The 258,266-nt window shown below is 43.2% G+C and overlaps 6 protein-coding genes, 1 long non-coding RNA gene and 3 pseudogenes across 19 annotated transcripts; 5 read left to right on the top strand and 5 right to left on the bottom strand.

Moving 5' to 3' along the window:
* Positions 1-12,319: 12,319 nt before the first annotated feature.
* On the bottom strand, positions 12,320-13,297 carry LOC137752519 (olfactory receptor 9G19-like; annotated as a pseudogene).
* Positions 13,298-13,939: 642 nt separating this feature from the next.
* LOC137752518 (olfactory receptor 6Z7-like) lies at positions 13,940-15,250 on the top strand (annotated as a pseudogene).
* Positions 15,251-32,205: 16,955 nt separating this feature from the next.
* ZNF835 (zinc finger protein 835) lies at positions 32,206-43,287 on the top strand. Its single transcript, XM_068529323.1, is given in 4 exon segments — positions 32,206-32,595; positions 33,312-33,403; positions 35,365-36,889; positions 36,892-43,287. Coding segments are annotated over 2 exon segments (1,566 nt in total). The 5' UTR covers positions 32,206-32,595; positions 33,312-33,403; positions 35,365-35,398; the 3' UTR covers positions 36,967-43,287.
* Positions 43,288-43,842: 555 nt separating this feature from the next.
* Positions 43,843-125,212, top strand: ZNF470 (zinc finger protein 470). 11 transcript variants are annotated; one of them, XM_068529270.1, is made up of 8 exons: positions 43,844-44,424; positions 44,878-44,969; positions 51,689-51,815; positions 51,926-52,009; positions 53,871-54,034; positions 54,763-54,874; positions 55,219-55,314; positions 59,438-64,328. In XM_068529270.1, the coding sequence occupies exons 1-8, from the start codon at positions 44,217-44,219 to the stop codon at positions 61,141-61,143; spliced, it is 2,589 nt and encodes an 862-aa protein (XP_068385371.1). In that variant the 5' UTR covers positions 43,844-44,216; the 3' UTR covers positions 61,144-64,328. The 11 variants fall into 11 exon arrangements, with proteins under 11 accessions (XP_068385372.1, XP_068385371.1, XP_068385376.1 ...); XM_068529271.1 differs by lacking the exon at positions 55,219-55,314 and having other exon boundaries at positions 43,843-44,424; positions 51,926-52,021; XM_068529273.1 differs by lacking the exons at positions 43,844-44,424; positions 44,878-44,969; positions 51,689-51,815; ... (3 more) ...; positions 55,219-55,314; positions 59,438-64,328 and adding exons at positions 67,858-68,243; positions 68,992-69,126; positions 70,188-70,279; ... (2 more) ...; positions 77,770-79,335; positions 82,222-82,504.
* LOC137752517 (zinc finger protein ZFP2-like) lies at positions 113,059-118,624 on the bottom strand. The gene is made up of 7 exons (XM_068527197.1): positions 118,484-118,624; positions 115,606-115,695; positions 115,053-115,176; positions 113,857-114,734; positions 113,691-113,812; positions 113,403-113,641; positions 113,059-113,348 (listed from the first exon to the last, which is right to left on the bottom strand). The coding sequence occupies exons 1-7, from the start codon at positions 118,622-118,624 to the stop codon at positions 113,059-113,061; spliced, it is 1,884 nt and encodes a 627-aa protein (XP_068383298.1).
* A 10,485-nt stretch (positions 125,213-135,697) lies between the features above and the next one.
* Positions 135,698-146,535, top strand: SMIM17 (small integral membrane protein 17). The gene is made up of 3 exons (XM_068529349.1): positions 135,698-135,833; positions 138,283-138,359; positions 146,425-146,535. The coding sequence occupies exons 1-3, from the start codon at positions 135,698-135,700 to the stop codon at positions 146,533-146,535; spliced, it is 324 nt and encodes a 107-aa protein (XP_068385450.1).
* A 16,879-nt stretch (positions 146,536-163,414) lies between these two features.
* On the bottom strand, positions 163,415-178,242 carry ZNF471 (zinc finger protein 471). Of its 2 annotated transcripts, none has more exons than XM_068529282.1 (5): positions 178,232-178,242; positions 176,192-176,283; positions 172,185-172,311; positions 169,978-170,073; positions 163,415-167,070 (listed from the first exon to the last, which is right to left on the bottom strand). In XM_068529282.1, exons 2-5 carry the CDS (start codon positions 176,222-176,224, stop codon positions 165,050-165,052), a joined length of 2,277 nt encoding a protein of 758 aa, XP_068385383.1. In that variant the 5' UTR covers positions 176,225-176,283; positions 178,232-178,242; the 3' UTR covers positions 163,415-165,049. The 2 variants fall into 2 exon arrangements, with proteins under 2 accessions (XP_068385383.1, XP_068385382.1); XM_068529281.1 differs by lacking the exon at positions 178,232-178,242 and adding an exon at positions 176,784-177,063.
* Positions 178,243-205,910: 27,668 nt separating this feature from the next.
* Positions 205,911-209,200, bottom strand: LOC137753908 (uncharacterized). Its single transcript, XR_011071627.1, has 3 exons — positions 209,012-209,200; positions 206,872-206,954; positions 205,911-206,104 (listed from the first exon to the last, which is right to left on the bottom strand). It is a non-coding gene; the product is annotated as an uncharacterized lncRNA (long non-coding RNA).
* A 13,010-nt stretch (positions 209,201-222,210) lies between these two features.
* ZNF582 (zinc finger protein 582) lies at positions 222,211-246,896 on the bottom strand. 2 transcript variants are annotated; one of them, XM_068529322.1, is made up of 5 exons: positions 246,610-246,896; positions 245,222-245,310; positions 243,436-243,562; positions 243,092-243,187; positions 222,211-224,090 (listed from the first exon to the last, which is right to left on the bottom strand). In XM_068529322.1, exons 1-5 carry the CDS (start codon positions 246,620-246,622, stop codon positions 223,039-223,041), a joined length of 1,377 nt encoding a protein of 458 aa, XP_068385423.1. In that variant the 5' UTR covers positions 246,623-246,896; the 3' UTR covers positions 222,211-223,038. The 2 variants fall into 2 exon arrangements, with proteins under 2 accessions (XP_068385423.1, XP_068385422.1); XM_068529321.1 differs by lacking the exon at positions 222,211-224,090 and adding an exon at positions 232,590-235,125.
* LOC137753550 (solute carrier family 25 member 36-like) lies at positions 235,298-236,606 on the top strand (annotated as a pseudogene).
* Positions 246,897-258,266: the final 11,370 nt, after the last annotated feature.

Genomic DNA, 258,266 nt, shown 5'->3' with positions numbered 1-258,266 from the left:
TTGAGCTGACTGCAATGGCAGGTGTCTCAGCCTGTTACTTTGACTTTCACCTTGCTGCTTTTCTTGATGCTGTCCTAGTGGGCCCCCAAGGATAATGCTTTTCTTCTTCCCTGCTTTTCCCAACCAATTTGCAATATATCAGACAATTTGGGCACTGCTCTTATATTCAGGTTAATTTTTTTTAATTAAAAACACTCATGTTTTAAGCTTTGATGATTATGCAAGTAGTACATATCTGTTAAAGAAAATTAGAAAATACATCTCTGGGGTTCTTTTTTTGTTGTTGTTGGAATATTTGTATTTCTGTGTCTCAGCTCAAATAGACTTGCTGCTAAAAGGGGTAGACATTGTCCAGATGTTTTTTCCTATGTATAGGTTTATATAGATTTTTAAATAAAATATATTTTTATGAAATAGAGTCATACCATTAACATTGTTTTTTTTCCACTTGCTTAAGTAATTTTATTCAAATGATTTTATTTTTAACATCTTTATTGGAGTATAATTGCTTTACAATGGTGTGTTAGTTTCTGCTGTATAAAAAAGTGAATCAGTTATACATATACATATATCCCCATATCTCTTCCCTCTTGCATCTCCCTCCCTAACATTGTTTTAAAGGCTGCAGTTTTCATACTAATATATCATGAACATCTGCCCATATTCATAAATATATCTCTCAGTTTCATCTTTTAGGACTGCCTGGTACTTGGTTGCATAGATGTGGCCTAATTGATTTCACTAGACTTCTAGGGTTGGAAACGGGGCTTACGGTAATTTATCTCTTTTTTTATTCCATTGAAAACCTTTTTAAAATTTATTTATTTTTATTTAGTTATAATTAACATACTATATTATATGAGGAGATGGGGGGACAGACCAAATAGGTGAAGGGAATTAAGAGGTACAAATTTCCAGCTATAAAATAAGTAAGTCAGCATCTTTATTCCTGTCCTGACTTACTTATTTTATAGCTGGAAGTTTGTACCTCTTAATCTCTTTCACCTATTCGGTCTGTGCCCCCATCGCCTCATATAATAAAGACGCAGACGTAGAGAATGGATTTGAGGACACGGAGAGGGGGAAGGGTAAGCTGGGACGAAGTGAGAGAGTGGCACTGACATATATACACTACCAAATGTAAAACAGATAGCTAGTGGGAAGCAGCCACATGGCACAGGGAGATCAGCTTTGTGACCACCTAGAGGGATGGGATAGGGAGGGTGGGAGAGAGACGCAAGAGGGAGGAGATATGGGGATATATGTATACATATACCTGATTCACTTTGTTATACAGCAGAAACTAACACAACATTGTAAAGCAATTATACTCCAATAAAGATGTTTTAAAAAAACAAAAAAAATAAGTCAGAGGATTGTAGTGTACGAATAGGGAATATAGTCAGTAATATAATGACAACTTTGTATGGTGGCAGATGGTAACTGGGTGTATTGTGATCACTTCATAATGTATAAGAATATTGAATCACTATGTTGTACACCCGTAATTTATCTCTTATGCGTGCATTGCTGCTGTAGTTACACTTTCCCTTTATCTCTTGGGTCTTGGAATTTCCCTTAGCAATTTGCTCTGATGTCTTTGCATATGGTTTTGTTTCCCAAGGGGAAATTCCCAGCAGTAGAATTTCTAGGCCAAACGGTATGTGTATCTTGAAGGCTTTGGAAACACTCCTGGCCTCCTCCCCTCAAGGTCTAAAAGTTGTGCTGATTTTTTTCTCTTGGGAACAATTAAACTATTCAACTCTCCCCTACACTCGCTTTCTCTGTGAAGAATTTGCACTCTGAACCCATCTTAGGGAAAAACAGGACTGACATCAGGCCTGGAAAGAGCCACAGATGAAATAGTTTGTTCAAACCCTCATTTTAACATTTCTATTAGGTTTATTTTCCTCATTAAATAAGCAGTATTTAGCATATTAAATAAAATTTCAGAAAGCAAAGAAGGCTAATAAACTTCCCAAGGATGCTCTCAATCACTACAAGCCCAGGATTGTAGTTGTGTTCACTGGTAGAAGAGCCCCTTGGCAGGGAAGGGAGAGGGTGGGCTTTGGAGCCAGGCTGACCTGAAGCCAAATCCAGACCCTTCCTTAGAAGCTGATTAAACCTCATTTTCTTAGGAACTGAGGTAACAGTGCCTCCCCCTGGAACTGTAGAAAGGCTGGGAGCTCACCCGTGTAACAGAGCCTAACACTGCCTGGTACATAGGAGGCACTCAGCAACCATTGGCTGTTCTAAGAGTTTTCTTAGTGACAATTAGTAAACTACAGGATTGTAAACCACAGCCGCACATCAGACACAACCACATTTTATCATGTTTCAGTAGTCTCTGTACTTACAAGCTTTTCTGTGAGTAAGGTTTTTCATATAATTGCAAATTTGTAGTTCTTTTTTTCTCACCTATTTTGTAATGACAATTTTAAAATGACAATTATATAAAGGTTTGATTAACAGAGCATAAAGCATTGTATTTATAGTTGCTTTCTTAAGATAGATTTCCAAAAAGTGATATCACTAGATGAGACGTAAAAAACATCTCTGTGATTCTCGAAAGATGGTGCTGAATTTGTTTGTGGAGGGGCATTCGCATCCCCCAGCTAGGGGGGGCCCAGGGGTGTGGCAAACGTCTCCCTCCTAAGTCAGTGACAGGTGTTGCTAATCAATCACGCTCTCTCTGGGTCCACTGAACCTGAAGACAGGCTTGTAATGGTTCTCGGCATACCACCCAGGTAAAACAAACTGAGCAGTTTGTACATGCAAAGAAATGTCTTTGCTATGCCTGGTATAAATAAGCATTTGAACAATTTTACCAGCATTGGATATTTATTACTTAAAACAAACCAACAAAAAAGTTTGCCTATTTGATAAGCCAAAAAAGTGCTTCTTGCTTACTAATGAATTCTTCCCCCATATGTTTTTTTTAATATAAATTTATTTATCTATTTATATTTTATTTTGGCCGTGTTGGGTCTTCGTTGCTGCACGCGGGCTTTCTCTTCATTGCGGTGCGTGGGCTTCTCATTGCAGTGGCTTCTCTTGTTGCAGAGCACGGGCTCTAGGCATGTCGGCTTCAGCAGTTGTGGCACATGGGCTCAGTAGATGTGGGTCGCGGGCTCTAGAGCGCAGCCTCACTAGTTGTGGCGCACAGGCTTAGTTGCACCGCAGCATGTGGGACCCTCCTGGACCAGGGCTCAAACCCGTGTCCCCTGCCTTGGCAGGCGGATTGTTAACCACTGCGCCACGAGGGAAGCCCCCCTGCCCATATGCTTTTAAAGTTCTTTGTGTGTAATCTAGGCCTTTTGCCCATTTTAGCTATTGTGTCTTTGTGCTTGTTCTTTCTGATTTGCCTGAACTCTCTCCTTTTCTTAAAGTATGCATTTCTGAAAGATTCATGTTTTTCATTTTAAAGCAATACTTAGCTCATTAAAAACAATTTCTATTTTACAGAAAGGTAGATCTCCTACTCCTTCTGCCTTGCTGCCACTCGTGCCCCCAATACACCATGAACACCATTAACGTTTTGGTTTGTTTTCTTATAATTTAAAAATAATTGCCAGATTTATGAAAGTGCTTGCCTCTAAGGAGTGGTGGGGAAGAGGTCTAGTTCTCACGGTACCTCTGTTCTTTTTCACCTATTTATGCATGTGGCTGTAAGGTGTTCATAGTTTTCAAATAGCTGTGATCATTCCATGTGTGCAGTAGCATATTTTTTCCACCCTGTTGTACACCTTACAGACTGCTCTATCACCCCCTTGTCAGTCGTTTTCACTTTGTTAATAGCTGCACAGTATACCCAGAGCTTTATCTGTGTGGCCCTCCCTCTTGCGAGGGTCCAGCCACTGCAGGGGTCTTCCAGGTCCCGATGGAGAGGGGTAAGGGACTGAATAGCACTGTGAGTATGGGGTCAGAAGGACCAAGACAACTGATGGTTGCAAGGCGCTTTATTTAGAATCTACTGAATCTTATATAGACAGAAGAGGAACTCATTATTAGACAGTGAACCCATAGAATTGCTTATCATCTCAGTTCAGTCACCACCATGGACGTCAACAAGTTTACAACAACTATCCTTGAACATTATCTTCCCTTAACCAGGCTCACACACAGCCCCCAGCCATAAGGAACAACCAGGACTCTCAGCTCCCTGAGGTCTCCTGGCCTGAGATAGCTTTGCTCATCTCTTTTACATTCCTCAGGCCTGGGACAAAGAATGCGTTCCAAGTCAAGGGTAAGGGCTTTGCTTTTTGTGAGAGACATACTGTCTCCTCCAGGAGTTACCTCTGGCTAAGACTGCATGCCTCCCAAACCCTCTGTTGTTTGAATGTTTAATTTAGTTCTGATTTTCCATAATTTTAAATGATACTGTAATGAACATTTTGGTACTTAAAATATTTTTTCTAAATTTAGGATTCTTTAAGATTTCGCCAATGGGGGATTACTGTGTCAGAAGGGGAATAATTGTTTTAAGGTTCCTGATACACATGTCTAAGTTTTCCTTTGAAAGAGCACCAGTTTGCACTGCTGCAATTAACACATGATGGATGGTGTGTGTTCCACACATTCTCGCTAACATTGTGTATTAAGATCACTTTTCACTTTTGCTAATTTAATAAGGGAAAGGGCATCTAATTTTAATTGCATTTATTTAGTTTTTAAGGACGTTGAACATTTTCCTCTAAGCTTGTTAAGCAATTAATTATATTTCTTCTCTTTGCATTGTCTATGTGGCTTTAATATCTTCCTATCAATTTGAAGTCTCTTTATGTAATAAAGATGTTATTTGTCTTCATTTTGGCCATAAATGTTTTCCCCAGTTTGGCCTTTTCTTTGAATTATTTTTTTGACAAGGTTTCAATTTTTATATAGCTCAATTCTGATATCTTTTTTAAACCTAAAAAATCTAACCTTCTCTAAACATTAGTATTTTTTTCTGCAGTTTTTATTATTTGTAAAATATACTTTAACTATTATTGAATTTACTTTGATGTATTATGTGACGATAAAAATTATCCCCCATTGTTAATTGCCCCAACATCAATTTTAGTAAATGATACATAGTCATAATATTTTATTTTATAATACAGTTCTGTATCTGGATCATCCACTTTGTTTCATTGTTTTGTCACCCTATTATATCATAGATCTGTATTCTTTTTAACTTTTATAGCCTCATATGAGTTTTCTATCACTGTGCCTTTAAGAAGTTTATTTATGTGTGTGATATTTATATGAGAAAAATGAATTTTGTTACTCTTCCAGATGAAAATTTGTTTAACAATTAAAAACAGCCTTTTGATGATTATTGAAGTGAATTTATAAATGAATTAGGAAGAATTAACATTGTTACATTTAAACTTAGCATCCGGGAATATGATACTGTTCTTTTATGTACTCAAGCGTTTTTATCAGCCAGCAAAGTAAGTTCCCCTTAGTTAGTCCTACATACTGTTGCAGTTGTAGGTTTCTTTGTGTAGGGTTTTTCTTTTTTGTTATAATTCTCAAAAAGCCAGCATCCCAGAAATGGGGTTACTTCAATGTTGCCCCACTACATGCATTCAAGCTAGCCAAACCCTACACTTCCAGCAGTTGGGGGCCGCAGATGCTCTTGAAGGAAAATGCAGAGAAGCATAGCAGTAAGTATGTGCATGCGCACGCGCGCGCACACGCACACACACACACACACACACGAATACCACCACCTCAGAAGGGTCAGCCAAATGCCCACCCGGGCCCCAGCTTTGAATCTCCTACCACTCTGGGTCTAGGGCTGGTGCCCAGACCATCTGATAGTCAGGTCTCCTCCAGGTGGGACCCTGAAGGAGGGATGAAGTACAGGTACATTGCCATGGTACCCAACCCACTTCAGCCTTTCAGGTGAAGAGACCCATTTGGATTCATTGACTATAGGTGTGTGGGTTTTGTTTTTTTGTGTTTTGTTTTGGTTTGCATATTTTTTGTTGGTTTTTTGTGGGGTTTTTTTTTGGTTGTTGTTTGTTTGTTTTTTGGCTGCACCACGCAGCTTGCAGGATCTTAGTTCCCCGACTAGGGATCGAATCCACTCCCCCTGAAGGACTGCCAGGAAAGTTCCCCCCCCAACCCCAACCCATAATTTTTTTTTTTTTTTAACATCTTTATTGGAGCATAATTGCTTTACAATGGTGTGTTAGTTTCTGCTTTATAACAAAGTGAATCAGTTATACATATACATTCTCTTTTTAATATGGTATAAGATGTGTGTTTAATAAACCCAAAATCTTTAGTGTTTCTCTAAAGACGACAAAGTAGGTAAATTTAGACACGTTTAGCAATGAATGTTTCAGTATTTTTATCTTAACTGGAAATGATCTGGATATTCAATGAATTCCCATCATTTAATTTAATTTAGGAAAACTCTAAAGTTTCAAGTTATCAAACATCTGGAGAAATTCATTTTAGGTAGACATACCATAAAACAATCATTTTTAAAGAATTCATGTAAAATTTTTAATCCCATTGATCTCTATTTCATTACCTATGAAAATATCATACCAAGTTAATTTTCTTGCTGACAAATTTTGTAACAAAGATAACATGAACTTACTGACTTTTAGTAAACCTAGGAACAATTAAAGTATTAATGCTGATGACCCTAAAGACATGTCTGTATTAAAGCAACAACTTAGGCTTGTTTTCATTTATTAAAGAGTAATTCTGTATCACATGATCCTTTAAACATTTGGATTACTTTTTTGTTACATTTAAAAATATCTAATTTGTAAGTGCTTACTTTTAAGTCAGTAGAGCTCTTCTATAAATTCATATTGATAATATCATCTGTAGGTAGAAACAGATCACATTTATAACATACACAAACATACATACATCCAGATAGACACAGAGATCTCATAGTTTTCCTGCTTGAGTTTTAAAAGTCCATTTTTTTTTAAGGTTTTAGTTTCTACTAATTGAGCCAAGGCTGTAGTCTCAGGCAGCGTGGGCTGCGTTTGCATTTCAAGGACATGATAAGAGTTACAACTTCAAGCCTTCTCCTAGGAGTACTTTTCTCTCTGAGGGTCAGAATTTTGAAAAGATGTTTTATCAAGCGAGCTGTGTTTACCTGTGCATGCAAAAATCAGTTTTGGAATGTCAAAAAAAATTTCATCTTGGCCAATTTAGGGTTAGGTAAGTAAGTATTGGCTCCATACCAATTGTAGAAGCCAGCCGGAGCTCCAGTGGGTGGCTGCCTGTTCAGGAGCTAGGAGGCTTTAGAAGCACAATCTCCTGCTTTCTTTTAGTTTCATTTTACTATAAGGTGCAAATCTAAATTTAAATTTCCAATTTTAAGCCACATTTTAAAAGTCAGCCAACCCATTTCACTCCAAAATTCCTTCCAGGCCTTCCTGCCTGGAACTTCCCCCAGGTCCTCTGCCTAGGAAACGTACCGGCACCCTCTTAAGACTCCCAAGTCTTAAGATAACAGCTCAAATAAAAGTCGTGGACCATCACTTAATAATAAGGAGATCCAGGTATCAGGAAAAACTCACCAAATCACCTGAAGGGTGCTGTGAAGCCAGAGGGGCTCAAGGGGCCCATACTTGTTACAAGCGTGGTCTAAAGTCGACTCCAGGTGACCTCAGGTGGGTTCTTCTGATATCCTGCTGACTACGCCAAAGCAATGTTAATGAAAATAAAAATCTATAAAAGAATAGAAAAGTTTTATTTATTATAGAAAAGAGTTGTTTTTATAAGCCAAACTGAGGGCTAACCTGGAAGCCATCTTCCCAGATTACTCTTTTGAGGAGCTGCTCCAGTTTTCAGCACAGTTTTATATATTGTCAGAACAAAGAACATTAAACAAGTCAGGGTTATACTTCTTCAATGTTTCAGGAAAAAAAAAACAGATCAGCACATACACCGAGTCAGTATGGCCTTGGCACCTGGGAAGGGAGTCTTTTATCATCAAAGGAGGGCAAGGAAGAGAGGCACTTAATTTTTAACATGGACATTCTTTACTTCTGGTCAGTGTGCCCTTAAATAATTAAAGCAGATGTACAACGTATATATGACAGGCCACAAACAGGCTATTAACGTATATATGACAGGCCACAAACAGGCTATTTTAAGTAGCGTAACATTCAAGTTAACTCAGGTATAAGCCTGAATGACTTCCCTGTATCTCAATGTGTGAACATTTCTTTTATCAACAGCCACCACAGGGCCCCGCATACTAGTGGACAGCCACCCCGGGATTTCCCCTGCAACATTCGGGATCACCCCTGGAACCTTTGGGCCCCACATGCGAGCGTACAGCCCCCACAACTTTCCATTTCGCATCCTGTATTTCCTGACATCTTGGTGCTCACAGGAGTTTCCTCGGTCTGCTGGCTGGCTCTGCCAGTTGTTGGGCTGCACCCCACAGGCCTACAAGGCCTGGACTTGCCCGGCCTCAAGACCGAAGAAAGCCCGAAGTCAGCAACAGAGACATCAATGGTTTAATGGGTTGGGGCGCTTACACGTCTGAAGCAACACCCCACCGTCTGTGGCAGACCGCAGGCAGGATATGGCATCTTCACTCCCTGGCGAGGAAGGGGAGATTGCCAGTTATGGGGGAATTAACATCAGGTGGGCTCATTGGTTACCAGGGAAACCAGCAGAGCCGCATGCCCCTCACGGCCCCTTTGATAAGAACAATCACCAGCTGGGGCTTGGGGCAAGTGTAGGAAAGTCAGTCATGTGTGTGAGTGTAGGTGATGCAGGCACTGGTCCAGCAGGGATGTAGAGAGAGCAAGAAAACAGCCACCTTGAGTGGCCTGACCATACAGTATGCCTTCTAGGATTCTGTCCTGATTCATGGATGACAATGCCACTAAGTGGGGTGAAAACTGGGGAAGATGCAGGTGTGGAGGATTAATGAAGAGCTCTGTGTAGATGTGTGAAGTCTGAAGTACTTGCTACACGTCCATTCAATGTGATTCAACGACAGTCTACCCATTCACTTACCAATTGTTTATTGAGCTTCTATTATGTACAGGGAGAATCTGGTCTGGGTCAACTGTGTGCTGGAGCATGCTAGTACCAGCTCACAAGAGCTAATTGTTAAACATTCAAGAATGTTGCAAATCAGTCATTAAGCTATCAGTAGCTTGGCATTAGCTGTGGTGAGGTTGTTTACACCATGGAAATTGGCAAATGCTATTTTTATTTTCCAGAGAGTTGATTTATCAGCACCACAGTAAACAAGCCAAAGTAATATCTACCTTCATGCAGCTTTCATTCTAGTGTCAGGGACAAATTTTAAACAAATGATTACACAATAATTAAAATTGCAATGCATATTTTGAAGAAATGAGAGTATAGAAGGAAAAATTGGTCTAAGTTGGCCAGCAGGGGGTGATAAGGAAGTGATGCTTGAACTGTGATCTGAAGGCTGAACACGTTTTAACATAGGAAATCAGGATGTGTTCTATTGATGAGGTGTCATGGTTTGATTGGCAGTATCTTTTTCTTCCTTAGTGGAGCATAAAATAATGGAGTATCTTTCAATGAATGGTGGTTTAGATTCACTAGCAGGTATTAATCTGATTCAGGAAGGGGTGTCTGAACTGGGTTTGTGGAGCCCAAAGATTCCAGGCTGGTGTTGCAGAAATAACCATGGAGATAGGAAACCACCAAGGCTCAGGGATCCCAGCCCCCGGACCCCAGCTCACACCAGAGAAGCTCTGATTTTTGTGTTTTGCTGTTCTGCTTCATATTCGTTCGGAAAAATACACGTTGAACACCTAGTGTGTGCCAGACACTATGACACACAGGGGATACAGTACTGAGGAGACCAGAGCGCTGCCCTCATGGGGATTATATCTGAAGGAAGGGGATGGGGATTCGGGGCAGAACAAACAAACTGAATAACTTAGGTAATTTCAGAAGGATGATAAATGCAATGGAGGTAACAAAACAGGATGCAGGCATGGTGAGTCACCCGGAGGGAATCTGCTTTGGATGGCAGGGCCACAGAAGGTCGTTCGGATGAGGTGACCTTGGAGCTGATAGGGAGTTGGCCACTCAAGGGTCTGGGGGTTACACCAAGCGCCTAGATGTTTTCTGCCTCAGACAGTATATCTCAGGTCATCGTGGGAGTGACACCCATCACCTTTGCTGTATTCTATTTGCTAACGTTAAATCACAGTTTCCTCCCACACAAGGGGAAGGGGTTATACCAGGATGGGACTCACTGGTGTGTGCCTGCCAACCCCAGGAATCACCAAAGGCTTGCCTGATGTGGCTGGCTGGTCACATGCCAATTTATGTCTCTCCCAGGGATTATGCATTTGATCAAGAGGTTGATGTTCTCAAGTAAAGGAGAGCTCTTCAACCCTCAAGGATATGTTGGTAGCACTGCAACCCTCTCCTAAAAACTCCCAAAGAAATGTCTCAACAAGGTAAGATTTTTTTAAAGTCCTAGAGAAATACAATCCAATCTCTATCATTAAAAAGCAGAACCCCCCCCCCCCAAAAAAAGTAGAACCCCAAATGGTTCTGGAGCAAAAATATTGGATCCTTTCTCAACCCTCTGAACTTTGGGTAGATTGCCTATCCTATCTGAATTTCATCTTCCACGTGTAAAATGAAGAGAATTTTATAAAGAGTGATAGAGATAATGTATAAAAGTGACTAGTACAGGTGGCCTGGGAAAAAGGGAAGAATTGGAAGCATGACAATAGGTGGAATAAAAAATAGCGGCTTGGGGACTTCCCTGGTGGCGCAGTGGTTAAGAATCCGCCTGCCAATGCAGGGGACAGGGTTCGAGCCCTGGTCCAGGAAGATCCCACATGCCGCGGAGCAACCAAGCCCGTGTGCCACAATGACTGAGCCTGCGCTCTAGAGCCTGCGAGCCACAGCTACTGAAGCCCGTGCACCTAGAGCCCATGATCCGCAACAAGAGAGGCCACCGCAATGAGAAGCCTGCGCACGGCAACGAAGAGCAGCCCCCTCTCGCCGCAACGAAGACCCAATGCAGCCAAAAATAAAATAAACAAATTTATTATTAAAAATGGTGGCTCATCAAGAGATCAGATGTGGAGGAGTGATTAAAAAATAGTAAATATTGTTCTCTCCATTTTTTTCTGGAGCTTTATCTGAGCTTTATCTGAGCTTTATCCATGGCAACACAGCTGGAGACAACATTTCCCAGCGTCCCTTGCAGGTCAGAGTGGCCATGTGACAAAGCACTGGCCAATGGGATGTCAGCAGAAGTGATGGGTGCAACTTCCAGGTCACATCTGAAAAGCACTCTCCTTGCCCTCTGCTTCCTCTGTCTTCCTTTCTGCAGCTGGACTGTGGATGAGTTGCTAGTGAGCCTTCTCCTACCACGTGGATAAGGAGACTGTATGGGATGGTACAGCAATGAGACGGGAGGAACCTGGTCTCAGGATGACTTTGTGGTGTAGAGACACCCATGTTTACAGGAAAGAGAAAAAAAAAACCTTCTGTATTATTTAAGCCACTGTTGTTTGGTCTGTTAAAGCAGCTGAACCCAAAACCCAACCAATACAGTGCTATCAGTTAAACATTACAGAAAGAAAAAAGTATCCCTGATGTTCTCTTAGGAAAGAGCCACATGAAGACCATGTCTCTGCAAGTACGATATGGACTATTTTTCTTCCAGAATAGTTGCTTCTTCTGATGAACTCACTGACTTGCATTTCAGACAAATATTAGATGGAAAATGTGTACCACTAAGCATTAGAATCATTTTGAGCAGGCCAAGGTGTGGTCACTTGTGGGAGGTCCATGGAAATGGATGAGCTGAGCAGAAAGTCCCCTAGTGGACTCATAACTCCAGGATACAGGGTCATTGGTGGGCTTTGGGATGAAATGACCCCTCACTACAGTTGTCGTTCAGTACCCACCAGGATACCAGAATGGATGCTCAAGTCCCATAGTCCGCCCTCCATACCCACAGGTTCTGCATTCATGGGTTCGACCAACCAGGGATTGTAAACAGAGTACATGATCCACGGTTGGTTGAATCCGCAAATGTGGAACCTGTGAATACCGAAAGTCAACTGTATTTTAAATTATTCTCTCCCTCTTTCTACCTTCCCCTGTGTATGTACAGTACCATTTGCCTAAATTAAATGCACCTTGGACACGTCTCCATTTTATCCAGCTGCCTACTGGGGCTTCCTGCATGAATCGTCATCAACGTTGTTGTCAACTTTTTGGGCCACCCAGTGTGCTCCTGGTGGTCTCTGGAGATATTAACACCTCCACTATGACCACAAGGAAAATCCTGTGAGGCTGGATTTCTGGGTCACTCCATGTCCTAAGGTGGTACCTGAAGATACAGCTTCTGCAGGGACCCCTTCATGTCCTTGTTCCTCAGGCTGTAGATAAGCAGATTTAGGGTGGGCATGAGGATGCAGCAGAAGACGGCAGCCAGGCGCCCTTGCCACGGGGAATAGCGCACGGTGGGCTGCATGTAGGCAGAGCTGCCAGTACCGTAAAACAGGAGGACGGTGGCCAGGTGGGAGGAACACGTGGAGAAGGCCTTCCAGGGGCTGGCTGCTGAGCGGATCTGAACCACCGTGGCCAAGATGCGCACATAGGACAGGACAGTGAGGCTGAAGCAGCTGATGATGACGCAACCGCTGGCTGCAAATCCCGCAATGTTGTGGACACCTGTGTTGGTTGGCACAGGCTAGGCTCATGAGTGGCGGAATGTCACAGAAGTGGTCAATCACGTTGGGGCCGCAGAAGAGCAGGGAGAAGGTGTTGGTTAGGGGAAGGCAGAGAAGAGGAGCCCGCTGCCCCAGGCCGCTGCCACGGAGGCGCAGGTCCGGGGCCTCATGGCTGCCCCATACACCAGGGGCCTGTAGGTGGCCAGACAATGGTCATAAGCCATGGAGGTGATGAGAAAACACTCTGTGGACTCCAGGCAGACAAAGGCAAAGAGTTGGGACGTGCACGCATGGAGGGAAATCTGCCCCGAGCCCAGCAGGGTGGCCACCAGGGCCTGGGGCAGGGTGGTGGACACGGATCAGATATCCACCAAGGAGAGGTGTTTGAGGAAGAAGTACATGGGCGTGTGCAGGCGGGCGTCCATCGTCACGGCTGCCACCATGGAGATGTTCCCCAGAAACGCGGCCAGGTAAACCAGAAGGAAGGCAGCAGCGCTGAGCAGCTGTATCTCAGGGACCGCTGAGAAACCCGGAGGAAGAAAACAGGCACTGCCTTGAGATTGGTCATGTTGTGTCTTCGGAAAAGCTCGTGAATGGCAGGGGATGCTCAAAAAGCAGTGCATGGGGCTTCCCTGGTGGCGCAGTGGTTAAGAATCAGCCTGCCAATGCAGGGGACACGGGTTTGAGCCCTGGTCCGGGAAGATCCCACATGCCGCAGAGCAGTGAAGCCCGTGCTCCACAACTACTGAGCCCATGCGCCACAACTACTGAAGCCCACGCACCTACAGCCGGTGCTCCACAACAAGAGAAGCCAGCGCAAAGAGAAACCACCGCAAAGAGAAGCCCGTGCACCGCAACGAAGACCCAACACAGCCTAAAATAAATAAATTTATTTTTAAAAAAAAGTAAAGGAATACTCATGACTCTCTTTATAAAGCACTTTCTCGTCTGTTGCCATGTTTAATATCCATAAGGACTAAGGACCTCCTGGGGATAGATTTCACCTCCATTTTACAGATAAGATAATGGAGGCTTATAAAGGTTGAGTATCTTGCCAATGATCAGAGATGTAGTAAGTAGTGTTAAATTTTCCGTTTCCAGTTTTGCAATTTCCCAATTGCTCCTTGCTGGCGCTCAGAACAAGAGTCAACCTACAGCAAAGTAGCATTGGCTCTAGGGGCCCTAACTGTATATTCTCTCCCCCTTTGATCAATTTATTTCTGCATGGATCATGGTCTCTACAAACCTGTTTCTTTCTTACGTAGATGGAGAGGTCTCTGGACTAGGGCAATATGTCCAGAGTGCAAAAGTTTATCCTACTGGGTTCACCTGCCAGGCAAGTCATAAGCATTGTGCTGTTTGCCATCTTCCTGACTCTCTACCTGTTGACCCTCCTGGAGAACACGCTCATCATTTCCCTTGTCTGCAGTCCTGGTGAGCTCTGAAAGCCCATGTACTTCTTCCTGGGCAACCTGAGCTGCCTGGAGACGTGCTACATGTCAGTGACCATGCCCAGCTTGCTCGTGGGGCTGAGGTCCAGTGCATGCCATGTGCCCTTCACAGCCTGCATAATTCAGCTTTTTTTTTTTTAATTGACCCTTTTATTTATTTATTTATTTTTAATTTATCTATTTATTTATTTAATTTTGGCTGTGTTGGGTCTTCGTTTCTATGCGAGGGCTTTCTCTAGTTGTGGCAAGTGGGGGCCACTCTTCATCGCGGTGCGCGGGCCTCTCACTATCGCGGCCTCTCTTGTTGCGGAGCACAGGCTCCAGACGCGCAGGCTCAGTAGTTGTGGCTCACGGGCCTAGTTGCTCCGCGGCAGGTGGGATCTTCCCAGACCAGGGCTCGAACCCGTGTCCCCTGCATTGGCAGGCAGATTCTCAACCACTGCGCCACCAGGGAAGCCCAGTTCAGCTTTTTTTATTCATCTCTCTCACCGGCACCAAGTGCACCCTCCTGGCCTCCATGACCTACGACCACTATGTGGCCGTCTGCCACCCACTACACTACCTGCTGCTCCTGAGGCCCCAGATCTGCCTGGGTTTAGCTTTGTCCTCATGGCTTGGTGGGCTGCTGGTCTCGGTGGTCAAGATATCATGCATCGCCAGCCTGTCCTACTGTGGCCCCAATGTCCTCAACCAATTTTTCTGTGATGTCTCCCCTCTGCTCAACCTGTCCTGCACCCACGTGACCCTGACGGAGCTGGTCGACTTCATCTCTGCCATGTCATCTGCGGGACCCTGCTAGTTGCTCTGGCCTCGTATGCGGCCATCAGGAGGGCTGTGCTCCAAATGCCTTCGGCTGCTGCCGGCAGCAAAACCCTCCACCTGCGCCTCCCACCTGATTGTGGTGGACATCTTCTGCTCAGTGGTTCTCTTCACGTATTACCGCCCCAGCCGTGTCGAACCCACTGACCTCAACAAGTTGCTGTCCGTCATCTACACGGTGGCCACGCCCATGTGCTGCCTGATCTAGTCTACTGCCTGCGGAACAAGGAGGTCAGCGCAGCGCTGCGGAAAACCCTCCCCCAGCGCCGAGTCTCTTCAGCGAGAACTGACATTTCCTGCTCCTGATTTTTAACACTTTCGTGGCCAAAACACGTGCACAGCTTTCAAAGGCAAATAGAAATCCGGAGGAAAATATTTGCAACATAACGTATAAAGACTTCTTTAAATAAAGGAGAAAAATATGAAGACCTCCACCGAGAGAAAAACCAAAAGGAAAATGGTCATGAACAGGAAGGCTATTGAAGGAAACATGTAAGTGGCTGATAACCTACAAAAAAGATGTGCACGCCCTCTAGTAATACAAGAAATGGAAATTTACTCCTTGCCCACTGTAAAAAAATGTATAATACAAAATTTAAGTGCAAGAATTTTTATTGCAACACTGTGAGATGTGGAATAAACATTATTTTATTGGAAATTTTTGCAAATAACTCAAATGTCCACCAACGTGAAATTATTTAAATATGTTATATTATATACATAGTGTGAAATAACAGGCATTCATTAAAGACATTAAACCGGACTTGCAGATACTGCCATGGGGAGACGGTAGGTTGTTTAGTTAAAAATGAAAGAAGCAGTATAAGAGTATGTCAAAGATTTGTAAAACAATAATAATAGACTAATTGCAGTAGTTATTTATGTTAATAACTAATAACCTAGAAAGGAATCTGAAAAGATATATATCAAAGAGTTATTAGCTATGTTTTTAGGCATGAGACCACAGGGGACTCATATTTTCTATTTTATACATTTGAATATTTTGCAATAAGCTTGTATTACCTTTATAATTGAATAAATATGCATTTTATAAGAGAAAACAAATTCAAAGAAAGACCTTCTATAGAATGACTTACTACCATACTAGCATATTTTTCATTTTTATTTTAAGTAATAAAAATTCATGTTGGGGGACTTCCCTGGCGGTTCAGTGGTTAAGACTCCGTGCTTCCGCTACCAATGGCCACATAGGAGCGACTCATAGAAATGACCTGCATAGGAATGCAGGTCAGAGCAGGCAAGCTTGAGCAGGGCCAGGAGCTCACACGAGAAGTGGTTGATTACCTGGCAAGCACAGAATTCCAAGGGCATGGTTATCACAGGGACTACAGTCAACAGGAAGCCTGAAGTCCATGAGGTCCCAGCCAACAGGCTACGAAGTCGGGGCCCCATGCATACTGAGTAGTGCAGGGGGTCACCAATGGCCACACAGCGATCATAGGCCATGGCAGCCAGCACGAGACACTCCACAACACCCAGGTACTGTCCTGCAGCCATCTGGGCCAAGCACTGTCCTAGCAAGATGATAGGGATGGTCGCCAAGCAGTTGACCAGCATCTGGGGCACACTAGATGTGGTGTAACACATGTCCAGGAAGGACAGTTTACTGAGGAAGAAGTACATGGGCGTGGAGAGCCGAGGATCGTAGTAGCAGGATAAGGCTGTTCCCAAGAAGGGTGACGACATAGGACATGAGGAACAGGCAGAAGAACATGGTCTGAACCCGTGGGTACTGGGACAGCCCAAGCAGAATGAAGTAAATCTTCTTTGTGCTATTCTAGATGTCCATGCTCCTTCTGAAACTTAGCTGGGTGGGAAAATATGGGTCATCTTGAGTGAGTTGTTCAGAAACTGACAGCTTCTTATAAGTACGGTTTGACTCTTTCAAGGCACAAACTCTAGTGGGTTCCTTGGCACTGCTGCTCAGATCACTACTCCTTTACCCTGCATTGCTATGTCCCTTGGTGGGAATGTTGCTTAATATAATCCACCATTCAGCATCCCTCATTGACTCATCCTATCATATAATCATTCATTGATTCATGGATTGCTGGATTGTTGGATGGATTGGGTCAATCATTCATTGACTCTTTTACATGTTGGCTAGTGGATTATTTCATTCACGCATTTCTACTTGAGTCATTTATTCGTAAATCCATTTATGGTTTGATTCATTCATCGTTTCTTTTTTTTAAAAAAAAATACAGGTAATTTTTTTTTTATGTGAACCATTTTTTTTAAAGTCGTTATTGAATTTGTTACAGTATTGCTTCTGTTTTACGTTTTGGTTTTTTGGCCGCAAGGCATATGGGATCTTAGCTTCCCGACCAGGGATGGAACCAGTGCCCCCTGCATTGGAAGGCGAAGTCTTAACCACTGGACTGCCAGGAAGTCCCCATTCATCGTTCCTTTAGTAGGTTCATTCACTCATTCAACAAATATTTTTGAGCAGCTACTAACTCAGTCCAGACTCTACCCCAGGCAATGGAACTACAATAGTGAGCAAGGAGAATAGGCTCTGCTCTCAAGGAATTGGCAGCCCAAAGACAAATTTGAAGAGTAGCACTAGTATGTTCAGTCTGGCTCTCATCTATGCTTTAATTGGATCACTTCTTAGCTGTGAAAACATTTAAAAGCATCTAGAGATTGGGATGTGGACCTGCCCTCTTCGGATGAGGATTCTCTCTAGCTCACCACAGTCTCCAGGACAGCTGCCATTTATCATCTTCCTAAAGCTGTAGAACTTTTCCTTCCAGACTGATTCACCTATGGATAGATCTCCCTGGAGTCCATATTGGAATTTATGAGTCATCATCTAACAGCAAGTGTGGGATATAGAGATGGCTTTCTTCCCTCCTACTTCACTCATTTAATTCCTTAAATGAACCAACTAAAATGTTTTAGGTTTCAAATTAATATACATAAAACGGATATTCTTGGTCTACACTTCTACGTGTTTTAACATATTTAGATTCCTGTAACCACAGCCAGAATGGAGATAGTGTTGTATAAGACCTCGGCTGTCACTATAGCCCAGGTTTAAATCCTAGCTCTGTCCTTTAGTAGCTGTGCAAACTTGGAAAAGCTCACTCAGAATACTGAGCTCATCTGTAAAATGGGAATCATTAAAGAATCTCCCTCACAGCAATGTTGGAACGATTACAAGCAATTATGGTTAAGAAGTAACAAGCACAGCCACCAGAAAACTACTAGAGCTAATCAATGAATTTGGTAAAGTTGCAGGATACAAAATTAATGCACAGAAATCTCTTGCATTCCTATACACTAACAACGAAAGATCAGAAAGAGAAATTAAGCAAAAAGTCCCATTCACCATTGCAACAAAAAGAGTAAAATACCTAGGAATAAACCTACCTAAGGAGGTAAAAGACCTGTACTCAGAAAACTATAAGACACTGATGCAAGAAATCAAAGATGACACAAACAGATGGAGAGATATACCATGTTCTTGGATTGGAAGAATCAATATTGTGGAAATGACTATATGACCCAAAGCAATCTACAGATTCAATGCAGTCCCTATCAAATTACCAGTGACATTTTTTACAGAACTAGAACAAAAAATCTTAAAATTTGTATGGAGACACAAAAGACCCTGAATAGCCAAAGCAGTCTTGAGGGAAAAAAACAGAGCCGGAGGAATCAGACTCCCTGACTTCATACGATACTACAGTAATCAAGCTACAGTAATCAAGACAATATGGTACTGGCAGAGAAACAGAAATATAGATCAATGGAACAGGACAGAAAGCCCAGAGATAAACCCACACACCTATGGTCAACTAATCTGTGACAAAGGAAGCAAGGATATACAATGGAGAAAAGACGGCCTCTTCAATAAGTGGTGCTGGGAAAACTGGACAGCTACATGTAAAAGAATGAAATTAGAACACTCCCTAACACCATATACAAAAATAAACTCAAAATGATTAGAGACCTAAATGTAAGACCAGATACTATAAAACTCTTAGAGGAAAACATAGGAAGAACACTCTTTGACATAAATCACAGCAAGATCTTTTTTGATCCACCTCCTAGAGTAATGGAAATAAAACCAAAAATAAACAAATGGGACCTAATGAAACTTAAAAGCTTTTGCAAAGCAAAGGAAACTACAAACAAGATGAAAAGACAACCCTCAGAATGGGAGAAAATATTTGCAAACGGATCAACAGACAAAGGATTAATCTCCAAAATATATAAACAGCTCATGCAGCTCAATATTATAAAAACAAACAGCCCAATCCAAAAATGGGCAGAAGACCTAAATAGACATTTGTCCAAAGAAGACATACAGATGGCCAAGAAGCACATGAAAAGCTGCTCAACACCACTAATTATTAGAGAAATGCAAATCAAAACTACAATGAGGCACATATATACAATGGAATATAACTCAGACATAAAAAGGAACAAAATTGGGTCATTTGTAGAGACGTGGTTGGATCTAGAGACTCACATACAGAGTGAAGTAAGTCAGAAAGAGAAAAATATTGTATATTAACACATATATGTGGAACCTAGAAAAATGGTACGGATGAACCGGTTTGCAGGGCAGAAATAGAGACACAGATGTAGAGAACAAACGTATGGACACCAAGGGGGGAAAGTGGGAGGGGGGTGGTGGTGGGATGAATTGGGAGATTGGGATTGACATATATACACTAATATGTATAAAATAGATAACTAATAAGAACCTGCTGTATAAAAAAATAAATAAAATTCAAAGATTCAAAAAAAAAAAAAAGAAACAAGCACAGAGGCTGAAACATTGTAGATGCAAAATGAAGGCAAATCGGGGCTTCCCTGGTGGCGCAGTGGTTGAGAGTCTGCCTGCCAATGCAAGGGACACCGGTTCAAGCCCTGGTCCGGGAAGATCCCACATGCCTCGGAGCAACTAAGCCCGTGTGCCACAACTACTGAAGCCCTCGTGCCTAGAGCCCGTGCTCCGCAACAAGAGAAGCCACGGCAATGAGAAGCCCGCGCACCGCAACGAAGTGTAGCCCCTGCTCTCCGCAACCAGAGAAAAGCCTGCGCGCAGCAACAAAGACCCAACGCAGCCAAAAATAAATAAATAAATAAATTTAAATTTAAAAAAAGAGAGAGAGAATCTGAAATTTTTTCAAGCTCAAACTCTTCTTAAAACTATGTGCCCTCTAAAATATACATATATCGAAACTAACACAACGTTGTAAATCAACTATACTCCAGTAAAATTTTTTTAAAAAGATAAAAGACCAAAAAAAAAAATATTATGTTCTAAAGGAAGAAGGAAAAGTAAATTCAAAATCAATAAAACTCTTAGAAGATGGTAGAAGACACATTGCTTTGGGGGCTGTTTAGACTTGGAAACAAGCGCAACTGGTTTAATTATATGAAAACTAAGCACTCTATCACACACACACAGTGAAAGGACTGAAAAGTCAAGCTATAGTGTGGGAAATTCTTTGTAACACATATATTTGAAAAAGAGCGCATATCTTGAACACAGAAATAACGTCTATAAAGCAAAAAGAGGGAATTCCCTGGTTGTCCAGTGGTTAGGAGTCTGTGCTTCCACTGTTGGGAGCCCAGGTTCGATCCCTGTTCGGGGAACTAAGATCCCACAAGCCGCGGGGCGAAGCAAAAAAAAAAAAAAAAAAAAGCAAAAAGAGGGGAAAATACTTCAGAAGAAAACAGTGGGGAAGAAACTTAAACTAGCCCATCAGAAAGAATATTGAACTGCCATTCAATAGATGAAAAAATACAGAAACTCATTAGCAATCAGGAAAATGCAAAAGAAAAACATAATGAGATACAACTACAAACCTCATATACAGCTAACACCAAACCGTGCTTACTGCCAAGTTTTGGAATGGGAAATAGACGGAAATACTCATTCACTACTGCTGGGGGTGTAAATCGGTCAACTGTGGCAATAAAATTGGCAGTATCTACTAAAGGTTAACACACACAAATTTATGACAAAGCAGTTCCACTCCTACATGTGTATTTAGGGGTAATGCATGGACTTGAGCACCCAGACACGTACGAGAATATTTATAGCAGCTTCAAACCAGAAACCACACAAATGTCCGTTAACACCAAAATATGAGAAAAATTTAACCAAAAACAAACACAATGAGAAAAAAAAGAAAAGAAAAAATAAAATAAATTAAAAATGTCACATTCTTGAGATAAAATTTCATTGTAAAAAGATGGACCTAAATGATGGGGGGAAAAAAAGCAATGAAAATGACCAAATGGCACCTAAATGCAACAACATAGTTAAATCTCACAAATGTGTTGAACGAGATATCCAGAAACATATAGTGTACGAAGCCACGTATATAAAGTTCAACAGCAGCTAAAACAAATTATACTGTTAGACACCAGTATTGTACTCATGTCTGGGGGGAAGAAAGAGGGTAGTGAGGAAAGGAATCAAGAAGAAGTCTTTGAACATGAGAAAATGTATGATTTTACTAGACAGGGGTACGGTTATATGTTAAATATTATTCGTTGCATTGTAAAATCTTGTCCTGTGTACTTTTTCTACATGCGTTATTTTTCACACACACAAACATTTTTTTAATTTAAAAAAAAAAAAAAAAAAAAAAAGCCTGTTTACTTTCCTACGATTCAATGGCGCCATCTAGCGACCTCACAGGCACTTCATGAACTCAAAAGCATTCCCTAAAATTGAAACAGAAAATAACCGAGATACTTTTGTTACTTCGTATTTTTAAGGGTTTTTTGTTTAATATGACTTTTCCCCCAAATTATGATAATCATGCACACGGCCTTGGAAGTCTGTAGAGCTTTGGATATACAGCACAATATTCTGTGGGATTCCTGCAGCCCTGGCGTGGACGTGGCTTGGGGATGGAGTTAGGCTGGGTTTCACATCCCCACATCTCCTCGGACGGTGCCTACCGGCAGCGTGAAATATGCACACCGTGCCCAGCAGTCCTGACTGTCAGCGAGGTCCTCGGAGCATCTGCCCCCGACAGATGAGAACGCTGGGCTCAGAGACGGGAGGGTTCCCGGCTGTCTGGTCCTGAGCCCCTGTTCCCCGCGTCAGCCCCCCATCCTGCCCCCGAACATCCAAGGAAAGGTAAACTGGGCCACCTCCAGTAATACCTGCTACACACCTGCTTTTTCTGTCCTCAGACATCGACCCTCTCATCTTCATTGTCACTGGATTCCTGTTTCCCTGATAAAAGTAGCAACAAGAAGAGAATATTTTAATAATTTCATAGGAAATCAGGAACAGTTGTTATCTTTTCTCTTTGGATCTTTTCAATTCCCAGTGAGAAATATGCACCAGCACAAACCCAGAAACTTAGCTCCATTCTTTGTGCCATCGTCCTAAGAGTTTACATTCCAATGGGGGAACATGCAGTAATTAAATAAGCAGACAAGAGAAGCATCAGGTTTGTGATGGAAACAAGGCAGAGGTGTGCACGGAGGGCCTCTGGAGATGGCAGTCAGGGTGGACTTCCCTGAGGAGGTGACCTCTGGCCAGAACCCTGAATGGAGACAGGGAAGAACCACATAAGGACTCAGGGGAGGAGGGGCGGGAGGAACAGCAGGTGCAGAGGTCCCGAGGTTGGTTTTTTGAAGAGGCAGAGAAGCCGGTGTGGCTGGAGCCCAGTGACCAAGGGGGAGATAAAGTCAGCAGGGCCTAGCTGGCCACAGAAGAATTTGAGTTTCATTTTGAGCAAAGAAAGAAGCCCCTGTGGGGTTTAATCTGACTTGTACCTTAACTTCATTTCCTCTGAACATTTCTTTTGTCTGCTGAGTGGAGACTTGAATGGGACTGAAGGGGAGTGGAGCGGACAGGAGACAAGGGAAGGGGGTCTTGGGGATTCAGGTGAGACACCTGAATGAGACACCTGGATGAGGTAATGGGGAAGGTGGAAAACACCAAGAACATTGGCCGCTTCTAATCCTGCCTCAGACGTCTGTGCAGGGAGATTACAGATAGTGTAAAGAGAGCTTGGTCTGTGGGACCTCGGGCAGTAGAAGCCACCCCCGGAATCATGGAGTTGGGGTCCCTGGGGAGATGTCTGCTGGGAAGTTCACCTCAAACCTCTCACCCCAGCTGTGGGGGAAGGGTTAGGAATTCCTAACATGAGCTGCAGGGGAGGGGATGGACCTAACTGCCCCCCCCCACCCCCGCAACAAATCACTGTGTATGTTCTTTCTCTCAATTCCTGAATTCCTTTCTCTAAGTCAAGCTTCCTCCTGCAGGTTACCACAGCAACCAGGACATTCCATCCTCTTAAAGATGTCTTTGATACACGTGTACGATATTCTGGAAAATGTGAAATTACAGAGATGACAACCATATTGGTTGTTGACAGGGGTTAGGGGAAGAGACAGGAAGTGACTATAAAAAGGGGAAATGAGGGGGGATTTGGAGGTGGTGGAGTCATTCTGCATCCTGATTGTGGTGGTGCTGGCGGTATTGAATCTATGCATGTGTTAATACTCATAGAACAATACAGCAAATAAAGTCAACATTTTTAGAAAGTGTTGTTTCAATACTGGCAGCCATTAAAAAAATATGTTGCAGAAAAAGTCTTAATGACAAAAAAAAAAATAGTTCTTGGTATGTGTAGTTAAGTGAAAAAAAAGCAAGATTACCAAATGCTATACACTGTATAATCTCTTTTTTTTTAACATCTTTATTGGAGTATAATTGCTTTATAATGGTGTGTTAGTTTCTGCTTTATAACAAAGTGAATCAGCTATACATATACATATACTCCCATATCTCCTCCCTCTTGCGTCTCCCTCCCACCCTCCCTATCCCACCCCTCTAGGTGGTCACAAAGCACCGAGCTGATCTCCCTGTGCTCTGCGGCTGCTTCCCACTAGCTATCTATTTTACATTTGGTAGTGTATATATGTCCATGACACTCTCTCACTTCGTCCCAGCTTACCCTTCCCCCTCCCCATGTCCTCAAGTCCATTCTCTATGCCTGTGTCTTTATTCCTGTCCTGCCCCTAGGTTCTTCATAACTATCTTTTTCTTTTTAGATTCCATATATATGTGTTAGCATACAGTATTTGTTTTTCTCTTTCTGACTTACCTCACTATGTGTGATAGACTCTAGGTCCATCCACCTCACTAGAAAAAAACTCAATTTCATTTCTTTTTATGGCTTAGTAATATTCCATTGTATATATGTGCCACATCTTCTTTATCCATTCATCTGTCGAGGGACACTTGGGTTGCTTCCATGTCCTGGCTATTGTAAATAGAGCTGCAATGAACATTATGGTACATGACTCTTTTTGAATTATGGTTTTCTCAGGGTATATGCCCAGTAGTGGGATTGCTGGGTCGTATGGTAGTTCTATTTTTAGTTTTTCAAGGAACCTCCATACTGTTCTCCATAGTGGCTGTATCAATTTACATTCCCACCAACAGTGCAAGAGGGTTCCCTTTTCTCCACACCCTCTCCAGCATTTATTGTTTGTAGATTTTTTGATGATGGCCATTCTGACTGGTGTGAGGTGACACCTCATTGTAGTTTTCATTTGCATTTCTCTAACGATTAGTGATGTTGAGCATCCTTTCATGTATTTGTTGGCAATCTGTATATCTTCTTTGGAGAAATGTCTATTTAGGTCTTCTGCCCATTTTTGTGTTGAGTTGTTTTTCTGATATTGAGCTGCATGAGCTGCTTGTATATTTTGGAGGTTAATCCTTTGTCAGTTGCTTCATTTACAAATATTTTCTCCCATTCTGAGGGTTGTCTTTTCGTCTTGTTAATGGTTTCCTTTGCTGTGCAAAAGCTTTTAAGTTTCATTAGGTCCCATTTGTTTACTTTTGTTTTTATTTCCATTTCTCTAGGAGGTGGGTCAAAAAGGATCTTGCTGTGATTTATGTCATAGAGTGTTCTGCCTATGTTTTCCTCTAAGAGCTTGATAGTGTCTGGCCTTACATTTAGGTATTTAATCCATTTTGAGTTTATTTTTATGTATGGTGTTAGGGAGTGTTCTAATTTCATTCTTTTACATATAGCTGTCCAGTTTTCTCAGCACCACTTATTGAAGAGGCTGTCTTTTCTCCACTGTATATTCTTGCCTCCTTTACAAAGATAAGGTGACCATATGTGCATGGGTTTATCTCTGGGCTTTCTATCCTGTTCCATTGATCTATATTTCTGTTTTTGTGCCAGTACCATACTTTCTTGATTACTGTAGCTTCATAGTATAGTCTGAAGTCCAGGAGTCTTATTCCTCCAGCTCCATTTTTCTTTCTCAAGATTGCTTTGGCTATTTGGGGTCTTTTGTGTTTCCATACAAATTGTGAAATTTTTTGTTCTAGTTCTGTGAAAAATGTCATTGGTACTTTGATAGGGATTGCATTGAATCTGTAGGTTGCTTTGGGTAGTAGAGTCATTTTCACAATGTTGATTCTTCCAATCCAAGGACATGGTATATCTCTCTATCTGTTTGTATCATCTTTAATTTCTTTCATCAGTGTCTTATAGTTTTCTGCATACAGGTCTTTTGTCTCCTTAGGTAGGTTTATTCCTAGGTATTTTATTCTTTTGGTTGCAGTGGTAAATGGGAGTGTTTCCTTTATTTCTCTTTCAGATTTTTCATCATTAGTGTATAGGAATGCAAGAGATTTCTGTGCATTAATTTTGTATCATGCTACTTTACCAAATTCGTTGATTAGCTCTAGTAGTTTTCTGGTAGCATCTTTAGGATTCTCTATGTATAGTATCATGTCATCTGCAAACAGTGACAGTTTTACTTCTTCTTTTCCAATTTGGATTCCTTTTATTTCTTTTTCTTCTCTGATTGCTGTGGCTAAAACTTCCAAAACTATGTTGGATAATAGTGGTGAGAGTGGACAACCTTGTCTTGTTCCTGATCTTAGTGGAAATGGTTTCAGTTTTTCACCATTGAGAACGATGTTGGCTGTGGGTTTGTCATATATGGCCTTTATTATGCTGAGGTAACTTCCCTCTATGCCTACTTTCTGGAGGGTTTTTATCATAAATGGGTGTTGAATTTTGTCAAAAGCTTTTTCTGCATCTATTGAGATGATCATATGGTTTTCATTCCTTAATTTGTTAATATGGTGTATCACATTGATTGATTTGCGTATATTGAAGAATCCTTGCATTCCTGGGATAAACTCCACTTGATCATGGTGTATGATCCTTTTAATGTGCTGTTGGATTCTGTTTGCTAGTATTTTGTTGAGGATTTTTGCATCTATGTTCATCAGTGATATTAGCCTGTAGTTTTCTTTCTTTGTGATATCTTTGTCTGGTTTTGGTATCAGGGTGATAGTGGCCTCATAGAATGAGTTTGGGAGTGTTCCTCCCTCTGCTATATTTTGGAAGAGTTTGAGAAGGATAGGTGTTAGCTCTTCTCTATATGTTTGATAGAATTTGCCTGTGAAGCCATCTGGTCCTGGGCTTTTTTTGCTGGAAGATTTTTAATGACAGTCTCAATTTCACTGCTTGTGATTGATCTGTTTATATTTTTTATTTCTTCCTGGTTGAGTCTCGGAAGGTTGTGCTTTTCTAAGAATTTGTCCATTTCTTCCAGGTTGTCCATTTTATTGGCATATAGTTGCTTGTAGTAATCTCTCATGATCCTTTGTATTTCTGCAGTGTCAGTTGTTACTGCTCCTTTTTCAGTTCTAATTCTGTTGATTTGAGTCTTCTCCCATTTTTTCTTGCTGAATCTGGCTAATGGTTTATCAATTTTGTTTATCTTCTCAAAGAACCAGCCTTTAGTTTTATTGATCTTTACTATTGTTTTCTTCATTTCTTATTCATTTATTTCTGATCTGATCTTTATGATTTCTTTCCTTCTGCTAACTTTGGGGGTTTTTTGTTCTTCTTTCTCTAATTGCTTTAGGTGTAAGGTTAGGTTGTTTATTTGAGATGTTTCTTGTTTCTTGAGGTAGGATTATATTGCTATAAACTTTCCTCTTAGAACTGCTTTTGCTGCATCCCATAGTATCACCTATTTTTAAAACTGAGAAAAACCAGATGTTGACAGCAACATCCTTCATCCCAGAGAGAATGTGGAAATCACATAAATGGTCTTCAGTTGAGGATTCGCTAAATAAATGTAAGGTGTAATTTAGGTACTTGCCAACTTTGGACTTCTTTAACCAATAAGGGATAGAGAGTTTCAAGCCATACCTGGGAATACATTTTAGCATGGTAATAATTATGCGTGAAAGGGGTTGACCCTGAAAGAAGAGGTCTGGAAACAACGTCACTTGAGGAGTAGTTGAAAGATCTTTGCATCTATTTTTTATAGAGGACGAGTGTGTGCAATTCCACTAGTGTGTGTGACCCCAGACTATATCCGATTCCTTATATTTATGTGTATGTGTAATAGATTACCCAAAAAGTGAAGCTAATTTTCCACCCTTTCTTGCATCCACCTGTCTTGCGACATTTCCATTTTCCCACTCCTTGAATCTGGACTGTACCTGTAGTTTGCTTTGGCCAATAGAATGCTGTGAACATGGAAATGCATCCACGTGGAGCCTGGGACTCAAGTGGTTTTGCAGATTCTGCTCACACTCTTGGAACCCCACCCAGCTGCCATGTGGACAGGCTTGGGCTAGCCTGTTGGAGCAGAAACGAGCCGTCGCAGGTGAGGCCATCTCAAATGAGCCAGTCCCCAGTCAGCCTGCAGCTGACCAGTGATGCATGAGTGGGCCCAGAAAGACCAGAAGAACTGCTCAGCTGAACCCAGCCCACGGCTAACGAACTAAACCACAGCTGTTGTTTATAGCCTCTGTATTAGTTGCTAGGGCTGCGGTAACAAAGTACCATGGACCAGGGGGGCTTAGGAAAGAGAAATGTATTTCCTCACAGTTCTGGAGGCTGGAATTCTGAAACCAAGATATCAGCAATGTTGGTTCTTTCTGAGGGTCTTGAGGGAAGATCAGTTCCAGGCTTCTCTCCTTCCCTTGTGGATGGCCTGTGTCGCTTTACATCATCTTCCTTCTATGCCTGCCTGGCTCTGTATCCAAATTTCCCCTTTTTATAAGGACACCAGTCCTATGGGATTAGGACCCACCCTAATGACCTAATTTTAACTTGATTTCCTCTGTAAAGCCCCTACCCCCAAATAACATTCTGAGATACTGAGGGTTAGGACTTCAAAATATCATTGGCGGGAAGGGATGGGAGGGAGACACAATTCAGCTCAGTTATATATATATAAAGTTATATATAACTTTATAAAGAAAACTATTTTAAAACTCACATTTATCACTTATATGTGGAATCTTTTTTAAAAAAAAATGACACAAATGGGAATTTCCCAGTGGTCCAGTGGTTAGGACTCAGCACTTTCACTGCTGGGGCCCAGGTTCAATCCCTGGTCGGGGGACTAAGATCCCACAAGCCGCATGGTGGCACGGCCAAAAAAAAAACAAAAAAACAAAAACCACAAATGAACTTATTTACAAAACAGAAACAGACTCACAGACATAGAAAACAAACTTATGGTTACCAAAGGGGAAAGGGGAGGAAGGGATAAATTAGGAATTTGGGATTAGCAGATACAAACTACTATGTATAAAATAGACATACAACAAGGTCCTACCGTATGGCACAGGGAACTATATTCAATACATTGTAATAAACTATAATGGAAAAGAATCTGAAAAAGAATATATATATTCAGTTTTATATATACATACGCAAATATATTTATATATAAATATATGTATATATAACTGAATCACACCAGAGACTAACACAAACTTGTAAATCAACTATACTTCAATAAAAAATAAAAACAAAAATATTTAAAGGAAAAGAACTTTGAGCTGTTTCCATTGTCCATTCTTTGAGGAAAATGTCCCCTCTCATGATTTCAGCAAGGGCGGACAAGTATCCATAAACCCTTAAGAGTGAAGATAATATTGGGTTGGCCAAAAAGTTGGTTCGGTTTTAAGTAAAAATAAAAGACACATTTTTCATTTTTCCCACGAACTTTACTGAAAAAAATATTCATTAACTGAACAAACTTTTTGGCCAGCCCAATTTATATCACTGTAGTAAAATCACCACTATTTTTCATTCAAGAAAAAATATTTTTTCTTGGTATAAATTGAACTATTTCTGCTTTTCTTTGGTAAAATCATACTTGGTGTTGTTGTCTCTCCAAAATGAGGCTAATTTTAGTTTAAAACCACCATGGACTTCTGCTTCTGGCCAAGTTGGAGTAACAGGGACCAGATTTTCCCTCCCTTATGAAACAATCATAAAAGGGGCAAAACATAAAACATAGTGCTTTTTAAGACAGTGCACATCAGGCTACGAAGGACAGTGGGACATGGGAAATGAATGAAGGGAGCCCTACAATTTCCCTGGCTTACTATCTTAAGAGCATTTCTAGGTCACAATGCAGGGGGAGGAATCCAGGCAGAGCCCTGGGGACCCCCTGAGTTGAAGAGATGGAGCTGAGAATCCAGGAAAACCAACATGGCCTGAGTTCCTAGGAAAGGGTACTGAAGCGAATAGGGCCGCCCGGAGAACCCAGAGATCTGCAGAGGGTCCCCCTTGAGCACTTAGCAGAACCATGGTCCAAGGCCAGGGAAAGAACTTCCCAAAAGGGTTAAGGAAACAGTGTTCAGTACTCACACCAGGCAGGCACACATAGTATCATAAATGCAGACTCTTCCAGCTTTCTTTCTTTTTTTTGTGCCGCGCTGCATGGCATGCGGGTCTTAGTCCCACCACCAAGGATCAAACCCCAGGGCCCCAGCAGTGAAAGCGCTGAGTCCTAACCACTGGACTGCCAGGAAATTCCCTCTTCCAGCTTTAAAAGATAAAAAGCACAGCAGCGATTGCCTCGCACATTCAGGAAGTGTTCTTAGCATGGCCCGCAAGAACCTGAATTACCCGGCCTACACTTCAGCCTCATCTCTGGGCCCTGTCTCTGTCTCAGTCAGTTTATTGCCAATAAACTGCTATGTAACAAATCGCCCCTCCACCCAGTGGCTTGCTCCTGGCTTACTCCTGTTGAAGCCTGGAACCACTGTACGAGAAGTTCTACTACTCTGGGTCCACTGTGCTGTGAGGAGGCCCAAGCGAGCCACATCGAGGTGTCTGGCCAGTCCCAACACCCACTGCATGGAGAAGAGCCAGGGCCCAGATGTGTGGACCAACTGAGCCATCCCAGCCATCCCCAGCTCGTCACGCCACCCCGATAAAGTCCCACTGTGGGGCAGAGATGGAGCCCTCCCTCTGTGCCCTGCTTGAATTGCTACTAATAGAACGTTTTTTCCTAATAACCACAGAATAATGAAATGAGCATAATAAAATGTTTTTCTTCATAATACGTCCACATCATATACTTGAATAGAAAGGTCCTTTCCTGTATTTGAGTAAGCCCTGCCTTTTTTTAACAGGGGGGAAAAAAAAGCTTTTTAATAAAAAAAAAACAAAAACCTTCAGCCTTCTGAGCTCCCTACATGGTTTATGAGGAAAGTGTAAGAGGTGTTTTTTATTTTTATTTATTTTAATTAATTAATTAACTAATTAATTAATTTTTGGCTGTGCTGGGTCTTCGTTGTTGTGCATGGGCTTTCTCTAGTTGTGGTGAGCGGGGACTGCTCTTCACTGCGGTGCGTGGGCTTCATTGCGGTGGCTTCTCTTGTTGCGCAGCCCGGGCTCTAGGCGCATGGGCTTCAGTAGTTATGGCACGTGGGCTCAGTAGTTGTGGCTCATGGGCTCTAGAGCACAGGCTCAGTAGTTGTGATGAATGGGCTTAGTTGCTCCATGGCATGTGGGATCTTCCCAGACTAGGGCTCGAACCTGTGTCCCCTGCATGGGCAGGCGGATTCTTAACAACTGAGCCACCAGGGAAGTTCCCTGATGTTTTTTAAATTTTCAAATGTAAAACTAAACCAGAAAAAAATTTAAAAACCTTGGTGGCTTAAAACAACAGTCCTTTCTTCTCATGCTTACAGGTCTGTGGATTGGCTGGGAGGCTCTGCTCCATGAGTCCCAGGCTTGGAGGGGCAATGCGCGTGTTCTTACCATGCAAGGCCAGAAGCTTCCAGAAGGATGAGGGGAAACCCACAATGCCTCTGGACATCTGCACATAGAACAAAAACTTGAAAGGTAAAGAAAGCATGTGTCCAGTGGAGTGATGGAAGGGGGGAGGGGTAAAATAGGGGTATAGGATTAAGAGATACAAATTACTATGTATAAAATAAATAAGCTACAAAGACATATTGTACAACATAGGGAATATAACCAGTATTTTATAATAACTATAAATGGAGTATAACCTTTAAAAATTTGAATCACTATGCTGTACACCTGAAACTCATATAATATTGTACATCAACTATACATCAATTAAAAACAATAAAAAGCAGGTGTCATGGTTTAACAGGCAGCCTTGGGAGTACATAAAATAATATGGTATCTCACAATCTGTAGCATGTTGATTCTGGTGACATACATACATCTTCCCATTGTATATTCACACGTTTCTCTGCTTTCCCAACTGTCTAAAAATGAGCTTGTGCCCATTTCTCTAATGGCCGAAGGAATGATTTATGAAGGCTAATCCTATGAAGGGAATAATTTAGGAAGCCTAACTCTATGGAGAAGCACTTCATAAAAACAGCAGGCCAATAGTGACTCTTATGTCGAGTTCTGTACTATAATCATTTGCCCACGTCAGTGGATTTGTCACCTTTTTTGCTCTGGTCTAGAATTACATCACATCTCTGAGACAAATGACTTCCATGGCTTAAGGGTGAACTGTGGGTTGCCAACTCCAGCTCAAGCCCTTTCTGTGCTGTGTGGCCTGGGGTGACTCACTTAGCCTCTCTGATCCTAAGGGTCTTTTTTACCCTCACCTGTGGACTCCGCCCCCTCCTTGAGGAAGAAGAGTCCCGCCCCCAAATTACTGACCCCGCCCACCAGGGCGCTGAGGTCGTGGTGAGCGGAGCTCGGGTAGACACGCCCAAGCCCCGCCCCCAGCCGCCCTGCCCTCCTCGGGCTCCCAGAGCCGCTGAGATTCGTTGTCCCACTGTGTGCAGACGCACGGCCTTCTGGGAGTTGTAGTTCCGTGACACCGGCGCTGCGGGCCGAGTCGCTGTGCAGGCGCAGCGCGGCGCCTTCTGGGAGTTGTAGTTCTTGAGGGACCCGAGCGAGCCGCAACTTTCCCAGTGCGCACGCGCAGTCCGGGCCGGCCTGGCGCTTGGGCCAGTTTGTGGCGGCTGCTGCCTTGACCTGTGTGGCCCGCACGTCCGCGCCACCGCGGGACGAGGGGTCACCGGGGCTCCGCGTGGGCCGGATAGGGCCAGAGACCGTGGAGAAACTGACCCAAACCCGCCAGGCTCGGCGGGAGCCGCCCAAGGCCTTCAGAGCTGGTCCCAGAGGCGAGGGCGCCGCGTTGCGCATGCGCGAGTGCGTGTACCCTTGTCCCCTGAGTGTCTGTGTATGCCGGTACGATCCCGACTCCAGCGGCGTGTTCCTGTGCGTGTGAGGCCTGCCCTGAGTGCCACTCCAGAACTTTGTGCCGGTGCGGGCGTGTAGCTGTGTGTGTCACTGTGCGTGTAGGCCTGCCTGTCCCATCTGTGCATGAGACTTCATGTGAGTCCGTCCCCAAGTGTCACCATATGTTTGCACGTGCTTGACCCTAGCGGCCTGTGCCCGTGAATTTGAGCATTTGGGGACCTCTGCCTATCTGTGACTTTGGGCATGTGTGGAACTTGTTCTCCTAGGTGGGTGTGAGGTGTATAATTCCACAATTCCTGGCTGTGCAACTGCGTAGGGTGGCTGGGTGGGTGTGCCTGCCAGCATGGAGCTGGGTGGTCAGGGTGTGCCTGAGTGGAGGGCTGTGCACAGGATGTTGATGAGAGACACTGCAAGGGTGGGGGTGCTGCGTGTCTGTGTGTGTGTGTGTGTGTGTGTGTGTATCTGCGCGTGGGGGAGACCCTGCAAACCTGCGGCTCTGGACATGTGCGGAGCTCTGCCCACCGCATGACTCTGCATGTGACTAGGGGTGCCACTGTGGGTGGTGTCCCAGGCCAGGCCTGCCCGTTGAGCAGGGCGGCATGTGTGACTTTGTTGTGTGTGTACCCAGGTGTGCATGGGTAGGCGTGACCGCAGACGCGGTCTCCCTTTTGTCTCTGTCTCCCTTTTGGTTGCTTGCTTGTGTACCTGACTGGCCCAGGTGTACCCCGCCCTGAATCCACTTACCTTCCCAACGCGCACACAGAGGAAACACCCTGCGTTCTTGCTCCACCCACCCACCTGCGCCTGCCCCAGCATCTTCCTTCAGGGGTCCCTGTTTCTTTCTCTCACAGATGCTGACTGGACCCACTGAGGCATGTGTGGCCACGGCAGGGGCCACAGCCTGAGTGACATGGACAGGACCCGATGCTCCCAAACCCACGAGGTGGGTACCACTGCCTGCTCTGGGGATCCAGTCAGGCCCCACTCAAGCCTGAGGGCTGCCTGTGGGGGTGGCACCAGAACTGGGACTGGCCCCATTTGGCTCCCACTGGCAAAGTTCTCACCTCTGCACAAAGACCCTGCATGATCTGGCCCTCACCCTGCCATATCTAATCTCCCCTGCTCTCCGCCTAGGTCACTCTTCTCCAGCGCCCCCCAACCCTGCCCAGCCCCTTAACTGTTCCTCCATCACCTCCATCATGGTCCTGCCTTAGGACCTTTGCACTTGCTGGGCTCATGGCCCGGAATGCTCGCTCCATAACTTCCTCCAAGTCTCGGCTCATTGAGCCCTGCACTGGGGGACAAGCCTTCCAGGCAGATGGAACGGCCAGTGCAAAGGCCCTGTGGCAGGAGCATGCCTGGAGTGTTCGTGGAACAGGGAGGACGCCTCTGGCTGGAGCAGGGCAAGCCCAGAGCAGGTAGAGGGTGTTGTAGAGGCTGAGGTCAGGGAGATGCTGTGCAGGCCATGGAGAGGAGTGTGGCATTTATGGAGCCATTAGTGATTTTTTTAAAAAGTATTTATTTATTTGGCTGCACAGGGTCTTAGTTGCGACGTGCGGGATCTTTAGTTGCGGCATGTGGGATCTTAGTTCCCCAACCAGGGATCGAACCCGGGCCCCCTGCATTGGGATCTCGGTGTCTTAACCACTGGACCACCAGGGAAGTCCTGCCATTAGTGATTTTAGTTGGGAGAGAGAGAAAGAGGAAAAGCTCTGGAGCTGGGCAGCCCAGGTGTGGGTCCTGCCTAGTATTGCCACTTCTGGGAGCCTCACTGAAGAATAAAAGAGCTTAAAGGGTGCTGGGCACATAGGTCTGTGTTCAACGGGTGCTGGTTATTTTGGCCACTATAATGATATACCCGAGTTGGCTTCAGAGTGGCCGGGACCAGCGCCTCTTAGATGCTCCTGTGCCCACAAACCACCTGGGGCTGTTATCAGAAGGCAGATTCCAAGTTACCAGGCCTGGGGAGGGGCCTGAGCTCTGCGCTTGTCCTCAATGCTGTTGCTGCTGCGTCTTGGGCCAGGGTGGAGCGGTGTTGATTTCAGAGTGGAAATCAGGATCTCTGTGTTGACATCTGTCGCACTCTGTGTGCTAGTTAAGATGAAATGTCTCCTCCTGGTCCGGACATGTGGCCCACCCGCCCGTGAAAACTTTCACTGGCTTCCTGTACCTGCTGTGCGTGTTCTGTGCGCCACACATACCTGCGCGTCGCCACCTCCAGCTCGTCTCTGCTGGGGTTGGGGTGGGGAGTACCAGGGGGATGAGGGGAGCTCAGAGCTGAGAGAGGCTCAGGCTCAGCCTGTGAGTGTGACTTTGCACACAGCAGGGAGCAAGCTGGAAGCTGGTTGCTGCCGGTGGGAGACAGACACAGGGCCTTCTGGACCCACGTGAGCAGGGTCTTTCAGGGAGGGGTGTGCTGCTGGTGATACCAGGAGAAACTCGTCACCCCTAGGATGGCCCCCACTTGGCCCACCCACCCCAGGGGGCTGAACCCAAAGCAGGTCACTGACTGCTCTCCACAAGTGCACGTGGTCACAGGCACCAGGGATTAGGACTTCAGTACATCTTTTGCATGGACGCAACTGAACCCATAACATCAGGGTTTAGAAACATTTTTGGTGGTCACACCTGGGGGCATCCGGTGAGCAGAGGCCAGGGATGCTGCTCAACATCCTGCAATGCACAGGATGGTCCCGCAACAAAGCATGATCTGACCCAGAATGTCGGTAGACAGACGCTGCTCTGATCCTTTTCCAGCCCGGGACAGGGGACAAACCTGTTTGGTTTTTTGTTGTCTTTCTTTCTTTTTTTCTTTCTTTCCTTCTTTCCTCCTCTTCCTTCCCTCCCTTCCCTCCCTCCCTCTTTCCCTCCCTCCCTCTCTTTCTTTCTCATCCGGTAACGAAGATGTGAAATCAAGGCAGCAGCTCGCAAAGCCGGGATGGAAGGACTCTTGACGGTTGCCGTCCAGCAAGACTCTGAGTTGGGAGAAACCCCGAAACACGAAGGTCATTTCAGGGATGGCCGGAAGAACCAGGAAAGTTGTTTGAAGCAGGAGGTCCACGAGGAAGACCCCACTGAGGACTGCGTCCCCGAGCATGATGAATGCACCAGAACCCTCAGGACCAGATCGAGCCCCCCAACTACCCAGGCTGACCACAGGCCCCAGAGGCACGGCGCACCAAGAAAGAGCCCGAACCAGAAGAACGCAGACGCCAGCGTGGAGGAGGAGGAGGAAAGAGGTGGTGGCACCAGAAAGCTGTGGAAGTGTCAGGACTGCGGAAAGGCCTTCAGCTACTGCTCGGCCTTCACCCTGCACCAAAGAACCCACACGGGGGAGAAGCCGTTCTCCTGCCCCGACTGCGGCAAGGCCTTTAGCCAGAGCGTGCACCTGATGCTGCACCGGCGGACGCACACGGGCGAGCGGCCCTACGCGTGTGGTGAGTGCGGCAAGGCCTTCAGCCAGGGCTCCTACTTGGCGGCGCACCGGCGCACGCACACGGGCCAGCGACCACACAGCTGTGCGGACTGCGGCAAGGCTTTCATGCGCCCCACGCACCTGGCGCAGCACCGGCGTGTGCACACGGGCGAGCGGCCCTTCGTGTGTGGCCAGTGCTCCAAGGCCTTTCGCAACCGCTCCTCCCTGCTGGAGCACCAGCGCATCCACACAGGCGAGAAGCCGTTCGTGTGTGCACAGTGCAACAAGGCCTTCCGCTTCTCCTCGGCACTCATCCGCCACCAGCGAACGCACACTGCCGAGCGACCCTACGCCTGTGGCCAGTGCGCCAAGGCCTTCACGCAGATCACGCACCTGGCGCAGCACCGTCGCGTGCACACGGGCGAGAAGCCCTACATGTGCCCCGAGTGCGGCGTGCCCTTCAGCCAGAGCGCCTCGCTGGCTGAGCACCGGCGCATCCACACGGGCGAGAAGCCGTACGCGTGCGCGCAGTGTGGCAAGGCCTTCACGCAGGTGTCGCACCTGAGCCAGCACCGGCGCGTGCACACTGGCGAGCGGCCCTACGCCTGCCGGGACTGTGGCCGCACCTTCAGCAACCACTCGCACCTGGTGCAGCACCACCTCGTGCACACGGGGGCGCGGCCCTACAAGTGCCTGGAGTGCGGCACCGCCTTCAGCCACGTGTCCTCCCTAATCGAGCACCAGAAGGTCCACACCGGAGAGAAGCCCTACCGGTGCGGGGACTGCGGCCGCGCCTTCAGCCAGGGCTCGTCGCTGACGCTGCACCGGCGCACGCACACCGGCGAGCGGCCCTACGCGTGCCCCGACTGCGGCAAGGCCTTCAGCAACCGCTCCTACCTGATCCAGCACCACATCGTGCACACCGGGGAGAAGCCGTACGAGTGCAGTGGCTGCAGCAAGGCCTTCGGCTTCTCCTCCGCCCTCATTCGACACCAGAGGATGCACGCCGACGAGAAGGTGGGGGACACCTTTGCCCAGCTGCCGCACCTGACTCAACACCTGAGCTCCGACCGGGAGAAGGAGCCTGTTGACGGCGGTCCTGCAGAACCCGTGGTGGACCAGCCCAAGAATGAGGGCTGAGGGCTGCCAGGGCCTCCTATAGGCAGACACCCCATTGAGCCTTTTATACCTCATGCTTGGGCTCTCAGCACTAGTGGGTAGATACCGTACCATCCCCATGTTGCCGATGAGGAAACCAAGGCTCTGGGAGGCTCCATGGGGTGCCCGAGATCACACAGGAAGGATGTCACAGGGTCAGGACTGGACCTCGCATCTACCAGACTCACCTCCACCACCTCCCTGGATCAAAATTATAATTGTGACCCATGGAAGTAGACCCGAAGATATATCTGTGGGTCTCTGGCTGGCCTTTTGATTGTTCATTTTATGACTGAGTAGACATTTGGTCCACATATTTAAATAAATAAAAGGTTCAGTTCCTTTGGTGCAGTTGGCATGGTAACAGGGAGCAGGGTCTTAAGAATAAATGTGGGGACTTCCCTGGTGGTGCAGTGGTTAAGAATCCGCCTGCCAATGTAGGGGACATGGGTTCGAGCCCTGGTCCAGGAAGACCCCGCATGCCGCAGAGCAACTAAGCCCATGCACCACAGCTACTAAGCCTGCATCTAGAGCCCGCGTGCCACATCTACTGAAGCCTGTGCACCTAGAGCCTGTGCTCCGCAACAAGAGAAGCCACCCAACGAGAAGCCCGTGCACCACAACGAAGAGTAGCCCCTGCTCGCCACAACTAGAGAAAGCCCGCATGCAGCAATGAAGACCCCACTCAGCCATAAGTAAATAAATAAATAAATTTATAAAAGAATAAATGTGGATCCCTAGGACTGAAACAGTGCTTCCAAAATTAGAGAAAAATGAGCAGAGAACTCCAGGGCAGGGAAAGTTGTTTTAGAAGGAAGCACCTCTCCCGTGACAGACCTGTGGAGGGTGAATTTTAGAGTGGACCCCAGTCTTTTTTTCAGTATGAGGAAACACCTCCGCTTTACAGATGTTTTCCCCCAACTCAAAGTCCTGACTTTCATGGTTGTGTCTGTTAGCTCTTGCCAAGTAACAAATCACCCAGAATGTCCGTTTAGTGTTTCCCATGCAGGGTGGTTCTGGAGGTCTGGACCAGGTTCATTCGATGTTGGGAAGGGGAGGGCCTGCCATACCAGCCTCTTTCTCGGACCTCTGGGAGTGTGGGAGCGCGTAAGCACCAGCGATTGGCCACAGAGTGGAGGCGGGACTGAAATCAGAGCTGATCCCCAGCGGCTGTCCACTCCTTGGATTTACGTTACTGCCACCGCCTTTGTAAACTCAGTGCCTGCAGGACAGCCAAGTGGACTGCAGGTGTTCCCACAGTTGGGATAGTCTGGCCTTAGCAGCTGTGTGGCTGGCCCGGAGTCTGGGCTGCTTCCGCTGCAGTCCTGATACCTGACTTTAGTGGATCAGTGGCTACAAATCTGTGCTTGTAGTTTTGTGAACACAGCACCTGAGGGACATCTGGGCTGATATCTTGCCTTCCCACAGTGGAGGTAGGGCCGAGGGCAGTGCCAACAACAGTGTACTTTGTGAGCCCACATGACAGGTGACAAGTGACACCACAGCGCGCTGCCTGATGGGCAGCTCCAATTGAGGAATACTCACTGACTCCTCTCCCATCCCACCCACCTCACACCACAGCTTAGAAATGGGTCTGGGGGCCTCTACTCCAACAACTAGGGAGCATGCCCTTACCCCAACAGGGCAGTGAAAACCACAGAGCAAAGAGGAGGCCCCACTCACTATCCAGGGCAGGCTCTGGTCACCGCAACATCAGTCACACCCCCTATCAAGCGGATAATGGCCAGCACACACTGAGGAAAGACGCAGTAGGCATCCATACTAAAAGCAGCCCTTGCACCAAAAGTGTTAAAACCACGCAGGCTACACAGGGACATTCCATATAAAAATAGCCCTCGGGAGTTCCCTGGTGGTCTAGTGGTTAGGATTCGGTGCTTTCATTGCCATGGCCCAGGTTCAGTCCCTGGTCAGAGAACTGAGATCCCACAAGACACACAGCATGTTTAGCCAACATAAAAAAAAAAAAGCCCTCTAAGACCACAGTAGATAACTGTTTCTCCTAAACCCATAGGGTAAGAGAAATATAAGTAAAATGAAGAAGCAGAGGCATCACTCCCGAATAAAAGATCAAGAGAATTCCCCTGAAAGAACAAACAATGAAACAGACCTCCTCAGTCTAATAGACACTGAATTTAAAAAAGGAGATAATGAAATACTGAAGGAATTAAGAAGAGCTATTGATAGAAATGCAGATTACTGTAAAAAGAAACTAGAAGCTATAAAAGGAACCAAGAAAAATTTTAAAACTCATTTGGTGAGATGAAAGCTGAGCTAAAGACAATAAATAGCAGATTGAATATGGGAAAGAATGAATAAGTGATCTGGAAGATAGAATAATGGAAATCTCCCAATCAGAACAGCAGACAGAAAGGCAAATGAAGAAAAAAAAAGAGGAAAGCAATATAAGAGACCTATGGGATAATATAAAGCATGCCTATATATGCAAAATAGGGATACTGGAAGGAGAAGAAAGAGAAAAGGGGATTGAAAATGTATTTGAAGAAATTATGGCTGAAAATTTCCCAAACCTAAAGAAGGAAACAGATATCCAGGTACAGGAAGCACAGAGGGTCCCAAACAAGATGAACCCAACCAGACCTACACCAAGACATATTATAATTAAAATGGCAAAAGTTAAAGAGGGGATTCTAAAGGCAGCAACAGAAAAAGTTAATTACAAGGGAACCCCCATAAGGCTATCAGGTAATTTCTCTACAGAAATGTTGCAGGTTAGAAGGGGTTGGCAAGATACATTCAAAGTCCTGAAAGGGAAAAATCTGCAACCTAGGATACTCTACCCAGCAAGATTATTTAGAAGAAGAATAGAATAGAAGAAGAGATAAAGAAATTCTCAGACAAGCAAAATGTAAAAGAATACAGCAATACTAAACTTAGCCCAAAGGAAATGTTGAAAGGCTTTCTCTAAATAGAAAAGCAGCAAGACTCTATAGGAAAGAGAAAATCACAACTGGAAAGTAAATCACTTAAATAAGCCAGTGCACAGATTTTTAAAAAATCAAAAAAATTCTGCAAAATTTTCTGTGACAGCACTGATGACCACAATGAATGGCAGAAGGATAAACATGAAGATGTAAAAGAGGACATCAAAATCATAAAATGTGGGGGAGGAGAGTAAGAAAATGTAGTGGGGTTTTTTTTCAGAATGTGTTTCAGCTTATACGACTACCAGTCCAAGCAAGTAGATAAAGGAAGGGGTTAACACACTTGACAAACAGGGTGACCATAAATCAAAAAACATACAATAGATTCACAAAAACCAAAAAGAAGAGAACACAAGCATAATACAAAAGAAAATCATCAAACCACAAAAGGAAAAACAAAAATAAAGGAACAAGAAGAAATACAAAATGAATGGGAAAACAAGGTTTAAAATGGCAATAAGTACATATGTATCAATAATTACCTTAAATGGCAATGGACTAAATGCTCCAATCAAAATACATGGAGTGGCAGGTTGGATTAAAAAAAAAAAAGCCTACGATATACTGCCTACAAGAGACCCACTTTGGGGCAAAGGACACACATAGATTGAAAGTGAGGGGATGGAAAAAGATATTTCATGCAAATGGAAATGACAAGAAAGCAGGGGTCACAATACTCATATCAAACAAAACAGAGGCTATAAACAGAGGAAAGATAAAGAAGGACACTATATAATGATAAAAGAAGAGGATATCACACTCGTCAACATATATGCACCAATAGAGGAGCACCCAAATGCATAAAATAAATACTAACAGACATAAAGGGGGAAATCAATGGGACTACAACACCCCACTCACATCAATGGACAGATCTTCCAGACAGAAAATCAGTAAGACAACAGAGATCCTAAATGATACAATAGAACAGTTAGACTTAATTGATATTTTCAGGACATTACATCCAAAAAAAAAAAAAAAACCAGAGTACACATTCTTTTCAAGTGCACATGGAAAATTCTCTAGGATTGATTACATACTAGGGCATAAAACAAGCCTCAACAAATTTAAGAGTATAGAAATTATTTCAAGCATCTTTTCTGACCACAAGAGCATGAAACTAGAAATCAACCACAGGAAAAAAAAATGAGAAAAAAAAACAATTACATGGAGAATAAACAACATGCTACTAAAAAACCAATGGGTGGGCTTCCCTGGTGGCGCAGTGGTTGAGAATCCGCCTGCCAATGCAGGGGACACGGGTTCGGGCCCTGGTCTGGGAGGATCCCGTGTGCCGCGGAGCAGCTGGGCCCGTGAGCCACAGTTACTGAGCCTGCGCGTTTGGAGCCTGTGCTCCGCAACAAGAGAGGCCGCGATGGTGAGAGGCCCGCGCACCGCGATGAAGAGTGGCCCCCGCTTGCCACAGCTGGAGAAAGCCCTCGCACAGAAACCAAGACCCAACACAGCCATAAATAAATAAATAAACAAATACTTAAAAAAAAAAAACCAATGGGTCAAGGAGGAGATCAAAGAGGAAATTAAAAAATACCTTGAGACAAATGACAATGAAAACACAATCATACAAAATCTATGGGAAGCAGCAAAAGCAGTTCTTAGAGGGAAGTTCATAGCAATACAGGCCTTCTTCAAGAAATGAGAAAAATCTCAAACAACCTAACCTACCACCTAACAGAATTAGAAAAAGAAGAATAAACAAAATCTAAAGTCAGCAGAAGGAATGAAATAATAAAGATCAGAGAGGAAATAAATAAAATAGAGATTTTTAAAAGCAATAGAAAAAAATCAATAAAACAAAGAGCTGGTTCTTTGAAAGGGTAAACAAAATTGACAAACCTTTGGCCAGGCTCACCAAGAAGAAAAGAGAGAGGACCCAAATAAAACAAGAAATGAAAGAGGAGAAATAGCAACTGATAACACAGAAATGCAATTTAAAAAATGAGAATACTATGAACAATTATATGCCAACAAATTGGACAACCTAGAAGAAATGGACAAGTTTTTAGAAACATACAGTGCACCAAAACTGAATCAAAAAGAAATAGATAATTTGAACAGACCAATCACTAGAAATAAAATAGAATCTGTAATTAAAAAAAAAAGACTTCCTACAAACAAAAGTTCAGGACCAGATGGCTTCACAGGTGAATTCTACCAAACATACAAAGAAGAACTTATATACCAATCCTTCTCAAACTCTTCCAAAAGATTGAAGAGGAGGGAACACTCCCAAAGACATTCTATGAAGCCACCATCACCCTGATACCAAAACCAGACAAAGACACCACCAAAAAAGAAAATTACAGTCCAATATCTTTGATGAATGTAGATGGGAAAATTCTCAACAAAATATTAGCAAACCAAATCCAACAACACATAAAAAAGATTGTACACCACAACCAAGTTGGATTCATCCCAGGTTCACAAGGATGGTTCAACATACACAAATCAATCAATGTGATACACCACATCAACAAAAGAAAAGAAAAAAACCACATGATCATCTCGATAGATGCAGAAAAGGTATTTGATAAAATTCAACATCCAGTCATGATAAAAACTCTTATGAAAGTGGGTATAGAGGGAACATATCTCAACGTAATAAAAGCTGTTTATGACAAACCCACAGGCAAGATAATCTCAATGATGAAAAGCTGAAAGCCTTCCTACTAAAATCTGGAATCTAACACAACATTGTAAATCAAGTATACTTCAATAAAATAAATTTAAAAAAAAATCTCTGAACGACTCTGATAAGACCAGCCCTAAACATGTAAATGAATAAAAGCATCAGCTAACTCAGATAATGATGAACGTTATGGAGGGGATTTTAAAAGGTGTGGGGAAGTCATTCTGCATTTTACATGAGTTAATTTGAATTTTATGCTAACTAAAATAGCTTGTTTGTGGCCTGGCAAACATGCATTGTACATCTGCTTTAATTATTAAAGAAAAGGGCACACTGACCAGAAGTAAAGAACGTCTGTGTTAAAAAGAAAGGTTAAATGCCTCCCTTCCTGGGATGCCAATGCTGGTCCTCCCTCAATAAGACTCCCTTCCCAGGTCCCAAGGCCATGCTGACTCTCTGTATACTCGCTGTATATGTGCTGGTCTGTTTTTGTTTGGTTTGGTTTTGGTTTTGAAACCTTGAAGAAATGTACCTCTGACTTATATAATGTTCTTTGTTCTGACAGTATATAACACTGTGCTGAAAACCATGCTTCTCTGGAGAAATTTCTCAGAATAATCTGGGAGGCTGTCTTCTGGACTGTAGTCCTCAGTTGGCTCAAATAAAACTCTTTCCTATTTTTATTATATATTTATTGATTATTTTCATTGACAAGGGGTTGGTGGCACTTGTGGGGCTGGGCAGCTCTCTCCCAGGAGATGAGAGGCTAATGACAAAACGGAGCCAGCCCAGGGGAAAGTTTGGGGGAAGACTGCTCATTCCTGCTGGTCCCTGAAGCCTGGCATTTAGAGGATGGGTGTGGGAGGTGGGGGAGGCCCCTGTATCAGCAGAGGGGACCCACCTGAGGTGAAAGGTGGGATGCAGACCGGACACACGAAGGCACGCTGTGCTCACACATACCCCATCACAATCACATTCTGGACCCTGCCCTTGCCCCACCGCACATCCCCCAGTTCTGTTGGCTGACACCCGGGAGAAACGAACTCGAAGGACCACACTACCTGCCCCGCCCAGAGACATCATCAACATCCCCCGCGGTCCCGCCCCTCGCCATAAGCCCCGCCCCGGCTTGCAACTGCTCCTGCGCGCTCCAAGCCGGGAGCGACTCCCAGAAGCCCTTGGGGCGCTGTTCTGTCTAGCGGCGCGGCCTGTACTTCCGGCCAGACTCGGTTCCTGTGTGGACAACCACCTGGGCAGCCGCGGTCCGGAAGGCCCAGGAGCCGCTGACTTGGGGCCGAGTCGACGGACGCTGTGTAGGCCCAAACGGGCCCTCTCCCCGCCCGCGCTCCTCTTGGCGCCGCCGGGACGCCGGCCGGGACTCCGTTTCCCAGAGGGCGCCGCGGCTGACGGACACGCCCACTTCCGGCGGCGGCCCGCCACCTGGGTTCCAGCTGGCCAGGCAGGGTGGCGGGCTCGGCGGCCGGCCGGGCGGGGCCCGCTGGGTGCCCGGCGTGCCCGGGCGGGCTGGGTGTGTTTGCGCGACCCCGGGGGCGTGTGCCCGCACGGTGGTGACATGCGGGGGGCGGCGAGCGCGCGGGCCCGCGGCCTGGGATCGCCGCCGCGGCAAGGCGTCCCCCGCACAAAGCCCGGAGCGGGCCGCGGCCGGAGCGCGGGGACCCCGGTCGCTTTCCCTTGCCCTGTCCGGGGAAGGCCGCGCGCAAGGAGTGGCCTCACATCCAGGGGCCAGCGGGGAGTGGCGACCACGGGGCCTGAGAACAGAGGTGAGTGTGACAGGTGGCCCGGCGGGTGGACGGGGACGAATTCATCCTCTCAGGGTGAGGGGAGGGTGGGGTCTGGGACAGGGGGCCTCTCGGGGCCCAAGTGCTGGTGAATGGCGTCCCTGGGCTCCGGGGCTGTTGGACAGGGGCATCCAAAGGCTTGGAAATTCAACGCGAGAGCATCAGTCCTCGGTACAGGATCACTGTAACCGGACACCTCCCTGTTTCAGGGCTCCCAGAGGGAAGAAACACCCCCTCCCTATCCGTGACAGCCCCTAGTAGAGTAGCGACCACATCCCAGGTGACCCTTCAAAACTAGTCCCATCCTACACATGCTCGAGCATTTGACGCTCCACTTGTTGAATCCGTTTCTGATTTACAGCTGTCGTTTAAGACTCAGCAGGAAGGGAGCGTGGTGTAGATCTTGCCTGTAGCTACTTCTCTCTCTTCCCCCAGCTCTGCCTTCCAGGGACACGGCCTTCGTGCAGGTGAGGAGACACAAGCAGGAGGCGGCAGGGACAGGAATTGAACGGCAAGCCACCTCCCAGGTGAGTTGGCATTTCCTCTCTCCTCTCTGAAATACAAGCTTGCTTTTCAGGACTTAATGTTTATTTTCTTTTAAAAGTTTTAAATCTAAGAGACCTGTCAGGGGAGCTGGTTCCCATTTCCTCACATTCTGGTGAGTGAGGGGCGACAGGGACAGCCCAGGGCCTCCCTCCCTGCTTCCTCTTCATCCCACTCAGAGTTCGTTCTTCACTGAAGAAACGATTCAGCCCCTCCTTGTGCAGCTTTTCTCAGAGGAACTCTGACGGAGCAGAAAGGTACTCCTTAGCGCAAACAGGACAGCCCCTTGTGTTGTACCTGGTGTGTTTGGTATTCTCTTTGTGCCAGCCCCTGGAGAGACAGATGGCTAAGCCCCAGGCCCTGCTCCCAAGGAGCTCACAGCCTGTGGGTGGAAAGTCATGGAAACATACAAGGTTCTGAGTGTGAGTTTTAGGACCAGGTACTGTGGGAGCAGGCGGGAGGAACTCTTGGCTCCTAGCTGCCTGTCGGGGAAGAGTAAGGAGGTGATTTCTGAGCCCCGTATTTTGAAGGGAGAGGAGAGGTTTGGCAGACAGCAGAGGAAAGGGCAGCCCTGGTGCAATATGGAAGGCTGTCTTTTCCTCACTTGATTGCGTTGCTTCTTAGAATGCTAATAAATTTTTTGTTTCTGTCAGCTGTGTCACCTAAATATGTGATTGCCAGCTCATAAACGTATGAGCTGGGTTCCAGTTGCCCAGACTGCATAGATTACCAGTGATCTCCATCCGCATTACCAAAGGCAGTGCTCAGTTCTTCGTCTTCCTTGATTATCTTTGACACTTGGCGACCGTTGGCGTTTGAAATAGTTCAGGGGTTGACAGGCTTTCACTGTAAAGGGCCAGGTAGTAAATATTTTAGGCTTTGCAGGCAGTGAGGTCTCTGCTGCAGCTACTTCCCTCTGCCTTCTAGAGCTAAAGCAGCCACAGACAATATGTGATTGGGTGGGGTTGTGTTCCAATGAAATTTTACTTACAAAAACAGGTAACTGCCACCCCCTGAAAGAGCTCGCCCTGGCCCGCCCACCATCCTGACTTCTCAGCTTTCACTGCTGGTTCCTCCTCATCCTCCTGACCTACAGCTGTCGTTATGCCTCTGGGCTCTGTACTTGGCTCTCTCCTCTTGTCTGTCTGCAGCACTTCCCTTGGGGAGGTCAGCCCGTTGTTGTCTGCACAGACCAGCCAAGCACTGGCTTCTCCCAATCCGCCTTTCCAGCCCAAAGCTCTCCTCTGAGCTCCAGGCCTCTGTGTCCAACTGGACTCCTCCGCGTGAATGACGAATAGGTAACGCAAACCTAACACGTTCAGACCCAGGTTCCTGGGGTTCCCCCCGACAGTTGTCTCTGTCTCTGTGGTCTGTGGTAGTTTCATGCTCTGAGTTACTCAGGCCAAAAGCTCTGCTGTCATTCTTGTCTCCTCTCTTGCCCTCACCTCCCACGTTTGGTCCATTTGCAAATCCTGTCAGCACTGTTTTCATGTTGTGCCCAGAATCTGACGGTTATCACCACTGCCGCCACCGCCTCGGTCCTCGTTATCTTACCGTTGGCCCCTTCTACTCATGCTGCCCGTGGTCGCTTCCCAGGGCAGCAGCCAGAGGAGTCTCTTCTGTCACTCTGCTCAGACACCCCGACGGCTTTCCCAAGTGAAGGCCAGATCCTTAATGTGACTGACAGGGCCCCGGGTGACCCAGCCCCCGGACCTCTGACACGTGCTACCACACTCCCCCATCACTCACTCTGCTTTCTCAGAAGTTGCCTTCTCGTTTTCCTGATCACTGTGTCTAAAATTTCAGAGCCTCCCACCCAAATTCCTCACACCCCTCTTCCTTGCTTTACTTTTTAAGACTCTTAGCACTTTTCAACATACTATATACTTAGTTTATCTGGTTTTCTCTTGTCTGATTCTCTTGTACCACAAAGTACATTTGACACAGGCAGGGATTTTGGATACTTTTGCCCCAACGCCTGATACGGAAAATATGGGGTGGATGAATGTGTGAATGTAGTCTTAAAGTTCTCTTGGAGCCAATGTTTCACTATTTCATATAGCATTACAATGATACTTTTTATACCTGAAAATGTGCATTATCTCTGATTACTTTCTATGAGTATATTCCCAGAAGTTTTTCTTTCCTTGTGGATTAAAGTTTACCAAACTTACATGAAAACAAAATACTTTAAAAATTATATGTGGATGGAACAGCAGTAGGGCCTCAAAAGCTAGAATTCTAGATTTTACTTTTTTACTTTAAAAAAAAGTAAACTTTATCCCCCTCAAAAAAAATTATTACAGATTTTTCATTTGTGTATTTTAAAAATTAACTGAATTGAATTGAACCAAAAAAAACCCCTTTGATGCATTTTTTTTTCCTGTAAAATACTTTTTTTTTTTTTTTTGAACTGTAGTTTGTTTGTTTTAATTTTTATTCATTTGTTTGACTGCACCGGGTCTTAGTTGCAGTGTGATCTTTAGTTGCGGCACGTGGGATCTAGTTCCCCAACCAGGGATCGAACCCAGGCCCCCTGCTTTGGGAGCATGGAGTCCTAACCGCTGGACCACCAGAGAAGTCCCTCCTGTAAAATACTTTTTACTCGTTTTTTCCTGTAAAATGTTAACACAAAGTATTTTTCTGTAAGGATAAGGTTGCTTTTTGGTTTTTATTTGTTTTTAAAGTTTATCTCGTCTTTATTATGATTGAGAGTCAAAGCACCAGATCAATTTCATATTATCAGTACAGATTCTGTACCTGTATGTTTCCTCTGTGGTGTAGTATGACCCTGTGAAACCCACTTGAAAGTCTACACGTCTGTATGATGGCAACAGGAATAAGACCAGGACCTGCACATTCTCGCTGTGTCCTCACATGGTGGAAGGGGCTGGGGAGGTCTCCGGGGCCTCATCTGTAAGGACACTAATCCCATTCATGAGGGTGGGCCTCCCAGAGGCCCCCACCTCCAAATACCATCGCACAGGGCATTAGGATGTCAACATAGGAAGTTTAGGGGGACACAAACATTCAGACAAAGAGCTAACAAAAGTCATTGATTCTGTATATAAGGAGCAATCTGTATAAACTGGGAAAATGTCTTAAAAGGATATGCACATACTGTTACTTTGGGGTCCCTCTGGAACATGGGATTGGAGAGATGGGGAAGGGGATGTTTCTTATTAAGAAGAAAAATCAAACCCAAAAAAACCCAGTTGCCAAGTATAAGAAAATATTTGAACTTGCATTCTTCTCTTTAAGGGCCCCCAAATTCCAGTTTTACCAATAACAAAGTAGTAACAAATGCTAGAAATATAGGCAACATTTTCTCTGACTCCAACAGACTTATAAAGTTACTGTAAAGATCCTGTGAAGATATTTTAAAAGATAGTGTAATTTGTATACAATTTACATACTACATGTACTGTATATATTTTGTTTCATTTAGTAAGGAATATTTGAAAGCTATTTAAATATCTGAAAAAAATAAGTGCAAGACTTCCCAGCCAAGGAGCAGGCAGTTAGAATTGTAAGATTGGAATCTGCAAAAACCCATCGTTCATTCATTCATTCATTCATTCATTCATGCTGTGCCAGGTCTCAGTTGTCGCACGTGGGATCTTTGTTGCGGCATGCGAACTCTTAGTTGTGGCATGCATGTGGAATTGAACCCGGGCCCCTGCGTTGGGAGCACGGAGTCTTACCCACTGGATCACCAGGGAAGTCCCCAAAACCCATCTTTTAGAATTGGGTCAGAAAAGTAGCCTCTGTCTCAGCACCTATGTCTTTGAATGCAATTGAGAATGTTTGCCAAAAAAAAAAAAATCTGCATTGAAATGTTTTGTTTGTTTTTAAACCACTTTGTTGAGGCAAGATTGACACATAGAAAGCTGCACATTTTTAATATGTACAACTCGCTGAGTTTGAGGATAAATACATACTCATGAAACCAGCACCCCCCATCAAGACCATAGACTTATCTATAAGTTCCCCAAAGTTTCCTCCCTTCCCTCTTTAGTATTCTTACTTTTTTGGCAGTGAAAGCACTTAGCATAAGACCTACCTTCTTGTCCGACTTTAAGAATGCAGTGCAGGGAATTCCCTGCCGGTCCAGTGGTTAGGACTCCGCGCTTTCACTGCTGAGGGCCTGGGTTCAATCCCTGGTTGGGGAAGTAAGATCCCACAAGCCGTGGGGTGTGGCCAAAAAAGAAAAGAATACAGTGCAGTTTTTTTAGCTATAGGCACCGTGCTGTACATTAGAACTCCAGAACTTACTCATCCTGCATTACTGAAACTTTGTACTCTTTGATCATCACCTCCCCATTTCCCCCTCCACTGGCCCCTGGAAGCCACCATTCTACTCTCTATTTCTAAGAGTTGGGACTACTTTAGATTCCACATATAGGTGAGATGGATCATGCAGTGTTTGTCCTTCTCTCCGGCTTATGTCACTTAGCATATGCTTCGAAATGTTTGGGTTTTCATATACCTGAAGATTTCCACTGCTGAGTCTTGCGCAATTTTCAAAACTTGAAGGCATTTAAGGAACCGCTGGTGCAAAATGCAGGTCAATAACAGATCAGGGTGAACAACCTGGGGAACAAGAGCCGAGCCTGCCTAGCGAGGTAAGCGCCCCTGCCAGTCACTCAGCCACTAAATCCGTTCCTCTGCCTTCGAGGCTGGGTGCGCTCACTTGAGAACTTGCTGCTGTGAGCCGGCCTGCATTTGAGTCTTTGCTCAAGGCTGACTAAGCAGTTCCCGGCTGTTTCCCGCAAGTATTACCAGGTGTTTTCCGTGTTTTATGGGGCCTTGGCGTCTCCCGCTTAGGAGAGCCCTGCGTCGGGACTTCACCATCTCCACACAAAGCAAAATACCACTCACAGAACCCTTTACACAGTTCAGTTAAAAATCTTCAAAGTTGGTGCAAGTTAAAGAACGTGTGATAGTATTATATATTATTCAACAGATACCAAATCTCCAAGGGGCTTTTGTTGCTGGTAGAATTTAAATGGAAAGGTTGAGCCGTGGGTCAGCGTCAGCACAGCGAACGTTCATTTGGCGTTTACAAGGCACCTCACATTCTGAGCGCCGTCCTTGTGCCATCCTTTTTAACCCACGTCACGGTCTGTGAGGTTGGTTTTGTTGATGTTTCCCTTTTAAACATGGGCAACTGAGACATAGAGGGGTTAAGTAACTAGCCGAGGTTTCAGAGCCGGTGAGTGGACGGAGTCCTGAATTCAGCCTTCGGGGTAGTTGGACTTTTTTGCTTCCTGATTTGAGTCTATGCTTTGAAAAATCCTAAGGCTGCCAGATATTTAAATATACCTTCTGTTAGCCTCAGATTCTGGGGGTCAGAGTTTGAATTGAATAAATGTTCAAAATACATTAGGTTGTATCAGCATTGTACACTGAAATCATAAAAATATGCTACATAAAATTCCACCAGCAGTGCATGAGCAGCAGACCCAGTCGTAAGCGGGCTTGCAATGCCTCCTCGATATTTGCCCGCTTCTCTGAGATGGCACCTTGATTCTCTTTTTGTAATTGTGGTGTAGTTGACAACATAGTGATTCACAATTTTTAAAGGTTATACTCCACTTATAACTATTGTAAAATGTTGGCTGTATTCCCTGTGGTGTACAATACACCTTGATTCTCAAAGGCATCTTATTAATGAAAAGCCTTATCATAGTTTTCATTCTAATTATACACTCATCTTCATTTCAGAAAAAAAGAATTCGGTTAGTTTGTTTGTTTTAAGTGAACATTCAACATGTAGTGAACACTAAAAGCAAATAGAAATCCTTAGAACACACTTTGGGGTTTAGTCATGTGATGTTCACCTCCAGGTTTATTTCCCCATTCTTTTTTTTTTTTTTTTTTTCCCTGGGAGAAAGAAGGATTTATCATTACTTGCAGGAAGTGATGCGAACACTGGGGATCCTTCCCAAAGCAGTGTCTCCTATTTCCCCATTCTTGTGCTGAGCCAGGGCACTTGACTATCCTCGTGGTAAAAAATGCTCTGGTACCTATTGTGCGTGGAACAGTTTAGCCTCCGTTCTTTATTGTTTCTAATTGATGTCACATATTTCTCTTGTGTGTACCTCCTGTCACCGGCACAAAATTGCCAGTTCTCCAAGGGTAGAGGCTCTCTATTTTTCTCTTTTCTCTGAAGTTTACGATGTAATGAGGCCCGCTGTCCAGTAATTAACTAGATTTCCACATCACTGGGTATTTTCCCTTACATATAATCTCCTACCTAAAATGAAGAGGGGGTAACCCTTAGGCCCCTATATTAACTTGCAAGGACTGCCATAAGGAGAACACCACAGGCTGGGCAGCTAAAACAACAAACAGTATACTGTTCTGGAGGACAGAAGTTTAAGACCAAGGGGTGAGTGGAGTTGGTTTCCCCTGAGGCCTCTCTCGTTGACTTGCAGACAGTCGCCCTCTCGCTCTGTTGTCACATGGTCCTCCCTCTGCGCTCACCCATCCCTGATTTCTTCCTCCTCTTACAGGAATACCAGTCAGATCGGATCAGGGCCCAACCGTGTGACTTCATTGAACTTTTAGTCACCTCTTTGAAGGCCCCGTCTCCAAAAACATTCACCTTCTGGGTACAGGGGGTTAGGGCTTCGACGTGTGCATTTGGGGGGCAGGGCCTGAGCACTGGTCCAGCAAGAATGTGGTTTTGTCGTTGCAGAGCTTGGTGACATTTGGGGATGTGGCTGTAGAGTTCTCCCCGGAAGAGTGGGCGTGGCTGGACTCTGCTCAGAGGAGTCTGTACCGGAGTGTGATGCTGGAAAACTACAGGAGCCTGGTCTCGCTGGGTAAAGGCCCCTCCCTCCCTCCTCATCACCACGCCCTGCGCCGTCCTCTTCCTTCAAGCCAAGGACAGACCCACAGCATGACCACGTCCCGTTTCTTCTTACATATTTAGGACTTTGTGTTTCTAAGCCCAAAGTGATCTCCTCATTGGAACAGAGGAAGGAGCCCTGGGCGGCGAAGAGAACGTTGACAAGAGGTGGGTGTCCAGGTGAGCGTGGGAGACCCAGGTGGGGTGAGGCCGTGGCGGTCGCAGCTCCGCGCCCTCAGACACCTGGGATCATCAGCAGACTTGAGCCTCTGGCCTGGAGGGAAAATCAAGGCCTGGGCTTTGCAAATTCTCCTTCTCCCCATCTCTTCTCTCCACCTCTGCTTCCCCCCCACCAAGTGTAACTTTTTTGTTTGTTTGTTTGTTTTTGTGGCCACGCCACGCAGCCTCTGGGATCTTAGTTCCCCAACCAGGGATCGAACCCGCGCCCCCCTGCAGTGGAAGGCAGGGTCCTAACCCCTGGACCACCAGGGAAGTCGTGTTACAACTCTTGTAACTCTTGTCCTCGCCTCTGGATCTCATGTTTTCCCAGCACCCGTCTTACCCTTTTGCCTTTCACACTTACACAGTCGTCATTTTCTTTAAAAATCTTCGGCTGATTCTGATGTAGTTTTTACTATCTTATTTCTCTTCGATGAAATGACTTTCATTTATAGACTTCTTTTAACTGATTGTTACTGCGCATCAGCTTTCAGTGAGCCCACCAGGTGGTGGCTGGGAAGATGAGCCTAAGCCATTAGAAAACTAACCATCCCGTAGGGACGATAAGACATTTCTGTACACATAAGTGCAGTAGAAAGTGCTGTCCTACATATGATTAGTGTAAATAGGTACCTAAGAGGAAGAAAAAAGTCATTCCCGGTTTCAAGCCAGGGAAACAAGGCACAAGAGTAGAGCCTTGAGCAGAAAGGTGAGAACAAGAAGAAAGAGATTGGTAGTTCAGGAGAGGATTTGTTTTGGGCCGTGATCCGCCTGGGGTCTAGGCGGACTTCCCCCGTGCAAACAGGCTGCACACAGGTGGACGATTGGCTCTCAGAAGGAAAGGACGCTGATTCTGATTTGATGGAATGTTCTTGCAGATGTTGTGATGCAGATATCATCATATTTATACCACTTGGGCGTACAGAGATTTCAACCACAACACTATTTCTGGAATAGCAAGTTAACCAAGTAAGACAAGGAATCAGAATTACAGATTTCTTTTGGAGGTTCCTGTAATAGGAAATGACTACCGTTTCTAAAGAATTGAGAATCTTGTAAGACCTCTTTGTTCAAACCATACTTCGGCAGAAAAGTTTGTGTCAACAGGACAGTTTACAAACTGTGACGACTCACATGGGTCATCGTATGGCCCAGGAGAACTGGAATGGCGTTTTGGGGGAAAGTTTGCCATTTATCATGGTACTAAATCACATTCTCTGAGCTAGTTTTCTGAGACAGAACTGTTTTTTCCCCTTCTGTTGACCCTTCCTCTCTTGCTGAGACTGAAGTTGATTTTGAAGACTTGTACTTTTAAGGCCAGGATCTGAACATTGGTTAGTTAGCATTGTAATCAAAAAAAAAAAAAAAAAGAGCTAGAGAAGAAATTTTTGCTAAATAAAATGGAGAAAGAGTCAAAGTGAGACTTCCATAATAGCACTGAGATAAGGATCATATAGCGTTTCCTTCAATAGGCTCTGCCCCCTCTTTGTCTATTTTGGCCACATTTTATCTTAGATTTAAATCTCTATGAGCTCTCTCACCTCCTGCACTTCGATCTCTTTCTCCAGTCTCCTGCTAAAACCATAACATGCACTACTTGGTCAACATTTAGGTGTGAAAACTCACATTGTGTCCTGTAGGATTAAAGCTACGCAAATTTGTGAATGGAATGCCAATTGGTCATATAAAACAGCTTTCGAAACGGTATACTTTTTTTGAGGATTTTTTCCTGTCTGATTACGTTTTGGAAGATTTCTTCATACTAGTATGTAATCGAAGAGATATTTACCTTCTTAAAAATATCTTTTAGACTCACGGGCTGTGCCAGAGACCAAGGAGTTATTTTCAAAGAAGAACTTCTGTGAAGAAAAGTCATCCCAGGCGGTGCTAATGGAGAGGCCCACAACCTGCAGTCTGGAGTGCTCCGTTCTAGGGGAAGACTGGGGTTACAGTGCTGTGTTGGAGAGGCATCTGGTGAGTCAGGGTGTAAATGGAGGGGGAGACATGCTTACAGATAAGTTGCATGAGGTAGACTTGGCGAGATTCCTAGTAAGGCACTTACACAGGCAACGCTGATGACTCCCAGGAGCTTCCTTGTGTCCTTCACAAAGAAACCCTTCCTTAGGAAAGCGATCTTGTCTGCAGGAAGTGTGGGAGAAGTTTCCATTGGAATCCAGGGCTGCTTACCGACAGTGTCCCCCCCAGAAGAGAGAGTACCTGCAGTCTTGATACACACAAGGGGGGACACTGGGTCACAGCAAGTCGTAAACAAGTCTGTTTAAATCAGAAATGTTCGACTTGTAATGGATGTGAGAAAACTTTGAATAGGATCTCAACCCTTCCTTTTCATCAGAGATTTCATACGAGAGAAAAACCCTCTGCAGACTTAATTGAACAACGTGTGTTGAATGTCAGGAAGCCTCCAGTGAACTTGAGAAAATCCATACCCTCTGTACCTTCATTCTCCTCCAAGAAATTATAGATTCTCCATGGCACAAACAGTTTCCCCTATTTTTCTTTTCTTTCCCCCTAAATATATACGACATAACTAACTCAGTCAGCATGTGACCGGGATCACTCAGAACCTAGTGAGAATTCTTGGTACAGAGTGCCTCTCACAGCATGTGGATGCAGCCCACCCCGCAGAGCCATCGTGGGTTCACAAGCACGGTTTGATGAAAAACGTGTTTGTACCATTTCAGGGCTTGGTGACCATCACGAACATGGCTGTAGACGTCTCCCAGCAGCCAGGCCCAACTCGGAAGAGTTTCCGTAAGAACATCGTGTGGGAGGACCACAGTATGGGGGCAGTAGGTAAGGACGTTCCTCTCCCAAATCTGAATCTTCAGGAGCCCCCATTTTCGTTCCTCAGTTTTGAATTGTGTGTGTGTTTGGGAGGGAGAGGTGTGGCGGGGTTGTCTTCCAAAGCATTGGGTTGAATTTTTACTCGCAATTCTTAAGAGTGTGACGTTTGTAGAGTTGAAAGTTCATATCTTTGTCATACTTGAAGCATCATCTTCAATATCCTTAAAATACTCTTCACTTTTCTTCCTGGTCCTTCCTGTAATAAAGCACTGTTCCTTCAAAGCCAAGGAATTGGTTGTCCACTTAAGAATGCCAAGGGTGTGACCGAAACCCCTGTCTTTTCCCATGTGCAGGACGTTGTGTGTCTGAGCCAGACTTGGTCTCTTTGCTGGACCTTGGGAAGGAACCCTGGGTGGTGAAAGGAGAGCTGGCAAGAGGCCCGTCCCCAGGTGAGCGCGGGAGGCCTGGGGTGGAAATGCCACTGCAGGCCAGAGTGTAGTTCTCACCAAAGAGGCCAGGTGCTCCCTAACGTACAGAGAAAACCCACCACGTCCTCGGGTCTGGAAAGAAGATCGAGATCCGAGCTTTCAAAATTACACTGTTCTCTCCTCCTCCTCCCCTTCCCCTCCTCCCCCTCTTCTCCCCCTCCTCCGCCTTCCTCCCCTCCTCCTTGCCCCCCACCCCACCTTCTCTTGGTGGATAACTCCTCCCTGTAGCTCTGCTCCTGTCCTTGGCCACTCAGACATGGATCAACCACTTGGTTCCTTAAATGATCTCTTCCAGACCCCGAGGGTTTCTGGAGCTGTCTTCCAAAGGTCTGATGTTCGTGGTCAGATGGCCACTCACTTCGTGATGCATCCATTCCTGTAAGAACCACAAATTGAAGGAGGGAGCCACTCGGCTTGACATTGGCAGGCGATTGGAGAACGAGGGAATTTACACCTCTGTCCTCAGCCATCAAATATTTACTCCCATGGAGGGGATGACATGTGCATGGATGACTTGCATAAACCAGAGCTTGTGAAGTTCCCATCATGGCCTTACAGAGGCAAAGGAGAGGGTTCCCCCCAGAGAATCCTTGTCTGGGTTGGAGAGAGTGGGCAGACGGATTGCAAGAAGACGTGGGCGGAGGGCCATTTCTTCGATACACAAGGAAGGAAAAGAAACTTCTTTTGAAAATAATGGTTTTCAGAAAGTGTAATCCTGTCACCTGTCTGGGAAAGGAATAGAAAATCATAACCCGTAATCACAATATGTTAACAAGACAACTTTAGGCCCTTCAAGCCCTGATGAACACATATGTTGTTTTACGTGGTAGAAATAGAGTTTGCATTCCGTCCTGTGTACTGATGTTTTCACATGAGTTCCGTGTTCTGTGTGCCACTGCTCAGTTAGGTTGCATCACATTTCTTGGTGTTAAAAATATACTTATAATAGGCACCTTTATGTTAGTGAAGGCTGTACATTTTGGGGATGCCTGTATCCCTGGAAGTGAAAATCTGCTGGGCTCTGAGAATTTTCTGTTCTAGTGACTAGCAATGAACAGATGACTAGATGTATGGGTTTAATTGCATCATCATAGCATTGGGTAGTTTGGTGAAAATGTTTAGCTTATTATTTGGTGAAAGATTATAGCCTAAAGTTATTTTTATATTATGAAAATGAGTTGAATACATTCCCCAAATTTTGTTATTGTCTTTATCCTTTTGTAAAATGTCCCTCATTTATATCCATTTCTCTATTTGTGTCTTAAATTTTTTTTGTTTTTGATTTTTTTTTTTTAATATTTGGCTGTGTCCGGTCTTAGTTGTGGCATGCAGGATCTTTCATTGCGGCGTGCAGGCTTCTCTCTAGTTGTGGCGTCTGGGTTTTCTCTCTCTAACTGTGGTGCACAGGCTCCAGAGCGTGTGGGCTCTGCAGTTTGCAGCACACAGGCTCTCTAGTTGAGGTGCACAGGCCCAGTAGTTATGACCACGCAGCATGTGGGATCTTAGTTCCCTGACCAGGGTTCAAACCCACATGCCCTGCATGGGAAGGCAGATTCTTTACTACTGGACCACCAGGGAAGTCCCTATTTTTTTGTTTTTTGGGGTTTTTTTTTTTTTTTTTTTTTTTTTGGCTGTGCTGCACAGCATGTGGCATCTTAGTTCCCAAACCAGGGATCAAACCTGTGCCCCCTGCAGTGGAAGTGCAGAGTCTTAACCACTGCACTGCCAGTCCAGTCCCAGTGGGTTTTTTCTTAATGTAAACATTAATTTTTTAATGTATTATCTCAAACTGTCTTTCACATATGGTAATTATTTTTCTTTTCACTAGAATTTTTAAAATTGTACATAAAATTTAAAAAAAAATTTTATAGTCTAATATATTACTATCTTTATGATTTCTGCTTCTATTTGTATCCTTAGAAAGTAGACAGAAACTTCATCTAAGTGGCTGTCTAGTATTACAATATATGGAAATACCATAATTTACTTAACTAATTTACTGTTGAGGATATTTGAACCTTTAGGTTTTTTCCGGTTTTCACCTGTAATAAACGGTGGTCCAATTTGTTCATATCTCTTTGCATGATCAAAGTATACATGTTTTTTAAGTTTCATGAACATAATAACAGGCTATAATACCATTGGTAAACAATATATGAGAATACCTGTTTCCATACATCTTCACTAATAGTATTTCAGGTTTTTTTTTTATATTTTCCAAGCTGTGGGGTGAAAATTGAGTTTTGTTTAATTTTTATTTTGCAGACTACTTGTGAGGTTGGGAATACATGTGTTTAAATCCATTCAGGGTTTATACTCTGTTAGTGATGTCTTCATGCCCATTGCCCACATTTCTGCTGGGTCATATTTCCTTGCCTGTATATAGCATGAATGTAAATCCTGTTTTATAAATGTGATATTTTTTCCCCCAATTTCCTGTGGCTTGAAAGGTTGCATGTGGTGTTTCTTGCTATCCAGTATTTTAGATTGTGTGGTAGCTTCATTTATAGAAGCTTTAGCTTTGATTTTTGTTTCATTCATGGTTTTTTGTTTTTGTTAATAGATATATTACTCCCATTTGTACTGTATGACAAATTTGTTTGGTCTTGTTTCTGTTGCTTATTTAATTCTTCCTTGTTTCTCTCCATGAATACATTATTAAGTCTTCCTGTCCATGAACACAGGATGTCTTTCCATTTATCTAGCTCTTAATTTTATTAAGCAATGCTTGTAGTTTTCAGTGTACAGTCTTGCACCCTTTAAGGTAACCTTATTCCTCAATAATTTATTCCTTCACTGCTATTTTTCATGGAATTATTTTCATAATTTCCTTTTCAGATTGTTCATTCCTAGTGTATGGAAATACAGCTGATTTTTGTGTGTTGATCTTGTATACTGCAGTTTTGATGACTTGATGTATTAGCTCTAATACCTTTCTTGTGGATTGTTTAGGGTTTTCTATATATGGGATGATATCATCAGCAAGTACAGTTTTTTTGTTCCTTTCTAATTTGGATGCCTTTTATTTCTATTTCTAATTGCTCTGGCTGGAACTTCCCAGGTATCTTTGTCTTGTTATTGACCTAAGAAGGAAAGCTTTCAGTGTTTAGATGCCATTTAAAAAAAAATACTTTATTTTCCTTTTTTAAAGATCATCTTTTCCCAAACATCTGACTCTCTGCATCATCTCTCTCCCCAACACCACTTTCATCTCTGTACGTTTATTGTGATATAGCTCTACTTGCACAAGTTTTTGGTACATGCTAAGTGATTTAGCAAAGGGATTTCAGACATAATCATTCCTCCCTGCAAGCTTGTAGTCTGAGGTAAGCTATATACCCGATCAGTGGTTGTATGATGTAATTAAATATAATATCAGCACTCACTATTTTTATAAAAACAGTCTCTCCAGAATGAGAAATTCCATTACTAAATGGCCAGAGAAGAAGTGAGGATTTTGTCAGGCTTGCAGAAGCAAGCAGGTCAGTGTAAAAATGATTTCTATGTGACCGCTGAACTTTAGCGATCAGTTGGCGCCATAGGTTCTGTTGAAATCAGTCAAATAAGATACGGTTGACAGAAACACCGTTTCTGGTTGTAGGGGAGTGATTGGGCTTTCAGGCCTCTTAATGAACGTTATAGAATACACTGTCCTTTTGTGTTTGGTGAGCTTCTTGGAACAACTTTGGTGACATGATGACTGCCCTGGCATCAAAGCTGCATAGCCAGGGGTGAGAAAGGGTGAAGAGAATGAGTGTCATAGACTGTATTTTTAGGTGATGTGATTGCAGAACATTTTTCCGACTCCTGACGCTTCTGATGAGTGACTGATTCCACATACATTTAACTTTTTTTCTATTCACCTCTCTTGGGTTCCCATATGAACCCAGTCTGGGGTCGTCTTACATACATTGTAGACTGCATTTTCGCATGTTTTAGAGGTGCACAATTTATGTGGTTTAATTAGGGTTTAATTCACCAATTAGTGAGTTTCTTCACAGTTTTCCTTTTAGTAGATTCCTTTTTTCCCAGCCTATAATAAAAGAAATGTTTGTTTCTTGTTTATTTTCTTGATATCTTTCAGGCCAGCAGTCTATACATGAAACCCAGGAGTTATTTCCAAAGCAGGATTCATTTGCTGAAGTGGTAATGGACAGAACTTCAAACAGTAACCTAGAGAGTTCCACTTTCAGAGGAAGCTGGGATTCTGAGGGTCTGTTTGAAAGGAAGCTGGCAGGTCAGAAAACACAATTCAGGCAGGAGGCAGTCACTCACAACAAAACCCTCTCTAAGGAAAGAGAGTGTCCATATAACAAATCTGGAAGATGGTTCCACTTGGACATTTCAGAAGAGAGAGTTCACCGCTGTGATTCAGTTAAGAACACTTTCCCCCCAAGTTCAGTGGTAATAAAACATGCAGGAATCTATGCAGGAAAAAAACTTTTCAAATGTAATGAATGTAAGAAAACCTTTACCCAGAGCTCATCCCTCACCGTGCATCAGAGAATTCATACTGGAGAGAAGCCCTATAAATGTAGGGAATGTGGAAAGGCCTTCAGTGACGGCTCATCCTTTGCCCGACATCAGAGATGTCACACCGGCAAGAAGCCCTACGAATGTATGGAATGTGGGAAAGCCTTCATACAGAACACATCCCTTATCCGTCACTGGAGGTATTATCACACTGGGGAGAAACCCTTTGACTGCATCGACTGTGGGAAAGCCTTCAGTGATCACATCGGACTCAATCAGCACAGGAGAATTCATACTGGAGAGAAGCCCTACAAATGTGATGTGTGTGACAAAGCCTTTAGGTACGGCTCATCCCTGACTGTCCATCAGAGAATTCACACAGGAGAGAAACCATACGAATGTGACGTGTGTAGAAAAGCCTTTAGCCATCATGCCTCGCTCACTCAGCACCAAAGGGTGCATTCTGGAGAGAAGCCTTTTAAATGTAAAGAATGTGGGAAAGCCTTTAGGCAGAATATACACCTTGCTAGCCATCTGAGGATTCATACTGGCGAGAAGCCCTTCGAATGTGGGGAATGTGGTAAGTCCTTCAGCATCAGTTCCCAGCTGGCCACCCATCAGAGAATTCATACTGGAGAGAAGCCATACGCTTGTAAGGTCTGCAGCAAAGCTTTCACCCAGAAGGCTCACCTGGCGCAGCATCAGAAAACTCACACAGGAGAGAAACCCTACGAGTGTAAGGAATGTGGGAAGGCCTTCAGCCAGACTACACACCTTATTCAACACCAGCGAGTTCACACGGGAGAGAAACCCTATAAGTGCATGGAATGTGGGAAGGCCTTTGGCGACAACTCCTCCTGCACTCAGCACCAGAGGCTTCACACTGGCCAAAGGCCCTATGAATGTATTGAATGTGGGAAGGCCTTCAAGACAAAGTCGTCCCTCATCTGTCATCGCAGAAGTCACACTGGGGAGAAACCTTACGAATGTAGCGCGTGTGGCAAAGCCTTCAGCCATCGGCAGTCCCTTAGCGTCCATCAGAGGATTCACTCTGGAAAGAAACCGTATGAATGCAAGGAATGCAGGAAAACCTTTATCCAAATCGGACACCTCAATCAGCACAAAAGAGTGCACACGGGAGAGAGACCCCACAACCATAAGAGAAGCAGAAAGGTCTTCAGGCAGAGCACACACTTTGCACATCAGAGAATCCACACTGGAGAGTCACCTGCACGCCCCTCTTTACCTGCTACATCAAATCCTGTGGATCTGTTACCCAAGTTTCTCTGGAATCCATCCTCACTCCCATCACTCTAGTCCGGAGACATTGTGACTCAGATAGACCTCTCCAGCAGTTTAAAACCTGTTCTCTCTCTTCTTTCTGTCTATTCTGTTCTTGTCCTGTACACGTTTGTTTTTCACGTTGTTGCAGTTAGAACGTGAAGATTTTTGTTTTAAGTGAAAATAGAATTCATTTACTCCTCATGTAAACACTTATGTTGAGATCCTTCATATTGGTTAATGCATAAGATGTGTGTAGCACAATGGCTGGTCCATACTAAGCATTCAGTAATGTTAGCTCTTTTAAAAACATTGTTTTCAGACATTGAAAAGTTACCATAGGCAACTCTGACTGAAAATGATGCATAGAGTGAAGCTAAGAGAAGCCGGATATTAGATCAGGAACAGGCGTTTCAAGATAATCAGTGAGGCTTTGCCTGTTCTGGTTTAAAACTTGATTCCATAATGTTGAGTTAGTATTATGGCTTCTTATTTATCTGCATAAAGTGTAAGGTGCTGTGACCTTGGTGAGAAAATTACATCTGACAACAGTCTTAGAAAGTGTGTAGAGAACATGGGTGAGGAGGCCACCTGGAAGAAAAGAACTGAAACAATCAGAGGAAAAGACAAGGTTCACCTGCGTACAGTTAAACCTTCTGACATGTTACTCAAGAATTAGAAATTTTGGCAAGATTTGATCATTTAAAGTCACCTGGGCTTATGCGTGAATTCCATTAAACTTTCAAAGAACCACTAACCTTGAGGCAGACTGAACTTGACTATGACTCATGGCCAGAGCCTCACTGACTGTTTTGTATGGCCCATGATCTGATTTTTAAAAATTATGTTAGGGCTTCCCTTGTGGCGCAGTGGTTGAGAGTCAGCCTACCGATGCAGGGGACACGGGTTCGAGCCCTGGTCTGGGAAGATCCCACATGCCGCGGAGCAACTAGGCCCGTGAGCCACAATTACTGAGCCTGCGCGTCTGGAGCCTGTGCTCCACAGCAAGAGAGGCTGCGATAGTGAGAGGCCCGCGCACGTGATGAAGAGTGGCCCGCACTTGCCGCAACTAGAGAAAGCCCTCGCACAGAAACGAAGACCCAACACAGCCATAAATAAATAAATTCATTAAAATAAAATTATTTTAATGGAGGAACAAGTGAAAAGAGTAATAGCTTAAGACAACATGAAAACTATATGAAATTTAAATTTCAGTGTCCGTAAATAAAGTCTTATTGGCTCACAGCCATGCTCATTTGTTTACATACTGCCTAGGGCTGCTTTCACTCTACAATAGCAGACCTGAGTAGCTGCAGCAGAGACAGTATTGCCCGCAAAACTTCAAATATTTACTATCTCTCCTTGTGCAGAGAAAGCTTGCCGACTCCTGCTCCAGTGCAGAGAAAAATACACAAAAGTTTCTAATTATTTCTATGAGGATAATACAACTCTTCCATCAAAAACAAGAAAAACTATAAAGCAACTTATGAATAGAAGTGAAAGAATGTTATTAAACTGTTGAACAATAGGAAATGTCAATAAAAAGAGAAATGCTATGTTTTTCTAGATGAAGTAATACTGTTAAAATGTTTGTAAATTGTCACTCCCAACAGAGTCCCCAGTAGGATGTGTTTGCTCTGACAGTTTTAGTTGAAAACCACGCAAGGAAGGATGATTTGTCAAACATAGCAGGACATTTAAAAAATGTTTTGGTGGGACTTTCCTGGCGGTCCAGTGGTTAGGATTCTGTGCTTCCACTGCAGGGGGTGTGGGTTCGATCCCTGGTGGGGGAGCTAACATCCCCCATGCTGCGTGGTGAGGCCAAAAAAAAAAAAAAAGAATCGTTGAAAAAATGTTTTGGTATGTAATAAGATTAGTGTTTCATTATTGGGGAAATGATGTTGTAACAATTGATTATCCACTCTCCAAAAAGCGAAGCATACCTAGACCTTACAGAGAGATATAATACAGTTGTATTTATTGGCTCTAATTATGAAATAATATGTTAGAAGCAAACACAGAAAGGAGGAAGGCTTTACTGAGTAGGACATGGAGCCCTGGAAGACATGAAGAGAGTAAGCTGGCCTGTACAAAGATTTAAATAAACTTCGATATGGTGAAAGTGTCAAAAAAGATGTAAGAGACAACTGGCAGAAAATACACAACACATACGAAAAAATATGTCGTTTAAGAACAGAGTGCAATGACACAAAGCAGTCGGGGAACTAGGCAGTGCTTACCAACAGGGGTGTCACAGTGGAAGAACTCAAAGAAAATTTGTTAGGTTCTTAACCTCATTGCTCAGAAAATTACAGATTTAAAACGACTCTTCTTGACTCGCAGATGGATTAAAATCTAAACTGCAGTTAATTTCCCATACTAGTTATCATTGTGGGAAAACAGGAGGTTGTTCATCATTACCAGTGTAGATTTGTCTCCTCCTGTTTGGGGTGGCAATATGGCATGACCTCGCCACACTATAAATATGCATTCCTTTTGAAACAGTAATTCTAGATCTAGGAGTTTCATCCCAATGGAATAAATATATAGATATAAATAATGTTTATTGCAAAATCTTTTTAATTACAACAAATAGGATTTCAGTATCCTGCCAAGCAGATTGATTAAATTGTGATTATTCAATACAGTATTGTTCAGTTAGCAGAGATTAAGCTCTACATATGCTCCTATGGAGTATTGTCTGTCCACAATATATTAAATGCAATATGTGATTTGCAGAACTTTATGTGTAAAATAATCTTGTAGTCATAGAGTCAAAATTAATATTGAATATATATGTGTGCGTGTATATGTGTGTGTGTGTATATATATTTTTTTCAGTATATATGTTGAAATCTGTTTTTGTCTTTAACACATGCGTTTCCTAGCTCTTTGTTGGCACTTTGCCTCCATTCTGTATTGTTCTGTTGGACTGCCAGTCACACATGGCACTAATTAAGCCAGTCAGGTTTTTCATTCTTTGTATTTTGACCAGAGACACGGGGCAAATATGAGGCTTTATGTATGGGCCATAAGGGATGTTTTCTTTTAGTCAGTATTCATTTTGATTGGTTGGGCCACTTGTTGTAACAGCTATTATAAAGATACGGAACATCACTCCTGGACCGCAAATAGGTGGAATTGAGTCAACCTTTGGCAGCAACCTAAAGATTTCTGCATCTCTACCTGTCTGATCCATTAAAATGATTCCTGCATCCTCACATCCTAGTTTTGTTTGGTTCTTTAAATCTTCAAGGTATCTGGTATCCTTTCAATATTTAACTTCTAAGTTGGAGTCATCTTTTATTCTCATATAGAAATTGGTACTAGAGGATGATTCTCAGACTACAGAGAAGCAGAATATTAAGGGCTGATTGAAAGAGATAGGTTAAAAGACAGAGAAACTTGTAATCCTGTGTTGTGTTAGGAAAGGATACACATGATGCAGCAGGGTCCAGCCCACTGCACACGAGGGGCTGGATAGCTCTTACCAAAAACTAAAGGCAGCAATGCTAGCTCCAAAAGTTAAGTGTGATGCTTGTTTACAATGAAATTAGATAATTAAAAGTGAAAGGCCACTTGAAATTCTGACCTTAAGAAAGGCATTGAAGTCAGATCTTTCTATGATTGTGTTGGGAGTCTTCTTAGCTGCTTCTAACCGCGGGGCTGGCAAATCCTGAAAGCCAAGTGCAACAGTAGATCCAGGTGTTTGCTGAGCTACGATACTTACTGAATTCCCAACCTCGCCACTTCTCTTAAATGAAAGTGAAGTGTTGGGAAAGATTTGAATCCATGTAACTGGAATGGGGCTATCAGGAAAGATTCAAGCATCTTAGAAAACTTTGACTTTCTCAAACCTTAAGAAACCTCCCTACTCATTCTCTTTGCCATAAATCTGTGACAAAACTCTTGAGTCTGCTTTTCTAGTCCCACCATTATTGCTTTCTTGGATTTAAAATGACCTATAGTTTGAAATGCAGACAGGGAGGAGATTCACGTCATCCAGAAATATTTAATATCCTTTATTATACTATCAAAAATCTAGGACACATTTTTGGAAATGTCATTTTGAGGGTTAGAATCTACATTGCGTAATATGTAAGGACTTGAAAGAATTCAAGAGTTTATAGTGCTGGAGTGGATCATTTATGTCCCTACCCCCGACTTATCTTTTGCAAGTTCCCCTGTCAGGGTCCAGTAGCTTTTCTATGTTCTTTTGACATGAAGTACCAGCATATTAAAAATCTGTCTCCTTTAGGTACTGGGATTTCTCATGACAGTGATTACATTTGGAAAGTGTACTGAACTAGGGCATGTGCAGTAGCTGGAGTATAGGGCAACGGTTAATCATGAGAATAAAATGAAATGGTCACAACACAGAAATCCTAAGAATGTTCTGATATCTGATACTTTTACCTTATTTCATCATTGATCCCCAGGGTTGAAACTGCACTAGGGTTTTATTTTAGTTAGAAGCACTCCATGGCATGGCATCAAAGTCCCACATCGACTTGAGTCAACAGAAAGGAGACTGAGTACTCTTGAAAGATTGTAATCTAAGTCTCTATGAATATTTCCACTGGAATTCCTGAATGACGTATTTGTGCAGAGTGAGGGCTCCTGGGGGGATTCTTATCTAGTGTAGCTTGTAGCAGGTACAATGACCACAAACCCATATGGTTATTTTCCAAGGTCCTGGGTATGTAGCATTTGTTAATGATACCTATGATATGATTAGACAACTGCCCAAAGTTTGTGCTTCCCTTTCTGTTGCCTGAAAATGGATTCCAGAATGTGACTGCCGAGGCACATCCTGCATTACTCAGCCACTATTGCTTCCAGTTCTGGCTGTGGTTTGAATAGGAAAAATGTGTGTCACTCAGGGCTCGGTTATTAAGAAGAGGATGTACCACCCAGCTGGAAGAAGAAGAATCTCAATTGTATGGAATGGCAAAACTGCAAGATGGAAGAACTCTGGGCCCCTAAACCGCTATTTGGAGGAAAGCCATCAGTCACTCAGGAGCAACAGCAGTGGATTATTATGTTGAGTGAAAAACAAACATATGTGCAGGTAATGACACTTGGGTTTTAATTGTGATAGCAGCTGCTGTAGTTCTATCAATGTGGTATCTTTGACTACTGATAGAATCCCTATTTTAACTCACTGAATCACAGAGTAAGGGCTGTGATAGTATGTTCATTAGCTGTTGTGTAACAAACTACGCTAAAGCTTAGTGGCTTAAAACAAACATACATTTGTCATCTTACAACTTCTTTGGGTAAGGAATCCAGGCATGGCTCAGCTGGGTGCCTCTGGCTCCTGGGGTCTTTCAACAAGACAGCAGTCATCTGAAGGCTTTATGGGAGGAGAATCATCTTCCAAACTCACTCATTAAAACTGTTGGCTGGCCTCGGGTCCTTGCTGGCCTTTGGCTGGACACATCAATTCCTTTCCACATGGGCAGCTCACAACATGGCAGCTGGCTTCCTTGTAAGTGAGCAGGCAAGAGAAGGGTACCCAAGGTGGAAGCCGAAGCCTTTATGTAACCTAATATTACAAGTGGCATCCTCTCATCTTTGTACTTGGTTAATTAAAAGTAGGTCACTAGGTCCAGCTCACTTCCAAGGGGAGAGGATTACATGAGGTTATGAATAGCAGGAGGCGGGGATCATTTGGGAGCCACCTTAATGGATGCGTACCACAGTCTGCCCTCCGGCCCCTGGTGATTCATTTCCCTTCGGCATACAAAACTATCACCGGCTTCCAACGCCCCCTCCCCAAATCGCATCTCATTATAGCATCAGCTCAAAGTCAAGAATCTTGTCATGTAAATTAAGTCCAGATGCTGATGAGGCTCATAAGACGTCGTTTCTTAAGTACAGTTCCTCTTGATCTGTAGACCTTTGGAAATAAATTATCTACCTCCCCTAGACCCCAGCGCGCGCGCGCGCACACACACACACACACACACACACACACACACACCCCGCAGCGCACACACCACACACACACCCGTAAGTGCACAAAGCACCAGGCAAAATCCAAATCTCCGCTCTTCTATCCCGAAGGCTCCGCCCCTAGACCCGCCTCTCCTAAGCTCCGCTCACTTCCCTGGCTTTTCCCCTTGCTCAAGGCGCCCGCGCGCTCCACGTTCTTGCGACCCCGCCCACCTCCGGCGGAGGCGCGGGTGAGCGGCTACTCGGGTCTCGGTTTTCAGTGCCTGACAGCTGCGCCTGCGTACTCCGAGCCCGGCGAAGGCTCCCAGAAGTCCCCGGGACTCGGCTCATTTCATGGAGGCCGCCAAAACTTCGGGGACCCAGAAGCTAAAAGGCTTCTAGGTAGCTCTATTCCGGACCAGGAGGCACCAGTAGGGGACAGAGGGCAGTGATCACCAGGCCGGGGAGAGGAACCCTGCCTAGCAGCCTAGTCCTCAGATTTCAGAAAGCCGCCGCCACCCCTGTCTGCACTACGTTTCCCAAAGGCCCTTGCGCTGGGAGGACACGCCCACTTCCGACGAGGACTTGAAACCCGGACGTGAGCGAGTCTGGCCGGTTCTGAGGAGAAAGTCTGAGTGGGGCGGCGGCGGCGGCAGCGGCTGAGCCGGGCGCGGGGAGGCGCCGAGAGGGCAGCGTCCCGGTCTGCATGCGGGGGCGGGGGGGTCGTGAGCGTGCGCCCGTGACTTGGCTACTGTGACCGTCAGCGCGTGGTGTGTGTGTGTGACCGGGAGGAGGAGGCAGGTACGTGTGTGAATGGGGGGGAGAGTGTGTGCGGGTGTGAGATGTGACTGGTGGGGCGCAGAGGAGGCAAGTGTGTGACTGGGGCCCGTGTTTCTGCGCGTGTCTTTTGTGCACCTGGCACGTCCCAGCAGCATGTGAGCGACGGCGTGTATTGGGACGAATGAAGGATTTTACGTGGCTGAGAGCTGGAAACGCCTACGGAGGAGACCACCCCCCGACACACACCCCAGCCCCCCACACACCCTGACTCCACCACCAAGAACCCAGTGTGGCCCAAAGCCCTGGAGTCCTGGGAAGGCGCCTGGTTGGGCCGGTGCGGCTGAAGCATTTCTTGCCTGCCCCGCCTGGAGGGTGTGGAAATCGGGACACTACACACGTCCACGGGACTAAGTATGGAGGTAAGAGTGGCAGACGGCCTCGGTACGGCTGCAAGAGTGAAAACTAAGGTTTGGGGGTGCTGTTCCTGGGCCCAAGTGCTGGAGGAGGATGTCCCTGGCCGCAGAGTCTGGTGGACCCAGAAGTCCAAAGATTTGGACGGTCACCTCGGGCCGGAGGGTGGAGCTGAATTCAGGGAGGGGTCTTGACTTGCCCAGAGTCTCCTAACCAGACACTCCCCTTCCAGGTCTGTCTGCGTATCTCCAAGGACCCAGGGGAGAGAGCATTCCCCATTAGAACATTACCTCTGAGTGCTGTGCTGCTCTTCAAGGAGGACCTCAGTATTTAATATTTTTATTTTTTAATCTGTTAAGAGTCCTGTCCCATATTATCACTGTGGGATGCGACTTGGGAGGAAGGCGAGATTCACAGCTTCATCTGGAAGTGCTGAGGGATCCCAGCCTTTCCATGGCTTAGTCACCTTTTAGTAGATGAACAGAAATACTCCCCCATTTCTATCTCACACTTCTCTGTCTCCCGCTACCGCCCCCCGCCCCGCCCCTAGCCAGAGTGAGTAGAGAGAGAGAGAGGGGAAAGAAGCACTGCTCATAGCCTTATTGTTCTTTGCTTGTTTTACTGCGTGCAGTAACAATAGGTAATGTTTACTGAGCGCTTACTGTGGCCCAGACATGGTTCTAAGATCTTTTGGTGATGGTAACACCAAACCTCACAACATTATGAGGTGGAAACTATCTTATCTCCTTTTTATAGATGAGGACACTGACGCGTAGAGAGGACAAGTAATCACTAGTAAGTGGAGGAGCCAGGATTCACATCCAGGACAGGCTGACTCCAGAGTCCCCTTCTGTACTGGCCCTGATGTAATCCCCTCAACAACTGCTTGAGGTGGGTATTCTTAACCACTTTTGACAGTTGAAGAAGCTGACCCTAAGAGTTCAGATCCCAAGACCTCCACTGAGCAAGTTCTTTTTTCTTAAACTTTCTGACCCAGTTTCTGTTATGTAAAATGAAGATGATATTCTGTACCTCATAGGACTGTTACGAGGATTAAGTGAGCTCATACATGTAAAGCACTTCGCGTAGTCTCTGTCACATAGTAACTAGTGCTCCGTAAGCGTTCATTCTTACACTCATCATTATAATAATGCTTTGAAAAAGCAGTGGAGTTTAGTGGAAAGAAACCAGAATTAAGTCAGATATTTTTATCCTCTTCCTGATTGAATAAGCTTGGCTGGAGGCCTGGGGGTGGGGTGAGGTGGCCAGGGACTTCTTCAGAACTATAGTTTGTCAGAAAGCAAAAGGAGAACTTGGGTCTCCTGACAGTTTTTTGGTCCAGCTATCTGTAAGCCACATGGACTCTATTGTAACAAAGGTAATACCTCTTTCTGGGGAAGATGGCTTTTTTCAAGTCTCGTAGACTCTTTATAAGTCCTGAGTAGTTAGTTGCACATGGGGTGTTTTTTTTGTTGTATTCTGGCGTCTGCTTGAGCATATAGCTTGGGTGGTAGAGTCACGCAGACCTAGGTTGATGAGTGGGCTCCATTATTTACAGGCTGTGTGACTTGTGCAAAAGACTTCATCTCCCAGAGCTTTCACATGTGAAACAGTGACAGTATTCCCTATTTTCATTGAAGGTCGTGAAGGTCACATCAGAGTGTGAATATATGCAGCACGCCTAATACATCTCTGTTGTTAATGAATGGGTGGCTTTGAGCAAGAGAGAGATTGTCCTCAGCCTGAAAATCCAGAGCAGAGCAGAACCCCAGCTGTGAATTATAGGTTTCCCAGGGAGTGCCTGGGCTGTGAGAGGAGGGTGGAGTAGGAATAAGGGAGTGAGAACAGAGGGAGCTGAAGGGAAAAGTTTCTAGGTTTTGATTATTCGAGCTACTCACCGTTCTTAGAGTCTCTCACTAGAGTCTCTCACCGTTCCTTTCTCTTCCTCCCAGCTGTGCCCTCTCAGGGTGAAGCCCTTCTCCATGTGAGGAGCCAGGAAAAGGAGAAGGTGATGGGAATTGAACTTCTTAAAGCCATGTCCCTGGTTAGTATTCCCTTGCTTTTCAGGATTTGGTAATGTTTGTTTCCTTCTGAAAATTGTCCCACTTTGAGGCCTGGCTCCTATTTCCTCTCTTTCTGATGAGTAATGGGGCTATAGGTAGCTTCAAACAGCCCAATACACTCTTACAGAGCTTCCACTTTTTCCTGTTCAGTGTTTATTCTTCACTCAAGAAATGACCCACTGTGAGCCCTTCCCTTGTACTCATTTTTTTCATAAGTATCTGACAATACAGAAATACAGTCCTTAGAGGAGATTTGAGAGCCACGATCTGCCTAGTCCCTAAATCCCCATCCTTGCTCTCAGAGAGCTTACTATCTGTTGGAGAAATGAAAAGGTAACAAACACTTATTTTTACAGTGTGATCAGTGCTGCAGGTGGAGAGTGGACTTCCTGTGGAGTGGAGGGGAAGGGCCATTAATAGCCCGAATGAGTGCCTTTGGGTGAATTACAAGAAGGTGCCCCTTCATCTGTACTGATGAAGCTCTGTGATAGGCCACAATCTGGCAGGAGGAAATCTGCTTATTTTAGCTCCTTTTTGCCACCTTGGTGAGAAATCCTGCACAGTCTTACTCACTGTTGGAAGGAGGAGGCATTGGGAGGGCTTGAGTCACAGAGGAAGGGATTTCTGAGTTGCATATTGAAGGAAGTGGAGGAGATCTGCAGGCGCAGGTGAGATGGGTGACGTTTTTGCCACAGTAAACAAAGATTTCCCCTCCCTACTTGACTGGAGCCATAAGTGTCTTAAAATGCCAGGGAATGTACTACATCCTTTTTTCTTTCTAGGATGAATACCATAATCTATTTAATCAGCCCTTTGTTGTTCCATAGTTAAATTGTTGCCAATATTTTACTATTTAATAGAGAGCGTTGCAGTTATCATCTTTGTATTTGAATTTTTGCCCTCATCTCTGATTTCTTTGGACTAAATTCCTAATTTTTCATTTCTTGCAGATGAGAGTTTCTCACACTTACTCTACTCCAGAATGTTTTTAATATTAATATCTTATTGACCAATAATAGAACCTTAAGAACTATAACTCATGTTCTGATTAAACTGCTGAACAAGTGTCACCAGCAAATTAATTATCATAAAACTATAAAAATTGGTACATAAGTTTTAAAATCTAATCAAATGAAAACAACTTAGAATATTGAAAGTGTTTTATCTTACATCAAAGACACAATAAGCAACTTAAAGCAAAATACCTTTTTTTTAAAAAAAAAAACAGATTTAATGCCACAGAACATGTACTACCAATGGAACTTGTTTCTTAGAGCATATATACATTTTAAACAAAAGCATTATTGTTATTTGTCAGAAGAAAATATTTTAAGAGTGCCAGAGTATGGTATAAAGGTTAGTAACAAGGACTCTGGAACCAAACTGCCTGGGTACAAATTCAAGCTCCACCATATACTAGATATATCACCTTAATTTCAGTTCCCTCAACCATAAAATGGGAATAATAATAGTACCTAATTTATAGGACTGTTGTGAGTATTAATGAGTCAATATATTTTAAGTGTTTAGAAAAGTACTTGGCACATAATAAACACTAACTATATGTGCTACTGAAGAACTACAATATGATGTTTAATGCACAAGAAGCCCTGAACATCTGGAGTGTTTATATTTCCAATGGAATATTAGTTTTAAAAATAATAACATTTTGCACTGAATTTGGGAGAGTCCTGGTTCTGGGTAATGGACTAAGCAAGCTCCACCTGTCTTTCCCACTGAAAGCTGGGATGCATGCATGCATGAAGCATGCATGCTCCAGAATGCATGAAGAAGCAATTTGAAGTCTCTAAAAAGTACATAACAGGCAGATTGGGAAAGAAGCCCAAAATGTGAAGTCCCACCAAACCTGCAGTGTGATTACCTTTTTTTTTCCTCCCAATATCTCTTAACATGGATTCAACAAGGACAGAACTCAGAAGTAGGCATTGGCATGGATAGAAAGAACTGCAGGAGAAACTTCTAGTTTAGACTCAAGAAGTGGGAAAGGGATCTAATGCTCAGAATGAGGGGGAGGGGAGCAGAAATCCCCCTTTTAAAGTGGTAAGTGCACAATGGAATGGAATAAATAAGGCCCAGTTATCTGGCCAGAGAACGAAAAAGGGGAGCCCCCTGGGAAACAAAGTACTGGAGAGATCCCAGAGAGGGAGAAAGTCACCCACATCAAGTTGTTTATGATCTCATAAGCAGCTCACTCAGAGCTGCTCATGTATGTATCTGACCCTGAAGAGCATACCATAGTCTATGAGCATGAACTAAGGTCTCAGGCTGGCCTTAGACCAGGCTGACCACTGACTGGTGCATAAGTAGGACAAAGGTGAATATCACTGCACAGAGTTGAAAATGGAACTGCTGTTGAAACCACCACCCACAGAAAGCTGGTTAGAACTTGCAGCCTGAACAAAATATCAGCCAACATTCTCCATAGAATTTAAACAAGACGTAGAGTCTCATAATATCCAGAATGTCAGGAATATAATCCAAAATTACTCAGCTAATGAAAAGCTAGGAAAATTTCAATTCGTAGGGAAAAAGGCCACCACTGGATACTAACGTTGATGTGACACCGATGTTGGAATTATCTGATAAAGACTTTAAAGCAGCTGTTATAAAAGTGCTCCAACAAGTAAAGTTGAACATTCTTGAAATGAGTGGAAAGATAGTCTCAGCAAAGAAATAGAAAATATGAACAAGAAATGAAAAATACAGTAACCAAAATAAGCTCACTGGATGGACTAGTGGCACAATGGAGATGACAGAGGAGAGAGTTAGTGAACTTGAGGATAAACAGAAACTAATCTGAATAACAGTGAGAAAAAAGATTGAACAAAGCCTCAGGGTCCTATAAGACAATACCAAAATGTTTAACATTTCTATCATTGAAGTCCCCCAAAAAGGAGGAGAAAGTGAAGTGTAGAAAAATTTGAAGAAATAATGGCTGAAAAATTACCAACTTTAGTGAAAGACATAAACATGTGCGTCTATAAAGCTCATCAAACTCCAATATGATGAACCCAGAGAAATCCCTACCCAGAAATGTCATAATCAGACTGCTGAAACTAAAGACAAGGGAAAAAAAACTTCAAAAGCAGCCAGAGAAAAACTGTGCTTAACATACAGGACAACAGTGATATGGATAACTGTGGGTTTCTCATCAGAAACCATGGAAGTCAGAAAAGTAGAACAACTTTTTTAAAGTGCTCGAAGAAAAGAACTGTCAACCCAGAATTCTATGTCCAGTAAAAATAGCCTTCAAGAAATAGTTTCTCATGTGCACGAACACTAAGAAAATTCATAGACAGATTTTTAAAAGAACTGTAAAAGGAAGTTCTTCCAGTAGAAATTATACCAGAAGGGAATTTGGAACATTAGGAATGAAGGAAGTGCAACAAAAATGGTGAATATTTATATGTAAATGCAATAGACTGTTCTTTTGAAGTATTTAAAGTATCTTCAACAGTTGAAACCAAAACTAATAGCTTAGGTTTGCTGAGCAGGACAGGATTTGAACATAGGTGATCTGGCTTTAGAGACCATGTTCTTAACTACTATAGCATACTGAAATTACTAAAATAAAATATAGGTAAAACGTTTATTGAAATACTAAACCAAATGTTTCACCTCTTCCTGGCCTCCTGCTCTTCTTTCTTTCCCATCTCTCCTTCATAATTATCATAGGTAAAAATTCTTGAGTACTTAGCCAGGTACTGTGCCTGTTACTTCATTTAATTCTCACAGTGCTGCCATGAGGTAGGTACTAAAATTATTACCATTTTTTTAGGAGGGAAATCTTGAAGCACACAGAAGTTAATTGGCTTGGCAAAGATCACCCAGCTAGAAAGTGACAGAGTCTGAATTCTTTGTAATAATAATCTAACCTTTTTCTCTGGTTTTATTTAAAACTCATTCTTAGATGTTGGTATAAGTGAAATCACAAAAAAAAAAAGAAAGAGAGAAATGAAAAATCTGCCATCAACCATAGAACTGGCCTCACTTCCTGGTTGGTTAGAAATTCAGCCCATGTAACAAAACACAGGTTACCTGTCATGTGCTTACCTCATATCATCTCTTGATACTTCTCTGCAGATTATCAAAAAATAACTTGCCAAATGAGTTCTTTCCTAATCTAAATATATTTGTTTTTCAAAACAAAATAATAGTGCTGGGCATTTTTTTCTTTCATTCTTTTTAGGCATACCCCTTAATATCTCGAGAACACTAAGATTTCTTAGAATATATTGTGGAGATTGAAGTCATACTGATCAGGTCAGCATCATTCCTTGAAACTTTCTGTTGCAGTCCCAGAGCTCTTTAGTTTTTCCATGTAGAAAGTGAGCTAACTCCTAACATAGATAAAATAATTTAGTGCTTGATGCTCTTCTGTTTTGAATGCAGTCAACACTTTTTTATTTGAGAATGTCTTCTCACACCATAAAATGCTTCAAGAACAGAGAGTTATCGCTCATATTTTTTCTTTTTCTTAATATATATAAATATAGGCAGAAAAGTTTTTCAGTAAATAACTACATGACCTTGATCATTTAGATCCCCCCAGGGCAGTTACTCACAGTTTTTTTTTCCCAAATGTGAACAACATAACTCTTTACCCTAAGGCCAGCTAAGTCAGGGCATGAACACTGATTGAGCAAGATTGTATTTGTGTTGTTTCAGGATTCAGTGTCTTTCACGGATATAGCCATAGACTTCTCCCAAGATGAGTGGGAATGGCTGAATCTTGCTCAAAGGACTTTGTATAAGAAGGTGATGTTAGAGAACTATAGGAACCTGGCTTCATTGGGTAAGAGTATATTCCTCCTTCCACCTCCCCCTAGGAGTCTTTCCACTTCAGTAGTCTTTCATGACTTTATCAGCATTTTCCTACAATGTTTCTCTTCTCTCAGTACCATTTAGACTGTGTCATAGCTCTGGAATATTCACAGCATAGCTAATTTTCTTATTTCCTCTTATATGCAGGTCTTTGCATTTCTAAACCAGATGTGATCTCCTTATTGGAGCAGGATAAAGAGCCCTGGATGATGAAAGGAGAGATAACAAGAGGCCTGCACCCAGGTAAATGCAGGATAACTAGAGCTGGGAAAACTATCCTAAAGGTGTTTCTTCCCTCTGATATTTGCTGGAAAATACCTCTCAAAGTCCCTCCCAAATTGAAACTTCTTGTTCTAACACTATTTTTTTTAAGATTTTATTTATCATTTATTTATTTATTTATTTTGGGCTGCATCAGGTCTTAGTTGCAGCACGCAGGATCTTTGTTGAGGCATGCAGGATATTTCCTTGTGGCTCACGGGTTTCTGTCTAGTTGTGGCGTGCGGGTTTTCTCTCTCTAGTTGCGGCGCGCAGGCTCCAGGGCACGTGGGCTCTGCAGTTTGTGGCACGCAGGCTCTTCTAGCACGTGGGATCTTCGTTGAGGCATGCAGGATCTTTTGTTTTGGCATGCGGGCTTCTCTCTAGTTGTGTGTGGGTTTTCTCTCTCTAGTTGTGGCGCGCAGGCTCCAGGGTGCGTGGCCTCTGTAGTTGTGGCGCACAGGCTCCAGAGCATATGGGCTCTGTAGTTTGTGGCACGCAGGCTCTCTAGTTGAGGTGCATGAGCTCAGTAGTTGTGGCGTGTGGGCTTCGTTGCCCTGTGGCATGTGGGATCTTAGTTCCCTGACCAGGGATCGAACCCACGTCCCCTGCGTCGTAAGGCGGATTCTTTAACACTGGACCACGACGGACGTCCCTCTAACACTATTTTTTAAGTGTATCTTTTCTTCCCCACTGGTGTGACATACACCTTTACCTTTAGTGATTTCCTGTAAATACCACAGTCTGTTTCTGAACTCTGTTATGTTCCATTGCTGTTTACCTAGTTCTGCTCAAGTACTGTATTGTTGTAATCATCCCTGACTTTCAACATTTCTGGGTTCTTCAGACAGATTTGTGTTTAGTTTTTCAAACTTGTTTAAGTATTTTCCTTTCTTTAAAATGTGACTTATCAAGTTAACAAGTATTATAGCTATGTTCTTCTCTCTGCTTTTAATTATTTTTCTCTTTGGTGTTTCTTTTTTATTGTTGTTGTTTCTTTTTGTTTTGTTGTTTATGTCTTTTTTCCCCCTTCAGTTGGAAAGGTTTTAGTTCTACAGTTTGTTAACTTTATGACTTCATCTATTTTTAAATTTGTACTTTAAAATTCATCCACTTGAGATTCAAAACATTGTCTTTTGATACCGATATGAAAGATGAAGAAATTAGCCCACTAATGTTACCTCCTCTCTCTTTGTCCATCATCTTCCCACTTTTACTGTACCTATTGGGATTTTTGACTCAGGTTATTTTCTTCAGTTTATTAATTTTTTTCCCTGTCATGCTTGAAAGCTGTTTTTCTGGTTTAGAAAGCCAGATAATAGCCTATAGACATATATTGCAGGGAAATGATCTTCAAGTGAGGAGGTTAGTTTATTCTGTGGCCTGTAGTGTGGCCTTTTACTGCTTTCAGTTCTCAAAGTTTTAAGAAGTGGATGTTGGTATGTCACTTATAGCCCTAATGATGTACATTAATAAATAATAAAAAAAATGAATTAAGCATCCAATTCAAGATATTAGAAAAAGAACAAAATGAATCTCAGGGAGACTGAAATAAGTTATATATAGTGATTTATATTGCTAGAGATAAAAATAGGTATAAATGAATCAGAAAACAGTAGATCTAATGAAAATAAATCCAACATAGGCTTCTTTAGAAAACCAATAAAATATATAAAGTATCCAGACAAATGAAAGAAAATACAAGAAAAGAAATAATGGTAAATGACCACTGATGCCTGAGTACGTAAGAGAATCATATGGATCTATTTTTGGAATGCAAGTCTCTGCAAATAATTTGAAAACCTGGATGAAATGGATGATACTTTACGAAAATATAATAACCACAACTGACACCAGAGATAGAAAATTTAAACTGACTGGTTACCATTGAAGAAATGTTGAAAGTCATCTAAGAACTGCCTCCCCCAAGAAAATAAGCCACAACCCCAAATAGTTTTACAAATAAATTCTATAAAGCCTGTAAGGAACACTATCAACATTGTTTAAAGTGTTCTATGACAGAGAATAAAAAGGAGAACTATAAAAAATGTGTTTATGAAGACAGCATAACATTTGATACCAAAATATTACCAAAACAGCACCCAAAAAAAGGAAATTACAGACAAAATCAATTATGAATATTGGTGCAATATCTTAAATAAAAAGTCATGTTGAAATAATATACCAGAGCCAAGGAGGGTTTATTTGAGAAACGCAAGGGTGGTCACAGTGCCTAACTTTAAGAACTGTCAAAAACGTTTACCTTTGTGGGCTTTAGCAACTGTTTTGATTCACATGGTTTCATTTGGAAGTTTCCGTTGTTTTGGCATTAAATAAAGGAGACGTTTGCTTTCTTAATATCTTTCAGACTTGGAGTTTGTGTGGATGAGAAAGGAATTATCTCCAAACCAGGACATCTATGAGGAAAAATTGTCCCAGGCAATGATAATGGAAAGACTTACAAGCTGTGACCTCGAATGTTCCACATTAAGGGAAAACTGGAAATGTGAAGACCTGTTTGAGAGGGAGCTGGTAAGTCAGAAGACACATTTTAGGCAAGGGACAATCAGTCATATAGGTACCCTTATTGAGAAAGGAGACCACTCTAACAAATCTGGGACAGTTTTTTATCTGAATACATTATCTTATATAAAACAGGTATTTCCTATCGAAGAGAGAATATATAATTTTGACACAGATAAGAAAAGCTTAAAAGCACATTCCTTTGTGAAAAAACGCAAGCAAGTCTATGGAGAAAAGAAACTTTTGCAATGTAATGACTGTGAGAAAACTTTCAGCAAAATCTCAACTCTTACTCTTCATCAAAGAATTCATACTGGAGAGAAACCCTATGAATGTATCGAATGTGGAAAGGCCTTTAGCCAGAGTGCCCACCTTGCTCAACATCAGAGAATCCACACAGGAGAAAAACCCTTTGAATGTACTGAATGTGGGAAAGCCTTCAGCCAGAATGCTCATCTCATTCAACATCAGAGAGTTCATACTGGAGAGAAACCTTATCAATGTAAGCAGTGTCATAAAGCCTTCAGCCAGCTTGCACATCTTGCTCAACACCAGAGGGTTCATACTGGAGAGAAACCCTATGAATGTATCGAATGTGGGAAAGCTTTTAGTGATTGTTCATCTCTAGCTCATCATCGAAGGATTCACACTGGGAAAAGACCCTATGAATGCATTGACTGTGGGAAAGCTTTCAGGCAGAACGCTTCTCTTATACGTCATCGGAGGTATTGTCACACTGGAGAGAAACCCTTTGATTGTATTGATTGTGGGAAGGCTTTCACTGATCATATAGGACTTATTCAGCATAAGAGAATTCATACTGGAGAGAGACCTTACAAATGTAACGTGTGTGGGAAGGCTTTTAGCCATGGCTCATCCCTGACTGTCCATCAGAGAATTCACACAGGAGAGAAACCCTATGAATGTAATATCTGTGAAAAAGCCTTTAGCCATCGTGGCTCACTCACTCTTCATCAAAGAGTTCATACTGGAGAGAAACCCTACGAATGTAAGGAATGTGGGAAAGCTTTTCGGCAGAGCACGCACCTCGCCCATCATCAGAGAATTCATACTGGGGAGAAACCTTATGAATGTAAGGAGTGCAGCAAAGCCTTCAGCCAGAATGCACACCTTGCACAACATCAGAAAGTACACACTGGAGAGAAACCATACGAATGTAAGGAATGCGGGAAGGCCTTCAGTCAAATTGCACACCTTATTCAACACCAGCGAGTTCATACTGGCGAGAAGCCTTATGAATGTATTGAATGTGGGAAGGCCTTTAGTGATGGCTCCTATCTTGTTCAACATCAGAGGCTCCATTCTGGCAAAAGACCGTATGCATGTCTTGAATGTGGGAAGGCATTCAGACAGAGGGCATCCCTGATCTGTCACCAAAGGTGTCATACAGGTGAGAAACCTTACAAATGTAACGTCTGTGGGAAAGCCTTTAGCCATCGTAAATCCCTTACTCTGCATCAGAGAATTCACACAGGAGAGAAACCGTATGAGTGTAAGGAATGCAGCAAAGCCTTCAGCCAGGTTGCCCATCTGACGCTGCATAGGAGAATTCATACTGGAGAAAGGCCCTATGAATGTAAAGAATGTGGAAAAGCCTTTAGGCAGAGTGTACACCTTGCTCACCATCAGCGAATTCATACCGGAGAGTCATCCTCAATTATTCCCTCGTCTTCACCTGCATACCACCAGGTCCTCTAGCTTCAGTATTCTATATCTATCCACTTCTTTCCAACTCATGCCATTATCATGGTCAAAGATGCAACCATCTCGTTTGGATTTCTGCATAGCGTTGCAACCATTTTCCCTCTTGCTTTCTAAGTGCATTTTTAGCACTGTAGCCAGCTTAATCTTTTAAAAATAAAGAACTATATTCATGTTACTTTTCCATTTGAAACACTTGTTTTGAAGAATATGTTAGATAATCCACTTAAAGGGTTTAGCGTGCCTTCCTGGGCTTATAATTAATGCCATTAAGGTAGAGTTTTCCTTACAGTTATGTTCAGCTGCAAGTGTAATGAACCAGTAGGTCAAGACTAAGAAGCCTACAAATTTTAGAGTAGGCGGAGAACTCTTTACTCTCCTAGTAGGTAGGAAAAATGAACACATTCAGAATTGAAAGATTGTATGATATACAGGGTAACATGGTGGCTTGCACCCCCCTCTATGAATAAATATAATGATGTCTAGCATTGTTGATGAGAGAGTCTCACCTCACCTGGCACTTACAAGTGATAATAGGCCAGTTAGAACAAAAGGTAGAATGTAGGACTAACTAGGGGGTAGTATTAAAAATGAACTAAAATGAACAAGCTAGAAAACTTGAATAGGTTAATAGCCATGAAATAAACTACAAAAGGTAGTTCAACACTTTCACCTGTGGAAAAGCATCACAGACAAGCCCTGTGATGTTTAATTGTTCTAGAGCATAAAATAAACACAGTAAAGCTTCCCATCTTGTTCTGTGAGACTGACAAGACTAATACCAAAACAGGAAAACATATATATTGCAGTTGGCTTATGAATGTGAATGTTAAAAGTTACATATTTTTTAAATATTAAAAAACAGAGTAAATGAAAAGCTAGACATGTCTCTGTATAGACAGACTCAGTCTGGCAAAGATATTTCTCCCCAAGTTAAATACGTAAATTCATTGATAGTCCAAAAAAAGTCCCTATGTGTTTTTAAGTTGACAAGCTCATTTTGACCATCTAGAGAGTACTGTGATATAGCAAAGAGTGTAGTACTGTAGTAATCATTAAATTAACGTTAATGGAGCATTTACTAATGTTCCATGCATTGTTTTAGGTGCTGGGGATACAGCGAGGTGCAAAATGTACAAAAACGTTTTTCTTCACAGATCTGGTGGGAGAAGACAAACTAAAAATTGAAATACTATATAGTAAGTATGTGACATGTACATACTTGTACATGATGAGAAATGATCTAAAAAGGGAGCCAGGGAGTGCTGGGAGGGGGTGCTTTATTCCCCCAGAACATATGGGCATTAGAACCAAGGGACTAGGGAAGAACTAGAAAAAACTCAGCCCCAAAGGGCATGATGAGAATAATCATGACAGTCTCAAAGCAGATAATTATGATGCTCTGAGTATTGCAGGAAGGGAGAATTGATGGCTTAACAAGGTTCATGAGAGTTCTGTTCACTCTTTGTCAATCGTGATTTAGAGGCTGGTGGAGGGTTTTGTTTTGGGTTTTGTTTTGTTTTGGTAGCGGTCTTATTGAGATATAATTCACGTACCATACAATTTGCCCACTTAAAGTATATGATTCAGGGAATTCCCTGGTGGTCCAGTGGTTAGGACTCGGCACTTTCATTGCCATGGCCTGGGTTCAGTCCCTGGTCAGGGAACTAAGATCCCGCAAGCCGTGCGGCACAGCCAAAAAAAAAAAAAGGTATATGATTCAATGACTTTAGTATGTTCAGAGTTGTGCAACCATCACCACAGTTAATTTTAGAACATTTTCATCACCCAAAACGAGATCCCCTGCCCTTTAGTAGATACTCTTACACCTAGAGGAGAATACTTACCTGGAGCACCTCCTACACCTGAAGGTACCTGGAGTACCCAGAGCTCTCGGGTTTCCTCTTGGTTGCTGCCTGTGGCCATGTGAGGGGAGCTCTTATCCAGAGGACACTGGAAAATGGAGCTTTGGGGCTTCCTCTTTACTTTGGCATCAAGGCTAGGAGATGGACGGTCTTATCCAGAGCATGTAGAGGGTTTTGAGTGCCCTTATATATGATAAAAAGGATTTTTCATTTCAGTGGGGCAAAGACGGATTGATCAGATGGCCTTGGGACAGTTAGCTCTCTGGAAAGACATAGATCTATACTTTGCACACTGACTGATGAAGTCCTGATGGATTAGAGATCTAAAGGTACAATATTAAAGTACAAGAAAAATTTAGAATATTTCTATAACCTTGGCTTGAGGCAGACCTTCTTAAGCATTACACATAACCCAGGAGCTGACATTAAACTGAGTAACACTTCTGTGTGGAAAACATCAAAGTTAACAGATAAATGAGAGACTGAAAGAAAATGTTTGCAACAAATATGATAAAGGGAAATAATCCCTGATATTTAAAGCACTCTTACAAATCAGTAATAGTAACATCTGCAACTCAGAAAAATGGACAGAGCTAACAGCCTCTTTAAAGAAGATGGAATAAAAACAGCTAAGGAAAATTACCCACTATCATTAGTAATCAAGGCAATGCAAAATAAAGTGATGATATATTGACTTTTTCCCCCAATAGATTGATTTTAAATCACAGAAGAGTGATAATATCCAGTTTTGGTGAATGAGTGAAAAACAAGACAGTTCCATTGTTTGTTATATAAATTGCTGTATGTATAGACCATTCGAATCAATATTCCTCAGAAACCAAAGTGTACACAGGTAGGTAAATGTATAATGGGAAACATTTTTAATGATAAACTCTTAGTAACTTAGGGTAAGGGGAAAATGGGTAAGTTAATTATGTTGTATTCTTTCAACAGAATTATATGCAGCTGTTGAAAAACTGTAAATGTGTATATAGCCATAAAAGATAGTTGTGCTATATTAAATGAAAAGAATTTTTTCAGACCTGTATTCTAGTATACATTCATAATCATAATATCAAAAATAAAACCAAAAATACATGTTTTTCTGTTTTCCTCTGCCCAGATTTCCTTGCCTTCTTCTTCTTCTTTTTTTTTTTTTTTCTTTTTTTTTAAATTTTATTTATTTCTGGCTGTTTTGGGTCTTAGTTGCTGCGCTCGGGCTTTCTCTAGTTGCGGCGAATGGGGGCAACTCATTGTGGTGCCCAGGCTTCTCATTGCGGTGGCTTCTCTTGTTGCGGAGCATGGGCTCTCGGTGCGTGAGCTTCAGTAGTTGTAGCATGCAAGCTCAGTAGTTGTGGCTCGTAGGCTTTAGAGCACAGGCTCGGTAGTTGTGGCGCACGGGCTTAGTTGCTCCGCGGCACGTGGGATCTTCCCGGACCAGGGCTCGAACGCGTGTCCCCTGCATTGGCAGGCGGATTCTTAACCACTGTGTCACCAGAGAAGCCCTTGCCTCCTTCTTTTGACTACACTCTCTCTTTTCCTTTGAGTAACTGGCCATACCCTGTCTTACAGTTCTGAGGGACCTAGTCAATCAGATTCTCTCTGGAGCTTGAAAGGGAGAAGGATCTGTTCCCTAAAGGGATGATGCTGGTGTCCTTGTGGTTGTGATCTTTGGAGCCGCCCTAGTTTTTGTGCTTTCCAAGGCTGCAATTCCTTAAACGACTCACCATCCTCTCAATACTTCATTTTCTGCTTGTTTGCTTGCAATTAAAGAAACTTAACCAAGTCAGAGTTTGGTATGAAGATTATGTAATAGACAATAGAATCTTTGGAATATTGGAGGTGTTAGGGATTGGTGTTTGGGTGAGATGGGGCAAGTGAGACTCCTGTTTCTTTCCTAGCCTAGGAAAGTAACAACTCGTGGTGTGCACTGGGCAAACACCCAAGTGAATTATTATTAGTTGTAGTCGCCTGAGGTGAATAGAGGTCTAGAGTCCTGAATAATGACAGTTTCAAGAGGAAGAGGAATGCCAAGTCCAAAGAGTGTCTATGATGCCGGTAGCTAACTGTTTTGGGTAATTTAAAACTCAAATCTTGAACTTTCTGAACTACTAGCAACTAAGGGTCTTTGTATGATATTGTTGAAAGATGTCTTATACTGTTTGAAGTCATAGGGTTAAGATTGCTTAAAACCAAATTGAGAGACTCCTTTTATGGGTTGCTAAGGTGGGATGCTGGTTAAATTCTGTATTTTGTTGTAGAGTGGTTGTAAGGTCTGAATTGTATCCCTCCCACCCCCAAATTCACATATTGAAGCCCTAAACCCCAGTGTGACTGTATGTGGAGAGAGACGGCTTTGGGGGAGGGAATTACGGTTAAATGAAGTGATACGGGTGGGGCCCTAATCTGATAGAACTGGTAACCTTATAAGAAGAGGGAGAGACATCAGAGGTACTAGAGAGAAGTTACGGTGACAATTGAGAAAAGTTTCTGGCAATTTACCCCCAGAAGAACTGACCTTGACCTTTATAGGAAGTTGGTCTGGAGATGACAAGGAGCCACGTGGTAAGTTGAGGGAATCAACATTTCTGGATTACAGCAGGAAAAATTCCCACCGCTCGCTCCAGATATGGCCTTCACGGGAAGTGTTTGTGCTCCTTGTATCCAAGGAGCCTAGAACTCCATGTACCTCATAGATCATTCTGGAACATTCCTCATAAGACCAGTGAGTGGTCATCTGTGGGCCGCAGTTGTTGTTACTAAACATTTTGAATACGGTTCCCAAAAGGAGACAGTCTGATTTACAGACGATCCAGAGTAACTCAAGTTGGGACTAGCACCGCTGAGGATTTCTTCTAGCCAGTATTCCTGAGATTCTAATACCATTGTTGTCATTTTAAGATACAGTGTTTTCAGAGGAAGTGAGAGACTTTAGTCAAATTCTGAATAATTTTAAAGGGAAGGTGATCAAAGGGAGAAGATGTGCCTCGACAAGTAGGCATAAGTGGCTTAAAACGAATGTGAACATCAAAGAGTCGGAATAATTTAGAAAGCACATCTTGTTTTGAAAACGCGTAATACAGATGTAGGGCTTTTGGGGGGAGTCCATAAAAATCAATCAATTATGTAAACTTACCCATTGAAACTTTTTTTTTTTTTTAAATCTGTTGAGTATTTCCTTCTTTGGGGAACTAAAATTTAGATATCCTGAAAATGTCGCCTCAATAAGTCTAACAAGAAGAACAAGGGTCTGGAGACCAAGACTCTTTGGGAGACAGTTTGGCAGCTTCTTACAAGGCTAAACACTGTCCAGCAACCATACTTCTAGGTATTAGCTCAAATGAATTGAAAACATGTCCACACAGAAAGCTGCATGTGGGTGCTTACAGCAGTTTTATGAAAGCGGCCGAGATGTCCTTCAGTAGGCGAATGGATAAACATACTGTAGCACAACTAATAGATTATTATTTAGTGATAAAAAGAAATGAGCCAGGGGCTTCCCTGGTGGTGCAGTGGTTAAGAATCCGCCTGCCAATGCAGCGGACACGGGTTCGAGCCCTGGTCCCGGAAGATTCCACATGCTGCAGAGCATCTAAACTAAGCCTGTGCGCCACAACTACCGAGCCTCTGCTCTAGAGCCCGTGAGCCACAACTACTGAAGCCCACATGCCACAACTACTGAAGCCTGCGCACCTAGAGCCCATGCTCCACAACAAGAGAAGCCACCACAATGAGAGGCCCGCGCACCGCAGAGAAGAGTAGCCCCTGCTCGCTGCAACTAGAGAAAGCCCGCATGTAGCAACGAAGACCCAATGCAGCCAAAAATAAAATAAAAATAAATTAATTTTTTAAAAAAAGAAATGAGCTAAAAAAAATGGAGAACTTTAAGTTCATATTAAATGCTAAGTGAAAGAAGCCATTCTGAAAAAGGCTATGTATTGTCTGATTCCAACTCTGTGACATTCTGGAAAAGACAAAACTATGCAGATAGAAAAAATACCGGGTTCATGAAGATGGAGGAGGACGAACAGGTGCAGCACAGGACATTTTTAGGGCACTGAAATATATGCTACTGTAATGGTGGATACATATTATTATGCACTTGCCAAAACCCACAGAAGTGTACAACACAAAGAGCAACCTTAATGTAAACTATGGGGTTTTGTTAGTAATAATGTATCAATATCGGTTCATTAATTGTAACAAATGTTCCACATTAATGCAAGCGTTTTCTAATAGGGGAAATTGGGTGCAGGGAGGTGGGTGTATGAGAACTCTGTACTATCTGCTCAATTTTTCTGTAAACCTAAAACTGTTCTAAAAAGTAAAGTCACTAGTAAAAACAAAAACAAAACAAAACAAGAAACCCGTAATGAGATATCACTACACGCTTATCAGAATGGCTAAAATAAAATATGTATATGTATAATGGCAACATCCAATATCGGCAAGGATTTGGAGAAACTGGATATCTCATAAATTGCTGGTTGGAATATAAATGGTACGGCCACTCTGAAAAACAGTTTGGCAGTTTGTTTAAAAAAAAAAAAAACTAAACTAAAAATGCAAATACTGTATGACCTAGAAATGCACTCCTGGGCATTTATCCCAGAGAAATGAAGATTTAGGTTCATATGAAACCCTGTAATAAGGGACAATTAATAGTAGAAGGGCAACCTATGAAATGGGAGAAAATATTTGCAAACCAAATATCTGATAAGGGGTTAATATCCAAAATATGTAAGGAACCCCTGCAACTCAATAGCAAAAGATAAAATAATTTAAAATGGGCAAAGGACTTGAATAGAATAGACATTTCTCCAAAAAGACATACAAATGGCCAGCAGTTACATGAAAAGGTAAAGAGCATCACTAATCATCAGAGAGATGCAAATCTAAACCACACTGAGATATCACCACACACCTATTAGAATGAATATTATTTTTTAAAAAATTGAAGAGGATGTGGAGAAATCAGAACTTCTGTACCCTACTGATGGGAATGTAAAATGGTGCAGCCACTATGGAAAACAGTATGGAGTTTCCTCCAAAAAAAAATTAGAAATACCTAATGATCTCACTTCTCACTTCTGGGTATTCGAAAGTCAGGATCTCAAATAGATGATTTGCACTCCATTGTTCACTGCAGCATTATTCACAATAGCTGAGATGTGGAAGCAACCTAAATGTCCATCAGTGAATCAACGGATAAAGAAAATGTGGTATACACATAAAATGTAATATCCTTTAACCTTAAAAAAGAAGGAAATCCTGCCATATGCCACAACATGGGTGAAGCTTGAGGACATTGTGCTGAGATAAGCCAGAAGCAGAAGGACAAATACTGCGTTTATATGAGGTATCTAAAATAGACACATGGAAGCAGAGAGTAGAATGGTGGTTGCCAGGGTCTTGAGGGAAGGGGAAATGGGGAGTTACTGGTCAACAGGTATAAAGTTTCATTTAGGCAAGGTGATTAAGTTCTAGTGTTCTGTACATCGTGCCTCTAGTTAACAACACTGTATTGTACACTTAAAATTTTGTTATGAGGGTAGATTTTATGTTAAGTGTTCCTACCGAAATGAAAAGAAAACTGTAACTGGAATAGCCCCAAACTGGAAACATCCCAGATGTGGTAGCCAAACTGTGGTAAATCCCTACCGTGGATTACCACTCAGTAGTAAAGTAATGAACTATTGATACAAATAACAACTTGCATAAATCGCCAGAGAATTATGCTGAATGAAAAAAAATGCCTATTGATATAACATTTTTGAAATGACAAAATTATGGAGAAAAAATTAGCGATAGTCAAAGGTTAAGGAAGGATGGGGTATGGAGGAAAGTGGGTGTGGCTATGAAAGGGCAACCTGAGGGATCCTAGTGGTGATGGAAACGTTCTGTATCTTGACAATATTCATGTCTGTATCCTATTTGTGACTTTGCAAGTGAAACCGTGCCCTATAGGGTTAACAGAAACTGGTGACTAACAAATTCTTTTTTTTTAAAATAAATTTATTTTATTTATTTATTTTTGGCTGCGTTGTGTCTTCGTTGCTGTGCATGGGCTTTCTCTAGTTGCGGCGCACGGGCTTCTCATTGCCGTGGCTTCTCTTGTTGCGGAGCATGGGCTCTAGGCGCGTGGGCTTCAGTAGTTATGGCACGTGGGCTCAGTAGTTGTGGCTCGCGGGCTCTAGAGTAGAAGCTCAGTAGCTGTAGCGCACAGGCTTGTTGCTCCGTGGCATGTGGGATCTTCCCAGGCCAGGGATCAAACCCATGTCCCCTGCATTGCCAGGCGGATTCTCAACAACTGCGCCACCAGGGAAGCCCCTAACAGAAATTCTTGACCTTGTCTTACAGCTCGTTAAAACCACCTCCACTTGTAACCAGCCTTCACTGATCAAGCTAACTTTAATTTTTGCTACAGAAGATTTGCATGTGCTCCAAGCCACACGTAGCCTATACAGTAAGATGTTTGCCCAAGTCGTTTTCCAGGAACTTGGACTGAGCTGTGTCCAGTTCAAGCTCAAGCCAGTTAAGAGTGGTTGGGACCACTGACCCTACACCTGGGCCTTTACAAAGTCCTGATGTGTCTGATGAACAAACTTTTGACATCAGAGGGCCAAAAACTCCTCCCTCAGATCATACTAAGCGCCTCCATTTTGGGACATGCATCCTATGAGGAAGCATGTAACTCAGATTTGCCTGCACAGAACACACATTACCTCACCTTTTCCCTACCGCCAATACCTTTCCCCATGCCTAAGATCACCTTGCTTCTTTAACCCATGAATACCTCACCCCCCTCGCCTCAGGGAGGTGGATCTGAGATGTTTTCCCATCTCCTCGCAGGGCTGCCTCTGAATAAACCTTTTCTTTGTTGCAAACCTTGGCTTTTTGCTGTGCCTTGGGCAAATGAACCTGGTTTGGTAACACAAGACTTCACCCTTGGGGGAACCAGATAAAGGGTACACTGGATCTCTCTCGGTGGTTTCTGTATTTTTTACAACTGCAGGTGAACCTACATTTGTCTCAAATAAAATATTTAAAGTCATTAATCACCCCTTAAGACCAGCCTCTGTTTCACTACTATATATAAAATATATAACTAGCAAGGACCTACTGTATAGCACACGGAACTCTACTCAATAGTCTGTAATAACCTGTATGGGAAAGGAATCTAAATGAAGAGTGGATATAGGTATATGTATAACTGATTCACTTTGCTGTACACCTGAAACTAACACAACATTGTAAATCAACTATACTGCAATTAAAAAAAAAAAAGACTAGCCGCTGTTTACATTTCTGTGGCCACTGAGACATTCAGCAAATGCTTTCAGACTTGGCTTTGTGGTTTATGGTGTAACAGGCCCAGCCAGGAGCCCTGGTTCCTACCCCAGCTCCCCCACTGTCCCCTTGTGCCACCTCTTTTGTTAGCACCACTGTCCTCACCTGGAAAGTAGCATGGTTGTGAGAATTAGATATGTTCGTAAGTCATAAAACGCCCAAAACAGGAGCTGGCACGTAGGAAACTCAAAATAAGTGAATACTTTTTTTTCTTATTATTTTCTGGTTTGTATCTCTGTATGCCTTACAAATTTTCTACAATTCAGCATGATTATCACGCTCAACAAAATTGCCCAGGAGCCTCCCTCAGTCCAGCCCAGAAGTCTGCAGAAGGGTGGGCCACAGCCTCCTTTCTCCACCTCCACCCACGCCCCCTCCCTTTCTGGAATTCTCCCTCTTCCCTCCCCCACCGGCCTCCCTAAGCAATCCCCCCTCCCCTCCTACCTCTCCCCCACCTCTCTCTTCTCCCCCTTCCCTTTCCCCCCATCTCCTCTCTCCCTCCACTCTTCCTCCTCCCCTCCCATCCCTCAATACCACTCCCCCAGCACCCCCATCCCCTTCGGCCGCGGTTCCGGTGCCGCGGGGGCCTCTGGGAGCTGGAGGGGCGCGGTCGGGTCTCGGGTAGGTTCGGGTCCACTCGGCTCCATTCGGCTCCGCTCGGCTCCATTCGGCTCCGCGGGCGGGAAGGCCTGAGCGGAGGCGGAGGCGCGCGGGCTTCTGGGAAGTGTAGTCCGCCCGTCTGCGCAGGCGCAGTGCGGCCTGGAGGCCGTAGGGCGCCGGTCATTGTACAGACCGGCCCGCGCTGGTGAGTCCGGCCGCGGGAAGGGCAGGGCAGGGCAGGGCAGGGCGGGGCGGGGCGGGGGCGGGCTCGGGAGGGGGCATGCTGACTGAGGAGAGGGGTCGTGAGGTCACAAGCGAGGGGCCTGAGGGCTGAGGGGAGGGTGTGCGGGCCCAGGCGAGGGGCGTGAGGGAGGAGGGGAGGGTGTGCGCGCCGGGAGAGGGCGTGTGGGCTGTGGGGAAGGTGTGGGCACTGAAGGCAGAGGGTGTGCGGGCCCAGGCGAGGGGCGTGAGGGAGGAGGGGAGGGTGTGCGCGCCGGGAGAGGGCGTGTGGGCTGAGGGGAAGGTGTGGGCACTGAAGGCAGAGGGTGTGCGGGCCCAGGCGAGGGGCGTGAGGGAGGAGGGGAGGGTGTGGGCGCCGGGAGAGGGCGTGTGGACTGAGGGGAAGGTGGGCCCTGGAGGGAGAAGGTGTGAGGGCCCAGGTGAGGGGAGTGCCGGCTCAGAGAGAGGGCTGGGGAGAGGAGCGGAGGGAAGAGGCTGGTACTGACCTAAAGTGATGCGATGGGGAAGGAGGCGAATCTGTGTGTGTGTGCATCAGTGTAAGTCGGGGCGGGGGTGCGCACGCGCTCATGCGCCTACCGGTCTTGGTCTCTGTGGGGGTCTCCTGTGTGTAGTCTTTGCCTTCCCTGTTGGGGTGGGGGCAGTGTATCTCTGGGTGACCGCCACGTCCACATCCTTGGTTGTGTGTGTGTCTGCCTTTATTTCTGCCCACGGTGTCTCTGTGTGAGGGTGTCATCCAGGTGTCCACCTGTGCCTCCTCTTTCACTCTGTAGCTGTGTCCCTGGGTGTGAGTGTGTCTGTGAGCATGGGGTGTGTCTCTCCCGAAGTCCGCCCCGTCAGTGTCTCTACCTCTCTCTGTGTGTGTGTTCACCTGTGTGTCTCTGTCTTTGGGCCTTTCTGGGTGTTTGTATGCGAGTGCATCTGGGTGCGACCCTCCTAAAAGCACGTGTGAAAGACTGTGAACGCTTGGACAGGCCTAGCAGAGCTACCTCCCTTCTCGTCCTGCAGGTCTCCTGGCCTGGGACCCCCAGACTCCCCAGCTCCTTCCTGCCCCTCAGAGCCTTGTCCAGCTCGTAGAAGGCTCTGGAGGGTTGGGGGGGGCAGGAAGTGTGTGGGTGACAGGATGTGGGGCTAAGGCTTCTTCTCTTGCCTTCCACAGGACCTTCTTAAAGGAGGGTCAGAGTCCCCTACCTCCTCCTGACCCGGGGTTGATTTGTTCAGGGGATGTGTATTGGGCCCTCAGAGTGCTGTTCTGGGCACTTTGCTGGGACTACTTCATTTATAAGCCTCCCAGTAACTCCAAGGTAGGGACCTCATCATCCCCATTTTATACATGGGGAAACCGAGGCTCAGAGACTTAAGTGAGTGACCCAACTCTATACCCAGGTATCTGGGTTCCAGAGACCCCACACTTAATGACCAGACAAATGGGAAATCCTTTCTTCCTTTCGGCTCATCTGACACAGAGTTGCAGGATTTTTTCCCCCATGGGAATCTTACCTTTAGAAACAATGGAAGGAAGGAAATGCCAGAAGACTCAAGGAAGGAGAGGAGGGAAGTAGCCACCAGCTTTGTAGCCACATAGATTTCAGGCCACATGGGTTCAACAGTCACCAGCCCAGAGCATGTCACTTCCAGGGCCTCTGTGCCTTTGTCGCCTTCATAGGCTCCTTTTTTCATGAAAAAAAAAATATATATAGTTTGTGATTATACTGATATGAAGACAAATATAATCCAGGCTGGATTAGAGTCACCTTTTTTTTTTTTTAAATGATCTTAAATTAAGACATTCTCGTGGGCCCCTACAGGTATCAGGGGCCTTGGGCTCGCTGTGCCTCCTGGGTAAGTCGGCTCTGATCATGTCCACATCCGGCCAAAGCCAGTGTTGTTGACCTCACAGTGTAGGGATGGGAGTCACATGGAGATTGCCAGTCTAGAAAGAATACTCTTTAAAAAATTAAATTCTGTTTAAAAAATTATGACATTAATATGAAGTCACTCACCCAGGGAAACAAAGGAATATAAAGAAAAAAAATGAATAACTCCCCCTTCCCATTCCCCCTCCAACCCCACGAGGCACCATCTGGTGTCCATCATTCCATGGCCTTCCCCAGGCCTTTCCCAGGCTCAGAAACACCTACAGAAACACACACCCACATGTGCTGGTTCATTTTTATACAGAGGGGTTAAAGTTAGGTATAAAACCAAGTAACTTGCTTTTCTCATTGTGACATCACAAATATATATGTCAGCAGATGCAGAACCCACTCCTGTTTTCTAAGGAGACCTGATATTTCACACAATGGATGCCCCGCCATTTATTCAACATTTCTTTGCTGATGGATACCTATATTTTGTTTCTGTTTTTTTGTGTGTTTGTTGGTTTGACTGGATTCTAGGAACAGTGCTATAATAAACATCTGTTTTCCGTATATAACATTTTACATGGAGTTTTTGTTGCTATGGGCAGAGTCCCGGGAACAAGGCTGCTGGGTTATGGGGTTCGTGTTTTGCCAGCTCACTCTCCAGAAATGTTGAGTGACTCCCGTTCCTTCAGCTGTGTGTGGGAGGCCCATTTCTTTGCATCTTTGCCAGTGATAGAAGTTGGCTTATTCATTCACTCAGCTCTATGTTTGGGTACCTCTGGCTGTTACCCTAGATGCTGGAAACACAATCCAAAAATGATCATCTCTGCTCCCCGGGGGCTTGCATTCTTGTGAAGGGAAGACAGATGATGAACTTGAAAACTTTTTAAAGAGACAGTTGTCAACAATGATGTGGGCTATAAGAAGATGGCAGGGGTGGGCGTTGGTTGCTACTTGAGCTCAGGGCCGTGGGAGTGGGAGACTTCTCCATGGAGGTGACATTTGAGCTGCCAGTGAGAAGGAGCCAGCCAGGGGAAGAGCATTTCTGGCAGAGGAAGCGGCAGATTCGAAGACCAGTGTACCTGGGGCCAAGTGTTTGAGAGGGGAGTGGAGTGGGAGGGGGAAGGCCCTCGGGACAGACTGTAAGGGCCATGTGGGCAGCGGTGAAGACTGGGGATGATTTCTAAGGCTGTGGGAAGCCACCGGAGAGTTTTAAGCTGGAGGAGGTTTTGCGGAGGGGTTGCTGAGGGCCGGGCACGCTGCAGGCCGGGCACACTGCTGTGGGGTTTGCAGACGTGAAGTGATGGGGACACAAGCCCATACCTTTGTGACCCTTTGTGATGTACAGCAGGGCTTCTTTTTTTAAATAATTATATTGATTTTTAATTTGAAATTTCACTGTTTAAAGTTTATAGGGACCAACGTTTAATTTGACAATACTCTTTTTTTATTGAAATATAGTTGATTTACAATGTTGTGTTAATTTCTGCTGTACAGCGAAGCAATTTAGTTATACATATATGTATTCTTTTTTCATATTCTTTTCTATTATGGTTTATTACAGGATATTGAATATAGTTCCCTGTGCTATACAGGAGGACCTTGTTGTTTATCCATTCTATATATAATAGTTTGCATCTGCTAATCCCAAACTCCCACTCCTTCCCTCCCCCAACCCCCTCTCCCTTGGCAACAGCAAGTCTGTTCTCTATGTCTGTGAGTCTGTTTCTGTTTCATAGATAAGCTCATTTGTGTTGTATTTTAGATTCCACATATAAGTGAAACTATATGGTGAAATGGGGTCGGTGGAAACAGTGCCCACCTTGCAGGGGTGTTAGGAGGATTAAGTGAGAGGCGTTGGTCTAGGGCTTTGCAGGCGGTAAGCACCCTGAATGTTCGCTGTTAACGTGTGTGCGTGTCCCTGTCTCCTGCCCCTCTGTGGGCATGTGTGTGTCTGTCCTGTGTGCATTATGAGGTGGGCCTAGGCCTGGTCTCTCACCGTGCCTCCCTCTTTCTCCCCCCTGACCAGAGCCCGCCATTCCCAGTCACCGTGGGCAGTGGAGGGATGGCCGCCCAGCTGCTGACTGATGAGGCCCTGGTGAGTCATGTTGCCTCCCTCTCCTTTCCAGAGGGATGACCCTCTGACCCCCAGCCCCGTCCAGGGCTCACGTCCCCACCTCCTGGGGGTTCTGTCCACCCTGAGGAAGGACAGCAGTGCTCAGGGGTGACGCTCCTGTCCCCTCTGCCCCCTCCAGGCCCAGGAGCCTCTCTCTTGCCTGTCCCTGACATTGGCTTTGGTCAACCAAGAAGGACAGGGCAGCTGGGGAGTGACTGGTTCTGCCCTGGGGGCCCTCAGGAGACGCAGGAGGGCACCCGGAAAGTGATGGTTTAAATGTGTACAAGGCTCGCCGGAACAAGGCCCACACATTTCAGACAGCAGTTACCTCGGGGGAGGGAGGGCGCCCATGGGGAGGGCACACGGCTGGCATCCCCGGCTCTCACTGTAATGTGTTATGATGTTTTAACGGCTGGTACGTATATAGCTGTGTATTGAATTTTTCTCTAAGCTTGCTTTTATGCCAGAAATATTTCATAATAATAAATATATAAATGTTCTTTATAGAAAATAGGGAAAATCCAGTAACCTGTAGGTAAGAATATAATTCACCCATAGTGCCTCTACCCAGAGATAACCGTGTGGATTATTTGTATATTCATTTATTGGCTTCCTTCTCTGATGATTATTTTTAAAACTTGACCCAGTATTGGCTCTGCCATTTTTATCTTGGAAGTTTTTTTTTTCCATCCCACTTTAATCATTAGGATTTCCCCAGCCTTTGAAAACTACAGACATCACTTGTTTTGGCTGCGTAATCAGTGTATCTAAATGTCCATCTGGTATTGGTGAGTTTGACTTTTTAAAAACTCATTTTTCAATGCTGTAAATAATCTACTGTAAAAGTAAAATTCCTGATAAATAAGGAAATGCCATGATCATTACAAAAAGCACAGAAAATCCAGAAGAGCATAGTGAAGACGATCAGAATGACCCTTGATCTCATCCTAGAAATAACCACCCTCGAATGTTGTGTGTCCTTCTCTCCCTGGATACATGTTTTTTTGCAAAAATAAGAATCACCCCAGCTGAGCAATTTTTATATCCTGCTTTTTCATCGAAGATTTCATCCTGAGCATTTCTCTGCATTGTTAAAAACTCCTTGGTAACATCCATTTTAATGACTCCATAGAAATTTTATCTTGGGGCCATACCTGGTTTACTTAATGGTTCCCCTGTTGTTTGATATTTATTTGTCCCTAGTTATTTATGGCTGTCGGGTATTTATTGTGCAAGTTGGACATAAATGATAAATGGATATGTGACAAATGCTATAAACTTTGAGCATGATAGGTGACAAATGGTGTCACAAAATCTTTTCCGAGTAGCATTGTATGTATATTAGTGAGGTTTGATTTTTAGAAAATGTTTATTAGCCTTTTCTGCAGGGGGTTAAATGATCTATCTTGTGCTTTACCAGTCTCCAGGAGTCTTAGTATTCTTGAAGATTTTAAAGAAGTGTGTGTGTATGGAAATATTTGTGGCAAATATACTTCCCAGCTTTACTTTTCGTTTCTTATTTTATATTTAAGTCCAAAAGCATTTCATATTTTTAAAATCGAGTCTGTCTCTCCTCCTCTGGTGTCTTCCATTGTCTTTAAACTATAAAAGGGTTTCTCCATCCACAGGTCACACATCATCTGTTTTTCTTCCTTTTTTTCCGTTTATCGTTTGGATATTAACAGTGAACTTCTGAATCCACCTAGAATTTATTTTGATGTCTAAATGTGTCATTTCACTTACCTGTGAGTTTTGGTTTGTCATGCCTTTATTTATTTAACGCCTGTATTAAGATGTACCCCACATACCACAGAGTGTACAATTCATTGGCTTATTGTATATTCAGAGTTGTGCAACCATCACCACAGTCAATTTTAGAACATTTCATCATCCCAAATGGAAGTGTGTGCCCAATGGCACTCACTCCCATTTCCTCTCTTGACCCCCAACCGCTGGCAACCACTCATTTACTTTTTGTCTCCGGACTTGCCTGTTCTGGACATTTCATATAAATGAAATCATATGATATATGGTCTTTTGTGTCTGGGTTCTTTTAGCATAATTTTTCTGAGATTCATCCATGTTTTAGCATGTGTCAGTGCTTCATTCCTTTTCATGACCGAATAATATTCCACTGTATGGTTAGATCACATGTTATTTATCCATTCATTGGTTGATGGACATTTGGGCTGTTTCCACTTTTGGTTATCAGGAATGCTGCAGTTCAAACATTAGTTTGAACATGTGTTCTCAATTCTCTTGGGTGTATACTTAGGAGTGGAATTGCTGGGTCCTAATATAACTCTGTTTAACTGTCTAAGGAACTGTCGGACTATTTTCCAAAGCAACTGCACCATGATGTCTTCATTTTTAACTTGTCTGTGATTATCGTCTTGATTTCTTCTTTTTCCTACTTAATTTAGAAGGACTTGTTGGTTATTTTTATTTTGGTATGGTTGGAATTTTTCATTTAAGTGCTTTCTTCTTAATTACATCTAGCGCAAATATATTCTGATTTTCAAAAAATAGAGCCTATCTGATTTCAGCTCTTTGGAATTTGGGGAGGTTTTCCTTGTGGCGAATTGGTTTGTGCCAGTAGACAGGAAACCAAAACAGATGATGCACGAGAATGAGTGGCCTCAGACATGCACACACAAAGCACTCAGGTTCAGTGCATTTGGGGCTAAACCGTACTTCTGGGGAAGTCTTCCCAACCCTCCAGAGGAGGGCGGCCCCTGCTGTCTGCGCTTCAGCATCCTTTGCTGTAAGGATGCTGTAAGCATCCTTTGTCAGCTCTGAGACTTCCAGGACTGTCCATTTTGTTTTTAGTGCACCCCTCCCAGCCCAGCCCCAGAGCAGTGCATGGAGCCTACTCAGTAAATATGTTATTTATTGAGTGAGTTCACTGATGTGGGGCATACTTAGAGAAGACTCTCTGAAGGAGCTACTATATTTTTAAAAATTAAAATAAATAAAAAGATAGAGGGGGCAGCAGGAAACTTCTGGAGGTGATGGATAGCTTATGGCCTCGATTGTGATAATGTTTCATGGGTGCATACTTTCCAAACTTAATCAAGCGGTATTGGTTAAATATGTATAGCTTTTATATGTCAATCATACCTCAATAAGGTGGCTTTTTTTTATAAAAAAGGAATTATTAGCAGGACTGGCCAAAGGATGTATGGGCCAAAGAATCAAATAATAATATCATATAATAATAACTACTACTGGGGAACTAGATCCTACACGCATGCCGCAACTAAGAGTCTGCACGCCACAACTAAAGATCCTGCATGCCTCAACTAAACATACCGCAACGAAGATCCTGCATGCCATGACTAGGCCCGGCCTGGCCAAAATAAATAAATAAATAAATATTAAATAATAATAATAACTACTACTACTAATAAGTATATATATAAGATGCATATGAAATGTCAAAATCAATCAAATGTAATAGTTGACATTCATCGAGAACTTACTCCAGCCATACCAGACACTGTGCTGGAACCATATATGCATTACCCCATTCAACCCCCATGACATCTACAGAGGGGGACATTGTTATTATGAACAAATGAAGTTCAGAGAGGTTAAGGCACTTGCCCAAGGAAAAGACAGCCATTGAGGGTAGGGCCAGGATTTCACTGCAGGCTTCCAGGCTCCTGAGCCCACACTCTCAACCACTGCCTTGTACTGCTTCCTCATCAAACAGTAGTGACCCACGAGGTAGAGGAGGCCAGCTTGAGCCCAAAGCCCCTGGGCGGGCACATGGGGACCATGCTAGGACTGGCCAGGAGGTGAGGCCTCCTCTCAGGGAGGGTGAGCCAGGGTTCACGGTTCTCGTGTCGGGGGCTCAGAGCACTGGGGAGAGCCAAGGACCTGTGGATGTGGGTGGCAGTAACAGTAGCTGATGGTAATTAAGCACCTACTGTATGCTGTGCACTGTTCTGAGTGTCAAACATGGATAACTCATTTAATCCTCACACCATCCTTACTGACCCATTTATTCATTCAAGAACTATTCATTGAGTGCCTACTGTATGCCAGGCATTGTACTAAACACTGGGGAAATAGCAGAGAGCAAGACGGATGTATTGGTTTGCTAGGGCTGCCATAACAAAGTACCACAGACAGGCTTAAACAGCAGAAATATATTTTCTCACAGTTCTGGAGGCTGGAAGTCAAAAATCAAGGTGTTGGCTGGGCCATGTTCCTTCTGAAGGGTCTAGAGAAAATCAATTTCAAGCCTCTCTCTCAGCTCCCATTAGTTCTTGGCTTGTTTTCACATGGTATTTTCCATGTGTGCATTTCTCTGTGTCCAAATTTCCTCTATTTGTAAGGACACCAGTCATACTGGATTAGGGCCCACCTACTCCAGTATGACCTCATCTTAACCAGTGGCCCTATTTCCAAATAAGGTCCCATTCTGAGGTGCTGGGAGTAGGACTTCAACACATGGATTTGGAGGAGAGGAAGCATAATTCAACCTATAACAAATCCTTAGAATAGTACCTGGTACATAGCAACTGCCTATGAAGGGATAGGTGTTGTGACCTACAATTGACAACATAATTGTCATCACCATCATCGTCACCACCACCACCATCACCATCACCATCACCATCACCACTGTCATCACCGTCATCACCGTCATCATCACCACAACCATCGTCACCACCACCACCACCACCACCACCACCACCACCATCATCATCATCATCTCCCTGCTAAGCCACATTCATTTCATCCCCAGGGCTTACGGCATCAGCTGGAAAGGCTCTTACGCTTCCACCACATGAACTTCTCACGATTCCTCAATGGTCTAATCTGCCTTTTAAGCCTCGTATCTTGACCCAAGCTCTTCCTCCCTCCGGAATCTCCCCCCAAGGACCTGACCACTGATCCTTCCCCCAGCCTACACTCAGTGTCACCTTTCTGAAGTCCTCCCGGATGCCCCCTAAGGCTGCCGTTGCTCAGGCGCCTGGAGAATTTTGTTCATACCTTCATGACAGTATTGACCAGATTGTGGGTCAGTTACCGGTGTTTTCGTCTGCCCCTCCTTTGAGGAACTAGTTCTTAAACCTTCTGTGTCTGTATCCCAGCACCTTGCTCAGTGCCTGCAGCTTTGTAGGGGCTCAGGAATCTTTGGTGAACTACTGGGTTCCATCTAGGTTTCTGCCTTTGCTGGGCTTCTAATGAATGTGTTGATTCACTGGGTTATGATCATTTTGCCTTTGATTCCTTCTCTGTCTCTCAAATCTGTGACTTTCTGCTCTAAACAGCCTCATATTTGTTTTATTTATCTGTCAGAGGACCATCCCCAAATAATGAGGCACCAAGATAACTGAGTGGCTGGTCCTTGTTGAAATCACTTCAGATACATCCTGTGTGCCTTCCCTAAATCCTCTTGGCTTTTCTGGCCATTCTTCCAGACCTCTGTAAGGAGGGCCCTGCGGTGAGTGGTTGTGGGTTTCCTCTTACAGGAGTCAGTGACGTTCAGGGATGTGACTGTGGACTTCACCCAGGAGGAGTGGCAGCAGCTGGAACCTGCCCAGAAGGACCTGTACAGAGATGTGATGCTAGAGAACCTCCAGAACCTGGTCTCGCTGGGTAAGGGGCAGCTTCGCTGAGTTACGTACCATCAGCCTGTCACGTGAGGACTACAGAGAGATAAGAAAAAAGATTGACAGATTTGACTACGTAGAAAGTTTAAATCACTCAAAGCTAAAACTAAAGTTGACAGATGATGAAATGGGGAATAATATTTACCACATGGACAACAGTCAAAGGATTATAATTATGTAAAGAGCTCCTAGAAATAAATAAGAAAAAGACTGAATGATGGCCAGACTTATAGCTGGCAGTTCATAAATGTGGAAATACATGGAATCACGCTTTATAAAAGATTTTTAAATCTTACTAATAGTCAAAGAAATACAGAGTCAAAGAAATACAGTTTTTGCTCATGAGGTACACAGAAATGAAAAAGAATAATAGCCTGTATTATGAAGGTATAGGGAAGGGGACTCTGTCCTTTTAGGAGTATAATGTTGGGACAACTCTTTTGGAGGACAGTTTGGCATTATCAGCCAAATTTTGAACAATTCCATTTTTAGGGACCTGTCCTTTAGAAATCTTTCTATAAGTGTACAAAGTTTTCCATAGGAAGAAAAATAGAAATGACCTAAATGCCCACCTGTACAAGACTGACTGACGTATCAAGGTGTAGCCATATGATGGAAACCATGCTTTTCAAAGATGAGCACTCTTTGTAGGCACTGACACGGAATGATGTCCCTTGATGTGTTGTTGAAACACTAACTTTCAGAACTAGAGTATGGTCCCATTTCTTCAACAGCTTTTGTGGAAGTATAATTGACCTATAATTAACTGCACATATTTAAAGAATAATTCAATGTATTTCAACATCTGTACACATGCAGGAAACCATCACCATGATCCAGATAATGAACATATCCATTACCCCGAAGAGTTTCTTATGCCCCTTGGCAATATCTCCCTCCCCTACCCGTACCCACCCTCCATCCCCAGGCAACCACTGGTCTGCCTTATGTCACTGTGGTTTAATTTGCATATTCTAGAATTTTATATACATGGAATCATACAGCGTGTAGTAGTCTCTTTTTGGTCTGACTTCTTTTACTCGGCATGATGATTTTGAGGTTCACCCATGTTGTTGTATGTATCAATAGTTCACATCTTTTTATTGCTGAATACCATTCTGCCTATGGATAGACCACAATTTGTTTATCCATTCACTTGTTGATGAACATTTGGGTTGTTTCCAATTCTGGACTATTACAAATAAAGCTGCTGTGAGCGTGTGTGTACAAGTTTTTCTGTAGGTATATGCTTTCCTTTCTCTTGAGTAAACACCGGTGAGTAGAATGGTTGGATCAGATATGAGGTGTATATCTAACTTTTTAAGAAACTCCAGACTTTTTTCCAAAGCAGTTGTAACATTTGACATTTCCACCAGCAGTGAGTGGGAGTTTCAGCTGCTCCATGTGCTTGCCAAATCTCAGTATGCTCAGTCTTTTTCATTTCAGCCATTCTCGTTGGTGTGTAGTCTTATCATATCATAGTTTTCATTTGATAGTGAGAATCTTTCCATGTGCTTTTTTGCCACATGTATATTCTCTTCAGTGAAATATCTGTTCAAGTCTTTTGCCTGTTTTATTTAGTTGGGTTGTTCGTTTCCTTATTATTGAGTTTTGAGAGTTCTTTATGTGTTTATTATTATTATTATTGACATAAGTCCTTTATCAGGTAGATGCTTTGCAAATATTTTGTCTCATTCTGTGGGTAGACTTTTCTCTTTTTTGATGGCATCATTTGAAACGCAAACATTTTTAATTTTGATGTGTTCAGTTTATTTATTTTGTTGTTGTTGCTTGTGCTTTTGGTTTCGTATCTCAGAAACCACTGCCCAACCAAGGCCATGAAAATTTACTCCTGTGTTTTCTTCTAAGAGTTTAACAGTTGTAGCTCTTCATGTACATCTTTGGTTCACTTTGAGTTAATTTTTGTGAATGATGTTAAAAAGGGGTCTAGTGTCACTCCTTTGAATGTGGCTATCCAGGTTCCCCAGCACCATTTGTTTGAAGAGAAGTTTTTAATTTGAAGTCCAATTGATAAATTATTTTCCTTAGGGATCATGCTTTTGGTGTCAGGTTTTAGAAATCTTTGCCTATCTCAAGGCCACAAAGGTTTTCTTCTGTATGTCGTATAGTTTTAGGTTTCATATTTTGTTCTATGATCCCCTTAGAGTTAATTTTTCTAATGACGCAAAATGTTAATTTGAGTTCACTTTTTTTTGTCAAATAGATGTCCTGTTGTTCCTCCACGTGTTGAAAAGACTGAATTTTTCCACTGAAAAATTTCCACTGAATTTTCTCCACTGAATTGCCTTTGCACTTTTGTCAAAAATCAGCTGTCCATGTATGTGTGGGTCTAATTCTGGACTCTGTTCTGTTTCATCCATCTATTTGTCTGTCTTGACACCAATACCACGTCATTTGACCTGCTTTCATTTTTGCCTTTGTGGCTTGTGTTCAGTCTAGGACGACATAATCTCCACAGGACCCTTCTGAGTGTTCTGCCCAACGCCCCATGAATTATATGGTGCGAGTTACACGGCTGGTGTGAGGAGGCACTGTTCCCAGCCCTGCGTCGGCTCTGGGTTCTGTTTTCAATTCCTCTCGGGTGGTTTTTCTCCAGCCTTGGGTAGTTTCTGTATATGAGTGTTCTGATCAGTAACTCAAGTCCTGGAGGGAGGACCTTGCCTGTCTCCAGAGCCCACTCTCCACACTTTCCTGTCCAGTGCTCTGTCCTGTGAACTCCGCCTGCCTCCGTCTCTCAATTCCATCTCCTCAACTCAGGGAGCCTGCCGGGCTTCGCCTCAGTTTCCCCTTCTGTGCTGTGGCCTGCGAACTTTCCCGTAAGTTGGGTGGTCGTAGGGCCTGCCTCTTTTGAGTCCTTTGTCTCAGGAATCACTGCACTTTGTTGCCTCATGTCCAGTGTCTTGAAAACCTTTGCTTTATATATTTTGTCCTCTCTTCCTCCCATTGCTTTAGGCTGGAGGCTGGAGGGAAATCTTATCTTTGTTACTCTATCTTGACCACATTTTAGAAAAACAACAACAACAGTGTGTGTTCATATGTGTGTGTGCATACAGGGTGTGTTGTGCGTATTTTTCTTCAAGTATGCACTGAGAAAAAATTCTAAAAATATACATCAAACTGTTAGATGGTGAGATTGCAGGAGACTTCCATTTTGTGTTATTTTTTGATGTTTGATGTTTTAATAACAAGTGTGAATTACTTTGTGATCAGAAGCAATTGTGGAAATACATAATATGGGAAAAGAAACTATAAAGGACAAGAAATCTAGTACCATGAAAAAAAAATCCACATTTAGACCAAAAGGAATGAATAACATTTTGGATGTTTGTAGCTTGTTGCCAAAATGGCCTCTGCAGACATTGTTCTGTTAACATTTCCCTTGACCGTGGGCAAGAAGGCCCATGTCCACACACTGTCACCAGCCACACATCATCAAATGCTTTGCTCCTTGCCGATCTGATTGGTGAAAAGCCATAGGGCGGGGTCCTTTTAATTTGGCTGATATTGAGCTGTGTTTGCATAGCTTTTCACGAGTAAGAGCTGATGTTTGCTTATTTACAAATTATCTCTCCTGAAGGGTGTTTGTGTTTTTTTTTTAACTGAAGTAGAGTTGATTTACAATAGTGTGTTAGTTTCAGGTGTACAGCAAAGTGATTCAGTTATATACACATGTATATGTTTTTAGATTATTTTCTATTATAGGTTATTACAAGGTGTTGAATGTAGTTCCCTGTGCTATATAATATATCCTTGTTGCTTATCTAGCTTATGTATAGTAGTGTGTATCTGTTAATGCCAATCTCCTATTTATCCCTCCCCCCCTTTCCCCTTTGGTAATCATATGTTTGTTTTCTGTGTCTGTCTGTTTGTTTTATACAGATTCATTTGTATTATTTTTTAGATTCCGTATATAAGTGATTTCCATATGATATTTGTCTTCCTCTGTCTTACTTCACTAAATATGATATTCTCTAGGTCCATCCATGTTGCCACATCTCCTGAAGGGTTTTAATCCCTGAAAGGGAGGCCGCCCCCTTTTAACTGCCCCTTAACTCTGGGATTTTGCTGGCATGCTCCCTCCAGCTCTCATATTTATTCCAGAAGACTTCCAACTGTATTCACAACTGAGACTCCGCTGCCTCCCATCTCTGCAGGCTCAGGCCAGTGTATGTCCCCAGCACATCTCAGACCCCATTCACCCCAAACCAAACCCACCATCAGCCTTCCTTTCCTCTTCCTACTGAGAAGTTACCCCCACCCATGCCACGGGGCCTTCATGCCCCATGCCTCCATCTGCCCTAACATCTGGGCGTCACGCCACACCCCAGGGTCACTAAGCCAGGATCACTCTCAAGTATTTCTCAAATCCTTTGCTCTGGCATGGGAAAGCATAAAAACACAGCAAAACAGTGACCGACCAGGGCCCGTGGCTCTGTGGTCATAGGCTTCAATCTCAGCTCTGCTTCTAGTATGCTGTGTGACCTTGAGTATGTGACCTCATTCTCAGAGCTTCAGTTTCCTTGTCTGTAAAATGGGTATAATCTCAAACAAAGCTACATGGTTGTGGGGACCACACAGAATGATCTGTGCCAATTGCTCAGCCCCGTACTGGGCACATTGCAGGTGTGCAGTGCATGTTTACCTGTTACCTTCTGTGTGCCAGGTACTGTAACTAACCAGGCACAGGCCAGGGTCTTGGCCTCCTGGAGCTCACTTTCCACTGGGGGGCAGGGGCTGGTAGTAAACAGATCAAGGGACAAAGACAAGTTGCCACGGGCCATAACAAACGCTCACTGGGAAGCAGGCAAGAGGATAGCAAGAGAGATCTTCCTTTCCACCGTAGGATGAAGGATAAATGCTAACTGAGGCCTGAGGATGAGCATGCAAGGAGTATCAAGGAGCCAGCAGGTGCAAAGGCCCAAGGCAGGAAGAGCTCAGCACAGACAAGGGGGTAAAAAGGGAGCCGCAGGGCAAGTGTGCCTGAGGAAAAGGAAGGTGAGTCAGTCGGGCGTGGTGGGCAGGATCCAGGCTGGCTCTGTCTGTCCAAGGGCCCAGGAGGGAAGGTCTTGGCCCTGATTCTCAGTGCGCTGGGGAGATGCTGGAGGGCTTGGCCTGCCTGAGAAGATCCCCACCACTGAGTGGACAGCGCCTTGTAGAGGGCAGAGGGTGTAGGCAGGAAATCCGCGGTGCCTGACTCGATGGTTGGCTGTGTTGGTGGAGAGATTTGGTCTGGCTCAAGCTGCTTTGCCCATCCAGTGGCACTCAACAGCCTGGATGATGGGAGGGAAGGGGCGAATCAAGAATGACTGCTAAATCTTTTTTATTTTTAAAACACTTTTTAAAATTATGGTAAAATACATATAACACAAAATTTACCATTTTAGCCCTTTTTTAGGTGTACAGTTCAGTAGTATTGAGTTCATATTGTTGTGCAACCATCACCACCATCCATCTCCAGAGCCCTTTTCATCTTCCCCAACCTGGTCCCCAGTAAACACTCCCCGTTCCCTCCTCCCCCAGCCCCTGGGACCCACCATCTACTTTCTGTCTCTGTGAATTTGACTCCTCTGGGGACCTCATATGAGTGTCCTTCTGTGTCTGACTATGTTGCTACGTCTCTTTGATGAGCCTTTCTTTTTTTATCATTTGGGGTGGGGGTGAGGGTTCCAAAATCACAAGTTTCCCGTTAAATGGGTTTGCCATACCCAAGAGGGACACAGGAGGCTTCTGAATAGTCCTCAGCAGAACTCAGCAGGTCTGGGTGGGGGGCATACATTTGGGAGGCATCACTATATAGAAGATACTGAAGTCCAGACTCCCTTGGCGGGGCCATGAAGGCATGACATGACTGAGGGGAGGGGATCTCAAACTCAGGTGTCGGTGGGGCCAGGTGGGGTTTCATTGAGGGGTCGGGAACAGCTGCTGCTCCGCTCCTGCGTTTTATCGCCTCACAGGAGTAAAGGCTTTGTGTGGTCATATCGTCACACTTTTCGTGACATTTTTGTGTAAGATCTCACAACTTTTAAGTGTTGGGAATGAAGCCATTAGGTCCACGATACAGAGTCCGGAACTCAGACTGTAAATAGAAATGAACAGGATACACGTGGGAGGGGATTGGAGACTCCGCTTGATGACCAGGGAGGGATGGATGTGCAAAGAGGAGAGGTCTGGAGCCAGCCCCACGGGGACACCTGCGCTCCACGACTGGGCAGTGGAGGAGGGGAGTGAGGCCTACGGGGCAGGGGAGGGCGGGATGGAGCTGGGCTGGGGCCCGGGAAGACGGGGTAACCTGCACACGCCATAAACGTCAGCTGTATTTGTATCATTTCTAATACAAAACCGATGCTCTGAGAAGCATGACTGGTTGGGGATATTCAGGATGGACCCTGGAGGGGAGGAATCCATTGCAGAAACTCCTCAGGTTTGCCAGAGCCTTTCTGACCCGCCCCCTCCCAGCCCAACTTGTGTGTCTCCTCCGAGCTCCGAAAGGGACGTTTCTAGTTCTCTGCTCACCTCCTAGGTTGGTTCTGCCTTCTTAAACCACGTGTGTTGTCAGCGCATTGCTTTGCTCTTAGCTTCTCCATCCGTGCCCTGTCGTTTACCCACCCCCGCCTGGGAAATTACTTCCACCCAGCATTGACCGCGTGCATTTCTTCTCCTTCTCCTCCTCCTCCTCTCCCGCCAGACTTGGAAATGAGACCTGAAATGAAAGAACCGGACCTGAAGGAGGAGATTTCGGAAGACAGACCATCCGGGGCCTGGGGTTCGGCCGTGGACGGAGCGCGGACGCAGGGTGGCAGGGTGGAGTCGCGGCGGGGAAGCGCTAGCACCTGCCCGGGGCGGCTGGAAATCTCCCGGGAGTCGGCCCCCGAATGTCGTGAATTGCAGGCGTTCGTTAACCAGAGCCCCACCCCGGCGCCACCCAGGTCGGGGGGTCCGAGAGAAGCAGGGATCCACCCGTTTGCCATGCGGGGCAAGAACCTCGCAGGTAACTCGGACCTTGGTAAACCCTCCAGGCCGGACGTGGAGAAGAAATCCTACGACTGCAGCGAGTGTGGCAAGGCTTTCGGCCGCAGCTCGTCGCTGGTGAAACACCAGCGCATTCACACCGGGGAGAAGCCCTTCCAGTGTGACGTGTGTGGGAAGCACTTTCTGGAACGGTCGTCGCTGACCATCCACCAGCGGGTCCACACGGGCGAGAAGCCGTACGCGTGCGGGGACTGCGGCCGCGCCTTCAGCCAGAGCATGAACCTCGTCGTGCACCAGCGCACGCACACCGGCGAGAAGCCGTACGCGTGCGGCGTGTGCGGGAAAGCCTTCCGGAAGACCTCCTCCCTCGCCCAGCACGAGCGGGTCCACACGGGCGAGAAGCCGTACGCGTGCGGCGAGTGCGGCAAGGCCTTCCGCCAGAACATGCACCTGATCGTGCACCAGCGCACGCACACGGGCGAGAGGCCGTACGTGTGCGGCGAGTGCGGGCGCGCCTTCAGCCAGAACATGCACCTGACGGAGCACCAGCGCACGCACACGGGCGAGAGGCCGTACGCATGCGGGGACTGCGGCCGCGCCTTCAACAAGAGCTCGTCGCTGGCGCTGCACCGGCGCAACCACACGGGCGAGAAGCCGTACGCGTGCGGCGAGTGCGGCAAGGCCTTCAGCCAGAGCGCCTACCTGATCCAGCACCAGAGGCTGCACATCGGCGTGAAGCCTTTCGAGTGCGGCCAGTGCGGCAAGGCCTTTAGCAAGAACTCCGCGCTGACGCAGCACCAGCGCGTCCACACCGGCGAGAAGCCGTACGCCTGCTGCATCTGCAAGAAGCACTTCACCGGCCGCTCGTCCCTGCTGGTGCACCAGATGGGCCACACCGGCGAGAAGCCCTACGCGTGCGGCGAGTGCGGGAAGGCCTTCAGCCAGAGCGCCTACCTCATCGAGCACCAGCGCATCCACACGGGCGAGAAGCCGTACCGGTGCGCGCAGTGCGGCAAGGCCTTCATCAAGAACTCCTCGCTCACGGTGCACCAGAGGATCCACACCGGGGAGAAGCCCTACAGGTGCGGCGAGTGCGGGAAAACCTTCAGCCGGAACACCAACCTCACGCGGCACCTGAGGATCCACACCTAAGACGCTTGAGGCGCCCCAGTCTACACCAGGTGGGCGGGGTCCTTAGCACGGGCCGTCGGCTCCGGGAGTTCTCATAGTGGGGACCCAGGGTGGCGCAGCCCCGCGGCTCTTAGGAATTGTGGGGGTCTTGGTTCCCACGCGCTCCTTCCCGGCCAGGCGTCCACACCACCGAGCCGGAAGGCTCGTGCCCAGTGTACTTGGGAACGTTGCAAGGTTGGCTGCGGCTGGTAACTCACCGTAGTTCCAGGAACGGAGCGCGTCAGGGTTGCAGACCAAGCGCTCAGTAAATTGTAAGAGCTGAGATGGAGCGTTAGAGCCTCCGGTCGGTCTCCGTTCCGATAGTAAAGTTGGGGAGAGGCGTGCAGGACTTGATAAGAGCGTGGGGACGTTTCTCGCCTTGTCACACACACCCTCGGTCTAGTCCAGACGTAGGTTGTCTGTGAGTTTCCTCTATGGGGAAGAGCTAGAGGGGGACCCTCCGTCGTCCTTCCGCATCCCAGCCCCCCTGCAGTCTCCCTAAACCGTACTGGAAGCCCCCTCGCCCCAGGCTAATAAGCGGTAGAAGTTGGCAAGTTCGTGAGAGGAAAAAAAATTTTTTTCAGAGTTAGCAATAAGAGTAACCGCTTTGGATACCAAAGTTTCTCATAGTGGTCTGTTAAATTTTTTTTTTTTTAATAAAACTTTTCATGAAGGGAGACCAATGTCATCTTAAACAGTCATCAGATGAAAAAGATACAGGTACCAGGTGTGCTGTCAAAGTCGGTTTCAGTGCTTGTGGGAGAGGGCAGGGGAGCGGGTAACAACAGGCTTGATATTCAGGTTTAAATACTTAACCGGATTCAATAAGTTGCGCATCTGAGTCTCTTTACATAGTTATTTTTTGCAGTTAAACTTGAAGGAGTCTCCTAAGGCTGATCTGAAGCTTTATGTACACATAGAGTTCCCCCAGTCTCCCCTCTCTGGGACCTTTTCCACCACCCTTTTTATTTTAATGTTCTTTGCTACTGGTCGCAAATGTCCTGGCGTGTCTGAATGTCCCACACTTCCTGACGCCGGGGTACACAAAGAATAAATAATTCATTTTAAGCAACCACTTATATCAGTAAGGACACTTCGTGTTGCAGGTAGGAAAAGCAGCCATGTAGAAACATGGACAGTTTTTGAATGTCTGGCAGGGTGCAGGCATCAGGGTGGGCTTGATCCAGACGCACGGCGCGTCAGAACCACAGCTCTGCCTCCCCGTGGTCTGCTGGCTCTCCCTTCATGCACTGGCCTCGTCTTCAGGCTGGCTTCCCTTGTGGTTTCATGGTGGTTTCCAGCAGCTCCTCTTGACACATTTCCTCAGTCTCGTCCAGATGGAGAGAGACCTCTTCCAGTCATTGGCAAAAAAGCCCTATGCTTCATTCCGCTGGACTCACCAGGGGCTGATTGTTCTGACCGGAGAAATGCCATGTGCTGATTGGCTTAGATCTGGGTCTCGCCCTCATCCTTGAAATAGTAGCTGTGGAAGGGGAATGAATGGGAGTGACTGCCCAGATCGGCCTGAAACCACTGTCCGCCCTTGACGTGGGCATGGGGTCCATTCGGCCCAGGTCACGGTCGGGGAGAAGTGGGATGACACGGAGAAGCCGGCCCCAGCGTCATCGGATGGCCTCTCTGGCTTTTGTTGTGACAGTGAGGTCCTGCTGCGTGTGACTTTTTCTTTGGGGAGCCTTCTCATTGCCTCGGTCACCACGAGGGCCCCCGGTCCTGGCTGTCCTCTGTGCTCTCTTGACCACGGGATGGGGGCAGGGCCCAGAGAGACTGAGAGGCTCCGGGTCACATCTGTTTGCACCAGCTTTCGTCGCCATGCCCCCATTCCCGTCGGCAAGAACAGATGTCATGTGACCAGGTTTCCTGCTTGGTGGGGGGCAGGGGTGGCCGGGTGAGTGACTGTGACCCACAGGGCAAGTGTGGGCCTTGGATGGATCGAAGGTGAGCCCCAGCTGTGAGCGAGTGAGTTCCTTCTAACCCTCTGTGCTGCGGTTCCCTCTGCTTTAAAAAGGGGGTAGTGGGCATCTCCGAAGTCGATTGTTAGGATAGTGGGGGGCAGGCTAAGCTGCAGGTCCTGGGAACACAGAGCCTCAGACAACAGAGCCCCCAGCCTCTCTGTCTCTCTCCTGCTCCCTCACTTCCCTCTCAGTCTCAGACCAAAAAATTCACCCAGTCCCACTCCTTGTGGTCACTGAGGACCTACATCCCGTCCACCCCTGGGGACACAGGGCTGGTCAGAGCTGGCTGCCAGCTACCATGAGCGTTCCAGCGGCAGGTCAGGGGAGGCAGCCTGGAGGAGGTAAGTCTGACCCACGCCTTAGCACCGGACCGGACGTGGCCCAGTGTCTCCCGCTCACATGCCACGCCTTTGACAGCTGCCTCCCCTCAGACCTACGTGCAGGCTGGGAGGTGTCGTCCAGGGGTGTCTCCAGGACCAAGTGGAGACAACCACCCCTCAGGCTGCACCCTGAGGACCTGTCCAGGCAGATCGTGCGGTCAGGCGGGGGCATGAGACACGGTCTTTCAATAAAACGAGCACAGGGAGCTTGGCAACCTTCTAGGCCCCCCAGTAGGAGCTAAGAGTCGGGGTCTCTGACGGTTTGGCCTAGCAGCCACGTCGCCACCCTCCTCCTGTGCTTCCCCCCATCACCTCGTACTCATGAGCTGGGCCACTCAGCCTCTCCCCGCTAGACCTTTCCACACCCGGCCCAGTCCTCTCATAACATGGGAAAGGACGGGGAGGAGGGGTGTGGGAGCACCCTCTTCTCTCGGCGCCACCTGGTCCCTGGTAGGTCAGGACGGGATGCAGGTAACTGAGACCTTGGACAGAGACAAGCCCTGGGGAGTTATCAGAGGCCCGTGGTCACCGTCCAGCATTATTCACTGAGGGCCTGGACACAGATTCAGAAGCTGGTGATGGCCAGGAATCTCCTGGAAGTTTTGGAATTTCAGGAGAGGTGCAAACCATCCTCTCTCAAATCACAGGTTTATGAGCCCCCGACATACTGGATGGGATTCTTGTGAACATAAAGTGCTTTGAGTCAAGCAGGCTTATTGTCTAATATATGCCTCATTCACAGCCTTAATAATATCTTATTACTTTACTATTGATAATAGTGCTCTATTGTTATTATCATTAATTAATAGTAAATAATAAATACAGTGCTCTATTATCAACAGTCAAATAAAATATTAATAAGTACTATCTAGAATGCTATTATTATCCTGGCTTTTCAGCTGAGGAAACTGAGGCTCAGAGTACTAATGCTTTGCTCAAGATCTTGGAGCTGAAAGCTTTTATGTGCAATGTTTCCATTTCCTAAACAGCACCAAATTCCCATATTTAAGAAATGCTACTTGGGCCAGGCCCGAGCAGGCCACATCAGCGACATCTGGGGCAAGAAACAGATTGGACCCCTGGTCTGCAGCCCCTGCAGAGTGGAGGAGTGATCAAGTGGGCTCTGGGGTCAGGGGATCCTGGGCTCAGCCACTGGTACTGCCAGTCACCCAGTGGTGAACCTGAGCTTGCTCAGTGCCTCCTTGTCTGTTCAATGGAGGTGATGCGTGACCTCCCACACAGGGGGGAGGTGATGGTGAGGTCACAGAGCTGGGTCAGCATGGACGAAATGCAGCAACAAACCCCAACGACCTGGGGCCTAATTCCTTGCAGCCGATCGTAGGATGATCTCCACAGAGTGACTCGGGGGTCCAAACTCCCTCTACCACCTTCAGCTCACCGCTTCTGGAAACACCCTGGGGTCGGCATCCAGGGGGCGGATGGGGGAAGGGCAGGTGACAAAGGCCCAGCCTTTTCTGGACACATCCCTCTCCTCACCTTCCACAGGGAGGAGTGGTCCATGCCCCCTCCTGGATGCAAGTGGGAAATGCGGTCTCTGGCAGGACAGCTGCGTCCCAGGACTAACTGCACCAGGAAGGAAGGAAAATGAGGAGTGTGGGGGGTCGCTGTCTCCCCCTGCCACCCAAAGTGCAAGGTGGGTGCTCATGCTTTCCAGTAACATGTAGACAGCAGCTACAGTTGCAAAAGGCTAAGTTTCTAGCCATTTAAGGATGTTATAGATTGCATGTGTTCTCCCCAAATTCATATGTTGAAATCGTAACACCCAGTAACTTCAAAATGTGACTGCATTTGGAGATAGGGCCTTTAAAGGGATAATTAGGGTTCTGTGAGGTCATATGAGTGGGCCCTAATCCAATGACTGGTGTCCTTCTAAGAAGAGAGAGAGAGATGCCAGGCCGCACACGGGCAGAGGGACAGCCACGTGAAGAGGCCACAAGAGGGCCGCCATCTGCAAGCCAAGGAGAGAGGCCTTAGGAGAAGCCAACCCTGCTCACACCCTGATCCCGGACGGTGAGAAAATAGATTTCTGCCATTCAAGCCCATCGCCTGTGGTCTTTTGCCATGGCAGCCGGAGCAAACGAATACAGTGCGTGAGCTACAACAAGCTCCCACTGGACAAACCTTTCTGGCAGAGACGCCAGATCCTGCAGTGAATAAGCAGCCATTTAACAGAGAATCACGTTTATTCCCGGTAAAGTGCCAGGTACGCAGGTGATGTTAAACACCAAGGACAGCAGCTGGTCTGAGCCACAGTAAGGGCTTCCCTGGTGGCTCAGTGGTTAAGAATCCGCCTGCCAATGCAGGGGACACAGGTTCGAGCCCTGGTCTGGGAATATCCCACATGCCGCAGAGCAACTAAGCCCATGCGCCACAACTACTGAGCCTGCACTCTAGAGCCCGCGAGCCACAACTACTGAGCCCACGTGCCACAACTACTGAAGCCCGTGCGCCTAGAGCCCGTGCTCTGCAACAAGAGAAGTCACCACAAGGAGAAGCCCGTGCACCACAACGAAGTGTAGCCACCCCTCACTGCAACTAGAGAAAGCCCACGTGCAGCAACAAAGACCCAATGCAGCCAAAAATAAATAAATAAATAAATATATTTTTTTAAAAGGCCTAGAGGGAAATGAAAGAACAGAGCCGGCCAGTCTCCTCCACTTAGTCCCAGGAGCCCACCTGAGGGAAGCACCAAGAGGGACCATGAGACCAAATGGGTTTTGCCAGCCTGTGTTGAGGAAGGGTGTGGAATTCACACAAGTAACTGTTGGTTGATGGCAGGGGTTGGCCAACCTTTTCCGCAAAAGGCCAGAGACTATGTAGTCTTTGCAAGCCACAAAAGCTCTCTCTGTGTCATATTCTTTTCGCTTTATTTTACAACCCTTCACTTTATTTTACAACGTGAAAGCCATTCTTACCTCGGGGGCCATGTGAAAGCAGGTCTGGCCCTGGGGCTGCGGTTTGCCAACCCCTGCCTGATCTAATCTCTCCCCTGGGAATGGGGATAATTTTTGGAGCCTGGTGCAAAACGAAAACATGGGGCCCTCTGTCCAGAGATTATTCAGCATTTCAAAACGGTGACTGCAGAGCGTGAGACCGAGCGTGGGCCGGGCCCTGTGTGGTTGCACAGGTGGCACACTGCTGAAGTAGGGTGGCTGTCGCCTGTCCTGAGGGAATTCTCAGGAATGTGTCACAAGCCCCAAGGGCGTCTCTTGACGTCCCTAAGTTGATTCTAAAGTGATGACGGGAGGCTGAAACTTGGCCGCCATCTCAGGCCTGACCTGTGACAGGTTATCTGGGAGGGTGTGCAGAAGGCTGGGCTCCCTGGCGGGCCCCCCCGCGGCAGCATGGGTCTTCTGGTGGCAGGTGAGGTTCCTGATGCGCCTGAAGGCCTTGCCGCACACCTTGCACTCATAGGGCCACTCCCCGGTGGGGATCCTCCGGTGCGCCGTCAGCGTGGGCTGGTGCGGGAAGTCTTTCCCACACTGCCCGCACTGGTAGGGCTTCTCCCCTGTGTGGATTCAGCCGTGCTGGATCAGGGTGGGCTTCCGCACGAAGGCCTTGCTGCACACGCCGCACTGGAAGGGCCTCTCGTCGCTGTCGATGGCCTGATGCTGGAGCAGGAAGGACACCTTCCGGAAGCTTCTCCCGCATTCGCCGCAGTGGTAGGGCTTCTCAGCCGTGTGGACCTGCAGGTGAATGCAGAGGTGCGCCTTCTGGCTGAAGGTCTTGCTGCATTCCGTGCACTCAAAGGGTCTCTCAACGGTGTGGGTCCGCCGGTGCACGGTGAGGTAGCCCTTCTGGCTGTAGGATCTCCCGCAGGCGCCACCATGGAAAGGCTTCTCGCCCCTACACCACGAGCTGCGCCTTCTGGCTGAAGGCCTTGCCGCACTCGGCGCAGCGGAGGGGCCGCTCGCCGTCGTGGAGCCTCTCGTGCAGGATCAGCGCGGAGGACTTGGTGAAGCACTTGCCGCCCTGGCGGCACTGGTAGGCCTTCTCTCCGGTGTGCGGTGCTCCACCAAGGTCATGCTCTGCGCGAAGGCCTTGCCGCACTCGTAGCACTTGAACGGCCGCCCGCCCGTGTGCGTGCGGTGGTGGTTGACCAGCTCGGATTTCTTGCGGAAGCCCTTCCCGCACACCCTGCACGGGTGGGGCCTCTCGCCTCTGGGGGCCCACTGGTGCCCGAGGAGGGAGGAGCGCTTGGTGAAGCGCTTACCGCACAGGTCACACACGAAGGGCTTCTCCCCGGTGTGGATGCGCTGGTGGTCCACCAGGTTGGTGATGAGGGCGAAGGCCTTGCCACACTCGCCGCACTTGTAGGGCCGCTCGCCGGTGTGCGTGCGCCGGTGCACCGTGAGGTTGGCACGCCGGCAGAAGGCCTTGCCGCCCTCGGCGCACGTGAACGGCTTCTCGCCGGTGTGGACGCGCCGGTGCACCGTGAGCGTGGCTTTCCTGCGGGAGCGTCTCCCACTCTCGCCGCACGCGAAGGCTTTGTCCAGGGCGTGTGCGCGCGCGCGCGCGCGCGCGCGCTGGTGCTGCGCCAGCTCGGTGCAGTGCGCAAAGGCCTCCCCGCACTCCTGGCACACACAGGGCTTCTCAGTGACGGCAGGGGCTCTCCCAGTCGGGATTCCGCGGGCCGCACTTGTGGGGGCCCCTCCCTCCTGGAATTCCTGGCTGGGGGTCTCCTGGCTGATGCCCGGAAGGGGCCCTTCCTGAAGCTGTCCCGGCCTCTCCTGATGCACAGCCCCAGGGGCAGCCCCCTCCCAGCTCTTCCAGGTCCAGCTCAGGGGATACTCCTGCAGGGACAGCTTCCACTGGGCCGTTCCTCTCCGGTCTAGACTCCATTTCTGAAAGAGACGGAAAACACGAATGTCAGCCATGTCACCTACTCTCAGAGCTGGAAGGCGTGAGGGCTGGGGGCTGGGAAAGCAAAGAGACTCCTCCTCAAGTACTTGCCAAGGGCTCTAGAATGAGGCCTAGTGTGTGCGTGCAATGGACAGAATATATGTGCCCCCCCCCCCCAAATTCATATGTGGAAATCCTAATCCCCAGGTGATGGCGTTAGGTGGTTGGGAGGTGATTAGGTCATAAAGGCAGAGTACTCACAAACGGGATTAGTGAGCTCTCTCTCACTCCTTCCTCCTTGTGAGGACACAGCGAGAAGGGGCCACCTATGAACCAGGAATAGGGCCCTCCCCAGAACCCCCCGTTTTACCCAGGGAGCTCAAGTTCTGGAAGTTCTCAAGCATCACATCCTTGTACAGGTCCCTCTGAGCCAGCTCCAGCTGCTGCCACTCCTGTGTGAAGTTCACGGCCACATCTTTGAATGTCACCAACTCCTGTGACAGCAAAGATGTCTGGTTCAACCAGGCCGGCAGGGCTGGAGAAGCCAGGGAGGTGGGGCAAGGCCCTGGCCTCAGTGGGTCCTCCCAGGGAATATCCCCCTCCCCCAGCACAGAATGGCACTGGCACACAGTAGGTGCTCAAGAAACGTCAGCTGTCATTAGGATGACATCATTATTACAGGGCTGGGACTGGATTTGGTTTGGGGCTTCAGGGCTGTGTGGCGGTCCCCAAGGCCATCCCAAAGTTTGATGATTCTCTATGAGGACTTGTGGGACTCGGCATAAAGTTGTATTCGTGGCCACCCCGCCCCAGGTGACAGGGCACAGGCCCCGGAGGGGGGGCTCCAGCAGGGCCTCATTTGACTCTGGCCGCCCAGCCTGAGCCACCCACAAGGAGGAGGGCAAGGAGCTGACACTACTCACCAGGGCCTTGTCAGCCGGCAGCTGGGCAGCCATCCCTCCACTGCCCACAGTGACCAGCGGATGGGTGGTGGGGTCTGGGGGCTGATGGAACTGTGGTGGAGGGAGAGAAAGAGAGGGGGGACAGTGAGAGACCAGGCCTAGCCCTGCCCCCTGGATTCACACGCACACACACACGCACACACACACACACACACACCCAGCTCTTCTCATCCAGAGAAACAGAGACACAGCACACACCTCCCATGGGCTCACGCTACCCAGACACCCCCCCAGTGTGGTGGCTGGGGAAGTGGGGAGTGGGGGTGTCTCTCCCAGGTGGGATCAGACCCAGGGCCACTCTGCCTAGACACCCCCATCAGGACCTGGACTTGAGATCCACCCTTAGGGCCAAGCGGCTGAGCCCCCACCACTGCCCCAGGCCCCGGCTTACACTTGGGGTCCAGCTCTGCTACCAGATGAAAAAGCCCCCAGGAACAAAGGCCCAGGGACAGAGAAATCAGTCCCCAGCTGCAGAGTGTTCACCACGTCCTTGACTGCTCCGTACTGCATCAGCTTCCTCTGGCCACCATCCCTGACCCAGCTCGTGGGGCTCTGGAGAGAACCAGGGCCTCTCACCTAGGCGCTGACCCAGGCCTTGCCTGCCACTCTCCTTTGACACTTGTTGCCTGGGCTGGTGAACTGTGAGGCCGCAGGAGCCAGATACCTGGGTTTCAATTCTGGCTCTGCCACTTACCTGCTGTGTAGCTTTGGGCAGGTTACTCAACCTCTCTGTGCCTCAGTTTCCTCATCTAGAAATGGGCATAAGGTCCCCATCTCATGGGGTCATTATGACGTTTCAACAAGTTAGTGTAAGTAACTTGCTATGAACAGTGCTTGCCATATGGTAAGGGATATATGTTTTATTGTTGTTGTTATTTTATTATCGCCATCTATATACTCAACATTCTTCCTACTAAACTGGGCTTCCCTTTATTATCTTTTATTCCAGTACCCTGCAAAGGATTTGGCCCACAACTAGCCGCCCCCCACCCCCTCCTTTTTTATTATGCTCAAATACACATAAAATTTAACATTTTACCCATTTTAAAGTGTACAATTCAGTGGCATTTAGTACATTCATAATGTTGTGTAACCATTACCGCTATCTAGTTCCAAAACATTTTCATCACCCCCAAAAGGAAACCTCGCACCCATGAAGCAGTCCCTCCCCACTCCCTCCTCACTGCAGGCCCTGGCAACCACCAATCTGCTTTCTGTTTCCATGGATTTGCCTGTTCTGGACATTTCATACACATGGAATCCTACACTATGTGGCCCTTTGTGTCTGGCTTGTTTCACTGAGCTGGGTGTATTTGAGGTTCACCCATGTGGTAGCATGTATCAGGGCCTCATTCCTTTTCATGGCTGAATAATATTCCATTGTGTGACCATACCACCTGTTGTTATCCATTCCTCTGCTAATGGACATTAGGGTTGTTTTCACATTTTGGCTGTTGTAATGCTGCCATGAATATGCATGGTCAGGTGCAGACATACCTTGGAGATGTTGTGGGTTAGGTTTCCAACCACCACAATAAGGCAAATATCGCAATAAGGAGAGTCACACAAATTTTTTGGTTTCCCAGGGCATATAAAGTTACGTCTATATTATACTGTAATCTGTTAAGTGTGCAGTAGCATGATGTCTAAAAAAAACGTACATATCTTAATTTAAAAATCCTTTATTGCTAAACAATGCTGACCATCATCTGAGCCTTAGTGAGTGGTAGTTTTTTTGCAATAGTAACATCAAAGATCACTGATCACAGATCACCGTAACAAATAATTTTTAAAAGTTTGAAGTATTTCCAGAATTGCCAAAATGTGACACAGAGACAAGAAGTCAGCAAATGCTGTTGGAAAAATGGCACCAATAGACTTGATCAATGCAGGGTTGCCACAAGCCTTCAATTTGTAAAAAATGCAGTATCTGTGAAACACAGTAAAACGAGATATATCTATATTTGAGCACATAAGGTGCACACACATTCTAAATACCGTATCTATGTGCATATGAGATGTAACCACACACTAAATACCATATGTACATGCATATAAGATATATAGAAACTGATATACATGACATGTGTATAAGATATATACACAAAATATCACATATGCATGTATATGGTTCAATCACACACTAAATGCCACATATATATGTATATAAGATATATGTGATCTTATATCTGTGTGCTATGGTACTAAATACCATTTATACCTGTATAAATGTATAATGTGTAATCATGCACACTAAATACTACATATGCACGTGGGTAAGATATATGTAAACTGATTATATATATACTACAGTTCTGAATACCATATACATGGGCATATAAACTATTTACACAGAACAAATACCATATATACATATATATAAGGTAAATAAACTCTAAATACCATATTCCCTTGTAAATAAGGTGTATATATAAAGATATACTAAATGCTGTACATGTATATAATAAGGTCTGTTAATACATGCGCACATGAAATACCATAATTACATTAATACACGTAACTACACCAAATACCGTATATATGTATATACATGTACTCTAGTAAAAACTGTATTTCACTTACTCCAAGAGACCATAGGTTAAAAGAAAACATGATTTTATCTCACTAAGGAAAAAAAAGAATCTGCCAATTAAACCACAACATACCGTCAGTGGTAAGACACATCCTAATTTCGGAGATATTAAACTATGAAAAAAAACGCATCTTCGAATTAAGGAGTAAGGTTGAATCACTATACGTTCGGACTGAAACGACGCAGGAACACAAGCTCTAACATTCTCTGGCTGCACCCCACTGCATGGCCTGGCAGACGCCCCACCCTGGAGAGCACTGTTCTGACAGAGGCCAGGCCCTGGATCCAGACTGCCTGGGTTCCAATCTCGGCTCTGCCACATCCTAGTTGTGTGTTCCTGGGCAGGTCACTTAACCTCTGTTTCCTCCTCTGTAAGGTGAGGGACATAATACCCCTACTTTATAGGGTTGTTGTGAGAATTAAGTGAGTCAATACAGATAAAGACCCCTAGAATGGTGCCGGACACGGAGCTTCCTAAGTGTGGTTATTAAGTCGCACTTAATAACCCCCTGGTGGTGATGGTGCGGGGGGGTGGGGGGTGGGGGGTGGGGTGGGGAGTCTTTTCTTTTCGGTGCCTCAGTTATGGGGAAGTCACAGTGCGTACCGGCTGAGGCTACTGCAAGGGTTTAACGAGCTGAAAGGGCGTCTCTCTCACTTCATCAGCATCAGCTTCACCGGGAGAGCTTAGGAGGCCACGGCCCCGGGGGACACACCCAGGGAATCTGGGTCGGTCTTCCCGGGAGAGGGGGCCCGAGGATCTGCATCTCTGACGACCTCCGGGCGGGCGACGCTGGCATTGCTGGAGCGGGGCACCCTCTGCGGGGCGCGGAGTGAGTAGTCAGCTAAGCACTCAGCTTAGCTGACTAAGCACTGAGCACTCAGCTCAGCGCCCGGCGCTGAGGAAATCAACGCTCCGTGACTGCCAGCGGCGGCGGGGCCGTTACTATTACCTAAACAGTAGCGAGAACGGAGCAGATCCGGCGGATGGAGCCCCGCGGTGCACCTCGGCTACCGGTGCGGTCCTCGCACCCACTGTCCAGGCGGGGAAACTGAGGCACGCAGGGGCGGGGCAGGGATTCAGAGCCCCCTCCGGGGTCCCTCCCGCGATCCAGGGTGCATGGTCCTCCCCCTCGACGAAAACCCGGCGGACAAGTGAACCCGGCGGGGCGGGCTGCGCGGACTCACCGGCGGCCGCGGGGACGCTGTGGGGCTCTGACCGCGATATGTCCAGCGAGAGCGCGGTCTGTGCCTGCGCGGCTCCGCTGCTCCCGCTCCGCCCCCGCGCCGCGCGAGGCCACACCCACCCCGCGCTCCCAGACTCCTCCGCGCGCCGACCGGGGTGGGCGGGGCCTGAGAGGTGGGAGAAGAAGAGGGATTAGTGGGGAGGAGGGGAGGAGGGAGATGGAGAGGGGCTTGGAAAGAGTGGGAGGGGAGGGGGAAAGGAAGGAGGGAGGAGGAGTTAGGGGAGGGGTGGAGGGTGGAGGGTGGCGGGGGAGATGGAGAGGGGCGGGGAGGAGAGTGGTACTCCTACTGGGAGAAGGGGAGGGGAAACAGGAGGGGGAAATGGGGAGGGGGGAAGAGAAAAAGAGGGGCAGGAGGGGAGGGGGAAAGGAAGGAGAGGGAAGAGAAGAAGGAAGGGAGGGGGTTGGGAAGGAGAGCGGGGAGGGGAGGAGGATGCAGGAATGAAGAAGGGAAGAAAGGAATTGCTTCAACAATACTGAAAAAAAAACAAGAATTGATTAGGACTGGTTGGGAGACAGGTCTGCCCGGTTCAAATCCCAGCTCTGTGTCTTTGGACCCGTGTCCTAATGTTCTGAGCCTCGGTTTCCTCGTCTGTAAAGAGGTTGCAGTCAGGAAACCTGCACTATAGATGGGGTTGTTGTGTGGATGACGTGAGTTAATTGGCATAAAGTCCTTTCAAAAGGAACTGGGGCCCGCAAAACAGCGCTGTCCGACCCAACTTTATGCACAGATGCAGAAGTTCTCTGTCTGCGATGTTCAGTATGGTGGCCACTGACCACGTGTGGCTCTTGAGCACTTGGCATGTGGCTAGTGTGGCCATGGAACTGAATTCTTAGTTGTACTTAATTTGATAAATTAAAATTTTCGTAGTTGCTATGGCTACTGGCTACTGCGTTGGACGTTGTAGTTCTAAAGCCTTAGCTGTTTTCGTGACATATACTAAGCTTCTCTTGTGTTTTATAACAGTTTGATGGGGCCTCTTAAAAAACCCACAGCAACCACAATAGCAACAGCACTTTGGGGGTCTTTTTTAAGTGCCAGGGATTGTCCTAAGGACTTGACGTGGATTAACCATTTGAATCTTCTCATAGTCATGGGACGTTGCCTCTCACTGGGTATAACAAGTCTTACTACTATTATCATTTGAGTGTGTACTCTGCCCTCCGCCCCACTGAAACTCTTAACACACATATCATGTCATTTAACTGCAGGAGGAGAGGCTTAGGTATAATATATTTGGGAAAGGCCACAGGACAGGGTCAGCAAGATGGGAGTAGCACGTGGTTGCGTTTTGTCTCTCTTTGGATCTGCGCTAGAAGATCCTGAAGCTGCGACCACCGTCCCAGGGCATGTGTGTGGTCCTAGGACTGGGTCCTTCATGCTACCTCTTCCCATAAGCTTTTTTTTTTTTTTATTGCTCCTCTTCCCCCCCCCCCCCCATTTCCTTTTTCCATTAAAAATTTTCTCTGGGAATCCCCTGGCAGTCCAGTGGTTAAGATTCTGCGCTTCCACTGCCAGGGTCCTGGGTTCGATCCCTGGTCAGGGAACTAAGACCAGGAACTAAGATCCCACAAACCAGGGGGTGCAGCCAAAAAACAAACATACAAATATATAAATAAATCAGTAAATTCTCATTTTCGATATTAAAAATGGCCATGATTTTTTGCAGCCTCTGCTCTCAGGAGCTGGACTCTGTTTTCCCATTCCCTGAACATGTGCTGTCTTCGTGGGTTGCTTTGACCAATACAATATGGCAGAAGTGATGCTGTAGGATTTTGGAGGTTAGACCTTCTGATTCTGGCACCAGTTCCAATGTGTGTGTGTTTTTCCCAAAACCACCAAGCAGTTCTCTGACACCAGCTGGGAGTTGGAGACACTATCTACCCGGAGATAGCATCAGTTAGCGATACCAGTACACCTTCCCAGAATGATTTCCCTGCTGGCACTCCCCCTGCCAATGTATAAGAATGTCTGTCTTAATTACTGCCTGGCCCATTATGTGGGGTGGCTGGGCTGTGCGTTCCTGAGTTTTTGGATCTTAACTACATGGAAGAAAGCCAAGGTTGGGGGTGAGCTGGTAGAGACTGCTCAATGTCCCGCAAAACTTGTCTCTACTTCTATTGTGCCAGAACCCCTAAGTTTTAGCTGCATTTCCCAGTCTCTCTTGTAGCTGGATGTGGCCAGGTAACTAGGTTCTGACCAACGAGGTGCAAATGACAGCATGAGGTTATAGCTTCCGGGGTGGACTGCTGCATTCAGATTCTGGCTTTGTTGTTCCCCTGTTAAGGAACGTTGGGAAAGTGACTTAATTTCTCTGCACCTCAGTTGCCTCATCTGTACAATGGGGATAAGGATAGTATCTACCTTATAGTGTTGTAATGAAGAGCAAATGAAGTACTACAGTGAAGCCATTAGAACAGTTCTTGGCAGAAAAGGTTCTATTATGTGTCATAATTATCATTATAATAATTTTATTACCACTTCCTAAGGTTGATGTGAGGTTCAAGTGCAACCATGTTCCATGCCTATTATCAGAACAAATTTCCCTGGAGTTTATTGGTCTCCCACGACCAGGGAGAAATATTAGGAGGGAATTAAATCCATCCATCTCCCCACCCACTCACCTCCACCGGCATCATCACCCTAGGAGGCTCCATAGATTTTCCATTTCCTTCATCATAGATACTCATTTACCCAACCAATATTCTCCAATGCATGAAAATTCATAGAGGGAATTTTCCTTCTGCCCAAGTTTCTTTAAAGAGCTGCCTACAGGGAATGTGGGTGTTTATTTACAAGTGACCACCTGCTTTACTGGGAGAGGCAGGTGTGAAGTTGCCATTTTTCACTGCTGAATTCAGTGTATCACAGGGAGGTTGGTGTGAGCAGAAGTGTGTGGAAAGGGGGAGGAGAGAATTAGGTCAAGGAGCCTGAGGTTTTTTTCCTTTCTTTCCCCCTGCGTGGTGGAGGAGAGGCGGTTTTAAGTATGTGCATATGTAGAATTTCTGCATCTTCTGATAATCAGGAATCTCAAGAGACAAGAGGCTTCAGGGTGTAGTGGAGAGTCATTCATTCAGCGAATATCTGAGCAGCTCCTCTGTGCCAGGCACTGTTCTAGGGGCTGGGAATCCAGCAGTGAGCAAACCAAAGCCCTTTGTCATATGGAGCCACGAGCACTCACTTCTGAGCATGATCAGAGGTAATTAGGTGGAGGGTGAAGGGGAAGGCTACTTCAGCTTGGGCAGTCGGGGAGGCCTCTCTAAGGAGGGGATATCTGAGCAGGGCCCCAGTTAGCAAAGACCGCTGTGTGCCTATCTGGAGGAAGGATAGCCTCCTCTCACCCCAAGGTTCACTGGAACCTTGCTCAGAAGACAGGAAAAATGGGCAGCACCCAAGAATCTGTCCTTAGAAAGTTGGCTAAGTAGCTTAGGATTCGTCTGGGTAAGAAATGGTGAGGAAGACTTGAATATACTGATATGGAAGGAGCTCTGGTTACAGTATTAAATGAAAAAACAAATGAACAATTGACCACAGTGTATCTCGTGTATTCTCATTTATGTTTTTAAAAAGTATATATATACACTATATATATAGTGCATATATATACTGTACATATATAACTATGTAACTATATATAAAGTCTATATACTTATGTATACTTATACTTATGTATACTTATACTTATGTATACTTATGTAAAGTCTATACTTATGTCTATATAACTATATAACTATACAGCCTTAGAGAGAGAGAGAGAGAGAGAGCGAAGTATCGATAGAAGAAACGCTACTACTTCTGTACAGGTTGTTAATCTATTGAGATGCTTCTCTGAAAGTTGGTAAATAGCTGCTGACTGAAGGCCTCTGACCCTGCTGCCTTGTCCTGTCCTACATATCACCCAAAGGGTGCCAGCTGTTGGTGATTAAAATTCTCAGACTGACTCCTACTTCTTTACAGGTTGCTGATTTATTGAAACGCCTCAGTGAGAGAGACAGGGCAGAGTGTACTTACTGTACCTCACCTGAAACTGGGACCCTCCTGTTGCCCTTCAAAAAGTAATGATGAAATCCTACAAGCCTATGGGACAGTATAGAGAATAAGACAACTTACCTCCCATGCATTTCTTTATTGACATATAGTTGATTTATAGTGTTTTGTTAGTTTCTGGTGTACAGCAAAGTGATTCAGCTATACAGTGTATGCATTCTTTTTATGTTCTTTTCCATTATGGTGTATCCCAGGATATTGAATATAGTTCCCTGTGCTCTACAGGAGGGCCTTGTTGTCTATCCATTTTCTATATAATAGTTTGCATCTGCTGACCCCAAACCCCCACTCCATCCCTCCCCCATTACCTCCCATGTGTCTGCCACTCAGAACTATTTGATTTTTTTTAAGTATGTGGGTACATGACTTTGATTTCAGAAAGAAGTTTTTTTTTCAAGTAATTTAATATTTTATTTATTCACTTATTTTTGGCTGCGTTGGGTCTTCATTGCTGCGCGTCGGCTTTTCTCTAGTTGCTGCGAGCGGGGGCTGGTCTTCGTTGCGGTGTGCGGGCTTCTCATTGCAGTGGCTTCTCTTGTGGAGCATGGGCTCTAGGCGCACAGGCTTCAGTAGTTGTGGCACGCGGGCTCAGTAGTTGTGGCTCGCGGGCTCAGTAGTTGTGGTTCATGGGCTCTAGAGTGCAGGCTCAGTAGTTGTGGTGCACGGGCTTAGTTGCTCCGCGACATGTGGGATCTTCCCGGACCAGGGCTCGAACCCGTGTCCCCTGCATTGGCAGGCGGATTCTTAACCACTGTGCCACCAGGGAAGTCCCAGAAAGAAGTTTTAAATCACTGTACATCTCATGTCAACATTGTATCCCAATTCTTTATTCATTTTATCCTAATGTTTTAAAAACATACATATTTTTCCACCTTATGCCTTTATTATTTATTTAAGAGCTTATTTGATACAACACTCAAAAGGGACAGAGAATATAAGACAAAAAACAACGTTCTCCTCATCTTCCAACACCGGATTCTCTTCTGGTAACCACAATTATCAGTTTCTTTAGAAACCTGCAAGGGATGCTGTACACACACATACACACACACAGCCCTCATCTTATCCTATCAGGCCCAACAAACCAGGGAATCAAAAGGTAGGACTGTCTTTCCCATCGCTGGTGGTCTGGATCTTTGGGAGGACGATGTGGGTTTCCATGGCAATCAACCGTCTCCCAGGGATGGAAAGAAAAATAGGTTGGCTGCCCAAGGATTGATCCAGGATCCTCTCTGGGAGGAGAGGACTCTTGTGGAGAACTGACCGCCATCCCCCAGCCCCCTCCCTGGCGAATTTACAAACCCTATTTTGGGGTGAGGCTGGGAAGGGGAGGGCTGTCTCCTGTGGTGTTGAAAAGCCTTCTGAAGTAGGCTGTCTGTGGGGCGGAGTAGGTGTTAGAGCCTGTGAGTTTCGGGTCTGAATCACAACTCTGCTACTTACTGGCTGTATGAGCCAGGTGATCTGGTTTAATAGGGACCAGAAGGGTGACTGCTGTGTGCTAGACAGTGGGAATTAGGGGTGAGCAAGACCATTCATAGTTCACCTCTCAGAGAGGGACTTACCTTCTCCAAATCTCTCTTTTAAACTTATTATTTTATTTTTCTTTCTTGACAGTCAACAAGTGCACACATTTTCTCTGTCAAAGATCAAGATTTCCTGCTGATCTCACTTCAGCAACCCCAGTCTCTGCTCTAGAGGTGAGTGACTGCTGTGGATTTGGGGTGCACTGGGAGTGTGCTTTTACTTTTCATTTACATACGTCTCTGTGCCTACAGAAGGAAATGGGATTTGTGTGTGCATATCTGCAAATGCATTGATACTGGCCTGACTTTCCTTATCTTGGCTAATATTACCCATCCCATAATAACAATGCCAAATGCATATCAGCCTCTTACTATGATATACGCACTGTTGTTATTGACTAAGTTGTCATAGTTAAATCGATATGTCATATTTCATTGATGTCAAGGTGCACTTTTAATTTTTTTTATTGCTAACATCTCTGACATTGAAATACAATGGTCAATGTTTGGATTTTAGGATTTTTAACTTCTTATTTGGTAAACAATACACGTGGAAGCAAAACTGTCACATTCACGGCATGCCATAGTCCAGGAAGAAAAATTAGTTTACACTCTGAGATTAACCAAATATAACAGGGTCATCCTATTTAGTCCTGATCCCCCAAAAACCAAAAACTTCCTGTAAACCTGGAATTTAAGCAAAATCAACTTTATCTGTGAGTTTTGCCATGCTGAAATTTGAGGGTCTGTCATGAACTTTCTGACTGTGATAATCGTTTAACAAAATTAGTGGGTTTTGGGGGGAAATTCACTGGCAGTTCAGCAACTCGAGTCCTTCAGTGAAAGGACTCGGCGCTTTCACTCCCGGGGGCCCAGATCCAATTCCTGGTTGGGAAACTAAGATTCCGCAAGATGTGCAGTGCAGCAAAAAAAAAAAAAAAAAAAAAAAAGTAGTGGGTTTTCATCATGAACAAACAAATGTAACCTTGATAAACTCGGTAATGTCTTGTGAGCTTTTTCTTTTAAATGCGTTTTGTGTTTTAAATTTGGCAAGCCTTTACATACACATCTATGCATCCATAGAAAATATCTGACATTGTTTTACGTGTTGTTGGTTTTCTCATGTAAGGGATGTCAGACTCCATCTGTGGCTTTGCAATGTGCTTTTTTCCCATACAATGATGTGTCTTTGAGACCTTTCCATATCGGCCCACAAAGATCTATCTTGTTCTGTAAAATGAGGATAATAACATCACCCTATGGATAGCAGCTTGTTGAGGACATGATAAGCTATCAATAAATGTTACTTGATTTATAAAGATTCTGTCTTTAGAATGTGAACCCCATCAGTCAGACCACAGAAAAGCTCTGTGGGCACGTATTTCTCTAAGCAGACGTGGCAACTCTCTGTCATTTTATATTTCACCCTAGACACCCCAAGTGACTGGATGCTTTAAGGTTTTTGGCAACTAGGTGAGTTTTTCTCACATCAATCATTCTACTTTTTGCCTGCAGAGTAAACTGAAGCATCTTCAGTAGTCGTGAAACAAGAAGGTCTTTGGCAACAGATTGCCCTGGGTTAAATCATGGCTGTGTGGTTTACAAGTTGAATTTGGGTCTCTCTCAAGGGGTCTGAGGCTTCCAAATGATTACTGTTTGGAAATAGCCTAAGTGTCTGCTAGTTGGGGGGAAGGGCCACGGTAAATAGATGCAACCACACCATGTGATTAATTTTCCCTGAAATTGTTAAAAGGGATAAAGTAAGTTCTTATCCTTGTGGGGTGATCCTTACTGACCAGATTCCATGCTTGGTGGCACACAACCCTGCCTTCTGGGCCACCACTGACGGACTGGAGGAGGGAACATCACTTCACCTGGCCATGACGTGGTCCCATGGCAGAGTCTTGCTCAGTAGGGATTCCATGACCTTGGAGGACTCAACCGGGCAAATCTTGGGCTGCATCCAGCCAACTGATGTGCTTAGGTCAGTTCACTCATTTTCTTTTTAATTTAGTGAGTTACCAACTTTAAGATATTGGGATATCTTGTGTTTACAAACATCACCTTTCATTCATTTAACCCTTCGAAAAATTCATAGACCATCTAGAAGAAGTGTTCTAGATGCTGGAGGCTTGGGGATGAAATAGAAACAGATAGTCCCTACCATCATGGAGCCTAAATTCTAGAAGTTGAGACAGACAGTAGGCAAGAAAAATATATAATAATGAGCTACAGCTTCTTTAGAGAATTTGGAATATCAAAACCCACTGGGCTGACAATGCCATGAGAGGACAGAAAAGTATGTAAGAGCCAGATTTCAGTGTCTCTACCTGATCAACGAGCTCAAGTCAAAGCCGCAAATCTTCCTCCCCCTTGAAGAGGTGTGGAAATCATCCACTTAGGAAAAGGGGAAATGCCTCAGGCATCCTGGGTGTCCCCTGCAAAATCCATCACATAGTGGGTGCTTTGTGAATGTCTGTCTCTTCATAGTGGTGGGAAAAGCTGTGGCTTCCCTGGTGACCAGATCTTTGGGAATGACAAACGTGTTCATTCATTCATCAATCCCAGAATGGTTGGATTTTACCCCAGGGACTCATTTTGTAAGATCTTACACAATTCAAAACCTACATAATTCAAGACTAATCCTAACAAAAGATGACCGGCATGTTTATTCACCAGCTAAGATGGTACGAAAATAACAAACACAGTTTACACAATTGAACATATTCGCAAGTATGGATTTTTGAGGAATTTTTTTCTAAATTTTAAAAATATATATATGTTATATATATATATTTATTTATTTATTTATTTATTTATTTATTATTTGGTTGTGCTGGGTCTTAGTTGCGGCAGGCAGGCTCCTTAGTTGCAGCATGCGAACTCTTAGTTGTGGCATGCATGTGGGATCTAGTTTCCCCAGGGATCGAACCCGGGGCCCCCTGCATTGGAGGCATGGAGTCTTAACCACTGCACCATCAGGGAAGTCCCGAGGAATTTTTAAATCACAAGGCTTCTTGTCATTTCAAAAAGTGCCACCCAAAGCTCATGATTTCAGATGTTTGCAGTTCAGGTTGGCATGAAATATAGCCGTGATGTATTTATGTAAATCTACAATAATTTCCTTCTTGTAGCCCCCACATCACAACATAGAAACGAAGGGCTCGTCACTCCCCATCTCACTTCCCTGCCTCCCCCAATCCAACGTAACCAACAGCCTGAGTTCTGGCACATCTTCCCCTTGTTTTCCTATATTCAGAGATGTTTTGGAAACTTCGTGTTAATAATTCCAGTAAGATGTAGCCAGGTCCTGCAGTCCTAAGAGCCAAAGCTGCCTCTTAAAAATGACTGCAGATTTTTTTTCCCTCATTTGCTTTCATTCCAGAGAGCTTTGTTTCCAGGCAACAGCGGGGCCTTTCCCAGGAGGGTGGGTACTTTGAAAAAGTGACAGAGAGAGACGGAGGGAAGGAGGGAGGGAGGGAGAGAGAGGGAGAGAGAGTCTCCAGCTCTTGTGCCTAGAGGTTTAGTACCACGGACAGCTCAGAGCGGCCTGTTCAGCACCACGGACAGATCCGCCTGAAGGGTTTCAGAACCGTGGACGGTACCGGGAGCCTACTTTTGCCACTGCCCCTGCTAGATGCATGTGCTCTTTGAGCAGATTTCTGAGCCCACTCCCAACCCTCAGCCCCAGAGTCTTCGAATGCTGATATCCGAGTAATACAGGCTCTCCTGGTGCTGACCTCAGAAACTCGGGCATCGAACACTTAACATGCCCCAAAGGGAATTTTGGATTTTCTCCACACACACAAAAACGTGACCCTACTTAATGCACTGCAGGACACTCAGCTGGTCAGGTTCATAGCCCAAAAGTCGTGCTTGATTCCTCCCTTCCTCTCACTCTTCCCATTCCGACCATCCGTGAGGGCTCTCAGCTCCACCTCCAAAGTATTCCCTGAATCTGTCCACTGCTTTCCACACGCACTGCCACCACCAAATGCAATTGTTTCTCACCTGGTGTACAACAACCTCCTAACTGATCCTCTGTACCTATAGCCCCTTCTGTATCATTCCTTACATAATAGTTTCAGTGATGCCTTGAAAATCTAAATCAGATTATATCACACCTTTCCTCTACCCTTCCATCGCTTCCCAACTCACCTACAATAACATTCAAAGATGTTACTGTGAGGGACTTCCCTTGTGGTCCAGTGGTTAAGACTCCATGCTTCCACTGCAGGGGCAACGGGTTCAATCCCTGGTTGGGGAAATAAGATCCCACATGCCACGCGGCACGGCCAAAAAAAAAAAAAAAAGAAAGATGTTACTGTGGCTTTCGAGACCCTGGATGCCTCTCTGACCCTATCCCCCATCACTCCCTCCTTTACCTGACCAGTCTGGCCACACTGGCCTCCTTGTTGTCCCCCTGGACCTTTGCACATGCTGTTCTCCCTGCCACAGATTCTTGCGTAACTGGCTCCTTTCCATCTTTCAGGATTTAGCTCAAAATGCCACTTCTTCAAAAAGACCACCTCCCATCTAAAGTGGCCTCACCATTACTATCACATAGGTCTACATCTTGTACCTCATAGAACTAGCACAAACTATATTTTATTTTATATTTTTGGGTTTATTTGTCCATTGTCTGTTTTCATCACTAGCAGGTAAACTTCATCAAGTCATACCTCTTGATTGTCCTAGTCACCCAAGACAGTATCTGCCACGGAGCAGCTGTTTCATAAGTCTTTGTTGAATGAATAAATTGTCAGCTACTCATGGAGCCCCAAAGAGATGTCAACAGCAGTCAACTTTTGGTAGAACGGTGGTCATCTGTGCTGGCCCAAGGTTTGAGAGCCATGTTGCCAGTCCCCAGGATGACCCCCAAGTTTGGTGATTCACTAGGAGAACTCACTGAACTCATCATGGCTGTGGTTTATTCCAGTGAAAGGATACAAAGCTCAATCAGCAAAGGGACAAGGCTCATGGAGATAATACATCTTTACCCTTTACCACAGCCTCAGGGTAATCAGAGTTTACTTCTCCACGCCCTGGCTTGCCATGAGGCTACAGCAAGAGGAAAATGGGTTATGCTACAGTAGGAAGATGACAAACGTGGGCCAGTAGTTCAATTTACCACACCAAGCAGCAGCTTCTAGCTATGATTTATTAATCTTGATTTTATTTCCTTTTTTTTTTTTTTTTTTTGTAATGGCACATGAAACTGGCTTTCGGTTTATAAGGCTGCTCTAAAGTTCCCTTTGTAAAGGTCCTTTTGAAAGGGTTTTACAAAACGAGATCATTTACAATAAAAATATTAGATAAATGACTATTTACTTATATTCAGATGTTATGTGGAAATGGAAACAGTCGTAAGGTGGTATCCATTAATGCAGAGACATGGCAAACGTTGATAAAGGGATATATGAATGACGGAAGTTTGAGAAGAATGAGAGTAAGACATAGAATGAGATCCTAGACACTGTCTCCTCACTGCCTTCTTCTCTTTCGGGAAGAAATCTTCACCCAAGAAGTCATTCAGCAGCCTTCCCCAGCTCCCCAGGGCCTTGAGGGAGCTCCTCAAACTTGAGTCTATTTTAAGAACAACCTTTAATTATCTGAACTATCAGGACAACTTGTGGAATTTTCCCTGTGTTGAGAACCTGGTGCTCAGTAATAATGATAACATGATGCCAGTTCTTGAGCAGTCAATATATATGAAGCATGTGTATTATTCACTTGATGTTCACCATAGCCTGTGAGGTAGGAACTTCATTGTCCCTATTTTACAGATAAGGAAACTGAGACCGAGTTAATTCACTTCCCAAAGTTGCACAGCTGGTTTGTGATAGATCTGGGTCAGGAGGCCAAGCTCTCAACCCCCTGAAGGCTCCCCGACCTGGTCTCCTGCACTAAATGACTGGTTATTATAGGAAGTAGTGAGGGGTCGGGAATTCCATGGTGGTCCAGTGGTTAGGACTTGGCTCTCTCACTGCCACGGGTTTGATCCCTGGTCTGGGAACTAAAATCCTGTAAGCCACTCAGTGCGGCAAACAAACAAACAAGGAAGGAAATAGTGAGGGGTGAATTAAGAGTCTTACTCTAAAATCTGTCTCTCCCCTCTTCACACTGACCTATCCTTGGAATGCCTGGAAACCCACCTCCTAAACAGTTAAACAAAGGAAGTTTCCCCTCCCAATTATGTGACATAGATGGATACTCGTAAGAAAACCAATCTCAGTTCTTTCATAGTCTTGTCATGTACCCTCTGAACAAATCATTTAATTCCTTTACGCCTAGTTCCCTTCTCTGGAAAAAAAGAAAAAACAAAAACAAAAAAAAAAAAACAAGGCTAATAATACCTACCACTTGGGGCTGCTGGGATTAATAAGATAATTTACATATGATGCATTTGCTCATCCTATCTGTTGGATAAATTAGTTATTTGGGCTGTTTTTCTGAGTAACCAGGATTATTCAGTTGTCTCTCCGTTGGGAAAAGAAAGTTAAATCCTTACCTCACGTCATTCAAAAAAATTTCAGAAGGTTCAAGCAACTAAACATCTAAAACAAGACTGTAAAGTATGAGATCTTATAGGAAAGTGTGTTTATGAGATAAAGGTGAGGAAAAGCATTTAAAAATTGATTTCTTGGACTTTATCAAAATCCAAGACTTCAGGCACTGTGTAAGCAAAGTGAAGAGAAAAGGCCAGGAGAAAATATCTGCCACAGACAGAGTAACAGGCAAAGGGCCAATATCCAAAATAAAGAATTCCTGTAAATCAATAAGTAAAAGCTAAAAAATGAAACAAATAGAATAATGCAGGGAGGGTACAAATGGGCAATTCACAGAAGGGAAGATAAATCTGGCCAACAAACATGTACATTTCCTCCGTCTCCCTAGGAAATGAAATAAGACTCTAAAGGGAGACTATTTTCCCCCCATCTATGGCTTTGTCAAAAGTTTAAAATTTGGGGGCTTCCTTGGTGGCACAGTGGTTAAGCATCCGCCTGCCAATGCAGAGGACACGGGTTTGAGCCTTGGTCCGGGAAGATCCCACATGCCGTGGAGCAGCTAAGCCCGTGCACCACAACTACTGAGCCTGCGCTCTAGAGCCCGCAAGCCACAACTACTGAGCCCACGTGCCTAGAGCCTGTGCTCCGCAACAAGCGAAGCCACGACAATGAGAAGCCCGCACACCGCAACGAAGAGGAGCCCCCGCTCGCCACAACTAGAGAAAGCCCGTGCGCAGCAACGAAGACCCAACACAGACAAAAAAAAATCTCAGTTCCCCGACCAGGGATCGAACCTGTGCCCCCTGCAGTGAAAGCACAGAGTCCTAACCACTGGACCGCCAGGGAATTCCCAGCACCCTCATTTTACAGCTGAGCACACTGAAGCTCAGAGAGGTCAAAGTGACCTGTCAAAGTCACACAGCTAATGCGTGGCAGAGCGGAAATTCACACCATGCACTCGCACCCACACCTTGCTCTTAACCACTCTGCTGTGATGGCTGCAATTAGCATCTTATTAACACCAGCCCTTCTTTCCCCACCTTCGAGATTACTCTCTCATTCTAGCACCCCAACTAGGACTTACCCCTCTTTTTCCTTTAAATTACCTCCCTTCTTTTCTAGCAATAATGTCCTTGAGGACCCTCTGCTAAGTGAAATAAATCAGTCACAAAAATACTGTGTGATTCTAGTTATACAAGGTGCCTACAGTAGGCAAATTCAGAGAGTCAGAAAGTAGTCTGGGGAGTTCCCTCTGTGCTCTCCCTGCCGAGGGCCTGGGTACAATCCCTGGTTGGAGAACTAAGATCCCATAAGTATGGTGGTGGCCAGGGGTTGGGGGAGGGGGAGGGAGAGGGGGAGATCCTGTGTTTAATGGGGACAGAGTGTGATACACAGAGTTCTAGAGATGGATGGTGGTGATGAGTGTACAACAATGTGAATGTACACTTTAAAATGGTTAAGATGGTAAAAATTTCTTGTTATGTGTATTTTACTCTTTTTTTTTTTTTGGCTGTGCAGCATGTGGGATGTTAGTTCACTGACCAAGGATTGAACCCGTGTCCCCTGAAGTGGAAATGCAGCGTCTTAACCACTGGGCCGCCAGGGAATTCCCTACTCATTTTTTTTTTTTTTAAGATTTTTTTGACGTGGCCCACTTTTAAAGTCTTTATTGAATTTATTACAATATTGCTTCTGTTTTATGTGTTGAGTTTCTGGCCCCAAGGCATGTGGGATCTTAGCTCCCCGACCAGGGATCAAACCCACAACCCCTGCATTGGAAGACAAAGTCTTAACCACTGGACCACCAGGGAAGTCCCTACTCAACTTTTTAAAAAAGAAATTTAAAAGGGTGCTGAAGAGGGGGAATTCTCTCCCTGGGATTCAGTGTTCTGTAGTCCTGGGTGTGTTAAACCTGCCTCCTGGGCTGACCTGATAATGGGTGAGTGCAGGGACTGTGGTGGTGGCGGGTTAGAGACCAAGAAAGGAAGCTGGCCTCTGCCCCGCATGGGATGCCTTGAAAGCATCTTGACCAGCGAAAGTCTTGTGCAGGGTGAAGCTGGGGGGATAGACTGGGGATTGGGGTTAGGGGACAGGATCGGGGTGGGGGGTCAGGTGTGGAGTGGACCACGGGGACAAAAGCAGAGAAGGGACAGAGCAGGTGGACTCAGGGATTGATCAAGTGGATGTGAGGGTGAGGAAGGGGTCAAGTTGCCAACGAAGCCTGCAGAGACTGATGGGGAAGATGGTGGAGCCGGAGTCCCAGGGGACAGGGCGTGCTGGGGGGAGAGGACAGAGGTGTCTGGGGAACGTGTTTGAGTTTGGGTTTCAGGGGCCTGTGAGCCAGCCCTCTCTGTAAGGAAGACCTACATGATGATTGGTGAGGTAGAAGAAAAGAAGATATTCTGCATATTTGTAATTTATATGTTATGTTCTATGAAAAAGCTTCATATCTACTCATGGGTACAAGGACAGCACTGCCTGCCACTGTCTCTCCATTCTTGGGCTCAACGATCATCATTTGCCTGTTTGCTCTGATCCCCTTTTGTCTCTTTATCTCTTTACAGAAGAGTTTTAAAGCAAATCTCAGCCATCCCATCAATACACCCCTGCATACTACAAAAACATCTCTAAAAAATAATAAGACAGATATTTTCTTACCTAGTCATAAGGCCACTTCCACACTCAACAAAACCCTTGAGAAATCCTTGATATTATCGAACACCCAGTCCATAATCAAATTTCCTTGAGTGTCTAAAAAATAATTTTTTTCTTCACAGCAGGTTTCCTTGAATCTGACTCCAAACATGGTCCCCACATACATTTGATTGTTGAGTCGCTAACTTCCCTTTGAATCTAGAGTATGTGCTCTGTGGTTTTAAAATCTGATAAAACAGTTTCTGTTTGCATAAACCTAAGCAAGGAGGACCACACTTACAAAAGCTTTTTCACTCACACCAGGAGAACGTACTCCTTAAAAAAAAATACTATTCACGAGGACAGTCAGTGGGTTATATCATGCAACATGGGTAATACATACAATGTCCTAGAAAAAGAACATGAAACCAGCTTTAGAGTCTCAAGGTAAATGGTTATACGTCAAGTTATTTTAGTTCAGATAGCTTCCTGCAAACAGCCTCCTGAATTTCAAGTTGACAAGATGTAGAATTAGAATATTAAAGAATATTTAATTTAATTTTTTAAAAATAAATTTATTTATTTATTTATTTTTAGCTGCGTTGGGTCTTCATTACTGCACGCAGGCTTTCTCTGGTTGCAGCGAGCGGGGGCTACTCTTCGTTGCGGTGCGCGGGCTTCTCATTGCGGTGGCTTCTCTTGATGCAGAGCACGGGTTTAGGCGCGCTGGCTTCGGTAGTTGTGGCACGCGGGCTCAGTAGTTGTGGCTCGCGGGCTCTAGAGCACAGGCTCAGTAGTTGTGGCGCACGGGCTTAGTTTCTCTACGGCATGTGGGATCTTCCCGGACAAGGGCTCGAACTCGTATCCCCTGCATTGACAGGCGGATTCTTAACCACTGCGCCACCAGGGAAGCCCTAAAGAATATTTAATTTTAAATTGGATTTTTTAACCCTTATTTGGCAAATCCTTCTCCTCCTCCTCCTTCTTCTTAATGACAGCATAGGAGAAAGTCATGCTGTAGGGGGCTGGAGGGAAGAGTAAGGTCCTTCTCTCTGCAGCTACAGGGATTACGGGGGTAACTCTCTTTTCCTAAAGACTTCTAGCTCTATGCTTTGGGTTGTGGAATGTGTGTATGTGTGTGTGTGCGTGCACGCATGCACGCACGTTTGCCTTTACTTTACCACTCTCTGACCCTCACCTCAAAACTCCTTATTCCCTTTCTTGCTTTGTCTCTAGAGCACTTATCATTTGGCATGTTGTCTGTATCTCTCCCCCCACTAGAATGTAAGCCCCAAGAGGGAAAGGAGCTTTGCCTCCCTCACTGCTGTATCTCTGGCACCTAGGCATCATGCCTGGCACAGGGCTGGCACTCTGTAAGTATTTGTTGAGTGACTAAATGTCTGTCTGTCCTCAGGTTCTGAATCCTGTTCCCTGGGAAACCCAACAGAACCCTGGACTGGGGAGAGGAGAAGAAGCCTGCCTTTAAAGTTGAGCCTCCTGGAGAGATGCAGAGTCTCAGGCCTGAGAAGATGCAGGGGCTGCTGTCTCGGGAGGGCAGGGCCTGGGAGAAGCGTGCTGCCTTCACCAAGGACTGGGTGGCTGTGGAGGTTGGGGCCTCCGGCTGTGACAGTGACAAGAAAGGTGAGGGGCAGAGGTCCTGTGTTGGGGGGTGGGGAGGTTGTGGCAGAGCCTAGGGAAAGACACGACTTCATTCCTTTGCTCCTTTCAACACAGTTTTATGGAGCCTTGTGTCAGTCAGCTTTTGCTATGTAACAAGTCAGCCCCAAACTGAGTGGCTTAAAGTAACAGTCATTTAGCTGCTAACGATTCTGTGGGTTGGCAATGTATGTGGCCGCAGGGGACAGTTCTGTTGCCCTTGCCTGTGTCGGCTCCCGCAATGCAGCTGCAGTGAGCTGAAGGGCAGCTGGTTCATCTAAGATGGCCTTACTGGTGTGTCTAGCTGGTTTGATGGTGCTGACTTAAAGCCATGTGTCTCCAGCAGGCTAGCCCAGGCTTATTCTCACGGGGGTGGTTGCAGAGTTCTTGGGACCAGCAAGCGAGGGAAAACCCCAGGTCACAAGCACTTTTTTTGGCCTCTACTGGCAACCCAACTGCTCACGGGCCATTGGTCGAAATAAGCCATATGGTCAAGCTCAGAATCAGTGGGGCAGAGTCGGGAGGGCAGCCCAAGGGTGTGGACGCAGGGAGCAGTGAACAAGCTGGAGGCCACTGGGGGCAAAAATCTATCACAAGCACCTACTATGTGCCAGGCGTTAGGGTCTTGCAGTGAACAAGATGGCCTTTGTAGAGCTCCGATTCTTTTTTTTTTCTTTTAATATTTATTTATTTATTTCTGGCTGCATTCGGTCCTAGTTGCATCATGCGCAATCTTTCATTGCGGCGCGCAGGCTCTCCTGTGGCATGCGGGCTTCTCTCTCGTTGTGGCACGGGGGCTCAGTAGTTGCGGCACGCGGGCTTAGTTGCCCCGCAGCATGTGGGATCTTAGTTCCCAGACCGGGGATCGAACCTGCGTCCCCTGCATTGGAAGGCAGATTCTTAACCACTGGACCACCAGGGAAGTCCCAAGCTCCAATTCTAGAGGAGAAAACAGGCACTAAAGAAAGGAGTTACAAAATAAAGAGAAAGGTCATGTCTGACGAGACCTATGGAGACAGTAAAACAGGATGATTGGTGGGGTGTGACAGTGTGATTGGGGAAGGTGGGAGAAGCACGAGAAGGATCAGTTGTTCCAAAGATGGGGGAACAGCTTCAAGGGCAGCCAGAGCTGCATGTGCAAGGACCCCACACTGGCAGCAAGTTTGCTGTGTTCAAGGAGACCACGGGGAACAGAGCAGGGAGATGGGAGGGAAAAATGATAGAGATCAGCTGGGACCAGTGATGGGGCATCTTGTCAACCTTGGCAAGGAGTTTGCGTGTTACTTGAGTATTGGGAGACCACTGGAAGGTTTTGAAGAGGAGAAGACAGGATCTCATTTGTATTTCAAAAGATTCTTCTAAATCAGTAGTTCTCAACTGGGGGCAATGTTACACCCCCCTCTCCTCCCCAGGCAACATAAGAGATCTTGAATGATCAGAACTGGGGAAATGCTGCTGCCATCTAGTGGGTGGAGGCCAGCAACGCTGCTTAGCGTCCTACAGTGCACAGGACAGAGCCCCCCACCATAAGGATTTCGCAGCCTGAAATGCCAGCAGTGGCCAGGTTGAGAAACTCTGCGTCCAGCTGCGTGTGAGAATGAACCGTAGGATTAGGAGGTCAAGAGTAGAAGCTGGGAGGCCAGTTGGGAGATTCCTGCAACTGTCCAGGCATGGACAGGGGAGGAACAAAGAGATATCAAGGGTGACCCCTGGGATTTTGGCCCAAACATCTGGCAAAGAGTGGTGCCATTTGCTGAGATGGGGACACCTGAAAGGCACCCCCACAGGAGAATGGGGGCTGGACCTTCTACTAGGAAAGGGTCCTTCCTTCCACGGGAGATGAGCAGATCTGGGGCAGAAGTTGTGGGAAATAGAAATGTCAGTTCTGGCAGTGAGGAGGAGGTTTGGGGCTCCCAGCAGGATCTGGGTGCAGAAAGAGTGGAAAATGGCCATCTCTGGTCCAACCCCCAGTTCTATCCAGTTGAGGAGTGAGAAGGATGTTGAGGTTCGAATATGGGGAGATTTCTTCACTGGAGGCTGGAAGCTGGGGAAGCCTTGTTCCTCCTGGTTTAACTCTGTGGCTTTTTCTTCAGCTTTCTCACTCAGTTTTTGCCAGAGGCCTGTAGAGAAGGAACTATTGTACCCATTTGACAGGTGAGGGAATAGAGGCTTAGGTGGTGAATCACATCAGGTGACTCGCTTTAAGTCTACCAGGTAGTTAGTGACAGAAATGGGATCAGAATTCAGGTCTCTCCTTCTCTCCACCCCCACCTGAACCACATGGGCAGTGTGTGTGTGTGTGTGTGTGTGTGTGTGTGTGTGTGTTAGGATATCAGCAGAAGAGGGATGGCAGGCGGGAAGAAAGCAGAACCCATCCAGCTGGCCTGGTCACTCACTCATGACTCCTTTCTCCTCCATTCCCCCCCTCACCCAGACCTACCTTCTCCCGAGACTGGGCATCCCCAGGAGTGGAGCTCGGTGGAGGAAGACGATGAGTCAGAGGACTCCCAGGTAAGCTGGCGATTCCTTCTTCTTTTGATGATGCCCCACTCTGCAGATGTCAGTGGGTTGTCACACTCCCTTCCTCAGCTTGGGATTTCCCTGCCCCACAAAAGTCTGTTTGGGGATGTGAGCCCCAAGAGGTCTCCCATGGGAAACAGGACATATTCCATGGTAGTCAGACATGGAGTGGAGGGTCTCAGGTGGTGGGGGTAACTCCACCCATGTGTACCCTCCAACCCTTCACTCAAAAATCCTTCGTAAATTAACCATTCATTCATCTGCCCTCTCATTTATTCACCCAGGCATTCATCTGTCTACTCACCCATATACCCATCCATCCATCATCCATCCATCCATCCATCCATGTGAGGTCATCTGTCTATTGACTTATTCATCCATCCATCAACCCTCCCAACTACTCACCCTTCTACCTATCCATTCATCCATCTACCCATTGAACATCCACCATCCATTCATCTGTCCTCTGATTCACCCACCCAGCCTTTCATTTGCCTACTCATCCACACACCCATTCCATCCATCCATATATCCAGTTATCTATATACCCAATCATCTGCCCATTCATCCATATGCAACCACTCCATCCATTCAACCCACCCACTCATCCATGCATCTATCCACTCATCTATCTACCCACGTGTTCATCTATCCACTACCTGTTGGCTGTTGGAAGGATGTGGCTACTATTCATCCACCCATATGCCTACTCATCCATCCATCCATCCATCCATCCAACCAACCATCCATCTATCCACTAACTACCTACTGGGTTTTAATCCAAGTACTGTGAATAAAACCAAAAAGAGTTATCAAGCACATTCCTTTCACTGAAATACCTAGTGTTTTCTGTGGGGGGCATAAGACATCAACGTGTGAAATAATAACAGTGGTTCTTTTATTTACATATTTATCTTATACATTAGGAAAAAACCACATAACCGCTCTTGGCAACACATGAGGGTCCCATCTGCCAATCGTATATCAGAAATCCAACTTGGACTGGCTCAAGCCAGGAAAAGGTTTATTGACACAAGGTGGGGGGAGGCAAGCTGAACAACCAACCATGATAGTGTAGAAATAAGTGCTGGCTGCACGTGAGATGGCTCAATGGAAGAAGAAAGTAACTCTGTGGGCCAGGAGGTTTATTCTTGAATACCCAAGAGACACCACACCTGGGAATTTAGTGATGAGTAATTTCCCAGGCAGAGCAGGGGAGGAAACAGCATGTGCAAAGACGGAAGCATGATGTAACAAGGCACATTTGGGGAACACTGGAGTTAGGGGCATAGCAGGGACTGGGATGAGATCATTCATTCAGTCCACAACTATTTGTTGTGCACCTACTATGTGCCAGGCAGTGTTCAAGGCAATGAGGGTGCAACGGTGAATGGGAGAGCAATGGCTCCTGTTTTCATGGGCTCACAGTCACCGAGGTAGACAGACAATCGGCAAAATGAGTAGCTAACCTATACTTCATGCTGGATGGTAATAAGTGCTATGGAGAAAAATTAAGCAGAGTTATGGGCGTACGAGGTGAGGGTAAAGGTTGCTATTTTAAGAAGATTGTTAAGGGAGTCCCCCTGAGAGGGAGCTATTGGAGTACAGACCTGAAGGAGGTGGTGAGTGAGACTGGCAGATACATCTGGTGGGAAGAGGTTCTGGGCAGAGAGGGTACAACAAGTGCAAAGGCCCTGAGGTAGGAGTGCGCCTGGCATGCGTGAGGAACAGCGGGGCTGGGGGGTGTTGGTTGGCTGGAGAAGAGTGGGAGGCAATAGTAGGATATGAGGTCATGGTGGTAATGGGGGTGTATGACGTAGGGTATTGTCAACCATGCTAAAATGTTGGCTTTCACTCTGAGTTGGGTGGCTACTGTAGGGCAGAGAAGGTTCCAGCTTATGTTTCACAGGACCCTCTCGCTGCTGAGTTCCACGCCAAGGAGGTTGGGTGTATCTTTTTTTTTTTTTTAATTTTAAAGAAGGGTTTTTATTTTTATTTATTTATTTATTTGGCCGCGCAGCATGTGGGATCTTAGTTCCCCAACCAGGGATGGAACCCTCACCCCCAGCAGTGGAAGCGCAGAGTCTTAACCACTGGACCGCCAGGGAAGTCCCCGGGTGTATCTTGTAGGCAGTGGGGAGCCTCTGGGGATCTAGGGATCTACAGAAATCACTCTGTTGGCCTCTGTGGAAGGAAGGGAGATTGGTTGAGGCAGAGGGAGAGGCAGAGGTGTAGGAACCAATCAGGAACCTCCAGCTGGTTGGAAGTGATCCAGGTAAGACACGCACCGATGTCGCACGTATTATGGGACTGACATTCTAAGTGGTTCTTGTTATTTTATTTTACCTTTTTTAAAAAAAATTTTTTATTGGAGTAGTGTTGATTTACAATGTTGTGTTAGTTTCAGCTGTACAGCAGAGTGAATCAGTTATACATGTACATATTTTCATTCTTTTTTAGATTCTTTTCCCATATAGGTTATGACAGAATATTGAGTTCCCTGTGCTAGACAGTAGGTCTTTATTAGTTATCTATTTTGTATATGGTATAGTGTGTATGTTAATCCCCAACTCCTAATTTATCCCTCCCCTCCCCTTTCCCCTTTGGTAACCATAAGTTTGTTTTCTACATCTGTGACTCTATTTCTGTTTTGCAAATAAGTTTATTTGCATCATTTTTTTAGATTCCACATATAAGCGATATCATATGATCTTTGTCTTTCTCTGTCTGACTTACTTCACTTAGTATGATCGTCTCCAGGTCCATCCATGTTGCTGCAAATGGCATTATTTCATTCTTTTTTATGGCTGAGTAATATTCCATTGTGTATATGTACCACATCTTCTTTATCTATTCCTCTGTCGATGGACATTTAGGTTGCTTCCATGTCTTGGGTGGTTCTTGTTATTAACTCGACACTCACTAGCTCTCATTATTAATTCATGAGCCCTGTGAAGTAGTTAGTATGATTTCCCTCCCTTTAAGATGAAGCTAGGGTGGGGGAGGTGCCCAGAGACCTCTGTGACATCATTCATTCATCACTCATTCATTCCGTCATGGCTCATTCAACCAGCACTGATGGAGCACAGGCTGGGGCCCGGCAGGGGTGGGCGGTGGGTCCTAACCCAGCTGAGCTGTCTGCATGGACTCAGCCTCCTTCCTGTAGGTGGCCCCCTTCCAAAAAAAAAAAAAAAGAGAAGATCAGGCCATATGGGACCAGAGACCTTTAATATCAATAAGAGGCAGGCTCCACAGCCCTCACCATGGGGCTAGCTCAATTTATTTGATTCTCTTAATAGTTCTTGATGTGGGATCCGTTACAATTGTATTTTACAGATGGGGAAACTAAGGCACAGAGAGGTCAAGTAAACTTTCCCCAGAGCACTCAGCTTGTAAGTGGTAGGGGTGGGATTTGAATCCAGTGCCTTTCTTAACCACTAAAGTATCCTGTCTGTCTGGGGACTTTATCCTCCCCCAAGAGAGGACTGGGGATAAGGGGTGAGGGCTTCTCCCCATCCCACTACTCAGTTATGTCCCTCCACCCCTCAGGCGGGGAGGAGTGAGTGAAGGAATGGAGGGGAGGAAAGGAGTTACTTTCCTGATATTTCTTTTTTTTTTTAATTTATTTTACTTATTTTATTTTTGGCTGCATTGGGTCTTCGTTGCTGTGCATGGGCTTTCTCTAGTTGCGGCGAGCGGAGGCTACTCTTCTTTGTGGTGCGCGGGCTTCTCATTGTGGTGGCTTCTCTTGTTGCGGAGCACGGGCTCTAGGCGCGCGGGCTTCAGTAGTTGTGGCACGTGGGCTCTAGAGTGCAGCCTCAGTAGTTGGGGCGCACGGGCTCAGTACTTGTGGCACATGGACTTAGTTGCTCCGCGGCATGTGGGATCTTCCCAGACCAGGGCTCGAACCCATGTCCCCTGCATTGGCAGACAGATTCCCAACCACTGCACCACCCAGGGAGGCCCCCTGATATTTCTTTTTTTTTTTTTAAGATTTTTTTTTTTGATGTGGACCATTTTTAAAGTCTCTATTGAATTTGTTACAATACTGCCTCTGTTCTATGCCTTGACTTCCTGGCCACAAACCGTGTGGTATCCCAGGTCCCCGACCAGGGATAGAACCCGCACCCCCTGCATTGGAAGGTGAAGTCCTAACCACTGGACTGCCAGGGAAGTCCCCTGACATTTCTAAGACGCAGAAATTCCCACTCTATGGCCCCGGACGTAGGAAAGCAGGGAGGAAAAAATAGTCCCATCACTCCCATACCATAAAATACAAGCATGTGTCACAAATGCAAACCTTCTAAGTATGAGGTAAGGAAAGAAATAGACTTGGTAAAAGTTGCTATAAAAGCAAAACTCATCTACAACATTAGACATCCAGATACTGGTTCCCTTCGAGGTGGGGTAAATGAGGGAGGAAGGGAGCATGAGAGGGGGACATTTTGGGGTGGTGATAATGATCTGCTTCTTCTTCTGGGTGCCAGTTACACGATTCACCTTCCAGAGATTCATCACGCTTGTAGGATACATGCAATTTTCTCTTTGCATATTATACTTCAACAGAATGTTTTTAGAAGGTTGTCCTGTTTCCTTGCAGGCATTTTTTTCCTGGAAGTTGAGACTGAACTAGGATTCTTGTGCAAGGGATTTATTGAGGAAGTGTGTTCTCGGGTGGAACCCGTAAGGGGTGAGGGAGGCTGGGAAGGAGGAGAGGGAGTGAGGCAAATATTATATGGGTTTAACGGAGGTCCAGCTTCAGTCTGATCCCACAGGGAGCTCTGTAGTGTGAATAGTACCAGTCCTTCTCTGAGCCAGTGGGGAGGCTTTTATCTCCCATCGCTGGTTGTGGACAGCTGTCTGGGGTGAGTGTAACCTTCTAGGTAACTCTCTGGAGAGGTGGCTCCTCTTAGCAAAGGGCATTTCTCAGGAGAAAGGGGGCAACCATAAATATAAACCATAAACCATCAAGTTAGCAGCCAACACTCGCAGCAGCTGGAGGAGAAACAAAGAGGAACTAAGTGAGGCACTGACAGGTCCATTACATGTGGTGTCGTGTGCGTGTGTGTATGTGTAAAATTTTTGGATTTCAGATGAGCCATATTCACTACATTTTCTTCTTTTTTAAAACTTTTTTTTTTTTTACATTTTCCTGAATTTATACTCTTGCTTTTTAAAAATGGAGGCATACCTGGGACTTCCTTGGTGGTCCAGTGTTTAAGACTCTGTGCTTCCACTGCAGGAGGCACGGGTTAGATCCCTGGTCGGGGAAATAAGATCCCACATGCTGCGCAGCACAGCCAAAAAAAAAAAAAAAAAAAAATTGAGGCATAAGTATTTCCAATAAAATGCACATATCAGTAAGTGTCGACACACATATATGCTTGTGTAACCAACCTGCCATCATCCTAGAAAATGCCTTCATCTTCCTTTCCAGTCTGACTCACTCCCTCATCCCAGTTCTGATTTCTGGTTGCATAGATTCGTTTTGCCTTCATATAAATAGAGCCCTACGGTAAATGACATATATTTCTTAACCCCCGAAAAAGGAAATTATACCAAGATTATTATTCTGCCATTTGGTGTTTTCACAACAATATCGTCTGGATCACTTTCCATCCTTTTCAAAAATTACGTTTTACAGCTGCCAAATATTCTATACTGCAGTTGTGTCATGCCCATTTCCTCAACAGGTGAATTGTTAGGTTATCCTTGTTTTTGTTGCCACAGGAGAATGAATGTTTATCCAGTTGGCTTCATTTTCTGTAGCGTGGATTATTAGGGACTTCGTAAGATCTCTGAATGTAGATCCACTGAATCAGAAATTCCCAGGGTGGAGCCCAAAATATGTGAAAAACTCCCCCAAGAGGTTTCTGATGCTCTGCCAGGTTTGGGAACTGCTGACGTGGGTTATTCTCTCCAGGTTGTAAAAGGAAGGTTTGAAATGAGGTGGCATCCAATGGGGGAGAGCAAGCTAGAGGGAGGAATTGGTCCTTTCCCGAAGATTAGAGATGTGAATCCCATTAATGGTTTATAACATGCTTTAACATCTCATAGTAGTGTCCCCTTCATTCCTCTCCTTTTACAGAATTTTTTTAATGTTCACCACTGCCTACCTTTCCAGATAACTCATTCATGCCCATTCCCAAAACTTCCCAGATATTTTAATAGCAATTGCATTTAACTCATCGTTATTTTGCAGAATTGTCACCGTTTTAAACATTTTGTCTTCCCATCCTTCGTTGTGGTATGTCTTTTTTTTTTTTTTTTTCTTGGCCGTGCCACGCAGCATGCGGGATCTTAGTCCAGGGATCAAACCCGTGCCCCCTGCAGTGGAAGCACAGAGTCCTAACCACTGGGCCGCCAGGGAACTCCCTGTCTTTCCATTCATTTATTCATTTGAGAAATACTTATAAACTTGGACTCTGGGTCAGGCACTGGAGATACGGCCATGAGCAAACTAAAATCTCTGCCCTCTCTGGACACGGAAGAAAGAGAGCTGCGGAGGGGAGATGGGTGGTCTACCGTGGGGAGGTATTGGGGGATGCTGTTCTATACAGAGTGGTGTGGGAGGGGGTTTCTAAAGATGTGGTGGAAAATGTGGAGCTGGAGGATGTGGCGGAGATATCCAGGCAGGAGAAAGCATAACTGCAAAGGCTTGGAGGTGAGAGTGGCTGGGGCAGAGTGACTTTAGCTTTGGAGGGATCGCTCTGGCTGACGCATACAGAAGAAATTGGGGGTGAGGGGATTGTCAGGATAAGAAACAAGAGTGCCCAGTTTTTAACCCAATTGTTTGGAGTTGGGTTTTTTTTTGGTATTGAGTTGCATGAGTTCTTCATATGTTTTGGATATTAACCTTTCGTCAGATGTATGATTTGCAAATATTTTCTCCCATTCAATGGTTTGCCCTTTTGTTGATAGTTTCCTTTGCTGTGCAGAAGCATTTTTGTTTGAGGTAGTCCCACTTGTTTATTTTTGTTTTTGTTGCCTGTGCTTCTGTTGTCATACAAAAAAAAAAATCATTGCCAAGACCAATATGAAGGAACCGTTGCCTTATGTTTCTTCCATGAGTTTTGTGGTTTTAAGTTTTACATTCAAGTCTTTAGTCCATGTTGAGTTAATATGGCGGTATGGTGTAAGATAGTGGTACAGTTTCCCATAAAATAAACTCTGAAATTGAATTAAAACAAAGAAAGAAACAAGAGTGATGGTGACTTTGACCGGTGTGATGGTACTGGGGGGAGTGGATGGAAGTGGTCAGCGTCTGGATGTATTTGGAAGGTGAAGCCAACAGCATTGGCTGGTGGGTTGGAGGGTGGGTATTGAGAGACAGGAGTCAAGGGTGCCACAGTTGGATGCCTGGAGGGACCTGAGGGGTAGACTGGGGGAAAACTGCAAGAGGAGCTTTTTTGGGGCCAGTGGGGAGGGATATTAGGATATTTGGGACATGTAAAGTTTAAGATGCCCATGAGATATTCAAGTGGAGATGGCAGGTATACAGTGAGATTTATGTCAGGAATTGAAGAGAGGGGTTGGGTCAAGAAAAGCACACACACACGTACATGTGAAGGTCATTAGCGTACAGGTGGTATTTGAAACTGTGAGAATTTATATATCATTTTGAAATTTTCACCACATGTATCATCATTCTGATATTTCCTCTGCTAGGACATAGGTATAGTGCTTACTCTGGTATATTTATATCTGGTCACTTTGTTGTATCCTTTTTTATTTGTTTTTATTGAGGTATAGTTAATTTACAATGTTGTGTTAGTTTCAAGTGTACAGCAAAGTGATTAGTTATACATATACATCAATATTCTTTTTCAGATTCTTTTCCATTATAGGTTATTAGGAGACATTGAGGATAGTTCCCTGTGCTATAGTTTGTAGTTTTTAATTCAAACAGCTTTACAGCTGATACACTGTCTCATTCCCAATCCTGTAATCCCATTTTCTTGCACGTGACAATGGTGGCTCCTCCTCTGATATTTATACGTTTTCTTTTTGTGTGTGTGTGTGTGTGTGTGTGTGTGTGTGTGTGTGTGTGTTTCAGGGCTTTCTGGAGTGGTCAAAAGCTCCGCAACAAATGACCATAGTCTTGGTAGTGTGTGTGCTTTTTTTGTTCCTGGTTTTAACAGGGATGCCTATGATGTTTCACATTTAACTATAAAAGTGGCTATTGTTTAGAAATAGATGCCCTGTGTCATGTTAAGGAAGAGCCCTGATTAAAAATCAGGAATAGGTCTTGAATATTATCAAATGCCTTTTAAACATCCATTGAGATGATTTTTCTTTTGTATTTAACCTTTTTGTGTGATGTTTTGTATTACTGTATTTCACTGACCTTAAGACATCATCGATTGTAAAACACGCATTATTTTGTATACCCCTGAGAAAGAAAAAGAATGCTACTTAAATGTAAGATGCCACCAAGTGGAAGATGCATCCTGACTTCAGAGAAGGTGAACACGTGCAACTTAGGAGTGATGAAACCTGGTAGATTTCTTAATTACAGATCATCTTTGCATTCTTAGGATGGTGGTACAGCAGTCTTTTCAGATATTGAATTCTATTTCTTCATATTTTCTGTAGGATTCTTGCCTCTATCTTCTTATGTAAGACTGGTGCTATCTTTGTTAAGTTTTGGTATCGTGGCTAAGCTTGCATCATAGAAGGACTTGAGTAAAGTTTAACCTTTTGCTGTGCTTTCGAATACTTTTTGTAGCTTGAGAAGTATCAATTCCTTGACATTTTGAAAGAATTCACCAGTAAAGTAATCAGGTCCTAGAGCTATGGAGGGGAAGTTTCAGTGAGTTCTTGGATGGCTTTCTCCATTTCTTCTCATGTTATCAGCTTATGAATACTTTTTACTCCATTATTTTTATGATTTACAGTGTTCTTTTATCCCCTAGGCTATGCTTCATTCCACCGAGCTTTTTCCCCCCAGATGATTAGCTTATTTGTGCATAGTATTTGATAATTAAACAAAATCTTCTCTTTATTTTGTTCTGTCCCCTTTCTGCCTTTCAACTTCTGTTTGTGGTTATTAGATTTGTCAAAGTTTTATCTAGTTTATTATTAATTTTCTGAAGAACCTTCATTAGGATTTATTTATGTCCATTATTTCTCTAGTTTATAATTTGTTTTCCTTTAACATGTATTGGGTTTATTTTTTATTGTTTCTATTTCTTGTCTCAATTTTTAAGTTGAGTACTTAGTTCGTTTATATTCTTTTTACAAAGTTATATACTATAATAGTGTTCTTAATAGTATAAATGTACTTCTGGTTATAGCCTTGGCCACATCTTAAAGTCTGATAATTCAGGTTTTGTTTATGTTGTTAAGTATTATATTGCAGTGTTTCTAAAGAGTGCTTTGAAACTCAGTGATTGGGTTTATTTAAAAAGAGTTTGGTTTTCTTGATTTACTGCACCGTGAACAGAGAATGTGGCCTATAATATATCTGCTTTCAAACCTTTTTTTTTTTTTTTTTTTTAACTTTTGGGTTTATTTGTTTTTATTTATTTATTTATTTATGGCTGTGTTGGGTCTTCGTTTCTGTGCAAGGGCTTTCTCTAGTTGCGGCAAGTGGGGGCCACTCTTCATCGCGGTGCGCGGGCCTCTCACTGTCGCGGCCTCTCCTGTTGCGGAGCACAGGCTCCAGACGCGCAGGCTCAGTAATTGTGGCTCACGGGCCTAGTTGCTCCGCGGCATGGGGGATCGTCCCAGACCAGGGCTCGAACCCGTGTCCCCTGCATTGGCAGGCAGATTCTCAACCACTGCGCCACCAGGGAAGCCCCACTGCGCCACCAGGGAAGCCCCTCAAACCTTTTAAAAAGCTTTTATCATGGCCTAGAACATATCCAGTGTTTGTATATGTTTCATGGACAGTTAAGATCAATATATATTTTCTGTCTGTAGAATTCAAAACTTTACATGTCAGTTAATTAACTCAGTCTTATCAATTATGTTGCTCAGAATCATGTGCTGTTTAATTTTGGCCGACCCTATATGTCAAAAACCAATAAGGTCATGTGAAAATCTGTTAGTATAATTACGTTTGTCAATCTGTTTTTATAATCTGTACTTTATGTATTCAGCAACTGTGTAATTTGGTGCATATAATACATACAGCATTGTTATGTCTTTGCCAATTAAATAATACATGTAAAATACCAAGCACAGTGCCAGGCATATAGTAGGCACTCAATAAATGTTGGTTAAAATCTGATTCTGAATCCTTTATCAAATATAAAATGATTGTCTTTAACCAATTTAATCCCTTGCTTTAAATTTTACCTTGTCTAATAGTGGTTGATATTACCATCCTGCTCTTTTAAACTTCCTGTGTATATGTGTGCATATTTAGACTTTTTGAGTCATTTTGTTTTAATAGGAGTTTCAGTGGCCTCCCCTGAGTTTGCTAGAGAAATCAGGGCAGGAGAAGTATGGGCTTCTCTCTCTCTCCATTCCTCTCTCTGGATGATTGCACCCAACAAGCCAACAACTGGCCCTTAAAAGAAAGAAACACAAGCCTCGGCTGTTTCATTCATTAGTGTTTTATTGGTTGCAAATAGGAGAGTCTCAATTCAAATGAACTCAAGCAAAGAGATTCATTATAGATTCACTTACACCAAAGTTCAGGATGAAATTGGCTTCATTTAGAGCTGGAATGAACTGTTGTGATGACTGAATATGTAAATGAGGATATGTAGGCTGTGTTAAAGATGTTATTTGTAAGAGGCATTGACCAGTGCAGAAAATAATTTAAAATAAAATATCTCTTTTCAGGAATGATATTCTTGGAAATGTTGGGAAAAGATTCCTGGGTCTTGGAAGATAATTACTGGAAATACGCAGGGGAGGTAGTATATCTTTTTTTTTTTTTTTAATGTATTAAGTATTTCTGGAACAAAAGCAGTGAGTTGGAAGGGGAGGATTGTCCAAGTAAAGAATGGATTTATAAGGAACAAAATTTAGAGCTGGTTCTCCAGGTCTAAAAATATTGCTGAGGACTTTCCTCTCCGCTGACCTCCTAGTTACCTTCCTTTTGGGGGTGACCTCCTTCTCCTTCTCCACGTGGCTGGGAGGATAGCTACCACTCCCATCACCTCTTCCACTTGGCAAGGCGGGGAGGCGGGGGTGGTTCCAGGGCAGATTCTCATCACACACACCCCGCCTCCCATCGCTGCTTGGCTGCAGGGACCAGAGTCTTGCAATAAAGGATGCAGAGGCCCGAGGCAGGAACAAGCTGTCGGAGGAGCCAGCGAAGAACGATGCGCAGCTGGGCAGAAGTGGAATGGAGATGCCTGTGGAGACCATCATTGATGTCCAGGCCAAGGGACTGAGATTAGCTCAGACGGAGCCAGTAGTCTTAATCACAGTTGTGAGATATTGAAAATTATCACGCTAGTAATAGAAATCATATTAGCAGTGGTTATTTATTTGGGCTCTGCCGCGTGCCAGGAACTTCATTTCATGGATGATTAAAGTCTCCACCAGCACTGCTGATGCTCTGTTCTCCACCCAACAGCCAGGCAGATCCCATTAAACCATAATTAAGACCACATATAACGCACCCACCTCAGCAAGTAAAAGCTAAAGTCCTCACAATGGCCGTCCAGCCCCACGCAAACCCGCCTGCGCCCCCATCTCTGCTCTTTGCTCCCTCCGCTGCTCCAGCTGCACTGGCCTCTTTGCTGTTCCAACAAGCGCATCGTGCACCAGCCTCAGGACCTTTGCACCAGCTCTGGAATGGACCTCTGCCTGGAATGCTCTTCCCCCAGAAACCCACATGGCTCCCTCAGTCCTACAGGTCTCTGCTCCAACGTTCGCCTCCTTAGAGAGGATTTCCTTGACCACCCCCTCCGCAGGTCACTCTCTGATCATCCTCATAGCCTGTATCACCACCCGACAATTACGGATTAATGCAGCTCTTTTCTGGCGTCCTCCTACTCGGGTGGCTTTCTCCAGAGAAACTTGGTCTTGGGAGGGTTGAATTGGAGGGGGCTGCGGAGATCAGGCTGTGTCTCCCAGGAACCCTCCCTACACCCACACCACCCTGTGGGGCCCCAGGCTCTCGGACCCACTCCCCCAAATGCTTGAAGCTGCTCTGTCCCCTCCTGGAACGGAGATGTTGGACCCAGGGTAGTATCTGCATATAGTATGTGGGGGACGTGGTGGAGGGGGAAATGGGCCAAATAAGCTGGCAAATATGGCAAATTTAAAATCATAGGGAAATAGCTGGGATGCCCAGCCGCTGGTCCATAGCTTGTAATTCTCATCATGAGACTGCCTACTCCGAGGATGGGCAGTTCCCGTTGTGAGAGTGGTTTGGGGGTCGGTGGGCTTGCTGCAAGCTGCCACCAGGGAGCGGCTTCAGCATCCAGCACCGTGGTGTTCATGGGCTGTCCACTTCTCTTCCTCTTGGCCTTATCTGTAATCCCTACATTTCAAAAGCTCCGAAACAAACATTTTCGATGACTCCTGCTCCAGGGGGCTCAGCTCCTTCCGCAGCTGTGGACACTCAGACTCTGACGTCGCAGGGGCTCCATCCTTTCTGCAGCAGGAGAGTCTACAAACTCCTGCTTCCTCTGGGGGCTGCTGACTGCAGCAGGAGGGACTCAGGGCAGACTCGCCACACACATCCCTACAGCCCATCCCTGCTCCTGGGCAGGGACAGGAGGTCACAGCCGGCCAACCAGCCTACACGCGAGGCCAGAGCAGCACAGTCGCCCACGAAGTCAAAATCAGCTTGGGAGCCCTTCACCCAGCGAATACAGGCTGGTGCCTGCGGACTCAAGGGGCGCCCGAGCCCTCTGCGCCTGCGCACTCGGACCAGGTAGGCTCTCCCTGAAGTCTTGGTGGGAGGGCTCAGTGGACAGTACTGTGGCCCCGCCCACGGCCCTGTAGCCCCACCCCCACCCAAGACGGGGCTGACCCGCAGCTCTTCAGCTGCTGAGGGCCTGTTTCTTCTGTTCTCTCGGGTCGTTGAACTCAGCACCATGTCTGTAAACTAGGTTCCATTTCACTCATTCACCCATTTCGCCTGGCATTTACTGAACACCTACTGTGTGCATAGGCCTGAACTGGGCAAAGGTCAGAGGGAGGAGCCAGACTGTGTGGTCCATGACCCCGAATGGCTCTAGGGCTGGGGCTGGGCATTTCGACTATCCGTTCAGTCACTCAGTATTTCTTGAAGACCTACTGTGTGCTATGGCTTGGGTGATGTCTGGGGCACGCAGAGGAACCACCTCTGTTGTCCCTGATTCTGAATGACTCCAGGGCTGATGCTGGGATGTATAAACTACTCATTCAGTCACCTGGCACTTCTTGGAGACCTACTATGTGCTGAGCCCTGGGCTGGGCAAAGTTTGGATCACAGGAATGGACCAGAATTGCATGGTCTCTGACAGTGAAAGCCTGCAGGGGTGGTACTGAGGATGTTCGTCTACTCATTCATTTACCTGACCTGACCTATTAATTCATGTCTGCTGAGGACCTACTGTGTGCTAAGGCCTGGATTGCATGATATCTGGGGCACAGGGTGTACCAACTCTGTGGTCCCTGACTCTGAATGACTCCAAGTGCTGGTGCTGGGGATATACAACTGTTCATTCAGTCACCTGGCACTTCATCAGGACCTACTGTGTGCTGTGGCCTGGGTGATACCTAGAACACAGGGAAGACTCAGACACTGTGGTTCCTGACCCTACAGGACACCAGGGCCAGGTCAGGGGGTTTTCTCTTATTTATTCATTCACCTGATGTTTCTTCAGAACCTACTGTGTGCCAAGGCCTGTGCAGACAATGCCAGGACAGAAGTAAAAAAGGCAGACAGATTCTCTCCTCCCAGGCCCCTCACCAGCTTCTTTTGTGGGGCTGGGAGCTGAGGGAGCTGGTGGACTGGGAGGCAGATGTGTCCCCATTTGTTATATGTCTGCATCTCTCCCTTCCTGGCTTAGCTGAAGATCACTTGTGCTTGAGTTATTTTCGAGGCTTGACATATCAGTTTCTGATAAATTACAACAATTTTTCAACCTTTCTTGGGGGGCCAAGGAAATCTAAATATGGACTGGTCACTGGCTGATATTAAGAAATTATTTATTTCATTATGTGATAATAATATTGTGGTTGCAAAGATTTTCTTTTTTTCTTAGAGATGCAAGCTTAGGTATTTACCAGTGAAGTGAGATCATGTCTGTAATTTACTTTAAAATAGACCTGAATAGATAGCTAGTGGGAAGCAGCCGCATAGCACAGGGAGATCAGCTCGGTGCTTTGTGACCACCTAGAGGGGTGGGATAGGGAGGGTGGGAGGGAGGGAGATGCAAGAGGGAAAAGATATGGGGATATATGTATATGTATAACTGATTCACTTTGTTATAAAGCAGAAACTAACACACCATTGTAAAGCAATTATACTCCAATAAAGATGTTAAAAAAAAAAAAAAACTAGACCTGGAAAATATACATATAGACATATTTTCATGACCTATTTTTAAAGCAAATATATGTTATAAAATACGGTAAATTTCATTATTTAAAAAATTTTAAGTATTATATTTTTGTTACCAAAATTATTTTTTTAAATACATCTTTGTTGGAGTATAATTGCTTCACAATACTGTGTTAGTTTCTGTTGTACAACAAGGTGAATCAGCCATATGCATAAATATATCCCCGTATCCCCTCCCTCTTGAGCCTCCCTCCCACCCTACCTATCCCACCGCTCTAGGTGGTCACAAAGCACTGAGCTGATCTCCCTGTGCTATGCTGCTGCTTCCCACCAGCCAACTATTTTACATTTGGTAGTGTATATATGTCGATGCTACTCTCACTTCTCCCCAGCTTCCCCCTCCCCTCCCCCATGTCCTCAAGTCCATTCTCTATGTCTACATCTTTATTCCTGCCCTGCCACTAGGTTCATCAGTACCATTTTTTTTTTTTTTAGATTCCATATACATGTGTTAACATACGGTATTTGTTTTTCTCTTTCTGACTTCACTCTGTATGACAGACCCTAGGTCCATCCACTTCATTACAAATAACTCAATTTCGTTTCTTTTTATGGCTGAGTAATATTCCATTGTATATATATGTCACATCTTTATCCAGTCATCTGTCGATGGACACTTAGGTTGCTTCCATGTCCTGGCTATTGTAAGTAGAGCCACAGTGAACATTGTGGTACATGACTCATTTTGAATTATGGTTTTCTCAGGGTATATGCCCAGTAGTGGGATTGCTGGGTCATATGGTAGTTCTATTTTTAGTTTTTTAAGGAACCTCCATACTGTTTTCCATACTGGCTGTATCAATTTACATTCCCACCAACAGGGCAGGAGGGTTCCGTTTTCACCACATCCTTTCCAGCATTTATTGTTTCTAGATTTTTTTTTTAATTTATTGGCTACGTTGGGTCTTCGTTGCTGTGCGCGGTCTTTCTCTAGTTGCGGCGAGCGGGAGGCTACTCTTCGTTGCGGTGCGCAGGCTTCTTATTGCGGTGGCTTCTCTTGTTGCAGAGCATGGGCTCTAGGCGTGCAGGCTTCAGTAGCTGTGGCACGCAGGCCCAGTAGTTGTGGCTCACAGGCTCTAGAGCGCAGGCTCAGTAGTTGTGGCGCACGGGCTTAGTTGCTCCACGGCATGTGGGATCTTCCCGGACCAGGGCTCAAACCCGTGTCCCTGCATTGGCAGATGGATTCTTAACCACTGTGCCACCAGGGAAGTCCCTGTTTCTAGATTTTTTGATAATGGCCATTCTGACTGGCGTGAGGTGATACCTCATTGTAGTTTTGATTTGCATTTCTCTAATAATTAGTGATGCTGAGCATCTTTGCATGTGCCTCTTAGCCATCTGTATGTCTTCCTTGGTGAAATGTCTATTTAGGTCTTCTGCCCATTTGTTAATTGGGTTGGTTTTTTTTTTTTTTTGATATTGAGCTCCGTGAGCTGTTTTTATATTTTGGAGATTAATCCTTTGTCCATTGTTTCACTTGCAAATATTTTCTCCCATCCTGAGGGTTGTCTTTTTGTCTTGTTTATGGTTTCCTTTGCTGTGCAAGAGCTTTGAAGTTTAATTAGGTCCCATTTGTTTATTTTTGTTTTTATATTCATTACTCCCGGAGGTGGGTCAAAAAAGATCTTGCGGCGGTTTATGTCAAACAGTGTTTTTCCTATGTTTTCCTCTAAGAGTTTTATAGTGCCTGGTCTTACATTTAGGTCTTTAATCCATTTGGAGTTTATTTTTGTGTATGGTGTTAAGTAGTGTTCTAATTTCATTCTTTTACATGTAGCCGTCCAGTTTTCCCAGCACCACTTATTGAAGAGGCTGTCTTTCCTCCATTGTATGTTCTTGCCTCCTTTGTCATAAATTAGGTGACTATATGTATGTGGGTTTATCTCTGAGCTTTCTATCCTGTACCATTGATCTATATTTCTGTTTTTGTGCCAGTACCATACTGTCTTGATTACTGTAGCTTTGTGGTATAGTTTGAAGTTGGGGAACCTGATTCCTCCAGCTCCGTTTTTCTTTCTCAAGATTGCTTTGGCTATTCGGGGTTTTTTGTGTTTCCATACAGATTGTAAAATTTTTTGTTCTAATTCTGTGAAGAATGCCATTGATAGTTTGATAGGGATTGCATTGAATCTGTAGATTGCTTTGGGTCATATAGTCATTTTCACAATATTGATTCTCCCAACCCAAGAACATGGTATATTTTTCCATCTGTTTATGTCATCTTTGATTTCTTTCATCAGTGTTTTATAGTTTTCTGAATACAAGTCTTTCGCCTCCTTAGGCAGGTTTATTCCTAGGTATTTCATTATTTTTGTTGCAGTGGTAAATGGGAGTGTTTCCTTAATTTCACTTTCTGATTTTTTGTTGTTGGGGTATAGGAATACCAGAGATTTCTGTGCATTAATTTTGTATCCTGCAACCTTACTAAATTCATTGATTAGTTCTAGTAGTTTTCTGGTGGCATCTTTAGGACTTTCTATGTATAGTATCATGTCATCTGCAAACAGTGACAGTTTTACTTCTTCTTTTCCAATTTGTATTTTTTTACTTCTTTTTTCTTCTCTGATTGCTGTGGCTAGGACTTCCAAAACTATGTTGAATAAGAGTGGCGAGAATGGACATCCTTGTCTTGTTCCTGATCTTAGTGGAAATGCTTTCAGTTTTTCACCATTGAGTATGATGCTTGCTGTGGTTTTGTCATATATGGCCTTAATTATGTTGAGGTAGTTTCCCTCTATGCCCATTTTCTGGAGAGTTTTTACCATAAATAGGTGTTGAATTTTGTCAAAAGCTTTTTCTGCATCTATTGAGATGATCATAATGGTTTTTATTCCTTAATTTTTTAATGTTCTGTATCACATTGATTGATTTGCATATATTGAAGAATCCTTGCATCCCTGGGATAAATTCCACTTGATCATGGTGTATGATCCTTTTAATATGTTGTTGGATTCTGTTTGCTAGTATTTTGTTCAGGATTTTTGCCTCTATGTTCATCAGTGATATTGGTCTATAATTTTCTTTTTTGTGATATCTTTTTTGGTTTTGGTATCAGGGTGATGTTGGCTTCATAGAATGAACTCGGGAGTGTTCCTCCCTCTGCAATTTTTGGAAGAGTTTGAGAAGGATTGGTGTTAACTGTTCTCTAAATGTTTGATAGAATTCGCCTGTGAAGCCATCTGCTCCTGGATTTTTGTTTGCTGGAAGGTTTTTAATCACAGTTTCAATTTCATTACTTGTGATAGGCCTGTTTATATTTTCTAATTCTTCCTGGTTCAGTCTTGGAAAATTGTACCTTTCCAAGAATTTGTCCATTCCTTCGTAGTTGTCCATTTTATTGGCATATAGTTGTTTGTAGTAGTCTCTTATAATCCTTTGTATTTCTGCAGTGTCAGGTGTGATTTCTCCCTTTTCATTTCTAATTTTATTGATTTGCGTCCTCTCCCTTTTTTTCTTGATGAGTCTAGCTAAGGATTTATCAATTTTGTTTATCTTCTCAAAGAACCAGTTTTTAGTTTTATTGATTTTGCTATTGTTTTCTTCATTTCTATTTATTTCTGCTCTGATCTTTCTTTCTTTCCTTCTACTGACTTTGGGTTTTCTTTGTTCTTCTTTCTCTAGTTGCTTTAGGTGTAGGGTTAGAGTGTTTATTTGAGATTTTTCTTGTTTCTTGAGGTGAGATTGAATTGCTATAAACTTCCTTCTTAGAACTGCTTTTGCTACATCCCATAGGTTTTGGGTCGTCATGTTTTCATTGTCATTTGTTTCTATGTATTTTTTTATTTCTTCTTTGATTTCTTCAGTGATCTCTTGGTTATTTAGTAGCGCACTGTTTAGCCTCCATGTATTTGTGTTTTTTACAGTCTTTTTCCTGTAATTGAATTCCAATCTCATAGCATTGTGGTCAGAAAAGATGCTTGATACGATTTCAATTTTCTTAAATTTTCCGAGGCTTGATTTGTGACCCAAGATGTGATCTATCCTGGAGAATGTTCCATGTGCACTTGAGAAGAAAGTGTGTTCTGACACTCTCAGTTGGAATGTTCTATAAATATCAATTAAATCTATCTAGTCTATTGTGTCATTTAAAGCTTGTGTTTCCTTATTTATTTTCTGTTTGGATGATCTGTCCATTGGTGTAAGTGGGGTATTAAAGTCCCCTACTATTATTGTGTTACTGTCGATTTCCCCTTTTAAAAGCAAATATATGTTATAAAATATGGTAAATTTCATTATTTAAAAATTTTTAGGTATTATATTTTTATGTTACCAAAATTATTTTTAAAGGTATTGAATATGGGCATTTATTGTATTTTATACCTTTCTGTGTAATTGAAAATCTCATAACAAAAATTTTTTTTAAAACGTGGAAGTTCTTTTTTATGCAGAGGGGTCCTATGCTGCCCTACAACACAGGATAATTCATTGGTCACACTCGGACGAAAAGCATTCTTCATTCATAACTGAAAAATATTTTTCAGCGATTTTTCTGGAGCCGAACAAATCACAGTGAGATCAAAACAATCATAAGGAATTCTTTTAATAAATCTTATGCCCAAACTTTGTGAAATGATAACATCCATCCCCCTTGTCTAAGGACACAAGGGGTCTCAGATGACAATGGATAAAAGCAAGATGGAAAACTGTTCCACATGCTACCATTTGTGTAGAAAGGTGTACTATACAACTTTTTGGAATATTTATGTATATAAAAAATCCACATAAATATTTGCTTTTATATGCATAGAATGTTCTGGAAAGATACCAGGAAACTGTTCAGGGTGGTTGCCTCCAGGGAGAGGAACTTGCTGGCTGTGGGGGAGGGGGAGGATGGGGTAAGATTCTTATTTTTCTTTTACTTTATAAATTGGGGACCATAATAAAATAATTTTTTATTTATTTATTTATTTATTTATTTATTTATTTATTTATTTATTTATTTTTGGCTGTGTTGGGTCTTGGTTGCTGCGTTTGGGCTTTCTCTAGTTGCAGTGAGCGGGGGCTACTCTTCATTGTGGTGCGCAGGCTTCTCACTGCCGTGGCTTCTCGTTTCGGAGCACGGGCTCTAGGTGCGCAGGCTTCAGTAGTTGTGGCACGTGGGCTCAGTAGTTGTGGCACGTGGGCTCAGTAGTTGTGGCTCATGGGCTCTAGAGGGCAGGCTCAGTAGTTGTGGCACACGGGCTTAGTTGCTCCATGGCATGTGGAATCCTCCCAGACCAGGGCTTGAACCCGTGTCCCCTGCATTGGCAGGCGGATTCTTAACCACTGCACCACCAGGGAAGTCCCATAAAATAATTTTGTAGAGGTCATGCTGTGTGATTGGAACTTGTATTCCACCAAAACAGTAGGTGGATTGCATTAGTGATTACCATGTTTCACTCTTCCCTGTAGCCACACCATTGGGTAGGCCCTTCCTAGGCTACCCCTGGCTTGGCCATGGGGCCTGCTTTGGCCGGTGGGATTAGAAACAAACTTGAAGCTGTGCCTGTGTGCCCCCACTCTCATAAATCCCTGCTCTGTCCATGAGAGCACACCCAGGCAAGATGTGAGTCAGCTGAGCCCTTCTGGACCAGCCAGCCCCCATCCAACCCACAGCTGACCACAGATGCATAACTGAGCCCTTCATGCGTTACAATGGGGTTTCAATGGCCGTGCACCTGCTGTGAGCACACCAAGAGTGAGGGTGCTATGGCGCCCCCCCTTCACATGCCCCTTAACAGTGGTGCTTCGCCCCTGTGGTGGGCTTGGGCTTCTTCCCCATACACCCCCTGTTGCACGCCTCTTGGGCTGGGAAGTGCAGCTTGGTAGCACAGACCCTCTGTGTCATTCTCTCTCTGTTCTGCCTGCTGCCAACCAGCTGCTGTGCTCTCCTCCGAGCTTCAGAGGCTCCCTTTCTGTCCCAGCTGAAAGGGCTTTGAAGGGGCTTCACAGGGTGCAGGAACCTTTCCTCTTTCACAGCTCCCTCCTAGGGGCACAGGTCCTGTCCTGCTTCTTCCGGTTTTTTTTTTTTTCTTTCTTTCTTTCTTTCGTCCTACCCTGCTACGTGGTGATATTTCCTGCACTTCTGGTGTCTGAGTTCTTCTGCCAGCATTCAGTAAGTTATGCTATGAGAACTGTTCCACGTGGAGATGTACTTTTGATGTATTTGTGGGAGGAGGTGAGCTCCACGTCCTTCTATTCTCTTCTATCCTGCTATCTTGATTCACCTGCCTCCAGAGCTTTCTTTATCACAGGAGCTGAGAACATTGTTGGCTCAGTGAATGACCTCACAAACAACAGCCAGGCATAATGCTATTATTACAGTCATCATCAAAAATTCTAAGGGCTACATGCTGTGTGATTCCACTTATGTGACACCCTATAATGTTATATAAGACAGGAAACAAAGCAGTGGTAGCCAGAGGCTGGGGGCAGGAGGAGGAGACTGACTACAAAAGACGTAAGGGAACCCTTGGGTCCTCTGTATCTTGGTTGTAGAGGTTACATGCCTGTATGAGTTTGTCAAAGTTAGAATTCTACACCCAAAATGAGTGCGTTTTACTGTACGAACTTTAAAAAAAATGTTTTTTATTGTAGTATAGTTGCTTTACAATGTTGTGTTCATTTCTGCTATACAGCAAAGTGAGTCAGTTATACATTTACGTATATCCCCTCTTTTTTAGATTCTTTTCCCATATAGGTCATTACAGAGTATCGAGTAGAGTTCCCTGTGCTATACAGTACGTCCTTATTAATTATCTGTTTTATATATAGTAGTGTGTATATGTCAATCCCAGTCTCCCAATTTATCCCCCTCTTTCCCCCGGTAACCATAAGTTTGTTTTCTACATCTGTAACTCTATTTCTGTTTTGTAGATAACTTCATTTGTACCCCTTTTTTAGATTCCACATATAAGTGATATCATATGACATTTGTCTTTCTCTGTCTGACCTTACTTCACTATGACAATCTCTAGGTCCATCCATGTTGCTGCAAATAGCATTATTTCATTTCTTTTTTATGGCTGAGTAATATTGCATTGTATATAGTACCACGTCTTCTTTCCTCTGTTGATGGACATTTAGGTTGCTTCCATGTCTTGGCTATTGTCAGTAGTGCTGCTATGAACATTGGGGTGCATGTATCGTTTTGAATTATAATTTTTTCTGGATATGTGCTCAGGAGTGGGTTGCTGGATCATATGGTAACTCTATTTTTAGTTTTTTGAGGAACCTCCATACTGTTCTCCTTAGTGGCTGCACCAGTTTACATTCCCACCAACAGTGTAGAGTCCTTTCTCTCCACACCCTCTCCAGCATTTGTTATTTGTAGATTTTAAAATGATCGCCCCTGAATTGACTTCTTGCACCTGGCAAGTTGCTGCTATCTGGAGCTCAGCTTTCCTGGACTCCTTCATTTACGGGAAGTCAGAAGCAGCCCCCACCCCAGTAAGCCCAGCATCTTAAGAATGGCCATAGGGCTTCCCTGGTGGTGCAGTGGTTAAGAATCCACCTGCCAATGCAGGGAACATGGGTTCGAGCCCTGGTCCGGGAAGATACCACATGCCACGGAGCAACTAAGCCTGTGCGGCACAACTAACTGAGCCTGCGCTCTACAGCCCACAAGCCACAACTACTAAAGCCCGTGTGCCTAGAGCCTGTGCTCTGCAACAAGAGAAGCCACTGCAACAAGGAGCCCATGCACCACAACAAAGAGTAGGCCCCGCTCACCACAACTAGAGAAAGCCCACGCACAGCAACGAAGACCCAACGCAGCCAAAAATAAATAAATAAAATAAACTTTTAAAAAAATACTTAAAAAAAAAAAAAAAGGAACGGCCATAAAGCACTTTCTACATATAGTGATGCTTTCCCCATGGCACGGATTCAAGGAAAGGCATTTGGCCCTGTCTCACGGAGCCTAATGATAGAGTAAGAGAGAAACTCAGTAATAAGAAAGCAAATTCAGCATCCCCAAGTTTTTCCAGGTCCTTCCTGTGTATCAGGCAAGATCATTTCTGGTCGTTCAATGTCATTTAGTCATGAGTTAGGACTTAATAGATTGCATTTGTCTACCCAGAAAACTATTGGAAAAGCAATAAGCTGCACAAGTTAGCACATTGAATATGTAATTCCTGATGTGTATACCTATAAATAAATTCAACCCAGCTCAAAATTTTATTCCAACTTCTGAGGCCAAGCACTATTAAAACCCATTCCTGAGGCCATTTTCTAGATTCTGATATGAATGTTGATAAATACTTTGGGGAGTCCTTCATCCATTTCCTAATCTCTTTTCTTATATCAACCTCTAGACCACTTCAGAATCAGACCTTTCTTTCTGTCTTTTCTTTCTTCCCTTCCTTCCTCCCCCCCTTCTTCCTTTCTTGTTTTTAAATCAGTGAAGCCATAATATTGGTAAGCTAAAAGGGAGATTGGTTAACCTTCATCCATGGCTATCTCAGGCAAATGTGAATTAGTTGGTATGTTTTTTGTTTTAAGGTTTCTTAGCGGCTTAGAGTTTCAAAATCTCAAAATTCTCCCACAAGTCCTCATTCCAATAACCAGGATACCAACTGTTCCTAACTAATATCAAACATTCTACTTAAGAGACCTGCCAAAATTGTGAATTAACCTGGCACTGTAGCTCATTCTTTGATATTTAGCAAGCACAGCCTGATAGCTACAAGCAAGTCTTTCAACTATGTTACAAAAATGGCTTGTGTTCTACTCCATGCCTTAAAGCAAAAATTTTAAGAAATAAGCCCTTTTTTCTTCTTGCTTTATACTATTCAGTTCCACTGTGAACAAGCATCATACATATTTCTTGGACTGGCACTTCTTGTCCTCTTTGAATTCGTCCAAAGCAAAAGCCATCTAGACCGCAGCTGATTAGCTGTTTTACAGTTGCTATGAAGGCATATTACTTCCATGGCACAAAATATGATTAGGAGCCTTACACTGCTTTACTCAATTTCATCCAATAACCTTACTTTAATAATAATTCCACATTTTCTAAGGATCTTTTGCCTAAAACCCACTCAAGGCTACCAATTTCTATATTGGTAGGTTTCCTTGGTTGACAGCAAAAGAACTTAATCTAATTTTAAAATTAAAACAAGGGACTTCCCTGGTGGCACAGTGGTTAATAATCCGCCTGCCAATGCAGGGGACATGGGTTTGATCCTTGGTCTGGGGAGATCCCACATGCCGCGGAGCAACTAAGCCCATGTGCTACAACTACTGAGCCTGCACTCTACAGCCCGCGAGCCACAACTACTGAAGCCCGCATGCCCTAGAGTCCATGCACCACAACTACTGAGCCCATGCGCTGCCACTACTGAAGCCCTTGTGCCTAGAGCCTTTGCTCTGCAACAAGAGAAGCCACCGCAATGAGAAGCCAGCGCACCACAACAAAGACTAGCCCCCGCTCGCTGCAACTAGAGAAAGCCCGTGCACAGCAACAAAGACCCAACACAGCCAAAAATAAATTAAATAAATAAATAAATAAATAAATAAATAAAAAAAATGAAAACAAAATGCTGGTGGGAAACAACCTAGAAAGAGCATGAAACAGGTCAGCTCTAGCAAGCAGAGCAGCAGGAACTCAGGAGCCATCTTAAAATTGTGGCCAAAGGATGACTCATATTCAGCTTCCTCCTGAGTCCCAAAGAGAGAGTATATGATTGGATTAAAGTGAACTGTGTACAGCTGGCAACACAAACAAAACCTCAGTGAATGACATCAGAACAGCCCAACCAACACAGCTGGGGGAAGGAGTCTGTATTTGTGTATGCATGGTTTCTATTTGTATTGTAGACAAAAACAACACATTTCATAATTTTAACTTTAAAAAGTTTATGTGCTTATAACTATGCCATCATATTACATAGTTATGAAAATTACATTCTCAATAAACTACAAAGCATTGTTTTGTGAGCATAGAGATCCACCTCATCCTTTCCAGTGACTGCTTAATAATCTACTGAACTGATTTTCCACAATTAAGTAACCAATTTACTACTGCTGGACATTTAAACCGTTCCAAGTTTTTCACAATTCTGTAATGAATGTGCTTATGCATCTATATTTCTGCACCTGTGCTTTTCGAGAAGATAAATTCCTAGATGTAGAATTGCAGCAGTGATTAATTACATTTTAAATACTGACAGGTCACACCATATTGCCTTCTAAAATGGCTTTCCACCTATTTACCCTCCCAATGTAATATAATAATATGGTTTCTCGCATCTGCAACAGTACTGGATATTATCCATAAAATGTGTCCTGGTTTATGTTGGTGGTGAGAACTTTTAAAATTTCCATTTATCTGATCATTAGTGCAATTGAGATCCTCCTTTATTTGACTGTTTTAATTTCTTCATTTAAGAGTTGCTGTTATACTGTGTATCTCATCTTATCTGACTTTGTCAGACTGTGTATCTTACCTTATCCTTGCTGCTTTCCAACAGCCCTTTTTTTTTTTTTTTTTAAGTATTTTTTTTTTTTGATTTTTATTTATTTATTTACGGCTGTGTTGGGTCTTCGTTTCTGTGCGAGGGCTTTCTCTAGTTGCGGCAAGTGGGGGCCACTCTTCATCGCGGTGCGCAGGCCTCTCATTATCGCGGCCTTTCTTGTTGTGGAGCACAGGCTCCAGACGCGCAGGCTCAGTAGTTGTGGCTCACGGGCCCAGTTGCTCCGCAGCATGTGGGATCTTCCCAGACCAGGGCTCGAACCCGTGTCCCCTGCATTGGCAGGCAGGTTCTCAACCACTGCGCCACCAGGGAAGCCCCCAACAGCCCTTTTTTAAGGGCTATATGCTTCATAATATATGGTTAAAATATATCTCAGTCTGTCATGTGCCTTTTAACTTTGAATACAGTGTCTTATACCGTGGAAAAGTTTAAATTTTTTACATGGTCCTATCACTCTGTCTCTTTTCATGACTTCTGGACTCTGTGTCCTGCTTACCAAAGCCTTCCTGAACTCAAAGGGATAGAAATATTCTACATTCTCTTCTAGAATCTTAATATTGTTTCCTATTACATCTTTAATCATATTGAATGAACTTCTCTGTAAGGGGTGAAATGTGGATCTGACCTTATTTCCAGTTGGATAACTGTCAAGCATCATTTAAGTAATCCATCTCTCCCCCTGACACATCAAAAATAATTACTTTTGCAATAAACTAAATTCATGGGTATACGATCTTTTTCAAAAATTTCCTTGTGATGCTTTCCTATTTACCAGTCAACATGATTTTCAGAACTAAACTGTCAATGTAAAGATACCCTATAGGGATTGTGACCGGAATTGACTGTACAAACATGTTCACAATATTGAAACTTCCATCTAGAAACACAGATCTCCATTTATTCAGAACCTCTATTCTCCTTAACAGAGGTTAATAATTTCCTTCCTATATATAAAACCATGAGTAAATTCATGTATAATTTTTTTTCTTCTGGGTTTGATATTAGGGTTGAATTAGCCTCATGAAAGAAGTATTCCAAATACTGCAAAATAATCCATTTCAATTATTTTTTCTACACTCTAGAACAGCTTAATTATGATTCCTTGAAGGTTTAGAATTAACCTGTTAGCCCAGGTGTCTTAGAAGAGGGCTACACTATTCAAGTTCTCTGTTTCTTCCATTTTAAATATTAGGACTTTTTACTTTCTGCCTTGAAAAAATATAGTCTTACATTCTTCCCAGTAAATTCTAGTTCTTTTTTTCCAGTCTTATCCAGAGTTCTAGACATTTCCTAAAACATATTCTATGTATCAGGTCACACTGAATTTCCTCACCAACAAAGGAACACAGCCTTATTTTGTGGTGATCTCAAGCTTTAAACATACTACTCATGCTAATCCTCATCATCCACATTGTTTCACTTCCAAAATTGTTATGATCTCCAAGTACATATACTGCCTTCCAGAGTTCACTGTTTAAAAATAACTTTCAAGCAGACTCTGAAGGATACTGAGCTAATATTATGGAGCACTTAGTCTGGATCAGGCACTGTGCTGAGCACTTTGTATGCATCAAGTAGTTCAAAATTTCATAGCAAGGGTTTTAAGGGAGTCATAAAATTACATTTACATTTTGAAAAGACCACTGTGGCAGTAGTGTGAAGAATGAACTTGAAGGGGACAAAAGAGGATGCAAGGAGACCAGTTATTAGACAATTGGAATAGTCCAGGTGAAATGACAGTGTTTTGGACTAGGGCAATGAGAATGGAAAGATGTGGATGAATTCCAAAAATATTCAGCAGACATATCGACAGGACTTGGTGACACAGAGGGTGAGGAAGAGCTGGGGGCCCGAGATGACTCTACAGCATGAATTTTCTGATGATGAGCAAGGTGCGCATTTTGTCTGAAGACCTTTCTGCATTCCTTACATTCGTAAGATCTCTCTCCAGTGTGGATTCTTCTATGTAGATTAAGGTGTCCAATCTGGCTGAAGGTTTTCCTACATTCCTTACACTGATACGGTTTTTCTCCAGAGTGAATTCTCTGATGAACGGTAAGGGATTGCCAATGGCTAAAGGCTTTACCGCACACGCTACATTCATAAGGTTTCTCCCCCGTATGACATCGTTGATGACAAATGAGCGACGATTTTGTTCTGAATGCCTTCTCACAGTCAACACATTCGTAGGGCCTTTGGCCAGTGTGAAGTCTCCGATGCTGAGATTGGGATGAGCTATCACTAAAGGCCTTCCCACATTCAGTACATTTATAGGGTTTCTCTCCCGTGTGAACTCTCTGATGTTGAATAAGGCGGGTAGTCTGGCTGAAGGCTTTCCCACATTCAGCACATTCATAAGGTTTCTCTCCAGTATGAATTTTATGATGCTGTGCGAGGTGTGCTCTCTGGTTGAAAGCTTTGCCACATTCCTTACATTCATAAGGTTTCTCTCCAGTATGAATTCTCTGATGAGTAGCCAGCTGTGAACTGATGCTAAAAGCTTTTCCACATTCTTTACATTCATAGGGTTTTTCGCCAGTATGAATCCTCAGGTGACTAGCAAGGTGTATGCTCTGCCTAAAGGCTTTCCCACATTCCCTGCATTCGTAAGGCTTCTCTCCAGAATGCACTCTTTGGTGCTGAGTGAGTGAGGCATGATGGCTAAAGGCTTTCCCACAGATATCACATTCATACGGTTTCTCTCCTGTGTGAATTCTCTGATGGACAGTCAGGGATGAGCCATAGCTGAAGGTTTTTCCACACACATTACATTTGTAGGGTTTCTCTCCAGTATGAATTCTCCTATGCTGAATAAGTCCTATGTGATCACTGAAGGCTTTCCCACAGTCGATGCAGTCAAAGGGTTTCTCCCCAGTGTGATAATACCTCCAGTGACGGATAAGGGATGTGTTCTGCCTAAAGGCTTTCCCACATTCAATACATACATAGGGTCTTTTGCCAGTGTGACATCTCTGATGTCGTGCAAAGGATGAGCCATCACTGAAGGCCTTTCCACATTCCTTACATTTATAGGGCTTCTCTCCAGTATGAATTCTCTGATGCTGAGCAAGGTGTGCAGGCTGGCTGAAGGCTTTTCTACACTCCTTACATTTATATGGTTTTTCTCCAGTATGAATTCTTTGATGTTGAATAAGGTGAACATTTTGGCTGAAGGCTTTCCTACATTCCTTACATTCAAACAGTTTCTCTCCAGTATGTATTCTGTGGTGCTGGGCAAGGTGTTGACTCTGGTTGAAGGCTTTCCCACATTCCTTACACTCATACGGTTTCTCTCCAGTATGAATTCTCTGATGAACAGTAAGGGATGAGCTCTGGGTGAAGGTCTTCTCACATTCATTACATTTAAAAAGTTTCTTTCCTGCATAGACTTTCTTGTGTTTTATTACCATGGAATTTTTGGAAAAGCTTTTTTTATCTGACTTGTGATTATAAATATTCTCTTCTATGTTGTCTAGTGGGACAAATTTCCCAGATTTGTTATATTTGTGGTCTATTTCCACTGTAAGGGTTTCTTTATGAGTGATTGTTTCTTGCCTGATAAATGTCTCTTGGCTTAACAACTGCCTCTCAAAAAGATCTTCACCTTTCCAGTCTTCTCCAAAAGTGGGACACTCAAGTCCATAGCTTATAATTCTCTCCATTAATACATCATCACACACAAACTGCTTCAGAGGTAATTCTTGTGTCTCATATACAGATTCCCAATCTGAAAGATTCAAAAAAGCAAATGTTTCCTTTATCATGGGCTATAACAAAGGAAACATTTAACACGGAAAAGGTGAATTGAAAATAATGAATCCCACAAAATGTATGATACACAGGCATGTCAACTGAACAAATATGCAAGCAGACCCCAGAGAATGAGACCTCATAGAGGAACATGGAAAAGGTGATTTAGAAAATTAAATGTAGGATAACAGAGTCCTGAAGTAGTAATGCAACGGTAATAATATGTTATGCCTATATGAACATAACAGGCTATAAATGAAACTCTTCCTCTATTCTTTCCCACTTCTGGCAGACTTGCATATATAGCTAGGCTAACTTTGTTTAAAAACCAATATCATCACATACCTACTACCGCTCAAAAATCTCTGTAGATTCCCAGAAATCACAAATACCTTGTGCTTTGTGACTTCCCTTGGGATTTAGGTAAAATCCTAGAGTCATCTCTTCATAATCAGAAAATAGTGTCCCTATGAACCATTTCCATCTGCCTTAATACAGTAAACTCTCTTCACTTCTCATAGATCCCTGAACTTCAGGCTGCATATTAAGGGATTTTTCCATTCACCTTCTCACTTTCACCAGGAAAAGTGGAAAGCAGGAAAAGTGTCACATCTTAATAGGGTTTTGCCATGTGTCTTTTTGTAGAAACTAGTCTTACAGCGATATGTGGGTTGGTATCACTATTATTAATCACGTTCTTATTTCCTGCCACATAAGTACCTGTCTTGCCTTGTGAGCTAGAATATAAGCTTTGGGGAAGGACTAGATGAGCCTTACACACTACTACTAAGTCAGTTAACATGCATCACAGAAACTCAGGCATATATAAGAAATTCTCGATAAATCTATAAAGAAGAAATTTGTATTGAAGAGGTGACACTAAGAGAAAACTTTAGGGGAGAGGTGATATCAAGAAAGGGCAAAGGAGAAAGTGCTTCCCTTTCCCATCTTGTCCAGAGCAAATTATGGACTAATCCAATGCTCCCTAAATAGTTTTCTATTACATGTCAAGCATTAGGAACACTAGAGTGATTAGACAGTTGTTCTTGAGAAGTACAGAAAGTGATTAGGAAGACAAGGCCAACAAAGGAAGTAATCTGAGAAGAAGAAAACATGGAATATCAAATGAGAACCCATGTGGTAAAAAAGTAAAATTGGTATAAAAGTTCAGAGATGGCAAGGATCAAATCTACCAGAGAAGTTAAGAAAGACTCTGAGGTGTTAACAAGCTTCCTACCCCAGGTCATCTGTGGTATCAGGAACACCCAAGCTTCAAGAATTCTAGAACTGAGGCCATAAGAGTTCAGTGAACCAATCACCCACAGTTTTTCTTACATAGATGGGCTGAGGGGAGTAATACTAGAAAGAGAAAAACAAACCTGACGGCATCATCTACTCCTCCCTCAAATTCTTTCTTGTCTGTGAAGGCTGCATTCATCTCCAGCCTCGCATGGAGAGTCGTAGTTGTCCATTATCTTTTTGGCTTTTCTCAACACAGATGCTGAGATATCTTAGTCACTGAATTATACTTACATCTATACTGTGACTCAACATCCCAGCAGATTTACAGGCTTTATCCCCTTTCCCTCATCCTCCATCTATTCTTCACATGGCCAATTATTACCTCTTATCAGGAAAGTTCCTCTTTCTCTTTTCCTATTTAAGGCAGATGGCAGCTTCCTACATAACCAAAGTATAAAGTGTGTCTAAGCACAGCTTATTTCCCTTCTAATATTTGGGTATTTGGAGGATCCTGGAAGTCTAGGGTCCAAATCATCTCCAACTGTAAAGATCAAATACTGTTATAGAAGTGAAAAGAGAATTTCATAAAGGCATAATTATCACATGTGATCCCAATATTCCCTTGTGTTTGTGAACTTTCGGTTCATTGGGGGAGGCAGAAAATAAGCATGTACACCAGAAAAAAGTTAATTATAGGCTCTCCTAAGTGTTACAAATAAAATAAACAGTGGCTTAGTAGAGAGTAATTGGGTTGGAAAAGGGAAAAGTTCACTATACAATGTGGTTAGGGACGGCCTCCAGTGAGATGATTTTTGAGCTCTGGCCTGATAGCCAAGCATGGACAGAGAGCTGACAGAGGAGTCTTCTAGGCAGAGAAAATAGGAAATTCAAAAGCCTGAGTCAGTAAAGAGCTTGGTGAGTTCAGAAAAGGTGACCACTGGGCTACAGCAGTGCTTTTCAACTGCATGTCAGGCACTCATTGATAATGACATTTGTAAGACACATGGCACTGCTTATGATCCAGAGGCAACCAGACTTGGAACTCAGACTGCTGCTAGCCCCATGTGGTCTTCCAAGCTTAGAGACTCAGGATCTTGGCATACCTGTAACAAACTTTGGAACATACCTGTATACCTTGCATAGTTTAGAAAACTCTGGGCTAAAGTATAGTGAAAAAACTAAAAAGTGATAGAAGATAGGGTTGGAGAAGTAGGAAGGAGCTGGTTACATAGGGGCTGGTGGGGTTTGGATTTTTCCTATTTGCAATAGGAAAGCAAAAAAAGATTTAAGCAGCAGGGTATGTTATGATTTTAGGTAGCATCTAATTTTAGAGTTAAGCAAAGATGTAAGAAGGAGAGAAGCTTATATAAGTCTGTATGGCAAAAGAAAAGAGGATGGGAAGGAGCTGGATAAAGATTTTTGCAAAATGAGTTATTAGAGAGAAGAGAGTCAAGTAGAAGAGAAGATATTTGGGGAGCCCATGCTAAGTAGCCAAGTTTCAGTTTTCTCCCAGGCTTGAGTCAAGGCGTGACTCAAGGCTTGAGAAGTTTCTAAGAGCATAAGAAAGCAGGAAGTATCACCTTGGAAAATGGCTGAGCCATTACCTAGAAAGAATTCCCCTATCTGGTTCTTCCACACTCACCTGGGAATGGGGTTCTTCTCATCTCACTCTTCATCTCCCAAGGCTCTTTCCCTTGCTCCAATAAGGAGATGACATATGGCTTAGAGATACAAAGTCCTGCATACAAAAATTGATATGAAAATTGGCCATGTTTTGGGCATTTCAGCTGGTTCCTTAATTCTGATGGAATGACATTACAGGAATGAATAGATCAAGGGGTGACAGACTATATAAAGCTTTTGGCATAGTTTAGTGGGACTGCCAACAGTCAATTCTATAAAAGTTAAACCATTTTCTAAGGGGCCGGGGCAGAAATTCAGCCCAGCATTTTCGGAGGATCATCAGACAGCAGTTAAGTGAGGTAATACAAAGGGCCCCTAGAGGACAGGGGGTTCAACCCCTGGTCAGGGAACTAAGATCCCACATGCTGCGGGGCAACTAAGCCCGCTCGCCACAACTACTGAGCTTGTAAGCCTCAACTAGAGAGGCTGCATGCCACAAACTACAGAGCCCATGCGCTCTGGAACCCACATGCCACAACTACAGAGCCCACACACCCTGGAGCCTGCGTGCCACAACTAGAGAGAGAAAACCCGCACGCCACAACTAGAGTGAAGCCTGTGCGCCGCAATGAAGAGCCCACACACCTCAACGAAGATCCCACGTGCCACAACTAAGACCTTACGCAGCCAAAATAAAATAAATAAATAATAAATCTTTTTTTTAAAAAAAGGGGGCCCCTAGAGACAGTTTGGAGTTTGAGTCAGGTTAACTGCCTGATTTAAAAAAAAAAAAAATCAATATTCTTCAGAAGAATATAACAGAATCCAGAGTTTCTACAATGCATTATTTACAGTGTCCAGGATAAAATCCAAAATTACTACATAAAAGGAAGAAAAAAAGAATCAGACTCAGAAAAAAAGACAATTAATGGAGACCTAACCTGTGATAACACAGGACTGATAACACAGAATCAGTAGACTAGGATTTTAAAACAGTTAAAATATCTATATTCAAGAATGTAAAGGAAAATATGCTTGTAATTTCTCAGCAGCGAAACAGAAATTATAAAAAAGAACCAAGTAAAAAGTCTAGAAGTGAAAAATACAGTATCTGAAATACAAAAATTCTCTAGATGGGCTTAACAAGACATTGAAGAAGACATGGAAGGAATCAGTGAACTTGAAGAAACAACAATAGAAATTATCTAATAAATCAATAGAAAAAATTAGTTGAAGAAATAATGGCCAAAAATTTCTCAAATTTGGTGAAAGACATATTTAGTTTCAAGAAGTTCAGTGAACCACAAGCAGGTTAAAAGGGGCCTCTAGGCTGAAGCCCACGCGCCTAGAGCCCGTGCTCTGCAACAAGAGAAGCTGCCGCAGTGAGAAGACCAGGCACCGCAACGAAGAGTAGCCCCCACTCGCCGCAGCTAGAGAAAGCCCAAGCGCAGCAACAAAGATCCAATGCTGCCAAAGATAAACAAATAAATAAATAAATAAATGTAAAAAAAAGGGGGGCCTCTAGGAACTTTGCTGGTGGTCCAGTGGTTAAGACTCCACCCTTCCAATGCAGGGGGTGTGGGTTCAATCCCCAGCTGGGGAACTAGGATCCCTCATGCCATGCAGCACAGCCAAAAAAATAGTAATATAATAAAAAATAAAAATAAAACACCCTCCTAGGGGAAAATGAGGGAAAAAAAGGGGGGGGGGGGTGGCCTCTAGACAACAGAAAGCTAATCCAGCCAATGGTGGGCCCCAGGGCTGAGAAGGGTCCATTTTAGTTTCCCTAAGAACATCTGAAGCAATTTTCATAGTTTGTGCCTCGCTAGTTCATTTATTGCAAGTTAATAAAAATATACAGATTTTAAAGCAATAGTTTGAATTTTTAACAATCCAGCTATACTCTTTGTGAACTTTGTTACGGTGGTAACAATACCATAGGACAGAGGAAACAAGGCAGCACAGGAGACCAGTGAGAGTCACATCACATCCTGTTCCCAACTGACTAAAGGGCACACTCATGAAGTATCTGATACACACCAAATTCACTTATTAAATCTGAAATTTTCATCAGTTCCTGAATATCCTCTTTATTTCCCAGATTCAATTCTGACCTACACACAGTAAAAAAAAAAAAAAGTTTCAATAGTTAAAAAAAAACAAAAAAAAAAACGTAAAGAGTCCCTAAGGGTAATTCTGAACTATGAGAGGGGAAAAAATCCTCACCCACTGATACCAGGCTCTGATAGTTCTCCAACATCATACTCCTGTATAAACTCCTCTGAGCAGGGTTCAGCCATTCCCATTCCTCCTGGGAAAAGTCTATTGCTACATCCTTGAATGTCAACAAGTCCTGAAATGACACAAAGACATTCTTGATCAACCAATGCTCATGTCCACACATGACTTCGAGTTGAAGCGTTAAGCTGTCCCTACTTTATGTGAGAAATAGCCCTTAGAGAAAAAAAAAAAAACAACTTAAACATATAATATTAAATGCTAACCTAAAATAGTACTTATTGAACTAAAATGCTAACCTAAAATGCTAAACTGCATTGTATATGATGGTGCTAATCCATTTCTCAGCATGGGGAAATATGGACAGGTGGCCACAGGGCAGTAAACAAGGGCTTCAAGTAAGGACGTATACCTGTGGTTGAACCTTCAAAAACAGCAAAAAAAGAATATCTAAGTTGACATTTTGTAAATGGTACTCTATGGGATCCTAGTGTTTCAGGGGAAAGAGGCATTGAACTGACATGGCTGGGGTTTTTTTCTTATGTAATAAAAAAATATATTTAGAATGCAATTTTTTTGTGCTGTACCATTAAGAATTAATTAGCATGCCAGGCCATACCAGAGTGACCTGGATAGCAATGTGAGAAATCACCCAGCATAAGACTACAACACATCCAACTTGTGTGCTGAATTTGAGTATAACAAACCAATATATACTTAGACAATATCAAAATGAAATAATTATAATTTTTACTTTCATAAAGACTTAATGTCCAGTTACCATCACCATCAGGTTGAGACAAATTTTTTTTCTTTTTTTTTTAAATTGAGGTATAGTTGATTTACAATAAGTTTCAGGTGTACAACATAGTGATTCACAATTTTTAAAGGTTATACTCCACTTGTAGTTATTACAAAATACTGGCTATATTTCCCTGTGTTGTACAATATATCCTTGTGGCTTATTTATTTTATACATAGTAGTTTGTATCTCTTAATTCCGTACCCCTATCTTGCCCCTCCCCCCAGTAACCACTAGTTTGTTCTCTATATCTGTGAGGGTTGTGACAAATTTTTTTAAGTATTACGGGCATTTCATCTTCACATTTATTTCCACTGAAAATAAAAATCTTTGTAATGCTCAGTGTTGTCATTTGCAGCAACATGGATGGAACTAGAGGGTATTATGCTAAGTGAAATAAGTCAGACAAAGAAAGACAAATACTGTATGATCTCACTTATATGTGGAATCTAAGAAACAAAACAGAAACAGACTTTGTATAGATACAGAGAGCAAACTGGTAGTTGCCAGAGAAGAGGGGAGTACAGTATGGAAAAGTGGAACAAAAAAGAGTAACCTTACAGTGCAGAAACCTGACAAATACTACCTCACCCAGGTAATCAAGGTATAGTAATAAGTCATGTTGATAGTATGAACCCTTGATATATGATGATAATGGAACTCTGTGATCTTCCTTCTAAAAACACATTACTCCAGTCTAACCAGGAAAAAAACATCAGGTTTGAGAGATGTTCTGCAAAATACCAGAGAACCTCTCAAAACTGACAAGGTCATCAAAAAGAAGGAAGGTATGAGAAACTGTCACAGACAAGGAGACAGAACTACCTAGAAGATAGAACTACTAAATGTAATGTGGTATCCTGGATAGGATCCTGGAACAGAAAAAGGATATTAAGTAAAAACTAAGGAAATCGGAACAAAGAATGGACTTTACTTAATAATAATGTATCACTATTGGTTCATTAATTTTAACAAATGTCCCATACTAATGTAAGATGTTAGAAACAGGGGAAGCTGAGTGTGATGCATATGGATGCTCCCTGCTATCAGCAAATTTTCTATTATTAAAAATAAGTTTAATTTTAAAAATCTATTTTTAAAAAGTAAATCCTATAGGGACTTCCCTGCTTGCCTAACGGTTAGGATTCCAGGCTTTCACTGCATGGCCTGGGTTCAATCGCTGGTGGAGGAACTGAGATCCCGCAAGCCACACAGCACAGCCAAAAAAAAAAGTAAACCCTATCAAAAGGAAGACATCAAAGCTTTAAATTATCTCTAAGATTTTTAAATATACAAAGTCCAGCACTTAACTCAAAATAATGAGGCACATAAGACAAAATCAAAAGGAAATAAATCAGAAAATAAAAACTCACAGAGGGACTTCCCTGGTGGTGCAGTGGTTAAGAGTCTGCCTGCCAATGCAGGGGACACGGGTTCAAGCCCTGGTCTGGGAAGATCCCACACGCCGTGAAGCAACTAAGCCCGTGCGCCACAACTACTGAAGCCCGCGCGCCTAGAGCCCGTGCTCCGCAACAAAGAGAAGCCACCGCAATGAGAAGCCCGAGCACCGGAAGGAAGAGTTGCCCCCGCTCGCGGCAACTAGAGAAGGCCCGCGCGCAGCAACGAAGACCCAGCACAGCCAAAAATAAATAAATAAATAAATTTTTTTAAAAAGAAATATAAATAAAATTAAATGTAGTCTAGCAACAGAATCAAATATATACAGGAATTTAGTGTGAGATAAAGGTGGCATTCCAAATCAATGTGAAAGAGATGAATTATTCAATAAATTGGTCAACTGGACAGGCAACTGGGAAACAAAAATGAACCTCTGCCTCACTTATCATGATAGGTTAAACATTTAATGTAAAAGTTTAATTTGAGCCTTACCCTCGTAGAAAAATCATAAAAATCAAGTCTAAACTTATCAGAGTCTTAACTGTGAAGGGTAAAACAAATCTTTTAGAAGAAAAATAGGAGAATATCTATATGCCCTAGGGGTAGATAAAGATCTCCTACACAGGACACACAAACAAAGCACTAGCTATGACGGGAAAAAAAGTGTGTATGCATAGAAACAATATCCCTGAATGAAATAACAGAAGCTGAGAATAGTTATTGTCTCCTCTTTTTTTTTCAGGATCTTAGTTCCCCGACCAGGGATGGAACCCGGGCCCCTGCAGTGAAAGCGCTGAGTCCTAACCACTGGACCGCCAGGGAATTCACAGTTACTGTCTCTTAAGAGAAGAACTGGGAGGCAAGAGAGAGGTTTTACATCTTGAATTTTGTACTATGTACATATATCACCAGTTAAAATTTTTTTTAATTTGCAAAAATTAAATAGGATAAGATTTTTTAGGTGAACAAATGAGGCTGGGAATTCGTACATAAAAAATAAAGGAAAATGTTTAAGAATTTAAGGATATAATCAGAAATTTGGACAAAATTCAGCTAGAGGGATGATTCCTGATGCATTCTAAGGACAGGAGAGGGCTATCCGATGCACATTTAATTTGGAACCCAACTCACTGATACTGAGACACCTTTATTCCATATAACAGAAACCAAATCTTTTCACAAGTGTCAACACTGAATTTAAAATGAAGTGGGGGGGCTTCCCTGGTGGTGCAATGGTTAAGAATCTGCCTGCCAATGCAGGGGACACAGGTTTGAGCCCTGGTCCGGGAAGATCCCACATGCCGCGGAGCAACTAGGCCCGTGAGCCACAACTACCGAGCCTGTGCTCTAGAGCCCGCAAGCCACAACTACTAAACCCACGTGCCACAACTACTGAAGCCTGCACACCTAGAGCCCATGCTCTGCAACAAGAGAAGCCACCGCAATGAGAAGCCCACACACTGCAACAAAGAGTAGCCCCTGCTCGCCGCAACTAGAGAAAGCCTGCACACAGCAACGAAGACCCAATGCAGCCAAAAATAAATAAATTAAATAAATAAATTTTAAAAAATAAATAAATAAAATGAAGTGGGAAGAAGAGGGGGCTCTATGCCTCATCACACTCAGTTTTATTTACCCATTAGGCAGTCTGAGTTAAGGACAGTGCTCTCTGGGAGAAGTGGGAACCAGGCCCTTAGATAAGACTGTTAATCGGGGAATTTTCAAGAGGAAAGCAGCTTTACAAAGTCCTAAACAATAAGACTGCCTTTCAAGAAGGAGAAATGAAATAACTAACCTGAGGTATGGCTTTCACTAGTTCAACTGTCATTTTCGCCTTCTTTTCCTGGCTTTTCTCTTGGAGAACAGCACTGTCCTGGAAGGGTAAGGCTGGAGGGAGAAAAAGGAGAGTGAAAAGATGAGGCCTTTGCACTCCCAGAATCACCAGCCTAAAAACTCTATCTTCTCCTTCTTCCTCCCAGCCTTCTTTGCTTCCACTGCCCACATAACTGGGAGATTATGGGCAACCGATGGCAGTTGAGGGGTATAACTTATAACTCTTGTTTCTCTTATGCTCAAGGTCCTAAATTTAATCTTTTTTCTAAAAGTTGCTTTCCCATTCTTTGGTCTTATTATGAATAAAAATAATGAGATGTGCTAGGTACTCTGCATAGATTATCTTCTCACTTTATTTTAAAAATGGTCCCATGAAATAGCTGTTTCCTCTATTTTATATTCTGTAGGCAAAGGTGGACTCTTTCCCTTCCTGCGTCCCTGCTTCATGCTTTGACACAGTCTTCAGTTTGAAAATCTGACTCCTAAATGCCACCAGAGGCCAGGGTGATCCACCTTCTCCTGCCAAACCCCCAGGGGCTTTGCTTTCCTCTCACCCTGGGACACTGGATCCTTTAGCACCCAGTTCTGCCACCTTCACTCTCATCTCTGTCTTCAAGCCCTCGGTTTCCCCTCCTTTTTGTCACCCAGAACTGAGGGTGTCTCCTGCTTCAGGCAGGAGCTCCAGTCACCCCGCCTCTTGCTTCTCACTGGAGCTCTTGGACTGGGAGCAGGGAATTCTACTCCAGGATCCTTATCCTGGCAACACACAATTCCATAAAGCGACACACACAAAGAAGCCAAAGCTATCAACCTTCCAAGTAGTTTCCCCACACACACCACAGTCACACAGGGCCAGTTACAACCATACAGGGTAACACACAGACACTGGCCCAAGACCTCACATACCTCCTGATCACACAGAGGACACAATCACAAGCACCCAACGGAAGGCACATCATATGCAGTCACATATATCACAGTCTCAGAGAGGCCATGGGTACAAACACACATGGTGATACACACACATCACACATATACCCCCAATCTTATTCTCTCACACACACCCATGGCTTACTGCCCCTCATCTCTGTCTCACTCACACCCACACTCTCCGCAACCTCACAGAAGCTATATGTGCAAGCCTTGTGGTGACAATCCATGGTTCACAGTCTCTCTCCTACTCACTTTGGTGTCACACCAACACATCACTAGTTTTCCTCTCTCTCTCTCTCTCACACACACATTCTTAATGGTCTCTGTTTCAGAGACACATGGATTTCTCACACACATAGATACACAAACACTGCAATTGCTACCTCTCTCACACACACACAATACACACCGGGGTCTCTGTCACACTCGGGCACACACGGACTGTCATACAACCTCACACGCCGGACACACACACTCCAGTCTCACACGCTCACACCAACATGCTCTCGGTCTCTCACACACACACACCCGCCCCCACGATCTCTCCCTCTCAGCCTCTCCTGGGGCCCCACACACTTGCTGACCTCTCACACTCGGGCACAGCCGTTTCCCTCACACACACCAACATGCTCTTGGTCTCTCACACTCACAGTCAGGTCTCTCTCTCGCACACACACCCGCCCTCACGATCTCTCCCTCTCAGTCTCTCCCGGGGCCCCACACCTGCTGACCTCCTACAGGCACACCCGTTTCTCTCACACCCACACCAACACACTCCGCTCGCACTCTCCCTGGACTTTTCACAGTCCAGTCTTGTCTCACACACACGCCGCTCCAGCCGCCCCACAGCCCCGAACCCGGTTCGAGCCGCGGCCTCGGCGCACCCGCGCGGGCCTCTGGGAAATGTAGTCGGTCCGGGAGCGACGGCGCAGCGGCGCCCAGGCCGGGGCTTCACTGCCGGGTCCGAGCCGCCCGCCTCGCCTGCCCTGCCCCGCCCCGCCCTCGGGCTTGGACACCAGACCACCCAAAACAACCCACAGGCCTCCCCCCGGAAGCCAGCCGCACTCACCCGAAGGACTTCGGAGCCGACGCCCGGGAACCGAGTACGCAGGCGCCGAATCTCCCAGGTGGGCGGAATAAGGGGAGGGGTTAGACTCGAGGGGCGTGGGACGGGGCGTGGTTTAACGGAGACGAGCGTGTTCTTAGGCTGTTGAGAATGGGAGGCGGAACCTTAGTGTCAGAGCGGGAGTGCCTGCGCAGGTATGTGACTACGCTCGAGGGGCTTGGCCCAGGGTTTCAGCGAAGAGATTACGATCTGGGGTCGAAGCCCAGGATTTCAGGGGCGTGGCGTGACTGGGTGCGAGTGTGCGCAGGCCCGTAGAACGCACACTCGCCCCTCCCTCGCCTGGAGACCAGAAGCGTCCCTAGTTACGGGGTCTAAGCGAGGTGCGGCGGAGCCGCTGGTGTACTCCTGTGTGTACCTGTGATTTGACGCTGTCTGTGTCCGTGTGACCGCCGTGTCGCTCCGAGTGCGGCCCTCTGAGCCTGTCTGTGGGAACGTGATTTTCTTTTTTTTCTTTTTTTCTTTTTTTTTACTTGTTTTGTTTGTTTTTTTATACTGCAGGTTCTTATTAGGCATCAATTTTATACACATCTGTGTATACATGTCAATCCCAATCGCCCAATTCAGCACACCACCATCCCCACCCCACCGCAGTTTTCCCCCCTTGGTGTCCATATGTCCATTCTCTACATCTGTGTCTCAACTTCTGCCCTGCAAACTGGCTCATCTCTACCATTTTTCTAGGTTCCACATACATGCGTTAATATACGATATTTGTTTTTCTCTTTCTGACTTACTTCACTCTGTATGACAGTCTCTAGATCCATCCACGTCTCAACAAATGACTCAATTTCGTTCCTTTTTATGGCTGAGTAATATTCCATTGTATATATGTACCACGACTTCTTTATCCATTCGTCTGTTGATGGGCATTTAGGTTGCTTCCATGACCTGGCTATTGTAAATAGTGCCGCAATGAACATTCGGGTGCATGTGTCTTTTTGAATTACGGTTTTCTCTGGGTATATGCCCAGTAGTGGGATTCCTGGGTCATATGGTAATTCTATTTTTAGTTTTTTAAGGAACCTCCATATTGTTCTCCATAGTGGCTGTATCAATTTACATTCCCACCAACAGTGCAAGAGGTTTCCCTTTTCTCCACACCCTCTCCAGCATTTGTTGTTTGTAGATTTTCTGATGATGCCCATTCTAACAGGAGTGAGGTGATACCTCGTTGTAGTTTTGATTTGCATTTCTCTAATAATTAGTGATGTTGAGCATCTTTTCATGTGCTTCGTGGCCGTCGGTATGTCTTCTTTGGAGAAATGTCTATTTAGGTCTTCTGCCCATTTTTGGATTGGGGTGTTTGTTTCTTTAATATTGAGCTGAATGAGCTGTTTATATATTTTGGAGATTAATCCTTTGTCCGTTGATTCATTTGCAAATATTTTCTCCCATTCTGAGGGTTGTCTTTTCGTCTTGTTTATGGTTTCCTTTGCTGTGCAAAAGCTTTGAAGTTTCATTAGGTCCCACTTGTTTATTTTTGTTTTTATTTCCATTACTCTAGGAGGTGGATCAAAAAAGATCTTGCTGTGATTTATGTCAAAGAGTGTTCTTCCTATGTTTTCCTCTAAGAGTTTTATAGTGCCCAGTCTTATATTTAGGTCTCTAATCCATTTTGAGTTTATTTTTGTGTATGGTGTTAGGGAGTATTGTAATTTCATTCTTTTACATGTAGCTGTCCAGTTTTCCCAGCACCACTTATTGAAGAGACTGTCTTTTCTCCATTGTATATCTTTGCCTCCTTTGTCATAGATTAGTTGACCATAGGTGCGTGGGTTTATCTCTGGGCTTTCTATCTTGTTCCATTGATCTATGTTTCTGTTTTTGTGCCAGTACCATATTGTCTTGATTACTGTAGCTTTGTAGTATAGTCTGAAGTCAGGGAGTCTGATTCCTCCAGCTCCATTTTTTTGCCTCAAGACTGCTTTGGCTATTCAGGGTCTTTTGTGTCTCCATACAAATTTTAAGATGATTTGTTCTAGCTCCGTAAAAAATGCCATTGGTAATTTGATAGGGATTGCATTGAATCTGTAGATTGCTTTGGGTAGTATACTCATTTTCACAATGTTGATTCTTCCAATCCAAGAACATGGTATATCTCTCCATCTGTTGGTATCATCTTTAATTTCTTTCATCAGTGTCTTATAGTTTTCTGCATACAGGTCTTTTGTCTCCCTAGGTAGGTTTATTCCTAGGTATTTTATTCTTTTTGTTGCAATGGTAAATGGGAGTGTTTCCATAATTTCTCTTTCAGATTTTTCGTCATTAGTGTATAGGAATGCAAGAGATTTCTGTGCATTAATTTTGTATCCTGCAGCTTTACCATATTCATTAATTAGCTCTAGCAGTCGTCTGGTGGCAGTTTTAGGATTCTCTATGTATAATATCATGTCATCCGCAAACAGTGACAGTTTTACTTCTTCTTTTCCAATTTGTATTCCTTTTATTTCTTTTTCTTCTCTGATTGCCGTGGCTAGGACTTCCAGAACTATGTTGAATAATAGTGGTGAGAGTGGACATCCTTGTCTCGTTCCTGATCTTAGAGGAAATGCTTTCAGTTTTTCACCATTGAGAATGATGTTTGCTGTGGGTTTGTCATATATGGCGTTTATTATGTTGAGGTAGCTTCCCTCTATGCCCACTTTCTGGAGAGTTTTTATCAGAAATGGGTGTTGAATTTTGTCAAAAGCTTTTTCTGCATCTATTGAGATGATCATATGGTTTTTATTCTTCAATTTGTTAATATGGTGTATCACATTGATTGATTTGCGTATATTGAAGAATCCTTGCATCCCTGGGATAAATCCCACTTGATCGTGGTGTATGATCCTTTTAATGTGTTGTTGGATTCTGTTTGCTAGTATTTTGTTGAGGATTTTTGCATCTATATTCATCAGTGATATTGGTCTGTAATTTTCTTTTTTTGTAGTGTCTTTGTCTGGTTTTGGTATCAGGGTGATGGTGGCCTCATAGAATGAGTTTGGGAGTGTTCCTTCCTCTGCAATCTTTTGGAAGAGTTTGAGAAGGATGGGTGTTAGCTCTTCTCTAAATGTTTGATAGAATTCACCTGTGAAGCCATCTGGTCCTGGACTTTTGTTTGTTGGAAGATTTTTAATCACAGTTTCAATTTCATTACTTGTGATTGGTCTGTTCATATTTTCTGTTTCTTCCTGGTTCAGTCTTGGAAGGTTATACCTTTCTAAGAATTTGTCCATTTCTTCCAGGTTGTCCATTTTATTGGCATAAAGTTGCTTGTAGTAGTCTCTTAGGATGCTTTGTATTTCTGCGGTGTCTGTTGTAACTTCTCCTTTTTCATTTCTGATTTTATTGATTTGAGTCCTCTCCCTCTTTTTCTTGATGAGTCTGGCTAATGGCTTATCAATTTTGTTTATCTTCTCAAAGAACCAACTTTTAGTTTTATTGATCTTTGCTATTGTTTTCTTTGTTTCTATTTCATTTATTTCTGCTCTGATCTTTATGATTTCTTTCCTTCTGCTAACTTTGGGTTTTGTTTGTTCTTCTTTCTCTAGTTTCTTTAGGTGTAAGGTTAGATTGTTTACTTGAGATTTTTCTTGTTTCTTTAGGTAGGCTTGTATAGCTATAAACTTCCCTCTTAGAACTGCTTTTGCTGCATCCCATAGGTTTTGGGTCGTCGTGTTTTCATTGTCATTTGTCTCTAGGTATTTTTTGATTTCCTCTTTGATTTCTTCAGTGATCTCTTGGTTATTTAGTAACGTATTGTTTAGCCTCCATGTGTTTGTCTTTTTTACGTTTTTTTCCCTGTAATTCATTTCTAATCTCATAGCGTTGTGGTCAGAAAAGATGCTTGATATGATTTCAATTTTCTTAAATTTACTGAGGCTTGATTTGTGACCCAAGATGTGATCTATCCTGGAGAATGTTCCGTGCGCACTTGAGAAGAATGTGTAATCTGCTGTTTTTGGATGGAATGTCCTATATATATCAATTAAATCTATCTGGTCTATTGTGTCATTTAAAGCTTCTGTTTCCTTATTTATTTTCATTTTGGATGATCTGTCCATTGGTGTAAGTGAGGTGTTAAAGTCCCCCACTATTATTGTGTTACTGTCGATTTCCTCTTTTATAGCTGTTAGCAGTTGCCTTATGTATTGAGGTGCTCCTATGTTGGGTGCATATATATTTATAATTGTTATATCTTCTTCTTGGATTGATCCCTGGATCATTATGTAGTGTCCTTCCTTGTCTCTTGTAACATTCTTTATTTTAAAGTCTATTTTATCTGATATGAGTATAGCTACTCCAGCTTTCTTTTGATTTCCATTTGCATGGAATATCTTTTTCCATCCCCTCACTTTCAGTCTGTATGTGTCCCTAGGTCTAAAGTGGGTCTCTTGTAGACAGCATATATATGGGTCTTGTTTTTGTATCCATTCAGCCAGTCTATGTCTTTTGGTTGAGGCATTTAATCCATTCACGTTTAAGGTAATTATCGATATGTATGTTCCTATGACCATTTTCTTAATTGTTTTGGGTTTGTTTTTGTAGGTCCTTTTCTTCTCTTGTGTTTCCCACTTAGAGAAGTTCCTTTAGCATTTGTTGTAGAGCTGGTTTGGTGGTGCTGAATTCTCTTAGCTTTTGCTTGTCTGTAAAGCTTTTGATTTCTCCATCAAATCTAAATGAGATCCTTGCCGGGTAGAGTAATCTTGGTTGTAGGTTCTTCCCTTTCATCACTTTAAGTATATCATGCCACTCCCTTCTGGCTTGCAGAGTTTCTGCTGAGAAATCAGCTGTTAACCTTATGGGAGTTCCCTTGTATGTTATTTGTCGTTTTTCCCTTGCTGCTTTCAATAATTTTTCTTTGTCTTTAATTTTTGCCACTTTGATTACTATGTGTCTCGGCGTGTTTCTCCTTGGGTTTATTCTGTATGGGACTCTCTGCGCCTCCTGGACTTGGGTGGCTATTTCCTTTCCCATGTTAGGGAAGTTTTCGACTATAATCTCTTCAAATATTTTCTCTGGTCCTTTCTCTCTCTCTTCTCCTTCTGGGACCCCTATAATGCAAATGTTGTTGCGTTTAATGTTGTCCCAGAGATCTCTTAGGCTGTCTTCATTTCTTTTCATTCTTTTTTCTTTAGTCTGTTCCGCAGCAGTGAATTCCACCATTCTGTCTTCCAGGTCACTTATCCGTTCTTCTGCCTCAGTTATTCTGCTATTGATTCCTTCTAGTGTAGTTTTCATTTCAGTTATTGTATTGGTCATCTCTGTTTGTTTGTTCTTTAATTCTTCTAGGTCTTTGTTAATCATTTCTTGCATCTTCTCAATCTTTGCCTCCATTCTTATTCCGAGGTCCTGGATCATCTTCACTATCATTATTCTGAATTCTTTTTCTGGAAGGTTGCCTATCTCCACTTCATTTAGTTGTTTTTCTGGGGTTTTTTCTTGTTCCTTCATCTGGTACATAGCCCTCTGCCTTTTCATCTTCTCTATCTTTCTGTAACTGTGGTTTTTGGTCCACAGGCTGCAGGATTGTAGTTTCTCTTGCTTCTGCTGTCTGCCCTCTGGTGGTTGAGGCTATCTAAGAGGCTTGATGGGAGGCTCTGGTGGTGGGTAGAGCTGACTGTTCGTGATTTTCTTTCTGTGCTAAGTTTTATGGCAGCAAGATCAGCGAGGGAACACCGAATGGGCTCTATTACCTCTGTGATAACAGCAAATTAGTACACTTCTCACCTGCAAAATGGGAATGTCGTTATTATCACTGTTCAGAAGCAGTGAATGAGACGCACGTCTTTGGACCAAATCACTGGGATTGAACCCCATTCTGCCCCTGACCAGAGTGTAAATGGTCCGTGGTATGGAAGACTAAGAAAACGGTAAATTAGTAGCTGCCTTGGAAGTTGAAGTAAATAAGGAAAAGCCATTCAGGGGGATATAGCAGAGGAAAAAAACCCCACAAAATCCCCTGACCTCTCAGATCTTACTTTCAAGTGAATGGAAACAGACCACCAAAGAATGAGTAAAATAAATAGTATATAGAATGTTGAAAAGGCTGTGGAGAAAACAGGGAAGAGGAATAGAGAGTAGAGGAAATTAGAATATTTATTGTCAAAAAATGAGTAGTCAGGGCACTGCAACCTTTAACCATCATTCAAACTTTCATCCTGAATTTCAACATCGGCTCATTTGGGGAAGGGGGCGGCGGGAGATTCTTTACGTTGAATCTACTGTTATATTCTGCCATTTCGTATTCACTTTGTTTGCAGTAACACTTTTATGTAGTCTTTCGGTTTGCATTTTCTCATTTTTCTATTTGAACTCAGAGACACCTTAAGTATTACCCTTCACCAGTTCTGCCGTGGATATCCAAAATATTCTAAGACCATTTACTGAATAGTCTTATTTTCCTGCTGATTTGAAATGTCCAATTCTGTTGTATACTAAATCTCTATATGTGAATCCAATCCATCTATTTCTGGACTCGGTATCTGTTTCATCCCTCACAACCCGCTCTCCTCTACGGAACAACTATCACACTGTTTTAATAGTGGGAACTTTATACTTCTGTGTTTGATAGTGGGTACCACATTTCCTACGTAAGGGTTCACCATTTGCAAAGTTGTGGTATTTATTCTCGTGGATTCCTCCTTTGTGTGGATTTTAAAATTGTCTTGGAAAATCTCCTAATAAATATTATTGGTACGTGGATTGGAATTTTAGTGAATTTATAGATTAATTGGTGGGGGAACAGACATCTTTGAAATTAAGAATTTTTCCTTTCAGGAATATAACGTTCCATTTACCATGTTGTTTTCATTCTCCTTTATTAATATTTTATAGGTATATATTTCATTCCAGTCTAGTATTTTTTTCATACTAAATCTATTCCTAAGGGTTATATTGGCTTCATCACCATTGGGAAGGATTTTTTTTTTTTCTGATTACATTTTTAACTGGTTACTTGGGTAAGATTGCTTCTTCCTCTGTTCTAGATCAGACCGGATTTTTAATCCGCTTGTCAGTTCCATTATTTTGTTGGTTGAATGTCTTGAATGTCTAAGCTGTACAACAATATAACAATTTTTTTTTTCTTTTTCTATCCAACATTTACCTCTTATTTCTAGATTTAGTGTGTTGGCAAGTTTCTCTGATATAATACTTAATTGTCATGGTAATTATGGGTCTCTTTGTATTGTTCCTGTCTTGACCAGAAATACTATCAATATTTACCATTAAAAATAATATTGTTAGGCTTTTGAATCAAACTAAGAGATTTTATTCCATTTTGAAATTGCAGACAGTTTTCTCTGGTTTGGATGAAATTTATTTGTTGGAACCTACGGAGATGATCATTTCCTCTTTAACCTATCCATTTTCTGAGCTGTGTTAATAACGTGAGCAATCATTTATTCCTGGGTTGTGCCTTTTTTAGTTATGGTGGGTTACTCTTCAATGAAATTGCTGGATTAAATTTGTTAACACTGCATTTGGAAGTTCTGCATCTATATTGATAAATAATATTGGTCTATAGTTTTCTTATTCGATGCCATCCCTGTTGGGTTTTTATGAGTACATATATGTATGTATGTGATAATATTTACAAAAGTGTCTGGAATCATTCAGACCCAAGTCATTTTTAGTTACTTCTTGGGAAGAATCTTCAAATGGTAAAGACTTATCCAAGGGAAATTTTGCTCCATTTATTGTATATTAGTATATTATTATATAGCATATTATAGTTCTCCACTGGGGCGATATCATCCCCAAGGGGGCAAAAATTGATTTTTAAAAAAAATTGATTCTTGGTGGGGGGAAAAACATTCCTTTATTCTTTAAAAGAAACAGACATACATAAACATATACAGTACTTCTGTGGTATTAAAATTTCATGGAGGTGGGAATGATTAGAAAAAGAGAAGTCTAAAAAAAGGCTTCTTGGGAGGACAATACTGAAAAACAGTTTGAGAAGACACTGATCTATATATATATTTTTTGTTCTTTCATAAAGTAATATGTTCTTGTTTTATTTGAATCACTAGAAAATTAAAATTATTGAGTAAGAAAATATCAAAATTAAACTAACCCTCTGGTCAGGTGATTCAGATTTACAGCCATGTTTGGAATTCACTGTCATCAGAGATGCATAAGACTCCTGGATCTAGGATTGGCAGGTTGTTGGGAAAACAGGCAGAAACATAAAAGGCATTGTAGTTCTTTGATATAATACTTTGGGTGTGAGGCCCTTAGGAGAACTCTGGTAGAACTATGATTATCTTAGAGAAGGAAACCAGTGATGAGATACACAGGCGAGAGTAGGATTTTTCCACCCAACACTGTGTTTGGTGGACTCAGAATTTAGAATATCCACGTTGTTGACGTCATCAAAGTGAGCCTTGGCAGTTGGGAGACAGAGGTTCCTAAAGGAAAAAAAAAAAAAGAACGCATCAGTTTAAAAAAAAAAAAAAAAGAAAAAAATCACCGTGGGAAACGCTGTCTGTTTCGCAGTACGGCAGCGCCACCTTCCGGACAGAGGCCCCAGGTGCAACGGCTCTATGTCCTGGAAGCTGAGATTTCTCTTTTGGAGGCCTCGTGAGTCTCCCCCTGATATCCGCAGGCCTGAGCAAGTCGACGAATGATTAGCAAGCAAGGGACCCCACCGGCTTCGCTGGCCAAATGAACATAGTATATTCAGGGGTGTAGCCGACCCGGCCCTGGCGTCATCTCAGTTTTACACGAAGGGGTGACAGTCACCCTTTCTGGGAAATTCTATCCCTAGCTCTGTCTCCTAAAGATGCACTAGCTCTAGGGGCCTTTTGTCACAGAGGTTCCTCTGAAACTCCTGGACCCGATTTGTTGATATTTCGGCCAAGAAGAAGGCTAATGGTACCTGCTGATGGTGGCAGCTCTCCGGACCGATGACAACCTCAAAGAGGGAGAATAAAGGTCAGGTAGCAGAACAGGCCAAATGAAAAGCCATCAGCCTGCCTTAGACAACACTCTAAGGACCAGGCCTCACAAAACACTAAGAATCTAGAGGAGCAACGGCCTACTTTCTACCCAAACAGGAGAGAGAAGAAAGGGCAACTGATTTTATTAGTAATTGTTACATACTTTACTTTTTAAATTATTTTTTTGGAGTATAGTTGATTTACAATGTTGCATTAGTTTCTGGTGTACAGCAAAGTGATTCAGATATGTATATATATTATGTATATATGTATTCTTTTTCATATCCTTTTACATTATGGTTTATTACAGGATATTGAATATAGTTCCCTGTGCTATACAGTAGGACCTTGTTGTAATTTTTACATACTTTAAAAATCACAGCAGTTGGCTAAGACAGGGAGAAATAGGTCATACTAGTTGTCTCACATTTTAAGAGATACGATATGCAAATTGATGCAAAACAAAGCTTACGACTGTTAAAATAATCCTGGGATCTTAGATAAGGACTTTCCCCTCCCTAAGAACCAGAAAATATATTTCATGTAAAACAATAGTTCCTGGGGACCTCCCTGGTGGCACAGTGGATAAGACTCCACGCTCCCAATACCGGGGGCCCTGGTTCGATCCCGGGTCAGGAAAATAGATCCCACATGCATGCTGCAACTAAGAGTTCACATGCTGCAACTAAGGAGCCAGCGTGCCGCAACTAAGACCAGGTGCAACCTAATAAATAAAGGTTTTTAAAAAATTATCATCATTTATTTAAAAAAACAATACTTCCTATAAAATCTCTACTGAGATTGTGTCCAGTGCAGATGGGGGTCCCACTTAATACTCCAGGAAGATGAGATATTCATGGTTTTATTTTATTATTTTTTTAAAAGATTTTTTTTTGATTTGGACCATTTTTAAAGTCTTTATTGAATTTGTTATAATATTGCTTCTGTTTTATGTTTTAGTTTTTTGGCCGCAAGGCATGTGGGATCTTAGCTCCCCAACCAGGGATCGAACCCGCACCCCCTGCATTGGAAGGCTAAATCTTAACCACTGGACAACCAGGGAAGTCCTTCATGGTTTTAAAATACTGTCAGTTTAACTCTAGTCAACAAATATTCTCTAGGCACATGTTGGATCCTGAGAGTTCAGAAACCAATAAAATAGAGTGTCAGCCCATAAGGAGTTCATGGTCAAGCTAGAAACACGGATAGGCAGTCACTTTGTATTAGTCAGGTTTTTCTCCAGAGAAACAGAGTCAATAGGATGTATACAGACATAGAGATGTGTTGTAAGGAACTGGTTCACTTGATTACAGAGGTTGGCTAATCCAAACTCTGCAGGGTGGGCTGGCAGGCTTGAGACCCAGGAACACTGATGTTTCAGCTCCAGCCTGAAGGCCATCTGCTATAGAGCCAGGAAGAGCTGATGTTTCGGATGAAGTCCAAAGGCCACCGTGAGAGAATTCTCTCTTGCTCAGGGGAGGCTGGTCTTTTTGTTGTATTCAGGCCTTATTATGGAGGACGATCTGCTTACTCAAAGTCCACCAATTTTAAAGCATGATTTTTTTTAACATAAATTTATTTATTTATTATTTATTTATTTTTGGCTGCGTCAGGTCTTCGTTGCTGCGCTCGGGCTTTCTCTAGTTGCAGTGAGCGGGGGCTACTCTTCGTTGCAGTGCATGGGCTTCTCATGGCGGTGACTTCTTTTGTTGTGGAGCACGGGCTCTAGGCACGTGGGCTTCAGTAGTTGTGGCATGCAGGCTCAATAGTCGTGGCTCGTGGTCTCTAGAGCGCAGGCTCAGTAGTTGTGGCACACAGGCTTAATTGCTCTGAGGCATGTGGCATCTTCCAGGACCAGGGCTTGAACACGTGTCCCCTGCATTGGCAGGCTGATTCTTAACCACTGCGCCACTAGGGAAGTCCCTCCACCAATTTTAATGTTAATCCCACGGGACTTCCCTGGCGGTCCAGTGGTTGAGATTCCACACTTCCACTGCAGGGGGATGGGTTTGATCCTTGGTTGGGGAACTAAGATCCCGCATGCTGTGCAGCACAGCCAAAGAAAAAATTTTTTTAATTTTCTAAAATGTTAATCCCATCCAAAAACACCCTCACAGAAACACCCAGAATAATGTTTGACCAAATATCTGGGCCCCACCCCATGGCCAGTTTTGCACATTACACGTTCATACATATAGACAATGTGAAAGAGAGGTGTGGGTGTAAAAATGTATCTAAGTTTTGCATCAAAATATGAAAAGTAGCTCTCTTTCAGTTATGAGATCACAGATGGCCTTTGTTTCCCTCCTGTCATGTACTTGCACCATCAAAGTTCTCAACGATAGCCATATAGCACTGTAAAATACGAGAATTGAAATTGGGACATGGAAGCTCTTTTCTCTTTTCTAGAACATAAAACAGTGGAGGCTCCTCTTCTTACCCTTGGTAATGAGGCTTAATCTCAGATATTTAAGAAATCTTCAGTATGAATGAGTGCACTACTTTTTTTTTCTTTTTTTTGGCCATGCTGCGCGGCTGGTGGAATCTTAGTTCCCCGACCAGGAATTGAACCCGCATCCTTGGCAGTGAAAGCTCAGAGTGCTAACCACTGGACGGCCAGGGAATTCCCAGTGCACTACTTTTTATAAATGTTTATTTTAGTATACACACCAAAACAAGGTAGAAATCGTAAGTAAACGGTTTGATGAATTTTCACAAGTCAACCTGCCCATGTAGGCAGCACCCTGAATAACAAAAAGAACATTACCAGCACCTTTGAATCCCCTGTTGTCCCTTCCAGACATCGTCACCTCCCCAAGTGTAACCACTGTCCCACTGGTTCTCCCAACTGGGGTGATTTTGCCCCCTCTCAGGGGACATCTGGCAACGTCTGGAGACATTTTTGGTTGTCAACTTGGGGAAGAAGGGCTCCTAGCACCTAGTGATTAGAGACCTGGGGTGCTGCTAAACATCCTACAGTGCACAGGGCAGCCCCCTTCCCAAAACACCGATAAAACGTATCCGGCTCAAAATGACAATAGTGCCAAGTGACAAGAGTGCCAAGGTCGAGAAACTTCAGTGTTTCAGCATCATTATTTTGTGTTCACAGAAAGTTACATACAAGAATGTTCATAGGCGCTTTACTCATAATTCAAACATCCAGAAGCAACCCAGATATCTGTCAACAGGAGAATGGATAAACAATACATTATGGTTTATTAACACCATGGAATACTACTCAGCAGAGAATAAACTACTGAAAGATACATCGGTGAATCTCAAAAAGATTATATTGAGTGCGGGAAGCCAGATACACCAAAACAAACAAACCAAAAATTTATGCAGCCTGATTCCATTATTGGAAGAAGTGAGGGGAAAGGAAGAAAAAGAAGTCTAAACAACAAAGTGGTTTCCTCTGAGGGCGATGAAAATGTATCTTGATTTGGGTCTTGGTTACAAGGGTGTATGTAGTCAATTGCCAGCCTGCATCAAACTTGAGTAGTGCAGAGAAGTAATCTCTACCCAAAGAGGGTATCTGAGATCGGAGATCTCTTTTCAAAAAGTTCCGCTTTGCAAGAAAGAGCTTTTTAAAGAATCTGGTGTTGCTTCGTGCAAAGGTCCACAGAAGTTCTGCTGGGTCATCCACTCTGGCACTGCAGTTTACCCAGACTTTCAGGTCCTGTACAAATGGATTTCTGTCATGAAGATGTCATTTAATATCCTATAGATTATTGAGTACAGGTCTACGCCAGTCACTCCAGAAATTGTAATAACCTCTCCTGATTTAATCCACGTCAATACATTTTGCTAAAGCAGAATTTTGATCTACTTTGTTTGGATAAGTACCTCCAAAAATCCATATCCACAAGCATTTCCTTGACTAGGTTGAGAAATCTTAGTGAATGCTTTGAATGATTCCTGAGTGTCTTTCATATCTTCCTATTATCCTTCCACGATTCAAACTCTGGGCAGTATTATAATCAGATTCTGGTTACCAGTCAGGCAAGCAGTGGATGGGCTAGGAGAGGCAGGGTTCCTCCAGATAAAGACCAGTTAAACATTGTAGTTGAAAGCTCTCTAGATCCTGAATCCTGACAGACGTCCTTATTCCAATAACAATCTCAGTCTTTTTCATTTAATGCCCTCTGTATCACACAAGCCACCCAGAAAGGGTATACATTTAATTATCAGTGTAGCTAGGCAAACCATGGGACCACTGTCTGATTTTGGGTTACAGCCGTCACAGCCCTAAGGCTTATGAGATTCCTTCAGCAGAACTGCATTAAGATCCCGAGTTCAAGTCAATGAATTAATAAGGCCCTCCCTGCATGCACTGATTTACTGATAAATACCTATTAATGACCTACAACATCTAAGGCACCTTTCTAGGGACTGGAGAAAATTCTTTCCCTCATGGAGATTACATTCTGACACTGGAAAGATGCACATTAAAAAAATAAATATGGGGAATTCCCTGGCGGTCCAGTGGTTAAGACTCTGTGCTTTCACCGTTGAGGGCCTGGGTTTGATCCCTGGTGGGGGAACTAAGATCCCACAAGCCGCATGGCGCGGCCAAAAAAAAAAAAAGTAGTATAATAAATTAGCAAACTAAGGGCCATAGAGAAAAGTGAAGCAGAGATGGTGGGGCAAGGCACATGGCTTGACAGGATTAAATTAAACCTACAATTTCTGGGGGAGCTAAACTCAGTTATCTTGATTTTCTTGAGTTTGCAGTCCTTTCCCCTTGACTTGAATGTACTTATTCAACTTGCCTCTGAAAACTCCTGTTTATTTTTCAAAGCCTAGCCCTGAAACATTTCTCTGAGAACTTTTCTGAATCTCAAAATCATTCAGTAGTGAATCCTTTCCCTTCTTAGACATGGTTCATTTTCTTGTACCACTCAGTACATTGTACTCTGGAGTCGTATGTGCAATTTAAACTCTGTGAAACCCAATTCTCTGCCCTTTGCACAAAATTTAAATTACATGACTGCTTGCTATTTGGATGAGTCTTGTCATCAAGAGAAAGTAAGGCAGCATCATGATATTGAAATCACAACGTTGGGGGTGTATGTGGTAACTTATTTATCTATCTTAATGGCACCTAAAGCAACACCTGCGAAGTATCTGAGGACAAGGAAAGTTTGCACCAAACCACAAAATGTGAGTGTTGGGTCTCACCAAGGCCTCCTTTACTGTCATCTGAAGCCACGTGGATTTGTTAGAATGCATCCAGCTCTAGGAACTGTTTCCATTGCGGAAATCTTGCTACGGATTAATATAACTCACAGAGTGGTACAAGGACCTGGAAAACTTCTTAGTGAATGTGTGCAGAATCTGGAAGTCCACAGCTAGACCTCTCCCCTGGAGAAAGTCTTGTAAATGGGCCAGAAGCCATGGAGGAGATTCTCTGTGGACTTTTTGCAACGGCAAAAACTTAGAAACCACCCATGCAAGTGTTCATCAACCAAGGGATGGAGAGACAAGTGCTGGTGTGTTTGTACAGTGTGGTTATACTGTGGTAAAGGGGAACCTCATGTAACGTGTACATGAATCTCAAGGTCAGTTTCAGTTGCAGGAAGAATTCAGTGTAATTCCCTTTATTTAAAGTTCAAAACCAGGAGAAAATAGACATTTCATTTAGGATTACATCCACAGGGGATAAAACAATAATGAAAAGCCAAAGAACTGTAACATGACTTTGTAAACTGCTATCCTGAGGCACTGAGGGTGAGAAAGAAATTGCGTTTCAAGAACACTCCATGGATTCGAAGGTGCTGGTAATATCCTCCATCTTGGCTTGACTGGTCAGTATGTGGGTATTTGTTTTTCTTCTCTAACTGGCGCATGCATTTTGTCAATGCTTTTATATATGCGTTGAAGAGAAAAATCAAGAAAAAAGTCCTATGTGCTCAAGTTTAGGAATATCCCCTAACATCTATCGACGATACCCCTTATATCCTAGTGCTGCTCCTTTGTGTCAGTCTCTTGATTCTTGTTCAAAGGTGATAAACGCAGTGATGAGATCTTTAAAATACAACAGTTGTAGGAAGTGTGGAAGAAAACTCAGGAAAGGACGCTGGTTGGCTAATTCAAAGCTAAACATGGGACCAAACCTGGGTGCCATTTTTAGGATGCAAAGCATTAAGTCGTGGCTGCTTGTTTTTTCACACTGTGCATCATCCAAGCCGCATCCCCCCGCCCCCGCCATTTGAGGGGAGTTCTCCATTGCGTTTGAACTTGGTAGCATATGTCTCTCTTATCAGAACAGAAGCAAAAGCCAAGAGGTGATCTCTTTGCCTCGTCTTTGGCCGTCAGGACACCTGCATTTTAAACTTGGCTTCAGGGCGTTAAACATGAGGTGACAGAGACTGAGGGCCAGTAAAGTTTCATTTGTGCAGCAGTGCTGTTCATTAGTGATGGCAGCAGTGTAGGATCTGTGTAGGAGCGGGAGGCCAGAGCTCTCCAGATCACAGGATGATGGTTTCACGGTCTGTTCTTAACTTGCCTTGCTTCCTCTCCCTTTTCAGAAGTGGGTTCGTTGCTATCCCATTCATTCAATTAGCGCTTTTTTTAAATTTATTTTTTACTTAAGTATAGTTGATTTACAATGTTGTGTTAGTTTCAGTGATTCACTTATACATATATATACATATATGTATATGTGTGTATATATATATATATATATATATATATATATATATATATATATATATATATATATATATATATATATATATATATATATATATATATATTCTTTTTCTGATTCTTTTCCCTTATAGATTATTACAAAATATTGAGTACAGTTCCTGGTGCTATACAGTAGGTCCTTGTGGGTTATCTATTTTTCAATGAGCTCTTGAGACCTTGAGAATAAACTGCTTTAGAGAGTCAGAGTCAATTGAGGCTGCTTGTTCCCAAGACCTGGAATGATGCTTAAATAACTGGAATAGTAACATTTTCAAGTCCCGTTGGCTTTTGTCAATGTTCTCCCGTAGGAATTCGCTGATGTCGAGTAAGGTGTGATGTGCAGCTGAAGGACGTCCCACAGTCGTGGCAACCAAAGGGCTTTTCCCCGGTATGAATTCTCTTATGCTGACAGAGTCGAGGAGGTGTTAAAGGACTTCCCACACGTGTGGCGTCCAGAGGTGTTAAAGGCCTTCCCACACGTGTGGCGTCCAGAAGGCTTCACTCCACTGTGAGTCCTGTCGTGCTCAACCAGTGAAGAGTGGCTACAGAAGGTCTTCCCACACACGTGACGTTCGTAGGGTGTCTCTCCCATGTGACTGCTCCTGTGAAGGACGGAAGGGGACCTCCAGGTAAAGGCCCTGTGCACAGTCCTCTCACGGATAGGGCTTTTCTCCGGTGTGAATTCTCCGATGCTCCATCAGGGAAGACGGACGGACGAAGGATTTCGTACACTTGCTGCATCCGTAGGGCTTTTCTCCGAAGTGACTCTTCCGGTGCCTGATGAGCTGGGCGCTCGGGGTGAAGGCTCTGCCGCAGGCCTTCCACTCGTAGGGCTTTTCCCCGCTGTGGATTCTCTGCTGGTCGACCAGGGCCAAGGGGCGCCTGAAGGCCTTCCCGCACTCGCCGCCTCTGGCGTGGGTGCTCTGATGCTGAGACAGGTGGGTCATCTGGCTGAAGGCCCGTCTGCCCTGTCCGCAGGCGTAGGGCTTCTCGCCCGTGTGGAAGCGCTGGTGCTGGGTGAGGTGGGCCCTCTGGTGGAAGGTTTTGCTGCACTCGCCGCACTGATAGGGTCCCTCTCCCGTGTGGATCCTCGGATGCTGGACACCCGTCGAGCATCGGCGGAAGGATTTCCCACGCTCGTGGCGCCGGCAGCGTTTCTCTTCCCTAAGGATTTTCTGACAGACGATGAGGTGCGTCACGGTGCGGGAGGTTTTTCTGTATTTTCTACACCGCTGCTTGTTTTTTACGTCGCTGTTTCATGTTGGTATGTTTCTTCTTTTATTCTCTTCCGTAAAGACAATTCCTTGCTCTCCCGTGTTGACTCGCTCTCTGAAAACGAATATATAAATATATTAATATAAATAAATGTATATATTCCCACTGCTGGGAATCTATCCTTAGAAAAAGGCTCTAGTACTTAAGGATATATGTACAAGGACATTCATTGTCATACTCCACTCACAGAAAAAGCTGGAAACAAATACCCATTTATTCTTATTCTTATTTTTATCTTTTTTGTAATTAAAAATTGTTTTATTGTGGAAAAATACACAAAACATAAAATTTACCATGTTAACCAATTTTAAGTGTACAATTCAGTGGTATTAAGTACATTCTAATGTTGTGCAACCATCACCACCATATATTGTTATTATTTTTAATTTGAAATGCATTTTATATTTTAACTTTTAAATTTTAAAAACTGAAGTATAGTTGATTAATAAATATCCAGTTAAAGTAGCTATTTAAGTTGATCTCTCATGAATGGGATTAGTGTCCTCATAAAAGGGACCCCTTCCACCGCCTGAGGGTACAGTGAGAAGATGGTCGTCTGTGAACCAGGAAGTGGGCCCTCACAAGACACCAAATCTGGCAGCACCTTCATTTTGCACTTCCCAGCCTCCAGAACTGTGAATGTAAAGGTTTGTTGTTTAAGCCACCTGGTCTGTGGTATTTCCATTATAGCAGCTCGAGCAGACTAAGATAGACATCAAGAGTTCACGTGGCCCAAACTGCCCATGCAAGCTGGGTACTGTCCACACCACCAGCTCTCAGGTGGGGTGGGCCCAGCAGCAATCTTCCATGAGATGCGAGAGGTGCACCCAGGACTGGGCTTGAACAGATCTACACAGTATGGGTGAGCCGCACACACAGGTGGCCAGACCCCTGCACCATCCACCCTGGACGTGTTGATCCTTTGCTGCTCTGGTGTGTGTGCAGTGGTCACCCTGTTTGAAATTCTCCAATCATGGATCCTAATTTGCCAAGGGTATCTAAGACCATCTCTCTCTTTTTTTTTAAATTGAAGTATTGTTGATTTACAATATTGTGTGAGTTTCAGGTATGCAACAAAGTGATTCAGTTATACATATATATGTATATATCTGTATTCTTTTAAAACATTATTTTCCATTACAGGTATTACAAGATATTGAATATAGTTCCCTATGCTATAAAGTAAGGACCTTGTTGTTTATCTATTTTATATATGGTAGTGTATATCTGTTGAACCCAAACTCCTAATTTATCCCTCATGCCGTGCCCCCCCACCCCCCCCCCCCCCACCGCTTTCCTCGTTGGTTACCATAGTTTGTTTTTTATGTCTGTGAGTGTATTTCTGTTTTGTAAATAAGTTCATTTGTACTACTTTGCAGATTCCACATATGTCATAATATAATATTTGTCTTTGTCTGATTTACTTCACTTAGTATGATAATCTGTAGGTCCATCTATGTTGCTGCAAATGGCATTATTTCATTCTTTTTTATGCCTAAGTAGTATTCCATTGTACATATATACCACATCTTCTTTATCCATTCATCTGTCAGTGGACATTTAGGTTGCTTCCATGTCTTGGCTACTGTAAATAGTGCTGCTGTGAACATAGGGGTACATGTACCTTTTCGAATTATAGTTTTCTCTGGATATATGCCCAGGAGTGGGATTGCTGGATCATATGGTAACTCTGTTTTTAGATTTTTAAGGAACCTCCATACCGTTCTCCTTAGTGGCTGCATCAATTTACATTCCCACCAACAGTGTAGGAGGGTTCCCTTTTCTCCACACCCTCTCCAGCATTTGTTATTTGTAGACTTTTGATGATGGCCATTCTGACCGGTGTGAGGTGATACTTCATTGTAGTTTTAATTTGCATCACTCTAGTGATTAGCAATGTTGAGCATCTTTTCATGTGCCTGTTCTAAGAACATCTCTTAATTCACCTTGTTAAACAGTAAACTCCATGATGGGTTCTATTCTCTTAGAAAACCCCCATTCTTGGCCAGAATTAGAGATTGAATATGTTTGTTAATGAAATAGCTATTGGAAAGAAAAAAAAAAGAAATAGCTCTTGGATGGATATATTTATTCAATTAATTGGAGGACAGAGTAAGAACTTTCTGGAAGATAAAGAGAACAGAAACTTTGAGGAATGTTTTTGAGAAAACAGCCTTATGAAATGAATGAAGGATGAGGTGGTGAAAACAATCCAGAGAGTAAAGATGGAGAGCTGATCATAAACGGGTGTGTGGGGGGAGGGTCGGCAGGACACAATCACATTTGGAGGCTGGAGGTAATTATTTTAAAAGATATGAAAAAAAAAAGATATGAGAGTAGGTTGACTACTGAGGATGAAAGTTGGATCTACTGGGGAGCTCAAACCAAAGACCCTCTGAAGGGAGATGTCCAAACACCTTAAAACTGCAGTCACCTCAGGGAGCAGCTGGCTTTTTGCATGTACATCCTTCCCTCTGCTTGGTTCCCTACTCTCCTGCCTGTGGAGATCTTGCCTCCTCGGCCCTCATCACCCAGGGCTGGCTGTGTGCCTTGCTCCAAGAGGAAAGCTACTTCGGGCTCAGAAATGGAAATGCCTTTGGATAGAGAAAGAAATGGCAGTTGGCCATGCCATCATTATCCAAGAATTCAGCCACTACCACAGGAATCAGGATAAAAGTCCTTGTAAGAATGGCCAGGGACTTCCCTGGCAGTCCAGTGGTTAGGGCTCCGCGCTTCCACTGCAGAAGGCGTGGATTCGATTCCTGGTGGGGGAACTAAGATCCTACAAGCTGTGCAGCGCAGCCCCAAAAAACCCTAGAAAACAAAAAACCAAACAAAACAAACAACAAAGAATGGCCAAAGTTTAAAGGTTTCTGAAGGATGGGAAAGAGGAAGTTGTCCATTTCTAACTGTACTCTTCATGGAACATGGAACCAAAAAATGAAGTAAAGGCCACTATAGTCCCCCAGAGATTTCCAACAGAAGGAGGAAGATACAGCAGAAAACAGATGCCGAATTAAGGGCTGGACGCACTTACTCAGCCAGACCAGGTTCTGGTAAGTCTCTGACATCACAGCTGTGTACAGTTCTCTCTTTAGCGGGGTTCAGGAATCCCCACTCTTCTTGGGAGAAGTCTACGGCTACATCTCGGAATGTCACTGACCGCTAAAATGGCAAACACTTTCTTACTCACAAGGCCTGAGGGAGAAGGGCAAAGTTCTTGGCTGAAAAAAAGGAGGTACTACATAGGCACCGTGGTGTGTACTGTAGGATCCAGGTTTGTTTTTTGTTTTTTTGTGTTTTGCCAAATACATGTACATACGTGTAGACAGTGAAAACCAACTCTTTGGGTAAAAGAATTATCCTATATTATCAACCAAATTGTTAAAACTGGCTGCGGGCCCTGTTGGAGGAAAGCATTTCAGGAACTTGTTTGGAAAACAAGGATTTTTGAGGAAAGCACGAACCATTCTGCCTCTAGACTGCGTTTCCAGTCTGCAGTTCTAATCGACAGATCCTGGCCCCGAGTTGCAATATCCAGCTGGATTTCCAGCCTCCAGCCAGCCCTGCTCAATTCAGTCTGGCCCCCACATGCTAAGTGGTAGAAGCCAATTCCTTAATCTATGTTGTTGCTACTGTTTCTCCTGAAAAACAGGGATCTTGTACAATTCAGTGGTTTTTGTGGACTGACAAAGACTCCTTAGTTTGTCTGAAGTCTGAAGACAAGGGGAGACTGTCAGCAACCCAGGACCTCAGTTCAATCCTGAATGGATTCCAACACACAGCTTTACATATGTCTTCCTGTCTGTATAGTGTTTACTTGGGCCGTTAAATGTGTAAATGTATATAGACAGAATTTTACCACCTTCTGGATTCTCTAATTGTTTAATATGTTCTATAATGTCTAACACATCACATCTTTAAAAGCCATCTGTCCATTTATCTTTACATTTCAAAAAAAATCTGAATATAAGGTCAGCATATACTTATGCTCAGTATTTAATGGTGAAATTTAAATGTAAGTACAATGAAATGTGAAAACTGTATACCCCCCCCCCAAAAAAACTGGATTAAAAAAAAACTGGATTATGGATTTCTCTTTTTGTAAGTGCATTTCATAATTTACTAGAATACTGGAAAACATATTTGTTTAAATTTGTGTGCATGTGAAACAGAAGCTGTTCTCCAACTAGTAAGGAAAAAAGAAAAATCTCACTTCTTTTAAAATTTGTCCTTGGACGTGGGATTAAAGCTCGGGGCACTTGATAATCTGAAGTATTCATGAGGATCTCCGTTTTACTAGATGACTTTATTCTTTAGGGTTAGAGTTAACCTTTATTCTCTAGGGTCTCATTGCAGAAAACAAAAATCATAACTGACGTGTGATATGCCTTCCAGAAGTCCACTGGTCATGCTCCCCTTCATGGGGCTTCTCTTTTGAAGAACCTGTGAATGCAGTGCTGAGAAGGAACTATATATATATATATATTTTAAAAAGCCTCAAATCGGTGTCATTGCCTTGAATCTACCCACCCTGTAAAACATCAAAACAGAGCAGTGCCCAATCACACCTTTTTATGAGCACTATTGGTTCTCCAAGTTGTGAGGGATCCTACTGCGATGTCTCCACATCTGTTCCTCAAAATGGTCACTGATAATAATGACGATCATAACAACAATTACTGTTCTGAGTGCTTTACATGTATTACCTTCATGCTCCATCAGGGCTGAGGCAGCCCTTCCTCTCTCTCCAATATCTCTCCCTGAAAGGGCAGAATCCTGAGATGCAGAGTTGCGGAAGGAGAAAGGTGTGATAAGAGAGACTGGGTCTACTTTGCAGCTCCTGGCATCACTAGTTTAGAAATTCCTCCCTCCACAATATTTAAATAATGTTCAAAAGACTTCAGCATAGCTAATAAGCATGGGAAGAGGTGCTTGACATGATTTCTCATCAGCAAAATGGGATTTAATAGGACAATGAAAACAAAAGAAGAATCCAGTCAAGTAGCAAGATGAAAAATTAATACAGAGAAATAAACACCTGATGTAAACACAAATAATTAAGAGAGGACATAATGGTAGGGGAAAAAAACCCATTTCCAGTGACAACAAAGAAGATACAATACTTAGGAATAAATTTAACAAAAAATGTGCAAAGCCTATATGACATAATCTTCCGAAAACTCTTGAAAGACGCAAAGTAGACTTAAACAAACACAAAGATACCCCTTTTTCTCAGATAGGAAGACCAAGCCATCACAGTGATGTCAACTTCCTAAGATGATGTGAACACTGTATTTGGTCTGTATACCCTCAGCTAAAGACAAAAAGAAGGCTCCCCATATTCCCCAAATAAGGATAGGTGTGTGTTAGCAATTCTGATGCTCTGTGCATTCTAGGACTAAGCAAGTAAGTAAATATATTGTGGTCAGTGGAAGACATGTTTCCTCCTATCACAGAACAGAGTTTGAATACAGAAAAGTGGAAATCTAGAATGAACTTTGCAGTGGTGTACTGGAATTGAAGATATTTGTGATTGCACTTTTTTTAATATAGATCTTTATTGGAGTATAATTACTTCACAATACTGTGTTTCTGTTGCACAACAAAGTGAATCAGCCATATGCATACACATGTCCCCATATCCCCTCCCTCTTGAGGCTCCCTCCCATCCTCCTTTTCCTACCCCTCTATGTGGTCACAAAGCACCGAGCCGATCTCCCTGTGCTATGCTGTTGCTTCCCACCAGCCAAATATTTTACATGTGGTAGTGTATGTATGTCAATGCTACTCTCACTTAGCTCCAGCTTCACCCTCTCATCCCATGTCCTCAAGTCCTTTTTCATATCTATCTCTTTATTCCTGCCCTGCAACTAGATTCATCAGTACCTTTTTTTCCCTTAGATTCCACATATATGTGTTAGCATACGGTATTTGTTTTTCTCTGACTTACTTCACTCTGTATGACAGACTCTAGGTCCATCCACCTCACTACAAATAACTCAATTTCGTTTCTTTTTATGGCTGAGTAATATTCCACTGTATATATGTGCCACATCTTCTTTATCCACTCATCTGTCAATGGACGTTTAGGTTGGTTCCATGTCTTGGCTATTGTAAATAGTGCTGCAGTGAATGTTGTGGTACATGTGTCTATTTGAATTATGGTTTTCTCAGGGTATATGCCCAGTAGTGGGATTGCTGGGTCATATGGTAGTTCTATTTTTAGTTTTTTAAGGAACCGCCATACTGTTTTCCATAGTGACTGTATCAATTTACATTCCCACCAACAGTGCAGGGGGGTTCCCTTTTCACCACACCCTTTCCAGCATTTATTGTTTCTACATTTTTTGATAATGGCCATTCTGACCGGCGTGAGATGATACCTCATTGTAGTTTTGATTTGCATCTCTCTAATGATTAGTGATGTTGAGTATCTTTTCATGTGCCTCTTGGCCATCTGTATGTCTTCCTTGGTGAAATGTCTATTTAGGTCTTCCGCCCATTTTTTAACTGGATTGTTTGGGGTTTTTTGATACTGAGCTCCATTAGCTGTTTGTATATTTTGGAGATTAATCCTTTGTTTCATTTACAAATATTTTCTCCCATTCTGAGGGTTGTCTTTTTGTCTTGTTTATGGTTTCTTTTGCTGTGCAAAAGCTTTTAAGTTTAATCAAATCCCATTTGTTTATTTTTGTTTTTACTTCCGTTACTCTAGGAGGTGGGTCTGAAAAGATCTTGCTGTGGTTTATGTCAAAGAGTGTTTTTCCTACGTTTTCCTCTAAGAGTTCTATAGTGTCTGGACTTACATTTAAGTCTTTAATCCATTTGGAGTTTATTTTTGCGTATGGTGTTAGGTAGTAATTTCATTCTTTTACATGTAGCTCTACAGTTTTCCCAGCACTTATTGAAGAGGCTGTCTTTTCTCCATTGTATATTCTTGCCTCCTTTGTCATAAATTAGGTGCCCACATGTGCGTGGGTTTATCTCTGGGCTTTCTATCCTGTACCATTGATCTATATTTGTTTTTGTGCCAGTACCATACTGTCTTGATTACTGTAGCTTTGTGGTATAGTTTGAAGTTGGGGAACCTGATTCCTCCAGCTCCGTTTTTCTTTCTCTAGATTGCTTTGGCTATTCAGGGTCTTTTGTGTTTCCATACGAATTGTAAAATTTTTTGTTCTAATTCTGTGAAGAATGCCATTGGTAGTTTGATGGGGATTGCAATGAATCTGTAGATTGCTTTGGGTCGTATAGTCATTTTCACAATATTGATTCTTCCAATCCAAGAACATGGTATATTTCTCCATCTGTTTATGTCATTCTTTATTTCTTTCATCAGTGTTTTATACTATTCTGAGTACAAATCTTTCACCTCCTTATGCAGGTTTATTCCTAGGTATTTTATTCTTTTTGTTGCAGTGGTAAATGGGAGTGTTTCCTTAATTTCTCTTTCTGATTTTTCGTTGTTGGGGTATAGAAATACCAGAGATTCTGTGCATTAATTTTGTATCCTGCAGCCTTACCAAATTCATTGATTAGTTCTAGCAGTTTTCTGGTGGCATCTTTAGGATTTTCTATGTATAGAAAATTTTCTATGTATAGTATCATGTCATCTGCAAACAGTGGCAGTTTTACTTCTTCTTTTCCAATTTGTATTCCTTTTCTTTTTCTTCCCTGATTGCTTTGGCTAGGACTTCCAAAACTATGTTGAATAAGAGTGGCGAGAGTGGACATCCTTGTCTTGTTCCTGATCTTAGTGGAAATTCATTCAGTTTTTCACCATTGAGTATGATGCTTGCTGTGGGTTTGTCATATATGGCCTTTATTATGTTGAGGTAGGTTCCCTCTATGCCCATTTTCTGGAGAGTTTTTATCATAAATAGGTGTTGAATTTTGTCAAAAGGTTTTTCTGCATCTATTGAGATGATCATATGGTTTTTATTCCTTAATTTGTTAATGTGGTGTATCACATTGATTGATTTGCATATATTGAAGAACCCTTGCATCCCTGGGATGAATCCCACTTGATCATGGTGTATGATCCTTTTAATATGTTTTTGGATTCTGTTTGCTAGTATTTTCTTCAGGATTTTTGCATCTATGTTCATCAGTGATATTGGTCTATAATTTTCTTTTTTTGTGATATCCTTTCCCAGTTTTGGTATCAGGGTGATGGTGGCTTTGTAGAATGAATTTGGGAGTGTTCCTCCCTCTGCAATTTTTTGGAAGAGTTTGAGAAGGATCTGTGTTAGCTCTTCTCTAAATGTTTGAGAAGTCCATCTCATCCTGGAATTTTGTTTGTTGGAAGATTTTTAATTACAGTTTCAATTTCATTACTTGTGATAGGTCTGTTTATATTTTCTAATTCTTCCTGGTTCAGTCTTGGGAAATTGTACCTTTCCAAGAATTTGTCCATTTCTTCGTGGTTGTCCATTTTATTGGCATATAGTTGTTTGTAGTTGTCTCTTGTAATCCTTTGTATTTCTGCAGTGTCAGTTGTGATTTCTCCTTTTTCATTTCTAATTTTATTGATTTGCGTCCTCTCCCTTTTTTTCTTGGTGAGTCTGGCTAAGGGTTTATCAGTTTTGTTTATCTTCCCAAAGAACCAGCTTTTAGTTTTATTGATTTTTCTATTGTTTTCTTCATTTCTATTTCATTTATTTCTGCTCTGATCTTTATGATTTCTTTCCTTCTACTGACTTTGGGTTTTCTTTGTTCTTCTTTCTCTAGTTGTTTTAAGTGTAGGGTTAGATTGTTTATTTGAGATTTTTCTTGTTTCTTTAGGTGAGATTGTATTGCTATAAACTTCCCTCTTAGAACTGCTTTTGCTGAATCCCATAGGTTTTGGATCGTTGTGTTTTCATTGTCATTTGTTTCTATGTATTTTTTTATTTCTTCTTTGATTTCTTCAGTGATCTCTTGGTTATTTAGTAGTGCACTGTTTAGCCTCCAGGCATTTGTGTTTTTTACAGTCTTTTTCCTATAATTGAATTCCAATCTCATAGCATTGTGGTCAGAAAAGATGCTTGATACCATTTCAATTTGCTTAAATTTTCCGAGGCTTGATTTGTGACCCAAGATGTGAGCTATCCTGGAGAATGTTCCATGAGTACTTGAGAAGAAAGTGTATTCTGCCACTTCTGGGTGGAATGTTCTATAAATATCAATTAGATCTATCTGGTCTATTGTGTCATTTAAAGCTTGTGTTTCCTTATTTATTTTCTGTTTGGATAATCTGTCCATGGGTATAAGTGGGGTGTTAAAATCCCTTACTATTATTGTGTTACTGTCGATTTTTCCTTTCATGGCTGTTAGCATTTGCCTTATGTATTGAGGTGCTCCTGTGTTGGGTGCATAAACATTTTAATTGTTATATCTTCTTCTTGGATTGATCCTTTGATCATTATGGAGTGTCCCTCCTTATCTTTTGTAACAGTCTTTATTTTAAAGTCTATTTTATCTGATACAAGTATTGCTACTCCAGCTTTCTTTTGATTTCCATTTGCATGGAATATCTTTTTTCATCCCTTCACTTTCAGTCTGTATGTGTCCCTAGGTCTGAAATGGGTCTCTTGCAGACAGCATATATATGGGTCTTGTTTTTGTATCCACTCAGCCAGTCTGTGTCTTTTGGTGGGGGCATTTAATCCATTTATATTCAAGGTTATTATCAATATGTATGCTCCTATTACCATTTTCTTAATTGTTTTGGGTTTGTTTTGTGGGTCTTTTTCTTCTCTTGTGTTTCCCACTTAGAAAAGTTTCTTTAGCATTTGTTGTAAAGCTGGTTTGGTGGTGCTGAATTCTCTTAGCTTTTGCTTGTCTGAAAAGCTTTTGACTTATCCATCTAACCTGAATGAGATCCTTGCTGGGTAGAGTAATCTTGGTTGTAGGTTTTTCCCTTTCATCACTTTAAGTATATCCTGCCACTCCCTTCTGGCCTGCAGAGTTTCCACTGAAAAATCAGCTGATAACCTTATGAGGATTCCTTTGTATGTTATTTTTTGTTTTTCCCTTGCTGCTTTTAATATTTTTTCTTTGAACTTAATTTTTGTTAGTCTGATTAATATGTGTCTTGGTGTGTTTTTCCTGGGGTTTATCCTGTATGGACTCTCTGTGCTTCCTGGCCTTGGGTGACTATTTCCTTTCCCGTGTTAGGGATGTTTTCAACTATAATCTCTTCAAATATTTTCTCAGACCCTTTCTTTTTCTCTTCTTCTTCTGGGGCCCCTATAATTCAAATGTTGGTGCGTTTATTGTTGTCCCAGAGGTCTCTGAGATTGTTTTCAATTCTTTTCATTCTTTTCTCTTTATTCTGCTCCTCGGCAGTTATTTCCGCCATTTTGTCTTCCAGCTCACGTATTTGTTCTTCTGCCTCAGTTATCCTGTTATTGATTCCTTCTAGTGTATTTTTCATTTCAGTTATTACATTGTTCATCTGTGTTTGTTCTTTAGTTCTTCTTGGTCTTTGTTAAACATTTCTTGTATTTTCTCAATCCGCGCCTCCATTCTATTTCTGAGATTCTGGATCATCTTTACTATCATTACTCTGAATTCTTTTTCAGGTAGATTACCTATTTCCTCTTCATTTATTTGGTCTTGTAGGTTTTTACCTTGCTCCTTCATCTATGACATATTTTTTTGCCGTCTCTTTTTTTTTTTTTTTTTTTTTAATGAGTGGGATTGTGTTCCTGTCTTACTGGTTGTTTGGCCTGAGGTTTCCAACTCTGGGGTTTGTAGGCTATTGGGTAAAGCTGGGTCTTGGTGCTGAGATGAGGAACTCCATGAGACCTCACTCTGATGAATATTCCCTGTGGTCTGAGGTTCTCTGTTAGTCCAGTGGTTTGGACTCAGAGTTCCCACTGCAGGAGCTTTGGCCCGACCCCGGGCTCGTGAACCAAGATCCCGCAAGCTGCCAGGACTGGCAAACAAACAAACAAAAAACAACAATAACAGTAAAAAATAAAATTAGACTAGGAAACTAACAGATATGTTAGGAAGAATATAAAAATAAAAACATAGATGAACCAACAATCGGAAGGTACAACAGTACCACAGTAGTAAAAAAGAGGAGGAGGGAAAAAAAAAGTGTGTGGGGGGGAAGGCTTTGGCTATGGAGGGTGGGGCCTAAGCAAGGGTGGGGTTTGGGCAGTGGGTGGGGCCAATGCTCAGGACCCACAGGGCTGGAAAAGGCCCTGGGGGCTGTGGGGAGTGGGGCTTAGGCTCAAGAAACAGAAGGGGCCCAGGTGTGCCCCCCACCCCTGGTCTCAGAAGGCAGGGGACCTCACCTGGGAGCCCAGCAGGCTTCCTGGGCTTGGTGGGCGGGGCAAACGCCCTCCTCTCGTCTCCTGCTCCTCCGGTCTGGGAGGGCCCCTCCTGCCTGCCTCTCCTGATCTCCCGGCCTCCCTCCTATGCCCCCAGGACCCACACGGGCTGGATGGGGCTTTGAAGGGGGGGTATCGGCCTGGGAGCTCAGCAGGCTCCCTGGCCTGAGTGGACCAGGTGATCACCCTCCGCTCCCCTCCCGTTCTTCCTGGAGAGTCCCTCCCACCTGCCTCTCCTGATCTCCCCGGCCTCAGGGGCGCCGATCCCGTCTGGCCTCCACTTCTCCTCCCCCCTCAGTCCCCCTACGTCCTACTGGTTCACTTTGGGGTTCCTCCCGTCTCCTTGGGCGTCAGAGTCCCTTACCAGCGGCCGGCAGGCGCCCTAGTTGTGGGGAGACACTAACTCCACGTCTTTCCACACCGCCATCTTGGCTCCGCCTCTTTGCACTGGTTTTAATATATGTAATCAAGATATAAAAACACAGCTGTATGTGAGTATGAATATATACATTAGGATAGGATAGTCTATCTGTCCCCTAATAAGGCCTAGAAACAATAACACTGAAGCAGTATTGAGCACACCCAGCTGCCACATCTTGGTTTCTAAGTACCATTCTGTAAAACGAAACAAACCCAGGACTCCATGGAGAAATAGAGACTCTAGGGCTGGGTCAGGGAAAGTACAATATATACCTGGACATCTTGTGATAGAAAGTAAGGAAGTGCTCATAAAATAACAGGGCATGTCAAAACCACACAGGAGCCAAGTTGACAATGCTCCCAATGGCTAAACCAGGGACAACTTGGGCAAAACAAATAATTATAGTATTGGCTTATAACCCACAGAATAAAATAATTAGCCACGAGCCCGTTCTGATATAAACAACTGAGTAGATAAGTGGAGAAGAGACAGCTTTTCTTTACAGCGCACCAATTAATAAACATATAAGGAGTAAGAGAAAGAAAAATTCAATATTAGGTAAGCATAACAGTAATCACTGTTGCAGGTGAGAATGGATGATGAAATTAATGGGCAAAAATATGTTGAGAAACAGGATATTTGCTTCAGTCTCAGAGTACCTCCTCTCAGGATACTTACTAATTACAAGGACTAAAATAATTTTACAATGGAGAAACTTGTCAGACATCACCTCAACCGTGTTATCAAAGTAATAGCCCCCAGCTGACATGGTGTAGTCTGTGATAAGATGCACTTAGGAGGGCACATCACTTCTGTGGTCTTCATTTCCAAACTGAAAACTTCAATATAATCATGAAAAAACATCAACCATACCCAAGTTGAAGGTCATTCTATAAAATAAGTGGCCTAGGATCCTCAAAAAGTTTCAAGGTCTTGAAACACAAAGAATAACTAAGGCATTGTCATAAAATTGGGGGAAACTAAGAAAACCTGACAATATAATAAATGCAATGTGGATTGGATCCTGAAACAAAAAAAAGTACATGAGTGGGAAAGCTGGTCAAATTAGAAAAAGGCCAGTTGACGAGTTAATAGTATCTTGATTTTTTTTAAATTAAAGTATACTTGATTTACAATATCGTGTTAGTTTTGTAATAGCAGTGGGTCAGGCAAAACCTATAGCAGCCCCGCTCAGCCATTGGTCAGTGCAGCAGTGGGCCCCTCCCCCAAGCAAGCGACTGTTAGCAACTGTCAACCACTGACCTGTTAGTGGTCCTGCTCAGCCATTGGTTGGTGCCACAGTGGGCCCTTCCCCCCCCCTTCTGTATAAAAGAAGCCTGAATTCGGACTGAGGGAAGATGGGGTTTTTTTTAAGCGCTAGTCTGCTATCTTCTCAGTCTGCTAGCTTTCTGATTAAAATCATTCCCTGTTCTAACAACTCCTCTCCCGATTTATTGGCCTGTCGGGCAGTGAGCAGAACGAAGTTGGGCTCAGTAACAGTTTCAGGTATACAGCACAGTGATTCAGTTTTATTTATATATACATTTTCAAATTCTTTTCCCTTATAGGTTATTACAAAATATAACTCTTGCTTGACTGCTTTTCCTTTGTTTCTGCATTCCCTCCGTTCTCTAATAAGTAACTGTGCCTGCTCCTTGGGATTCTGGGAAGGCCTAGGAAACTAAAGCCTTTATTTCTACAAACAAGAAACGGGGTACAGGGAGGGGCTTTTGTACCAGGTAAGGCCCCACAGGGTCCTGCTGGATTTCAACCTCAGCCAGTGTCTCTGCATCAGGCAAACAAACCTGGTTTGGTAACACCATTTTACACATGAGCAAACCGAAACTCTGAAAAATTAAACGATTAGCAAAAAGTCACACAGCCTTTCTAGAGCTCAGAAAAGTCAACAGAACACTCCCAGAGTTGCGTGAGGCAAATCCCATAACCGCAGGGAGAAACAGCTTTGCAGGAGAAGTCCACCAGACATATCCATGATGACACACCGACCCACGTGTCTCCAGCGACCACTCCCACCCGGCACTCTCAGAAGGCCCCTCCCCCTCCACCGCCCAGGAAGCCTTACCAGGTAACGCAAAACGCTTCCGCCGCTCCAGAAATCCCCACCAACTACTCTATGCGCCTGCGCAGCCTTCCCTCATCCGGCCCCCGCGGGCACAAAGCCACGCCCCCAGGGACGACGGCGCGCGTGCATGTCTGTCACTCGCGGATGCCTTCACTCTTCCAGAGACCTAGTGCGCTGAGGCCCAGAAATTCCGCCCCCTAGGGGGCCAGGATCCCACTGCATTCTTGTCTCCTGGAGCACGGAGGTGAGACTGCGCATGCGCACACGGAGGCTTCGCCCACTCCCAGGAGCCACCGCGGCGCGCGGGCGGCGTCGGGAGACGGGCGGCGTCGGGAGACGGGCACCTCCGGTCGCTCAGGCATCTGGGGCGCTTCGGTTGCGTTCGTGGAAACTCCTTCGTTCGTGGAAGCTCCTCCATTCTTGGACTGTTTTCCTCTTGCTACACAGGCCAGCGGGGCGGTCTCAGGGTAGGGTCGCATGGGGCGGGGCGGCCGCGGCTCGGAACCGCTCCGGGGAGGGGTGGCCCGGGAGCTGGGCGCCGGGCGGACCGGGCGTCCGGGTCTGTGGGTTGGGAGGCCGCCCGAGTGGGAGAGTCGAAAGTAGTGCGTGCGGGCGTTATCAGTATGTTGGTGTTTATGAAAAAAACTGTGTGTGTGTGTGTGTGTGTGTGTGTGTGTGTGTGTGTGTGTATGCATGCGTACGGAGAGTATTGTTAAAGTCATTATCGTTATTTGTATTAACTTTTATTAATTCCATCCCCAAGTAGGCGACTGAGGCATTATTGAAAAAGGCTCGTTACATACTTGGGAACCCGCACTGCTCACTAAACAAAGTTGTATTTTGACAGTGAGATCTTTCTTGGAGTTCAAAAATGGGTAGAAGTAGGTTCGAGATTCTGGTCTCTTTAAGTTTACTTTCTCCTCAGCTCAGCATTCCCAGTCTTGCGGGAGAGGGAAGGAAATGTCACGTCCTGGGACCCGCAGGAGTTCTTGGTTCTTAGGCCTGACCACCAAGTGAGGATCCTTGGCTTCCTGCAGGAAAGAATAAACAGTGAGCCAAAGAAAAGGGAACGTGAGATTATTCAGAGATTTACACACTGGGAAGGCAGAATGCTTACCATCTGGGAAAGTGAGAGCGGGCCCCAGGGCATGGGGTTGTTGTTTTTTATGGACTGAATAATTTTACATGCTGATGAGTGGGAGGAATAGTCCTGTTATTTTGGGGAAAAGTGGGGATTTCCCAGGAATTGGGCCACTGCCCACTGTTTGGCCTTTTATAGTCTGCCTTGGAACTGTCATGGCATTAGGGGGCGTGATTTTTCAGTAGTATAACGAAGGTATAATGGGCTAGTGGTTAATGACAGGACTGTTGTGGAACCACCTTGGTTTCAGCCGGTTCCAGCTGGTTTTTATCTGTCCTAGCAGCTGCACCACTTCTTCATTTATCTAGCGGCTGTGTCCTGCCCCTTTCCCTGCTGTCTCACCAGGACTCTGTGCTTCCTCTGAGAGAGACCCACCAACGTGGACATTAGAAGTAAGGTTTTGTTTTATCTCAGTTAACTGCAACATCGTGTTTCTTAAGTTCTGGAAACATCTAGCCTCTCCTGTTATAAAACAAAATTCAACCTAGTAAGTTTTTTTGAACATCTTTATCGGAGTATAATTGCTTTACAATGGTGTGTTAGTTTCTGCTTTATAACAAAGTGAATCAGTTATACATATACATATATCCCCATATCTTTTCCCTCTTGTGTCTCCCTCCCTCCCACCCGACCTAGTAAGTTTTAATTGGCTTTATTCAACAATTCTTGAATTGGGTTGCATCCCATCAAACAACTACAAGGGCACGCTAGGGAGTGGTATAAAATGGAATGCTTTTAGAGAAAGGAGGGTGGGGCAAGGAAGTCGTTAGCCAAGAAAGAGAGAGAGAAACAAAGAAGAAAGAAGGATTGATTGATTGATTGATTGTTTGTTTTGGGCCAAGATCTTTTGGTGGGGAAGGAAATGCAAATGTTTTACCATGCAGATTGCCTTTTCTGTCGGGGAGGAACCTGTGTGACATTACCTCTTTGTTGATGACCAGAAAATTGCAAACTGGTTGATTAAGATTACGTTTTTGCGGGGACTTCCCTGGCAGTCCGCTGGTTAAGAATCCGCCTTCCAATGCACGGGATGTGGGTTCAGTCCCTGGTCAGGGAACTAAGATTCCACATGCTGCGGGGCAATTAAGCCCGAGCGCCCGCATGCTGCAATGAAAGATCCCATGCGTGTACCCCAACTAAGACCCGATGCAGCCAAAAAAGAAAAAGAAAGATTACGTTTTTGGGGGAAAGACTGAAACTAATTAAGTAAGGTATTAGGTCTAGGTTAGGTATTTTGGGCTTTAGCACAAGTGATGCCATTTTGGGCCTGTGGTGTTTCTTTTTAACGGGCCTCGTGAAACTTGCTTGGACAATAGAGGCTGACACAGGGGCAAGGTCCAGGCCCTTTCATTCCATCAGGAGATGAGACTCTAGGTGTCCTCTTTCTCAGTGTCCCTTTCCTCTACTTTAAATGTTCATTTTTCATTCAGTGAATTAGTCTGAATGTCTACTGTGACCAGTCTTCTTCTAAACACCTTTGGGGTCAAAAATATGTTTCCTGGAGACTCTTCATCTTCTTGAAGTAGAAGTGAATTCTCAGTCGTCTTTGACCTTCTTCTCAGCCTTGGGATTGAGAGGAAGTAAGGTAGAAAATACTTTTGGTTGTTTCAGTCCTGGTAATGGCATAGCCTGCCTTTGGAAAATTTAGGGAATAGGAATGTGATTGGTGTCTTGAGCACGGAGGTCCACTTTTTCAGGATGAGGACATTTACTACGGCACTCTAAAAGATGAAGTGTGGGATCGTGGGATCCTGTTTGAGGTTGATAGCTTAAGCAGGAGACAGGCTTCATCTTGTGGAAATACCTCACCAGCTTTGTGTAAATGAGGAGCAAGACAATAAGCCCCAAAGAAGATTGGTGAGCTAGCTCTGTTTCCTGGAGGAGGGCTCCGTGCAAGGTGGTTTCATGTGCTCTGAATTTCTATGTGGTACAAGCAGGTTTGATTCTTTCCCCTCTGAATGTTGATAGCAAGCCATTTTTATTTTGTAAAACAGATTTTTTTCTTTTCAAAGAGGAAACTCCTGTTTCCTTTCTTTTAGGAAAAGAAGCAGTATTTTCTTTACATATGCTATTGAGTCATATTATTCATGAAGTTACTAAATTGTATTTAAAGAGAAAACTATAAAAATATTTCAACAGTCTTTTATATATATGTAAATATATATGTATATACGTACATATACACACATACCATACAGAAAAAAATTTTTTTTACCATTTTATTCTTGTTTCTTTCTGCGTTTTATTTTAACCACGTGAAATATTTATGCCTAAGGCTTTTTTAACCAATACACCTTATCCCTTTCATTCCATGCTATTCTTACTCTCTTGATATTTTTGTATGTTATTGTTGTAATCGAAATACAACTTAAAAATAATAAAACACAGGAATTAACTGCAGTTTCACTATTGAGTATAGCCCTGTAACCACCACTAAAATCAAGACAGATTTCCATCACTTCTGAAAGTTCCTTCATGCCTGTTTTCCTACCCTCACTCTCAGAGGAAATCGCTTTCTTGTTTTTATGGCAATAGATTTGTTTGCCCCCCACCCCCCGCCCTTTTTTTTTCTTTCTTTTAACTTCATATAAATGGAACCAAGCAGTGTGTATATTTGATGTGTCTGGCTTCATTCATTCAGCATATGTTTTTTGAGATACCTTGATGATGTCTATTAGTTTAGTTTTTACTGAGTAGTATTCTGTTGTGTTAATATACTACAATCTGTTTATGTGTATTCCTGTTGATAAACATTTGGAATGTTTCTGGATTTGGGGGCTATTATGAATAAAACTATGAATATTCTTATACATGCCTTTTGTGATACTTCAGAAGATGTAGTAGTTATGGAAAAAATACTGGGATCTGAAGAGTATCAAGAAAAGTTGTTCATTAAAATAGTATAGTTTGTCTAATCGATGGTGATAGGACTCAGGATAGTGAGAGGTGCTAGTGTCTAGAAGGGGGATACAAGGAAACTTGGAGGTACTGGTACTGCTCTATTTCTTGATCAGGGTTCTCCTTACGTGGGTGTATTGTGAAAACTCACATACACTTAATGTTTTGTGACCCTTTGGTGTACATTTACATTAAACAAAAATCTCTAAAAATAGGGCACTCACTCACTCATAATGAAGATTTCTTAAACCCCACATTTAAATGAGAAAAGAAAAACTGTTTATTTTTTTCTACTGGGATAATAAGTGCATCCATAGCACACTTTTAATTGTCATTTTTTAAAAAAGTGTTGTGTGGTTATTGTTGAGGGTTAGGAAATAAGTGTCATCTGTAATTATACAACTCAGAACCACTTTTCATATTTCATAAAAAATGAAAATATTTGATGTTTTTATATTCACAGTTCTCTTTTACATTGTCTCTTTGTATGTGTAAGTTTGTGAACTGCTGTTCTTTACATAGATGCATAGGTTTTTGATGACAAAGTGGTTTAACAATAATTTAATGGTTGCAAACTCAAAATTTACTAAAAACCATGGATTTATATACTTTAAAATGAGTTTTCTGGTTTTCACAGTATACCCCAGTGAAGCTATTAAAAATAAATAACATTTGGTAAAAGGTAAAAGTGTTAATGTATTTCTGCTACTATGGGGGTACCTTGGTGTTCATCAAGTTAACACAACAGAAGAAAGCAGTTTATGTGTTGCAGCTAAACTTTGCTTATCACTGCGGTGCAGAGATCATTCCATGTTCAACAATAACTTTCACTGGCCTTATGTACTGTTGGTACAAACATGGTGCAGACAAGGTCTATGTGGAAAGGACAGACAGACACAGCACAGGGAAATCATAGTGGTTGAAATCACCGTGAATCATAGTTGTGTTAGGATTCAGTGAAGTCTCGGGTTATTGGAAAGGGAAACTAGCCATGAGCTAGGCAACCTCAGTCCATCCCCTCACTCATTTCCCATAAGTAGCTAAGATGAAACCTGACTAATTGCACCTGTTGCAGGCCCTGATGGAGGCGGGCAGGGTGAAGTAATAACACATCTGCTGAAGATTTCAGAGGCAGGTTGTTTCTAACTTTTATTGCTACATAACAAACGACCTAAAAGGCAGTAGCTAGAACAAGAACCATTTTGTTATTTCCCATGATTCTGTGGATGAGGAATTTGAACTCGGTAGGATGGGAATGATTTGTTTCTGTTCCCAGTAATGCCTGCTGGGGCTGGAACACCTAAGATGGCCTCTTCATTCACATGTGTGATACTTAACCCCAGAATAGCTGGGATCCTTTGTCTCAGGCTCTATTTTTGCTGCCAGCTGGGTTCCTTGGCTTTATTCCATGTGGTCTCAGAACCTGTCCCTCTTCCCTTGGCCTTTTCAGATGGCCTTTCCAGTGTGATGACTGGACTTCTTGCCCTGGGCTTCCACGAGGGCAAAACAGAAGATGCCAAGTCTTCTTACACTTTTGGCCTGGAGCTGGCACAGTGTCACTTCTGTCATATTCTGTTGATTAAAGCCTCCAACCCAGATTCAAGGAAGAGGGACTGTATTTCATTTTCGTAAAAAAGTCTATTATCCTGATATTCATCCTGAAGGTCCACTAAAAGGAATCTACTTTAGGTTAAAGTAGAGTTGATCATGAGTGACTTCCAGCAAAGTCAGGGTGTGCTCATGTGATGCATATGTAGGATTCTAGAAACAACTGTGATAAGCATTGGATTCTTTTTATTCATCCTGTTTATCTTGAACTTTTTCCTTATCATTAAGTATTTTTCTACACCAAATTTTTAAGAAACAGGTAGTATTTCACAGTATTGCTTTAGCTAAGCTGCTGTTGAGACACAGAGTCCTGAATTAGTTCCTTTACATGCCTCCCAGCTTCCAATCCATTACCTGGGCTCTTTTAAGAAATTGTCATTTCAGGGATCAGAGACATTCAAAGATGTGGCCATTGGCTTCTCCAAGGAAGAATGGGGATTCCTGAATCCCGCACTGAGAGCTTTGTGCATAACTCTGGTGCTGGAGAATTATCAGAATTTGGTCTGGCTGGGAAGTACATCCAGCCCTTAATTCAGCATGTGATCGTGGGTGCGTCTTCTGTTTCTATTGAGAATCTTTGGTGAGGCTCTGAATTTCCATGAATTGTGCAAATTGGAATGAGCAGCTTCCTTTATCCCATCTGCCAAATATTCTTCTAAACTTTTTTTGTTGTTTTATCAGGCCTCTATTCTGATTACAGTGTGGCCATGTCAAAATACTTGAGCAACCACAACGTGGCCACTTCTTTATGCTTATTTTCACAGGCCTTTCTATTTCTAAGTCTGATATAATTTCACTATTGGAGCATGGGAAATTGCCCTGGATAATAGGGAAGGAAGAGATAAGACTCCCATTGCCAGGTGGCTAAGAGGAGCCAAGTATGGGTAAGCCATGCATATCATAGGCCATCTGGTTCTAGAGGGCATAGCACCTTTAAGATGTGAAAGATGCTCCCTTCAAATGTTTCAGACACATGTAGAAATTGAGGCTTCTCTAATTTGACTTCCTGTCGGGACACTGATCATCTGCTGTGATCACCCAGCATTTACATTGACTTGTATAAATGCCTGCAGCCTCAGACACACCTGTAGGTTTGTCTTTCCTCCTTATCTGTGGCAAGGTTCTTTCAAATTCTTGATCCTGATTCTCACCAGCACATCCTTCTTTTTACATTTGGTCTTATATAAGGCCCTGTGGTTTTACAAAACACTATTCTTGGATACTGCTGTTTCTTTCTTGTAAAATGACCTATCTATTTGATTGTGTGAATGGATGTATTTGTTGAGCATTTATTCACTAACTTTTTTTTAAAGAAATTTATTGAAGTATAGTCGATTTACAAAGTTGTGTTAATTTCTGCTGTAGAGCAAAGTGATACAGTGAGATATATATATATATATATATATATATATATATACTCTTTTTCATATTCCTTTTCCTTATGGTTTATCCCAGGATATTGAATATGTTCCCTGTGCTGTATGTAGGCTCTTGTAGTTTATCCATTCTCTAGATAATAGTTTGCATCTGCTAATCCCAAACTCCCAATCCTTCCCTCCCCAACTCCCCCTCAGCAACTACAAGTCTGTTCTTTATGTCTGTGAGTCTGTTTCTGTTTCATAGATAAGTTCATTTGTGTCATATTTTAGATTCCACATATAAGTGATATCATATGGTATTTATCTTTCTCTTTCTGACTTACTTCACTTAGTATGGTCATCTCTAGGTCCATCCATGTTGCTGCAAATGGCATTATTTCATTCTTTTTATGGCTAAGTAGTATTCCATTGTATATATGTACCACATCTTCTTTATCCATTCATCTGTTGATGGACATTTAGGTTGTTTCCATGTCTTGGCTTTTGTAAATAGCTAACTTTTCTTTTTTTTTAAACTGGCCATGTGTTTTCGGCCCCCAAGATCACCCTGCCTAATGATCCACTAGGCATAGTCACAGGACTTTGCATATAGTTGTATTCATGGCTGTGAAGTTAGGGAATAGTCAATAAAAACACCCACATTTCTGTTACCAGTTGCATATTTAGGGGTCCCCAGGATCACCTTCAGGTTTGATACTTCACTAGAAGGACTCACAGAACTTACTAAAAGCTTTTATACTCATGGTTACAGTTTATTAGAGTGAAAGGATACATATTAAAATCAGCCAAGGGAAGAGACCCATGAGGCAGAGTCCAAGACAGTTCTAGATGCAGAGCTTCTATTTGTTCTCTGACAGTGCAGTCATGGACAGTGTAAACTCCTCCCAGCAATGATGTATAACAGTATTCTCAGAGTATGGCCAGCCAAGGAAGCCCTCCTAACCCTAGTTGTCCATTCTTTATTGGGGCTCTGTCACACAGTCATGGTGGGTTGCTTATGTGGCCCACCTCACTCTCTAGTCCCTCTGGAGATCACACTGATACTGTGATACAGATCCCCACCATAAGTCACATTGTTTGACTGTCTGGTGTGGTCCATGTTCCCTACAGTAAATAGATACTTTTATCAGGCAGGACATTCCAAAGTGTCAGAGATTACCTCCCAGGAGCCGAGGGCAAAGGCTAGATCTCTCTTTGGGAAACATTAAATTCCTTAGGACACTACAGCTAAGATTTATTTTAGCAAAATGCTATAAAGCAAAATCAGCAAAGGGAAAAGGCTCATGGGGCAAAGTCTGGAGGAAACCGTGTGCAAGCTTCCAAGAGTCCTCTCCCAGTGGAGTCACACAGGATGTGCTTAATTCTTCTAGCCGAAATTGGTGACTAGTGTGAGATGTTTTCTCCTGGACAACATTAGAGACTCCATGTCTAGGGATTTCACTGGAGGCTGGTCGCGAGGTACCCTCTGCGTAGTACATGCTAGAATTCCAGACTTTTGGAAGACGGCGTTCAGCATAAGCTACGTTGTTTGCACAAATAATTTAGGCACAGTAAGCCACTCATATTAGTTCTAAGAATGGCAGGAACCCTCCCGAAATCCAAGTTCCTAGAGACCAGTCAGGGCCCACCTTGCAAGCAGGCCTTTCTAAGGACAGCATTCTCAGGTCTGCCTATGCTAATTATTTTCTGAGTTTGTTTAAAAGTTTAGAAATTTGGAATTATTTTACATTTGAATTGGTGGAGGGGGGATTAAGACTTGTTTCCATAAACCTTGTGCAAAGTAGGAACTATAATTAGAAGGATCAAAATTGATGTGTGAGAGTGAATATAGTTTTAGTTTCAAAATTTGGTGATCTTTAAGTTGATAGAAAGCGAGGAAATGGAGCACATTTGTGATGTATTTATTGAGGAATCACTGGGATTGAAGTATAGCTTGAACTGTAAGTTGGAAATGTATAACTGGGTCTTAGTAGATGAAACTCAAGATCAGAGATGTATGTGTATAAATGCACATCTCTCATCTTGAGTTTCATCTACTAAAGGTCTTTGTTGTGGTGACAGAGCCTTAGGAGTGGAAGAAATGGATTCTCTATGGATAGCAGAGAAGGATTGATTAGTTGGTAGTAGAGAAACGAGAAAGTCCTGTGTTATAGTTCCAAGGCCTGCTATGGGAAGAGATGAATTTAGACACCTAGCTCACCTGATACCAGATCTGCTGGCACCTTGATCTTGGACTTCCCAGACTCCAGAACTATGAGAAATAAATGTAAGCCACCCAGTAATGGTATTTTGTTTTAGTGAGTCCAGCTGACTAAGACATCTATCTACAAAAAACCTACAGCAGACATCATATTTATGGATGCTTTTCTTCTAAGATCAAGAAAAAGACAAGGAAGTCTGTTCTCACTGTTTGTATTAAACATTGTCCTGGAGGTTTTAACCAGTGCAATAAGGCAAGAAAAAGAAACAAAAGGCAGACTAGAAAGAAAGCAGTAAAACTGTATTTGTGGGTTACATGATTACATAGAAAGTCCTATGGATTATACAAACAATTGCTTTAAAAATAAATGTTGGGGCTTCCCTGGCGGCGCAGTGGTTGAGAATCTGCCCGCTAATGCAGGGGACACGGGTTCGAGCCCTGGTCTGGGAAGATCCCACATGCCACAGAGCAACTGGGCCCGTGAGCCACAACTACTGAGCCTGCGCGTCGGGAGCCTGTGCCCCACAACGGGAGGGGCCGCGATAGTGAAAGGCCCGTGCACCGCGATGAAGAGTGGCCCCTGCACCGCGATGAAGAGTGGCCCCCGCTTGCCGCAACTAGAGAAAGCCCTCGCACGTAATGAAGACCCAACACAGCCAAAACAAACAAATAAATAGCTATTAAAAAAAAATAATAAAATAAATGTTTATCAAGGTTGCAGAATATAAGATCAATATATAAAAACCAATTACATTTCTATATACTAGCATTAAAAATCAGAAATTGAAATTAAAATACTTATTAAAATAGCACCAAAAATGAAATACTTAAAAGACCTGTACACTAAAGACTACAAAACACACTTGAGAGAAATGTTGAAGAAATACTAGAGATATATTTATGCATTGGAAATGCCAATATTGTTAAAACATCAGTTCTCCCAGAATTCATTTGTAGATTCAACAACATCTCAATCAAAATCCCTGTAGCCTTTTTAATAGAAATCAACAATCCGATTCTACCATTCATATGGAAATGCTAAAGTTGAATAGTCAAAGCAGTTTTTAAGTGTTTTTTTTTTTTAAATTTATTTTCTGGCTGCGTTGGGTCTTCATTGCTGCGCGTGGGCTTTCTCTAGTTGCAGCGAGCAGGGGCTACTCTTTGTTGCGGTGCGCGGGCTTCTCATTGTGGTGGCTTTTCTTGTTGTGGCACACGGGCTTCAGTAGTTGCAGTGCGTGGTCTCAGTAATTGTGGCATGGAAGCTCTAGGGTCCACAGGCTTCAGTAGTTGTGGCACACAGGCTTAGTTGCTCTGTGGCATGTGGGATCTTCCCAGATCAGGGATCAAACCTGTGTCCCCTGCATTGGCAGGCAGATTCTTAACCACTGCACCACCAGGGAAGTCCCAAAGCAATTTTGAAAAAGAGTCAAGTTGGAGGGCTTACATTACCTGACTTCAGGACTCATAAAGCTACAGTCATCAAGAGAGTATTGGCATAAAGACAGAAAAAGGTTAATGGAACAAACTAGAGTCCAGAAATAAACCTGTACATATATGGCCAATTGATTTTTTTTGAAAAAGAAGCAAAGGCAATCCAGTGGAGAATGGAAAGTGTTTTATCAATTGACGCTGGAACAACTGGATATCTATATGCAAAAAAAAAAAAAAACAACCAACTTTGATCCATCTCTTGCAGCGTATACAAAAATTGACTCAAAAATATGATAGAGCTAAATGTAAAACCTAAAACTACAAAACTTTTAGGAGAAAATATTTGTGGCTTTAGGTTAGGGAAAGATTTCTTTTGATATGACACCAAAAACACAATTCATAAAAGATAAAAATGATAAATAATGACCTCATCAAAAATTAAGAATTTCTACTCCTCAGAACATACTCCTAAGATGAGAAGATAACAGCCTAGAAAAAATTTGCATTTCACAAATGTGAAAAGGGATTTGATCTGGAATATATAAAGAGCACTCAAAGCTCAAAAGCAAGCAAACAAACCAACTTTAGATGGGCCACAGATTTGAACAGATATTTCATTAAAGATTAACTGATGGCAAATAAATACATGAAAACATGTTCAGTGTTAGTCATTAGGGAAATGCAGATTAAAACCACAGTGAGATACCACCATGCATATTAGCATACATAAAATAAAAGGAATGTCCATATACCAACATTATGATATGGAATAAATGTTGGAAAGGATATTGTTTGTAGGCATGTCAAGGTATATGTTAATATAAAAATATACTTGGAATAATCTCAGTGTATTAGAAATATCTTTCACATAATTATACAAGATTATATATGCAATCGACTGATTTTATTATAGCCACTTACACATTCTGTTGGTATAGTGAAGAACAGTTGTCACAGATCGAGAATAACTGAAACAGTAATAACTGATTGCTGTAATGACTTCATTCTGATCTTGTCAATTATTTATCCTAAAACCTAACAAAAGTTGGAAATAGAGAACATTGCTTTCTCTCTGTTTAGAAATTTTCACAGAATATATATGGTTGGAAGACTAAAGCAAAAAGAAGAAAAATTATGTTGATGTCATTCACAGTGTAACAGAGGAATTTAAGAAGCATATATTTCAAGGACTATTAACATAATTTCCTACAAAACAAAAACAAAATAATACATTTTAGGACTGCAAGCAGTTCTTTCAAGCTTCATGCTTAAAGATTTCAGAGATGCTTAAATACAAACTTTAAAAATAAAGCAAAACACTGATATTATGAAATTTTCCTTTTTATACTTGACTGAAGGAAACCTCAAAAGTAATGTTGTCATTTGGATATAGAGGAAGACATAGTTAGAACTGGTCTTCTTGAGACATAGGTTAAACTTGCTTAGCTAAAGTTTTGTTCAGTTCTCTTCCAAGGACAGCCTTTACAAACATTTGTATAAGTTATGTAAAAATTCAGAAATGTAGCTTTCTACTCATTTTTTTAAATTTCCATTTTAAAGAAAGCTGAGTAAAAGAAGACATTCCACATTTTCTAACGAAAATGCATATGTTCAGGTGATTCTAAGTTCTTACTTTTTGTGGTTAATAATTATTTTTAAGTATCACATTCTGATTCTACCTGTGTCATCATACCATTCTTCAATGCAAGGATCAAGTAATTTTTAAATATTTTCCTTTTAGTTAATCTGTGTAAACTGTGGAAGAATAATCAAACTTGGAAATAGATATGTTCTTCTAAATTCCAGAAAAATAATCTTCTAGTTTAAAAAATACTAATGAATATACTACTGGTTTAAAAATATTTCCATTTTAAAGAGAAAAAACTAAGATGTATTAATATGCTAGTTCTTAAGACTTTTTAAATTTAAATTCACAATTAACATGTAGAAAAGTACCTGGCTCTCATAGGTACTCAACATTTTTTTGTAATTTGGGAGGTTGAGGACATCTGCAAATCTTGGTTTCTGTTTATATATTGAAATTATGCAAGATTCAGAAAAGGAGCTGATGAATCTGCATGTTTTCAAACTTGGAAATTTGTATCATAGATATTTTCTATACACTTACAGTTTGGTAAATCTTTGCTGTTAACAACTGATAATATTACAGTTAAAAAAAAACACTTAAGTGGATTCCCTATAAAATCTGTCCTTTTCTAATATTCAGTCAACTCTGGAAAACTTAGTTTTTTCTTTATAGGAAGTGAAGTATATATAAATTTGAAATTTATTGGTATCAAAAATGTAAAGCATTCAACCTTATTTTTGAATACTCTTTATGTGTGTTATTACATCCTCGTTTTTAACAATACTGTAGCATACTTTTACGAAATTTATAAGTGCTTATATTTTCTTTTTAAAGAAAAGGCTTCAAGGTTAATAAAACCTACTTCTCTGTTTAAATTTCAATTAATTTTTTTTCTTAATTCTGTCTGTTGGTGAGTTATGTTCATTTTCTACCTTTTCGAGGTCTCTGGTTCACTTATTATTTACATTGTTTGTAGTTTTCTTATCTATAAATGCATTTAAAGTAACTTTGAGTATAGATATGGTCACATCCCACGGGTTTTGTTTTATACTGCTCATTCACTTCATCGTGCTCTCATTGTTTCACTGAAGGAGAAAATAGGTAGTATGTAACATAAATATTTTGTTAATGTCTAATTTATTACATTTTTACCTGAGCTATAGCCCTATATGATTTGTTACAAACTTCTCCACACCTTCCTCAACTTGATAGTTAAATGTTTAACTGTTGTTTTTAAATGTGTGGTGTTTTATTCACTGTGTATTTTCTGATGCACAATAAAGGATGAATGGGGATTTTTTTAAAACTTACATTCTTCAAATATGAATTTTCTGATTAAAAGAGACTTATGGCTAAAGAACTTCCCACATACCTGACATTCACAGGATTACTTTCTCTTTTGCTTTCTTTTATGTAAGTTAGAATTAGCTTAAACTAAAGGGTTTCCAAAATTTCTCTACTTTGATGGTTGCTAGCCAGCATGAATTTTCCAATTACTAATAATTGATAGGTAGTGTTGGGAAGCTTTGCTACATTATCATATTAATATGGTCTTTAATGTTGAATGTGATGGTGATGAATCTGCTGATGAATGTAACATGAATTGAACCAAAAAGCGTTTCCACGTTTCACAAGGTTGTACATAATTAGCTGATGTTCCTTGAGGGATGAGACCAGTGAAGTCTTTGCTTCACTTATTTATAGGGATTTTCCATAGCATGAATTCCTTAAAGTTGAGGAAGATGAGAGTGCCCGAAGGCCTTCCCACATTTCTTACATACATTAGGAATGAATTTTCTTATGTCGAGTAAGTTGTGAGCACTGACTAAAGGCTTTCCCACATTCCTTGCATTCATAAGGCTTCTCACCGGTGTGAATTATCTGGTGTTGTTTAAGCTGTGAGCCCTGCCTAAAGTCCTTCCCACATTCATTACATTTATAGGGTTTCTCACCAGTATGAATTCTTTGGTGGTGGTTAAGCTGTGAGCCCTGCCTAAAGGCTTTCCCACAAACCTTACATTTGTAAGGTTTCTTACCAGTATGGATCCTCTGATGTTGAGGAAGATATGAACGATGGCCAAAGGCCTTTCCACATTCATTACATTTATATGGCTTCTCACCAGTATGGATTCTTTGATGTTCATTAAGTTGTGTGATACCTCTAAAGGCCTTTCCACATTCCTTACAGACATAGGGCTTTTCTCCAGTATGAATTCTCTGATGTTTAATAATCAGTGATAAGTAACTGAAAGCTCTTCCACATTCAGTACATTGATAGGGTTTTTCACCAGTATGAGTTCTGTGATGCACGTTAAGTTGTGAGAGCCGAACAAAGGTTTTTCCACAATCCTTACATTCATGGGGTTTCTCACCAGTATGAATTCTCTGATGTCTGGTAAAGAGTGAAACAGAACCAAAGGCCTTTCCACATTCTGTACATTCATAGGGTCTTTCCCCACTATGAGTTCTCTGATGTTGAGGAAGATAGGAACGGCGATGGAAAGCCTTCCCACATTGCTGACATTGATAAGATTTCTCACCAGTATGAATTTTCTGATGACTAAGAAGACATTTCTTCTGCCAAAAACCTTTTCTACATTCATTACACACATAGGGTCTACTTCCAGGTGGAACGTTATGAAGCAGGTTATGGGATGTTTGCTGTCTCAAAGCAGGTATTTCTTCATGAGTGATTATGACTTGACTGGAACTACCTTCCTCATTTCTGTGATATGTTTCAAATGTGCCTTCACATTCCCAGTCATCTTGGAAACTGGGGTTCTCAGGATCTTTGTTTATAAATTTTTCCATTTTCTCCCGTTGGGATACCCAATCTGAAAAATAATGAAAAAGCAGAGATGCTTTAGTTCCTGGTGTCAGTTAGAGCTTCTTTAGTAGAAATAGTTTTAAACTGAAAATAATGCTTATGAAAAAAGTTAAGTGTTCCATACAGCTCCCAAATGTGACTAAGCAGTTCCTGTTCTCCAAAATCCCCAGAGTTCCTGCTTTAGCAGGAAGGATGCAGCCAATCAGCAATGCATGCCTGAAACATTGATGGGATACTAGGTGGGCTCTGACCTGAAAGAGCTGCCCCCATGGCTGCAAGGACCAGACACAACCTCATCAGAGCAGCACGCAGGATGAGGTTGGGTGCCCTTGGCCAAGGAGCAGTGCACAAGCCCAAACCGGGAGCAAGAACAAGATAACAGCATATATTGAGAGAGGACATAAGTATGGCTTAAAATGCATCAAGAGATCAAGGAAGAAACAAAAAATCTTAACTGCTGAAAGGAAAACAAACCAAGCAAAGGACACTGACAAAGAACTAAATATAAATTCTAGCAATTGAAAGTACAGTGACTGTAGTTAGTTTTGTCAACTGGCATTCAGTATCCATTCCCACCTCCTAGTTGGCCTTCCTCTACTTAGGCTGGGAAAGTAATTTTCCAGCTCCTGGCACTGAGGACTCTGAAGGGAACTAAGTTTCCACCCTTTAGGTGCACTTGTGTGAAATTCAGATGACAGAAGCAACATTTTCTGCTACTTTGGCTATCAAAAGGTGGTTGCTGGCCTCTTCACTCCAGTTTCGAAGTATGTGTGGCAGCAGTGGTGGTGGTTTCATCGCCTTACTTTCTGATCCCAGATCATAGCTAAGGCAGTGTGCACTTGAAGGTGGTGGTCCTAGTGGCAGCTCCTGCGTCTCTACATCTTGGCTGTGGCTGAGGTAGCACATCTTCCGAAGATTCAGTGTTGCCACGTTCTGGAGGGCATTTCTGGAGAGCCAGCTCCTGTAACCCTTCTAACAGTTTTTAAGCACCCATTTCCCATATTTTATATCTTTAAATACTTTCCTAATTTAAAAAAGACATACACATACACAGTCTTAATACTGATCTTAAGAAATTAGGAAAAAAACAAACCAGGATTTCAGGAGAAGATAAGCCAGAGCAACCCTTCCACTAAAAACACATTTAAAAAATAAAACTTACACCAAAAAATCTTTATCAAAGATCTGAAAAAAATAGCCCAGAATTACCAGGCAAAAATCTAAGGAAACTTGAGCTACCAACTCAAAGAGTACTGAAGCTGGTTTGCCCTGAGTACCAATCCTAATTTTAGTTGTCTTAGTCCATTTGGGCTGCTGTAACAAAATACCACAGACCGGGTAAGTTATAAACAACAGAAAATTTTTTCTCACAGTTCTGGAAGCTGGGAAGAATGAGCTCAAGTTGCTGGCACTCAGTGTCTAGGAAATAAATTCTTATGTTGAGCCACCATATTTTGGAGTCAAGCTAAGTTTGCAGCTTAGCTTGAGCCATAAGACAAAAGTAAAGTCAGTTTAAGATGGCATGCGAAAGGAGCCTCATTTTCTCTGTAAACCTTTGAGAAAAGAGTTTAGAAGGAAAACCTCTGAAAGCCAAACAGGTGAGGTGTTGTTTTTTTTTTCCCCCTACAATGGCTTACCCCTTCTTCACTCAGCTACTAGGCCGCTGTCTCTTCACCACCAACAGCTATTCCCTTGTTCCAACGATCGATCACACTTGGCTTAGAATTGCTAAACTTTCCACATAGGAAAATGAGTGGGACCTGGTCATGCTATTGCTATCCAAATGCCCAGTCCCTTGAGGGGACATGGATACAGCAAAGTAAAGAGAATGGCTTGAAAAATCAGGAAGGTGAAGTTTCAGAAGTAACTCAGACCTATTTCCAGCTTTACAAATCTCAAACTGTTGCTTCCAAAATGCAGTCAGACACTTTAGCACTTCCCTGGAGGGTCAAGAGGGAGGAATCATGATGCTCAGGTGATAGTGAATTATGAGAGGACGGTCTTAACCAACAGCTGAGACTCCTGTCGTTCTCCAGTTTGTATACATCCCTCTGAGTGGCTATGTGTGGGAGGAGAGGGAGGGAATTAGCCACCCACACACACTCTGCTCAAGTGGAGTTGATGGCCACATCTTTGTGGCTATCCTGATAAGAAAAACTAACATTTTTAGACTTCGAGAGCTGAGTGACCACATGACCCTGAGAGGAGGGGCAAATTTACCTCAGAAAGGGAAAGAGGGCACTATAAAAAATTTTTCTCAGATAGCCTTAATGTATTGAGTCCAATACTAGTTAAATAAATCACCTAACAAACACCCATGGATTTACTCATTTAAAAAAGTATTTGAATGTAATCTGCAAATTTCTTTCTGACAATGCAATTTAAATACAATTATTTTTTGAGAACACATACATCATTGTGAATGTTTAACATTACCACAGACATTTTCCCTTGTTCTGAAAAATTCTTCAAACATAATTTTTATTAACTGTAGAGTAATCCACCACATGAATGGACATGAGATTCACGTGTAAGTCTATGACTTGCCCAGTCATTCTTGATTGTAGGGCACTCCTTTTAGATAAGACCTTAAGGTCTTTCCCAGAATCTGCTTCTAGACCAGTGGTTCCAAATTTCTGAGAGGTGGTATACATATATTGAGTCTAAACAGGGTGAGACTGCTGGGGTTGGAAGGGCAGCTGCACCAGTATCCTTAACTTCTCCATGCCTCAGTTCTCTAATCTTTAAACGGGATAGGTGACATTATGTACCTCAAAGTGTTGCTGTGAGGACTGAATTATGTGCTTACTATATTATAGTGCTTGCTACATAGTGATTAGCAAATATATATATGTGTATATATAAATCTGTATGTATATATACACACACATCTATACCTACAGATCTTTCTTCCTCAGTTTACTATGGGGTTATGGCCTGATAACCCCATGGTAAGTTGAAAATATTCTAAATCGAAAATGCAATTAATACACCTAACCTACTGAACATCATAGCTTAGCCTCGCCTACCTTAAACGTGCTCAGACCACTTATATGAGCCTACAGTTGGGCAAAATCGTCTAACACAAAGCCTATTTTATAATAAAGGGTTGAACATCTCAGGTAACTTATTGACCACTGTACTGAAAGTGAAAAATAGACTGGTTGTAAGTGTATCCGTTGTTTACCCTCAGAACCTCCTGGCTGCCTGGGAGCTGCAACTTGCTGCTGCCCAGCATCATGAGAGCATCACAGAGCATAGCACTAGACCAGGAAAGGGTCAAAATTAAAAATTCAAAGTAGAGTTTCTACTGAATGCATATCGCTTTCACGCCATTGCTAAGTGAAAGAATCCTAAACTGAACCATCGTAAGTTGGGGACCATATGTATATATAGATATCTATATCGACATGTATCAGATCTATTTATCAATGGATATCAGTCAGTCTCTATCTTTCTCTAAACACACACACACTCTCTCTTCCTGAACTAACTCTAGTCAGGCTCCTCTAGGCCCCAGTCTTGGGCTCTGTCCTTCACCCATTTAGTCCAGTTTTAGGAAGAATTCCCCTAGGTCAGTTTATCAAGAACACCACCACCCGCCCCCATCCTTAACATGTCATCACTCTCGCCAGCCCTCAGCAAGAATCCTATCAAGTCTTTTTAGCCAGATTCTCCCTCTTACCCTTGATGGTTCGTTTTAGTAACCGTATATCCAGTGACACCGCCCCCCTTCACTATAAATCCCCACTTGTTCTTGTATTTGGAGTGGAGCCCAGTTATGGACAAAGGTCTCTCACCCTACGGCAATAATTCCTGAATAAAGTTTGCCTTGAGAAGCTTTCGATTCTGTCCGGCTCTGGTATTTTTTGACAATATACTGGGGAAGGCTCAGATAACTTTGGGAATCCATACAACTATAGTCCTCTTCCTAAGAGAAAAAAAAAAAAAGGCAAAACTGCCCCAAACCTTAGGTGGTTTGTGGGGTCTACGAATCCCAGATTAAGAATCTTTAAGAAGGAAAAGACGCTGGGATCCATTTGTGGCTGGACACATTCCCTGCCGCCATGGTCTCTGAGAAACGTAGTCCAGAAGCAGGATAGCCAGAACTTGGTCATCCCATAACCATCCCCGAATCCCCAAAATACCTTCCCTGCCACCTATAAAGAGCTCGGCCCCGGGCCCGGGCGGAGCGGAACGTCGACCCGCTCTAACGCGGAAACAATCTCCCGGAAGCAAAACGCGCGAAGGCGCCGCAGACGAACCAGCTTCTAAACTCCAGGGAGCTTGGGCTCCTCAGCTGGAGAACACGGAGGCATCCGAGAGCGGCCCCACCGCAGTGCCTCCTGGGAAATGTAGTCCAGAGCCGGAGGGCCGGTCGCCCGAAGAATGCTGGGAAGACAAACCCGGACCGTGATTGGGCCCCGGCTGCAGTTGGCTTTTGGGAGTGCAGTTCGGCGTGTCGCCCTGGTCAAGCTGGAGCCCGGTCTTCCATCTCCTCAACCCTGGCCCCGTCTGACCGCCCAGAACCGAATCTTCCTCCGTGAGTTCTGCCTGTAGGCCATGACCTGTCCTGCGTACTGCTCCGGGTATGAGCTGTGGGGCAGCCTGTGTGTGACAGAGGGGAGGCTGTGGGTCTGTGACGTGAGACGGTTTGGTCCAAGACGGTGCCAGTGACTGAGGGTGGGGAGAGGCAGGTGAGTGGATACACCTGCCTCTGTGTGGGTGGCGGATGGGATTCTGCGACCGTAGCGGAGCGTGACCGTGCGAGGAGGGCTTTGTATGTGACGTGTCTTTCTGTGTGACCACAGGTCTTAGAATGTGTGGCCTTGGTTATGTGTGAAAAGTTGGTGTGACTCTCAACCTTCCTTCAGTCTATCAGTGTGACCGGAGTTGTTCAGAAACTGTGTAGGTTTAAGATAATAACATGAATGTGGGTTTCTGTTCGGTTGCCTGTGGGATTGTGATAACTACTTACAGGTTTGCTTTCCCCATTTACAACTAGAGTAATAACTCCAAATTTCTTATTACCCTGAAGTTCTGCAGCAAAGCACAAACATAAAACATGATAAAAACACGACTTTTACATTAAATAAACTCAAAATTATTATAGAGAAAAATTCAAAAGCAGCCTAAAATGTTAAAACATGAAGATGGGTTTCAAAACAATTTCTTATCAATAGTATGGTACGGCCTGTCTTGGCTCTGCCCCAAACACCACAGTTAGTCATTTCCTTTTGCTGATTGGAATGTACCTGCAGAAATTCAGGAAGCCTTGGACTGCAGAATTAGCGTTACCCATCCTGAAGCGCTCATCTAGAATATACATGGCCTGGTCTGCCCACTCTCTGAGGAAGGACGCTTTCCCTCAGAAGGTCTCGAAGCTTGCCCAAGGCAGCAGTTCCTCCCTGAGCCAGACCCAGAACTCAGTTTCTATCCCTTAATATAGTTTTGTTTTCATCTGGCCTCATGGCTTCTGTGATGTCATGAAGCAAATGTCTGCTATCTCTGGTATTGCTTTCTTTAAGGAGTTTACCACCTTGATTCCACCCATATGGGGCTGGAATAAATAGAGGAACATTTCCTTGTAGGCCTTGTATTTCATGGAAGGAAATTTTAGAGTCACAGAGATCTGACTGTAAATACCAACTCAACCACTCACATTCTACAAGTCACTTGTAGTTTGTGGTTTTCAGCAAGTCACTTTTCTACATCTGTCTTATTTTTTCTCCTACAAAGAAAATCTGACTGCAAGGTTATTTTGAGGAATTACTATTACTGATATTAAAAGTGATAAGTTAGCATAAAGAGGTTGAATCTCACACTTTAGTTGTTACTGCATCCCTTTTACATCTTCAAGTTTTTGAGTCAAATATTAAAGATTTTTAAGCAGAAATAAAAGAGGACAATTGAGAAGTACTAAACAGTATTTAGAAGAAAATTATCTTGGGCTAAAAAAAAGACATGAGATATTTAAACATATCCTGCTAAGTTCCTGAATTCTAAGGATAGAAAGAAACTCTTGCCAGATGCTGGGATGGAAGCAGTTACTGTGGTAGGCAGAATTATGGCCCTCCAAAGATGTCTACATCCTAATCCCAGGAACCTGTGGGTATGTTTTTACATGGCAAGAGGGAATTAAGTAGCAAATAGAATTAAGGTTGTTAATCAACTGACTAAGGGACAAGATTATCCTGGGTTGTCCAGATGAGCCCAATATAATCACAAGGGTCCTTAAAGGTGAAAGACGGAGGCAGAAGAGTCAGTGTCAGAATGATGCAATGTGTGAAAGACTCAGCTGGCTACTGCTGGCTATGAAGATGGAAAGGGGCCACACCAAGGAAGGTGGGTAGCCTCCAGAAGCTGAAAAGGCTAGGAAATAGATTCTCCCATAGAGCCTCTAGAAGAGAACACAGCCCTGTCAAGACCTTGATTTTGGCCCACTGAGACCTGTTTCAGACTCTGACCTCCAGATAATAAATGTGTGTTGTTTTAAGCTGCTAAGTTTTGATAATTTGTTACAGCAGCAACAGGAAATGAATACATCCCCATAAGCTAAAAGAAACAGACTAGCATTGGGTTCCTCTTCTAGAAGATCAGAAGCCAGAATTCAGTGAAGTGACATCTCTGGATTACTGAGAAAAAAACTATAATCCAAGAACATTCGACTAACCAAAAATATAATTTGTGAAGGTCCAAGAAACTCTTTTGGACATATAAGGATTCGGAGAATACCAACTATATAACATTTATTGAGATAAATATAAATACTCAGTAAAATAGTCTAACCAAATTGCATTTGAAATAAATCTGTTACCTCAAGACAGGGGAAAACAGTAAAAAAACAGTGGCCAGCAATGAATGTTACTCTGAATACTATATTTAAGTTTAAATGGAAACCATGAAAGGGTCTGACAGTAAGTAATATAAGCATCAAATACAGTAAGTCCCCTACATACGAACCTTCAAGTTGCAAACTTTCAAAGATGCAAACATGCATTTGCATATCCAATCACGTAAGTTAGTTTCATGTGTCTGGCGTACATTGTCATGTGTATGCATCCTCTCCAAGTGGTTGTGCTTTTGTGTACTTTACTATGCAGTACTGTGTAGAGTACAGTAGTACAGTATCTTTATTTTAAGCCCAGGATGTCTGGAAGCAAGCGTAAAAGCAGCGGTGATGAAACTGGTAAGAAGCGCCAGCTGTTGTACTGTACTACAATACTTTTCAAGGTACTGGAAGATAAAAACTTTTATTTTTGTGTTTGTTTTTTATGTATTATTTGTGTGAAAAATATTATAAACCTATTACAGTACGGTACTATATAGCCGATTGTGTTAGTTGGGTACCTAGGCTAACTTTGTTGGACTTACGAACAAATTGGGTTTACGAACATGCTCTCGGAACGGAACTCGTTCGTATGTAGGGGACTTACTGTAAATAAGAGTAAAACTAAAAGCTTTGGACTATGAGTTTCCATTAGGTTAGTAAAATGGAGGAAATGTTAAAGAACAGGCTGTGAAGGAATGGAAAGAGAAAGCAAGGATGGTCTCTTCTCAGAGGAGAGCAGCAAAGAAAAACTAATGATGGGTTAGAAAGTATAACAGTGCTCTCATTCTTCCCAATAATGATTAAGAATGGGGAGATAACCACTACCCTAAGCATAGTGGGAAGTTCCAATTTAGCAAGAGAAAAGGAACATGAGGAAAAGACCAAGAAAACATAAATAGTACAAAGTAAAATGAAAGGAATAAGGTGGAGTTATTACACTAAATAAAAATGTGAATTTCCCTACAGAAAAAGAAATTTGTATTTTGAGTTATTAAAAAATTAGCTATAGGTTTTTTTATAAGAAATAACTAAAATGACAGGGGTTGAAAATAAATGGATGGGCAAAAACATACCAAGTAAACAAGGATAAATCATTATTATTAGTGTTACACAGTATGGAAATAAAATACCAAAAGGATTATACTAGGCCAAGGTTGGCAAACTTCTTATCTAGAGGGCCAGATAGGAAATAAATAGGCATTGTGGCCATAGTCCTTGTTGCAACCACTCAGCTCTACTGTTGTAGACAATATGTAAATAAATGAACATGACTGTGTTCCAATAAAACTTTATTTATAAAACAGGCAGCAGGCCAGATTTGGTTTGTTGACCCCTACACTTGGCAGAGTAGGATATTGTTAAGTGATAAAAGTATGATTCTTAAATAGGGGTTAAGTTATATGTCTTTATAGGTCCAACAACATAAAGTAAAAAATCTCTGGATATTCAAGATTGTGGTTAAAAAATTCAATTTTAGGAAATTCTGATCCAGTATACCAAATTATGTAAGAATGTGGAGAATTTTATCATTATAATCTGGCTTAAATAGAACCTTGTATCCAAAAAAGAATATACATTATTTTTCAATGTTATGGAGCATATACAAAAATCAATCCTGTACTTAGCCACAAAGAAAAATGTTAAATACAAAAAAGTAGATACTTTCAGGCCACATTTACCAATCATAATAAAATAAAACTTGAAGTTACATCATTTAGGATGCTTTCAGCTGCAAGTTTACAAAATATCCAACTAAAAGTAACTTCAGCAATAAAGGTTTATTTTTCTTAGATAACAAGGCATCTAAGAGACAGTTCCAAATTGGCCTCATAGCTCAGTGTTAGGGTGCTGGGTCAGCTTCTTTGAGGTCCTCTCTTTTCTGCTCTTGGTTCCAAGATGGCTGCAGCAGCTCCAGGCATCAAGTTCTCAGAGGAAAATGTTTAAAAGCAAGAAATGAAAAGAGGAGGGAGTCTTCCTAATGTATCTGTCTCTTCTGAATGAGGAAGATCTTTCCCAGAAGGCCCTGTAGATCCCTAGAACATACTGGCCATACACTGGAACATCTGGGCCATCTTGAGCTGCAAAGCGGGCTGAAAATTAGCATGTGACATCTGCAGCTTCTAAGACGACACAGATGCTGCCAATAGGAATGGGAATTGGGTATGGCTGCTAGGTAGGCAACCAACCCCTTCTGTCTGTGATAAGTTATAAAAGATAATATAAAACAACCTGGAAACTAAGAAACAGTCTCCTAAATTTAGTTTACTCTTGGATCAGAGAGAAATAAAAAATGAGATTGTTGTAGGATAACCACTTCCTATTTCATCATTTTCTGTTTTTGCTTTCTGTTAATTTATTCATCATCAGGGTGTTTGGTATTCTCTTTTCTGGCTTCTTAAATAGTACATTTAGTATATTTGAGTACTGTCTTTCAGGTTTTCATGTTTTGCATATAATTAAAGGCCGTAAAAGTTCCTCTGAGTAACTTCAGCCACATCACACATTTCTTGACATGTAAAAACTCTCATTGTCATTCTGTTCATTACCACTGATGGTAACTGCATGACTTAGTTTCTTGTTAACCCAAGAGTAATTTGGCTGTTTTGTTTTTTTTTTCTTTTTAATTGCCAATAAAATTCACACTTGGCTATTGTTAAAATTATTACACTGTGGTGAGAAAATGTGATTCTGGTGTGTGTTAGAGACAAAATTTTTTCCAACCTTTTCATCTTTGACAATCATGGTCTAAAAAATTTGCATCCATGTAATTTTTCTTCAATATGAATTTTATTACTCAGGATAAAGGACAACTCTGAATAAAGGAATTCTCACTTGCATTACATTCTTCAAGTCTTTCTCCAAGATATAAAGAGTAAGTTGTGATTAGCCTAAGCTAATGGACTCTTCCCATTATTTCCATTCATATGGTTGCTTGCTAACATAAATTCTCTGATGATTAATAAGGGATAAGTGCTGATGGAAGGTTTTTCTACATTTATTAAATTCACTTGTGTTTCTCTATTATGTATTCTCTGATGTTGAACGGTAGTTGAGTCATGATTTAAAGTCCTCCCACATTCCTTATATTCATAGGGCTTTTCCTCAGTATGAATTACCTGATGTTGAATCAGTTGTGAGCAATGGCTGAAGGCTTTCCCACATTCCTTACATTCATATGGTTTCTCACCCGTGTGAATTCTATAATGTACAGTAAGATGTGAGACCCGTTTGAAAGCCCTACCACATACCTTACATTGGTAGGGTTTCTCTCCTGTGTGAATTCTCTGATGTTGCTTAAGTTGTGAGTTCACCCTAAAGGCCTTCCCACATGCCTTACATTCATAGGGTTTTTCACCAGTATGAATTCTCTGATGTCGAATAAGAGTTGAGCCTTGATTAAAGGCCTTCCCACATTCTTTACATTCATAGAGTTTCTTGCCAGTGTGAATAGTGTGATGTTGAATCAACTGAGAACGATGACTAAAGGTCTTCCCACATTCCTTGCATGCATAGGGTTTTTCACCAGTATGAATTCTATAATGTACTTTAAGATGTGAGATCCGATTGAAGGCCTTGCCACATTCCTTACACTGATAGGGTTTCTCACCAGTATGAATTCGTTGATGTTCAATCAACTGTGAGCTTCGACTAAAGGCCTTTGCACAATCCTTACATTCATAAGGTTTCTCACCAGTATGAACTCGCTGATGTTGTATGAAATTTGAACCAGAATTGAAGGCCTTTCCACATTCCTTACATTCATACGGTTTCTTGCCAGAATGAATATTCTCGTGTTGAATTAGTCGTGAGCCATATTTAAAGGCCTTCCCACATTCCTTACATTTGTAGGGTTTCTCATTAGTATGAATCCCTTGATGATTAATAAGGAAGTCCTCTTGCCAGAAGTCTTTTCTACGTTCATTATATCCATAGGGTTTTTCTCCAATATGAATTTTCTGATAAAAAGTAAGAGATGCTTGCTGGTCAAAAGTGGACATTTCTTCATTATCGATTATCATTTGACTCAAATGTCCATCTGGATTTCCCTCTTGCCTGTCAAACTGACTTCTGCATTCCCAATCATCTTGGAAACTTGAGCACTCAAAACCATAACTTGTAAGGCTTTCCATTATCTGCCACCGGGGTGATTGTACTTCATAACTGTGCTGCTTTGGAGATAATACCTTAGTATCATACCTGGACTCCAGTACTGAAAAAGAACAAAACAAGTATGTATTTGTTTTTTCCTTTTCCAGAAAAAGTAACTTCTATAGTAAAAACTGGAAAGTTCAGACTCAGGATTGTATCTGTAAGCTCTTGAATGTGACTAAGAAATTAGAAAATGGAGTAGAACAGAGAAAGAGGAAATAGCATAAATTGAGATGAATGAGGTAATCAGAGAGATTTTAAGAGTAGTTCTAAAATGTTAGTGTGGCTCAGAATCACCACTGAACCATGGTTTTAAAAAATGAATATTTCAATGAAACCCTAGAAAAGACACATATGAGTAACAGAAAGCAAATCATTTGTTGCCAGGGGCTGGGGGGTATGAGTAATTTTGTGGGAAAGAGCATAAGGGAACTTTTCAGGGTGATAAATATGTTCTCTGTCTTTTCTGTGGTGGTGGTCATGTAAGTGTATACATTTGTTAGTAGCCACTAAAATATTGTACTTAAGATGCATGCATTTAATTTAATATAAATTATACCTCAATAAAGTAGACTTTTAAAAATGATGGAGAGGGGTGACTGGATACTCCTCTGGCCAGAGGAACATGATGGTGCATCTGCTTGACAGGGGATGTGGTGGTATAGGAGGGCTATTTTCACATGTCCACTGGAAGGTGTAATAACACAGCTGTGGTCTTCTGCTGTGATGCTTTCTGTCTCTGAAGTTTAGCTGAACACCGTGGCTAGAGCTAATGTCAGCTGGACCAGTCTCTCCTGGACTTTTCCACTGCCTAAAAGTGACCTTGGAAAAAGGAGGGCCTTGTTCCTTGTTTAGAAGATTAGGCCCAAATTTAATGGGGGTGGCCTCTTCCAGAGCAATATTCTTTGCTGGTTATTCAAACTGCAAGGAAAGGCTGAATGGTGTATTTGATCTTGATTCTACCTGGTACATGATTTCCATACAGTGGCCCGTTTTACTGCAATCACAGAAATCAGTCCCATTTAGTTAACAAAGAATTGGTTGCAGCTTCATGCAAGGAACTATGGGCAAAAGTGAATGGGTGCTTTTGAATGTGTTCATAAGTTATAGACAGAAGGCCAAAGGGGACTTTATTGGGGCACGTCTGCTTCCTGTGGTAGCATATCAGAGACCACTATTGGTTTTTTTGTGAAATTATTAAGCAAAAACTACTGAAATAAAAGATTACTTTGACAATGCAAGATGATGAAAAGTCTGTGAAAGAAGTATCAATTTTCTGGGAATGATGCTGCTGTCACCTCAGAAATTTGCACCACGTGAAGTTGTAAGAACAAAAAGAATGAAAAGAGCAAAAAGTAGAGGTATTGTGTGAAAAGAGCAAAAGTAGAGGTATTTTTTCAGACACCATGTTTGGTTGTTGAAGAGGGAAGCTCTCTTTACGGGTCTCTTTACTGTGCTCTAACAACTGTGCTAAGACAGATTCCAAACACATCCATTACAATGGCCACCTATGAACTGGTGGTCCATCTACTCAATGGTTAGCAACATCTGGCTGCCATCCTACAAAGAAGGGACCAAAAGATTGCAGTGGACCATGGAATATTAAAGCCAGCCTGGTGGACAGAAGAAAATTAGTTTGGGGATGTAACTATGCCCTAATGGAAATCTGGTTTTAGGAATTAAAGTGATAACACATTACTTGGTCTTTTTGGCAATGTGAAAAAAACTGCTGCCTCTAAGGACATGCCATTAAAAGCACTCCTCTCTCCAAACTGCCATATTTTCTGTCACATCAGACACAGTTGAGTTTTGCTGATTTATGGCGGTCAGAGTACAGTGTTTATTCCATGAGCACTTTGCACTCATCTGAATTAAGCCATCTCTGATCATATATTGTGCTATAACTATACAAAGATAGTACTAATTTTCTAATTTCTGGCTTCTGTTCTACTGCTTGTAAAGTTGCAAAATAGCAACAATAATAATGAGGTCCTCTGTATTATTTTTATATTTTCCTGATAGGATCTGGTGCAGTTTTTAGAAGTTGATTATTTAGCATTAGTAGTTACTGTTTTTAACAACCAATGAAATAATGTCTAAAAATCTTATGTATAGTCTTAGCATTAAAATGTTTTGGTTTCCTCATATGGAAACTCAAAGGATCCCAAATGGCCTAAATAATCTTGAAAAGGAAGAACAAAGTTGGAGGCCTCTCTCACTTCCTTATTTCAAAGCATATAAAGAGCTACAGTAATCAAAACAGTGTGGTACTGGCATAAAAGAAAACATAAAGACCAGTGGAACAGAGAGCGCAGAAGTAAACCCATATACATATTGTCAAATGACCTTCAACGAGGATGCCAAGACCACACAATGAGGAAAGGACAGGCTCTTCAACAAATGGGGCTGAGGAAATTGGATATCCACATGCAAAAGAAAGAAGCAGGACCCTTACTTTATACCACATTTTTAAAAATAACTCAAAATGGATTAAAGACCTAAACCTAAGACCTAAAACTATAAACTAGAAAACATAGGGGAAAAGCTTCATGACACTGCATCTGGCAATGGTTTCTTGGATATGGTACCAAAAGCACAGGCACCAAAAGCAAAAATAGACAAATGGGACTATATCAAACTTAAAAACTTCTGTGCATCAAAGGAAAAAAATCAACACAGTGAAAAGGCAACCTACAGAATGGGAGAAAATATCTGCAAACCATATAACTGGTAAGAGGTTAATAGACAATATAAAGAACTCCTAAAACTCAACAAAAAACCCAAATAACCTGATTTTAAAATGGGCAAAGGACTTGAGTAGACATTTCTCCGAAGAAGACATATAGACGGCCAACAGGCGTATGAAAAGATGCTTACCATCACTAATCATTTGAGAAATGCAAATCAAAACTATAATGAGATACTGCCCCACAGCCATTAGGATGGCCACTATTAAAAAAAAAAAAAAAGTGTTGATAGGGTGTGGAGAAACTGGAGCACTTGTGCACTGTTGGTGGGAATGGAAAATGGTGCCATCACTATGGAAAATAGTATAGTGGCTCTTAAAAAAAGTTAAAAACAGAATTACCATATGATCCAGAAATTCTACTTTTGGGTATATACCCAAAAGAATTGAAAGCAGAATCTGAAAGAGATACCTGCGCACCCATGTTCACTGCAACTTTATTCACAATAGCCAAGAGGCAGAAGCAACCCAAATGTCCATTGACAGATGAATGGATTAAAAAATTGTGGCATATACATACAGCCTTAAAATGGAAGGAAATCCTGTCACATGCTACATTATGGGTGAACCTTAAGGACATCAAGCCAAGTGAAAGAAACCAGACACAAAAGGCCACATATTGTATGATTTATGCAAAATAGCCACAATAAGCAAATCCATAGAGACAGAAAGCAGATTAGTGGTTGCCAAGCACTGGGGGGAAGGGGGAATGAGGAATGACTGCTTAATGGGTATGGGTTTTTTCTGGGGTATGTCTAGGAAAAACACACTTGTCAACACCATTCTACTCTCCATACTTCACTTCTGACACTTCTGGTCACCAAATGTGTGTGGGTTTTTCGCTTACACCAAGCAGCCCTCCGTCTCTCTGGTAGATACTGATTGGGCAACCTACAAATTCATTTCTGACACTATCTTTCTGCAGATCTCACAGATTAAGGGCTCAGTCTCACAAGACTGCCCCTACCAGTGCCCCACCCCCCACAAATGGAAGTTCCCACAACCCCTTCCATGGGTTTTAATCATTTGCTAGAATGGCTTGCAGAATTTAGGAAAACAGTTTACTTAATATATTACCAGTTTATTACAAAGGATGTAACTTACGACCAGCTAGATAGAAGAGATGCATCGGGCAAGATGTGGGGAAAGGCTGTGGAGCTTCCATACCACATCTGGGCACACCACCCTCCCAGCACCTCCATGTGTTCGGCAAACTGCAAGCTCTCTGAACCCCATACTTCAGGGACTTTTATGGAAACCTCACTATGTAGGCATGATTGATCAAATCATTGGCCATCAGTGACTAACTCAACCTCGAGCACCCCCTTCCCTGGGGTTGGGGGTGGAGCTGAGAGTTCCAACCCTTTAATCACATAATTGGTTCCCCTCTCAACCAGCCCCCATCCTGAAGCTATCCAGGAGACCCGAGCCACCAGTCATCTAATTAGCATATAAGAAGACACTTATGACTTCGGAGATTCCAAGGGTTTTAAGACTTGTGTGCCAAAAAACAGGGGTGAAGAACAAATATATATTTCTTATTATAAATCACAATATCACAGGGTGATAAAAATATTCTGAAACTAGATAATGGTGAATGTACTAAATGCCAATGAACTATACACTTTAATAAGTTGAATTTTGTTATGTATATTTTACCATAACTTTAAAAAAATTAGAAAACATTTTCCATAAAAACTATAAATGACCACAACTGGCTCAAGAAATGCAACACTTGAATGTTAGATTCAGTATTCAGTATCAGGAGTTCAGTATTAGGAAACCTATTCATATAATGCAGATTTTGTAGATGGAAAGAAAAAAAACTTAATAAAATATGAAAAGGTGGATCTTCTTTAACCTAATATCCCTATCTCATTCCTATGGCTGATATTATGCTTAATGAAAGACACTAAAAATATTCCTATTAAGGTCAAGAACAAGATTAGTACGTAAAACCCCTCTTAACAGTGTTCTGTGGGTACTACATAATCAGCATCCTAATCAGGCAAGAGAAAAAAACCTGCAAGGTATAAAAATGTAAAAACATTATCACCATTTGCAGATGATATAATCGAATACTTGGAAAGCTCAAGAGAGTTACATAAAAAACTGTCATAAACAATGAGAAAATTCAGTAAGTTGGGTTTGCTACAAAATTCATCTGAAGATGTGAATGGCTTCTGTCATATATAAAAAAATAACCAGTTGGAGTATAAAATGGATGAATGCCATATTAGTCTATACTATAGATTATGCCAGTAACAGCAATAAATATAAACTACCTAGGAATAAATGTAATAAGACACATACAAGATCTATATAAAGAAAATGTTAAAACCTTAATCAGGGATGGACATAAATGAAAGGAAAAGCCTGTCATGTTCTTCAATAGAAGACACCGCATAATAAAATCAGTTTTCTCCTAAATCTATAAATTTACAGTGATCGCAGTAAGAAAAATTGCATGATTTTATTTTTTTTGAAAGCAAATATTCTGATTCTAGGGTTTGGATAGAAAAGTAAATGAGACTAGCCAGGAAAACTCTGAAAAATAAGAATGAAGAGGGACTAATTCTACCAGATATTTAAAACATTTAAACTCTTAATAAATTAAAACCATACTGGTATAGACACATGGTTAGAGAAATTAATGGGCTAGAACAGAAAGTCCAAAAATAGATCCAAATACAGAGGTGATAAAGCAGATGACAAAGGTGGCTTTATACATTAGTGGTGAAGAGATAAATGCTGTTTCAATAAGTGGATAAGAATCTGGAAAATAACATGAAATCACACCTTACACTGGGAAAAATTCCACATGGGTCATAAATTTCATCATAAATAAGCTAGAAAAATATCACAGGAGACTCATAACCTCAGAGGGTGAAGTCCTCTTTAAATATGACACAAATCCACATATCTAAGGAGTAAACAAATTGAGCACCTCAAACAAACAAACACATGCTGTCAAAACTCAAACGACAAAAGCAAAAAAATCTGTTCTGTGACATTTCAGGTGTGGTAGGCAGAATAATGGCCTCCCAGAGATGCCCATGTCCTAATTCTCGGAACCACAAATATGTTAGGTTACACAGCAGCACACAGCTTCTCTCCCCATGTTCACTCCACCCCTGATCTCACCCACTCCAAGGGGCCAACTACCACTTCAACGTGGATGAATCTACGACATCAGTAACGCTTAGTTCTTAGCTTCCCATTTGAAATTCTCTTGAATGCTGCAGAAACTGTTTATGGACATGATTTTGGTCTCGTGTCACACTGTAACTTTGGGTCTAATCAGGGAAGATTTTGCCCGCCCCCCAGGGGACACTTGGCAATGTCTGGAGACATTTTTGGCTTCACAAGTAAAGGGAGGCCAGGGAAGCTGCTAAACATCCTGCAATGCACAGAATGACCCCCCCCTCCACCCTGGCCCCAACAAAGAATTATCCCACTCAAAACGTCAACACCACTGAGGCTGAGAAATCCCCCGTCCAGAACAGGAGGACCCCAGGCAGAAGGGACAGCAAGGGAAGAGGCCTCAAAACAGGAATACGCTTGATGTTTCAAAGCCAGGATGCATACACTTGTATTGTCTGCTTTCGTGCTCCCGTGGCAGAGCTGAGTACTTGCTACAGAGACCACAGAGCGGGCAAAGCCTGAAATACTTACTGTCTGGACCTTTAAACAAGACATTTGCCAACCTCTATGTTAATGGAACAGCAAAGAGGCTCGTGTGGCTGTAACCGAGGCAGCAACATGGAGGGTGGTAGGAAATGAAATCAGAGTGGAGGCTGCAGGGCAGATTCTGTAGAGCAACTTAGTCCAACACAAGTTTCTGTTGATACTGAAAATGTTCTATTCTGCACTGTCCAGTAGGGCAGCCACTAGCTACACAGGGCTACTCAGCATTGGCGCTGCGGCTAGGGCAACTGTGAAATGGAATTCTACGTTTCATTTTAGTTAAAATTTAAAGAGCATGTGTGGCTGATGGCTACGGTACAGACACAGAGCCTTCTAGGCCATGGTATGGGTTTTGGGTTTTCTCTTGAGTGATGGGAAGCTGTGGGCAGGTTTTGAGCAGAAATGTGATACACCCTCACGGAAGTTTTGAGATGGTCCGGCTGCTGTGTGGAGAATGCACCGTAGCGGACAACAGTGCAGGCAGAGGCACGGGGAGGAGGCTACTGCAGTAGTCCAAGTGGTGCTGGGGATGTGGGTGGTAGCAGTGTTGTTTGTTGGTGAGAAGTGGTTAAATTCTGGTTATATTTCAAGGCAGAGTGAAGGATTTCCTGACAGACTGAATACATGTGTGAGACAGAAAAGTCAAGGGTGCTTCAGCAGTCTTTGACTTGAGCAATTAGAATAGAGTCCCCTGTTACTGAAGTGCAGAAGAAATGGGGAAGAATATACTTGTTAGGAAGGATCAAGGACTCCCTTTTGGACTTAAGCTCAAAGTGTCTGGTGAACATCCAAGTGGAGTTGATAAGAAGGCTGTAGGATATAGGTATCTGGAGTTTTAAGGGAGAAGCTGAACGTGAAGGTAATAATTTGTGTTGTCCAAAAGAACTTTCTCCAGTGATAGAAATATTCTATATCTGCATTGTCCAATACTGTAGCCACAAGCCACAAAGTAGCTACGGAACATTTGAAACGTGGCAAGTGCAACTGAGGTACTGAATTTTAAAGTGTATTTAATTGTAGGGAGTTCCCTGGCGGTCCAGTACTTAGGACTCCATGCTTTCACTGCCAAGGGCCCACGTTTGATCCCTGGTCCGGGAACTAAGATCCCACAAGCCACGCGCCATGCCCCCCCCCCCCAAAAGTATTTAATTGTAATGAATTTAAATTTCAATGGCCACATATGGCCAGTGGCTCCATATTAGACAGCACAGGTGTGAGTGGTATATATAGCATGGTCATGGAGAAGGTCCTGGGGAATGGAAATAAACAGAAGAGGCCTAAGTCTGAGCCCTGGGGTGCTCCAGCTTTTACAGAAGATGAGAAGATCCACCAAAGGAGGTTGAGGATGGTTAATGAGGTAGGTGAGAACAAGAAGTAATGATGCCCCAGATACACATAAATGTTTCAGGAAGGAAGGAACAACCACTTTTGTCAAATGCTGCTGATAAGCTAAGGAAGATGATGACCGAGACCAGACCTCTTGAGTTTGGCAACTTGGAAGGAAAATTTTCTAACCCAAAAGGCCTGCCTCCTCGCCAGCCAGCCAGACAGTTATCTGCAGTGGGTTCTCTCTCCCCACACATGCCTCACTCACCTGGGCACTGGCCTCCTGTCACTACTTTCTCCACCATCCAGGGCTCTCTGCCTTGTTCTAGGAAGGAGATCACATCAGGTTTGGAAATGGCAAAACCTGGATGTGAGAAAAAAACATGCCACGCAGTTACGGTCTGGGGCCCCAGAGTTCAGACCCAGGGCCTGGTTATCGAGGAGGGGAAGTTGCAGGACGGGCCAGGGGAACATGTGAGTCACCTGAAGGCTGGGGAAGATGTAGCTTCAGGCCATAGAGCTACCCTTTAACCAATCAAAAGACACCCCAGAATTGACAAGAAGGAACAGATGTGCCCAGGGGTAACCTCCAAACTGACCACATCGCCTTACCCAGTGAGACCAGGTTGCTATAGATCTCCAACATCACATCTCTGTACAAATCCCTCTGAGCAGGCGCCAGCTGTTCCCATTCTTCTTGGGAGAAGACTACGGCCACATCCCTGAACAAGTCTGAACCCTGGAACAACAGGCAGGTATGTTATATGTGTATTTCAAGGAAATGTTTTTCGCTGGGATGAGAGGAGATGGAGGAGGTCTCTACAAGAATGGGGTGTTCTGGCGAAAAAGAAGGCTGGGGCTGGAGGCCTTGGATGTGAACAAGTGACAGGAAAAGATGTGCACAGGTAAAAGAGAGGTTCAAATATTCTTGAACTTCCCTTTTTAATACAAACCAAAGCTCTTGTACTCAGTTCTGGGATGAAAATTAAAATCCAGCCAAATGGAGTTGCTCAGTTGTGACAGTATAATCAAGCACACTGCCTATTCTGTCCTCGGTATATGATAAATTCTCAATGTGAAACCTATCATTTGTACTTTTATGGAGTAACGACAACAAAACCCAACAATTTTTGGTAGACTTTCCCCAAAATGTTTTATTAAAAAATATTTTCTATCTTAGAAAACAGAACTTTCATTTAAGTCAAGAATTGCTTCAAGATGTAGGCTCATTACGTGAAAGCGTATCACAAACATTTTTCCTTATGAGAAAAATCTTCAATGAAGATTACCTTATTAGCTGTACAATTTTCTATCAAGTGAAATAACTGACTCAACCATTCTCTTCCTTTGGATGCAGAGGTCTCCAAGGTCAGATCTCTTAAGGCTGGTTCAAAACTATGACTATCCAGATTCTGAACAATTTATCCATCTATCTGATGGATACTTGGATAGATCTATCTGAACATCTATCCATCTATCTATCTTTCAATCCTCAGCTCTGCACTTTGCTTGCTTTTAAGCTCAAGAAGCAGATGGAGAATGACCAAGATTCCAATGCTCTGTTCAACCCCAAACTGGACCTTAATTTTGGCATCTTAATCTCTCCTAGATTCCCAGCTAAACTTCAGTTACACACCCAGTTGTCAATACAGGAGATGTCACCCCCCCCACGCTGAAATTGAGACCAACCAATACCAGCTTCCCTGCTTTTTTGTGTGTGATCCCTCATCAGTAGCCATCACCATTTCATCAAACCTCAGTTCCTATAAGGGATGCTCTCATTTTGTGTAAGGAAATGGATTTCTTCTCCTTCTGGCCTCCCAGCAAAATAGCAAGCCAACAGAAGATATGGAATGCTATATAGAATGAATCCGTGTGGGCATTGATCAGAGTGCATGGGGCCATGGGAGAGGGTACTAGCTGCCTGGTCTTTTTTTTTTTTTTAATTTTTTTTTTTTTAATTTTTGGCTGTGTTGGGTCTTTGTTGCTGTGCGCGGGCTTTCTCTAGTTGTGGCGAGTGGGGGCTACTCTTCATTGTGGGCTTCTCATTGCAGTGGCTTCTCTGGTTGAGGAGCACAGGCTCTAGGTGCACGGGCTTCAGTAGTTGTGGCACGTGGGCTCAGTAGTTGTGGCTAGCGGGCTCTAGAGTGCGGGCTCAGTAGTTGTGGTGCACGGGCTTAGCTGCTCTGCGGCATGTGGGATCTTTCCGGAGACCAGGGCTCGAACCCGTTCCCCTGCATTGGCAGGCAGATTCTTAACCACTGCACCACCAGGGAAGCCCTGCCTGGTCTTTTTATTCCCTAAAATGGGAACCTCTGAGAACCAGATTCTTGGATGGAACCCAGGTGGGAAGCTTCAGGGTAAGGAAAGCAAATATTTACATGATTTTAAAACTCACAAGGGACATGACTGTCAAAATTTCATGGGTTGATGGATCCTCCTCCTGGTTTCTCTCTTGGGGAAGGGCAGAGTCCTGAGATGGCAGAGCTGAGGGAGGAAAGAGCAAACATGAGAGGCTAGGCTTGCTTCACAGCTCCCAGAATGCCACGGTGACAAATGCCCACCTCCTTTACTCCCCACCCCCCAAAATTAGAGGGAGCTGGGACAAACTGTGGCCTTTACCCAGCTCTACCCTGTTACTGATGCACATCTGAGGTGGGAATGCTCAGACCTGGTCCAGTGACTGAGGATGGTGTCCCAAGGACAAGGAAGGCCGTCCTTAGGCCAGGGAGCAAAGCCTGCCTGATCTGCATCAGCCTAGCCCACAATGAAACCTTCCCAGAACCAAAGCATTTAACTGTCTCATTCCCACAATGTAACACCTTTGGAAGTCTCCCTGGCTCTTACCCTAACTTCCTAACTCACAAAGAACCTTACAGCCATACGTAAGGCCGGGCGGCAGACACCATTTTGTGGACCTTGCCTGAGTCAACAAATGTTTGCAGTGGGCAAATTAGATGGAGCAGGCCCCGTACTCCATTATCATCACATAAACGTGCCCCTACACAGGGATATAACAGTGAGCAAAACTGTGTGCACAATATTTGCTGAAAAAAACAGAACCAAAGATTAGTACCTAACAGTTCACAAGTAGGCAAGTGGTTGAATCATTTTTGGCACAGCCGTATGATGGATGCCAAGCAACTATCAAAAATGATGTGGAACAACATCAACTGACAAATATATTCACAACTGGACCCTTTGTACAACAAGAGAACATTCAGCAAAAGAAGTCAGACCCACCCACCTACTGACACACAGGCTAACCCCCCCCCCCCCAAAAGAAACCAAAACTGGAATGGAAAACCACCAAGTGTTAACAGTGATGCCATTCAACCACTTCCTGAGTTCATCAGTAAAACCACAGTATTTTATAAAAGAGCTTAGGACAGTTCCTGGCATGTTACAAATATTTAATTCTAAGTAATGTGTAAATGAAATAATGATAAGTGTTCCTTAATATCATGTAGTAGAACTTTTTCCATATGACCACTTTTTTTTAAAGCATATTTGTATTATCTATAAATAGTCTATTACAGAGGTGGCCCGTGATTTACTCAACCATTTCCCCACGGCTGGACAAATTTTCAACAAGATCCTCTAAATTGTCTCCAAGTTGCTCCTTCTAAACTAGTGGTTCCAAATCTTCTGGGGTCTTGCAACTCGTTGACAATCTCATGAAACAAGACTTCGCCCCAGATCTTTTAAAAAGCACGCGTAAGAATAAACGCAAAACATCCGTAAGTATTTTCCGGAGGTGGGGACCCCCCCAACAGACACACCCACCTAAGGGGTCCATGGACCCGGGCTATGAGCCCTGACGCCGACAGGGGGCGCAAGCAGGGCGCGCGCCGCGGGGGACGATGGGAAGTGTAGTCCAGAGCCGGGAAAGCCGCACACCGACGATGAAGCGAGACGTTCGTGTTCTTCCCAGGCCTGCGACCCGCCCGGCCGCGGCGCCCAGTCCTGCGTGGACTCCGGAGCGCTTGGCAAGCTCCGAAGCCCCTCACCTGCCGCCTCCTCGGGTCCAGTTGCCCCCGTGGTCGCGCCCCGCGCAGCCCCAGGTGCGCTTCCCCCTCCGTACCGGCGGACTCGGGAGCCGGAAGACAGCGCAGACGCACAAAGCCCCTCGGCTGATGTGTCGCGATTGGGCCAGCGCCGCAGTCTCTTCTGGGAAACGTAGTCTCCAGGCTTAAAGGCCGGAACCAAACCGCAAGGCCGCGTCTCGCGATGCTTCGGGTGGGCGGGGTGCTTGCGTGCGTGGGAGACCGTCGGGGTTACGGCAGAGCGTGTTGGGTTCCCTGAGTCGCAGGGCGAGGGTCGGTCCGTTGGGCCCGTTGTCTGCGTGTGACTGTCTCGCTGATTGCAGGTGAGTGTGTGTGAGTGGGACTGGGCGCGCCGTGTTCGGGTCTCACCCGGTCGTTGAGTGTGTGACTGGGACCGTTAAACGCCAGGTACACGTTTGTGTGTGGCTGTGTGGAAGTGGTATATGACAGAATTCTTCTCGTCTATTGTTAAATCACCGTTGCCGTGGAACAGCTATTTTATTGAAAGACTTGGAGGGAGGAAAATTCATTGGTAACTAATTTTAGTTAGTTAGGGAGGAGAATTTGGTAACTAATTCATTGGTAACTAATTTGGTAACTAATTCATTGGTAACTAATTCATTGGTAACTAATTTTAGAATTTGGTAACTAATTCATTGGTAACTAATTCATTGGTGACTCAGTTAGTTAGGGAGGAGAATTCATTTGGTAACTAATTTTAAAACACTATGTCGAAATACTTGTAGATTATGAAGGAGAATGCAGAATCAGCAAAAATGTTTTAAAGGAGTTGTCAAGGAGTTTCCTGTTATGAGATGACATTCTTCGGCTAAGGCCTCTAGTGCTACAACTTCGGTTTGTGAAAGCATGAGAAGCTCTGAACTTCACCCATCCCGGGACAGCGTGTTCCAGTATGGTCGGAAGTCCAATGTCCTGGTTGCCGGTCAGGCCCTGTTATACCTGGTCTGTGAATGAGGAAAGCATCCCTATCCAAGGTGGTACATTTGTCCTTGACCCAGGCCCACAGTCCAGAGACCTTGTCTCTTGATTTCTCGTAGAACATGTACTCTTGTGTCTCACTTCTTGAAACATTTTTTTGAGATCTGTGCACATGCATGTTGCTGCATGTCTGAAGGATGTCTTTTTCTCCAAATTAATTTAGAAATGTAATTTAAACCCAGTAAGAATACCAGTACTGTTTTTCCATTGGAAATAGACAAGTTGATGCTAAAGTTCAAATGAAAAAATAAACATACAAAAATAGCTAAGAATACTCTGAGAAAAGAAAGCTATGGTGTATGCTAACCTGATCAGATATTAAAGCATTCTAAAAACTTCTATAATTATACCTGCTGTGTGGTATTGGCTCATGAATTGTCAGGTGGAAGAGACTAGAAAGTCCAGAAATATCAAATATAGAGGGAAATCTACTGTGTAGTAAAGGTGGCAAATCATTGGGATAAAAATGAACTTTTTAATAAATAACCCTGTGGAATAATTGGACAGTCAGTTGGAAAAAGATAAAATTGTATTTTATACAACTATTATAATAATAATTATTATAATTATAATATTTATAAAATGTTATTATTGTTGTATTATTGTATAATTATTATACAATTACTGTACAATTTTATACATACCTCACATCATGCAAAAGAATAAACTCCAAATTGATCAGAGTTCTAAATTAAACCATGCAAATAGCAGACATGTACAGAGGTGAATTCTATTATAACCTGGATATGTGGAAAGACTTTCTAATTTCGACTTAAAAATCCAGACTTAATAAAAGACTGCTGCACTTGGAACATAAAACTAAAGCACTTATGTAAGGCAAAATACACCACGAACAAAGGCAAAAGACAGATGGCAAAATCTTTACAACTTTATAAATCTCAAATAAGGAGCTAATATTCCTAATATATAAAGACAGAAAGCCAGAAAATGCAAGCAATCTCTGAACTCAACTTAGTAGATTGTTTTTCCTAATAGCTTTGGTGTAGTGATTTCGAAACTGTTTTATGTGCATCATAGGATTAAGCAAATGAATAAATATATAGATTTGTTGGGAGCCAGTGTTTTACTGTGGGAAAAGAGGGATATAAATAAAGGATAATGGAAGGTAAGGAAGAACCCTGTGATGTTGGGTTGGTGTGAACTCATGATTAAAAGTGTGTCTGTGTACCTCACCCAGATCAGTGTTAACACCCATAGTGAGGGCATGCTGATATCATTTAGTTTTGTTAAGATGTGGTGGAAATGACAGTTTACCTCTATGGTCTTCCTCCCCAAAATGCATATCCCCAGTTTGATGACAGAACATCAGACAAATGCCAGTTCAGGGACATTAGACAAAATATCTGACCCAAACTCCTCAAAACTGTGAAGGTCATTGAAAACGAGGAAAGTCTGAGAAACCGTCACAACTAAAAGAAGCCTAAGGGGACACAACCACACTAAAAATAATGTTTCCTGAATGAGATCCTGGAACAGAAAACGGACATTAGATAAAAACTAAGAAAAAATAAAGTGTGGACTTTAGTTAATAATAATGTATCAATGTTGGTTCATTGTTAAACAAAAAATAGACTAATGATAGGGGAAACTGGGTGCAGAGTATGTGGGAACCCTCTGTACTATCTTTGCAGTTTTTCTGTAAATCAAAAACTTCTAAAATAAAGTTTTTTAAAATTAATTAGTCTTACTGTTACTTTAAGAAAAAGCATTTATGTGCTTATGTATTTTCTACTTTTCTATTTGGTGAATGGGCCTGGAAGCAATGATGCCTCAGTAGCAATAAGCAGACCTTGGTCTTTAAATACAATTCTCTAATAAAAGGAGCCAAAGCTTCTTGGGGTAATGTCTGATTCCAGGACGATGGCAGGGAAAGTACAAGATGAGTATGGAATATCTTCTTGTGCCAAAAAGTAGGGAGATGCTCAAAAAATATCACAGAGGATTCCCTGCTCACAACTGTGATGGTGTGATAGTACTAAACTAGGTAACATGTAGGAAACAAGTCTTTTCAGATATTGGACAACTGGTAGTGCAAGACTTTGGTCCCCAAGAGAGGGAAGAATAAATGAGTTCCTACAGCTGCAATGGTTTTCTCCCTGGAGGCATATTCCAGACAATGCAGGAAGGAGGAACGCAAGCAGAGCACAACAGATTTGCTGAAGTGAGACAAACAACAGAACTTGGGGAAACTGAAGTAACTGGAATTTGCTGAGCAGAGTGTGGAAGAGGAAGGAAGAGGAAGGAGGGAAATACTCTGAGAAAGAGCTCCAGAAGTATGCATAGGAGTCTCCCTGAGTTTTTGGCTGAAAACTAAGCTGCACATAGATCTGTTTAAAGTGAAATTCTAGAACACGCAAAACTGTAGGGACAGAAAGTAGATCAGTGGTTGCTTTGGTCCAGGGGTCCAGGGAAAGTCAGAAAAGGAATAGAAGGGGAATTTTGGGGATGATGGAAACCTTCCATATCTTTATTGAGGTGATGAGTACATGGATGTATATGTTTGTCAAAGCTCTTTGAAGTATATTCTTCAGGATTCAGCTTGAAGAGGGCTTCTGTGGGCAAAACTGGGACAATTTAAGCATCAATATAATTAGAGTTGCAATATTGCTCAAAATATTTCATATGTCCATACTAAAATAAATGATGAATGAATGAGATGAGAAAGAACTTACAGAATTCCAACTGGTAAATGTAGAAGGAATGATAGAGTTAGAAAATATCTTTCAACCATCATGGTAGTAATTGATTCAGGCAGAAATCTCATTGATTAGAAATCTGTTGCTAAAGATTGATGATGAACAGGATATCTTTGTAGTCTCAAATTATCTCCCCACAGATAACTTGCTACAAAAACAAAAATACTTTAGCGTGATCACAGTTAATCAAATGATTTGAATTTGCAACTGTCTTCTGGACTGTAGGTTCTCGAGGTGTGAAATTCAAACTTGCTGTGCTCAGTCACTTCTTGATTTAATATAGTAACCAGATCTTGTCTCTAAGATGTTGATGTTTTGTTTGTCATGAACTTTTTACATTGAGCTTTATTTTAAAAAATACTTCATTGATCTATCATGTTTTTTGATTTCTGGGTTGTTTTTTTTTTTTTTTTTTTGGTGCCCCATTAAACGTTGTGCTTGAAGGAGTGCTTCACTCGCTCTAGTTGTGGCCTTGGCTTAAGCATGTTTGGGGGGGGTGGTGAGGAAAGGAGGGATGGAAGAACAGATGCGCTGCGGCATCTAAACTCTACCCTATTCTCAGGTTCCTGTCCCTTGTGTTCTTCGAGATAAGTTGTTTTCTTCTCACCTCTTGGAAAGACTCCTTGGCCTTTGAAAAGCTGTCTGAGTCCAACAGTCCCAAACTAATCATTCTAAAAGCTGCGCTTTGTGCTTCACATATACTGACAGTGTAAAACAGATACTATTTTCCTCATCTTGACTATGAAGTAAAGGGAGATGGACAAAGGTTAAATGACTTGCTAAAGGACACAGAGCTGGTGGAGTGGAGGAGTTGGTATTTCCACAAAACCAGACCTTAGTACCTGTGGGTGGGGGAGATGCTGCCTCTGCCTTCTGAGTGATGAGTGAGCCAGTGTGGTGGAACCTTGGAGAAAGCATCTTCAGAGACAGAAGACATTTGCTTCATGATGTCACAGAAGCCATGAGGCCTCTTGGAAACAGAACCAAAGAGACTGGAGCCCTGGACTCTGGGCTGGGACCTGAGGGAGACAGAGTGTGAGGGTGCCCAGAGGAGAAAGTCACTGGGCCATTCAGGCTTGTGCTGATTATTCTAAGAAATAACCACAAAGGATAGGTTTCATATCAGGGCTTCTGGTCAGTCCTGTAGGGTAGGTCAGCTGGGATTCCTGAGGCTGCGTGTGTCAGGCAGCTGGATGACCCAGCTGGGAACAAATTTGAATGGAACCACAAAGCCATAACAAGGCTGAAGGTGAGGAGCCCCAGGCACCCAAGTGGGGACAGGTTGTGGCCGGCCAGTAATAACAGACCAGAGTCTTAACCTCTGTGGAGGTAAGATTGGGCGTTTGGTTTGGAATGTGATAGTTTGAAATATCTGTTAGGTATATAAGTAGAAATATTGACCATGACTTCAGGAGAGATGTCTGGACTGAAATCTTAAATTGAGAAATATTTTTATCGGGTAGCTATTTTGTATTCTGTTACATACTGAGGCATATCAGTTTTTCCCTTTCTACCTTTTATTTTGCTCAAAAGTTGTTTTCCTACTCCTAAATTATAAATGTCCATCTTTGTTTTTCTGTAGAACTTTATGGGAATATTTACAATGCATTTATTTCCATCTGTTTGGAATTTGTTATGCTGTAAAGTGTGATGGATCAAATGCTATCTGTAAAATCTGTACTTTGAAGATTTATTAAAGTTTTCTTCATGAGTAATTATCAACGATTAATTGTAAATATTACATGGTTATTTTAAAAGAATGACTAAAATTTTTCTTATAGTTCTTCTTCATTTCTTTTTCTTAATTTTAATACTCCTGTTATATTTTGGGTCATTTGGATTTATTTTTTATTCTCTGATGTGGTCTTTCATAGTTTTAATTTATTTGATTTCTGTATTAGTTACCTATTGTTGTATAGCAAATTACCCCAGAACTTAATGGCTTAAACAACAGTCAACATTTATAATCTCCCACAGTGTCTGTGAGTCAGGAATTTGGGAGCAGCTTAGCTGGCTGTAGTCAAGATGTCATTTAGGGCTTCAGTCAACTAAAGGCTGAACTGGGACCAGAATATCTGCTTCCAGGTGTCTCACTCATGTGGCTGGTAAGTTGGTGCTGGCTTTGGGCAAAAGGCCCTAGTTCCGGGAATTGCCTGGCAGTCCAGTGGTTAGGACTCCACACTTTCACTGCCAAGGATGCAGGTTCAATCCCTTGTCAAAAAAAGGCCCCAGTTCTACTCCATGTGGGTCTCTCCATAGCGCTAAGTGTCTTTATGACATGGTGGCTAGATCACCCCTAGAATGAGTGATCCAGGAGCTGCAATGACTTTTATGACCAAGTGTTGACGAAAAAATTAACGGTTGATCTAAGAAAGAAATGGAAAATTTTATTCAAGCCAACCTGAGGATTATAACTGGGGAGACACTCTTTCAGAAAGCTCTGAGGACTGTTCCACCCGTTAGAGGTCAAAGCACAGTTACATAATTTTTTTGAGACAAAAGGTTATATGTATTATACGTGTCATTTTATCAGATGACATTGACTGCTTACACAATCCAGATCTACACGTACAAAGCAAGTCATCAGTCATGGGTCATCATGCCCCTTATAAGATTGAGAAGGAAGGCTCTCTCCTAAGGAGTTGTGACCCTTTATGAGATAAAAAGGAAGGTTATCTCCTAAGGAGGTCTGGTTAATGCAGGTGCACAATTCACAATAAAGGGGAGGGAGGAAGCCCAAATGGGCAAAGAAAAATTTTGTTTTTAAATTTTTCTTGGCTTGCCATAAAACGTGAATTTTTATTTCATTGGAAGTCACACACCACCATACTTTGTTGGTCACGGAGACCAGTTCTGACTGAGTCAGTATGGGCAGGGACTACACAAGGGTATGAATACTAGGAGGCAAGTATCATCGAGGGCCATTTGGGAGGCTGACTACCACAGTTTCTTTCAAGTGTTGACCTAAAAATGTACAACATGAGAGTTGTGAGTTTAAGTTTTATTCAGTCTTAACTGAAGTGGATAGCCCGAGAGACACTCAGTAGCTCTGAGTGAACTCAGAGCTCCCAAGAGGTGTAGAGGAGGAGCCCCGGTATATGTAGGGGCTAGGATATACATGCAGTCAAGTATACATCCTGGTGAAAGATTACTGCTAATCACAAAGAACAGATATCTCACGTAAATGATTTCAGTGCTTTTCTATGTATGGGAAGATGGAAGAGTCTGGGGTCGTTGAAATGCTTCCTGAGATATGCATCTTAACTGTCTTAAGGGCCTGTTTTGCCAAAGCACCGAGTGTCTCATACTGGTTTTTCATCCTCATTTCTCCTCGGGGTGCACTGTTGGTGGGTGACTGCAATGGGTTGAGACTTAACCCTTGTATAACTGGATGATGAGCGATACTCTTTGTGCCTTTTTTGTTCACACAAGCGTACATGAATGTCTTAATGCCTCTCCATTCTATCAGATCCACAGCTGCCTTGTCAGCCACTTCCCAAGAGATCACCCTGTACACTCTCTTGTGCCAAAATACATGCATAGTAACTCTAGCTCTCCTCTTCTATCAACCCTCAGCTACATTTGTGGTTTTGCTATATTCTTTCTCTCCATGATGGGACCTGCCATTATCACATGAATGAAATGAGCTGTGGGGAGGCCATGTCTTGCAGGGAATGTTTCTGGAACAAGGAATGGAAGAAACAAGAGTGGATTCTAACCCTATCTTAGCTACTCCCTCCCTGTATGACCATGACCGTGGATACCTCCCATAACTTTTCTGACATACAATCTCTATAAAGAAGGAAACGAAACTGGGGGGGGTTTTTGGTTTGTATACTTTTATTGTGTTTTTCTTGTTCATTAATAGCAGTTATTCAGAATTAACCCTGTGTTTTGCTGTTATTACTGACAACACTATATACAGTTCTCAGATTGCATCTCTCTCGCTGGCAGAAAATTCAAACATAGTTTCAGTATTTCAGTATTTTAATATTTTAAATATATATTTATTTGTAAAGAAAGTTTTATAGGTGATACAAATTTGAGTCCTCTAATTATTTGAGAAGGTCTTTAATTTCCCTCAAATTTTCAAGTATTTTATCTAGATCTCTTTTCATCTTTGGCTGTTGTCTTCATAGCTTCTGTTGTTATCTTTACATATAAGTCTATTCAGTCTACGATTATATGACCTTATTTCAGAGGACTGTGTTTGTGTTTAAACCAGACTTATGGAGTTGTGCAACTAAACCACCTGGCACCTCTGTCCACTTATACTAGAAACCTAGGTGGTATCCTTGACACTTACCTCTCATTACCCTCTCTTCATCCAATCAGATGCCAAAGCCTACTGAGTCTACCTTCTAGATAAATATAGTGTTTTTTTTTTTCCTAGTGAGTAGATTTTATTTGCTCAGTCCTATAGATTGAATGCCCCCCCCCACCCCTGCCCAAATTCAAAAGTTGAAAGCCAGTCCTCAATATTATGGTATTTGGAGGTGGGGCCTTTGGGAGGTGATTAGGTAACGAGGGTGGAACCCTCATGAATGCAATTAGTGCCCTTAAAAAGGAGGCCCCTAAAGCTCCCTCACCCTTTCCATCATGTGAGGTTACTGTGAGAAGATGGCCATCTATGAACCAGGAAGCTGGCCCTTACCACCTACCCAATGAGCCTCTTCCAGCTAGATGTTCATCTGTACCCTTTATCATACCCTTTTATAATAAATGGGTAAACGGTAAGTAAACTGTTTTCCTGAGTTCTGTGAGCCACTGTAGGAAATTAATCAAACTTGAGGAGGAGAGTCATGGAACCTCCCAATTTATAGCTGATTGGTCAGAAACACAGGTGACAACTGGGGTTTGTGATTGGCAGTCTCATGGGACTGAACTCTTAATCTCTGGGGTTTGATGCTATCTCCAGGTAGATAGTGTCGGAATTGAGTTAAGTTTCTAGGACACCCAGCTGGTGTTGCAGAATTGCTTGGTGTGTGTGTGGGGGGGGGGGCACCCTCACACATCTGTTGTCAGAAGTGTAGTGAAGTGTTCTTTGTGAGAAGAAAGGAGACACACAGGAGTGTAGGTTTTCTTTTCAACAACCTAACAAAACATGTAAGATGTATTTAAAGCAGGGCTAAGAGGGAAATTTCGAGCACTAAATGCTTACATTAGAAATAAGGAAAGGTCTTAATTAATATTCTAAGTTCCTACATCAAGAAACTAGGAGGGCAAAAATAAACCCAAACCAAGCAGAAAGAAAGAAAGAAAAGAAAGGTGCTTTTTTTTGTAGATATACGATAAACTTTTCCTAAAACTTACATGGAAAGGCACAGGCTCTAAAATAGCTAAACAATCTTGACAAAGAATAGTGGGAGAACTCAACCCAATATCAGTGCTTAACTGTATTGCTACAGTAATCAATACACACATAGGTCAATGGAACAGAATAGAGAAACCAGAAGTAAACCCTCACTGTACGCTGAACTTATTTTAAGAATTTTATTGAAAATATAATTCACATACCATGAAGTTCACCTATTCAAAGTATACAATTCAGTGGTATTTCAGTATATTCACAGGGTTATGTAACTATCACAATTAAATTTAAAACATTTTCATCACCACAAAAAAGAAACCCTCTATCTATTAGTGTTCATTCTTCATCTCCTCCCATCAGCCCAAAGCAACCACTAATTTACTTTCTGTCTCTGAAATTTGCCTATTCTGGATATTTCAGATAAACAGACTCATACAATATGTAGTCTTTTGTGACTGGCTTCTTTCACATAGTGTGATGTTCAGGGTTCATCCATGTAGTGTGTGTATCAGTACTTCATTACTTTTATTACTTTCGATGGCTGAATAATATGGGCATTTGGGTTGTTTCCACTCTGGCTATTATGTATAGTGCTGCTATGAACAATTTGTGTACTAGTTTTTGCATGCATGTATGTTTTCATTTTTCTTAGGTATACACCTAGGACTGAAATTGCTGGTTCATATAGTAACTCTATATCTTTACCTTTTTAAGGAACTTCTGGAATGTTTTTCCAAGGCAGCTGCTTCATTTTAAATTCCCATTAACAACGTATGAGGGGTTCAATTTCTCCACATCCTCACCAACCCTTGTTATCTGACTTTTTGATTCTAGCTATCTTAATGGGTGTGAAGTGGTAAGTCATTTTGGTTTTGATTTGCATTTCCCCAAGGACTGATGATGCTGAGCATCTTTTTATGTGCTTTTGGACCTTTTGTTTATCTTCTTTGGAGAAATGTCTATTCAAATCCTTTGTCCATTTTTAAATTGTGTTCATTGTATTTTTATTAGTTACTTGTTAAGTATTCTTTACATATTCTGGACACAAGTCCTTGTCAGAACTGAATTTTTGATAAAGCTGCAAAAGCAATTTAATGGAGGAAGAACAGCATTTTCAACAAATAACGCTGGAGCAATTAGACATCCATAGCCACATAACAAAAAAGAGAGAACTTTGACCTCACACCTCTTACAAACCTTAAAATACAGACTTAAATTTGCTCCAGTATTAACCCATGAAAAAATACATGTATCTTCATTGTGACAGTGAGGGAAAAATAAATGGTTCCTTCTGTCTCGGATTCCATATTCTATCTCTAATACTCAAGATTATGTACTTAGATTATTACATTAAATTTAGATATGCTAGGCAGACATCTGCTTGCTGATTATCGACTTGAAAATGATAAATGTGTTTTTTATGCAAGTCACAGTAGATTTTGATACAAGCTTTGTAGAGGGTTCTGTCAACAGAAGGAGCTTAAAAGGTAATGGTTGAAAACGAAAAATGTTATCACCTATCTTCTTCAGGCTAAAGATGCCCAATTTCTTCATACATTTGTGAAATGTGGAAAAGGCTGCAAAAACCTGGACGTTTACTGATATGCCTTAACTTGCATAATGTTTGCACGGTTTCAGAAAGCAAGAGGTAAGGTATCAGTCATAATTTCAACACTAAAACACAAAACCATCTAGTTTTTGTGGATTGTGTTCCTTTTACTTTTTTATACATAGGAACAGTTTTCCAATTTTGCAATCTTAGTGTAATTGTAACAGCTCTGTTCCTCCTCAAAACAAAACTTAACCTAAGAAATACTTCTACAGGTTGCTTCATTATCACACGATTATTTTTATGTTGTATAGTTTCAAACAGATGTAGTTATTTATTTACTTCTCTATTTTTAGCCATATTGTTTATATTCCACATTTTATTACTACGTACAATGTTTCAGTAGCTTTGTGAAAATAACATTTGCATTTTTACATTTCCTCAATATAAAAATTACCAGCTTATTTAATGCTTTTTGTCATTGGTTATTACTTCGGTGAGACAAGTTACACGGAAGCTCTGCATCTTATAAAGCAATTTCTAAAGAGGTGAGGCATGAATGTGGGTTAGGACTAGAGATAGGAGTTTATGAAGTATTTTCAGACATAGGTTGAATAGGAAGCAGAGGGTGTAACAAAGAACTAAGAACTGAAAGAATGATCTTTATATTGTTTTGCTTTTCTTTATAACGCGTATCAATTCCCAGTATATATTAGTACCTTTTTTTTTCCTATTAAATTTCTCCCATAATAGAATGTCAGCTCCACGGGTGGGGATTTGTGCACGTTCACAGTTGCGTCCCCAGCATCTACAACAGTGCT

The sequence above is a fragment of the Eschrichtius robustus genome, chromosome 19, assembly GCF_028021215.1.
Source record: "Eschrichtius robustus isolate mEscRob2 chromosome 19, mEscRob2.pri, whole genome shotgun sequence".
Lineage (NCBI taxonomy): Eukaryota > Metazoa > Chordata > Mammalia > Artiodactyla > Eschrichtiidae > Eschrichtius > Eschrichtius robustus.
Note: the sequence above shows the minus strand (reverse complement) of the source record. Positions and strands in the feature narration are given on the sequence as shown.

Coding starts and splice junctions, on each gene's coding strand:
- ZNF582 (XM_068529321.1), bottom strand. Junction 243,563..245,221: donor TTTTGACAGTCATGTCCCTT/GTGAGTTTTAAA, acceptor CTGTTGTTCCAG/GGTTCAGACTTGTTCAGGGA. Junction 235,126..243,091: donor GACAGGAGGCCAGTGCCCAG/GTGAGTGAGGCA, acceptor GTTCTTTTTCAG/TACTGGAGTCCAGGTATGAT.
- ZNF470 (XM_068529270.1), top strand. CDS start 44,217: ATGCGGGGGGCGGCGAGCGCGCGGGCCCGCGGCCTGGGATCGCCGCCG. Junction 52,010..53,870: donor GAAGAGAACGTTGACAAGAG/GTGGGTGTCCAG, acceptor AATATCTTTTAG/ACTCACGGGCTGTGCCAGAG. Junction 54,875..55,218: donor CCACAGTATGGGGGCAGTAG/GTAAGGACGTTC, acceptor TCCCATGTGCAG/GACGTTGTGTGTCTGAGCCA.
- SMIM17 (XM_068529349.1), top strand. CDS start 135,698: ATGCAGAGTCTCAGGCCTGAGAAGATGCAGGGGCTGCTGTCTCGGGAG. Junction 135,834..138,282: donor CTGTGACAGTGACAAGAAAG/GTGAGGGGCAGA, acceptor CCCCTCACCCAG/ACCTACCTTCTCCCGAGACT. Junction 138,360..146,424: donor ATGAGTCAGAGGACTCCCAG/GTAAGCTGGCGA, acceptor TGTGTGTTTCAG/GGCTTTCTGGAGTGGTCAAA.
- ZNF471 (XM_068529282.1), bottom strand. CDS start 176,224: ATGACAGTTGAACTAGTGAAAGCCATACCTCAG. Junction 172,312..176,191: donor TAGTGAAAGCCATACCTCAG/GTTAGTTATTTC, acceptor GTGTCATTTCAG/GACTTGTTGACATTCAAGGA. Junction 170,074..172,184: donor TCAGAGCCTGGTATCAGTGG/GTGAGGATTTTT, acceptor TTTTGTATGCAG/GACTTTGTATCTCTAAGCCA.
- LOC137752517 (XM_068527197.1), bottom strand. CDS start 118,624: ATGTCCCTCACCTTACAGAGGAGGAAACAGAGGTTAAGTGACCTGCCC. Junction 114,735..115,052: donor CCAGAACTTGAGCTCCCTGG/GTAAAACGGGGG, acceptor CACGCCTTCCAG/CTCTGAGAGTAGGTGACATG. Junction 113,813..113,856: donor TCGCGCAGAGCATGACCTTG/GTGGAGCACCGC, acceptor CAGTGCCGCCAG/GGCGGCAAGTGCTTCACCAA.